General features: G+C 45.9%; 3 protein-coding genes and 1 long non-coding RNA gene across 12 annotated transcripts in view; 2 read left to right on the forward strand and 2 right to left on the reverse strand.

Annotated features, from left to right (window-relative positions):
• Positions 1-15822: 15822 nt before the first annotated feature.
• Prp4k (Pre-mRNA processing factor 4 kinase) lies at positions 15823-145888 on the reverse strand. 8 transcript variants are annotated; one of them, XR_012823331.1, is made up of 21 exons: positions 145438-145887; positions 136306-136764; positions 133590-134219; positions 113888-114085; positions 110702-110815; positions 99318-99402; positions 93260-93364; positions 90841-90946; positions 75602-75663; positions 75403-75490; positions 74270-74417; positions 68676-68813; positions 67635-67788; positions 52962-53076; positions 51216-51454; positions 41592-41797; positions 36559-36701; positions 23840-23904; positions 23053-23137; positions 18632-18681; positions 15823-16273 (listed from the first exon to the last, which is right to left on the reverse strand). XR_012823331.1 is itself a non-coding variant. In XM_075672241.1 (17 exons), exons 1-16 carry the CDS (start codon positions 145509-145511, stop codon positions 41594-41596), a joined length of 2913 nt encoding a protein of 970 aa, XP_075528356.1. In that variant the 5' UTR covers positions 145512-145888; the 3' UTR covers positions 36132-36701; positions 41592-41593. The 8 variants fall into 8 exon arrangements, 3 of the variants coding, with proteins under 3 accessions (XP_075528356.1, XP_075528333.1, XP_075528364.1); XR_012823330.1 differs by having other exon boundaries at positions 16200-18681; XR_012823332.1 differs by having other exon boundaries at positions 16200-22537.
• LOC142560286 (uncharacterized) lies at positions 117478-129351 on the forward strand. Of its 2 annotated transcripts, XR_012823339.1 has the most exons (4): positions 117478-117526; positions 126650-126732; positions 127242-127378; positions 128003-129351. It is a non-coding gene; the product is annotated as an uncharacterized LOC142560286 (long non-coding RNA). The 2 variants fall into 2 exon arrangements; XR_012823338.1 differs by lacking the exon at positions 128003-129351 and having other exon boundaries at positions 127242-127894.
• Positions 145889-199175: 53287 nt separating the features above from the next.
• On the reverse strand, positions 199176-209109 carry LOC142573144 (uncharacterized). The gene is made up of 3 exons (XM_075682692.1): positions 208753-209109; positions 206805-207107; positions 199176-199895 (listed from the first exon to the last, which is right to left on the reverse strand). The coding sequence occupies exons 2-3, from the start codon at positions 207104-207106 to the stop codon at positions 199691-199693; spliced, it is 507 nt and encodes a 168-aa protein (XP_075538807.1). The 5' UTR covers position 207107; positions 208753-209109; the 3' UTR covers positions 199176-199690.
• Positions 209110-286774: 77665 nt separating this feature from the next.
• The window catches only part of LOC142563194 (uncharacterized), a 4267-nt gene continuing 2683 nt past the window's right edge, over positions 286775-288358 (forward strand). The window contains exons 1-2 of the mRNA XM_075673776.1: positions 286775-286857; positions 287999-288163. Of these exons, the coding sequence (XP_075529891.1) occupies positions 287999-288163 (165 nt within the window). The 5' untranslated portion in view covers positions 286775-286857. The remainder of the gene's footprint in view (positions 286858-287998; positions 288164-288358) is intronic.

Genomic DNA, 288358 nt, shown 5'->3' on the forward strand with positions numbered 1-288358 from the left:
ACCTTTAGCGCAATGCAAATCGCCTACCGCCGAGCGGAGGGGGTAGTGACGTTGCATACGCCATCCCTGCCTTTTACAGCCATCTTTGGGTAAAACAGCGCCCGACAGACGGCGCTACAGTTTTTTGCGCAAAACTACGGTCGCAAAACGCAACCGCGCGGCCGCGGAGAAACGAAGTCAAGGGAGAGCGCTGGATCTGCCGCTGTAGCTGCCCATGGTGAAGTGGCGTGGACCGCTGGGGCATCCCGCGACATCATATGGGCATGGGAATCTCTGCTACTTGCAGTTTGCGTGAGTTTCGCAAGCAAGAAAAACCAGCGCAGCACTACGCGATAACGAAACTACTCAAACGCGATGCCGCGGGCGGAGCAGAATCGAGCGAAAATGAAACCTTTCGACCGCCCGCGTCGTCAACAGTACAGTCAATGACTTCTTTTTTCTAAACATCGAATAGAACTGGGCAAGTAGCATTTTCTTCAGTCTTATAATGCAATGCAATTATCTTTTTATTACGAGAGGTTGAGTACTGGTGACAGAAATGAGGAGTGCCTTCGTCATCGGGCTAGTCTTGAATGTTGCAGGTGAGCCGCAATTCGTGTCCTACATTTACCTCAATTCTTCGATTACTAAAACTGTGTTCGCGATGATACTGACGCCTTGGGCCTCCTCGACCATTAGCCTATCACTTAAGCTTGGCTTACTATTTGCCCTTAGTGACCCTTTAACGTGCACCCAATGCATGGTACCACGGGCGTTTTTACATTTCACCCCCATCCGAACGCGGAGCACAGAACCCTAAAGACAAATATGCGTCTATTCCACGTCATCCGAACCAGATGGCGACTTAACACTTTAGTGCGAATCGTGATGTGATGCAGTGGGGTATTACACGTCAGATGAGGAACTAGAAACAGAAATTGTAATAGACGAACTTCTAAATGCGTGGACAAAGGCGAGTGCGTGGACTACACGGCAGCAGAGGAAGTTGACAGGACAGACTCTCTCTGACTTTTCGTATAATCCCTATGTGCTGGCCTTAACCTAAATGAAATGTTGCACACCCAACAACTTACCATTTCAAATGTCCGTTCCACAGCTGTCAAATGTAAATGGGTCAGACACGAACGCTCTTCGTTGCGTAATACGCAACTCTACGTTGGTGAAATGGACCGAACCAGATCGACGACACAAGCGAGTGCATAAATGGGACCCAGAAATTAAATTCCCGTATGCCTCAAAAGCTCAAAAGAAACCAAACAAGCACAGTGCACTGGATTCGCTTTGGTGTCGCATTCACCGAGCGTTATAATGTAGACATCTCATAGGTTGCAGTGATACTAGCTCAAATTTTGTGAACACTGTCAAGTGCCAGAAACACTTGATCACATATTTTGCGTTTGTCCCGCGTACGCTCAAGAACGACAGCAACTGGTCTCCGATTGCAAACGTCGATAGGAGACCGCTATCAGAGGAGTTCCTTGTAGTTTCTTGGCCTAATGCAAACAGCGCAGCCTTTGTGCAAACCACTGGGCTAGACACACGGCTTTAGAGATACCACAACGTTGCGAGCTTTTATATACGCACCTCCTCCTCATATCGTCATCAATCAGCCCTTTTCCTCCCCATCCCTTTCGCCCAGAGTAGAGTAGCAGGCCAGAGCAAGGTATAGCTCAGGCCGACTTCCTTGCCCTTCTGCAACATTTTTCTGTCTCTCTCTCTCTCTGCCCTCAACGAACCTGACCGAACAATTTTAAACCAGTGGGAGTTTTTCGTGCCTAGCCCTATTATGGCTCATCTGATTGCTCCTTGGGTATCTCGTTGCAGCACGGTTTACACCATGGATATTTCAGTCAATGCGTCACAGCACGGAAGAAGATCCTCGCACTTGATAACACACCAGCAGCGCGCCGCCCAGCGTGCCACACTTAATGTATGCCACAGCCTGCATGGATAACGAAGTGCGGCTAATGAACCACTCCCGCTTTTAAAAGTGTGGGCGAATGCATTGCTGCAACTGTTGGCACCATAGGCAGAAAGTTTTCATTTTTCCTTCCGGGAAAGGGGGGGGGGACCAGCTTTCCGAATCCCATGTATATTATATATATATATATATATATATATATATATATTTATATATATATATATATATATATATATATTTCTTGCACTTGAAGAAACTTCGTGTGACTATGAAGAATTGTTCACCGAAGTGAGGGCCTTATGTGAGAATTTACAAGACCTCATAGTAAGAGACAGTTCAATTTTACAGCCCGAGTCCTTTCCCACCATCAAGAATCTGGCGCCTCTTGGTGGTGTAATCTTCCTTCGTGTAATTTTAGTATACTTCGCTTACTGTTTCGCCTTCCCGGCGAAACTGCAGCCACTCTCTTTTTCTTTTCCGCGAGTCCGAGTATAAGCGTTCCTACGCATGACTGCTGTTGATTCTGATTTCGAGTGAATCCGGCTTGGCCTCATTTCGGTTACTGAGTGAACTATACAGGGCGTCCCAATGAACTATCATGCACCAACATTTAAAGAAGCCGCTGCGTCACTCGAAGAAAACCTAGAACATAATGTTTCCAGTACAGTGGAGTAACTACCAGTAATTCTTTAGTTCATGAAATTTGATTCGACAATTGCAATTAATTGTCTAATTCGCGAAGTGCTGTCGTAATTATCAAACTGTCAATGAGGAATATGTAGGCACCCCCAAATGACATCTGTGCTTTTCAACGACGTACTAATTGCATCCATTTTTTCCGACTGGAAAACAAATCTCACGAAATATGAAAAATACCACGTGACTGTGCTCCCACCCGCATCATAAACCAGCGCCCTCAAATAAGCTGATTGAAAGTAACTGCATTACCTGTCGCAAATCCGAAGAGACAGCGCATCACCTTGATAATGGTACGGAAGGAGCACCAACAGCAGGCTTCGCGGCTTTTCAGCTAGCTATCCCTTTCTCTCTACGTCATTCTTATTATCAGTCTCTCAAGGCCGACTGACCAAATTGATAAAAAGCGCGTTGATAACGCGGCCGAAGCTCCGTTCTGACCCCGCACGAAACGCGAAAAAACAATGTAATAGGCATAGCATGTTTCAAGATCCCGACTCTGCTCGCACCGCATCGAAAGAGTGCGCGCAGCTACATTTCGCGCCAGAAACTTGCTTCGGACCGAAGCCAAATTAATGTGACGGCTTTAGTTTTCATGAGTGTATATACGTGTTGCAAAATCAGGTTCATGGTATAAAATAAAAGCGAAATAAACAGACCGGGAAGCGACCCATGCGTTCATAAAAGGCAAAACCGATGCGTTCGATAAAGTAAATAAGCACTTCTAAATGAGCCGAATTAGCAGTCGGGACGCCTACACATCACACACACACAGATATATATATATATATATATATATATATATATTTAAGTGTGGCCTTATTACCTATGAATTCGTAAGCGCCGTTCAACCCCAGCTGCTGCCTAGAGGACGTGTTCGAATAGGTCTTCTGCAGCTACGCAGTACTGAGTCTGCTTTATCACATATTCAGTGGCTTTTTTGATGACCGACGCCGCAATTCTACTGCAGACATCCGTTATCCTTGTCTTGAGCTAATCTGACGTCCATCTCGATCATGCAAGCATGATCTTTCACATAAGCCCAAAGAAAGGCAATGAGTGTAGAGAGGTCAGGTGACCTATAGCCGGCCAATTTACAGGCCCGTACCTTCCAATCTATTGCGCATAAAATGCCGCATCCAGCCAGTTTCGTGCTCGCCTGCTGCTGCGTGCTGGTGCCCCTTCTTGCCGATACCACAGAAGACGTGACAGCAGGACTTCGCTGAGAAACTCATCAACCGCTCCTTCAAGGATTTAGTCCCCGTAACGTTGTCCAGTCAGTGTGTGATGGAAGAAAACGGGACCGACTATAGCACCACCGTAAATTCTGCACCACACACTGAACGGCCACCGGTACTGTGCTGAGTGCGCTTTACCCATCAGTGTGGATTGTAGTCATTTTAATAGTGTGCATTATGCAAATTTACCACGGCGTTACTGCGAAAATTGGCTTGATCTGTACGCATGATGTTGCTCAATAAGCTCGGCGACTCATCGGCTTTTGTTAGGACCCCCAATTCGAGAAATCTAGACGATTCCACGGGCCCGTCTTCCAAACATTGGTACTGGTTAAGGTGGTACGGGCGAAAGGCCGCCATTTAGAATCCTCCAATCTGATGACTTGGAAATTGGTACCTGGGCGGCCACATCCCGCACGCTAGCATGAGGGCTTGAGGCCATAAATGCTAGAACACCCATGCGTAGGCTAGGACCCAAAGATGGAGTCCTACGCCGCTGTTTCTTGAATCTGCCGGTTTGTCTCAGGTTTTCATATTTCTGATGATAGTCGACGAATTTTGTCTACCGCCACACTTGCATGACTGTTTGCGGTCTTCCTCTGGATGGCTGAAGTTCGCGGCTGCGATTTCTCCTTTGTTCGGGAGCCAGAGTGCTTCTTCTGCGGTGACAGCTGTAGGGAAGACGCTGACCTCTGTGGGAGCGAGTATGGACACGACGTTACCGGTGTTTGGGACCCCATGGTCCACATACGTGCCAGGTGCGTCCCGCAGACAAACGCCATGAACCCCATTTACATGAAGTAGAGCTCACGCTAAATAGCCGATAAATTTTGTTGAGTAATGCAATCTCTCGATCGTTCTTTTTTTTTTTTTAATTCTGCCCTTGCCGTAATGCTGCTTTTGTACGTTATTAATAAGCACCTGTCGTTAGTGCAGACTTATATCAAACAAATCCGCACGGTGCGATGTCTGCATATGCTGTCGTGATTTTTCTGCAGATGAATACATGTGACATCACCGAATTAGTGCAGTCGAAGTCGCCTCAAGAAGAGTAATTGCTAATTTATTGATGGAAACGCATACACTAGTCCACGAAGTCACCAAACGCACGCGCATGCTAGTGCTGTACCGCCGGTGCAATTCTGCTGCATACGCCGATGAACTGCCGTTCCCGCTACAGTTTTTACAATTTCAAGTCCCCCGAGGGAGCTGCTTGGAAACGTACAAAGCTAAAGCCTAACTTTTCAGTACTTCTTTTATATTACTAGAGAGAGGTGCCACATGATATATTTAAAGGCAGAGCAGTGCCAGTCAAAGTAGATAAGCGCTGGCGGCAAGGCCGGGTTTAGTCCTCTGCAGCGTAAGCATAATAAGAAATAATTCAGTTGAGTACAAAATTCCCATGCAAGACGGGACTACGTTGTGAAACAAATCTATCGGCGTGTTAAGTCTGCTCAGGCAGCATCGAGGTGTGATGACTTCCCAAACGTAACGCGAACTTTTCAGCGAAAAATGGAACAAAAATATCATATGCAGCAACTATTAGACAATTCTCGCCCTGAACCACCTATTTTCTAAACACATAAAAAAACGCAATATCTATGATGCCATCGGGCGAAAAGAATAAAGCTGTTAAAGAAGCATTTCCTTGGTATCATTCCGATAAGTCAGAGCGTGATTTATACCCTTTACAAACGAGGCAGGGTGAAAACCTCGCAGCTCAAGAGAATCAAGATTTACGCACGGAGCAACTAGCAACAGTTAAACATGTGCGAAGCCACGCATAAAATAGATGTAAAAACATGCAGTGCGCGACAGCTGGTGCGAGGACTTACCGGGCCACAAAACGCCAACAATTTCAGTTCTTGCAAACTTCAGTAGCTTTAACATACGACACAATGCGCTCGTGCAGTCGCGCTGCCTAGCTAGCGTAACGCGGTAAAGAAGCGGAAAACAATAGAATCGGCAAACGGCATTCCGAACTTTAGCAAAATGCCTTTAAACCGCATGCTGCACTGCAGACGAACTTCGTCGCTTACGCGTCTAACCACGATCGAGTGGAAAAGAACACCGACGAGACAAAGGAAACGATGAGAGCAAGAAATTTCCCGCCGAAGTGACGATCCATTTTTGCTACCGTTGCTCCCAGTGATGAGGCTTTGCGGAGAATGATTAGAACCGTATCGCCGGCACGTTTTCGCCGGTATTTGAGCACCCCACCCCGCAACAATTCTTCTTCGACATTCCTTGAAGCTTTGGCCACCCCACACATGCGAAGGTTGTTGCCTATTGTGCTCTGAAAACGTTAATAAGACAGAGAAGCACTATCAACGACAACAAATTACGGCGCGCGGCTGGCTCCTCTCCTGTGTGTTCTGCGCAAGGCCGACACCAGTGGTGCGCCCATCGGCGCGCACTACGCGTATATGGCTAGCCGCTTCGTCCGTCCGTCTGTCGCCTGCACGCCGAAAACTCATCCGGCACAACCCCATGCGAATACACGAAAAAAAAAAAAAAAAAGAGGCGCGCGATTGGCTGCGCCAGTAGTGGCGTCGTTTCCGTCGCAGCCGAGTGGGTGCGCAGAAGTTTCTTTCGGCTCCGAAATTGGTAGGCCACGCATCATACGTACTCCTGAGGCGCAGGCAGCTTTCTATCAGTAATGTACGCCGCGAACAGAACCGGAAACGAGCTCGTCTACGCCGTCCCGATGCTGCAGCCCGGGCACAAGAACAGGCTCGTGCATCCGAGCGCAAGCAGCAACTGCGTACCGAGGCCTACCAAACAGTCGTATAATGAACCGTCGGTATTAACCCAGCGATAAACGCCGGTGCCGCACGTTTCAGCTTCGTCGATTAACCATCTGTACGGAGGGCTTGGGAGATCTTTTTTTTTCATTTCCTCCATTTAGTTCTTGCTAACTCAAGAGGAGCCTGTTCGAGGGCGCTGCTTTATGATGCGGGCATGATGCGGGTGGGAGCGCAATCACGTGGTATTCGCCATATTTCGCAGCGTTTCTTTATCAGTCGGAAAAAAATAGCCCACAATTAGTACGTCGCTGAAAATACCGCAGTTAGATGTCCCTTGGCTGTGCCTACAAATGGCTAATTGACACTTGATAGTTCATCTCGAGTTCGGCAATTATAATTACCCAATTAAATTCAGTAACGAAAAAATAACTGGCAGCTACTCCACTGTATTTGAAACAATATGGACTATATTTTCTTCGAATAACGCATTGTGTTTTTATTAAATCATGGTGTATTATAGTTAACTGGGACACCCTGTATATATTTATGACCTCTGCATGCAAATGACGATGTTTCCATCCTTAAAGAGACCCGCCGTGGTTGCTCAGTGGCTATGGTGTTGGGCTGCTGAGCACGAGGTCGCGGGATCGAATCCCGGCTACGGCGGCCGCATTTCGATGGAGGCGAAATGCGAAAACACCCGTGTGCTTAGATTTAGGTGCACGTTAAAGAACCCCAGGTGGTCAAAATTTCCGGAGACCTCCACTACGGCGTGCCTCATAATCAAAAAGTGGTTTTGGCACGTAAAACACCAAATATTATTATCCTTAAAGGGAACCTGAAACGATTTTGACGTTTCAGGTGAGGTGGGGGCAGGCGGTTGCTGCCCCCACCTCACCCCATGCTGAAACGTCGCCAGGCAGTCATCTGGCGACAATTGCAAACACAAACATTCCCCAGTCCGGTGCGATTGCAGCACATTTTCCCCGCGCAATACCCGAATGCTCTTTGCAAATTATGTCAGGACACTAGAGCGACGCTGTCACACATGTTGTGGGAGTGTCGGGTTACATCAGCTACAATGGCAGTAGCTCCGGAGGCTCTTGCGTCGGAGTGGGCCGCCGCTCTGCGCAGCTCCAACCTCAAGACACAAGAGTGGGCTGTCCAGCAAGCCCGAGAGGCGGCGACGAGGCAAGGCCTCGAAGTCCCCTCATGGGAGACCTGAGCCCGGGTCATCAAATTTGCCGGATTCAGAATAAAGTTGTTTCCATCCATAGGTCCTGCTGATCTTTAATTGACACATCTAAGTACTCCGCGTGAAGCGTGTCATTTATTCTAAAGTTTTAAAAATGCACATCGCTGCCGATCGCAGCACATTGCTCGGCGGAATTTTAAGCCGCCCCTACCCATATGACCGAAATCCCCCATATGACGTCAGCGGGGCGAGCTATCAGATTAGCTGACCAGGGCGCGTGATCTACAATTTTTCCAACTTTATGGTAAACAAATGATGTTCGTAATAGTTGGAATGTTAGTTAATTTGTTTTATAAAAAGAAAGTAGCATCATATCGCCCGCCCCGCGCAATATGCATCCCCAGCGCAACGTGGAAAGAAGGAAGGCCAGAGCGGTAGCGCTCCTACGCCGCGCAACCGAACTCCCTGGCGGCAGCTGCTTCGTTGACGCGGCCCAGTATGCAAACAGCAACAATTTCACGGTAGTTTCAATCAACCACAGAGGTTCGACCGTTAACGCCGCTTCGGTACGAAGCACGTCGTCGCATGCGGCCGAGCAAGTGGCCATTGCCTTGGCCCTCCTGGACGACGGACATGCCAATATCTTTAGCGACTCCAGGGCAGCCATCCGCGCCTTCAGCGTTGGCGCCGTGTGTAAGGAAGCCTGTCGCATCCTCGAAGGCAAAAGCATCGCCACCCACACTCTCACGTGGTTCCCCGCTCACATGGGATCCATCATGGGAGGCCCCACAAACCTCAACGAGCTGGCCCACTCCAAGGCGCGAGGTCTCGCTTTCCGCGACCATGGAGAACTCCAACGCCGGCCCGCAGTGGTGGAGAATAGAGATCAACCGACCACATACAACGAAATTGCGCAGCACTTTTATCTCGGCAGGAGAGACTTTCCCCTTCCCCACAAGAAGTTAAATAGAGCGCAGGCATTGACCCTCAGATTATTGCAAACAGGTTCATATCCCAACCCGGCTTTATTCCACAAAATTTATCCCGACACCTATCCAACTAGTTCTTGCAGGCACTGCAATGACATCGCTAGCCTAGACCATATGCTCTGGCGTTGCCCCTCGTTACGAGGCACGGAACAAATCAATGTGGACAAGTGGCTCTCCGCTATCAAGAGCCCCGATGCCGGGGCGCAACTATGGGCTGTCCAGAGGGCCCACGATGCGGCGGTCGGGCAAGGCCTGACTGTCCCAACGTGGGAGCGGCCCGCAGCGCGCTGAGTCGCGTACCTCAGGACCTTATTAAAGTTTTGCATCCATCCATCCATCCATAAAGAGAATGCACAAGAACAATTTTTCAGTACACTTAAGCACTACCGGCACACAGCAAGTGTCGTCTGCTTGTGTTACAACGTACTCAGTCTTTGACGAGAGCTCCGCCGTCAGTGTCGGTCTGTCTTTTTGCGAGCGCTATGATTCGACTTTGTTGCGTTGTGGACTGCAAACGTAGAGACTCGCAATATGTCAAGCTGCGACATCGTGTCCCACTGCATGCCAGTAGACGAGCGAACTGGCGGGGGCGGGCTCCAAAACAACCGGAAGTGGACGATGTGACGTCGCATCGTGGCGCAGAACCAGTGAAGGCGGAGCTTAGCCCCGATCGCTCTGCGAACGAGTTGAGGAGGGAAAACATGGCTAGGGAGGAGGGTACCTTGTAATCGCTTGTAGCTCCATTAATACGTAACGCTTCACTTAAATTGTGGTGCGAATGTTCTGCTTAAGCTGTACCCAACGCGCCTACAAAATTTGTCCGAACCGTTTCAGGGGCCCTTTAACAAATGTAAATTCTTAGAAGTGTTTTTGACGAGTCGTTAGCTTTGCTTACTGGAAAGCGATACTGAGACTAATATCATTCACGTGCATTTAAGACGCCCATGATAAAGGACTCTGCCGGAGGGGTCAGTCACTAAAGTCTACAGGTTTTTTTCACGGTCAAAAAAGCACGCCAAGCAATTTGATGCGTGGTGAACATAGAGCAACATGTTCATTCTTTAGGCGTACATTATCCATGCCTTTATAAATAATTTTAAATTGACTACCTCTATCTCTTTCAAAAATATAATAAACTTTGTCCTGTGTGTATATTTAAATACATTGTGTATGTGCATGGTGTTTAAAGCGGAAATTTAAAACAATGTTGATGGGAGAAAATACGGATGAGGCAGCCGCTGCTAGTGCTTCTAATGCAATTTTATTGTCAGGATTTGCAGATAAAGCAAAGTACGAATTAAAATCCGTGCACATCCGCGCCAATAATGATGCAGTAAGCTATTAGGCACAATAAAGTTTTAAAAGGTCGAGGCAAGTCAAAATAAATCTCGAAATGATGTAGGTGACAAATCTCTGCCCCTGACACGTTAGGTGGGGAGAATGGGGTAGGCGTCGGCATCGCCAGGGTGTGCTCACCCCCCCGAAAAACTCCGGCTGGTGCTCGGGCCCCGGAGCCTATCCAGTAGTCGGCGCCTATGGTTGGCGCCGTGTATAACGCCTAAAGCAACATATGGTGGAGGAAACGAGCGAGCGAGTCAGTTGCATACGAGGAAACGAGCGAGCGAGTCAGTTGCATACAGTGACCCGACAAATATCGGTTATTACTGCACCACAAAATGAACGCAGCGTAACTCCATTTGCGCAACTACTGCACTGCTACAAACAATCAGGTTCTCAATGACCGTCACCGTGCGTGGGCCATGGAGCAGACGTCAGCTTCTGACATCTCGACTGTTACCGAGATACTCAATTGGGAAGTGATTTTCTTATTTTGTGACATTCCGACATAATCGGCAACTAAATCCTTCATTCCGCTGACAGCAGCATTTTGGAGCGGAATTAGCATCAAAGAAACCGACAAGACAACCGCAAACAATTTCGTATCACGAGAACGGCCACGCAGCGCGCCAGAATAATGTCAGTTGCAACGCCTGCGAAATTGTGACCCACCGCGCCTGATGCTGCTCAAACTTGCAGAATGTAAAGAGTCTGAAATTTCGAATAGGCAGGGCCGCACTTTTGTAACGATGCCTCTTCCCATTCTATTCATTTTCGCGCTTTTTGAGCTTCGTCAGTGGTAAGAGGGACGACGCTCTGCCCGCGATACCAATGGTATCAGGCGGCCTTAACGACGGGTGATAAAGAATAGCATAAAATTGAGCGGAAAGCATCGCTACAAATTCGCGGCCCTGGTCTATGTAGAAGTTTGAAAAATCAGAAAATATACATGAAATAAAAATTGAGCGCTCTTCCACTACTGTGAAGAGGGGTGTTGGCGAAGCTCGGAATCCGCGGCTCTTCGTAACGCCTCGGCTTCGCGCTCCCTCATAGCGAGGTCGACACGTCGACGACGAGCCCGTTCTCGAGCGAGTTCCCGGCGGCGTTCAACGCCGCCCGTTCTTCGGCCGAACGCACGACGCGCGGCCCGCTCCCGCTGCCGTTCCTTCAACGCAGCCTGCTCGTCGGCAGAACGAACCAAACGCGACGCCCCACCCCCCGCCACCTGACTGCCGGGCCTAAACTACGCGCTGCATGATTAAAAAGCCCGTCCAGAAAAAAATGAAATGGTTCAACCTTAGCATTGTGAACGAATTTCGGGTAAATGATGACAGGGAGTATGGGTTATATATAAACGTCACAGTGTTGCCCTCTTCTTCAGTGTAGCTTCCTTGCCTTGGTTTATCGTCGACGTCAAAGAGTTTGCAAGCCGTTCATATGACCACGAAAGTTCTTCAACAAAATGTTAGCACTGCACCATAACACATATCTCATGACTTCACTGGTGTGCCCTTCTTCACATTCGAGATATATGTACTTATTCCAGTTTAGATTAGGCTCTAAACGAATAATCTTACTTTCGAGGCATCACATACAGTACCACAGTCCACATATTTACAACACCTCAAATCAGTTTAGCAATGGAGATACAAAACATTCGTGCAATTATTTCAAAAGAAACAGCTGCCTTATTCCGCAGAATTTCAGCTTCCCTTCTTTGCCTTAGCATTGGCACCCAATGCTAAGGCAATGTTCTGTCATTGATCTTGCGGAAACATGAACGCCTGACTTTTCGGTCCCGATTTGTAATTGTTCCAGCAATCGGGCACGTAGCACTTATTAGGCATATCCTGGCATGAACGTAATCCACATTCCGCGGCAATGAAGGCTTGCCGGACACACAACCGCAATCGCACCACAAGTGCAGAGACTACCATGCGCGGTTCACGTCCAGAAAAAAAAGTGCGCAAGGAAGCATGTCGCAGCATGCCAGGACTATACCACGAAGCTATCCAAGGAGCGGCAGGGTTCCTGGAACTAATCGAATTGTTATCGCTGTCGTCACCCACTCGGTTTTCCGCGTCTCATTTTCAACACAGGTGCCCCGCTCGTAGCTTCGTAGCACGCTACACGGAACTTCTATGTGGGTTTCTTTTGCGTGAGGTAGCTCAAGGGGAGAGGGTACAGCCAGAAGGACTTAAGTTCTCTAGAGGGTGTTGGCGCGAGACCCTCACAGGAAGTGCGCCACTCACCAAAGAACGCAAAAAACAAAAACAAAAGGAAGACGGGGCCCGTGACGTTTCCGTTACACGATACTACAGCTCCAGTATGGCAGAACGCCGGGAAGAAATTTCGCCTGCGTAGGTTAGATGGAGGCAAATGGAGAGAGGTTCGTGGTCCTTCAATTTTTTATATCTCTGCTATTGAAAAATTCTTGCGGTACAACACTCCAGAGGGCACGTAACAACTTCCAGCGTATAACCAAAATTTGCTATGTGGCCTGGTGAGAGGCTCTATTAAGGAATAATCTTAATGAACTGGTTTAGTATCTCTCTTCAGTATCCCTTGAAGCCTGGCGCAAGCGTGAGGTATATAGCAAGGTGAGAACTGCACAGAATGTCAAAAGTGCTTTTCGTTATGCTGCAACTGCCTCTGTTGCGAAGGTCTTGCGCGGGTGAAGGAACATACTGACCCCAACAAATGAACAGGACATGTGCACCTGTGCTACAGACACTGTGATGCATGCAGACATCTGTGTTGTGCTGTACTTGGGTTGATGGCAACCTAGAGAGGAATGTCAAGGTCAGCTGCGTGAAAAGTTTTGGCATAACCTCCCATGTTTTTACATTTGTGCCTTAACAGTGGCACCAAGACTGGTGCGGGAGAGGGGGAAGAGAAGAGCTCACTGTGGGTGGCACTTTCTGATGTGTTGGTCACAGTTTATGGGGGGCAGTTTGGACGACGTCCACTTCCTTTGCACACCTGGGCCACGATTTTGCAGCGATGCCTTTTCCGTTGGTTGTGCCATTTCTTCGGTGGTCAGAGTGATGCTCCGCACGCATTATCAACGGGAACAGCCAGCCGTGAGTGCTGGATGACAAGGCTGGCATAAAATAGAGCGGAAGGAATCGCTACAAAATAGCGGCCCTGTTCACAGTTGCACACGGAAGAGATACATTGAGAGGCTAAAACCTATGTTCTAGCATGGACAGTGGAGAATGTTTGGGAAGTTAGGGCTTCTGAAGCTGTGGACCATTAAAGGTGGCCACTAGCTTTTATACATCATTAAAGATGGCCATAGCTTTCATACATTTTGGAGCAAATTGGCAGGCAGTATAATAAAATCAGGAGGCTGTGATTTTAACATCACTCCCTCTTTCAGAAGCCAGGGAAGAGGGCAGTATATGGTGCAGATGCGCTATACCGTACAACTTTGCCTGTCCCCATCTCTTTTTACCATACACTAACTAGCGCCAGCTTGCTTACAATCAATTTTCCGCCAGTTATTAATGCTTCTAGAGGAGATGCTACACGGCAACATCTCGCCTCAAGCAGCCAATACCCGCCGTGGTTGCTTAGTGGCTAGGGTGTTGGGCTGCTAAGCACGAGGTCGCGGGATCAAATCCCGGCCACAGTGGCCACATTTCGATGGGGCCGAAATGCGAAAACACCCGTGTACTAAGATTTAGGTGCACGTTAAAGAACCCCAGGTGGTCCAAATTTCCGGAGCCCCCTACTATGGCATGCCTCATAATCACATCGTGGTTTTGCTCGAGAAACTCCATTAAAAAAAAGAAAAATAAGGCAGCCGATATTGGTTCAGAGCTCACTACGGCGTCACTTCCCAGCCCATGACAAAGCCACCGATTCTTCTCAAGAAGACCATGACGGGCAGGTTAGCGAAAGCTACGACAGCCTATGCTCAAAGTCCTTCTGTGCCTTTTTTCACACCGTAAACGTGTGGATGAGAAGATGACGCTGTATTCTCGTATTTTGGAGATCCAACATCGTGTGTGCACAAAACCCAACACTTCCGCCAGACCACCGTTTCGTTCAACGGTCTCATTTCTCATGGACGCTGCTGACATTTTGGGAACCGTAGCCCACTCAAATTCCCGACCTTCTGCATGTCAATGGTCTACGCGAAGAGTGGTATAATAGATCAGGCAGCTTGATGCATATACAGCACCTAGAAACAAGGCCCCTCTTGAAAGGTTGGTTATCGCTGTGCAATGCAAATGCAGGGGGATTTTTCATAAAGTATGGTTAGTTAAGTCACTTGCGTTAATTGACTGATAAGGTACCAAGGCAGCACGCGGGTTAAGAGAGACACCATAGTACGAGGCTGCGGATGAATTGACCCCCTATGAAACATGGCACAAACGCGTTCTATATTCTGCCCTCATCACAATATGGTCGTCGCAGCTGGCCGGCAATCAAACCCATGACCAAGGCAATCTCACGCTCAGTAACAAAATGCTATAGCCATTACACGACTGCGGCAGGTTCGAGTGGCTGCCTCATCGACAGCGGCAATTATTTTGTTCTTCCGCATTCGTCATTCGGCCTCAACGGGGCCTGCTACACAAAGTGAAGCTACAATGTGCTTCGAGTACGAAAGGGCAAGAATTTCTCTAATGTTTTTTTGTACAAGTGGGATAAAGCAGCCAGCGCTCCCATGAAGCTGCCATTCTACCCTGTAATGGCAGTGCTTCCCCCAATGACAAGTGGCCGTGCTGTGCATCCACTAAAGGAAGTGTTCACACCACAGATGCAACATACACACAGAACTGTTATTACATCTCTCTCTGCTCTGAAATTAGGTAATATAAACTTCACAATATTCCGAACCACGGAAAAGACATGAGGTGCGCTGAAGAAATCTTTCGACACTCAACTATGCTGTGTTGCCCCTCAGATATTTTTGCAGCAACCAGCTTATGCTTACCAGCTTTCAGTAACCTGCTTAAGTGTTTACAAAGCTGCCATCGAATGTGAATGCTCGCATGCCTTCCACGTTCGAATGCCGGCACTGTTCGGAAATAGCTGTATGCCGAGTAGTTCTTATTTAGTATGGTTTTTGAATAGAGAAATTTGCTAATTAAATAGAATACAATTATTTGAGAAACATGACCTTCCGATATCGAATCAAATACTGAATATTTTATGACTACTAAACAAAGTGAAATATAAAGTTTGTGCAGTGTCTATTTGGAAAAAACAGACATTATTTGTTACGTACATGTTATGCCATTCATAACTGAACGCTCAGTCAACTTAAAATGAGAAACAACTGCTTTCAGCTATCGGGCGTACTATGATTGACAGTAATGAAACAAGCAAACAGCATGTCACCAGAAGCATGTACAGCTGTGTTTAAGGAGAGATGGGTAATCCTATAGCACCATACACTGCGTTAGAGGCATGCAAATATGACTACACTACTTAAATAATAAATTGCTTTACCTAGATTGAAACAACGTATTTGTATATAGGCTCCCTAAATGAGAAGCATTCTTATTCAATGACTTATTATCAAGCAAGTTATCTTCCCATGCATTAAATCAGGAACTGATGCCTCTGTGCAGCAAGTGCGGCTCTGCTGCAGCCTAGTTATTTGGAATAGTGTTCACTTGCATTAATATTTCTCCTTGAGACTTAACTGCTGTTGTCTGTTATATTTGAATAGAAACAAATATTCAACCATTTTTAATAGTGAATTCTCAAATCAAATAAAAATCAAGTAGCAAATACCATTCACGTCTATTATTTTCTTTCTCTGCCCCTATGTTTGTGATGCAACGTTCCTCCTGGTCGTTAGCCAGATTTGAGAGAATGTGTTATTTGTCTCATTGTACCATTGTTTTCATGAAAACCAGTAGCTGGCTGGGTGTTTTGACTATTACTTGGCGCTGCATTAAGAAAATATGAACCTGTCCTAGTACTCTGATATCAGGCTACTGGGACAATTGGATAATTATGGGGCACTTCAATATATTCAATATATCCACTAACGAAAATGAGTATGGTCACTGTAATATTTCCGCTGCAGGTCACAGCAATGAATGCAGAACATTTTTTTAACACAAAGCCGTGATTCTTTTTAATCTTCCATCTCCTCCAGTGGCATCCAGCAAGAAAAAAAAAAGCTGCAAATATAAAAATTTTATCAATAAGCATATGCTGGCCACTCTTCTGCCCTTCCCGACTCCCCCCTTTCTGAAGCACAATGCCACTTCTCAAACGCTTCTCAAACACTTCAAATGCCACTTCGCAAATGCAACGTAGCACAGGCTAAGCATGGTCATGACACCAGTGGTGACGTGCGATCACCTATGTGGAAGTAGCAAGGCTTGGAAGTGGGGTAGTTGGTAATCCATGACTAAAGTTGAAGCGCTAGATTGACATAAGGAACAGGGAACCAGACACAGACAAGTGCTTGTCTGTGTCTGGTTCTCTGTCTCCTACAAAAATTTCAACTCTACTACATATGGAGGTACTTACAGAAACAACAAACAAATGAGCGAAAAATAGGGGGAAAAATGGTGGTCTAGAACTGTCACAGAAACACCGACACCATAGCTCCACCTTTACATATTGCTTACGATTGTCTTGGATGCTTTACCAAACAATTTTTTGAAGAAATGCACAAATTATCCAGCAGTTAACATTTTTCAATAACTATCATTCTTGCAAGCTCTGATGTTTGGCAGGCACCCTGTTGATTCACCATAAAAAAGAAGAAATCTAAACAGCAGTGGCAGCTCCAATTAAATGCAGACTAAGCCACAGACACAGGAAGCAAGCTGCTCGCTGTCAGTGCCACACAGGCCTCAGTGTCGGCAAACAAATTTGCTGAAAAGGTGATATAAAAATCGGGCTAAGTAAAGCATGTGGGTGTTCGTAGACACATAAGCTTCAAAGAAAGTATGAAGCACATGAAACTTACACAGTAGCCTTTTAACATAGAACACTGTCACTACACACAATTTTTTCTTTAAAGGGAAGGAGAAGAAAGACCTCACTGCACACAGATACACATGAAAGTACTAAACACAAAGGAAGAGTTTCTTAATATTAAAATACAGTGATTACAATGTCACCCTTCAATATATGAGGTCTGTCCCAAAAATTTAGGCCATGAGCCAGTAAAAAGCAGGAGACGGCTTAGCGGCACTGCTCTCTCACTCTCTGCACTTGAAAGGCACCCGCTGGCCTCTAGTACAAACCGGAGTGGCAGAAGACAAGGCAAAGTTTTATGCTTGTATTTTCTGCGCAACCCATTTTTAGTCAGTTGAAATGGAGATTGATGGACAGAGGGAATGAAAGTTCAATACCAAATTTTTTGTGAAATTGGGGAAAATGGTGCAGAAATACACCAAATGTTGCAAGAGACTTATGGGAAAAGGTGCCCTAAAGGAAAGAACTGTGTTTAAGCGAGTCCAGTGTTTTCACTAAGGTTGTGAAGACCCCAAGGAGGATGCAATTCAGGATGCCCCTCCATCTTGTGCGAAGATGAAAACCTAAAGCGGGTGCATTATCTTGTTCTCAGTGACTGCTGAATGACTTAAAATGATATCAGAAGCACTTGCTTTGGGAAAGTTGTCCATTCACGGGATTTTCACTGGAAATTTGGAAATGAAAAAGGTTTGTGCCAAGATGGTTGCGCCATGAGCTAAGGCCATAAAAAAAGCCCGGAAGGACAAAGCAAAAATAAAAATTATGTTGATCATGCTTTGGCTACCATGAAGTTTTGCGCGACGAATTTCTGTCTGAAGGTCAAACTGTCAATGTAGTTTTTTATGTGGAGGTAATCAAGCGTCTGAAAGATCACGTGCGCTGCGTGCGACCAAATTCATCGAAAGAGGGGCGCTGGATTCTGCAGCACAATAATGTCCCTGTGTACTCTACATTGATACTGCAAGATTTACTGGCCCAGAATTTCTTTGCTGAAGCACCCTCCTTACTTGCCAGATTTAGCCCTATGAAGCTTTTTTTTTTTTTTTTCCCTTTCCAAATGCAAACTGGTCCTCTGACGGTGGCGTTTCAGGGATGTGACGACAATTGAAAACGAAATGACATCGATTGTGAAGCACTTAACAGAAGAGGTGCAACCAGTGTATTGTGTCTAATGAGGAGTATTTTGAAGGTGACCACATTGATTCAACTGAAAGTATGGGAATTTATTTTTTTTAAATGTAGCAAACCTTTGGGATAGACCTCGTAAATTACTTATAAACAAAATTACTTATAAACAGCAACTGCAAGACTACTATGCTTAGACAGGTCCTCATTATTACCCACCCCCCTTCTTTTTTTCTTGTGAACAAGGAATCATGCAGGCAAAGAATGGACTGCACGAATGCCAGTGTCTCCAGCTGAAATACTACTCGTCATCAAAGAATAAAAGACCTGTTGGCATCTATGAAAAAAAGACACACACATGTCAAGTAAAAAAATATGTTTAAGATATCTGGAAATTTGAGGATATATTTGATGCCACCAACCATTTCAAATGTTACCCTTTTGCTCGAGCCACTCAAGAAAGCCAGTTTGCCTAAAATGAAAAATAAAATAGAGTTATTGAATGTCACTCTCATAATCAGCTGAGAATACCACATATGGTGATCGCACAGTTCTTGGGTAAAAACTGGCAACAGAAACTAGAACTACGTTACATATAAGATAATGAATATGCCCTTGAGCATAAGTAAGTGACAATTAACCTTATATACTACTTACTGTCAACACCCCACAGACATCAGTGTCAGCAATATACTTTGCTCAAAAGATTACATAAAAATCAGGCTAAGTATGTGGGTGATTATAGATAACAACATAGAATGGCAGGTTTACATTTTTAATTTGCTTGATATTTATATTTCATTGGCTCAATCACTAATGCTAAAAAAATGACTATCTTTAATAGCTTGTAGACCATTAGAAGGCAGTGTTGCATTTACGCATACTGCTAGTTTTGTTGACATCACACGACTGAAAACAATTGTTCTGATGAGATGTTTGGAACTCATTAGAATAAGACTATATGCATTTATCCGAATTAGGAAAGTAATTCCTAAGGCTGTAGGGCGTCTACACTGAAAAAAGGTTATTTTCAGACATGACCTACAGAAGGCTTTTTTTCTAACTTTGCATGTTCGTTCCAACATCTGCAAACTAGAGTTTTTAAACTCTCATACCATGTTCCTCGCTTTCCATGTTCTACATGAAAATAAAAATTACCTAAACATTTCATATCTGCTACAAGCATATGACAATACGAATGTAAAGAAAGGTTGCTGCCATCTTCTGATGCCTATTAAGGGGGGACATGGGTCTTGGAAACAAAAACAAAAAGATCTACTTTTCATTTGTTATTTTTTCATCTACATATCGCAGCGCACCTGCTGGCAATTAACCAGCTTGAAATGACACGCCATTGAGGAAAAAACTTTATTTATACTTTGTATGGCCTTGAAAGCACCGAAAATGACCCCTTTTGCGCCATTTGCCGTTCTAAAACCACTTAGAGCCAGGCCACGTGGGTCCCATTTGAAAAAGCATCTTTCTGGCTAGCTTTCCCATCAAAAATGATCCTTCAATGCTGCTTCAGAAGAAAGCTACCTCGTTTTATAGCTTTAAATGTATATTTTATCACTCTTAAATTTTTGTGTTTTTCTCAAGAAATTATATTTGCAAGTCGCAAATAAAGCGCAGAGAGGAGCATCTTTTCTGTGCCTGTCAGAATGCTCTTTGCCTGTCAGGATGCTCTTTTGTCTGTTAGGACAAAAGACGCTCTTTTCTGTACCTGTAAATTTTTTCCCCTTTATAGTTCGCACCCTGAACTTCAAGAAAAAAATTCACTTGCAATCTGCAACTTTAGAATTTCATAACCTCGTATAAAATATAGATACAAACATTAACCCTGTAATGCCCAAACCCAGTCCCACATTGAAAAAAAATTGGAACTAATTGTGAACATTTACTTCTGGCCATGGAGAGTACATTTGTAGAAGAAAATCAAATAAATGTTTTTTCAGCTATGACCTAATTACTGTACTACATATTAATTTAGTAATTAGCTTGTTAAACTATTAAAAACTGAAACTTCACCTCCAGCATATTTATAATGCAACTATTAGCTTTGCTTTAAGTTTCCAGCACTTAAATTCCCATTTTGAGGCGTTAAACTCTGCGTAGCATATAAGATACTTTGGACATCCCTATAAGATAAGATATAAGATACTTTGGACCAGCTGCTCTTTTTAGACATTCAAGAACGTACCTGCTTAATTTTAACTCTCTTGCTGCAGCCCACTTTTTGCAACTCACTTCCCAAATTTATAACTCAAGATTTTGTTTACTTTTTATACGATTGACTTGGAAAAAAGCTAACTGCATATTTGCAATCTGTACAAAAAAATCGAATATTCTGCTGAAAATTTTAGGTGTCTAGAGTAAATAACATGTTTTTCCTGGAAGCCACGTCCTTCTTTGAAATTACATGCTTTTTTTTTTCCTGACAATGCAACTAGTCTGATCAAGCTGAAAATCTAAGAGCATAAAAAATGTGTTTCATAATGGTGGTGCAGCAGATACACAGACACCTAAAAAAATCTTGTCAAGAGCCTTAGAATGCAACACAATTCAGCAGATGCAGTGCCTGATATGCACATTCAAAAGGCTACACACTAAAGGGGCACTGAAACACATGCTGGATAAAGTAGGAAAATGCCCCTGATCTGAACAGGCAAGCCAAATATGCTGTTGTGAACATGCAAGCCCAATATTATTTCTCTGCATGAAGCAAGGAACGGACAAACTGCCCTCCCCTGCAGCTTTCAAGGCCTTCCATCTGGTGCAGTATCGGCAACGACCAGCGGCCAGAAAGGGGCCATAACAGGCACGTGCTACCCCTGAAACTTCTGCGTACTACCAGAGATACCTGGCATAAAATGATGTGTGTCAACACCTGCCTTTAATGATACTTTGAACTGGAATGCATGCAGAGACAATAAAAGTTCAAACATCTTGCCATAATAAATTGTCAAACAACAAAATTAGCAGAATCCACGGATGAGATTCTTCACCTTCTTGTGGTCTAATGTTCATTTAAAAGCTGCATATTTTTCCCAAGCAAAACTAAACTTGAATCCATGTACTCTATACATCAGGCAATGACAAAACAATACCAAGGAACTTAATAATATTCACCAGCCACCCTTGTGTATGGTCTTATCTGAAAATCATTCATATTTGATTGCAAATAATTCCGCTTCTGCTGAATGCATTGAAGTACTTATTGCGGCAAAGTATTTTTGAAATAAGCCTATTTTAACTCCAAATACATTTCCCGACTTCAATAAAAAGTGGTTCAAGGCCCCTTTAAATATTCCAAGTGTGGAAAAACAAGATTGGGGGAACATTCTTAGCAATACATTGCCTAGTGAACATGTGCTGTAAGGTGGTGAGGCTATGCAAGATTTCTATACAGTACTAATTAAAAGCAACCTTACAAGTCTTCCCCTCCAAAACAACTATGTTGAAGCTTATTCAGTACTCTAGAATTCACTTGCTCCATATATAAAAATCACAGGAAGAGGTTCAATCTGTTTTTCTGTCTCATGACAGGCTTGTCAGAAATAAATGTCGCCTTTATAAGTAAAAATGATAAATCAAGAAAAGAGAGAACTGTCACATCCGAGAGTTGCAGTACCTAACAACGTGGCACAGCAGAGACCTGTAAAGACTGCTGCACCACTCTACACAAAAGGCACAAGTTCAATGAGCTAGTTGTTACTTGGAAAAGGATGATGGCAAAACTAAATACAGTTGAACCATGAAGCGTAGAAGTTATTTTACCAACAATCTCAAGAATAACACAGTCGTCATCTGAGCAGGTTAAAGGGGCCCTGAAACACTTTTTGAAACTAGTAAAAGAAGGTTGCCAATCTGTTAACAAGGCTCCTGTGAAAATGTGAGCCAAATATTATTGCACTGCATACAGCAGGGAATTTACAAACATGTCAAAAACAGTGAACAGATGCTTGCTCTCATATACGCAATGTCATCATCGAAAGCTGATTGAAAGCTGCTGGCCAACCAATGCTATTTGGCTGATTTCGTGATCACAAGAACATTCTCACTAATACATAATTGATAATTTTGAGTTAAATAAATGAAAAAAATATATATGCATGCGACCTCAAAGAGATAAAAGAATCATTTCATCTTTGCACTCCGCGTAGCTGTGCCTGCTCCAGGAGGCCTTCGAGATGGCAGCGGCATGCCGCGTAGCGTACTCTACCGCGGCTGCCACGGGGTGCCGCAACGGGCCTTTTAACCACCATGAGACTGAACTTTTGGCTGGGGCTTTGCCCTCTTGGCTTCTCTGCTGTGTAGTTTCCAGCGCGCTAGCAGAGGCGAAAAGAGAGAGAAAGCCAGGTATCGGTGGAATAACTCCACTTATAGTTCAAGGATTAGACAAATTTCTGCGGCACGAGATTTGCGGGATGACCTACTTTAACAATGAAGCCATTCTATGATTAGTCAGAAAAGTGTTTAGGGGCCTCTTTAACATGTAGTAGCTATACCCTAAAAACTGTTCACAAAATACATTTTAGTTTCATAATTTAACAATGCTTAATTGTACCACTGTTGTATGAGTGCACGTGTGTGTGTGTTGCAGCATGGAAAGGCCAGTGGCTTCATGTGTGCATGGGTTGGCTGCACTTAGACTTTGCTTTGTATTGCCATAGATAATACCAAGCTTGATTTTCGTTACAGTCACAACTTGGCAAGGGTAGAATCAAAGCTCCAAATGATGAAAATGCATGATGTAATGTTTCCTTCATTTTTCCCCTCAACATCTGGCAAATATGAACATGAGAAGTTGTCATGCATACCAGAGGTACATGACATAATCTACCTGAAACGCTGAGAGGCCTTCGGAAATTCCTTCGCCAATGCCCCAGACTCAACCTGGCCTTTGGACTCATGGTAGTTAGAGTCAACTGAACAAAAAAAGAATATAAAAAAAATTTATGCATCCTGCTACTTCACTATTATAAGTCAATGCTAGTCTCTGGCACCCAAACCAATTTTCAGCACCTACTTGGCAGTGTTTGGTAGCCATTCAGTTGAAAATCATGCTAAAACTGTGCCCAAGAGGCTATTTCATTAAAATAACCAAATAATATTTCCCAACTCTGAAAAACCACTTTTCCACAAAGATAACTGTGCCAAAGACTAGCAGTGACAAAATATCCAAAAACTAAGCAAACCAGAAACCACACAAAGCAAAATTATGAGTCATGCTCCATGTACCCTGCTACACCTATGCAAAAAGAATAACCAGGTTGTATATTAAAAAAAAAGCTACAAAATCTGTCTCTTTAATTTTGTGGGAACATGTAGCAAGAGCATACCTGACAAAAATGAATGTACTATACAGGAGTAGTTACATTACAATAGGTCAAGCAGCCAAAACACATACAACTGACTCAGAATTTATCTAAAAATTAATTATAAAAGTTGAAGGAACACTTTGTAACGTTTGTTCATAAAATCAAGACAAACACAGGAAGTGTTAACTTCAAGTTTAACGAGGCTTACTTTAAAAAATATAAGTGTTGACAAAAGTCTTGTCATGCACAAAAAGCACTACAGATACAATAAGCACAGGCTAAGTACAACAGAATCAAGAAAAGAATTACCACAGTTAGTACAATGGGTAACCAATCATGCCAGGAGAATCCTGTCCTTGCACCTTGGGCTTCACCTATATACAAACAGCAGAAACAGATCAATGCCAGCAACGACAATGTTGTGCAATTTGGACAAGGCGGTGCCACAAAACTGAATTCACCATGAACTTCTGCAGTAACGTGCTGGTTCTCAGCTAGAGAAGCTACTAGCCACTTAAAACTGTATCACATATTTAACAAGCTCCTAATGGCTAACATCCAACACAGCCATTAAGCTATTACTACAGAAAGTTTCCTTATACAACTTTTTGCCAAAGAAGGAAACATTTAAACCAGCTGCACCTTATCTAATAAAAAAAGTAGGTTTCAGGCACTCTGCTCATTTTAACTTAGCAGATGTTACATTACATTAGCAGAACACTGTGCACAGGCTTTCACAGCTGTTGCAGATGCCCATATGTAATGCACAATTAAGTAATGAAAAAGTATGATGAAAACTTTGTGTGTGCATGCACATACACACATACAGACACTCAAACAAACAGCCATGCACTGCTGAAGCAATGTAAGGAAAAAACAGAAGAGGAGCAGCAACACAATAAAACTGACTTATAGGGTCAGGTCTGCTTGAAACACTTATACATACCATGTGTCCCACATAACTTGTGCCAAAATTTAAACATTTGCAAGTGCCACATAGCTGGACCGAATTAGGTGAACTACAAAAAATAGTCAAACTTTCTCTAAGCAACAGCAAACATCACCACCTTGGTTTGGTTCTGGTTCAGCTATGTGTCATTTTCTATTTATTTAATTTTCGTACAAGTGATGTGGGACACATGGTATGTACCACTCACTTCCTAAGAGCAATATCATGACAAAAGAATCAACCCATATCGCAGTCACCAGAAGCAGGGATGGTAAGATGGAAAGCTGGGTGCTGTTCATTATGGTTACAAAGCACATTAAATGATGGGAAGAGAACAGAGCTTGTCTTGTCTCAGCCTTTCCATGTCCCTTAATTTCTTGTGCTCTGAAGCCACTGTGATGCCATTAGTAGAATTTGCTAGTCGAACCTGGTAACTAGTACAATGATGCGCCATGATGTCATTAAAACGCTGAGCAAACTGAGCAACTCCTTTAAATATGCACTGCAGTACAGCAAGTTGATCAAATGTGCAGCCCAGCTGGATGCTCAAGTCTTTCACTTCCCCAAAGATACAGTACAAGGTCACCATATTATATCTAGATCATAATGGATCATTTGCTTGAATCTTCATGAGCTTCAATTTTGTTTCATGGACTCCAAGCATTTAGTGTCGCCAGCAATTTTGCAGCATCAGTGAAAAAACCTGCAACTAGTTATAGCTGTACACATACTACAAGCAACATCACTGAAAACCATTGCAAACTTACAGTGGTGTCTATAAAATGGAGGCGCTTTATTTTTTGACAGGTGGCAACAACTGGAATGCATTGGCTGTGATGTGTATGATGTACCCATTGTCCGATAAATAAAAGTACCAGGTATACATGGCTTTTTTAGCTACACCATTGGCTCATTTGCATTGAAATTTAGCACGGAGGTAGCATATTGTGGTTGGCTCAGTTTAATACCACATTTGCATACATACTTGCCTCTTTCATCCACAATATAAATTGAAAGTGTGCATTACGTCCATCAACAAAACTAATGCCGATTAATTTCGTTGCAATGGAAGAGGGCTGCTGTATGTCATTTGCTACACTGAAAGGTGCCTTTCGCAGTAGTGATGACAGGTGGGACAACTGTTCCACCGGGGCAAAATAAAAATTTTTGTACTGGCGTCATCACAGATGATGTGCACGTCGAATTTATCGTGGATGGAATAGGCAAGTAATGCATGTAAACGTGGCATTAAACTGAGCCCACTGCAAAATGCTACCTCTGTGCAAAATGAGCTTGCAATTCAGCTTGAAGAAACACGTATACTTGGCACTCCTATTTAGACAGCACTCATTACACCCATGACAAACACGAAAGGGAACACCAAAACTATCATTCTAACATTCGGACCAAAAATAAAAGTGCTCCAAGAGACTGCACATTCAATGGAAAAGCTACTTGGAGCATGCTTACACCTCCAGTGTATGGTCTACAGTGGCTTCTGGTCAAATGCACTGTGGCCTGAGAACTATCAACAAGAACAGTGCATCAACAAATTGCAAATGTTTAGAATGTCTGGTCAAATGCACTCTTGACTGAGAACTAAATCAACAAAAACAGTGCATCAACAAATTGCAAATGTTCAGAATGTTTAGCCAATGACAGGTTTGTCTTAACACAGGTACCAAAGAAGACCCTCAATTTCCTTATTGCCTTTGTGCACAGGCCAGGAACGAATAAGCCTAATGCCTACATCACAGAGGCAAGTCAAAACTGTACTCCTTGTTTCCTAGCTGTAACAGTTACAGTCAATAAATTCAGTCTTTTTGCCCCAGTTTTTGTGTTTTGAAAACTTTAAGCTGCTGAACTATCACGGACAAATATGCAAACTAAAAAGTGTGAAGTAGAACACCTCTCACAAGTAAAAACACAATAATGTGATTTCGCACTACCCTTTAACCAGTCATCAAAGAGGACACAGACTAAATCAGCATACAAGTCAAAGTCATGCGAACATCACAGTAAGTGGCAAAAGAGGAAGCAAAAAAACACAATCTGGTCAGCCCTAACTTGTTTGCACTTCATATGTCAATATACCATATACACATTAAAATCATTGTATTAAATAGAAGTAATCACAAATTATTGAAGCAGAAACAACCAGCACCTACATTAACAGGATAGAAAGTATAAACAGGAATATACACGAGAGCAGGTGAAACCTACGACCCGAAGCCTACATATTCCAAGTGTACTGTTCGTTGCAAGAAAAACTGAACTGTGCAAAAAGAAAAAAAAAAGGGGGGCAGGTGCTTCAATTCAAACAAACTGCAGTTTCTGTATTCCCTTGTACAGAGTTTTGCCTCCTTTCCTAAAATATGGATGACACCTGAGACAGTTGCACCATAAACTGCAACTACTCAGTTGCCTATGTGTGTATAAAAAACAGCCAAAGCTCTGTGACGCTTCTCCAAGAACCACTCGATTTCACACTTTTGACTGAATATTTATCACAACACATTGAAGAAGCATTAAAAGGCAGGAGCATTGCTGCGAATTCATAACTCAATAAAGGTGGACACTAGGGAATAACGGAAAACGCCAAGGACGCGCACTTACTCTCAACAGCACTAATCCTGCCTTTTTTTTTTTTCAGTTAAGAGTATAGGACACCCTGTCCGCTTTCCAATGTTAATTGTGTTCTGGTTGCATCACACTGCCTATTTGTACCGCGAATAGAACACCAGCAACGCAGAGCTCTATTTGTCACAAGAAATAATAACTTAGAAAAAGAAAAATTTCAAAGAAAACTAGCACAAGAACTTTCATATTATGGCACACAACTTTAAATAATACATTCCCTCAACTACAACCATGACTATTTTCTGCCTGAACCTCACATAGCCATTTGGCTTTCACAGTCAATTTTATTTAATAACGCACTTCACATCAGTACTTGTTTATGTCATTGGAAAATAAAAATTAATATTGTGTATGAATCCAGCCTAAAGCAACTAGTCTGCCATTTAGACTTACCAGAAAAAGGTCAACGAAGAAGCAAGGTGACCAATATAGAGATTGCTCTTTCAGTTCTTATTTTCAATGAGCTCAACAGCCATCCAGTCAGTTTTTACCTGACTTAATGCTTATGCAGCCAAGTTTGTACACAACACTGACACTAAAAAAATTTTACATAGAAAAGTACCAATCTCGAAAGAAATATAAGCAGAGTGTCTGGGGGAATTAAGCTGCTGCAAGATGTTTGGTCAAATGCAAGCCTGCAGCATGGAAGAACAAAGACTTTCTCCAAAATTTGTACTGAAGTAGCTTTTCACATCAAACAGCTCATCACAACAGCACTTCAAACAACTTCAAGGCAAGGTAAGAGCTTAGAGGTGAGTGAGCTGTCAGAACTCACTCATAATGGCAAGAACATTACATGCATCTAATGTCCCATGAGGCCAACAAATACTGCAAATAACAATAAATAGAATTAATGCAAACATCTTCAGGGTGTTCCATGAAAGCAGAGCAAAACATTTAACAAAAAAGATGGTACCATATATATACCATCAATGGTGTCTGGCATGTCATCACTATCTTGCTTGGTTTTCTTGTGGTTCATAAAAATTCAAATAACAAAACTTCAGGTACTTTGACGATCTTTTGATGCTTGTATGTCTAGACTTCTTTTGAAAACCTTTGCTATATTAAATAATTAATATGCTTATTACTTTACCACTTCCAGAGATCATATACCAAATAGAGAATGCTCATAATGCTCATACTTAAGCAGAGAGACAGCAACATTTCTTTAAAGTGGGGTGGGTTCCAGCTACAGAAGACAATCTAGTTATGTGTGCCACGGAATTTGGGTTAAGTAGTGAAGAAAAGCACAAGACATGAGAAAAATAGACAGTGGGAGCTTTTTTTTATAATTTAGCTGTCTTATTATGTAACATAGAAACAACTTACACAATAAAAACAAATGTGAAGCTAATAAATACTGCAGCCCTGCACCTACAACTATGAGGAACACTGGAGGAGAGCTTTGGATCCATTTTCATCACCTGATGCTTTTTATGAAATGAACTAAAATGCCAGTACATGGGTATCTTCGCATTTTACCTCCAGCAAAATCTGACTGCCGTAGCTAGCAAGTGAGGCATCAAAATTATAAACAGCAATACATTTTCCCAGATGCCAAGCCAAATTGCGATTTGACAAACATAGACATGCCATTCATATTGTCCTAATGCCACACAGCCGCTAGCTATATTAATGATTACACACACCAATTCCACAGAAACTTTTCTAATTGAGCCACATCACATTACTGACGCTGCAGTCTTATTTAGATAGCTTAATTAATAACATGGTAAAATTCTTTCCCCACTCTTGCAAACCCTCTATAAGCTGCTGCCCACAATACACTTATTTCTCCCCACCTAATGACATCACAGTCTACTACAGAGCATAACATTCTTAAAATTGTATGGTTGTAATTTAATTTAAAGATCATCAACTAGGGTAGGAAAAGTTTCCCTAACGTATAGCCCTGTGATTTTATGTTACTAAAGAATGTGGAGACTGCACAGAGAAGAGACAACAAAAGGCGAGTCTCACACATATAACCTTTGTAGTTAGACATATGTACTGCTCGTATCAGCCGAAGTTTTACGTCAGACCCAGCAGGCTAACCTTTAATAGATGTCCATGTAGGCACCATACGGCCCCCTTTTTTTTCCACATAAAGGAAATGTTGAAGTTGTATGGGGCTGATGTGTCTTCCCTAAAGGAGACCAACCATGTACACTCCTGTACAACCATGAACAAGTTGGCAGAGATTCTAGCACATGCTTATAAGGGCCACAGTTATCAGGCATGACACTTTTACAATGAAGAAACAAAATTACAGGCCAAATAGGTGAACTATACATATCGGCTCATTTTCCACTACTCACTGAAGCACTCTTCCAGCAGATTTGGTCAATGCTATGCACGGCACACAGCACCAGCAATAATTAGCCTAGACAGAATCAACCACATTCTCTACACAGTTCTGACAGGAAACATTTGTTAGAATCTGTAATTGACAAACAACTGCACACTGAAGAAAAGTATTACGTTGCACACTGGTAGAAAAGACTATTTTATAAAACATGCCAGCATTTTACTTGGGCAGCATGTTTTGTTACTCACTGAGACTTGCTTCACCCTATTTTATTTTGTTCAAGACAAACTAAGAAAAGCATGGGACAAATTTTAGCTGCTACAACGTCAAACGAAATAAGGCTTCAACTTCTCTTGTTGCTGAACCTCAAGCAATTACTACCAAAGTTCTTAGTACCAAAAGTAAAATTCCTTAACCACGTTATTGTGCGGAGTTTGCAATTCAGCATGCTGAATGAAGAATTTGACCCAATGAAGTGCGTACATTTGCACTAATCAGAGAAACATCATCATAAGAAAAACTGAATTGGTACTCTTCGTCTAAGCAGTATTACATAAAAGCACACAGATAATACTAACAATTTGCTTGCTTTGTAGAATGGTTAAAAAAAGTACGAAAAAACGAAAGAATGAAAAAACGAAAAAAAGAACAAAAAAGAAAAATCATAGCATGTATACATTTCTCAAGAATAAAAATGATGAAACCAAATTGCGATGTGCAATTACTGAGCAGTGAGTTTGTAGACATACTGTAGTGCAAAGCCTACAGGGCGAGTCAGCAGTAAGGCCACAAGTTTCAGTGCACGCTTTCATCGCATGACAGCATGGATTCAGACACTGTAACCTTAAAAAGACTGTCTTCAGCTAATGATAAACAAAAATACAACAACACTGAGTCGCTGAATTCCCTCAAAGTCTAACATTGCTTTCAAATACATGGACACTTCACTTATCATGCATTCCTTTATCAACTGTTGTTTTCAGCATGTCAATATCGCAGTTTCAGAGGGTAAACCTTTTCAGCAGGCTGGCCATTTTCTCTGCCCTCTCCTTCGCACCACTCTGTTTGGCAATTCAAAATTCAAAATTTCCTTACCACAGCAGCACAAGGGTGCGCACAACTATACTGAAATAAGCAATATTTGTTTTCATCTTAAAACTTATTGTGTGAAAGCAAACAAACAGGGACGAAGAATAGAAGAAACACAAGGACGAGCGCTTTCTAACTGGTTTTATTTTTGAGAACCACCTGCTTAAATACCCACAGATCTGCGTGATCTAGTCAACAGAGCACGCCTATAGCACATATTATATTATATGCGCTATATTATATATATTACTATATTATAGTAATATATATATTATATATATTATATATATGTGCTTATTATATGCGCTATAGGCGTGCTCTGTTGACTAGATTGCGCAGATCTGTGGGTATTTAAGCAGGTGGTTCTTCAAAAATAAAACCAGTTGTTAGAAAGCGCTCGTCCTTGTGTTTCTTCCATTCTTCGTTCCTGTTTGTTTGCGCACAATAAGTTTTAAGATGAATCTGTTCCAACTAGGCCGACTCGCAGTCTTGATTTGTTTTTAGCAGTTAGTATCACTGGCACCACAAGTTCATCAAGGATTTCACAGTATACTGAATATACACTTGAACCTCGTTATAACGAAACAATGGACTTAACGAAGTAAATGAAATTCCCCTTGAAATCACCATAGAAATTCATGTATTTAAAACCTCATTTCAGCGAAGTGAAATTGTCCTGTCAATGGATATAACGAACTAGATTCGGCTTTGAAACCAAAAATACCCGACCGTTGCATGCCAAGTACATCACTTTCCACGGGGTTTGGCACTTGTTTTCCGTGGCAGTTCAAAACTTCCGCATTCCCTTGTCGACTATGTCGTCGAGCAACACTGATCTTTCTCACTGCCAAGCATAGCTGTGCAGCTGCGCACAAGCAGCAGGTTACTACCGCGGTTCAATATTGACCTCTCTATTGCGCTTGCCTGGTTGTGTGATCCACGCCTCGCTGCGTGGCTATGTGCTACGTGGCTACATGCAGCGGTGCGATAGGTTACTGCATTCACTCCTGCTTGCCACGCAGACAGGCGCAGCTGAGCGTGGCCTCCAAAATCTCCCTGGCACAATCTCCAGGGGTCACATGCATGCAAGCCTGCGCGAGTCACGCTGTGCTGTGAGGCTACACGCAATGGTGAGAAAGATAAGTGCATTCACTTCTCTTTCTCAACGGTGTGCCGCACAGGCATCCTGCTGGGCCTGGCCTCGGAGACCTCCCCAGCACCAACCTCGCCATGCATTCACTTCTCCCTCTCCCTGCCAGTGAAATCTCTCCCGAGATTTCACTGGCATCAGGTGCATTCTCGGAGGCTACGGGCCGGTCGAGCCAAGCAAGTGCAGCAGAGTTTGCTTGCCTCCTCGATCACACAGTAGAGCGTTGTCTTGTTTGCCACGTGCTACTCGAGTGCGATGAGCCAAGTGAAAAGCGGACGCAAAAGATTATCAAAATGGAACTGAAGGCAGCTATCTAAAGGCTGTTACACAAGGTGCTAAGTAATGTGTTGCATATGCCGAAGATTCTAGTGTTATTTTATTCGAATTCGTCACATGCATGGCTGTGTAGCGGTACCATGGGCCGCCAAGCCGTGTTCTTATTTCCATGTTTACAAATGTGCAACCCATTGGGCATAAATTGCAGTAAATGGCAATAATGCATATGACGAAGTAATGGATATAACGAAGTAATTTCGGCTCCCCCTTCAACTTCGTTATAACGAGGTTCGAGTGTAATTGAAACGTAGCCATATTTCTGACTCGCTCTGTATATGGCTGAGCATGAACTAGGATCCCAATTCAACAAGTGAAAGCTAACTTGAGAAGGCAAAGGTGTGCTGTAGTAGGTTTCAACTTGCTCGCATTAGATTTTACTTCGATTGTACATGCCTCAGCCATTCGTACTGTTCAGTTACCAGTACCCTGCCAAACAAAGTACTTTTTGTGACATCATTATACAAGCCTATTTTTGGTTGGACTGTCCCCCATCAGAAGGTGCAGAAACAGAAATCCAGCATCTAGTTCACAGGTAATGTGAAACAGTACCAGCAGATGCAGCATAAAAGTTACAGTAAGAACATTTTTTTTCCTTTTTGCTACAGCGGCCATCACAGCTATAATGTGTGGAAATTTACACTGAATAAATAAGGATTTTTCATAACTGCAGCTTCCTTCCTGTACTTTCCATTAATGTGAATGAAGCTACTTTATCTGCATATTTCATGCTCACTTGAGATCACAACAAGCTCACGGATGTTTAAAAAAATTGTGCTCTTGCCAACTACAGTAAGATTGTTCACTGTACAGAGTAGATTGCACTGAACACTAATTTTCTTTAGATTGAAGAGCTACTTTACTTAGATGGCATAAGCTCAGCATGTCTTCAAGAACATCAGAACAAATGCTGTACTAAACCATGTCCCATCAGACAATATACAAGTGTGATTCAAATAAAAACCATTATTTATTATCAGGCAATTGAGGAAATACAGAATTATTTTTTGAGGTAGTCCCCTTGATGTTAAATGCACGTATACCAATGCTTCGGATATGCATGGATGCCTTATGAGAATAATTATTTTGTTAGTAGCCAATCAAGCACCAACATTTTCAACTCTTTGAAAATGCTTGCCCCCTATCGCTTCCTTGAGCCATCTGAAGACATTAAAGTTGCTAGGGGTAAGGTTGGAGGGAATAAGGAGGGTGTGCAAGACATTCAAATTTCATATTTTTTATCGTCACAAGATTTGAACAACTAGTATGGAGTATGGCATTGTCATGCTGCAACAGTACACTTGGAGTCAGAAGCCTTGATCATTCACTCCCGATTGATGTGCCAATGTGATTTTTGAGCAGATCTGCATAAGTGCTGGTTATTGTTACTCATCATTCCATTTATTGTTTCAAAACTTTTGCATTTGCATTCAATAATTGGGTCAACATTACTCTTCCTGCTGGTGGTTCGGAGCAGGGTTTTTGTCCGTCACTACGCAGTGTGCCAGGCCCGGTCGCTGGGTATCCTCCACGTGAGTTGCGCTGCTGTTAAGCTTTCTAGTCCACTTGTAGACATGCAGCCATGAACACACATGAATCAGCATACTTAGCTTTTGTCCCATGATGAATTTTAACTGGTTCAACAACTTGACCATTCAAAAAACACATTGCAGGTTTCTGCTCTAATGCAGTGAATGTCAACAAGGGTGCAGCCATCTTTGCATCAACAATGCTTCCTTCTGCTATGTTGCAGCAACATGTTGCTACTTGTTGGTTTTTCTCTGAACCACTCTCATAACTCCTGCCAAATATCAAGCCAATGAAACTGAATTGTACAACTTTTTGGAATTTTAGTTCACTTTTAAAGTTTTCATTTAAGTCACCCTTGTTTATGCCATTAGTGTTAACTTCACTGGCATGGCACTTGGGACACACAGCAAATAGTACTAACATATTAGCGGTTCTTTGTCCACTTCAATTCGTTTAGCTCATAACCCCACGGAACCACCTACTAATCTTAATGAAAGAAAAAGAAGAGTACCTGCAAATAGTCCACAAAATATAGTGAAACCATAATCAATTAGTGAGAATTAAGTGACCAGCACCTAATGTGTCACTAGGGTATACGAGTATGCTACAAACATTAACTAAACCACCTGCTCTGATCAAATTATGCAATTAATGATACTCAACTGCTTACTACAAAGGAAACTAGTAAGTCTAGCAAAGCCGGTTGAGACCATAATAAATCACTTATTTTATGACAGAAGCCAAAAGGTTACAAAGTTAATGCAATGATGAGAGTGCAATTCAACATGCTAAAATCGATGAGATCATTTATATATTGTAAAAATGCTTAACAGCTGTCCATGCTACAAAAAGCAAAAACATGAAGTTAGTGAAAGGTCTAAAAAGTTTCCCCGGGATAATCGAAGTTGCTATTGTAGAGAGAAGCAAACAGTTCTGCAGACACTTACTTCTATGCAGGCGGGCCAGCCCTGATCCATAGCCATTTCCTGTTAGGCCCGTATGGTATACCACCATAATCAAACAATTTCCACCACTATTATCAAACAACTTCCACCTCTGTCAGCTTTAAAATACTGTTTATGTACTAGTTCCAACAGTCATAGTCACAAATCCACACAGAAGTGTGTATTTACACACATGCACACACAGATGCGTGTTCAATGCATTCACCATCCCCTGAGCTCCGCCGAGAAAACGCTGCCCTAAAGGGGCCGCTATTGGGGGTCACCATTGGGGTCACCATTGGGATCAGGTGCATGCGTGCTAACCAGTGAAGTTCAAAATTATTTGGCAAATGCCAATTTTAGGATTTAAATAACGAAATTTGGGCCCATAAAAATGTATGGATGCCGACCAGGACCTCTGGTGGCATCGAACTAACAGAAAAATTTAATTAACTGGAGGTGAATTAACGGAAGTCTACTGTCGTATGAACACACCTAACTCATCTATCTACATGGACATCAGGGCAACATGCAGGTTGCATTTCTGCTTTCCACTCTTTTTTGCTGCTTACAGGTTTTTGGAGGAAAGTTCTTAACAAGCATCACTCTGCTGTCTTCCTATATTCATACCTGACAAAAACAAGGTACTTGAGAGATCAAAACTAACCATTGAAGTGCATGCATACATGACAAGCTAACCAATGCAAATGTTTTGTTAAAATCACACAAGTGAAGCTGATATACAGATTAACATATCGGTGCACTGGGTGCCAATCTTCAAGTAGCATGTTCATGTCAGAATGATTGTTTCTGGCACCAAATGCCATTCCTTGAGTGCACACAATTTCTTCTAAAGCAGCTCTAAAATTGCACTTTGCACACGTGCTGTACTTCATCAGTGCTTCTATGCACAAGCGAAGACGTCCCTTCTTTGCTTATGTGCAGAAACAAGCTCAAAAGCAAAAAGCAAGAAGACCCCAATGTTCAAACTTACAGGCATTTTCATGAAACAGGGTCAGTAACTTTGCACACGCCACATCTACAAATGCTTTCCAATACATTCACACATTGCAGCATTGAAGTCTGATAAGCAGAATGCAGTAAATACAGATTCTTTAGTCCTTTTCAAATGCAGCTACAAGCCTGATGGAGGGCTATCAATATTTTGTAATGCACTACACTTTGCTTAGCCATTAGATCCATGCCAATATGACTGCTCTTTGTGGCAGTTTGATATTGCATGCTTGTTTCAAAAGCCCGACTCCTTTTATACTCAGAGCTGGACATTCAAACCATAACTATGCAGATTTAAGAACCTTTGTACATTCACACATGCATGCTTGAAACCAGTATGCATTACTTGGCTTTTTCAAAAACAGCCCACACATACAGAGCATAAAAAGTAGCAATCAAAATAATTGAAAAACCAAACTAAGCAAGGATCAAGATGACTGAAAAATCTAACAAAAATGTTCAAATGCCCTGGCATTTTCCACTAAGTACATTCCAGGAACACATAATTACTGGCAATCACACTATGCATCATGGGAGATGGATGATTCGGAAAAAAAGTTAACACCCGTGTCACTGACAAGATACATGCAGATGCACTGCATGAATCTAATTCCAGTGAATAAAATACTCAACTACTCTGATCTCTTTTTACCATTTTTATTTTGTTTTTGATATGCAGTTTATGCAACATACACTAATGAGTGACCGTGGTGGACAAATGAACATTGACCATTTGTGCTGCAGTATGTCAAACAATGCAAAGTGTCTGTCCAACTGTAGAGACTAAACAAAACAGATGAGGTTTTTTAGTCTGGGCAGAACAATTGAACAGCTGATTCAGAAAAAATTACCAGTGTAGACAGCAAAATTAGTAAAGTTGATGCATCAGTGCCTTCAAGAAACAGTTATCTACAATTCACTTAAAATTTTAAAGCAGCAGGCAATTATGTGCCGACCTTCCATTATGTATTTCATGCCTTGTGCCCAAATGTGATGCCATGAACATGGGAAAGTAAACAAACAAAAAATGCTCAATGTTAGCTGACACTTGTACTGTGCTAGAAATACCTGTCAGAAGGCAGTCCAAAGCGTCTATCAGTTCTCAACATATTGGCAAGCAACGGGAGCTGCCACACACACTTGTTTCCACATAACATGCTTGAAAATTCCTTCAGTCCTCTGACCAACAAACTTCGGAAAGATCCAATGCCCTACAGAAAAGAAGACAGCCCATCACGTTCAGCTCCCACATTCATGCCAGCTGCATCTTCGCCTATGAGATTACCAGATGAAAACACTTTGCAAATGACTGCTACTAGCTTGCAGCCATCACTGAATCAGATTCACAAATGTGCTAGGAAAATCCTTTTTAATCAAGACTTCTTCCTGCAAGCCTTGTTTAATGTTAGGCTATAAAAGAATGTTTATTGGCACAGTTTATTGCCCTTCCCATAAAGAATGCTTCCGATAACTTAGAGAACATGTAGCATTTATATGAAAAGTCAGAATATGCAGTGAAATGAATTGAAATACAGCATTGTCAAATATTTAGTTTTGACCTCTTTAACACAGCCCTCTCTAAATATGACCCTGCAATAATTTAAAAACCTGCAGGAAAACGTTTCAACCTTTATAAGAACACAAATGTCTAAAAACAATCAATCACTGCTTAAACCATCAGTTGTCTATATTCAAGAGGTTTCTTCCCTAGAAAAGAACAGGCTCACGTGACAGGTAACATTTAGCTGCCAGTTGAAACCATTCTTACGTAACTTGACCTAAAATATAATACCATCGTTGGTCAGAACGACGTCCTTCAAAACCTACCATGTGTTTCACGTGTCTAGAACCAAACTTTAAAAATAGAACTATACACCTTAGATGACGAGACCTAATGGTACATAGCTCGCAGTCATTAGAGTTTCAGACTGCGTTTTGAATTGCAATCAGCTAACTAGGGGTTTAATTCTGCAAAATTTTAAATATTCGTTTTATGCCGTACAGCAATCGGAAAGCAAAGTCACTTTAGAGCAATTTTTGGAGACAGCAAAATTTCGCTTTCGAGCACCTTGGAGCAGATAAATTCTTATTTTGGAGCATTTTGCAGCGAAATACCTAACCGGAATTGAACAAAAACAAAAAAAGCATTATTACGTGAACAGGAATGTTACTACTTTTTTTCTAACTCCAGAATGTGACGAAAAAGAAGAAGAAATGTTTTCAGTTTAAGTTATGCCACATAAGCCAGATTTGAAAAGTTGTAGAGTGTTCTCAGAAGCACATAATAAAGTAGTTTTCTTTATGTTATCGGTTGTAGTTTTTCTTTCCACCCTGGGCTCCGAAGAAAGCCCCCAAAGTATTAAAAAAATTACGTAACTGCAGTCTCCAAGTCTGGAAGGTAGCACTCTCAGTCTTGTTTCGAAAGAACAGTAGATACTAAAAACGTAGGACAGTTACAATTAATGCAGCACCACAGTGCCTTTACCCACCAAGATACAGTGACATTGACCAAAACAAAACCACATCACAGGATTGAAGCATACCACACGAGATGAGCCCCCTGATGCAATTACTAAAATGGGCTGCTCCAATGGTTTCAAAGCAACGTTTTCGCTGCCAGTACAACATTCAGTGATCGTCGGTGACAAAGGACAATGTTCCTGGATGAAAATATGCTAAAACATGCCTCCTAAATGGAAATGAATGACTACAAGTCATGCAGGTGCTACCAGGCCAAAGCGGTGTCAAGTGATCTAACTTTAAACGCCAGAATGATAGCAACGCCAGCACTTTCAGTGGTAGCACTCGCACCCTACACACACACACACACACACACACACACACACACACACACACACACACACACACACACACACACACACACACACACACACACACACACACACACACACACACACACACACACGCACACACACAGATGCTAATGGGCTGACAAGACTGCCTTTTAAACCATCATTTTCAATTCATGAACACGTACACCCTGAAAAATCCTGTTTGTTCGTATATAATGCTCCATTTGAAGGTTTTCACAAAGCAAGCTTAGTAATGGGCAGTAAAATGACAAACTTTATGCGAGCTGGCATAAAAAAAAAAAAGAAAACGAGAAAGAGCGGAGGCACTGAGAGGCATAACACAGGTTATAGATTTAAATTAACCAGTGAGCCGTTCAAATGAACCGGTTCATTTCAGTGAGCTGAGCTGTTCCAAGACGCTCACTGAAGTGAGCCGTTTTGCCCATAATGTAGTGAATACTGGGATGACAACAGTGTTTTATATTAATGGTAAAAAGGACGTTTATTGTTTAAAAAACAATTATATATATATTCACTATCCGATTTGGCACTTAAGGTGTTGAGGCCCACTTTCTTAAAAACTATTTACGTAGATGTGAAACATTTGCATCATTTTATTCGGTATTTGTCAAGTACTATATAATTGTAATTTTGGATGAAATATTAATACTTTGCAATTTTGTTTTCAAACTAAGCTTTTCCTCCTGTTTATGGTTAATGAGCTAGAAAAAACTTCCTAACAAATCCTCACCATTCTAATTCAGCAATTGTCTGCTTGTTTCTTGATAACGCACAAGAAAATTTTTTAAATCTTTGAGATGATGAGTCAAGCATTAAAAATGTTTTGACATATTCTAAATAAAAGTGCAAAAATTACTTTATGTTACCTGCACAAATCAAGTATTACTACTATAAATCGTTGAATGAGTGGCTACCAGACAGGTATCCATTGCCCTAATCATGTTCATCTCTCTTGGCTCATCATTTTTCTGCCCTGGTTTCCTTTGACCTTTGCTCTGCATTTCAGTCAGCAATGTGACCTCCACATTGATAAATGCCTTTCAGCTTCTGCAAATTACAGTGCCCTAGGAATCAAGAAATTGAATGCTGCTAAGTTTAAAAGTTGTAACTGCATCAAATGTTGCAACTTTATATATATGAGAGCAGAGGAAGACATCTTTTTGGTGCACACCATGTGCTTGAACGCTCTCCTGTGTTGTCCAATACTTGACTCAACCAGTCAGTAGACAAGCTTTTGACGACTGCCCTCCTCAAAGGGGCCACGTCCACCAAAGCAGTGCCACAGTCACTAAACATCCCATACAGAAGAGAAAAGAATTTAATGTTCAACTGTCTTGAGGTATGTGCATACCCAATGTCGTACCTTGAACAGGATTCACTTTTTTCCTTGTTCAATGTAGACCTATTTCCGTGGGTTGCTTTGGAAACAGTTTTTTTTTTCTTTCTGCTTTTCCAACACAAAAGTACGCATCCACAGGTGCACACCAATGAAGCGACTAGTAAAATGTATGTGCTACAAAAAAACGCACTAAAATTTACTAGCTGAGACACCATCACCTGCCTTTCATTAATCACTATATGGCATCCAAAGAATCCGAAGATAAATATTGTATACATATTTAGATATATAGCACCAAGGTCTTCCACATGTGCAACAGCTCCAACCTTGAGAAAGAAAAAAATCGTTCTCTGAAACAAAAAGGGCACTTAAGTACTTTACAAGTTTTAAAGCCCTATCCATGTTATAGAAAATATTTTTTCGGTAAATCATGCTCAAGACATCAAAGAAAATGTACAAGTGACAAGATGTGTAACGCCATGTGTGTTAAAAGGAGTGCAGAAACTAATGCTGCGTTTAAGGCTTACGCAATGACTAGCACTAGCCGCCAACGTTGTTCAAGTTACTGTTATCAACTGAAAACGCTTCATATCTTGAAGTAACACTCTGTAAAGGTGCCTTCACACTAGGCCAACTTGATGGCAATGTTGATTGTTGTCAGCTGATCAGCAAAGGCTGGTGCTGGTGGCAGTCCGGTTTGTCAACGATGGGCTGATGCTAACAACACATGCACACCCACTTACTGCAACTACAAAATGTTCTTTCATAGTGACAAGCTTTTAAACCACACTATGCTGATCTGGGTAAATGAAGTTGTAGTTCAACACAGGCGTACCAATCATTATGTATGCCTGCTGGCTAACTAGTACAAGAAAAAAAAAAAGAAAAGTCTTATGTGACTGCAAAAGTCAAGAAGAAAGGGGGTTAACCGAGGGGCCCGATTTTTATTACTTATATCATCATAAGAAGCCAAGAAACACTGACACCAAGGACAACATAGGGGAAATTACTTGTGTTTAATAAATGAAATAAAGAAACGATAAATTAATGGAAATTAAAGTGGATGAAAAAAACAACTTGCCGCATGTGGGATCGTTCCCCACCTGCGGCAAGTTGTTTTTGCATCTACTTTCATTTCCATTAATTTATCGTTTATTTCATTTATTAAGCGCAAGTAATTTCCCCTATGTTGTCCTTGGTGTCAGTGTTTGTTGGCTTCTTATGATATGAAAAAGCCAAAATAACATAGGCAATAAATATCAAGATGCCTTCTTGCCGATTAAACCCAGGTTACTGACAAAGGCACTCTGCTGACAGCAGGTACTATGAATCCCCATGCTATGCTTTCTTCGTTTTCATTGTACTGCAAGCTATGCGACACAAAGCAATACTATATTTCTCTTTGCAGTTCATTTTTATTATATGCAGCTCAGCCTGTATGCCATGGTGCTTAAAACTTGGTCTTCATTTCCACTGGCATCTGCAGCATGTGCTCTAAAACCATGCCAAGTTCTTTTCTTTCATTTCTCTCTTAACACAATGCAGCAGTTATGCATGCACAACATGAGGCCCGACTTGATGGAATGACTCCCCACAGAAAAAAAAGCAAGGAGCAGAGGGAAGCAACGTCACTTGGAGAGAGTATGCCAACATGGCAGTCTGGCTAGCATGATGAGAAAGTTGGCAGTCCATTGGGCGATTGGAGTCCTTTGCAAGAGCATGACCCCCTTCCAATAGCATAGCAAATGCTTCCATTAGGGTCAACTGCATTGACAGACCAAATTAACCAACCATTTGCCTAGTATGACAGTACCTTAAGCTAAAGCATAGGTGGCAACCTTTCACATTTCAGATTATGCAATTAAATGATTGATGCACAACATACAAAAAATTATTTCATACATTGCTAGTGCTAAAGAGACACTCACACTCAAATCTTGTCATGTATGAATGGGTGGGCGAGGGCATGATTGATCGATATCCGTTTCACAGGGTCCAGCATCAAAGTCTTCTCCAGAAGATCCTTCAGCTGGCCTACTTTCTTGACTTGATCCTCTGGCAGCCGCTGCCGTCCAATTAACTCACTGGATAAGTCACGTGTCTGATTGATGTTTGTCATGACCACCACTTTCTCCTACACGGTGACAATCAGAGCATACAATTATTCTTGATCACACCTCACATTCTGTTTTCACAGCAAACAAGGCATAGCATACTTGAGAAACCTGTAAGCTTTTGTGTGACACATTCTACTATTAAACAGCTTCTGAAGAGGATTTATATTTTCATAGTTTGAATAAGCAGAGCAAAAGAACAAAAAACAATTCACAATGCAATATTTTTATGAGTTGTTTATATTAAAGCAGTACTGACGATGACATTTTTAATTATTTTTTGCGTTACCTAGGAGCTAAAAACTCAATACCACCAAGCTTCAGAGCACCCTAAATAACTTAATGTACTGTATTTTCCAAAATATAAGTCCCAGCTTTGTCCTGCTGAACAGTGTTCAGAAGGGTGTTTTGGTACGTTGCAAGGCACATTTGATTACTTTCACAACACTTCTTTTTACCTTGGCTTGTTAAGGCATCTTTGCTCTACCACTCTCAGCAAATTATGCAAAAAAATTGGCTCCCTAACAAACACGTAACCTATGGTCGGTACTAAAAGCTCCTATTCTTTTCAAAACTATGGGTGATCACTGTGTTGATATCTGCCACCGAAAATAAGCACAGCATCATGGATCCCGTGAATACTTGCTTGGGCACACAGCTGAATAGGTTGATTGAGAGGTGGCTGAGTAGTGTTAAGTTGTGCACGTAACATGAACATATCTGTTTTTTTACATGTATGTGCGAGCAGTACACCCGTGTAACTTTGGCCAAAGCTCCAGCTGCATGTCAGCAATCACTATGTTTTGTTGTCTGGTCATGCGGCCTTCGATGACTGCTTCTTTCACCCTTGTGCTTACTGGATTTGGACTTGTTTGGTGTTCATGCCTAGACGAGTGTGCACCGCCTAATCGACAGAACATCACATGATGAAACGCAGATAGCTGCCAGAGGTGGTACAAAAAAGCAACAACACGGGTGCCGCAAGAAAGAAGCCGGTAGAGCATCGGGAGCAGACATTCCTGTGAGGCAAGTTAGTCGGAAATGTCGGCTCCAGATTGACCAGTTGCAATGGCGTGCTCTCCGCTTCCAGCAGCAAAGTTCGGCCGACAAAAATATAGGTCAGCACAGATCAGCCGGTGGTATCTACTTTTTCTGACATCGGCCATCCAGTTTTCGCTGCTGGGCAATTTTCACCGCTTTGACGCCCGATATTCACTCCATGAGGCCCAGCCTTTATACAGTAAGGCATACAAACACCGTGAAGGCGCTTTTGGTTTCGTATCCAATTGCACCGCGCAGGCAATTTTCAGCCCAATTTTCTCTAAAATAAAGAAAAAAGGCGCACGTTAGAATCAGGTAAATAGCGTAATCAGACATTGTGAGCTTCGATTACTGCTTGAAAATCTTCATAGGGCAGGTAGAAAACAGGCATTTTTGATGGGAGATGATGTGTGTTCAAAGCATTCACAGTCTCCTAAACCCCACCGAGATGGACACCGCGACATTACAAAGGGGTTGCTATTGGGGTCACCATAGGGGTCAGGCATGGGCATGCTAACTGGTCAAGTTCGAATTATTTGGCCAAGGCCAATTTTAGGATCGAAAGAATGATAGTCTAACAAAGCAGAGTCGAATCAACGGAAGCATACTGTATGTAATTCGTACCATTGTCTAAGACGCACTAGCAAAAATTTAGAAAAAATACCACAACATATACACCAAAAAATGTAGTGATAGTTTATCTACTGCCAGTTTTGGTTTTGTTTCCCAGGAGGTCACTGTGTCGTGATGTCATGATGCAGAAGGTGGTGACTTGAGAGCAGGACATGGCGACATTTTGGCACTCACTGCAGTTCGCTTGGTCGCCTCTTACGCTGCTGCTTATCATGAGGCCCGATGTAACGGCGTAGCAGACCATCAAGCAAGCTGGAACAAGTGTCAAAATGCCACAATGTCCTGTTCATATGTGAGCACTTTCTACCGTCATGACATCCTGGCGCAGTCACCTCCTGGAAACAAAAGCAAAACTGTCTGTAAAAAAGATATACCATAATTACTCACATAATGATCGCACTTTTTTGTCAAAAAAATTGATGCAAATTCAGGGGTGCGATCATTACGCTGGTTAAATTTTTCACGAAAAGAAAAAAAAAAATTTTTTCATCCTGCGTTTGCTGAGGGATGACAACAGGTCAACAAATAGGCGGCTGCCGCTGTTTGTAGTGCAGGACACCAAAATAAAAATGGCGACCGGCGGAGCAAGCCGAGCGCGCTGAACGCGATTTCTTTTTTCTTCTCGTGAGTACATTACATGCGCTGAAACAGTTTCTTCCGTATCAGTAATGAATAATATCGTTAATATCGGCAAGTTTGCGGCAATAACATAGCCATGTCCACTTTGAGGGGACAGAAACGGATAGGCGCGCTTAGCTGCCAGCGACTTAGAAACACATGGCCGGCATGCTGCGGAAACTGCGGCATCTGTCTTCACTACTATCCGAATACGGCACATTTCCGATAAGGGTGGGCGAATATCTTAGCTGTGTTACAAGCGTCGGCGTATGAATAGGGTACACTTCTAACCTATCAGTGTAAACGTGGCTACTATCGTTGCCGCTCGCGATTTGTTGCGTGCCCACGAGTGCAGATAAGAATCGAAAGGCGCCTTTTTTGTTGTTGTTGACCACAACCATTATAAAGCCTACACATAATAAAGGCAAGTTTGGTTGTACCCCTTTTTGTCACGGAAGTGCGGAAAGTGATGAAAGTAATGAAATAAGGCATCTACTTAAGAATGTTTGGTGCGTGCAGACCACTTGGTTTGTCTTCAAGAGTCGTTCACATAGCATTCGACAGATGGTAAGCGCGATCATTATTAGCTAGACTTGGCACACGACATACTGCTGTGGTAATTTCGGGGTGCCATCATTACACGCAAAATTAAAAAAATCAAATTTTGATGACAAAATTTAGGGTGCGATCATTACGTGAGTGCGATCGTTATGCGAGTAAATAAGGTATATTAAATTATTTAGGGTGCTCCAAGGCTTTCAAGTATTTTTTCTAGGGTTCAGTCTAGGACCTTCATTTAATGCCAAAAAAGAAATATGGAGAGTTGAAAACATGTCATTACTCCTTCTGGTTGGGTGACACTGTCTTGTCCAAAAAATAGTTTTTTTTTTTTGTTTTGCCTCCTTTTGATAACACGTCTTTAGCTTTAAAAATATATATACCACTTGGATATATGAGACTTCTAGAGCTTATTCATTTCATTTTAGCTGTCGCATTGACAGGAAAGTGGGCATATCTCGTCGTGGAGTCCCAATTTCATTCGAAGCTTCCATCACATAAAAAGAACTCATGTTTGAGAGAAGTCTTGGTTTTTGTTTTGCAACTTTCTTTTCTATGTAGCACATCTTCCAGTCATTAGGGAGTTCTCTATTTCTCGTGTGCACCTCTTATGTTTGTTTATGGTGGTGAGCACTCTTGGGCAGTACGTCGGGCTGGTCAAAGACCAATGTTTCAGTTTTGCTGATGCAGAGAACAAGGATTGACACGAAAATGCTGGTTTTATGGCAACCACCACAATTCAAGTGTGCTAAAGTATTATCACACTCAGTATGAGCTGCAACGCATGACCGCTTTGCCACATGCTTTCGCATTGTAGCTTATACTGAGTTCGATAGTACCTAGTGGTCCCTCCTGGACATTTGTGTGCTTCTATGTGTGGGCAATGAATTGAACTAGCGCCAGGTAAAAAGGGCGACTTTAGTCTAAAGCCTAAGCAAAACAGCAAAGACTGCATATACAGAGAAAAAGGTTACAGTTTTGGTCACCACAAAAAAAGACTAATCCTGGGATGTTTTGATATATCAAACTGTTTCGACAACACTTTATTTGCATTTTTCTCAGAATGCGATTTCTGGACACCTTTATACCTTTTTCTAAAAATCTGCTGGGTTTATGTGAATTAAATTTTGTGAACATTTGAGTTAGTGCCTTGTACAAATGTGGAACTAGGATGATTACACGCATGCTAAAGGTACTTAGGTATACAAACAGCATGTGCTAGCGGCCTGTTGCACTACATAGAAAAGTGTTTTTTTTAATCTTAATTCTTTTACATATCTACATAGTTCCTAGTTACAGTTGTATAGCATATGATTGTCCTTTATATATATATATAACGATTTATTTCCATCACCATTATATTGATGGAGGGGATGGGAATAAAAGCGATTGACGCTTGACTAAGTTCCCACCCCCCCATACAGCAGGTGAGCAGTGGCATGCGACGGCACCTCTGTCACGACAGCAAATACAAAGTCAAACAAAGCATGAGTATCGAAACAAATCCTTTACAAAACCTGAAAGCTTTGCGATTAATAGTTCTGACAGAAAAAAGGCACATTTGTGAAGAATCGAAAAGAAATATAACAAAACTGAAATGTTTTTTTTTTAGTATTTTCAGCTTTTGTAAGCCGCGTTTGCATGGATACAACAGAAGTGAATCGTACCAATTTATTGTATCACATATACATATACACCACCGTTCACATCAATGTACATTTTCTTGTCCAGCAAACTAAACACACCTACAGTCGCCGACCGATTTTCCGGACTCCAAAAATTCGGACATGCCCGATTATTCGGTCAGCTTCGCGGCACCGCCATTCTCCCCATAGACCATAATGTATAACAACTGCCGAAAGTTCGGACACCTTGCAACCTCTCGTCTGATTTTTCGGACACTCCTTTAGCTAACTCGGTCGAGAGCACCATGCACCGACTCTGACCGGTGCATGGTTCGACTTGCTGAACGCCATTTTTGTTTTGAACGGAGCTTCCTTGCTGCCCCACGAAGTGGCGCTACTAGAAATCCCCGCTCATCATCATCGTTTCTGCCTGGTTAGATAGAGCGGCTCTGCAGCAGTCCGGTTTCAGCTTAGTAAGCCATGTCAAGACAATCCAGCAGCTGATTTGTTTCCTCGCGCAAGACGCTGCGAGCATAGAGTTTCCTACAAAATTACTAGAGGGAACTCTGGCGCTGCAGTCGTTGTCCTACCATGGGAATGATGGGAAGTACATGGATTTGTCTGATCTTCGTGCTTGTGGATTCAGACGTTCTTGTGGCTTTGTATATTACGCTATATAAATCTTATTGTCGTATATTTCAGCGCTATCTATATTCTTCGAAGTGTAGAAGACGCCGGGGAACGCGTACAATTGCTATTAATTGCAATGATTGAGCTTGTTTATGTGCCCAAATCGAAACGCACCAAGCGTCTCAAAGCACTGGCATGCCCGCGATAAATTCATAAGTGCGTTTCATTCGCTTGTCGATACATGCATCCGTGGCTTAATGGTTTCAATATCAGGCTTCTGTACTAGAGTCCCTGTGTTCGAATCCTGCAGTCGGGCAATTTTAATGATGTTTATTTAATTATTTATCACGCAATAAACTGTTGAAAATGACGAGTTTACTAAGTCACAAAGCCGTTTGAAGCCAAAAAGGACGAAGTTTAGGCAAATCCATGTACTTCCCATAATTCCCATGCTGGGACAACCGCTCCCATTGTAGCTCACGTAGACACTAGCGCCAGAGTTCCCTCTAGTAATTTTGTAGGAAACTCTATGGCTGCGAGCAGCCGCGCTTTTTGTTTGTGCGACTGGTGTCGGCACGGTGGTGTTTGCTTTGTGTGCTGTGTCGAGGTTTCGGTGATCCAACGCGGCATACGTAAACATCGCGTCAAGGGTCTAATGGCGCCGACAGTGCCCGCACAGACTGCGCTAGGGAATGCCGGCAAGCGGGTGCCGGGAGGCCTAAGATTTGTCGCCTTCCGATGTGCTCCCTACTGACGCGGAAAATGTTCTGCCGAGACCTGCGCAGTGGTGGCATTGCGATTCCGGACACCGTCTCATTTGACAGTTTCATAGGTGCTGACACTGCTGTATTGACATGCGCAGAACTCGACGACGGCAAGATCATTCGTTAGGTTTCTGCTGCACCGCCGGACGATCACTCCGAGTCGGAAGATGACGCACCATGTGCTACGCTGCCGTCGCATGCGGAGCGTGTACAAGCAGTGACTGTGCTTTCAGCCGCCAATAGTGACCGTACGACCCTCTCCGAGATTCAGGCTCATCTGATTGCGCGTAAACGGAACAGCGTGCAACGGCGCATTCACGATTTCTTCCAAGGCTACTGCCGAGCCCGAATAAGTGCGTGGAAATAAAGGATTTCATTTTTTTTTTCTTAATCTGCTTTTTCGGACACCTGTTTATTCGGACATTTTCGCAGTCCCCGTGAGGTCCGAATAAACGGTCGGCGACTGTAGTGTCATATTTGAAAGTCGACGCTCTTACTTCTGATAAACCTGCTTTTGTTGTCGCATTGTGAACTGCATTGCAAATACCCACAAGGTGACGTATAAATTTCTCAGGTTCTCCTTCATTTGGGCGCAAGGACACATTTACGCATTTGTTTTGCGGTAGTGTACTGTACTGCATCAGAATAATATTATTTCCCAGCATGTCAGCAGCGACTGCTATCTCCAGTGGCAGCCAAGTGCAGCTGTCTCAGCTTCTATCACCTCAAAGCAGACTGGGCTACGTTAATTATGTGAATCAAGCAACTCACTCATGTTAATTTCATTTACTAATTACAAAGCCAACACTGTTTCAACACGTGCAACTTACTCACGAGTGAAAAAAAACTGCGTGTGGCCTGCTTCACAAACCGCCCTTTTTGTTTTTCATGTCCCGCAGTATGGCAACGGCTGCTGCCAGTTGGCTAGTCAGTTGTCATCCCAGAGCGAGCACTTTCCCTTAATTCTCGATACGATAAGCTTCTGGTTACATGTGTCGCTGAAATGCACCTTCTCCATCGCAAACTACCCCTGTTTGGAGCATTAGATATGAGACGCCTTCCTAGTGAATTACATACCTCATTTACATTAGATGCGATGCGCTTGAAAGTTCATATATGATTTTGCTGCATCCATGTAAACACCGCTGTAGAGAGGCCAACTTTAACAGATCCCATATAAACAATTTCATAAGCACAACCATGTTCATGACTCCTCTGACTGCAATTCTTCCATACCTCATTTTAAAGCCTCACCCCACCATTAAGATGGGGCCCATCAAATGATAATTGAACTGAAGACTATACATCTGTAAATGTACACAACCCTGCTGTTATTTTAGAAGTGGCAGCACCATTCACTGCCATTTTCAACATGGCTCATCAGGAAACGGGCGTGTTATTTATACACTTGTGAATGGTGAAGATTTTAAAAATTGTGAGATTTTACATACCAAAACCACGATATGATTATGAGGCACGCCATAGTGGGGAGACTCCGGATTAACTCTGACCACCTGGGGTTCTTTAACGTGTACCCAATGCATGGTACACACAGGTGTTTTCCCATTTCATCCCCATCGAAATGTGGCTGCCGCTGCTGGGATTCGATCACGTGCCCTTGAGTTTAGCGGTGCAACGCCAAAGCAACTATGGCCAGTTTTATTGAAATTTCATAACCATCAAATGTTTCAGTGATAAAAAAAGTTATTTCTAGCTAGGCAGTCTCTTTTTATCGCACTGGCATGCAAATAGAAGTATGAACGATGGAAAAGTAAATTGTGAATCAAGTAAACCAACTCAAGCAACCAAAAACAAACCATGAATATAATTTTAATTATATTTATACAAGCCATTTTGAGCATTTAGTCAGTTAACATTAATGCTTAAAGCATCCAGCATTGACATTTTGAAACAAGGATGGAATACCATGCACAAGGACGTATAGGAAATAAATATTGCAGTAACGTAATATGCGTGCCATGCTTACAGAGAATCTCACTGGGATTTCCAAAAGACATTTAAGAGAAAGAGCAATGAGTTGCCTGCCTAGCTCCCTCTCCACCTTCAGTTCTATTTTGTTTCAAGAGAGAGCTAAAGCTAAACCACATACTGCAATCGATGCCCAGCACTAGCCACCTTTCTAAGTTGACACCTTGCCACACAGCAGTTGCAGTCCTTCACAGCTGCACTTCTCAACTAGAATGTGGCAAAATAAGTGAAGCTCCCGTCTTGTCACTAATATTAAGACTAGGATTCACAAAGCTTCTCTTTGTACGTGCATAATTTGTGAATAGCTGGCTCCTTGGATCAGAGCGCCTTGCTGTCACTCTGATCGGTATCACATTGGGCAACGTTTGTACAGTGACCAATCACCAAACACAAGCGCACTTGCATCTGTGAACAGAGGCTCACATCTACAAGTGGTTTATTATTCGTTGTAGCTGTTAGCATACAGGGTGTTTCAGCAAACACTAGAAAATTTTTTAGAATTGCCTGTGGCAGATAGCACAATTCTAGTACATGAACTGGTCTGCCCGACGAGGCGGACATTACTGGCACAAAAAAATGAAATGCATAATCAACTGGTAAACAAAAATTCACTAAGCAAGTTTTAACTAATTACCTTATGGCACATACTGAAATGTACAAACTTTAGCGGGTGAGGCTGCAAAGCATATTCAATTGAAAAGAATTGTGTGGATGACACCATTTATGAGCGACATCAAACTTTCGGTAAAAATGCACTGTCGTGCCACTTACTTTCTTAACAAAACATTGTTTTATGCATTGAAGCACAAAAGTAACTGGAACACGAATGCACTTTTGCGCAAAGTTCGAGAATTAATATCTCAAAACTTGTGTCACCATAAGAATTTGTTTCAAGTGGATCCACCTTGCAAGCTCCCTGGCTAGAATCTGTAAATTGACATATATGCCATAATGGAATTAGTTAAAGCTTCATTAGTGAGTTTCTTGTTAATTCGTTGATCATGCATTTCAATTCTTTGTGCAAGTAATGTCCACCTCTATGAGTAGACCAGCTCATTGACTAGAATTGTGTTATCTACCACAGGTAATTTTTTTTTTTTTTAATTTTGAAAGTGTTTGCTGAAACACCTGGTATATCACATCATCATGGAACCTTACAAGAAGAAATTTCAGTCTCAATGCATGACACTGACAGTTCAATATGACAGTGAAAATCATTATATAATTCCATGCTCTTTGGCCCACATTCAATATACTGATATCAAGCAGCCTTGTTGTTTAAGCAAGAACAAATGCCTAATAAAAGAAAGGAGAGACTTACTCTCTATGCAACAGTCCAATGCAGGTACTTCAGCTCAGACAGACGGCATCACACTCAGAATATTTCAGATCATTTCACTATACACAGTCAACATGGTGACAATCCCCAAATGTAGCCACACAACTACATGTGGCGAACTACCTACAGAGAGCTTAAAGGCCGCAGGATTTTTTTTCTTTTTAGTATGTTGAAATGTAGGAGCATCAACAATTAATACAGCAGAGGGGGGCAAAAAAACACTGCATGCAGTGAAGCTTACCCTCTCTGTGACTTTGTCAACTTCATGGTAGAGAAAGTTGCAGTTTGCATCAAAATGCTGGTCTCTGAAGATTCCTTTTCGAATAAGACGATTAGGAAACTTTCCTTTGAGATCCATACAGAATTTGAGCATCTGGTTGTTGGATTTTCCAGGAAACATTATCTTTCCCGTGTAGAGCTCGTACAATGTGCATCCAACACTCCACATGTCAATACCAAAGTCATAGCCCAGGCCAAGAACTGCATGTACACAAAACACGCAATGTGAAATCAGCTGAATTGAACCTTACCTGCTCATCATAAAGAGCCATTGAAAGTTTTGAAAAACTATAAAAGAAACTATACAAGCTTGTTCACTGCAATGTACAACAAAAAAACACAACACTATAAAAATTTAAAAAAGCAGATTCTAGCTAATTTAGAACAAATCTGTATTAGTTCCCACCATGTATATGGAAGACTTCCATTAGTTCCACTCCACTTAATTCTATTCTTTGGTCGAGTCAATCCCGACCGAAGGTCCCTACTGGTGCCCATACATTTCTATAGGCCCAAACTTCGTTATTTCTATCTCAATATTGGCCTTTGCCAGATAATTCAAACTTGACTGGTGAGCTTCGGCAAAACACTGCCATGTTATTATGCGGTGAAGCATACCAAGGCTGAAGAAGGGCCACTGTCACAGGACATAGTATGCGTTTCTTAATTATACATGTGCACACGCACTATCTCCGGTTACAGTACAAGCGCCTAGATGCCTAATAAGCATACTGGCAGCCATTCCGAGCTATGTCTCATGTGGCGATTTGAGCCCTGCCACCATGAGCCCTGCCACCCGCCATGCGTGTCAAATATGAAACAACGGGTTGTAGTATGCATCCTTTAATCATATGCATGTGCACGCACCATGCACTGAGAAGGAGAGAAAAATCATCTGTGTTTGGGAAAGCTAGCAAAAAGGAAGGTGGCAAGATGAAAAAACAAAGTTGAGGGACGCTCAAAGCCAGCAAAAGAGTGGGGGTCTATCTAAAACTCTGAAGGCCTGCCAGCAAGCATTTTAGGCATCTCAGTGCTTGTAGTGTGACCAGAGATGGTGCATGTGCGTGTGTAAATTAAGGAACACGTGCTATGTCCCGTAACAGTGGCATCTTTACTCGCTTGGTATGCTTCACCGCAAAAGACAGCTGTACTGCAGCAAAGCTAACTTTAAAGGCAGATACTGCTAAGTGAGTCAATTGTGTTTCAGCGTTTTTCTGCCTTTTGTTTAATTCGACACACCGGATAATTAAACCACATCGTATTAACGGAAGTCGACTGCAAAGTAATTCACGTCTCAATTTTTTTTTTCACTTTCACAACATCTGTTGAGCCATCTATGCTTGTATGCTATGCTAGAGGCTCCTTCAAAAATGCTGTTGGCATTGTAGCACAGCTGTAATACTTGAAATGCAACAGGAATGAGCATCACCAGAGATGTGCAAATATTCACGATCCCAAATACAAATAAAACAGTTCTTGCAAAGGTGGAACCTTGTTAATTCAAGTTCACCCAATATATACACCCAATTTCAATTTATACACCCAATTTCCAATTGGGTGTATAAATACACATCAACAAAACGTAACCAGTACATTTTTTGGGGGCCTTAATGGGTTAACTCCCTACTCCACAAGCCTTATTTTACCTTTCAAAGGAAATTCTGTGAATACGAGGCATAAGTCTGAAACCACTAAAGGGTCATCTCACCTATTTCTGGTGCACGGTAAAACCTGCTGACAAGGTAAGGTGTGATGTCATTTTCAGCCACATGAGAAGCTGAGCCAAAATCGCATAGCTTTAAGACCAGCTTCGTCTCATTTACCTGAAGTAAGAAGAATGAGAAAAGTTCATGAACACCAACAGATTATTAAAGATGAGACACTACTCACAGCATTGCCCAATGTACACCATGCTGGAATGAAACACAACCTTTCCCCATTAATCAGTATGTGCAACACTAGTGCGGTTCATTTACAGATGCTTGGCTTTGAGGCTAGGGTGCCTTTAGTACCTCGTTATGCAATGTTTCCACATCACAACTTGTAGTAACCTTAAAGGGGCTCTGAAACACTTTTCTAACTGATAACAGAATGGCCTCACTATTGAAGGATGTCACAACATGAGCCTCCTTGCAAGAATTTTTCAAAACCTTCAAGTATAAGGAGAGTTAGAGAAAGTTATTGCATTGATGTGTGACTTTCTCTCTCCTTTTGCCGCCACTAGCACGCTGGAAGCTACACAAGGGGGTTGACAAGAATGCAAGGCCCCATCCAAAAGTTTTTTTTTTTTCATTTGCTTTTTTCTTTACGACGCTACTTCAGGTTCAGGCATGTACAGCTCTCTCTCGACATGAAATGGGCACCTGGAGCTACATCACTTACAAAGACTAATCAATGTGCATGGTTGTCTGATTGGCTTGCCTACAAGAGGACTCATTGCAGCACACCGTGGCAGCCACAGTACCTACGCTATGCAGCATGCCAGTGCTATCTCGGAGGCCATGCTCAACAGACGGAGGTGACTATGCACAACTGGCATGCGAAGACTGGAAAAGCAAAAATGACACCCTCTTTTTTTTTTTTGGCCTTTTGAGATTGCAGACGTGTACAGTCAAACCCAACTATATCGAACCCGTTTACGTAGAATTATCCTGTATATCGAACAATTTCTGAGCACGGTATAGTTACAATAAGTATATACAGCAAAAATTACGCTTACATCGAACAAAAATAGCAGTGACTCCCGATATATCGAACGTCAAGCAGCGCAAAGTGCCCCCAGGAGTTGGCTTTCCGTCGTGGTGGCGGGGAAAACCGGCGGCACGGCTCCATTCACCAGATCTGCCTACCGTGACCACGCCGCGTCGTGCGAGCCATAGACACTCCCCTGGGAAAAATTATCCTGGTGCGACTGCAGCGTTTGCTCAAACAGCCAATCAGAGGCTCTTGTGCCCTCGTCGTGCAGGATGGTGGAAGTGCCCATGGTCTCACTGCTTTTCTGGTTCATTGTGTCTGTGCCTAGTGGGCCTTCTCCCGCTTGTGCTGCCGTGATGGCTAGTGCAAAGCAACAAAATATGCCTTTCGCCGTGAAGCTGATTCACGTGAATCCTGAATAGAGTCGAACTCAGTGAGAAGTCGGATGTTGCCGCAGCGTGCAATATTTCGAGGAGCACTTTTAGCACGATCTTGAAGGAAGAAGAAGGGGAAGATAAGGGCTAAAGCAGACAAACTCGCGACCCAGTGCCCGTGGTGCCCGATGCGTACGCACAGCGACGTCAAGCCGGCTGTGTGCAAGGGGTCCATCCGAAATTGCTTCAGACGTGCCGGCTTCCGCATGCCCAGTGACGACTCTGAAAATACTGGTGAGTGCGACGAAGCCGTTGCCGGTGTCGCCAAAGTTTGGAGCCAGCTGTCTGAATTTCCGCAAGCCTCTGACGGATCAACGGTCGATGAGTTTGTGAGTGCAGATGATGGTGTCGCGACCACGGGAGAGCCCGAAAACAGACTACATTGCCAACGTTGTACGGAGCACAACGAGCACAAGTGATAGTGGGCACAATGAGGAAAGCAATGTCGATCCTTTGCCGACATCATCCGAGGTGACTGGTGCACTCGCACAAGTCCGGCGCTTCTGCACGAATGTGGAAGGTTGCGGCCGCACCTGCTGCAACTCTTTAGACTAATGTGGAGAAGTGCGTGCATCGCAGGCAGCGAAATTGCCGAAGCAGAAGAAAATACAGGACTATTTCATGTGAAACTAAGCTAGTTTCATCAATAAAGTGCTTTTAGAATATGGTATGTGCTTTTATGATGCCCAATTCTTCAGCAGGCTTATATCGAATTATGCCCTATATCGAACTGATAGGCGTTATTTTGAGAGTTCGATATAACCGGGATTGACTGTATTTTTCATTGATTTAATTCAAAATTAGCAATTGTAGTATTACTGAGAATGTCCTCACAACCACAAAATCGGCCAAAATCTGTTGATGGGCTTGGCTGCTTGCAAAGCAGCTACATGACGACATTGCATAGGAGACAGCAAGCGATTTTTCCACCAGATTGTGAACTTCCTGCTGCATGCAGTGCAAATACTTGGCTCATGTTCACAGGAGCCTCGTCTACAGATCGGCAGCATTTTCTTATTATGTTAAAAAAGTGTTTCAGGGTACCCTTTAAGGGGAGTTCTACTTTATTTTTTGCTCAAGTTTTATTCCAACATGATAGTACAAACACCTCTTCTCAGTTCATCAAACATGGAGACCACTTTTCACTGGGCAGTCTGTCTGCTTTCCTAGAATATGCCTTTGCCAGCAATGCAAGTTTCCCTCACAGACAAGTCATTCTCTTCAACATAAACACCATCATGCATAATCTGGTAAGAGCAGTGGAAAAGAAAAAGCTGAAAGTTGAGAAGTGACAAAGTTTCCCATGGCATGACTTACCACAGCAAACACATGAAATATTTCCAAAGCATTTGACTGCAGCAATGTCAAGGGTTTTCAGCACATCTATAAAGGCTGTATAATGGGTGCATGTGGTAACTACGGTAATCCCATGTGGCATTCACCTAAACTGAATATTCCATGATGGACATTTCAGCAATAACAGCATCATTGCCCTGCTAAGTGCACTGAAAGCAGGAAATGCCACACTGAAGCAAATACTTTGTAAATGTTCCATGTGGTTGTTATATGCAGGGTGTCCCAGCTATCATACAAGCTTTAAAAAAATACAATCATTCTATGCAAATAAGATAAGTGCATGCTTTTTGAGTCCAGTTGAGAAACCACCAGTTATTTTTACTCCCTGAAATGCAATTAGTTATTTAAAATGAATTCTGTAGCTATTTAATTCTTTTAATTGTCAAGATGTCAATAAGGGAGTTGTAGAGAATCGTAAGAGAGGTGAGAATGAGATAGTTCCAAACATACCTGTTACGTGTTTATTTTTTCCAGCAAAAGAGAAATTCTGTGAAAATTTAAATATACCATTTGACTACCCGCCTGCACCACGCACAAGATAGTGGGCCTCTTCAATTAGCAGTGCCTGACAGTCCTGGACTGCTTGGGACTGCTGTGCTGCATTCGATTTGCTCGGACAACTTCAGAAGCTCCGCCCACTAATCAGAGTTGTCAGAAGTACGCTCATTTTTTCACAGACCAGAAGTTCCGGACTGCCCGCAGACTGTAGGAGCTGTCTGCAGATTTTTGCTCGGACAAACACAAGCAGCTAACCGACAATGGCTGCCTGAAAAAGATGCACTTGGGGTCTGCCGTCATGTTAAGAAAGTTGCCATGTGCTTCTGCATACATCGCATGTTCCAGACGACAAGCATTGTGCACTTAGCTATCACGTCTCTTACATCGGCGCTTTGTGTGCCATTATGCAAGCTTTTCATAAGCCATGTAATCCTGCAGCTTTAGTCCATGTTTTCTTTTAAGAGACAAGCATGGAAATCAGGTGTACATGCTTGCTTTTTTTGATGCGTTTCACAAAATCTGTCATGCTCATTACTATACGAGTAGTAAATATACGGATTTCACCTGTCAGGTGAGAAACCAGGGTGCAAGAAAGCATATCCTATTGCATATGTGGCTGTTACTCGCTGGTAGCTGGGATTGTATACAATAGGAGCTTCGCTGATTGCTGTTCCCATATGATGATCTTTTCTGCTGCCAAGTTCGAGCACTTGCTTTTTGATGTGCAGAAGCAGTAGACCGTGTACATGCGCTCTGTTCAAGACGCGTGTCAGCTTTTCGTAGATGGTCTCATGAGCTTTAAAGATATCAACGGCCGCTTTCTGCATGAACAACAATGTGGTATGATTGAGATTTTGCTTACGTTCGTATGGACATTCTGCTTAACTTTCACAGGCAATGAGGGAGCTTAAATACACCAGTTAAGTGGCCCGAAGAGCGAGAATGCACAGTAAACTTTGCTTTGTGAGCACATTCTATGCGCTCAGGCTGCGATTCCACTATGCAAGCATTATGGTTATGTCAGCGACATGGCCTCTGAGGCTGCACCATCTTGGAGCCCATGATAATGGATCCGCTGAGTAGTGATGCTATCTATGAGTAGCTATGAGCAGACAAAGGTAGACAGGAAAATGATTTTCGGTCATGGTGCTTTCGCGTAAAAGCTCAAGCAGTCCCCGACAGCTGGATCATGCAACTGTGACGTGCCCTTCTATCAGGGCTAGTCAGACTGGAAGCCGCGGATGGTTTGAGACAGTCCGGGACTGTGTAATCAAAGAAGCCCAGTAGCTCCATTAAACAGTCTCAGCAGAAAGCAAGATGTCCATCTGTTAACTGGGCCGAGTGGCAACACATGCATGTTCTTTCCATGATTTGCCAACAGCTCCCAGCGATGATTGTGTATCAACATTATGGAAATGTGCTGCCATGAGTGGTGAGCCTGAGATAAACAGCTTGCTTTTTAATTGAGGCTGTCTGATGGCACAGCTATACCATGAGGGAAAGTGCATATTCACACGGTATTTTTCACATTTCACTGATTTGTTTTCTTCATTTCATTTTGATGTCTTTTACAATTCTCTACAATGCCCTAATTGACATCTCAACAATTTAATTATTAATTGAATAATTTACACAGTCCGCTGATAGCATAAGCTGCTGTGAACATCTCAGCCAAGTTTTGCAGTCCGAGGCACATGGAGCTTGCAAGTGGAGCGTGAAGTCACCTTTCTCTCAAATGCTCCCTTTTCAACAGAAGCCTGTTTCTCACTCTTTTTTGGGCGCTTTATCTCATCTATTGAAGGAGTCATGAAGGAGGTAGTGGCCAAATATTGCACTAGGGAGGCCAATTCCTCTTCTGACAAAGAAGCTCGAGAACAAGTTAAGGGCCGCACAAAGAGTGATGAAACGAAGAATGTTAGGTGTAACGTTAAGAGACAGGAAGAGAGCGGTGTGGATCGGAGAGCAAATTATAATAGCTGATATTCTAGTTGACATTAAGAGAAAGACCATGGACCTGGTTAGGCCATGGAATGCGTAGGATAGATAACCGGTGGACCATCAGAGTTACAGAATGGGTGCCAAGAGAAGGGAAGCGCAGTTGAGGATGGCAGAAAACGAGGTGGGGTGATGAAATTAGGAAATTCGCAGGCATAAGTTCGAAATGGTTGGCGCAGGACGGGTTTTTGGAGATCGCAGGGAGAGGCCTTCATCCTGCAGTGGACATAAAATTGGCTGATGATGATATAGCAGGTATAATATAGCAGATTCCCCTATGCAGCTGCTACTGGCCAACAGCTGACATCAATCAAGAATGGTGTTTGGATCAGTACACTTCTCCCTACTGTTACTATGCACATTTATTGACGCAGTTTAATAAACAGGCTGAAGTAAAGTGATTATCTGCTTTTGAAGTTCGATAAACTTGCGCACTTTCGGAAGAAGCCAACTATCATCTGCTTGCACTCGGCCACGGATGCCTACATAGGAATTAAACCTTGGCCACCCCGCTTATCGGTATTGTAGACATCGGGTCTCATTACGGTAATTTCGATTAGTTTTGACACTCAACTAGCCTATAACCACGAGAAACTTAAGGTCAGACCACACCCATGCTTGCCAACATGCGCTCACCCCTGACCGCTCCTGGTTAAATGCCTTGGCAGGCCTCACTTTATATTGACGATTGATAGCGCTTCAAAATGCACAAGTTTGATGTGGATACTGTCTGTTGGTCAAGCTGGTACAGAACAAAGCCAGTCCACACCACATAGCATGGCCAGACTGGAGCATATGAGTGCAAGCAGGCACTCAAGCCTTGTTGTGTACAAAGTAAATGCTGCGCATACGCACTGGAGTTCTATGTAGCTGCAGTCTGGTACGTAATATAGATACCTCAGCCGTTGTGTGCTGCCATGATGAGTCCGCTGGCTGGGCGCACTGCAGCTCACTAAGGACAACCGCATTTGGCGCCTCATAGGCATTAAAATCGGAAATAGTAGCGCCTATGTGAACATTCAAAATCAAATTTGAACTGTGCACCACAGTGACATTCAGTAAGTGGAGCATTGTGGGCACGCCACGCTCTGCCATAGCCTTCGCAGCCCAAGTCATTGAAGGAATGGAAGCACCACTAACACAAAGTTTGATGGCCAATAAATCCGTTTCTGCTGAATGCATTCTAGTACTTCTTGCAGCAAAGTATTTCTGAAATAGTCTCATTTAATGTCAAATGCATTTCTGGACTTCATAAAAAGTGGTTCAGGGCCCCTTTAACTTAATAGATGTCAGGAAGTAAAAATTAGGGGAAAGGCAGAATGGAACAGTTTTCAAGTTTTTTATTTATTTATTTTTTTTGCTTCCTTTATTTACCGCATGGATACAAGCTAAACTTCTCTAAATTTACACCAGACATTCATTCAGCTACAATGAAGCAAAAGTTTTTTGTTTAAGGACATTCATGAAAATTTGAAACAAAGTCACAGTTTCACCCAAAAGGTGAGGCATTGATTGCAGTAGCAAATTATTAGACAGCTATACGCAGTAAGGTTAGCAGCTTTATTAGCTGTACCAAGTGCTGTAAACATTTGCTCATTACATAAGTTAACAAGCATGGTGTCACAGTACGCACAGACAAATATAAACACATCTCACTCGATGACCACGGACAATCGCTTTCAGAACACTGACGTGATGAAGAGCAGCAGTAGCGGCAAGCGAATTCTCCTTCGTGCTGCCTCTCAGTTCAACGTGAACCTGGTGCGCGTGGCCGCGCCAGGCACAGTCGCGGCATGACAACCAGATTTTAGACAACAAGGTGTGCCCCACACCACCCTTTCCTTAGGGAGGAGTGGGACATCATGTTGGAGAAATGGGACACATTACATATGGCCTTAAATATTTGTCTACTTGACATTATATGTGGACAAGTTGATACTGAACACAAACAAGGACCTCAGTCTTAGTTTTCCAGCCATTTGTGGCTCTGATGGTTTTGACACAAGGCCTTTGCTTTTTTTTTACACACATCTAGATGAGCAGAAAAAACAAAATGTATATGTTTCTCCTTTTCTTTTTATTAACTTCTCAACTATACCCCTGCCGTAAATGCTTTTCAATTGCTGCCAATAAAAAAGACCAATTTTTTTTTGTCAATCGTACAAGCAAAAAGTACTGGTGCCTATTAAATGTCGATTGTCAGTATGCTCTGAAGCTCATTGTCAGGAAGGGACAAGTCACTGTCTAAAGATTTTTCTGACATTATAGTAATGGACTTGTCACCACTTCATATGCCAGTTTCCTCCTGAAGGTGTGTTTCCGTTTCCCTGATGCCTTTCTCTGACGTATGTGCAGTCCCTTCATCATGCACTATACATGCTTATATGTAAATTCTATCCTAAGAAGCGTTTTTGAGACAGTTATAAATATGCAAGAATAAACAGCCAATTATATAGAGTAAATGTGCAATTAAAATAACAAAAGCATGCAGTAGAGTAACAGAGATGTTGTATAGTGTCCTACTCCTCCCACATTGCGCGGTCCCATTCCTCCCAAAGGGCACAGGAAACAGTAAACTTTTTCCATGAGGAACAGTCGCTGAAAAATACAATTTTTAAGATTTTTTTCATTCACAAATCTGCCTTGCTGTTTCAGCCTAAAGGACAAGCTACATGTATGCTTGCTGGCCCGTGAAAGCTCGTGCCCAAGTGCCTCACGCATGTGCAGATGGTGCAGGACGGATCGTATGCGTCGAAGCATGGCACGAGGCCAGATATTTTCTTCACACAAATATCAGTGCTATGGCTGCCTCACAAAAATACAAAACAATACCTACCAAGGCAAAAATAGCGAGCCAAGCGGGCGTGAGCCTTGTAGGTTCAAACCGCCATTGCTTGTGAGGCGCGGCACACACAAGGCGCGTGAGTGCAAGCTTTCGTGCACCAGCACACGTACGTGTAGTTTGGCCTTTAGAGTGGTAACAACAAAACTACTAGTTAGTTACTTTGCGCAGTGCGAATAATGATTTTCCGCTCACCTCCACTTTTCCACGATCAAGTGGCCACATATTACAAAGGAGACTGTATACCGTATTTACTTGAATCTAACGTGCACTTTTTTCCCGATAAAACGGGTCCAAAAATTACTTGTGCGTTAGAATCGAGTACGACCCTAACTGTGTTACCATATCGCCATCGGCATTTGAAAATGGCTGCCTCATACACACTTTGAGCCTAGCTGCTGTAGCTTCCTCCATGTGCTGTAGTATGTACGCTTAGGTTAGCCCACCGTCTGTCTTCTTGTTTTCTGTGTTTGCTCTGTCGGCATGGAAGTGCCAACTGCGAAGACATGCCAAGTGTTCATCACGATTCCGCAATTAAAAGGAAAGTGATCATGTGTGCGGAGATGGGCGGAAATCGGGCGGCATCACAGGCAGTGGCGTAGCCAGAAATTTCGTTCGGGGGGGGGGGGGGGGGGGGGCTCACTTTGCAGCTCCGGCCTCCTCCTTATAGAAATTATCGAGGGATGAAATACATTAAACATTAATAACAGCCGCATTGCCATTGCCAAAGATACTGCAAACGAATTATTGAACTCTACGCACTGTCAAGACAAGTAAAATATGAATTTTTTCATAAAACAATATACTCATAAGTCTCAAAAATTGTGCCCGTAATAACTGTTATCAATGCTTCTATGTTTTCTGTATACTTAGGAAGTAAAGCAAATATCACATGAACTTTAAAACTATATCAGTTTGAAACCAGCAAAGCAGTGCATGGCACTGATATGGAAAATGCAAAGGTCATGAAATGAACAAGTTGAAGACAAATATTTAAAAAAAAAAACTGTTAGCCTACCTGCCTTCCTCACATTTGCATCTCTCTCTCTCTCTGACATTCAAGAACATTGTTTACATTCTTGTATGTATGCAATGACCAGGGGAAAATCTCACTGACGCTGTCCTTTGTTAGAATGTATTGCGCAGGAGCAGCTGCCACCGGTCGTGTATTGTGAGCAATTGCTCCGAAATTACAGTCGCAATAGAGAGTACATATAGAAAGCAGAAGTTCTGCAAAATACGCTAGGGCGAGTCAAATGAAAGTGAGCCAATGCAAATATATGACAAACGGGGTACTTTACTCAAAAGTAGTCTCCATGAGCATTTAGACATTTGTCCCGCTGACTAACGAGTTGCGCGATTCCCGTCTGATAAAACTCCTTGGGTTGCTGTTTCAAAAGAAGTCTGTAACTGACTTTTTCACGTCATCGTCTGACACGAATTTAATTCCCTTAAGCTGTTTTTTTTTTTTTTCAAATGCTCCAAAATGTGGAAGTTGCAAGGCGACAAGACTGGGATGTATGGCGGATTTTGAAGCGTTTCCCACTTGAACTTTGATAGTTTCATATTAACCACATCAGCGACGTGGGGACGGGCATTGTCGTGGTGCAAGAAGACCCCATTCCTCAATTTTCCACGTCGTTTGTTCTTGACTGCGACAAGCAGCCGATCCAACGTTTCACGTTTCAGGGTGGTCCCGACATCTGCGATTGGTCCGCTCTCCGTTACTTAGCTTGCGGTGGCTCGTCGACAATAGCAGCGGCATGCAACGGAAGCTTAACAATGACGCTAAAACAGATCATCAGCAAAGAATAGTAAGCAGAACGAGGTCATAAATGTGCCGAAAGTGCTCGAAAATGTTACACAGATATGCAAAAATTTTTATTACACGCAAATAAACCCGTGCTCTCAGGTAGGTGCGAGTCCAGTGCCTGAGCGATCGGCGGCAGCCATCTTTTATTCCTTTCGGAATGGGGCAGCCTGCGGCTATTCAGAAGAAAATTCAGTTTTGTTCGGCATATTAATGCATCTTTAACGCGTACACGTCACTTTGACGCAGTGAGTTTTTGCAGTTTTGTTACGTCGCGTGAGAGACAGGTGAAGTGGGTGCAGCCCTAAAACTTTTGACGAATAACCAAGGGGTAATGGGGAAAAGGCGTCGAATCAGAAATAACTATTTTTCTTTTGTTCGGTCAAATCATGCATAATCATTGTGTACACGCCATATCAGATGGGGACCTATCCTTTTCGTGACGTCGCGTGAGAGACAGGTGAAGTGGGGGTGGTTCAAAAAAAGTATTTGTCCAATCGCAGAGGGCTGACTGCTGAATTTAGGAATAGAAATGTTTGAAATAGTTTTACGTTATAGCGCCCCAACATTACACTCGCATAGTTCTGGAATTCAAAATGTAAAGCACGACTTTGGAAATGTCAATGCGCCTTTCGCATCAAAAGATTATGAGAACTTTATACTCATAAAGTTTCATAATTGAAATCCAAGCGCTCCCTATAGATTCCGCGGCCTCCGCGAAATGCCGCGACGAGCCCACTCGCCATCCAAATGCCTCTGAAACTTTGTGCTCGGATGGAGCTCCTTGGCGTTGGAATATGTGACTTTCGGTGCATGGGCGTTGCCGCGAAATCCAGCCCGATTGCACAATGTTCGTGCTAAAATGTCTTTTCGAGCGTGAAAGACAAAATCGAGCACGATTTCCGGTGCCGGGGGTTGTTTTGGTCGGCAGGGCATGACAGTACGAGAAAATTTCGAGGGGGGGGGGGGGGGTGAAGCCCCATAAGCCTCAACCCTGGCTACGCCCCTGATCATAGGCATTCGGAATTCCCGAAACATGCGTGTGCAACTAGCGCAAACAGGAGAGGTGTTCTACTCCGGCTGCTACTGCATAGACATGGCCGCACAGCCCCTATCTTGAAAGCAACAGTCTACGCATCTAGGCGCATCACATTGTGTTCTCGTCAATTAGTTTATATTGTAGTGAGAGGCCGCACAAAGGTCAATTCTCTCGCTTCTGCTAGCGCACCTTCTCCATTCCAGCATTCTCTTAAAAAGTTTCCGCAGTCATTGAGTGAGACGTGGTCATGTTTGCTTATGCGTACGTGGCACCATGCTTGTTCATTTAGTTAGGAAGCGAATGTATAAACGTTTATACAGCCGATATACTATCCTTACTTTACGTATAGCTGCCTACTAATTTGCTATCGCATTCAATGCTTCGCCTTTCGGGCGAAACTGCGACTTTCTTTATTAATCGCAACTTTAATGCATTGGGAGTAAATCTTTGTTTTTCTAAATGAAAAAGTTGTATTTCTGTATGTAATAATGAGGTGCACGATACTGTAAAGGACTTTTCTTTTTTTAGGTCACCGCAAACGGATGTGCGTTACAATCGAGGGCAGCATCTTTTTTTTTTTTTTTTGGTCATGGAAAACGGGTGCACGTTACAATCGAGGATGCGTTAGAATCGAGTAAATACGGTATGTACGATGACATCTGTCACAGCTTTCCTTAACTACATAGCTTAGATGGTGGTCAAAATATTTGAACTGTTCCACTCCAACCATCCCACGCCTCACACCTCACCCCCAACTGGTGGTTTCTCAACCGGACTCTGAACATGTACTTGATCTTATTCACATATATAATGATCAGACTTTTTAATGCTTGGTGCATGACAGCTGGGGCACCCTGTATTTAGTAGTAAGCGTTGGCTATCATCCGTGTTAAAAGCACAACCTTCATTTTCTGCAATGCTCCAGCAAAATCTTTGCCAAGCACACAATTATGCTAGGCTTTTCATTAATTCTGGCATGCTTTTCGTACGCCTAAGTTGACACAGCTGAGTTCCCATGACTTTGCTCAGTCAGAGCCAAACACAGCCACTTCTACTTACAGGAAACAGCTATGCAACCGGACATTTCCAATGCTTTCCAATGATGTCGGACACACTGCCATGGAAGATAGTAATCACTAGCCCTTTCCCAAATCTCACACACACCCCTCACTTAAATTTCTAGGTGTACGGTAATTGTATCCCAAAGTGACACGGAGGGTTATGATGAATGTCGTAATGCAGGGCTCCAGATTGTAATCTCACTCTGAATTTTTAGACATGCACCAGAATCATGGTTCATGGTTATATTGCGCTCAGTTTTACAAACACGATACTAAGGAAGGACAGGACGTGGACGGACGAAGCGCAAACTACCAACTGTTTGATACTGTTAAAGAACGTGCTTATATACAAGGAGATATGGTGCGGGGGGGGGGGGGTACATATAAAAAGATATGACAAGGTGACGACATGTGATTATAGTTTGGGTCAGGCATACATCCTTCACATGCACCCGTTCGCCCTGGCGAACTCGACCTCAGCTTTGATAAGCGCGATGGACGGAGTGCTTACGCACGTCTCTTTTTCTTTAGCTATCGCAAGCGCCTCCCATATTTCTCGCTCCGTTTTTGTTTTTGATGTTCCGATGACTGTGGTGCTTTCTATTAGCGGAGAGCATTTGCACTGTTTGCAATGTGCGGCCAAGTTGCTAGGTGCTGTCAGAAGCTGGCACGTGTATTTGTGCTCCCGTAACCTATCGTTTAGACAACGTCCAGTTTGCCCAATGTATACTTTCCCGCAGTCTAGTGGGATTTGGTAAACAACTGAAGTAGCGCATTCCACGTACTTTTTTGCGTGCTTAGTCTGACAGACCGTACCACTAGGGTTGGCCTCTTTGGATCCTGCGTTCACCTTCTTGCACATGCCTTTTAGTTTTTGCGGGGCGGAGAACAGAACTTGAACGTCATGGCGTTGGGCTGTCTTTTTTATCCGATGTGACAAGCCATGGATGTAAGGCAACACCACGCGTTTTTTCAATTTTTTCTGTGTTTTCTGCCTTTTCCTGTTGGCTCTGCAATATAACCATGAACGTTCACCAACTAGCCCCCTTCATTGCTTTACTAAATGCACCAGAATGCCATAACGTGAGCACTTTTTTATTTCTGCTTTGTCCACCTCAGTGGCTGCAACATCCAAGCATCCTACCTGTGATATCATGTTCAGAAGCAGAACGCCCTATCTGCTAAGGAACTGAGGTTGCCTCGCCACAAGACCCAAGTGGCTTACAAGGGCATGAATTAAGAATGTAGATTTCGATGCATCACAGCTGTGTACATAGCTTTGTTAAATGTCTTTGAATGTCCCTACATGTACAAAATGAAGCCACCTGCCTCTTGCATTGTGCCGTGGCGCTACCTTGTGGATGGCGTAATAAACTTAATAGGCAGTGGACCACAGCAACAGCAAGCAGGTATGCAATGTGAAATGAGCAATGTTGAATCTGTGCTCTGTTTATTAGCCACATGCCACACGAGTGGTTTTCTCTTGGCATCAAAATAAGCTTTGTTAGCAGGATTTTGCACTTGATTTCATTCTGTAACAATAACTGAACAAACAAAATAAGACTTGCCTATGGACAAGAAGATCAGCTAGCACACAGTGGTTAGCACATCAGAAATTTAAATGCCAAATAGTCAAGGGCTACAAAGGTTATTTGCACACAGGCAGTTTCTATTTTGCCATTCGGTCTCTGTACAAAGGAGTTCAGCAGTACTTCTGGCCATCCTGTTAAAGGTGGAGCCTATGCTACCAATTCTGTAACTGTAATATTGACAGTGCTATTACAAGAGACAGCTGCAGTTTGCCTGGCCACCCAAACAAAATTTTATAACCGTCTGGGCTGCACAGATACTATACACACGGCTCATTTCTTCTTTTTGTCTTTGCTAAAGTCTATGCTAAAGTGGACTAAACGAGCAGCACAACATCGCATTATTGGCAGCTAGCAACGGTTGAAATGAGCCTCGTAGCTAACAAGATGGCACCACTTTAGGTAAAGAACTCTCTTCTGGGTAAGCAATAATTGCAAAACATTTTCTATACACCTGTCTTCGCGCTATCAAATGACTGCTTCAAAGCACATTCCATGCTGTCATGGATTGCTCAGAAAAGCTAGCTCAATGGCCGCAATGACAGAAAAGCCCTGACACAAAGTTCTCATCCAAAACATTGTTTGAGCCCCCCTGCTGTACAGGTGACCAGAGCTGCCTGCTTCTCCCGATTTGCGTGCTGCCCACTCTGGAAAATGGCTGATACTTGCCAAATTGTTTCAGACACTTTCCGTTGGGGCACACCGCAAGTGCACTATGGTCATGCAAAAGGTGGATTGCTGCTGTAACAGATCTTATGATCTATATCAAAATAATCATCACAAGGCAGATTCCAAAAATTTAGCAAATGTTGGCCCCTTTTCCGTCAATCCTGAAGACGCTAATCATTTCCACCTTGTAAAACAACTGGTACTTCACATTCAACTGTCTAAAATTTCTCACTTTCCAGAGTTTAAAATGTGGCCTTACCACATCAGCTCAGATAAATACTGAAGCTAAACTAAAAAATAATGTCTTGATTTCGCAAAAATACTGCATCACCAGCACAAATATGCAATAAACATAACCATAAGAACAATAAAAGCTATTATGAGCAAAACTTACCAAAATATTGTCCGGCTTGATGTCAGCATGCAGGATGTTGCATCTTTTCAGAAGTTTGAGGGCAAAAAACAGCTGCTGACTATAGGACCGCACAGCTTTTATATGCAAACCAACATCTTTGCCATACTTCTTCAGCACCTCTCTAAGGTTCATGCTGGAAAACAAGATCAACTTATTTCGTCTTAAAGCAGAATATTAATACACTCTCAAAGAAAGAGTAAGCAATATACTGAGCAGGCACAAGTAATACAAAGTATGCAAACTAGAAAAACACTGCAGTAACAATTATGAGACAAACATTACTTTCAACTGTTTATTTTGTGAAAGCATCATCAAATATTTAGCCTAAAGAAGTGCTTGCACAGCAGCAAAAACAGAAAGCCAGGAGAGGAGCCAGGATGTTGTAGTCATGCACACATCTAAAAATCATGTCTGAATTGAACAATACAAAACAGAAAGGTCACTCACTGATGCATCTCACTCTGTTTTTTTTTCTCTCTTTTTTTTTTTTTTTTTTACAGAATTTTTCCAGTACCAACCAAGCATGCCTACTCCAGTCTTTGCCAAATGTTCACTTCTTGAAAAATGACTCACAAGTGGAAGACTTGACATGTGCACCGTGTATCCACACAAAAAAAATTCATGTACATCATCAAAAAGTGAAGGTCATTGGCAAAAGCTGGAAAAAGAACCCTCATAAGCAACATATTTTTCACATGAGCTCTGACTGGAGCTTCAATCAACAGTACCCGAACTGGGACCCAGCAACTTGGTACTTTGTACTAAAATATATGGCACCTGCCATATCTATACTAGCTTAGATCAAGTATTGCTGGCACTAATATGAAAGGTTTGTCCCTTGAACTAAATGGGGATGTGCAGAAATTAAAACTGGTATCCAGGATGTGGCAGCTGGTGTTAGATAAAATTGAGCTGTAAAGCAGTAGGCATTGTAGTGTTATCAGCATCTTTAAAAAGTGCTTAACAAGAACACTTATTCTCCTAGTTCTAGAAGGAAGCGCAAAATAGGAAGCTGCTCACCTTAGTGGCTCAAAAACAAGGCACAGATGTTGTTTGTGAAAGAAATGCCTGAACAGCCGAAGACAATGGAACTTGTCATCAGGGTCAGCATCATTGAGACGTCTCAGCATTTCGAGTTCCTTCAGCCCTGTACGGTGCCTGTAAACATTTTTATTTAATAAGATTTCTAACAATACGAAATGCACAATGAATAAAGAGCTCTGAAAAGATTTCTTTCGCACAGTTATATAGGTACTATGTATGATTCAGTTGCGACTTTGTCCCACAATATTTGGCCAGAAAAAAAAAAGTATTTGATAGTTTGTTTATTAAAACAAGCTAGAGCAAACTATACAATGACAGTCTCGGTCTAAGATTACTTGAAAGGGATTCATCAGCGATGACACTGCCTAAGTTGACTTGTATCAATAACCACTATGGGGTGCACAAAATTTCGGGCTTCAAATTTGAACTGAATAATGGCCAAATAAGCACACTACTATTGCTTCACAAGTTACTGGTACTACAAAAATCTGTAGCTACTTTAGCTCAACAAACCACTATTCACAGTAGACCTCGAAAGTCTCAGGGAAACCTCGATGGCTATTATTCATTCTCTGCCAACAGGAAAGGTATCAGCCTAGCTACAATTGCCAACACACTATTAAGATGACATTGTAGGCATTTACATATAAAAAGAAGTGTTTTGCCATCTCATATTCATATAGATGGTTCTGAGAATAATCTACATCGAAGACATTTGTTTCTTTCTATGTAACTATTTTAATCTGTTCACAATTGCACTGGCAATCACTAGCAGCAACCACACAACTTTGTCTTCATCTCTAGCCTCCTAATCCTGGTCTTCTTCACCATGACAATGAATCTGTGCAAGCAGGTTTCATCAATAGATGATATGTGGAAGTCTGTAATCAGCCTTTTCTACACAGCTACCTTGCCCTAACCAATATGGCCACGTTCCCGCTGTAGCAATGCTGTTAAAGTTGAGACATGTGTTTTGAAAGTATGGACGGTGCAGAGAATGGACGGCAGCAGGAATGATGTCACCATCCTGCATGTTGACATTTCGATTACAATTCCAGCCCGAGGCACGCCATCTTGGTTACATCAAAGAATGTGCGAGGTGAAGCACACTTGCAGGTTTTGCATTTAGTCTGCATTTAACATGCACGGGCTAGACTGATGACCATAGTAGCGGAGTTCTGGTCTGCATGAAGCTCCTCCATGTCTGAAAAATCAGTCAGTGACTGTTCTCAGCAACAGCAACTTGAAATGGCACATCGTTGACATGCATGCCCGTTATGGCCTGCCATAATGGCAAACTGCCAAGTCAATTTGCCAGTCCATGTGATTACCCTAGTCACACAGTTGTGTACTATTAGCCACTGTGCAAAGTGAATGTGTGTAACTTGTTATTCTCGTGTCACACATTGGCACAGCAAGGTGCCGACAAGCCATCAAAATTGGTAGCAGATAACCCATTGGCAAAAGGTCTGACGTTTGTTCTGCATAGACCTGATCACGAATTTTTTCAACAATATCGACGTGTATGCTTATAACAAATACAGTACACTTCCTTTAATTCCAAATCTGGTTAAATCACCAAAGGTTCAGGCAGGCACCCATAAATTTCTATGGGCATAAACTCTTGTTATTTCAATCCTTAAATTGGTCCTCGCTGGGAAATTCAAACTAACTGGTCAGCAAGCATGTGCCCGACTCCAATGCCGATTGCAACCCCTTTAGGGCAGAGTCTCTCTTGGCGGAGCTACAGTGGCTAGATGGGTAGGTGTGCCAACCAGTGCAGTTCACTGCTTTTCTGCATCATGACAGCAGGAGTGGCACTGCGATCAGAGGCCTGTCACAAAGTGCACATCATCTGCTACTCACTCTACTATAGCGAGTCTGTAATATTTCAACAAATTTTTTTCACACTAAATCTTGAAAGTGGTAAGTTCATGGTGAGAGAGTATAAAAGTGTGACGTTTCCTGCTGCAATGAGTCATATTGAAGAGCGATCATTTATATTGTCTGTTTATATGCAGATGGCACGGTGCGCCGTGCTCGTAGTCCTGATATTCCTCAAAGTTCCCGTAATTTCCTTAGACATTTAAGGAGCAAAGTGAATGCTGCAGGTGATGTTTGTGAATACTAAGCTCGTGAGACTCCGGGGCAGAGTGAAAGTGTTCATGCACAGAAGAAAACAAGCTGGAGGGGCACCACTTGCTTTGCGCCAAATTGTAGGTTCGGCTACAAACATGCAAGCCTGGAGCAAAAATATCATTGGTTTCGATGCGCTGAGACCCAGAACTTTTTAAGAAACGCGAAATAGCCCTTCGCCATGCTGACAAAGTATTTCAACCAAATTAGTCATGTGCCAGTGCCACTTGAAGGAGCATTTTATCGAGCGTATATATGATCATCAAGAGTGCAAACTATTATTTTGCATGCTACAAGCTGCTCGTCTCATAGAGGTAATATTACATCGCCAAATAATGTAAGAATTTGTTGTTCTTTTTTCATCAAAAACAATACTAAGTTTATTTGTATTGTCAAAAAGACATTGTTAATTTATAATGCAAGCATGTCACATTTATAATAGCCCCAATATGGGCAAAGGAAATGAGCCAAAGGATTTTAGTTGTACGGATATCAATATTTATTCCATTGTATTTTACATCCCCTCGAGCTGAATCATTTCTCTTGCACATTCTGTGGTATAGGAATACAACCTGCACGAATTGCCGTTTATATACAGCCGCTACATACTACAATCAAACCCCCTTAAAACGATACCAGTTTTAGCAATATATTGGTTATAACAATTAAAAGCTGCTCCACCGTCAACTTTTGTATGTGTTCTATGGAGAAATAACCCACTTACTACAATGTCACTATGCTGCATTATCGGTTATAACGAAGTCTGGCTGCTGGGTGTCCATGCTGAAACGTAATGAAATGCGAAATCCTTGTAAAGAAAAAAGGAAAAGTGAAATAGGAGCCTCTGTACAATCACCCGCCACCCCAACTGCCGCCCCGCACTTCTCTCCATGAAAGATGCATGCCAGCCTCACACGCATCTCTGCCATCGCCCCTTCATTGCTCCTAACACGAATGGGCTGCGCCCATAACTTTGCGCCAAGCCATCCTCCAAAACACGAATGGACCGCGTCAACTGCGCTGACAACGCTGCCGCCGCTGCTCCTAGATTGCTTGCTGCAGCCTCATTCTGCGCAATTCTGCAAATGAACGAAATCGCTCGTGCTCGTGTTCATTGCATCGAAGTCGTTCTTGGCCATGTGGTTTCTCAGCCTCGTTTCACTCGCCGCTGAAACGGAAGATGCACGACGTTGCCGGTGAAAAGAAAGTGCAATGCTATAGATTTGGAAACAAAGTGCTTCTAACCACTGAGGCGATCGTCGCAAACATGTGCTTCCATCGGATAGTGACAAAGACGGCCACGATGGCAGTGCCGATGTGATGGGGCAGGCTGCCACAACATTGTCCCCATGGGAGGTCCTGTAAATGATTCAGTCCCTCGTGCGTTTGTTTTCGTGAGGGACCTTCTGCTTCACTACGTGGAGCACCTGGATGCCTTGGAGAAGAATGTCGGCAAGCTTCGCATAAAGCAAGCAAGGCTGACGGACATACGGTTTTCTCGAGCAAGCCAGTGCGAAGTACGTGGGGAGATGCTTCTGGCGATCTCGCCTCAGCGTTTCTGCTAGATTTCTCAAGCTGACAGGTAGCCACAGCAATCTTCTCGCATTTTTTAAAAGGCTCCTTTTGGGGCCACCAAAGCGATGCCTCGGCGGAGCTCGCATATCGCTTACCACCCGTCAGCACGCAAACGTCAGCACATTACACTGTACTCAAGATCAACTTTTTAAGCCCTTGTTTTCCCTAGGTCCCTATATGAGGGAATTCAATTATACTCTGTCCCAGCCAATCAGAAGGGTCGAAGTGTTCACAGCACGCCGCCCATGATGTTGTACCAACTTACTGGACTCCACCTCTGATGATGCGCAATTGCTCCCGCATATGAGGCAACCACAAGGCAGTCAGGAATCTGAAGACCGCACTGTTCCCACAGAAGTCATCAACGTTAGCCCCCTTGCATCAATTAATAGGGCTCTCCGTGATGGTCGGCTTGTAGCGAATTGACAAGCCTGGCCTTGACGGTCGTTACTGCTTCCACAGAATGTGGTGGTTACTGTCACCTCGACAGGAGCTTCTTTGTTTGGCCCTCAATAATCAGAGCCGGGCCCTGCCATCGTCTAGGAGGGCACTGGTCAAGCGGTCACTTTGTGGGAAGAATCCAAAGGCAGCTCACTACAGTTTTCAGACGTAACATTATGCTGAATCCTCCCCAAAAATGCCTATTTTTGACCTGCCCTAGGAGGATTTTCAAGCAAGAATGGTAGCTCTGAATGAATGGTTACATTATTTGTCGGATTCTAACATGCGGCTTTTTTTTTTAATACCGCAAGAAAATTAGTCCAAAAATTGCCCATGTGGTGCAATCGGATATGAAATGATAACTGCATTTGTGGCATTCACAACAGCCTACCGTCAGAGCCAGCCTAGTCAGCATCATCCCTGTTTCCATCACAAGATGGCGACAGTTCTCTTGTGTAGCATGATGCACCACCGCAAGTCTTCGATTAATCCAAGACTATGACAACTCATTCTAAACATAAGTTAATTTACATGCCAAGCTGCCGGCAACAAGTCACAACATGTGTTCTTCGCATTCCAGAGAATTGCAAGCATCGCAGGACTAATTAGCGAAGTGGTCAGTCTAGGTGTGGGCCACCATCCCATTTGCGATTGTTATGTAGTCCTTTGATGATGAACGCGGAGTATCAAATGCGCAATGGATTGTATGGAGGACATGTGTTTCCTAGACAGCAATAAAGTGCTGTGTGAGTGTGATGACATTGAACATTAGGCGTAAATAATATTTCTATTCTGTGAAAGTAAAGCTTACTGGTTTCATCTTTTTCTTTCGCTACAAAATCAAGTGAGTGTTAGATTTTCCTTTGTTTATGAATTCTAATGTTACTTCTACGTTACTTCTCTGCTTTGAACACATAAAAAGTGGGTGTGCATTCGAATTGGGAGCGTATCAGAATTGGGCAAATCAAATCAAATGATCAGTTTGTTTTGGTGTTTTTTTCTGCCTCTTGTTTAATTCGATTTGCCAGGCAATTCGATCAATTTAATCAGTACAGCCAGGGTCACATTAACGAAAGTCTACTCTATCAGAAATAAGAAGTATTTATGTCTCAGATGCAACTTCAGTGGGAGGCAAACCGACACCCTCTACGGAGAATGTGGGTTTGACTCCCACCGGTGGCAAGTTCTTTTTTCGTCCACTTTCATTTTCCTCTTTAGCTTATTTCTCCACTTCAATAAAAAAACATAATTTCCACGTGCTTTTCTTGGCTTCGTTATCTGTCAGGTTCATATGGTTGTGACTAACAAAATTGAGCCCCTCAGTTCCCCTCATTATTGTTCATTTCACACTGGAGTTCACAAGAGATCAAGAACTATAAAAAGGGAATGCTCATCAAGTAAAATGTGCCTTTACTCACATGACTTCATTGTTCCGTATAATCTTCACAGCAACATCTTGATTTCCTCGTGCCATGTCCCTTGCTCGCACCACATTGCTGAAGACTCCTTGACCCGTGTAGCCATAAACAGTGTATCGCGTGTCCAGTACTTCACCTATCCGGACACCTGGATAGTGGGAAAAAACAAAACAAGAACACTAAATTAAATTGCCTCCCCAATTTCCAGGTACAGGTGCACCATTATGGCAAATCGGTTCCGCAAATCCCACAAGGTGGAGAAATGTTCATGAACGGAAATTTGTCATCCACCCTAACGCAGCATGAAGCTACAAAAAAAAAAAAAAATTTTTTTTTTTTTCAAAATGAAAGCTTCACAGTTGAGGAAAAATTTGTCCTAGTCAGGGATTCGAACCCGGGACCAATGCCTTTCCAGGCTCTACCATCTGAGCTAACCAGGAGGCCAGCAGATTGCAGCACAAGGGCAAATCAACAACTCGAAGCACAGGGACACTGAATATAGCAAATCAGTTCTGTGGCATCCTGCAAGGTCAAGAATGTTCACAGAAGGGAAAACTGTCAATCCACCCAAACGTAGTGCAAAGCTTTGTAGCTTGAAGCTTTGAGACTTTAAAATTATGGGGTTTTACATGCCAAAACCACTTTCTGATTATGAGGCATGCCGTAGTGGAGGACTCCGGAAATTTTGACTACCTGGGGTTCTTTAACATGCACCTAAATCTAAGCACACTGGTGTTTTCGCATTTCGCCCCCATCGAAATGTGGCCGCCGTGGCCGGGCTTCGATCATGCGACCTCGTGCTCAGCAGCCCAACACCATAGCCACTGAGCAACCGTGGCGGGTCTTTGAGACTTTGTGCTAGCACTTTTGTAGCTTCATGTAGAAGAAATGGGTGACATATCTATCAACGTTCCTTCAGTTTCACTCTCTAGATACGACTGTGTGACAATGAGTTGGGTTACATATATTTATTTCTTCTTCTCTTTGGATCTATGAATTCGAGCAGCCAATATATAAGCATTTTCACAAAATAATATTAGTTAAGAGTTGGCATACTTTCTGTTTGTTTCTTCTTTCTTTCACATCCTTTTAAGCCACAAACATTGACAACCAAACCATTTGACAATACTTACGATAATAGCCCTCTGCATCATCCCAGTTGTCGGTAAGGTTGGGATTTTCTTGAGCGCGTGATGATATCTTCTGAAATGAGTTGGGACTCTGAAAAGAGAAATGTTGGTCGACAGGTTATTGATTCAGAATTGAGAAAAACAAACAAAACACAAGCTTTTAAGAGCAGGAACATTGATCTGAAATGCTTCTTTCACTTACAGAATAATTCTCAGCAAACATGTCCTCCGAGAACATATCCAACTGCTTCTTTTTTTCTTGACCTAGAAAGAATTTAATAAGGACTCTAATCAACTATGGTAGCAATACGTGACTCAGAGCTATCAGATGTGATTGAACAAACAAGAAGATTCAAATAGAACCAACATATTATTCCAAGATGTCGCCATGGCCCTTAATAAGCAAAATAGTAATAACAATATGGTATTTTTGATGTCTAAATCACACCTTTTACAAGTTTCACAGCCGCCTTACTCCCCTGCAACCTTTCAAGCACTTTTTAAGCTGGTATAGAAAAAGAAAAACGATTGGTATACAGGTCACCTTTTTTGTGTACAACAGACTTATCATTATATACTTGGTCAGCAGAATTAAACGTTTCTACACATTCTTGTTCCCATCACATATGTGTCATATCTGTATATGCAAGGCTTGTACGAATATTCAATATTTTCAAATATTTTATTGAATATTATGGTAGTCAATATTTGCTTTGGCTCGAATTTCAGCATTCTAAGTTTTCGAAGTATTCAAAACAAACAAAAATACGTATTTGTTCCCGTAATAAGCCTCCCCCTCAATTGCAACACCTTGAAAAGAACAAAAAATTTCTTGTGTATAACTCATGGCAATAAGTGCATAGAATGTTTAAATCTTAGTAAAACACAGTCTCCATTTATGAATGCACGAAGCGTTCATATAATATCTTTGGCCAGCAGCTCTATCCCCCACCTCTTTGGCACCGCTGATGGTGGAGAACTTTGCCCGAAAGGCGGTTTCAGTTAAAGGCAGTTTTGGTACGCAAGTTGCATCACATAGCTCATAGTCAAGACATGGCAAAGATAAATTTGTTTATGGTCACCGTATGGCTTCTAAAGAGCCGTACGGTCACTGGGAATAGATTTGCGTTGGCGTGGTACTAAACTGTAACATTGGTAGCCAACACCCAGCAAAACAGTGCTGGTGAGGCCTAACAGCCAAAGCAGGCGGATGGAAAACTGTTTCAGGAAGTTTGCTGATTATTGGTGGTCGGGCCCCAAGCCATGCATGCGGGCTAGACTAAGGACTGCAAAAAAGGTAAGCTTGCCTGCCAAGTTCATCTGTGCTCTAGCACAACGGAACAGGTTAAGCTTGCGCTTAGACGTAAAGCATCAAGCTGAATTTGCGCAACACAGCATAAAGAGCTGGCATCGCACAGTCGAGGTCGTACTTCATAGCATCATGATGAGGTACAACGAGCAAACACGAAACGCTCCCATGGCCTAAACTACCATAAAATTATAACTGAATTACAACAGAGAGCAAGAGCCTGTAAACAAATTTTCTGTGCTGCTGGAGTTGTAAGAAATGTCGAACTTGCATTCTTGCATGAAAATATCTGAATAATGGCACTTTGAATATAAGCTGACTCCAGAGATGAACCTGTTTCATTTTTTGTAAGTAAAGAACCAGCTTTTCTTAAATTTTCTGAACATCTGACTCTAATGTCAAGGTGTTATGCAAATCCCACAACTATTCAAGCCATTCACTTCGAACCAAGAAATTGATACTCGCACAACCCCACTGTATTTACTCGAATCTAACTGGCACTTTTCTCCGATAAAACGAGTCCAAAAATTGCGTGCACGTTAGAATCGCATACGACCGTGAACCTGCGTTACCATATTGCCATGCGCAATTCAAAATGGCCACCTCGTACGCGCTTCGAGCCTAGTTGACGTAGCTTTCTCCATGTGCTGTAGTACATGTGCGTACGTGTCCACTGTCTGCCTTCCCGTTTTTTTTTTTTTGCATTTGCTCTATTAGCACAGAAGTGCTGACTGCGAAGACATGCTGAGTTCATCATGATGCCGCAATTAAAAGGAAAGTGATCACATGTGTGGAGACGGACGGCGATCGGGCAGCATCACAGGCATTCGAAGTTCACGAAACTTGCGTGCGAGACTGGTGCAAACAGTAGGAGGGGCGTTCTACTCCAGCGGCTGCTGCGTACGGCGCGGCCACGGGCCCCATCTTGAAAGCGATCTGCGATGTGGACAGAGTCTATGCATCTAGGCGGACCGAGTTGTGTTCTCGTCGGTTAACTCGCGTTGAAGCAAGAGGCAGCACGAAGGTCAATTTGCTCACTCCTGCTACCACAGTTCCTCATTCCAGCATTTTGACAGTGAGCTTCCACGGTCACTGAGTAAGGCATGTTCATGTTTGCTTGTGCATGCATGACGTCATGCTTGTTAATTCAGTTAGTAAACGAATGTTTACAAGTTTATACGGCCGATAAAACTACTATTCTTACTTCATACAGCTGTCTACTAATTTTGCTATCGCAATTGATGCTTCCCCTTTCAGGCGAAACTGCAACTTTTATTCATCGCAATTTTAGTGCATTGAGGGTAAATCTGTTTTTCCAAATGAAAGTTGTATTTTTGTATGAACGAATTAGGTGCGCGTTACTGTTAAGGCCTTCCCTTTCTTTAGGTTACGGCAAACTGGTGCATGTTACAATTGAGGGTGTATTAGAACGAAGCAAATATGGTACTGCATACATGTTTACCTCTAGTGAACAAAATAACTGCTGGTAGTGGCCACTCATCCCTGTTTTATTCCCCTCGTTGCCCCTCTTCATGCATCTTTCAGGTGTTCATTCTAATGCTAAAACAAACTCTCGCAACATGACAAACTTCCAACATTAGGCAATTGAGGTTACATGCGACATCTGCACATCACTGCTTTGCAACAACACGCAATGCACATCATCTGAACACAGAGTGCCCTTATGACCTCAACTGTCACAATCTTTTTTTGTTTAATTATGGGGTTTTACGCGCCAAAACCACGGTCTGATTATGAGGCACGCTGTAGTAGGGGACTCTGGAAATTTCGACCACCTGGGGTTCTTTAACGTGCACCTAAATCTAAGTAGACGGGTGTTTTCACATTTTGCAGTTTTACAAGCATGCGCTTGCAAAACCTGATGCGCCGTCACTTCCGCTCGCACGCATTCTTTTTTTCTCGGGCGCCGCCTCAGGTTTTCCGAACCCATGCATCGCGACGTCCGCTCTCTACACCTTGTCTGCTAGCCTACTGTGTTGGCTGCCGTGAAGGATACACGGAAATCTAAGAGTCCCCAGATTTCTGAATATAAGTTCATAGTACTGAGGCGTTGTTAACATCACAGGGAAGCGGAATAATGATCGTTATTTTGAAAAGTTCAGTATTCTGAAGTTCGTAGTACTGAAATATCTTTACAAAATATAAGAAGTCAGCAGGGAATTTCTGAAAAGTTTGTTAATCTGAAAAGTTAATGTGGTGTTCATAGTAACGAGGTTTCACTGTATAATGAACCTATTTTTGCGTCACATATGACACTGTTATAACAAGGTTCGATGTAATAAACAGCACACAGTACTAGCACAATTGGTGAAGCAAAAAACTGGCTATGATGTGCCACTGCCCCCAGAAATTGATAAAGAAAAAGGGCCCCCATCCTTGAAATAAAGTGACAAAAGAGGAGGTGGCAATATTATAATGGCGGATGCTACACAATGCCAGTCTATTGCACTGCCCGAATGCATGAAAGTTAATTAGGCTCACAGGAGGATGTATGGCATTTAATGGCACAAGGGCCAGGTATGGCCAAAGAGTACTATAACATATGGTAATGAATTGTATAATATGTATGAAATGACCAAATTGAGTTTCGCAGACATGATGTGGCTGTAAGGAGGCCTAAAAGCGGGTGGCGGTAAACTGCATCAAAATAATGGCAATGACTCGTGATAAAAAGGGGCATAAAGTTTCGGTATGAAAGAGTGACATAAAAGGATGCATACAAGCACTACTGCCTCCACAGGGCTCTTGAAGTAAAGCAAGACCTGAGAGGCACCTGCTGTAAAAAAACAACTTATGTCAGGGCAGCTACAACCTCAGAGGCGAGGCTGTGCTACACATGACTCAGCCAAATGATTTCTAAAATGTTAACTTCATTTATAAATCTAAAAACTGTTTCCAGGTTAAAAAGCAGCGGTTCATTACTAAGAAAAAATGCTGGGTGAAATGGAATATGCTGACAATACGCAATATGAAAGTACTTCTTACGCTCAGTTTCTGTTTCCCTGCACTGGACGAGGACATGGAGAACTGTAAGGCTGTCACCACACTTTGGACATGAGGGAGGGTCACTTCCAGTCAGTAATCGTAGGTGCCGAAGGCATGACCTATTCTTAATTGACAAAGGAGCGCTTCCTTGTATCGGGTTTTCAATGATATCAAGTGCCATAATTTGGGTTTAATCAAGTGCAGTTTGTTGGATACCTGGAAATCCCACTGTTTCTCCCAGTGCTTCTTCACCTTGTGACATAAGTATGGTTTAAGGTCCGTAGGTGGAGTGCGTATGTTTGTATCGCTGTCCCTAAAAGCTACTGAGGTGGCGTTCTCGTCAGCGGCTTCAGTGCCTTTTATGCCACTGTGGCCAGGCATCCAGCAAAGGATGATGACTATACAGAACATAGCAATGAATACAGTTCATTAAAAACGCTGTTCTTATGTTTTTGTAAATTCATTATGGCTCAGACTACACTCTATGAGTCCGTGAATACAACAGCCCTAACGAGACTTGTTTTTTTAATGTGTTTAACTGCAGAGAGGCTCGCGTATGCTTCCGCTGTAAAAATACTTCTATATGGATTCAATGCACTGGCTATTAAAACCGATTGTCCTAGAGCTGCATAAGCAACACCATGAAGATACTTCGAAGCATCTGTATAAAATTCTGCACAGGAATACTTCTCCTTAAGTTCAAGAAAATGCGAAAGTATGTGTGCCTCAGATGCTCGTTTCGATATTTCTAAGAAAGAATTGTCACACTGGATGGTCTGCCACTCCCAAGGCAGTGGAAGCCTAGTAGGAGCCATTACGACATTCTCTAGAAGGGGGACACCTGTTTCTTCTGACAGTGCTTTCAACCGTAGGGGCAGAGAAGGCTTAGTGGATGCGCGGTTTCGGAACAGCATGGCCGTGGACATGTCGTGAATAATTGAATGACACGGATGGTCTACAGCTGATTTTACCTTCACGGCATAGGAAAAGCTTAAATATGTCCTTTGGAAGTATAGAGACCATTAATTAGATTTAACGTACAGGCTCTGCACAGGACTAGTCCTGAAGGCACCTGTAGAAAGGTGGATGCCTAAGTGGTGGATACAGTAAAAGATTGTTAACCCACAACTCGTTAATAGAATATTTCGGAAAATTTGAAGTAGCCGCCATGGTCCGTCCAACTCTGTATCGAAAGCAATAGGTAACGCATCCTGCTAGTTCACACTGAAATCTACACCGCCACCAATAATTCGAACTCCGCACCATTGCAGATGGAGAGAGTGCTAGTGCGCAGGAGCACGTTGGGAACACTGGCGTCGCCACGCGGGCCGCGCAGCTTTGCTCTTTCCATTTGCGGCCCTTTCTTTAGGCCTGACTGGAGAGAGACGCGTTTGCTCCTGGCCAGGCATCGCCAATGCCCCTGTTGCAGATCAGTTCTCTCCCTCTCTCAAGAGCTTCAAGATAAAAACGTAGACGCAGCGTTGCATATTTTCTTTCCCCCTTTCTTACTTTACATCTTTCTGTTACATCTTGGACGTTATGCTCTTCCTCTACGAGGTGTTCTGCCGAGAAGTGGCACCAGGTAATGTCTGAAACATGGCGGCTACAATGTTTATCAACGCTCGCAGTACCAAAAAGCATAGCCTTTGAGATTCATAGATATTACACGTGTCCCAGCATCGCTAGGATACGTCTTTGGCTGTCGCCTATACCTATAGTGGAACTCGGCAGCGTGCATCCGGTGCACCTACGAAAGTACAACGAAGACCAACATCACAGCAGGTTGTGGTGCATTTTGCGAGTGTATTTTAGAGCACAGCTCTTTTTCATGGTGCATGCATCGGCAGCGCAAAGGCGTGTTTACAGTCCGATGTTTTCGGCTCGCATCGCTTGTGGCCAGTCACACTACGCTGCTTGCACTGCGCCAGCCAAAATGCCGTCCCCTCTAGACTTCGACGTGCGCGCCATCGGCTGTTCTCTTCGGAGCATATGCAGAACGATTCCCCAACCCATGCACCCCCCTTTGAACACTTTTAATGGCTGTCTGTGACCGTCGGCAAAGCAGTTTGAGCACTTTTTTTCTCCGCGCCAAGCATTGTGGGTCAGCGCAGTCGGCGCAAAGAACGCGCTAATGGAGCAAGAACCACCTCGACGTCGGGCATGTTGGACTGCGTTGGCCACATCCGGTTAACGTTGGCTGCACCAGTTCTTCGAACTATATATGTTGTTCTCACCAATGTGCCATAGCGAGTGCACACGCGCGCTAATGCTGCGTTGGACTATACATGCCTTAACCGAGCAAATTTTTTTCTCTGACTTTCACTAGTAAAAAATTTTTTATAATTATAATTTTCATAACATCCTCACGAAATTCAAATTAACAAGCTTTTACTGTAGTATCTAACATATTCAAAGCAGTAGGCATAACAGACGATGACTATGGCTCCATAGTCAAGAGGTGATAATATTAGACTTTTGTACAAGCTTATAAAGCATTTCCTGTAACTTCCCCAGGATGTGTGTGACAAAAGCTTCAGCAGATTCACAGTCTTGAGGCCCTCTGCCTTTAGATACTTCAGGTGCAGGACAAAAGTTAACTTGCTGTCTAAAAGGACTCTAAAGATATGTATTGATGGCTCACAGATAGCCATTCTCCATGGAGATCTATTACAGGGTCCGGCAGTATACCACTCTTGTTGGAGAACAGGATGCACAAACTTTTTTGAGGGTTTAGTTTAAAACCATTGTCGTCTGCGCACTTACACAATTTTTTAAGCCAAGCTGTACTTGTCACTCCCAGATAATTAGATGACATGATTTGTAACCTATCCGGATGTCATCCACATATACAGAATAGAACATAGTACGTGGTACGACAGTGTGGAGCGAATTCATTTTGACAATAAAAAAAGTGCAGCTCAGCATGCCAACTTTTACGAACTCTAACACGGAATGTGCAATGGAAGAGGTAGCTCTAAATCACAATCAGTAACTCAGACTCCAATTTCAGACAGATCACAGAGGATTCCAAAGTGCCAAGTTGTGTAGTATGCCTTCTCCATATCTAAAAATACTGACAAGAAAAACTGTTTGCTGCCAAAGGCATCCTCGATACTTGTCTCGATGAGGGCAAGGTGATCTGTTATGGATCTACCTTCCCTGAAACCGCCCTGTAACGTATAGAATATTTTGTTGATTTCAAGAAAATGGATGAGGCACCGGTTAATCATTCTTTTGCATAGACAACTTGTTAGAGCTATAGGCCTATAACGACAGGGTGAGGAAAGGTCCTTGCCGTTTTTGAGAATAGGAATTACAATTGCTTCTTTCCAGGCAGACAGAACGTAGTCAGTAGAGAACATGGAGTTAAACAGTGACAGTAGTGTTTTGTGGGTTTCGGGGTGTAAGTGTCTGATCATCTCATACATTATCCTGTCACTTCCTGGAGTGGACTTGTTGCAAGAATGCAGTGAGGCCTGGAACTTCACCATTTTAATGGACGATTGTATAGTTCATTGGATGCGTCTTTTCAACCCATAGGCCGTCACTCTGCTTGTCAGGGATGTACTGGAAATGCGCTCGAAATGTGCTCCTAGACAATCTGCCTGGTCGATAAGAGTGTCTCCTTATGTACAGAAAAAGCTCGTTAATTCAAATTCTGCGGAGATGCTCCGATAATTCAAATTATACAATATTCAAGTTAATGAAAGAGAAAACTATCGCTTGGTTAAGGAGCTTATATAGTCCGACATGGCGTGAACAACGTCTATAGTACTTCGAAGCACTGGCACAGCCAACATAATCGGACGCGGCCAATGCGGTCCGGCGTGCCCGACGTCAAGATGGCTCTTGCTCCATCCGCGTGTTTGTCGCGCCGACTGGTGCGGAGAAGAAAAATGGCGCAGTTTCACCCGAAAAGTGAAGCATCGATCGCAGTTCGCTTTGAAGATGAGGCCTATGCGGGCGCGCACTTTGGCCACGTCGCAGATAGCTTTCAAGATACAGCGCCCGCATGGCCGCGCCGTAAGCAGCAGCTGCCAGAGAAGAACGTCCCATCTCCCTCCCTGTGCCTCGCGCCTGTGCCTCGCACGCTACAGAGAGGGCATGCATTTGCCCCGCCTTCCAAGGGACCTTACCGCCTTCCTTCCTCCCTCACGCACACAAGATTGAGCCGCATTTACCAGCTCACCCTCACATGCTTTCACTCGCACATACAGCATACAGCGCGCGGCGACGATTTTATCACCCTTGAACTTTATATGGAACCTCACAGGTGAGAAGCGACATGCAACAGAGGCGTTGGCCTTGCCTAGCCTGGCGCAAATACGTCTCTCCTGTCTGGCTTGAACAAAGAGCCGCAGATGGAAAAAGCAGTGAAAGAACAAAGCTGCATAGCCCACACGGCGACGCCAGCGTCGCCAATGTGCTCCTGCACACTAGCACTCTCCCCATCCACAATGGTGCGGAGTTCAAATCATCGGTGACGGTGCAGATTTCAGTGCGAATTAGCGGGATGAGTTACATATTGCTTTCAACACACTGTTGGACGTACCGCAGCGGCTACTTTCAACTATTAGAAATTTCGAATTAATGAGTTATGTATTAACGAGCTTTCACTGTTCTTACTAAAGGTAGAGGATGAGTTTCGCAGCCTTTTATTTTGTTCACCCTGTTCCAGGCTTTTCGTTCATCTGTATAAGAAGGGATGCTACCTAGGTATTTTTCCCAACTTTCCCGTTTAGTGCGGCGGCGTGTTCTACTAACTTGTGACTTAATCGCCTTGAATTTATCTGTGGCTGGGGAGTCGCGCAGGAGATTTGAAGACCTGTTTTGCTTCTTCCGGGCATCCTTACCCTCATTTTTCCACCATGGAATACGTAGTTTCAAAAGCGACCCATTTGTTTGGGGAATGCATAGTGATGCAGCATAAATTATAAATGCTGTTCAGTATGCTACTGCATCATCTATACTAAGTGCACGGACATTATCCCAGGGCAAATGTGTTAGTTTAGGAAACCGCATCCAGTCGGCTGAATTTACTTTCCACTGTGGAACGTGTGCAGAGCACTCAGCTTGTTTTGCAAGGTTTAGAACAATGGGGAAGTGATCACTTCCATAAGGGTTACTAATCACATTCCATGTCAGCTATGGCCCAATTGAGCTAGACACTATACTTAGGTCTAGACTCTAAAAACAGTTGCACCCTTTGGGTTGTATATCGTATCTACTCACATAATGATCGCACTTTTTTGTAAAAAAACATTGCCGCAAATTCGGGGGTGTGATCATTATGCAGGTTAAATTTCCCGCGAAAAGATCACTTTTTTCTTTCATTCCAAATTTTCTGCAGGATGACAACAGGTCAACAAAAAGGTGGCTGCCGCTGTAACAGTGTGGGACACCAAAACAAAAATGGCGGCCGGCGGTGCAAGCTGAACGCGCCGAATGAAATTTTTTTTCTTTTCGCGAGTATATTACGCGCATTGAAACAGTTTCTTTTGTATCAGTAATGAATAATATAGTTAATAATGGCAAGTGTAAAGTGTATCAGTGTAAACGTGGCTACTATCGTTGCCGCTCGCGATTTGTTGCATGCCCACATGTGCAGACGAGAAGAATCGAAAGGCAACTTTTTTGTTGTTGTTGACCACAACCATTATTAAGCCAACAAATAATAAAGCCAAGGAAAGTTTGGTTGTAGCTTTTTTTTTTTCATGGAAGTGTGGAAAGTGATGAAAGGAATAAAATGGGGCATCTGCTTAAGAATGTTTGGTGCGTGCAGACCGCTTGGTATGTCTTGAAGAATTGTTCGCGTAGCATTCAACAACTTTCGACAGATGGTAACGGCGATCATCATTAGCTAGACTTGGCACACGACATATCGCTGCAGCAAGTTCGGGGTGCGATCATTACACGGAAAAGAAAAAAAATCAAATTTTGACGACAAAATTCAGGGGTGCGATTACTACGCGAGTGCGATCATTATGCAAGTAAATACGGTATTTGCCACATAACAATAATCACCATCTGTCTTGCCCGCATTTCCTTTCTTTAACGCTGCGAGCCCGGTACTTCCAAGTCCCAAACAGCATGCACATTATCAGCATGACAGAGCATTCTCGACAGGAAAGTAACCAGCGCAGTGTTTTCAAGACAGGAAACGCAAGCGAGACAGATGATGATTATTGTTTTGTGGCAAATATACACCCCAAAAGGTGAAACTGTTTTTAGAGTGTATGGAAGAAAAGGTTTTGTGCATAGAGCTGTTGAATGTTGGTTCTTTCTTGTAAAGCAAGCAGGCACTTGAAGAGAATTGGATATTTTCTATTGGCCGTCCTCTCACATTACAGCCCATATTGTAATATGCGCGTTTAGATCACCAACGACCATGTATGGCTATTTTGAAACTCTGTCTAATGTTGATAATTAGGAGGCATGTAACCAGAGCTGATAGTGACTACCTTGTAAAAGAACACCCCTCGGACAGCAACTGCCTCTAGGGCTCTACGAAGTTTTAATTCCCAGCAGGCAACACCTCTGTAGACTATGATAGTCACACCACCGGAGAGTACTAGTATCATCGTGGTCTTTACAAAAAATAGCATATTGTTGGAGGAAGATTATTTGCGTGGGCTTTAAATGCGCCTATTAAACACAGAGCACTTTTGGGCTTTTGGGTTATACTTATATAGGAGTTCTTTAATGTCGCCGAGGTTGTGGAGGAGACCTCCGAAATTCCAATGTAATATTTGTGTATCCATGTTGAATGTGGTTTTTGGTGCTGTGTGTTTAAGAAAGAAGAGTTAGCTCACAGAGCACTTCTGGACACTGTGGTGCGAGGTTTGTCTTTTTTGGAGCGGTCAAGAAATTTCCGCCGCTCTTTCTCCGCTAAGGGCACCGCCTGAATGGGTGTTGAACTGAATTTTATTCTCCTTGAACAAATACACAAGGAAGGAGTAGCCACAAAAAGCTACTGAGATTAGTAGCTTGGCGAGGTGGCTGCCCCTTTACACAGCAGCAGCAGCAACAGTTATTAAACAATTTTCATACAAATGACTGCTTTTACACATATGCACGGACAATGATTGCACAAGGGAACATAAGCATTTTGCAAAATACAAAGGAAAGCTTCAGATTAATGAGCAAAATACAAGAAAATAGATAAATAAATGCATCATAGTTCACAGGAACTGATCTCGCATTGTTTTTTTGGACAACTGTGACATACCTACAGATTTGTTGGCAAGATTATTGAGCAGAGCTGGAAGAGTAAAAGCGATAGATTGTTTCGCATAGCTGTTTTGAGGAGTAGGTATGTGCCAAATATTGTGGTGACGTGTAGTGTATACGGCAATATCTTCTCTTAATTCTGAAATCTCGCGGGAAAAAGAGTTGTTCTTTTCTGTGGCCAAACAGTATGTCTGGAGTAAACAATAATTATGAAAATAATGGACATTTATAACCTTAAGTTGTTTAAAGAGTTGCTGCGTGTGAAGATCATATGGGGCGTTTGCAATTATTCTCATAAACTTCTTTTGAATTAGGAACAGTCGGTTTAGATTCGTTTTTGTTGTTGTGCTTCATACTAGGTGGGCGTAGGATAACTGAGAAAGAGCTAACGAGTTATATAGTAGTAGTTTTATACGTTGAGGAATGATATGTCTACATTTGTTTAGCATACCTGCAGTTTTGCACAATTTTTTATGAGTTTCGCGGATATGGTCATCCCAAGTTAAGGTACTTGAAAAATATACGCCCAGCACTTTCATGCATTCTACTATTTCAATCACGTTGTGACCAAGTGTAATCAACGGCAAGTTTACAACCTTATTTTTTGGTCTGAAGAGTATTGCTTTTGTTTCTGCGATATTAATAAGTAAGGAATTGCACTTTGTCCATTCCAGAACAGCGGCATAGTTTCATCAGATATCTTTTGTATATCGTCAGTTGTTTTACCAGTGATTAGTAATAGAGTGTTTTAGTTGAGCGTGTTTACGGTACGCTCCGCTCCGAGCTGCCCCGCTAAGCCACAGCGGAGCGGCGGGAGGTTTTCACGTTTTAGTTATACGTTTAGCGGAGCGGAGCGGACCTTTCGTAGTTGCAGCGCCCCCTGGCTAAATTCAGGGTAATGAAAGAAAATAAAAACACTTTATGATCACTCTTATACAGTAAAATGTATATATGTATATATATAACTTATTTCTCTATGAAATATCTAGACGTGCGCTTGTAATGCGTTACCGGTCCATTTTATCCAATGGAAAATAAAGCGCCGTCTTGGGGAACGCCACGTGTTAGCCAGCGCGCTTGCTTTCTGCATCTAATCCAATCCGTTCTGACGCCAACGCTAGCCAAAGTGCTGCGCGGCACGCTCCGCTCAGGCAGCTTCTAAGCGGACCGTGTTCCTCGCTCCGCTATACCGCTTACGGCTAAGCGGACGGCGCATGCGCAATCGCGCTTCCGCTCCGCTTAGCTGCTTAGCGGAGCGTAAACACGCTTAACTAAAACACTCTAATGTAGTGTCATCAGCATAGCAAACTGATGTTACATGTGGATTTAAGGTAAAAGAGTGTAGGTCGTTAACGTAAACACAAAATAAAAGTGGCCCCAATATGCTGCCCTGATGTACTCCCATCTTTATGCATTTAATATCTGAAGAAGATGTTCCTACTGATACGTATTGCTTACGATGCCTTAAGAAAGAAGCTAGGAGGTCATATGCAATGCCGTGTACACCGTATGACTGCAATTTATCAAGTAGTATTTCATGCTGTAATGAATCAAAGGCTTTCGATAAATCTACGTATACTGCCAGTGTTAAATTACGGTCTGAAAAGTTTTTTAAGATTATTTCCTTTTGCTTTAGCAGCGTGGTTTCCGTCGGACAATGCTGACGAAATCCATGCTAAAAATTGTGTAGCAATGATTGCTTAGAAAAATAGTTAGACAATCTTATATACAAGAGCTTTTCTATCACTTTGGAAAAAACGGATAAAATCAATATGGGTCTATAGTTCTTCAATACATTTCTGTCACCACCCTTAAAAATTAAAGTTACTTTTGCAATCTGCATGTTTTTTGGAAATACACCAGTGGAGAGGATAAGATTTAAAATGTGCATTAATGGACATGCTATCTCATGCACTACATACTTTAGTGGTCCTAATTGCAGGTTGTCTTTTAGTGGTCCTAATTGCAGGTTGTCTAGGTCACAAACGCTACTTTTTTTAAGGTTTATTATTGCGGAAGCCACCTCTTGAGCATCTGTTGGGTAAAAAAATAAGGTGTTTGGGCTTGTGCAAGGCCTTTGTATACTTTTGTATTGTTGTGCTGCATTACTTGTGAATTGGTTAAGGAAAAAATTGAACAAATTGGCTAAAGCAGAGCCAGAAACATAATCGTTACCGTAACATATTGATTCAATTTCATTGGATTCTTGGTTACGCCCGAGTACAGTGGTTATTTTCTTCCATGTGAGGTCGGTACGCTTAATGTCCTGTGAAAATAGATTAGAGTAATACGCCGACCTCGCTTTCCGGAGCAACTGGGCACCCGCTTTTTCGAGTGGTATGTTTGGCTTGAAGCACTCGCCTTAGGATACCAGACCCTGGAAGTCACCAGCCCGGAAGTCGATGGCCCCTTCTTCTGGGACGGCGGAGCAGTGCTAGCCGCAGCCGCCAAGGGGACGGATGGCGTCATCGCCAGCTCACTGTGCGCGGGCCAGACAGCCACCGGAGGCTGTAATGGCGCTGCCGCCTGACACATCACTTTGGCAAAACTGACTTTAGGCAGGTAAAACACCTGCCTGCATGCTTCCTTAAATGACATGTTTTCTTTTAGTTTTATTGTCCCAATTTCTTTTTCTTTTTTTCATGATGGGCATGAGTATGGGACGTGCTCCCCATCGCAGTTCCCACAGAGGAGAGAGTTTTCACATGAGTCAGAGGAGTGCTCATGAGCACAGCAATTAGCACAAGTTTGGCGGCCTCGGCAGTTCTGTGAACTGTGGCCAAATCGCTGGCATTTAAAACATCTCAGAGGGTTTAGGACATATGGTCTGATGTGGATCTTCCCATATCCTGTCTCAATGCTCTCAAGGAGCCCACTTGAACCAAAGGTTTAAGTGGACTCCTTAAGATTAGATGCTTTGTTTTAATCTCTTTTCCGTTGTGCCTTAACAGAATCCTCTTAACATTGATTGTGTTTTGATCACTCCAACCTTCTAATAGTTCAACCTCTGTTAACTCCATCTGGTCATCATCGGAAACAACACCACGGGTGGTGTTCATTGTGCAGTGTGGGGTCACTATCACTGGGATATCTCCAAATGATATTAGGTAATGCAGTTTCTAATGTTGCTTTTTGTCGCGGAGTTCCAAAAGGAGATCACCGCTAGCCATCTTTGATGCTTTATAGCCTGGTGCAAGTGCCCGAGTTAGGGATTTCGAAACAACAAAAGGCGAGATTGTTCATGCTCGTTTTTCTTTTTGGCGACCAAAAAATTCGAAGATTTCATCAGTGCGCCCCCTCTTCAAGGAGCGTTCAGGTAGTGGGGGGAACGAACTAGCCATAAGTGAGTGCATTTTTCAGCAGTAACACCAGCCACCCACCATGGAGCCCTACAGGGGGACACTGCAGGGCCTGTAAAAGAGGCCCTGCAAACAGCAGCTGTACATTACCACTATAACCAAATATGGCATAACCTAGGTTGGCTGCTCACACAAGGTTAACCCTTGCTGCCTGGAAGGTCAGAATAAAGAAATAAGTAGGAGACAAAAGATGGAAAGAGATTGGAGAGGAGGAGAGGAAATGGCAACTACCGATTTACCCCAGGTGGGTCAGTCCAGGGGTGCCATCTACGTGAAGCCAAGGCCTCCGCCGAGGGGCCGTAAAAGTCCAAACTCCTGGCATCGGCTCAACTCCCACAATCCCCTTTTCCCTGGACACGGCTAAGCCACGCACGGTTAAGCGCAGGAGGGTCCAACCCCCATGTGCTCGGGTACGTGGTGATGCAACCCAACAAACGCCTGCTTACACAGAAGCGGGGAAGCTCACAGGCCATTTAATGCATCACAACATGGTCCTAAAATCTATATTTGCAAGTTAAATAGTTTACATTTACCCACCTGTGTCTGATTCATTGTTGCCTTCTTGAACCATCATTTGCCGCTTGGCCATTATGGCAGCCTCAAAATCGGTTGTGTCTTCACTGTTTTCATTAATGTCCGAGGCCTGAAAAAAAAAAAAAAAATGTGTACTAGCTTTATACTATGCACTACTGAAACAAGCCTTTAATTTGTCCTGAAACATGCTAAAAGCCAGCACAGAGTGTCCAAACATCGGAGCAACATCTTGGAAATGATTAACACAGAATACCAGAATAGAGACTAGATTCTTCATCTGAGAGTTTCTTGGTGCTGCTGTTACCATTAGCTCTTAGAAATGGTGGGCTCCATGACCTATTTAGTGTAAACACAGCTGGCACCAATTTTTCTTTTTCTCTCTTTTTGCATATGCAGCAGAATAGTGGTTCTAAAAAGATAGCACAGCCTGTCAAAACATATTTAACCAAACTTGCTATTTCTGAACGTAACTGATCCGTGCTGTACCGCACAAAAGAACTCACAAGTGTATGTTGTGTCATATCATACAGAAATTAATGCTTGCTTCAAACAGTTGCCTAGTCCTTCTAGTTGAGAACAGGAGACTGATAAAAAAAAACACCCTATATACTTTGAGTGCTGCTTTCATATGCAAGACTAATAAGCTGCTTATTTCGGAAGCCTTCGCATATTGCATGATTAGCTGCCACCAAGCATATTTCAGAAGAGCTTACTTATAAGTAGCTGCTATAGATTTCTCATTGCTAGCTGTGATACAACTTGTCACCAATTTCTTCGCTGTAATACTTGTTTCTTGCGCATAATAGTTATGCATCTCAAGCCCCAACTATGGTCACTCATATGCTATTGTCTGTATGACCTCTGTAATTTTACATAGGTCATTTATTCACTATTGTTTCTACAATCTTTAGTAATACTATATTTGTTATTGACTAGTGTCGTTATACTAACCAAAAGTATTGTACTTCGAATTGGCAGTGATTTTTGCAATACCTCATGTACCAGGTTTCTACTGTACCATGGAGCATGAGCTGTCTTTGTAAACCTGTGAAATACAATGCCCACCAGCTTAGGTCTCACTGAGACTGTCAGTATCGTAAATAAATATAAAAATGATGATGCAACATTTTTTTTTTTCTTTCTCTCTTGTGAGATTGAAGAAGTTGTTCTAAGTGCGTTCAAATTTTAAGTGACCTATGTTTTTATTTGCACAACTTTAAAAGAAATCTGCATTTCGAATTCCGATAAGAATTATGTACTTCCGAACGTACGACTATCATACTATTGCATATCAATATCACATATCACATCGTACTATCATCTGTTAATGCTCAGCCACGCCCAGCCACCTAGAAATGAAACTTCGGCCATACTGCTTATCAGTGTCATAGCCATCACGTCTCACTAATTTCTGTTAGTTTCGAACACTCAACTAGCCTCGAACCATGCGAAACTAAAGGTCAGACCAGATGCACTGGCAAGCGTGCGCTCAGTTCTGGCCGTTCCCGACTAGACGCCTTGGCAAACTTCGCTTCGTATAGAGCTACTAACCGTTTTTCACTACTATTCGACCAACAGCTACTATCTGTTGGTCAAGCTGGTGCAGGACAAAGCTGGTCCGCACCACATAGCAAGGCCAGACTGGAGCACATAAGCGTGAGTGCGGACTCCAGCCCTGCCATGCAATTAACCACTATAGTTGCATACAGCGACATCTGCAGCATAGCTAGATACCCCAGCTGCCCCTGGGTGCCACGACGAGCACACTCGCTGAGGACAACAGCATGCTTCATTTGGTATCTCTGGATGACATGACTCAAGGCCCGAGCACCAACATTTGATGAACAAGTAGTCTACTTAACAAGTTGCACACCTTGAGGTGTGTCACCATCATAGTTGAAGCTTGCTGCATTACAAATCCTTTCAATGCGAGTCCAGAGTGCGGCATTCATCGCTTAGCCCATCTGCATGCTGCCGGCGTACTCACATGAGCAAACATGAGATGACGGTTGTTCGACCCTTGGAAATTGTGAGTGCCATATAGATAAGCTTGAAAGTAATCCTGGATGTTCTTACCTCGTATCCAAGTATTTTCAAATTGACTTCTAATGTTCTTCTTTTGGCAAAAATAATTCAGGCTATAAGAGGATAATGTTGTGTCCGCATTCCGGCCAGTGAATGTAACCACCCTTCAGGGTTGCATGGCGAAACTAGGAAAATTGGCAGCTGGGTGCACTCCCCAGGCAGTATACACCAAACACTACTGGGCGCCGGGTTCGGGAGCGCCTGTATCCATCTTTTATAATCGGTGAGTTCCGGCGGTGGGTTTCGAACAGTCCACCTACCGCAGCCGTGGCGGACACCCTGTACACTCGGCCACGACTGCGGTAGAGGATAATGTTACAAACTTAATAAATCTCACCATGTTATCAATGGTCACAGAATCCGGAGTGTGGGTCCCACTACCACGTGAATGCACTGGAGATGAAAGTCCACTGCTTTCAACTTGGTTCTCAACACCCAACCTCTGGAAAAGACGACATGGGAATGCCAAATGCTGTATACTAATACACACAAACAAAGAGTGGTCTTCAACATTCATGGTAGCTTTCGCGCACAGAACATACTTAAAGCAGAAAATAAGTGCAATCCACTTACAATGACAACACACATAGCAATGTAACAGTGCAACAATCGGTTGCTTACGGTTACCCACAACAGTTACCCATACAACACAATGAACGATTTAGGCCCCAACACTTATACCCCAGTCAGATGGGTAAACTTACTGCCACTTTGGGCTAGTGCATATCATCGTGGCAAGTGCATGCCTGCCAACCTGTGAATATCAAAATTAGTGAAATCCCTGGACAGACAATCGAGGCGGAAGAGGAGAAAAGTAGTAGCACTTTTTCTTTTTTTTTTTTGAGCCATGCTTTGTGAGGGATACATTCACACTTCATTCACAATCTACTACATTGAGATGCAGCACTCAAGTAGCAGCAAACTCGGAACAGCAGTGATTGAGCAGCCAACACACTGTATTTAGATAACAGCAACTTTACCAGCGAATTTGCTGCAGCCAATTTTGCCTGGTTGAGTAGCTTGCTTAAAACAAGTAACCCTCACCATCAGGAAACTTCCAATGGCAAGTTGGGAGACCGATGAGCTAATTTTTTCTCGGACAGAACTTGTGTTTCGTAAAACTTGATGCAAGATTCATAAAGTCGTAAAACTGGCCCAAATTTATAATTTTATGAATAATTTCAGGGGATTGGCTGGCATGCACGCGTCACTTTCGTGGTGATGCTAGACAGGAAAGTGTTAGTACTTGGAATTGATGGCAATGTCAATGGGTAAATCAGTTGTCACATTATATATAGTATGTTATTTTAGCTGTTATTTGCGCAACATTAATGCAATCAATCTCACTATTGAAAACAAGATAGCATTGCATCCAAGACCTGAGCGATACGCTGCGAAGTGCTAAGAATGGCAAAGTGTCGACACCTAAAAAAAAACAAAAACACAGAGTGCTGGCAGACGAAGAATGGCAGTTAACATAAGCAGGGGCACTTATTACATTCTATAAATACGAAAAACTGGTTTCCAAATTTTTGCTGATTCTGCATTGAGTATTTATCCCTTTATTTTTGAAGCAATGCTACTAAAGCTACAACTTCAATGCAGCGAAGTGAGTTCGACAAACAAAATCGCCTGCTAGTGCTTTCTTCTTCAAGTGTCACTGAACCTTTTCATATGAAAGCTTACAAATGGCATGAACAGCTAAGTGGACAAGCTCAATGTGATAATAAATTTGCCTATCTATTAGTTCTTGTGATGGACAATACCACATGAAAAGCTTCCCTCCCACAGCAAAGTATGCACTGGGCCTATTACCTCCCTTCTACCTTTCATAGAGTCGAACCCACTTACAATGATACTGGTTTTAACAATGAGAAGCTGCTGCACCGTCAACTTTCGTACGTTTTCCATGGTGAAATAACCCGCTTACTACAATGTCTCGATATCGCATTATCAGTTATAACGAAGTCTGGCTGCTGAGTGTCCGAGCCGAGAGGTAATGAAATGTGAAATCCTTGAAAAAAAAAAAAAATAAAACGAGAAGTTCAAGCCGCTGCACAATGGGCCGCTGCTCCAACAGCCACCGCACGCTCATTTTCCAGCCATTGCCGCACGCCTTCCTCCCGTCGCCCTTCCACCCCTCCGAACTTGAATGGGCTACGCCTAAGCTCTACAACGCTCCACCTTCTGAAACCCTAATGAACCACGCCAACTGCACTGCTCACGGATTGCTCACATGTTGCTCGCTGGCTCCTCAGTCAGCGCAGTTCTGCAAACACATTAATGGCCCGCGTTCATCTTTGTTGGTTGTGTCGAAATCGTTCCTGGCCATGCGGTTTCTCAGCCTCGTTTGACCAACAGTTGGTTTGACTCGCCGCCAAAAGGGAAGATGGCGGATCCGCCGGCTGATCATAGGCAATGCACGACGCTGCCAGTGAAACGAAAGAGCATGACCATAAATTTGTAAGCTAAGTGCTCCTAACCAATTAGGCGATGGTCGCAAACATGCTTGTATCAGATAGCAATGGCGACAATGGCAGCGATGACGTGGTAGGGCAGGCTGCCTCAATTTTGTCCTCACAGGAGGCCCGGCAGACGATTCGGTCTCCCTACGGGGCTTTGTTTTCGCGAGGAACCTACCGCTGCACTACGTGGAGCACCTCGGCAAGCATGCAAGGCTGATAAACATAGAGTTTTCTCGTGCAAGCCAGTGGGAGGTACGTGGCGAGATGCTTATGGCGATCTCGCCTCAGCGTTTTTTCTGGATTTCTCAAGCTGACAGGCTGCCGCAACAGGCTTCTCGCAAGTTTTAAAAGGCTCCTTTTGGGGCCACCAAAGCGATGCCTCGGTGGTGCTCGCATATCGCCTGCCACCCATGACCTCTCTTTGCAGCAGTTGGTATAGCAGTGCCATTCTTTAATGCCGACAGCCGTGGCTTGTTAGACGCAATCGGAGCGTCCAAGAAGCAGTTAAACGAGTAAACACAATCAGCAGCCGGATGGAGGAAGGTGCTGGGGAGGGGCACTGGCCTCCCCGCCATTATAGTTTTCTCACATCAGTTCAGCCATCCCCCCCCCCTTTTGATTTTTTTCCTGCAACCTGGTTATAACAATTATCGGTTATAACAATAGAATGTTCGTGGCCCTTGAATATTGTTAAAGTGGGTTCGACTGTAATCCGAGTGTAAATGTGCTGCATGTCTTAGCCGAGTGTAGTTCCTTTTCTTTGAGAAGAGCACTGCAATATATAAGGGATGATCAGTAGCCTAAAAGAGCAAGAAACTGCATTCACACCGTTGCTGACAGTGCACGTTTTGGTTGTTTTGTACGTACATATATACAGATTAACACGTTCTTTATGTGTCAGTGCATCACACTTATTTCTAATAAAAGACACAAAGCACGACAGCATACACTATGCGTGAAGGAGCAGGCAGAGGCACCAGGACAGCTCTGATGAATTATGCTTTCTTCATCACTTCCATCAAGTGGTAATGGCAGTGTGTTTTTACTGCTTCAGTATTTAACCCACTTTGGCAGAGTGTATTTTTGAAAGTACAGCAACATTTTCATTTGTAAATAATTACAGAAGAAACATACTTTTTTCTTTAGTATGCCATTTTGCTTTTCTCCGAACCTGCATACATATCTCATACTGACCATCACCATAAACTGAGCGTTCCACATTGTCGCACGAACCTATTTTTTTATTCATTTATTCCTAAAGCTACCAATGAATGGAATCATCTGCCGGCCTCAATTGTTAACATAACCGATACATCTGCTTTCAGAACTACTATTGAAGAATGCTTTTGTTAATCTACATTTTTTTTTTTATTATTATAACCTGTCATCTGTACATGCTCTGTATTTTGTTCCACTCCCTTCTGTAACGCCTTCAGGCCTTGAAGGTAGAATAAATAAATAAATTAATTAATTAATTAATTTTACAGAAAGGATGCCCTCACTTCTGCTTGGTGCTAGTCTGCTTGTATTCCCAAACAATGAGTATTATCTTGAATGTGTCCTGTTCTTTTGCCTCGTTCACAAGACCCCATTGTAGCTGCAATACACTTGTGCCAAAGGTTGGGGATGTGTTACGAAGCAATAGAGCGCGAGTCTTACAAAGCTTGCCATCTGCATTAGACACATATATGGTATATTCTAATGGCAAAGTCAGAGCAACTTTTTCTGCTCTTTTAGTAGCAAGTGTGTTCCAATGACAGAGTGAGAGCATGAGTTGCATTTTTCAATGGAAAATCGAGAGCAGATTTCGAGTGGCAATCACTCCATGGAGCAGAGTGGACCGGAACTCTGTGCGACATCTTTTCTTCACCCGTTCATTTTTATTCATTTCTTGCCCACTCTTCATGGTGGCACCATGGTAGTCATTACTTTTGTGGTGATGGCGAACGCTATGGAAAACTCGTCACAGCATGCTACACTGCTTTTGATGTTCCACATGGCATGTATCAGTTTCGTCAATGAGACAGACCCACGAGAGATATGCCGCATTTTTCTGACACATGCGCACATGTGTGAGTTGCGAGAGAAAAATCTGGGGACTGCGCCTACTTACGAAGGACATGGACACATTTTTGCCCATTTGTACCTAGCCGAACTGCACTACGTGAACATGGGTAAATACTCTGGAGTAAGCTCTCCCTCCATTCGTCTATCGTGACATAGCAGTCACAGGACTGCCCTCGCAATTGGGAGGTCCATAGTTCAAATGTGTGTTTAAGCATCTTTCCCCCCACCATCTTTAAATTTGCATTAATATATCATTTCGCCCTTTCACTTCTGCAGTAGCTGTTTTTTACCTATGCTTCACTGACAGGCATGACATTGACGGTTCCTACCAAGGGGAAGAAAGTGATGTGGCATGAGGCATGGATTCGAATGGGGGCTTAGGTAGTTGCCGCTTTAGCAGCCACAGACCGATGAATAATGATATGTTGCTGTGAATTCGTTGTTTTGTATGTTTCCCCATTGCATAACTTAGCATACGCCACACTGTGATCCAGTTTGAACGGAAGTTAAGCGCCGGTTCTCACATAGTGTGCATTGCCATCTGCTAGGGATGAACGGAGCACAGCCTGTACCCTTCCATAGTACCTAGGCACAGACCCCAGATTTCACTCTCGCAACTCGCACATACGCAAAAGCATCAGGTAAAGGCGGTGCAGCTCTTGCATGTCTGCGCCGTCGACTAAACCAAAATATGCTTCAAACAATGGAAGCAGATGACCATGCGCAGGTTACTCTGGATAACTCTGAATTCAGTAGAGAACTTGCATGTCCTCTCTCACGCTATGCTGCATGAATCACGGATTTAGAGGCATTGTTCAATGCCAGAAAAACATGCTCACTCGTGAAGTCGGTCAGCAGCTCCGACTTCGTCATTGGAAATCACAAAGAGTGTAACACCATGTAGTTAAACAACCTGCTTAATAGGAGTAACTGCACAAGCAACTTCACACACATGTTGAATGTCACTGCAGTATATAATATAGTGCAGGGTAAAGCAAATTAATAAAGGCCAGTTTATCCAAGGCACAATCATCATTTCCATATAACAAAAGTACTATTTACTAGGTGTGCTTTGTAGTGTTACATAACTTTTTTTAATTGCCTCTGGCATAGGATACAAGTCTACTCCTTGAGCTAGATTATTTGAAGAGGTGGACATTACTTGCACAAGAATTACATGTAGTTGAAAAATTAAAGAAATATAACTAATCAGTTTTTTAATATAATTACTACTTTAAGGCACATAGTATTGGCTTTTACAAATTGAGGCCAGTGAGTTTTCAAGGCAAATCAACTAGGAACATATTTTGAAACCAGCACTAGTTTTGAGATAAGCACCATCAAATGCATTAAAAATGCACAGCTCTTCCACTTACTTTTTAACAAAACATCTTTTTATGCATTGAAGTGCAAACATAACTGGAACACCAAAAAAAATTTTTACAGATTTTCGAAACAACTCAAAACTGGTGTCATCCTCAAAATTTTTTCTAAGTGGATATGCCTTGTACACAGTCACAATTTTTCAAGTGGATATGCCTTGCACACAGCCACAATTTGTAAATCTAAGCATGTGCCATAAAGCAATTTGTTTAAAGGCTAATTAGTGAAATTTGGGTAACAGTTGATTATGCATTTCAATTTCTTGTGCAAATGTCCACCTCTTAGAGTAATCCAACTGGAAGAATAGAATTGTGCAAAATACCCTAGGCAATTTAAAAAACATTCTGTTAACATTAAAAAAGAACACCTTATATACCCACATAAAGGTAATAAACCTCCAGAGCTGTATACGAAAGTCCAGCTGCAATGACTAGTACATTAAAGATGTCAAGTGGAACTTTAAGCCACTGCTGGGCACACCTTAAGCAGTTCCTGTCGTTGCTGCCGTTGCCGTTCAATCACCTTCTCCTCATCTTCATCCTCCTCGATTTCGATGTCATCAATCCTATTAAAAATCAGAAAGATTTTAAGTTTCAAGGATGCAAAGCAAATAAAAAACAAAGAACAATGTTTTCAATTAAAGGTAGGATACACTGCTCTTGGATGATCCTGGCAAACTTGGAATAAGGAGTAATTAGGCAGTGTGCCAAGTTTTACTAATATGAACTACTGCCAGTGATTGTACCTACAGTCAAACCCCTTCAGAAAAAAGTGAACACAAAAAGATTTGTTTAATATATCCAGTGCTTATGTCAAGCAGAAGATGCACTTAATTGTTTTGTTTTGTTATGCACAGTTTAACCAAACAGCTAAGAACACATGCAAAGCTTAATATGCACAATGCAATTGCTGTTTGACCTATACTTAATTTTGCATCCACTTCCTCCATCTTCAATTAAAAGAAGATTATGCCAAATATTGACCAAATTAAATTTCATAGAAACACGAATTATTAAGCTTGAGAAATGTATAAGCACGATTCAGTTTCATCGTTTCTTCATAGAGCAATATAAACATCCTTCAACATAATACCTCTATAAACAGCCCGGCCAAGGAGCCGGAATGAAATAAATGTTTCTCTTTATGTAAGCAGGGTGCTCCTAAAAAGGAGCTAAGGCAGCAGTATACACACAAGTTAGGGCATCAAGTGGTATACAGGAGCATAGCAGCGATTTGATACAAAGTGACGAGTTAGGGCACAGAGTGGCATACTGGAGCATAGCAGCAATTTGATGCATAGTGAGTTCCATGAACAAGTATTGAGATTGCCTTTTTCATCGTTTTATTTTATCAGCAGCCTGACGCCCCCCCACTCCCCCCTTTTCTTCCTGTAGTTCAGGCAGGCTATAAAACAGGGGTGGGACTGCGCAAAGTCACTTTGGAGCAATTTCTGGAGAAAATGAAATTGCATTTTGGAGGAGACAAAATCGCATTTTGGAGCAGCTTGGAGCAGACTTTGGAGCAATTCAGAGCAGCTAAAATTTTACTCAGAAGCACTTTGGAGCAGGCCAATCTGAATTTTGGTGGAATAATAGAATATGAATAATGGCAGTGCACTCCGAAACCAAGACAGAACACAGAATAAACCAACACAAGCGCTGTACAGCAACTGTCTTAAAGAGACCCTGAACCAATTTTTATCGAAGAGGCGAAATGCATTTGAAATTAAAATTGCTTATTTCAGAAATATTTTGCCGCAAAAAGTACTTCAATGCGTTCAGCAGAAGCAGAGTTATTGGCAATCAAACACCGCCTTCATGGTGTTTCCGCTCCTTCTTCAATGCCTTTCACTGCGAAGGCTACAGTAAAGCAGGGTGTGTCCAAAACGCTTCGCCTTCTAAATGTCACTGTGGCGCGGAGTTAAAATTTGATTTTAGATGTTAACGTAGATGCCACTACTTCCGATTTTGGTGCCTACAACACGCCCAACATAAGCCAAACCCAGTTGTCCTCAGCAAGCCACAATGCACTTACTCATGAACATGCCGCGGTATCTACGTCATGTAGCCGACCGCAGATACATGCAAGTGTAGTGCATATGCACAGCATTTGCTTTGTGCACGACAGGGCTCGAGTGCATGCTCATGCTCATATGCTACAGCCTGACCATGCTACGTAGTGTGGACTAGCTTTGTCATTCACCAGCTTGACCAACGAATATTAGCCATATCCAACTCGCATATTTTTGAGCACTATCAATTAGTCTGCCAAGGCATCTATCCAGGAACGGCCAGGAGTAGCCCATGCTGGCAAGCATGCGTGTGGTCTGCCCTTAGGTTTCGTGTGGTTTGAGGCTAGTTGAGCACTCAAAAATAGTCGTAATAAGTGAGAGCCGCTGGCTACAACACCAATAAGCAGGGTGGCGAAAGTTTAATTCCTATGCAAGCGGCCACGGCCAAGCATGAGCAGACGACAGTCGGCTTCCTCTTAAAGTACGCAATTATGATAAAACAGGAAGAAGCGTACTGATCCAAACACCCATCTTGATTGATGTCAGCTATTGGTCAATAGCAGCCACAGATGGGAATCTGCTATATTACGAGATAAAGCATCTAGAAAAGAGTGAGGAACAGGCTTCTGTTGAAATGAGTGTGTTTCAGAGAAAGGCGACTTTGTATTCCACTTGCAAACTCTACGTGCCACAGACGACTGCAAAACTTGGCTGAGATGTTCACAGCAGTGTATGCAGCAGACTGTGTTCTGTCACGAAGCTCGAGGGGCAGTTCAGGACTCCTTTAAGCAAGAATTCTGAAGCAGATTACTCCTACTTAAACAGTCTAGTGCATGCAAATTTTGGTAATAGTGCCTGTATAAGTTTAATTAGTGGTAGCAATCGCAAAGAACATGCATTCTGCAGTAGCGAGTCTAAAAAAAATTAAATTATGGGGTTTTACGTGCCAAAACCACATTCTGATTATGAGGCCTGCCGTAGTGGGGGACTCCGGAAATTTGGACCACCTTGGGTTCATTAACGTGTACCTAAATCTAATAAGTACACCGGTGTTTTTGCATTTCGCCCCCATCGAAATACGGCTGCTGTGGCCGGGATTCGATCCCGCAATAATAGTATAGTGAGTCTAACATTTCATAAAGTAGCCCAAGACATTTTTATACATATGTTTTTCTTTAATGTCTCGACAGTGTGGGTTAATGCCTGGAAATGTGCTTCACCAACAGACTGGATAGAGAAGCAAGGGTTATGAACTACTGTGGTTTATTGAAAGCCACTTGTACACAATAGAAATAGTTTCGCCTTGCCGCAAGCCAATCAAAATGCGGGGTGGTAGAAGCGTGCTTTGTAGCTATAGCATACAAGAATATGGAAGAGTGGGTCGAAAGGCAGCATAGCACATGTTTTCTTTTAAAGCCGAAAACGTCAGTGGCACTACGATCAAACTCCATATTTTCGCGCTGACACTCATGATAATAGCAAAAAACGTTTTTCAATTATAAGGTCCAACTGACACGGTAACATAATTTTTGGATCACCATATGTCACCACAGGTCCAGAGAGCCGCAATCGACTCTGGCTGGTATAATGTATAATATTCCAATCTGTCTATTTTCATTCCAATCCGCCATCAGCCCTTCATTATAGGTCGAAATGGCTCAGGCCTCGCCCATATGAGCACAAAAACAGACTGGAAATGTTTTACGTTATACTGGCCCCAGTGACAGAGACACCCACCTGCAGAACCCACTGCAGCGAGCACCCCCCTTAATATCTAGTTCACTCGCAGCACCCTCGGCCTACTTTGCATTGTTTTGTGCCTCAGCTAGGGAGTGCCACGCTACTCGGCCCCCTCAACCGTATTCTAGTACAGTGCAGTCCACTTATAACCATACCACATATAACGATATATCGGTTATAATGATGGGTCGACATGAGAGTGTCATTTTATGCATTAGGTCTATGGGGAAAAAACCATTTATAATATTAGGTTATTCACCCCATATCGGATATAACGATCAAAATTTTGCCGTCTGGACGGCGTTTTCCGTGCCAAATAATCGTAACATTTGCGTTGCTTAGTTCCCTGAAACAAACGATGTCGAGACGAGGCGATGTTTACCTCCGTAAGTTCATATCTGCCGCCATTACTGCGCACCGGAGAGTAATTGAGTAGGCGCAGCACGCCACAAGTTGGCGCTAGCTGCTTCATGCGCATCGGCCAGTCGCTCCGAAAGAGGGAGAAAGAAAAAAAAAGCGCCAAGCAAAGCGGCGCGGTGGCGCCCCTCCCGCACTCAGTCTCTCTCTCTCGCAATAGCAGGCTGATGCCACCAAAGCAGCGTGCAACCAACGGTACAACCCAGTTCGAAGATAGCGCCGACGAAGCGTAAAGCTGTGTCGCTTGACAGGAAGATGGATATTTTGCAGGACTCTCGATGCGGCTTCAAGGTGAGCGCCCTCGTGAAGAAGTATGAGCTCGCCCAGTCGACGATATCAACCATCTTGAAAACCGGGAGCACTGCGATTGTGAAGGCAGGAGCTATCAGCGGCCATGCCGATCAGCGGAAAAGGGTTAGAGACCCTTTGTACACCGATGTTGAAGAGGCGCTTTACCAGTGGTTCATCACAACCTGCACGCATAATGTGCCTATTAGTGGGCCAATATTTGCCACCAAAGCGAAAAACTTCGCTTTTCTTCTGGGACGCCCAAATTTTGAGCCTGGGGGCGGCTGGATTCAGCGCTTTAAAGAGCGGCACGGAATCGTTTACAAAAACGTGGTAGGGGAAGCGGCATATTTGGACACACAGGCAAAGCAGCAGTGGCTGCAGACAAAGCTGCCCGGCGTGCTGGAGCGCTATGCGGAGAAGGACATATATAATTGCGATGAAACTGCTGTTTTTTCAAATGTTGCCGTCAAAGACTCACGGTCTTTAAGGAGATTGATGCCCCGGCGGAAAGCACTCGAACCTTGGGGCGACAGTGTTGCTGTGCGTTAGCATGGGCAGGAGCCATCGTTTCAAGCCTTTCATGATCGGTGATCAAAGAAGCCAACGTGCTTTAAGAATCGGCACATCCCGGTCCGCTATCGCAGCAATAAGAAGGCGGGGATGACCCGCGACCTGTTCGAAGAATGGCTGCTCGAGTTCGACAGTATAATTGAAGGCCAAGGAAGAAAAGTAGTGTTGCTACTTGACAACTGCAGCGCACACAGCGTTAACCCGAAGCTAACATCTGTCGAATTGATGTTTCTGCCTCTGAATACTACGGCAGGCCTGCAGCCATTGGAAGCTGGCGTGATCGCCAACTTTAAAGTCCTGTATCAGCGGTGCATGCTGGAGTGGCTAATTTTAGCCATCGACTGCGCAGCTCCTGGCACATTGGGTCATGCAGACGGGCCCCCTGACCTGAAGATCAAACTTTTGAGAAAGCCGTGCGCTTAAAAAAAAAAAACTTATGGGGGTTTTACGTGCCAAAACCACTTTCTGATTATGAGGTGCACCGTAGTGGGGACTCCGGAAATTTCGACCACCTGGGGTTCTTTAACGTGCACCTAAATCTAAGTACACGGGTGTTTTCGCATTTCGCCCCCATCGAAATGCGGCCGCCGAGGCCAGGATTCGATCCCGCGACCTCATGCTCAGCAGCCCAACACCATAGCCACTGAGCAACCACGGCGAGTAGCCGTGCACTTCGTTTATGGTGCATGGTATGAAGTAAAGCAGTCAACCATATACAATTGCTTCAAAAAGGCGGGCTTTGTGTGTCAGGACGAACTTCCCCAACCCACTGAGACCAACACGGTGGAAGCCACTGACATAACCGAACTCCGGGAGCTTGTTCCTACTGGTGACACAAGTGGTGCGTCAATGGAGGAGTTTTTGACTGCAGACAGTGCTGCCTCGTTCTGCGATGAGGTCACCGACGAGGCAATCGCCAAAGATGTCCTGTCTCGACAGAAGGCAAAGTTGTGCGACAATGGCGACGGCAGCAGCGACAGTGAAGAGATTGACAGTGGCTCCTTGACACCGACCTCAATGTCCACGCAAAGTGCACTGTCGTCGATCGACTCCTTAATTGATTTTATGCATGCTAAAGGATTGCCGCCAGTGTTCGCGCAGCAGCTGGAATCCATGCACATCACGGTTGCGAAGCTGAAGCTGCCGTAAAAGCAAGTGCAGATTTCTGACTATTTCGGTGCGCCTAACCCTTCACACGGTCATTGGCGCTAGAAATAAAGTTTGTTTTTCACAGCCTACTTTCTACATCTATTCTTAAGAGCAAGTAGCGAATTCGAGTTCAAAGCTGTAAAGGTATGTTCCGCGTTTTTTTTTTTAATAACTGCAGTCCAGATATAGCGATCATTGGTTATAACAATCATATTTTTCGTCTTTCTCGATATTGTTATAAGTAGACTGCACTGTATACCCAAAATACAGCCAACCCAGCCGTTCCGACAGCAGCAACGCCAGCCGGGAGTGGCCGTGTGTGCACCAGCCGCTTGCCAGTAGCGCTACGAAGTCCAGTGTTACAAGCGTGACAATTATGAGAAGCTGTGCGGGAGGCACCGTCGCACAGTGTGCGGAACGTGAACGGCTGCACTCTTTTTCGGAGAACAAATTTGCTTGCTGTTCGCGGCCACTGCTGGAGCACACATGCCGAAGCCATTCTGGCGCAGCATGGTGCAATTTTGGTAAATTTTCTATGTTTGCTGCAGTATGGCGCAGGAATTTACGTTTGTATCAAAATGGCGCAATTGGTGCAGTAGTCCTACCCCTGATGAACACCTTTCAAAAGTTGCCAAATTAGGCTGACAATCATATTGAAGCACCTAGCATACATACTATGGCATGACACAATACTGTGTAAGAATATTTTCTGGCATCATTCTAAACAGAGCACTACTTACAATCTGAGCCCTTTTTCTATCATCCCCCATTTTAACCTTCACAAAGCATTTAACTGTTTATGGACGAGTGTTGCTACAGGCAACACATCGGGGAAAAAGTTTTCTTGCAGAGTGTCAGTATTGAGTACGGAATTCTTGGCTAAATGTCTTCAGCCAACACTGAATGGCAAGCAGAAAACATCATTTGTTGTTTTAGAGCAGGAACAAAGGATGAGAAAGAAGTTTGGCACGCAACTTGTTTTCTTTTGAAAGTATAGTCAAAGGAGACAGACTGATATGAGATATCTGGCTGCAGTGGTATGACACAGGTAATGTAGAGCAAATGCAATAGTAATCCCTCATTATAACAAAATTACTTTACTCAAATATCGCTTTATTCTAAATTTCTTCCGGTACCGGCCCAAAGGCATGATTTAAGCCGCATTACTCAAAGTGCACGAAGAGCTTGACCCGCTTTGAGCAAAGTGGCGGGCAGAGGCATCGCTGCCACTGAGCAACGGCTACCCTTTTGCACATGCAGCGTTAAATATAATACCGCTGACAAATTAGTCCCATGCAGGCACAGAACAGGCCACAAATGTACCAAAACCACGACCGATGACCGCCTAGTAACAGGTACCAAGCGAGTGCCGAGTGCTCCCAGCATTTTACTACGGAGCGAACGGAAGCTGTCAAATTCCATAGTGCAGCGTGCCCGAACTGTTAATCTCGGTTGCAATCGCATCACTCGTGCCCCCCGTGATAAAATCCGCACGTAAATAATGTTTTCCCGATGCTTTGCGATGCCAGAAAACCGCAGTCTCTTGGATGCTAAAAAGTGGCCAGAAGACTGGGGCAGGCTTGTGCCATAGCATTCCATGGGGTGCGCTCGATGAGCAAGGTTTTACCGCTATAAAGAGCATTTCTGACACTAAAACATGCCGAAAAGCACAAAAGAAGCGACCCTTCGATTATAAGTGCCATGTTCAATGTGAGGAGCTAGTACGTTAACAAATCGGGAAAACAACTTTGGGAAAGCCGGTCTAGAAATTTGCTCGCCGCTTGCCATAATCAGCCTTCATCACAATGAAACACTGACCCTAGCTTCGTTGCACTTTCCACCATGCAAATCGACCAATAACTTACTGAACAAATGAAAAATCCGAGCGTCACCAGTGGCAAATCAGGCTGTCAACATGGCGGGTCAATGCAAGGTACTGTTTCTCTGGCGATTTTCTCGAGCCAGTCATGCTCGATTCACACCATGCGACTTTAGACAAACGGTCTAAATGCATGGCAGGGTCACTGAATTTTGTTCCTAAACATTTGTCAATGGCGCGGACACGACAGCGCGCAAACAACGACACTCGAACCGTAGAATTAGCACAGTATCGTCGACAACGGTGCGACGAAAAACTTGTTTTGTGAACTTCACAGCTGCACACCTCGGGAAAAAATTGCCAAGTGATTATGCAAAGCTCCTACTCCAAAACAATTCAGTTTTCACGATCGCGCTGTGCACCCACAATGAGCGGCTAATCATTTTTTGAGCACAACAAAAACAACCTCAGACTAGAACCACGGCATCTGTGGCGCTTTCTAGTGCGATACTCTTGTCTTACGTGACCTCTGCCCCCCTCCTATAAAAGTGACCCCCCCTGCCTTCCCCTCCTCATTCGCTCTCCAGTCTGCAAGCCGTTTGGACGTCAGTCACTGCTCTCACTCGCCTTCATGTCAACTCCTCACCTCCTCACTGCCAGTTTCGACATCGCAGCTCCCTCCAAAGCTGCCCTCCCGAGCACAATCTTCCCCCAATGGGTAGCCCTTCCACGGTTCTTGCTTCTTGGTCTCCACAACTCCGATCATCTCTCTTCTACTACACACTACACGTGAAGCCAATGCCAAGCCTGCCATTACAACCGTCGCCATAACCAGCGCGCATTGACAAGCAAAGCGAGATGCCCCGACGACATTTTGAAGCTTCTGCCTTCTGCGTCACCCGCTGCGTTCAGTCATGGCGCCGACGACGCGTGCGTTTGGATCTGTGCTGCAGGCCATGTGATTGTGTGTTATTCAGAGTGCTTCATTAAGCGTGCCTCGCGTGTGCTTTTATAGTCTACAGTGATAAATAGCTCCGTCAGTCTCTGGGCTGAAGGGTCAGACTTTGGAGCAGAAAGTTCTGCTGATAAAAGAAGTGGAAGAAGAGGTAGAAGGAGACTTCTGAGGCGTTCGCGTTGGCTGATGCTGCTGCTCCCGTAGTCACCCCAGTGACGGATGCGGAGATAACCGACGCTTATGGTGGCCCCGACGAGGCCGAAGAGCTGGCAGACGAAGAGCCACGTGAAGTGCCAACTATGGTGCAGACGCGGGAGTACCTACGCCTGCTGCGAAATAAGGTTGAATGCATGGGCGGCAACCACGGCCTCGTGCAATGCTTGGTCAAATTAGAGCAGGGGTTACTCGCAGCCAGTAAGAACCTGAAACAGCCGAAGTTCACTGCCTTTCTTGCACCTGAAAAAAGTTTTGCTTCACTGAATATATTGTATTTTATAATATTTGGGGTTTTACGTGCCAAAACCACTTTCTGATTATGAGGCACGCCGTAGTGGAGGACTCCGGAAATTTTGACCACCTGGGGTTCTTTAACGTGCACCTAAATCTAAGCACACGGGTGTTTTCGCATTTCGCCCCCATCGAAATGCGGCCGCCGTGGCCGGGATTCGATCCCGCGACCTCGTGCTCAGCAGCCCAACACCATAGCCACTGAGCAACCACGGCGGGTTATATTGTATTTTGACTTCCTCACAGTTGTGGTGCAATTAAAGCTCGACTGCTTTAGCTTTTCTCGAGTGGTCGCTTTTATCGAACTACCGCTTATAAAAATTTTTTATTTGCAATAAAGTTTTTCACTCACTCACTCACCATCCTGCTCCCTTCATTACAACGAGGGATTACTTATATGATTTACATATGACAACAGCTGTCTGTACAAGTTCCAAACAAAGCCATAGGTGGCTTGGGGTAAAGCCCACTTCCAAGTTTTCTGCCTGGTGTTCCCCCCTATTGCTCCAAAAGCTTTTGCAAAATATTTTTTTTTCTTTTCATGGAATTAAATATTTTTGATGTATTTTGCCCATTTAGATAAATATATTTACGAATTTTGAGTATTTATATGTCTTGTCCTTAACCCTTTTAGTGTCACTGACAAACCAGCGAGTTCCCGCATTTATGTCCTGCCATGCCCACTGATGTATCCAAACATTCTTCACTCTCTCCAGTTGGATATGCATGGTAACATGAAGTTGGTGAGCTCCGAGGTAGTTCCGCCAGCTGTTGTGCAGTTCTAGAAGCATATTTTCTGATTTCTCTGTGTTTTCTCAGTCTAGGTTAAATGTTAGCATACTGCAGAATGTGTCCCTTCAAGGCCATGGTTGCTCCACGCAGAGTACGTATCGCAGATGGGAGGGGAAGCCCTCGGCATTAGTGCAATGGTACCATGACGATTCTCCATTTAAATATTGCGCCTAGCACAAGGCTAATACTTTTTCGTGTTTCTGCTAACTGCCATGCATCTATAGTAGGTCTTTCCATATTTTTTTTTTAAACCCTGACACACCAGTGCTACTGTGAAAGCACCCGTCAGAGCAAAACTAGGTAGGAGATACAAAACGAAGATAGGAATGTAAAGAACCTGCTAAGAGTGCATTTGCCTAATATTATCCATGTCATTTTCTCCCTTCTGTATAACCAAAAATAAACTGTTGTGTTCGTTTTACGATATCCGAGAAAAAGAATCCCAATGCTGGGGGTGCATCACCCTTGAAAAAACCAGGCTCTGAAAGGGTTAAAGGATTAATGGCCTTCATTATGGCAATTTCAAGAAGAAGCATTCAAGGAACGAGTCATGCTTGCACACCAAGCTTATCACAACAGATAGCCACAGGATACTACTCATACATTTAAATTTTTTTTTTTACCGTTTAGAAGCTAAACTTAAAAGCAAGGCTGCCAGTAACTGTATACAGGGCGCCAGAGGCAGTGTTTTGGAACAGCTCTGGATGCAGCAAAATTTTTACTCTAGAGCAGTGTTGAAGCAGGAATTTGTTCTGGAGCAGGACTGTGTTTTGGCGTACCTTGGTAAAGCTTAACGTCTGTCAAATATATGCAAACTAAGAAAATCAGGGGAAATACTACCTCTAATCAACATTACTGAACTGTCTGTGACATCTCCGACGCTAAATGAAACCTTAATCTGAAGCCTGCAAAATTTAAAGGTTCATCACATAAAACTACAACTTAAAGGTTCAGGTCCCTCTTGCACACAATGCCACTGCACATGCTTATCCTTCAATCGCTACTTGGGCTGCACGCTGACAAACTTGCACTAGCAAGCCACTGCTGCCACACACCTTGGGGAAGCATATGCATTTACTGTGGTGTGGTACTGTGGCACCATGTAGCATGCGTCCAGTGAATGACGGCGGTTGCCTCCAAAATATAAACACACATCATCACATAACTTTTTCACGTTTTCTTTGCTTTTTGTTCCTTCTATGATTATACACATGGCACACGAAAGGCTTCAGATAAAATAATACAAAGCAGTGTAAATACGAAAAATAACTTGATCATGTAATCTGCGCAAGTTGTAGGAGATTGAAAAATCAAGCAAACACTGCCAAAAATACTCAATGGCTTTCCAGTCAATCTGACTCCAAGCCTTGACATCAGGCACCATAATCTTTTTTTCTAGGGGTAAGCAGAGCCCATGATGAAAGACCAAGTCAAATGGCAAATGTGGTTTAATCACCCTTAAGAAGATTCAGTTCTGAACTGCCTTTTCTTCAAGGGTGAAAAGTAAACATCTGGATTTGTGCTTCCTTCCTTTAAAAATGGCAGCACCACCCTGTTAATCGTAGAAGGAACCAAACAGTGTCAACTTTATTAATGTGATCAGGACAACTTACTCATCAGATGAAGAGGAAGGTGATTTTGGCTTCTTTCTTGAGCTGTTTGCATGCCGGCCTTTGTCATCTCTACGGTCCCAGTGATCCCGATTGTGTCTAGATCGTTCATCATTTCTGTAATGCACAACATAAAGATAAAATATCAAGAAAAGACATTACAGCAAATTGCCTGTGTAAAAGTTGAAGAAGCAAAAGAACTTTCCAGAGGCTTAAAAGCATTAATTCATAGTAACAGCAAAGAACAATTAGTATAAGTTTGAAAATGGTAAGAACAATTATTGTTCACACCATATTTAACTATAGCATTGCACCAATTTGTTACAGCTTTTCTGTTCTTTACATGTTACTACAAAAACAATTTTTTTTTTTTGTAAAAGCTAAGAAGCAATATTTTCGTTTATTTTAAGGAATTCAATATATAGAACATGGCTTTATACAGGTGACAATATCTTATAAATACATTTTTAAAAAGAGCACTTAAGCCCAAATTTATTCTTTTACTCATCTTGCCTCCACACATCAGTACAAGTTCACTTGCACACTTTTACCAAATATGGTGTTTTATTGTACATGGTGATATCTTGGCCTCGCGACTTATTGGTAATGGTAAGGTGACAGTGGTGATTATACAAGTGTACATATGGCACCATATGATGGCAGCCACAGCAGCAGGCATGGTTTATGTGGAAGCTTTGCTCTCGACAGGATTTCTACCACACGAGCCAATGCTCTTGATGACATAACTATTGGTCAAGCCTTGTGGGACTCTGTTCATAAATGCTTACTGACAAGATGCTATTCACCATGACTATTCTAAGGACCTAAGGAGTCATTTTTACTGTTAAAATACAGAAAACTATACTAAACAAAATTTTTCACTGCAAGTGCAACTTCATTATATCAAGGTTCAACCTGTATTAGGTCTTTTTTTTTTTATGTTGTATATCACAAAGCGGCAGTAACTCTGAGATATAGAATGTTGACTTCAATCGGGAATCTGTTAGCCAAATGTATTCTCACAAACTAAAATGACAAGATTATTATAACTGCCAACGTAGGAGAGACAGACACTGGGGAGAGCCTTGAAAGAGAAAATGCAGTTTGAACAACAATGGCAGTCATCCCAAGACATCAGGGTGCTCAGCTGTCTACAGGTACAGCACAGAGCTTTTGAGTGGAATTTTAAGAATCAGGCAGACTATAATGCACACATGTAACATTACAACATTTGTATGTGCCGGCATTGTCACCATTTATCCAGAACTATGGTATTCAAGTGAATTTTGGAGCAATTCCTTGCATTATTCTTCATGTTGCCTGTGTGCTGCACTTTCTCTCATCTATAACAATGTAAGTATAGTAGCTTAACGATGCATCCTGTACAAGTACCGTATGCCAGAGATACAAGGATCAGTATATATATATATATATATATATATATATATATATATATATATATATATATATATAAAACCAACTCATGGAATTTAACTGATGTATACCCGTGTCACACAGGCAACTCGGATCTCCTTCAAACTTCTATCCCTTAAAGGACCGAAAGGGAGTTTCACCTCAAAGGAGTTTCACCTCAAAGGAGTTTCACCTCAAAGGAGTTAGCTCCGTGTCACACGGCCCATAAGCGAGCTTTTGAAAGCTGCCGCTGGGGGCCCATTAGGCGCTGCTCACCTCGTACGCAGTCATGATGAAAGAAACAAATTATCTATTGCTAAAGAGTCTTGGGAAAGACGTGAATCACTCATTCCGCATGCGCGAGACCTGCGATCGCGTTGACCAAAACAACAAAAAATGGCGCAGTCAGGGCAAACGCAGCAGCCATTCCGAGAACGCCCGGTTCGAGAGTCGAATGTAGCAGCTCAACTCAAATATCTTTGTCAGTGCTCAAATAATATATTATATGCAATAAAAAACAGTTATAATTGCTGGTAAAAGTGAAATTAATAAAAATGACGGTGATTTCTTTACTCGAAATTCAAGCAAGCTGGGAACAAGAGTACTCCCTTCAGTCTGCAAGGGAGATCTTCCATCTCCTTTCGCTAGGAACTTCCTTAAACTTCCTTTGCTAAAGGACTGCCGTGTGACACGGCGTGCATCTCCCTCGAGACCAAGACGTCCTTGGTTGAAGGGAGTTAAAAGGACTTTAGCCACGTCCGTGTGACTGGGGTATTACTCAGTGATGATTGAAGCATATACAAGGCACAAACTAAAGAACAGACAGGCAGGAAAAACACAGCGACCTCTCCACACAAGCCACGGAGGAAAAGGTGAGGCAACAGCAATCAGCGCAAGCAAAAAGCCCTGCAATTCATGCAGCTATCTGTGCTTGCAGCCACACATCCTGGCAACTTGACAGTCATAAATTTATGGCCACAAGAAGAACCTGTTCTTAACACATTTGTTGCCAGCACCTTCTACATTAAATGTTTTCCATCACATATTTCACGCTACTCACTGAAGAAGTACAGTGGGGCCCTACTGCCCATGGCAAGGCAAAGAGAACCAGCATAACACACATACACAGAGAAGCAGAAAGGGAAGCATTGCACCGGGTTTACCTCAAGGTCGTTCATAATTTTACCTGAGTAAAGGAACTACATTCACAGCACCACTAACTGAAAATTTCGGAACACTAATTCTGTCTCGCACTCTTGTAATGCAGTGATATATGACATTAGAGCAAAAAAGCATATAAATATCCTGATGCGTTTTGTTGTCATAGCCGTTTTTTACTTCCCCTGTTCTATTCTGTGCTAGAGAATTTTTCCTAGTAATGACAGAAAGCAGGCACAACTTGATGCAGAGGCCATGGCACATATGCTTATGCACAAGAGAACTGGCACACACTGACAGCTAGAAATGCATTCTAATTATGCACACTACTGCCTGCAAAACAGGATGCAAAAAGGGCTGTGCAGATTACTGGACTTTATGCAAAGGAAAATGTGGAGAAAAATGTAGGGCCAAGAACCATGAGACCGCAGCAGCTAGTGGCTTAGAATGCAAACTGTCATAACAAGACCCCATTTTTTTCACATGCCTTTGCCATTTGGCAGTGCTCAAATGCAGCATGTGACAACACTCCTAATTGTCTGCATCAGGAGGTTGTTCCTTCTGTACTTGCTATGTGGAACAAGTTTCTTGCATTCAAATGAGCCATGAGTGATTTACCTGCTCATGCCATGAGGAGAGCGACTTCGTCGAGTCACTGTCCGAGGATCTCCTCTGCGGGGGCTACGCGAGTGTCCAGTTCTGCGCCGCAGTGGGCTACGGGGTCTCGGTCGTCGCGGGCTTCGTTCCCGCACAGCTTCCCGGCTGTCCCGCCGGACATCCCGGTTTGCTTCCCTGCTAGTTTCCCGGCCACTGTTCCTGCCAAAATACATAGCGCAGTTCACAAGAGCACATATCAAGAGTAAAGCAATGAAGGGGGCTAGTTGGTGAACGTTCATGATTATATTGCGCTTAGTGTTACGCTGACGATCTTGAGATTACATTGACAAGTTCGCCAGGGCAAACGGGTGCAAGTGAACAATGTATGCCTGGCCCAAAGTATGATCACACGTCGTCACCTTGCCATATCTTTTTGTATCTCTCCCCCACCCAATGCCATATCTCCTTCTATATAAGCGCATTCTTTAACAGTATTAAACAGTTGGTAGTTTGCGCTACATACATCCACGTCCTGTCCTTCACTTAAAATCATCAGTGCAACACTAAGCGCAATATAATCATGAGCATATCAAGAGACTTACCCTAGAGTATAATGCTATGCTCAAGGTCTTGCACTTTGATGCGCAATCACAAGGAAATATTTCATGACAGTCGCACACCAACTAGTTGGCGTAAGAGACATCTACAATATTTTTCATTAAAAATAAATCACGATTCCATGAAATCATGTATGAATCAAATTATAAATGCCATATAAAAGATTAAAAGAACCTGCGCCTGAGCAAGCGGAACGAACCAAAGAACTCGGTGTCTCGGAGGGAGAAATGATCTACGCGAGCCAAACGCCGTAACCTGCACGGACAGCCGGGCCGCAACGCGACATGAAGGCGGACGCGATCATGGGGCTGACACCTCGATGGGATCGTCCTCTATCTCGCTTAGGAGCACCACGCAGACGCATGGCTCCTCGCCAGCAGCACAGCACATGTCGCAGGGGACGTTTTCCCACCAGACGTGCTACGGCGCAGCGATCACGTCAGAGGCATCCCGCATCGAACGCTGCACCTAGGAATCGCGCTGTGAGCGGAAAGAGGAGCCGCGTCGCGCAGGCGAGTGGTGCGCCACCTGTCGGAGCAGCATCGTACATTGCGAGGAGGGGGTCTTCTGTGTTTGCCACAAGATGGCTCTGCGTGTGCGCAGAAAAATGTAGCGGAAACGTACTTTGCTACTCGTGTAACTGTGACTTCTGTATTTACATGCTCATAATTACCAATATACACCGCAGTATAACTTTCTACGGCACGTTTCTAAGGCAACACCGCATTCACTAGAGGTGCTTTTGTCCTACTTTGAACCATCGAACTCGTGGCTGAGTGGCAGCGTCTCCGTCTCACACTCCGGAGACCCTGGTTCGATTCCCACACAGCTCATCTTGCAAGTTGTTTTTTATTTATGAAGTGCCTTCTAGGATTTATCGCTCACGGCCAACGCCGCCGACACCGGCTTTTCTGCGACACGAGCTCCTTAACACTATCGCTTTAAAAACCACTCTGGTTTCTCAATGGCTATGGAGTACTCCTGCGAAGCCTAAGGTACCGAGTTCAATTCCTGGGGACAACAGCAGTGTTGCTAACTGTAGGGTAATTACCTTACATGTAGTTTTTTTTCCCCTCATAATCATTCGTCTGTAGGGTTATATAGCCATCCCACAATTATTGTTTTTTTGTCCAGATAAAGGGCTTTTTTCAAGTCTCATATAAAGTTTCAACTAAACTAAGCCTTTACATGATCAAAGTGCTCCACCAGTTTGGCTTCTACCTTTCCGATACGCCAGAAAATATGCCACAGTCGACAAAAGATTTACTTGATTGCACTGGGCTTTTTTCTGCTTACTTTGCTACAATATGCAATTAGGTTGACGACCTTTACACAGCTTCCATTTTACAGCTATTGTTGCTCAAGCCTTTGCTTTTTGTTTTGACAAAAGAAAAGTTTTGTGTAGCATAATGCAGCACAGAATGTGCTCCACATGTGCTGAATATGGCATCACCTTAAGTCCATTTAGGCTACGCATTAATTCAGCTTAATCGCAGCATCAGAGAGCAGGTGCAGAATCCTGCACTAAGCACATCATCATCATCAGCCTATTTTATGTCCACTGCAAGATGAAGGCCTCTCCCTGCGATCTTGAAATACCCCTGCCCTGCGCCAACCGATTCCAACTTGCGCCTCTGAATTTCCTCATTACACCACCTCACCTAGTTTTCTGCCGTCCTTAACTCCACTTCCCTTCTCTTGGAACCGATTCTGTAACTCTAATGGTCCACAAGTTACCTACCCTACGCATTACATGGCCTGCCCGGCTCCACATTTTTCTCTAAAGATCGAATGGAATATAGGCTATTGCAGTTTGCTCTCCGATCCACACCGCTCTCTTCCAGTCTTTAAAAGTTAAGCCTAACGTTCTTCATTTCATTGCTCTATACGCGGCCTTGAACTTGTTCTCGAGCTTCTTTGTCAACCTCCAAGTTTCTGCCCCATATGTTAGCACCGGTAGAATGCATTGATTGTACACCTTTCTTTTCAATCATAGTGGTAAGCTTCGAGTCAAGAACTGTTAATGTCTGCCATATGCACGCCAACCCATTTTTATTATTCTGTAAATTCCCTTCTCATGATCAGGGTCCCCCCTGTGAGTAATTGACCTAGGTAAACGTACACCTTCCCAGACTCTAAAGGCTGACTGACGATCCTGAACTCTTGTTCCCTTGTCAGGCTATTGAGCATTACCTTTGTCTTCTGCATATTAATATTCAACCCCACTCTTGCACTTTTCGGTTATATCCTTAATAATTTGTTGCAATTTGTCCCCAGTGTTGCTGAATAGGCCAATGTCATCTTCACACCGAAGGTTGCCGAGATATTTGCCGTTGATCCTCACTCCTAAGCCTTCCCAGTTTAATAGCTTGAATACTTCTTTCAAGCCTGCAGTGAATCACCTACTGAAAAACAACATAGCTCAGGTGAGTGTAGGAAGGAAAGAAATGTGCTAAGGCGCCAGTAGTGGCGTTCCATGAGTTAGCACAGTTTTGCACACCTTAGAACTTCCCGAGTAGATAGATGGGCAAGGCGGTGGTAGCAGCAAAATCGAACCGTGCATATAATTGCAGGTGACTGTGTATCAACATTTTTCACTAGAAGCTAAGCGAGCTGGCACCAATGTATAATAATGGATCACAATACAAAAACTCTTAACTTTCTGCCAGACCTGAGCTCGCCTGGTGAAGAAGGAAAATGTTACCTGCTACTGAGCGAGCCATATCTAAACAACCAACGAAACACTGATAAAGACAAACCTCATTGCAATGAAATCACATCTGACATGAAAACACATTTGCCAACATTCGTTACATGCCGATATTGGCAACATATTGTACCGTATTTACTCGCATAATGATCGCACTTTTTTGTCAGGAAAATTGACGCAAAATCAGGAGTGCGATCATTACGCGGGTTAAATTTTCCGCGAAAAGAAAAAAAAAATCTGTTTTCGTCCCGCGTTTGCTGCGGGACGCCAAAACAAAAATGGCGGCCGGTGGAGCAAGCCGAACGCGCTGAACGCAATTTTTTTTTCTTCTCGTGAGTATATTACGTGCATTGAAACAGTTTCTTCCGTATCAGTAATGAATAATATCGTTAATATCGGCAAGTCTGCGGCAATAACGTAGCCATGTCCAGTTTGAGGGGACAGAAACAGATGGGCGCACTTAGCTGCCAGTGACATAGAAACACATGGCCGGCATGCTGCGGAAACTGCGGCATCTGTCTACACTACTATCCTAATACGGCACGTTTCCGCTAAGGGTTCGTGAATATCTTAGCTGTGTTACAAGCGTCGGCGTATGAATAGGGTACACTTTTAACGTATCGGTGTAAACGTGGCTACTATCGTTGCCGCTCGCGATTTGTTGCGTGCCCACGAGTGCAGATGAGAAGAATCAAAAGGCGCCTTTTTTGTTGTTGACCGCAACCATTATAAAGCGCCGTAACTTGCTATAATAAAGGCAAGTTCGGTTGTAGCTCTTTTTCAGTCATGGAAGTGCGGAAAGTGAAGAAAGTAATGAAATGAGGCATCTACTTAAGGATGTTTGGTGCGTGCAGACCGCTTGGTTTGTCTCGAGTCATTCGCATCGCATTCGACAGATGGTAAGCGCGATAAATATTAGCCAGACTTGGCACACGACATATCGCTGCGGCAAGTTCGGGGTGCGATCATTACACGGGAAATTAAAAAAAAAAATCGAATTTTGACGACAAAATTCAGGGGTGCGATCATTATGCGAGTAAATACGGTATTTACTTCGTCAAATCTGATAATTTGTTATAATTATGTTCCTTATATTGAGGTTGGACTGCGGTGCTTTAAGACTAGTGAGCGACTGATCTATACATAAGACAGTGTAACACCCTAAAGAAATCTTGGGCTAATGCTTTATGCATAGAGTATGTCTTATTGTTTGTGAAGCAAGAAGCTAATTTACAGTAAAACCATGTTAATACGTACTCACTTAATAGGCAATTCCAATATAAATATAGCCGCATTGAATCACCCAACCTGTCACTACTGAACTTGATGTATTAGCTGACCTTTAAAGTTGTAGTTGCTTACCACGTGCCAAATGGTTAGTGCTTAATATTTACTTCATTTTTCAGCCCATACAAGCACAGAATCAACTAATCATACGCATACACTATAGATGGAGAAACTGCGGCGCATAAATACTTGATAGACTACAGTCGCCACCAGTAGTTACGTCAAAGCATGGTGTGACGTGTTTCCTGCTCTCATGGCTTCTGGCGATTCCACTTTGTCCACAGCGACGACGTGGAAGTGGACGATTTCGCTTCCGTATCAGACGCAGCTAATGGTGATGAATTTGGTGTGTTGTGGCACAAGGGCCAAGTATGGCCAAAGTGCACCAGGCCACAGTTAATGACTTGACAATAGAGTAATAAATTATGATAGTTGGTTGTGACATGGCTGTAAAGGGGCCTAAAAGAACAGTCACCGTGAAGTCCATAAAATGTATACGTAATAAAATTATGGAAATGTGAACTATACACACAAAAGATGCATTGCGAAGTGATGATAATACGAACTACAATATGTGATTGGTGAAAATTTCCAAGAAGCACTACTGCATTTCCAGAGCTCTTGAAATGCAAGAACTGGGAAGCATATGTGACGCAAAGCGATGCTACTGCAGCAGCAGCCTCTTGCAAGAGGATGCGTTACGAATCTCTAGTGCTTATCACTTTCAATAAACCAAAATCAAGAAGCTTAAAACTGATTTACAATAAAAGAAACAGCTCTAGTCCAAGGAACATCGTTGGATGGCGAGGAAAATGCTCTCTGTAAGCTAAAGGGAAGAAGTACAGTAAAAACCCGTGTATAATACGGTTTTTTTTTTTTTATTATTATTGGCGTCCCAAATTTTCGGCTCATAATATATGCAGATCCGAACAAAAATTTCAGTCAGAAATTTGGGCTAGAAGTTTTGGTTTCGTTATTGCTGTGTGGCTATGGCTTGGCTTCCTTATTGGTGCATGGCTACAGCTTGGTTTCATTACTGCTGCGTGACTACAGCAAGCCGGTGGCATCTGGCATGTTTCGCATCCAAGCTTTGGGGTGGCACCACCATCGAAACGACAGTGCACCGCCAGCAGCGGTAATCGAAGTGTCAGCTAAGCCTTTATATTAACTTTATTTTTAACGCTTCAAACCAGCACGTACAGAAAAACATTTCTCTTTTAAATTTTAGGCTGTTTGAAGCAAATTCAGATTAAACACTGAAAAGTTTTATATTGTAACAACTTCCCGAATGGGTAACGGCAAGAGAGAGAGCAGGCAGTCTGGACCAGAAGACTAACAGTGGCGACAGAATTCGCCCTTGTGAAAGCTACGTGTTTGTGCACAAATCGAGTTGCAATTTGTTGGATATTGTGAACGAAGTGGAGTGACATCTTCAGCTACTAAAGTGGAGGAACTTTAGCAGCATACCAGCAAGCGACGGCTCTTTGTGATCAGAAGTATTTCTTCATTCAGCGGCGGACAGCTTGTGTTCACCAGAAATGTGTGGCGAGACTGTACATAGTATCTTTTTGCAGACAAACAACTATGCATTTACGTACCAATATATCTTGTGAAACATTATTCTCTTACTTTTTATTTAATGTAAACATCGATGCTGTTACAATAAAGCTGTTTATTTGCAGCAAGTTGGTATGATTAGCGTCGTGATTTCGCTCGGCCTATGCAGCAGTGCCAACCTTCAAAGGTAGATGTACAAGCTAATTCTGAGCCCTAAACAGGAATATATAATGTAAACAAGCTAGAATTGGGATATACCTGGCCAAAGCAAGTGGGCAGTGCAACAGCAATAGAAGAAGCAGACACATTTCACTTTCTAAACAACTAAAAATTATTCAAACGTTGCCTGTCGTTTTTAAATTTAGATTATAAGTGAATAATATTAAAAGCATCATGTAGTAATAATAAGTGGACATTTTTCTGGTATCAGCGCAACTACCATTAGAATCTAGGAGGTGGCGCTAGCGTCGCCAGCGAGAACTGCCCCCATTGGCTCTATGGGAATGTCACGGGTTTGACTGCAGCATTGTTCCTTTATTGTTGAGTGCGCACCTTGGCAGCACACATGCAAACTACGCTTCGCGAAGTGCATTTTTTTATTCCGCATTGAAGGACCAACATGTCCGGACCACGAAAACAGTACTCGGCTGCTTTCAAGAGAAAGGTTATTTTAGCCGCACAGAACATCGGCAACAGTGCGGCCAGAAGGCAGTTTGGCGTCAATGAGGAAAGCATTCGCGGATGGCGTCAACAGAAGGAAGCCTTTTCGCGTGCAGCGAAACGTGAAGAAGCTTTCGCAGCCCGAAGAGTGGGACATTCCCAGAAATCGAACTCGCCCTGATGGAGTTAGTACGTCAACAGTGAGCCACGCATGTAGCTGTGAGCGTGGAGCTTATGCAGGCAAAAGCTAAGGAGCTTGCAAGAGAAAAAAAGCTACTGAGCTCCGCCTTCAAAGCGAGCAAGCACTGGATTTATCGCTACATGTGCCATGCTGAATTTTCCTTACGCCACCGAACTTTGATTTCGCAAAAGCTGCCAGAATCGTTCGAAGAGCTGCTTGTGGCTTTCCAGCGCCACATTATTTCGCTGTGCAAATTCAAGAACTTCCAGCTAGGGCAATTCGGCAATGCTGACCAAACACCGGTTTATCTGGACATGCCATCGCCCCTCACTGTGCATGAAAAGGGCTCTAAACAAGTTTATATCCGGTCCACTTGCAACGAGAAAACGCGAGTTACCATCATGTCGTGCACGGCAGACGGACGCAAGCTCCTGCCCTATGTCGTCTTCAAGCGCAAGACAGTGCCTAGAGGTGAGGAGCTGACAAAAACTGTGGTCGTGAGATGCCACGAGTAAGGCTGGATGAACGAGAATCTTGTGCTCGACTGGATAAAGTCCGTCTGGTGTAGGTGGCTTGGTGCAACTGTTGTCGTTCCCGTCCATCCTCATGCTGGACGAATTTCGTTGCCATTTGGCCAACTCGGTGAACAGGCTGTTGCGTGAATCTAGCACTGAACTCGTCATTATCCCAGGTGGTATGACGTCTCAACTGAAGCCTTTAGGTGTTTGTGTGAACAAGCCGTTCAAGGACGCGGTCAAGTGGTGTCACGCAGATTGGATGCGCTCAGGTGAGCCTGCAGTGACGCCGACTGGGCGGCTGAAGCGGCCTTTGCCAGCCATGCTATGCAAGTAGATTGTGGACGCATGGGCCTGCATACTAGAGGACCTTGCGTGTGGCGAATTCAAGAAGTGCGGCATCTCGAACGCGCTCGATGGCACAGAGGATGAGTACTTCTGGGAAGATATGTCCGACAAGGAACTATCCAAAGAGAGCGCAGCTGAAGAAGACAGCAATTGAAGTGTGGAGTGCAATTTAAATAAATGTTTTCTTCGAGTTTTCCTAACTCGTATACACGGATAAAACTTTTTTTCCATTTCGGGTCCCAAAAATTTCACCTCGTACTATATGAGGGTTCGTATTATACGTGGGTTTTCACGGTACTTTTTACGTATAAGTTCTGCTTCCTGGCATTCTAGCAAAACATGAAGGAGGGTGAGCACCTCACCACATCTGCCACAGGTTGGAGACTCATCACCAGTCAGCAGAAAACTGTGGGTGCCATACATGTGCCCTATCCTGAGTCGACAGAATAGGACATCAATGTGTCGTGTTTTCATTGTAGAGGTACAAATGCTTAAATGTGGTTTCATTACGTAGAGCTTATTATTCATTTCAGCATCCCACAAGCGTTGCCAATAGTGTTGTTTCTTACATAAGAAAGGCTTATTATGATCTTTAGCAGGGACAGCTACGGTAGGATTAACAGCTTCCCATGCATGCAATTGATGTAGCCATTTCATCAGCAAGCATATTGCCTTCCATTTCTCTATGCCCAGGAACCCAGCATACTATCACGTGTTGATGAGATGAATAAATAGCGCACAATAATAAAGCTTCATAAAAACAGGATTCTTGTGCTTTATTAAAGACAGTAAAGCTCTTACAACACTTGAGTCAGTAAATATTATTGCCTTTTGTAGTTTCAATTCCTTGATCTGTTTTACTGCAGACAGTACTGCACAAGTTTCTGTTGCAAAGATATTTGTCTGAGAGTGCAGAATGCCAGACTCGAGAGAAATAGGGGCCGGCAACTACACAAGATACGGCAGCATGCAACTTTGACACGTCCGTGTAAAATTCGTGGCAAGAATATTTCGATTGAAATTCTAAAAAGTGCATTTGAACGTGTGTCTGTGGAGCGTGTTTTGTGACCTTGATAAATGATGTGTCACTCTACCGCTTGCCACTGCCACAGAGGCAGCATCTTTGCCGGTGGCATTAGGCAATGTTCAAGCAATGAAACACCCATTTCGTTTTAAGAACTGAGGTTGAACAGCGCAAATAAAACAAGGACACAAGGAAACAAATACCACAGACAAGCACTGACTGTGTTTGTCTGTGGTATTTGTTTTTTCATGTCGCTTGTTTTATTCGCGCTGTTCAGCCTCAGTTCTAAATATGAACCAAATAACCCTCATGAAGATCTTACTAATGTCATTTCATTACTTAGCTTTCTGACATGCACTGGGAAGGGCTCTCTTGCTGTAGGTCGATTACCAAACAGTGTGCCAGACATGGTATTGTTTACGGTCGCATAAGAGAGGTGTCAAGGGTTCAAATGCAATTTCAGAAAATAATCAAAGCTGGAGTGATCATTCATTCGATTCCACGTTGAGACTTTGTATGGGTCTTGTCCTGAAGGTGCCTGTGGACAATCGGATGCCTAAATGATGAATCGGATCCAGCATATTTAACGCAGTTGGTGCAGCAGAGTGATAGTCACAGCGCCGTAATCTAAACGTGATCCTATGATGCTCTAGTACAGGTTCATTAAACACTTTCCGTTACTGCCCCATGTTGTGCGTGACAGTCCTTTGAGAATGTTCATTGTTTTGAAGCACTTAGCATTGAGATACTTAATGTGGGGAACGAAGGATGGCTCAGCATCAAGTATCATACCTAAAAACTTCTGCTCCATGTTCAGAAGCAAGCACTGTCCATAGAGTTCTACAGTGGGCTCTAGCACAAGGCCTCTCTTTCTTGTAAAGAGGACACAGGAGTCTTTCTGGGTATTTAACTTCGGCCCATTTTGTTAGCACATTTGGACACTGTTTAGGCAAAGCTGAACATGTCATTCACAGACTGCGAGGTTACACAACTTAAATTCAATCTGCACATTATCGACATATGCAGAATAAAACACTCTGCGGAAAGGATGAACACAGAGTCCATTTTTATAACAAAAAGGGTACAACTAATTACATCATCCTGCAGCACCCCCCTTTCCTGGATAAAGGAACTTGACAAAGCATTACCAATTTGAACATGGAATGTCCAGTTTGTTAAGTAGCTTTTGATGACGTTTAATGTGTTCCCTTGGATACAAATTCCTGACAGATCTCGCAAAATTCCATAGCGCCAAGAAAGTGTCGTATGCTTTTACCATGACAAAGAAAATCTACAAATTGTTTATGTGCAAATGCATCACAAATGCATTTGTGATGGTCTAGCCCAGACGCATACAAGGTGGTCAGTTGTCGACCGCCCTTCCCTGAAACCACATGGACGTGGTTTGAGCAACTTGTTGGATTCAAGAAAGTTCTACAGACGGTGATTAATAATCTTTTCAAACAGCTTACATAGGCAGCTGGTCAGTGCTATTGGGCAGTAACTTGCTACCGAGAACAGGTACTTGCCCTGCTTCAAAATTGGGACAATGATAGCTTCCTTCCATGTAGCTGGAAGGTATCTGGCAGCCCAAATTGTGTTAAAGAAGTGCGAGTAGAGTCATTCGAGAGTCAGTGTACAAGTACAGTCAAACCCGTTTATGAGAAACTCGATAGTTCCACAAAAAGCCATTGTTGTATCCATAGTTCGTTATTGTGGACCCCCCCTTCAAAACAAGCAAAAATTAATGACACCGAAGCTGGTGGCGGCAGTTACGATTCGAAACCACTTGAGTTCGAAAATCGAATTTTTACAATATTATTTTTTGTTCCCGACACTTCACCACATCTTGCCGAATGTTTCTGTTAAAAAAGTCAACTAAAGAATGAAACGCGGCGTCGCAGTTATTTCATAGTGGCACCTGACCAGTTCCTATCACCTGCCATTTCGGAACTATGAGCGCAGCCACCAACATTTTTTTTTTTTTGAGAGCTTGTTATATATTTTGCTATCAGCGGGACACGAGTGGATTATGACTATGATAGTGAAGCGTTCTAGTTGACTGGAAGCAGAAGCTGCTGCGGCACAAAAATCTCTCTTGCAAAAGTCTTGCCGTTACGGCTGCAGTTCCAGTCGCACATGCACCATGAGGCGCACACTTAAGCATTTTCTATGTTGCTCGAAAAAGTGCAAAGCGTAAAAGGAAGAACGCCATCGCTACGTTTATCGGCAATTACTTAAGTGAAGCGTCAAAGAACTGGGATTTCCGAATAACAGCATAGTAACGTCCACTGATTCTAAACAAAAGTGCCACTGTTGTGACTTAACGAGATTGCATGTGGTGCCACATGAAGAACTGGCCAAAAACTGCCTCCGTCGTGGCCTCCGCGATAGCATACACCTCCGTGATGGCACAGGTGTGTGCTATCACGGAGGTGTGTGCTATCGCGGAGGCCACCGCCGCCTTTCTGCTTCGCCTTGAAGCATGCTGGAGACAAGCCTTGAAAGTTGAAACAAGTGAATTTCCTCAAGGCTTCTGAAATCCACGCGTGGCACTCACTCATCTCGGCGGTCATAACTTCGTCACTGCTAGAATGTAGTGGGGGAGCATCCAGTTCAATAGCAATTCCATCCTTCAGAACTTCGTGTGCACCCTCCTTTTACCACGACCGGCTTTGAGGTGTTCGTTGTAGTATGGCTCTGTTCAAAGCATTCATTACATCTAGGCACAGTTTTATTAGACAGGGTCAAAAAATTGTAAATGCAGTGAAATGTGGTCGTCACAACCAATAAATCATTATATCTGGGATCGTTGTAAGTGGGTTTGACTGCACTTGAGCATGTCCTACATGATAATGTCAGCTCCTGGCACAGAGCTTTTGCATGCATTCAAGGGAGTTCTCAGTTTGGCTATGTCAAAGGGATGGTTGTATGGTTCATTTTGTCTGCATCTGTGGTCAAGTGTTTTATGTTCTGCTATTTGTTTATATTCAAGGAATGATTCAGAATAATGCATGGAGCCAGACACACGTTCAAAGTATTCCCCGAGTGCATCAGCTTTGTCTTCTAGGGTGTTCCCTTCGTTTACAAGGGGCAATGGATGGCTTTGCTGTCCCTTAAGACTTCGTAACCCGTTGCATACTTTTGCCTCCTGTGTAGGCGAATGGCCGAGAGGAACCACTCCCAGCTCGCCCTCCTAGCTTTCCGTCACGTCCACTTCCCTCTGATTTAATGTGTTTGAACTCAATCAGATTTTTTTGCAGTTGGTGATCGACAAAGTATGCTCCATGCTTTTTTTCTTTCATGCCTGCTTGCAGTCGTCATTCCAACAAGGCACTCATCTTTTGCATGAACGAATGAATGAATGTGTGGTATTTATTGGCACAAGGGCCAGGTATGGCCAAAGAGCGCCAAGTCCGTGGTGAGGAGTTCGCAGTATAGTTATGAGTTCTATAAAGTTGATGAGATGTGGCTGTAAAGGGGCCTTAGGAATAGCCACTCTAAAGTGCATAAAATCTATCTGTAATTAGATTATGTCGATGACAAATGACATGTACTATAAGCATTAAAATCCACTGCAAAGTAATGATACAATGTACAAAATATGTCAGATGCTTAAATTGGCTAGAGCACTACTGCGTCATTAGATCCCTTGAAACACAAGGGCCTGGAGGCATGTGCTATGTAAAAAAATTATCACAGCAGCATCCTCTGGAAAGAGGATGCGTTACAAATGTAATGGACTTATAACATGTAGGACAGCATCATTAAAAAAAAACTAGGACTCCTTTAGTGGTAAAGAGCGGTTCTTGGCCAAGAAACATAGCGGGGTGAAGGGGGACAAAATAGCGGTATGTAAAAGCAAAATGTTTCTTTCTCTCAGCTTCGGCCTCCCGACACTCCAGGAGGACGTGAAGGACGGTCAGCCTTTCACCACATCTATCACAGGTTGGAGGTTCATTTCCAGTAAGTAGAAAATTATGAGTGCCAAATGTGTGTCCTATTCTCAGACGACAGAGTAGGACATCTGTTCCCCGCGATTTTGTTGCAGAGGGCCAAAAAACCTAACCATGGCTTTATCACGCGCAGCTTATTATTTGTTTCTGCGTCCCACATGTGTTGCCAGTGATTTCGAAGTTTCTTTTGTAAGAAAGGCTTCAGATCTGTGACAGGGACAACAGCGGTAGGATTAACAGCATGTGATGCAGATGACGTGGCCATGTCGTCCGCCAGAACGTTGCCCTCGATGCCACTATGGCCAGGCACCCAGCATATAATGATATGCTGATTAGATAGATAAGCTTTACAGAGGTCGGAATAGGGTTCAGTAAGGACTGGATTTTTGTGCTTATAAAGTGACATCAAAGCCTTCACGATGCTTAGGGAGTCTGTATGTATAACTGCTTTTTAGAGTTGATTTCCTTATATACATCACAGCTGACTTCGCCCGTAAAGATATTTGTTTCCGGATGCAGTACATCGGATTCCGAGAAGGATGGACCGACGGCTGCATAGGACACCCCGGCATGTGACTTGGAAGCGTCTGTGTAGAACTCTGTGCACGAGTGCTTATACTGCAGTTCTAGGAAATGCATTCGGATTTCAACCTCTGGTGCGTGTTTTGCAACTTTTAGAAAGGATACGTCACATTCTACCACCTGCCACTCCTAAGGGGGTAACCGCTTGGTTGGATGCATTAAGCTATGCTCGAGGAGTGGGATATCCATTTCAACGCTAAACTCCCTCACGTGCAGTGAAAAAGGCTGTCTTAAAGAGGGACGATCATGAAAGAGTGTAGCATATGTCATATCATTAACGGTATTAAAACATGGATGCTCATGATTAGAGTGTATTCTGAGAAAATATGTGAGGCTGATGTATGTTCTCTGTAAGTGGAGTGACCTCTCATTTCATTCGGCATATAAGCTTTCAATCAGGCTTGTTCTGAAAGCGCCAGTGACTAAGCGGATACCTAGATGGTGGACAGGATCTAGCATCTTTAGCACGCTCGGGGCGGCAGAGTTATATACTATGGCACCATAGTCTAGTCGTGATCGAACTACGCTCCTGTAAAGATTTAATAAACACTTTCTGTCGCTACCCCAGGTTGAGTGGGATAGGATTTTAAGTAAGTTCATTGTTTTTAGACATTTTGCTTTAAGATATTTTATATGTGGAATGAAAGTAAGCCTTGAGTCAACTATAACACCTAGGAATTTGTGTTCTTTGTTCACAGGTATTTGTTGTCCACACAGTTCTAAGCAAGGATCCGGAACCAGGCCTCTCTTTCTTTTAAAAAGAACACAAGAACTTTTGTGAGGATTGATTTTAAATCCATTTTTCTCTGCCCACCTTGACACTTTGTTCAAGCCATGCTGTACCTGTCTCTCGCACACTGCCAGGTTACAGGATTTAAAACCTATTTGAATGTCGTCCACGTAGACTGAATAAAAAATGGCCGGTGGTAATGGAGCTCTAAGTGTTGTCATCTTAACAATAAAGAGTGTGCAGCTGATCACGCCTCCTTGGGGTACACCAGTTTCCTGTATAAAAGGACATGAGAGTACATTGCCGACTTTTAGCCAGAAGGTAGGATTGGACAAATAGCTTTTTATTAGGTTTAGCATATTGCAATGAATGCCCATTTCTGAAAATTCTCTCAAGATTCCGTAGCGCCACGTTGTGTCGTATGCCTTCTCCATGTGGAGGAATATGGATAAGAAAAACTGTTTGTGTACAAATGCGTCACAGATATTTCCTTCAATACGTACAAGATGATCGGTTGTGGACCGCCCTTCTCTGAAGCCACACTGATAGGGATGAAGCATTTTGCTCAGTTCAAGGAAATGGATGAGTCACCGATTAATCATTTTTTCAAATACCTTACAAAGGCCACTTGTGAGGGCTATCGGGCGGTAACTTGTCACAGAGGAAGAGTCTTTCCCTTGTTTCGAAACAGGGACCACAATGGCTTCTTTCCATGCGGTTCGAAAGTATCCTACAGCCCAAATAGTGTTGAAAAGTGCGAGAAGTGTAACTTGCGTGTTATTTTGTAACTTTTTGATCATTTCATACACGATTCTGTCAGATCCCAGTGCAGAGCTCTTGCATGCGATCAAGGCAGCTCTCAACTTGGCAACTCGGCAATACGGTTTTCATGAATAAGTTCAGTTGTTAGTCCAGCCACCTTCCTGTCTCTTTGTCTATGTCTGCTTCCCAATTTTTTCTACTTTCAAGTTTGCTGGCATTCTCCTAGTATAACCATGTACCAACTAGCCCAACAAGCCACTCTCATGAATACTAAAAGGACGGTTGTACGGTTCATTTTGTCAGCATTTTCTTATGAATAACTTACATTCTTCTATTTGTTTATATTTGAGAAAGGATTGTGAATAACTGGTTGAACTTGACACGCTCTCAAAATGCTCCCTAAGTGAGTCTGCCTGGTCTTGGAGGGTATCACTCTGTGTGTTTGCCAAAGGGAGTGAATATGTTTGTCGCCCTCTTATCCTATTAACCCTGTTCCAGACTTTGGCCTCATCTGTATACAAGTTGATACCCAATAAAAGCTTCTGCCAACTCTCTCTTCTGGCCTGTCGGCGCGTTTTCCTGCCTTGGGACTTTCTCAAAATTGATAAGATTCTCTGCAGTGGAAGAAGCGCATAGAAACCCCCACGCTTTGTTCTGTTTCCTACGAGCGGTCCTAAAGTCGTTGTTCCACCACGAGACACGCCGTTTGCATGCCAAACCACTTACTTCAGATGCAGCATCTATTATGAAGGCTGTAAAATACTCCACAGCAGCATCAATTCCTAATGAAGACATGTCAGCCCATGAGATACTAGTAAGAGTTCGGAATTTCTCCCAATCGGCTGTATCAACCTTCCACCTAGGAGCCTGTGGTGGATATTCGTTTTCTTTAGATATTCTTAGCATATGGGTAAGTGGTCGCTCCCGTAAGGGTTGTTGGTAACTTCCCATTCAAGTTCAGGCAGTATAGAAGGGGAAACTATGCTAAGATCAACTGAAGAAATGGTTCTGTTTGCAAAACAGTAATATGTGGGTTCCTTCTTAATCAGCAGACACGCACCAGAAGAAAAAAGGAACTGTTCAACAAGACGACCTCGCGCATCTATACGAGAGTCACCCCACAGGCAGCTGTGTGCATTGAAATCGCCAAGAACAACATAAGGTTCTGGCAATTCATGTATAAAGGACTGAAATTCATGTTTGCGTAATTGGTAATGTAGGGGTATGTAAAGCGAGCAAATGGTGATGGGTTTGTGTAGCAGAACAACTCGCAGCACCCTTGAAGCAGAACACTGCTTCAAGGGGGGTTTGTAGATGTAAATGTTGACATGCTATGCTTTTATGAATTACAATAACAATACCACCCAATGATGCGACAGCATCATCGCGATCTTTGCGAAACCTAACATACTGTCGGAGAAAGTTTGTGTGTTTCCTGTAAACACAGCACTTTTGGATTGTGTTCGTGGATAAGTTCTTGCACATCATCAAGGTTTCTAAGAAGACCTCTAACATTCCGTTGAATAATTTGTGTATCCATATTGAAAGTAAATTGGTGCTGTGTGTGCAGAAACAGAAGTGGTGCCTTAGATTACAGAGCTCTTTGGAGGCTCTGTAACATGGGTTTTGTCCTTTCTGGAGCATTCGAGGGTGCCTCGCCGCTCCTTAGGTGCTTGGTGCGCCGGGAAGATAGGTGTAGTGTCCATTGCCTCTTGTGAGGTGCCGGACATGCGCTCTTGCGAGCAACAAGTTACCCGAGAGAGTCCCGCCTCGGAGGGCAAGACCCCTGCGCCCACCAGCCCGGAGGTCGATGGGGCTGCCTTTGGGTTTGAGCTGCGCCGGCTGTTGACAGCGCTGGAAGGGGCCGGGGAGGTTGAGGCATCCTTGGCTGCGCCCACCTTCGGGGCCGCTATCGGCCCTGTGGGATCGCTGCGTGTAGCACAGGTTGGCGCAGATAACTTTTCTGGGGCCGGCAACCCAAGGGTAGCCTGGCCTGTTTGCTGGTTGGGTGGAGTAGGCTTACCTACTTCCACCCTGGGGGCAGGAGCCAAAGGTACCAGCTCACTGCGAGTGGGCTGGGCACTTGGCACTGGCTGCTGCAACGCTGCCCCCCCGACGCGCTGCATCGGCATAAGGTGTGCTGTGGAAAGGTGAGCACCTCTTACGGGCTTCCTTAAACGAAATATTTTCTTTCGACTCTGAGGGTGATTATGTATTTTTCTTTCTTCCAGTTCGGAAAGGAGCGTGAGTACGCTGGATGGTGACCACTACAGTTCACACAGTGAGGTGTGCCACTACAGTTGTCGGAGGGGTGGCCTTAGACTTCACACTTTGCACAAGTTATTTGACCACGACAGCTCTGCAAGCCATGGCCAAAATGGCCGAACCTTTGGCATTGGAAACACCGTCTAGGGTTGGTGATATATGGTTGGACAGTTAACCTAATGTATCCGGTTTCAATGGTTTCCGGCAGTACGCTAGATGCAAATGTTAGGACAAGATGTTTGGTGGGGATTTCTTTGTTGTCTCGTCTAAGAATAATACGCTTTACATTGGTTACATTTTGATCTTTCCATCCTTCCAGGAGGTCAGCTTCTGTCAAATCTTGGAGGTCTGCCTACGGCACGACTCCGCGTGAGCTATTCATTGATATGTGGGGTGTAACAGAAACTGGTATACTACCAAATGTCACCAGACTGCCTAGCTTGTCGTATTGACGTTACTGAGGATCTCAAGAAGAAGGTCTCCACTAGCCATTTTCGTCTCTTTATAACCTGACCCTAAGGCTTCGATCAACAATTTTGCAACAATGAATGGTGAAATGAATCTGGCCTGTTTTTCATAGTTCTCACTGTGCACAACATGGAATTCCGGATGGGTCTCTTTTGTTCGGTTAAAACGTGCTTAGCTCATCGGTGTGTCCCCTCTTTTGAGGGTGACGATCAAGTATGCGGGGAAATTCTGGTGTTCCCATAGTACTTTGGTTTCTTTTCCACAGCAATGGCGGCCACCCACCATGGAGCCAAACTTGGGGACGCGGCAGCACTAAACGCGTAAGGCTGCAAGCGCCAACTGTACATTGCTACTATAACCTAATATATTATACCCAAGGGAGGGCACATATACAAGATTAACCCAAGCCGTCTAGGAAAATTAGGAAGTGATGGAAGAGAAGAGATGATAGGATAGTAAAAGAAAGAATATAGGAAAGAAAAAGATGGAAGAGGGGGAGAGGAAAAGACTGCCGATTTCCTCCAGGTGGGTCAGTCTGGAGGTGCCGTATACGTGAAGCAGAGGCCAAAGAGGTGTGTTGCCTCAGTCACTGGGATGTCCCCGAATGACACCATGTTCGACAGCTTGTCATGTTGTTTCGGATCGTGGAGTTCTAAATGAAGATCGCCAATAGCCATCTTCGATCCTTTGTAGCCTGTGCTAAGAGCTTTGGTCAGAGATTTTGAAATGAGGAAAGGTGAGATCATTCTCACCGTATTTTCTGGCTTATCAGAATGATGGTATCGAGGAAAGGTTTCTTTTTGTCGTCAAAAAAACTGGAACACTTCATTGGTGCACCCTCTTTTCTGAGGGCGATCAACGAGTTTACGAAGAGAACTACAGATTTCGGCAGAAACACCAGCCACCCATCATGGAGCCCAATAAAGGGACGCCGCATGACTCATAAAGAACAAGTCCTGCAGACGCCAACTGTATATTTCTGTTATAACCAAATATGTACAGCCAAGATTGGTTGTTCAACACAAGGTTAAACCTTGCTTACAGGAAGATCGGAAGTAAAAAGAAGTGAATACCAGAAAGATTTAAAGTCAGAGAGAAAGACGAAGATTGGAGGGGAGGATAGGAAAAGGCAACTACCCATTTACCCCAGGTGGGTCAATCTGGGGTGCCATCTACGTGAAGCCGAGGCCAAAGGGGTGTGTTGGCTCCGCTGATAGACTATAAAGGTCCAAACACCCTGCATCAGCTCAACGCCCAGGATCCCCTCTTCCCCGGATACAGCTAAGCCACACAAACAGTTAAGCATGGGAGGGTTCGATCCCCATGTGCTTGAGTCTGTGGTGTCGCAATGCACCAAATGCCTGCTAATGCAGACACCCCTGCAGGCAGGGATCCTAAGCGGCATGTGCACTGGCTGTTGTGAGGGTGTTCGCAGAGAAGTGGGGCCCGATAAACTGGCTCATGACCTTGCTTAGTTTGAGGATGCCGTTGCCACTGCAAGGCCGCCACGGTAGCAAGTGAAAATTTGATTTTTTGCTGTGAACTCGCAAATAAATAAAACTATCCCGTGTGTATTTTAGTGAGAATTAAGATGTTATTTTCTGACCGGTAAGTCTATAGTTGCTCATCTGCCATTGTCGGTTTATTAGCACATCTCTTAGTGCGTAACTGATCCACGTTCCCCATCAACTACATATTAACGAGGTTTTACCATAACTCAACTTGTTGCATTTGCTATTAGAAGATGTCGACACGTACATATGCACACAGTTTGCACTGCTTGATATTTTGTGCATAATTAAGCTGTAATTAAATGCCACTGAATGTACTGTGCAGGAGAAAATTGCATTCACAAGGCTTACTGAAACAGCTGTCTGAATACAACAGGAGGCTGTTTAAGTAAACCCCACTTATTTTGCTTGCATGAATGGAAAAGTAGAGTACATAGCACTTATAAAACATTGCAAACATAAAACAATTATAGGGTAGTGAACCAAACAATGACAGCAACATTTTTGAAACAAAAGCTCGACTGAAGAGTAGGAGGTATTCCAGCATACCTGGGTGGTGATAGCCGCCGAGGAGCTGCACGTCTAGGTGAAGGACTTCTGGGAGCATGTCGATCACCCGCACGCCTCGGTGATAACGAGCGCCGTCGATCAAGCTCTGGTCCTCGATAGCGTGGCGGTGACAATTTCCTCAATGGTGAAGTTTTCCTGCAAGGTGAGCTTTTCCGAATAGGTGAAACTTTTCGTGCTGGGGATCTTTTTCGTGAAAGTGATCTTCGAAATGGCGATGTCCTGCGATCTGGTGACATTCTCCGAGACGGTGAAGCTCTCCGAGTAGGTGAAAGTTTACGTGAAGGGGACATCTTTCGAGGCGACACCCTGTGCAAAGGAGACACTCTCCTTGGAGATGAAGCTCTTCGTGAAGGGGATCCCTTTCGCATCGGAGAGCACCTGCGGACTGGAGACATCCCCTTACGACCAGGAGAAACCCTGCGACTGGGAGAGGTTCTTCGACTCGGTGACAATTTCCGTGATGGTGACTTGCGGGACGGAGAGCTTCGCCTTGAGGGGCTTTTCTTTGGGCTCTTCCGGTGTCGTGAAGAAGGACTTTCCTTCCTCTGCATGGACCGTTTTTGGTTTGGACTGGAGGCATCCTGCTGAGCCTTTTCAGTGTGCGCCTTCCTGTTGAAAGAATGGACATGCTCCAGTTTAACAAGACTGGTGACTACTTAGTTTTCTCTGGGTATACTAAGCTAATAAAGGAATAAGGCCAACATCTGAAAAATGGAGTCAGGTTTTCTCATGGGAATCACGACTTCAATATTCCATGATCACAACAATATTGGGAACGACAGGCCTAAAATATGCAAGAGCATTATTAAAGAAACAAGACCTTCAAAATTCTATACTCAGTTTCATACATTAGGTGCAATGCTGTGGAGGCTAGAGATACTTTTTGCAGTGGATGCGTTCACGCTTAGAAATAGTTTGATGTTTCTTGACCAGATTTTTGCGAAAATTTTCTTTATATATAAGCTCAGTTCTGAATGAAAAAAAAGAATTTACTTTTAGAAACAAACTATGCACTCATGTGGCTGCTAACACGTTGTTTTAAATAAATTCGCTTTTCATTTTCTAATTACAGCCCATCGTGGCAGTTCACGTGCATGCTCGCGCAAGTAAACCCGCTGGCACGCAGCAAAGCACAGACAGGAACGCGCAGAGTGATCAATTTTGGTGACCAGACTTCTTGCGTAGCTTCCACAGCATTGCACCTGATGTATGAAATTGAGTATAGTGCCGTAGAATTTAGCGTTTAATATACACCTGTCTGCTTCAAGAGCAGCACAGGGTACCAATATTGGCTGTTCTTCGAGTTAATAAACACTTCAGAAACCTTACAAACTTGAAGACATGACAACAAATTTCTAAACAGCTACCAGGTAGTACAGGACAAAGGTAAACAAACATTTGCCACAACATACGAAAGCAGCCCCTCTACCTAGAAATATGCATCCCAAACACCACAAAGAAACACTGGACGAACTTGCTAAAGCAATAGAGAAAAAATTCCAAGACTTTCAGGACATGGCCTACGTCAACGCGACAGAGTACAGAGGCCACCGCAACATGTCCATCGTGGCAGTTGATGCGGATGGTGACCTCAAAGTAAGCGGCTCGATTCGAACCAACAATGCCAAACTAGCTGAGAAATCGGCCATTGCATTAGCAATAGCTTCCACACAAGCCAAATGCGTAATCAGCGACTCCAAAGTCGTAGTCCGCAATGTCGCAAGGGGGCACATCTCGCCGGAATCATGACGGATCCTAGTTAACTTTCGCGACCAGCGGGCAGTCCAAAACATCTGGGTACACATGCACTCCTCCCTCCTCGGCAATGAATCGGCGCACACCATGGCTCGAGGGCCCGCATGCCAAGCCACTGAGCCGCCACAACTAGGGTCAAGAGGGTACACCATGGTTAGCTACAGGGAGATCACGAGTCATTACAGATTGGGAAGGGTTCGGTATCCCCCAACATACTTAACACTTGCTAAGCAACAAGCGGTGGCCTGGCGCCTCATTCGAACCAATATGTACCTGAACCCAGTGGCCTACAGCCACTAGTACCCAGGCCAGTATTCGGACAAATGTGAACTATGTAAGGAACAGGCGGACCTGCCACACATTCTATGGGCTTGCTTTCGGGCGACGTGACAGGGCCGCATAATAACTAATGATGAGCAATGGAAGGCCATGCTGCTAAGCTTGGCCCCAGAAGACCAACTTTGGGCCGTCCAGCTAGCTGAGGACACCATCAGGGCTCAAGGGCTACTGGCCACCATTTAGGTGGGGACTTTTTTTTTTTTTTTAGTTACTTCTCTCTCTATCTAGATGTACATGAGACTTGCTACTTGTTGGGCAATATATGTTACTTAACATGAATATAGTATTCTGCATCAAACAATAGCTTTGCAAGCTGGAAACCAGCACAAGGAGCTTGTACTTGTCTATTTGATAAAGCTGCAAGTGATTTAATCATAAAAGTACCTGAAATACAATCATATGTACAGAATATGATATTTGAGCATGTGTCTGTATCTGAAATAAATACCTGTGTAAATATCTTGTATCTATATTTGAGACATAACTTTAAGTATCATGTCCAGCCCTGATAAATTGTTTTCCACTTCCTGTGGCCTAGCCGTAACAAAGAAAAAATTACACATAATTAGCAATCACGTGAAGCAAGTATGAACAAACCAACCTGCTTGAGCGAGGAGAGCCATCCCTTTCCTTATGGTGATCACTGCGAGAATGAGAATGTTCTCGATTTTTTCCCTCTCGATCAGCTTTGTGGTCTAGAGAAGATGTTCGTGAATGTTTCTTGCTGCTACTGTCCTGGCTTCTACTAGACAACTTGGTCTTCTTGCCTTTGTGAACATCTTCATCTGAGCTTCCATAGTCACTTGGGACAAGCGTATAAAGCTTCGCCTGTAAAATTGCCTTCTGCTCTTCCAACTCTTCAAGGTTCATGTTGCTAACTTGAAGGGTGTCTTGACCGGTTGCCGTGTCTAAAGGTGGGGCTCCTTTATCACCGCTCGACTTGCGCTTCTTGTCCTTGGAACTGTGATGGTGCTTATGCTTGTGCTTGTGCTTCCGTTTTTTGTGTTTGCTACCTCCCTCCTTAACTTCTTTTCGAGTGGTTTCTGTAATCGGCTCATCACTGGAAGAAAAACAGAATAAACATGACTGAGATTAAAAACAAGACGACAGCAAGTGTAGGCCATGTTCTTCACAAAGACTGTTTTTCTAGTTTGTTTTTAACCATGGCATTGCATATTGAGTAACAGAAAGAAAAATAGGCAGGCATCTGAGCACTGATTCAAACTTGTAATGACAGCTTAATATAGTTATAAAGCCTGTTTAATGCTTAATACACACTGACTCAAATGACTATCAATTTGTGCAGTGTCTGTCTCATTATTTTATGACACCACACCAAAAGAGATTTTTACACCAAAAAAAAGATGTTTCCTAAAACTACCTAGTCTTAAACTAATTAATAGCTGAAGACACTGAAAAATATTCTAAACAATTTGAAACTGCAGGCTTTTGCGTCCTCATTCAGTTTGATTCTGCAAACTACGACTACTGTAACATCATCGCAAGGGCTGCAAGATTTCGAGCACATCAAATAACATTAATGCCAAGTGGGAGGGCTGTGCAGCCAACTGGAAATGGCAATGACACAGTGCGTAATTTCTTGAAGTTGGGAAACGTGTTTAAGAGGAAGCAGGCAATCATGAGGAAAATAGATATGTTACACAAGAGCCTCATGCAATCAACTATAAGGTACATACTTTACTGCATGTTTGCTTAAATGAAGACTAAAAGAAAACACTGAATTAAGTTGGATTGCTAAACATACACTTAAAAAAAACCAAGACACTTCTTTCGCATTTGTGTCATTTTTGACATACCAAGCTCTACTTTTGGTAAAAGTAGTCTAGTGGTATTTGAGAAGTGTAATCCGCCAACTTAACAGCTTGACATTTTTCTTTTCAGTACCTGTTTAATGACAACCTTACTATACAACACCCCTCTTTGTTCTGCATTGCCTTTTCTGTCAGAAATTCAAAAACTCATTAATTAGTCCTGATTGTTCTATTATAATAAAAACAGGATGCTTAATATATATCACACAACATCATATGGCACTTGAATCAGCCTTCATTCTCATAAAGACATTAGTATCATAGCCCAAGCAAGCACTAAGTTTGCATATATCATAGCACAAACTCATAGTCAAACTTAGAAGTTCAAATGCTAAAGTTTCACGCATGCTTTTTTTTCTTCTTGATAACCAGGAGAAATAGTGAATGAAGAGACTCCAGAAAGTTTGTCTTAGCATTCCTAGAGAGGCAATTTCATATACCTAAGTTATTATTGGCCAAATAAAGTGGTGGCAACAACATTGCTGTTGTTGCACTCTGTCTTGGCCCCTCTCTTTTTTCCATTAAAGACTTGTTTCGTGTTAGAAACTATGTCGCAGCAAAAACAACAGCACCAACTAGACGAACTCTCTTTAGTTATGGCAGCGACAAGTTACACTCTGCACATGTTTAATGCCTACTAGCTCAATCTAAACCCTATGTCTTTCAGTATCCTATATAATACAAATGCTGCTTTAAAACTCAACATCTGATAAAGATTTCTGAAAAAAAAAAAAAGAAAATACCCCATTCATAAAGGCTCGAGATACTGCACACATAGAAGATGCCAGTGTATGCCGTTTCGTGTAATTTTGCAATTTATGGTGCATGAAATTACTTAGTTAATGTAACATCTGAAGAAAACATGCATCCCAGAGCAATCACCCCATTTGTTTTCTCTGGCAAAATAACGCTTTCAGGATGTACACAGAGATTGACAGCTTCTGCAAAAGCCCCACAGATGACAGAGTGCCAGAATTTAGCCGTGGATGTTGGGGCAGCTTACACATGTCAGAGGCAGCATTTCATTGCGTACTTATCTATGTTCATCGTGATGAACAGATTTCCCAGCAACATGTGGCAAAAGCATGCAATGGCAAACATTTTTATTTATTTATTTAGTACATACGACAGACCTTTCGGTCCAAGCAGAGAGGGCAATAGAATGCATACAAACAAAAGAGAACAAATTAGGAACAAGCAAATACAAATTTATAAATTTTTAGTCACACTGTCTGTAAACTGTCGTTCCAGTCTGATATTGTTCTGGGAAAAAAAGAAAATTTAAATGTGTCAATTCGAGCATAATAGGGTGTTAGTGAGTCCGGATGATGCTGTCTTGTGTGCCGTGTTATTGCAGGCGTTAAGTAAGTCGATGGTTTAATTTCAAGCCTGTTGTTGAGAAGAAGGGAAAGGAATTCAAGCCTTAGCAGCTTTCGGCGTGATTTACAAAGCATGTCAGTCAGTATTCAGCTTTTACACTGAAACATTGCCTACACTCGTCTTGCTGATCAGTTACGTCTGCTACAGGAGCGGTGGAGATGCAATGACTTAGATATAACAGCATATTCCTTCAGAACCAAAAACAGTTGAGCCATGCCTGGTAACATCATGAGTTCTGCAAGTGGCATTTTTGTAAGGATAATAGCTATCAGAGAAATGTGCACAAAAAACAGAAAACTACTGTAGTTTTTCACAGCTCTGCTTTACACAATACATTCTACACAAAACGGATCTTTAATGCTGAGGCTTTTCAGCGAACATTTAATAACACTCAAAGATTCACGATTTTCAAACCATGATTTTGACGAAAGATTTCAAGCCATGGAATGCACTGAGCCACACCTTGACTGAGCAGGAGACTCAAGCAATTCTACAGTTTAAAAAAAAAGTTAACTTCTGTGGTTTCATCGTCTGTTGGTTTCATATACTTTGACTGACTGAATGCAGTGATTGTTCACTTTCCTATCACAGACGCGTGAATAGCTGCACACACTGCTCATGTCTCTTCCAGGCATCCAAACTCTGAAATGCTCTTTCATGCAGTGTAATCTCACCACCTTATTTTATTTCCTGTGGGTACTGTAGAAATCTGAAGCCCCGCCATGACTTGGCAACACACTGTACTACAAACCCAGACAGGACACACACACACTTTTTTTCTCGATCCTATTTTGAACAAAATGTCTATGTGCAGTTAATACACAGATAAATATGCAAATTTTGTTTTTTCTTCTCAGCAAACCATTTATGAGATGACACCTTCCAGTACTGCAGGCTGCAAGGGATAAGCTTTAATTTTATTTGTGCATAGAAAACACTGAGGTGAACGTAAAATACACCAGCATACATCTACTACCACCGTGACTTGCTACACCTAAGCTCAGTTTGTTGCTTCCTCCGCAGCAAGGTGGCATATTTTATGGAAACCAACAATGTTGCTTATATGTATGTAACAAGAAAAATTTCCTTTCAAGTTGGCACTGTGGCTATTACAAAAGTATGTGCAGTGAATGCAACTGAGCTCCCAATTATGTAGCAATTACACATATTGCCTACAATAACTCAACTTCATAATAACAAAAGAACTAACTTGAATGTCCTTTCTTTTTACTAAGGAAATACTTTAGCATGCATTTTAATCTATTGAAGTCATGCATGCATGGATGTGAACAGAAGAAACAGCACATAGAGGCCACATTCTGCAATTATTTGCTTTCACAATGCATCATAGTCAACAACACTCATAGCCTGGACATAAACAACATCATGATGTAAGGGCAGCAGATGTTACACTATGAAAATACTCTTGAAAGCATTAAGTTCCAGAATGTGACTCCATGACTTCGTAGCAAAGAAAGGATCCCAGACATATGGAATTGAAGCAAAAAATGAGCATCACCTAAAACAAATGTTAATCATTGCAAGGACAATTCGCCTAGAACATGATAAAAAACATTAAAATTTCACAAAATTCAACAAGCTTGTAAATAATGAAACTGTCTGCTTCTGCATACTCAGCCAGCACCAGCTTCTCATACACACTAACAGCAGTGATACACATTCAACAGTGTGCAATGCCATTTTAATCTGTAGTCCACAAGACTAATCATGCCCCTCCTCTTTGCTACCACTTAGGAAGTCTAAAAAATCGGCTTAGTCATATTGAGTTTTTCCATAAGTGTCCCCTTTTTTCTGGAGTTTTACGTGCCAAAACAACGATAAGATTATGAAGCACACCGTAGTGGGGGACTCTGGATTAATTTTGACCACCTGGGGTTCTTTCATGTGCACCCAATACCATATCAAAATGCGGCAACCATAGCCGGAATTTGTTCCCGCACCCTCAGGCTTAGCAGCAGTGTCACATTTTTACCGATGCTACTAAAATGCAGGGTGTCAGACTAACCCAATTGAAAACTGCATGCAAACTGGACCCGGAGTAAACATCAACCCCTCAAAAATACAACAATGGTTACCAGTTCGGAAAATGTTTTCTCTGTGCACCGTCCAATATAACTATTTTTGAGAGTGCGCACAGTAAGAAATTCATTAGGCTAAACAAAACAGCTTCACTTTCAGTCGGCTTGCTCTACTTGCAGCCTGTTATTACCTGTAAGTTGGTTTGTATGTACCAGTCGGGACAGATGCTGCATATATGCCAAAAGCCGCAGGGACTAAGCCGAGACCCTTGCGGTTTTGAACTCATCCCATGCTTATAGGCTCTAAGGCAAACATTTCTGGGGGGTCTCTGAAGGACTGCCAGTTGTGCTGCACCTTAACACAGGAGACTCAAACACCAGCTGTAAGAAGGGAAGCAGCACGACTGGGGTAACTCAGGTTTAAAACCTTAAAGGATGCACACCAGCAGATAGGAAGAGCAGAAGACGAGGTCACGGGGGCAATGAGGCAAGCCAAAAAGAGGTGCAGTAACCAGCACACTGCTGGTGTGAGTGAATGTTGCTGTCTCGAAAAGCTTGGCATGTTTTCAACAGCATTGTAGGACAGACCACTACAGGTACTGCTTGTAATAACCTTCACTTTCACAGAGGAGAGGTCAAATTAACCCTGTAATGTCCAAGCCCAGTTCCACATGAAGGAAAATTGGAATAAATTGTTGACATTTATTTCTGGCCATGGAGAGTACATTAGTAGAAAAAAAAACAAATGTTTTTGTCAGTTACAGCTTAATTATTGTACTAATTAATTAGCAAATGGTTTGTTATACTGTCTGCAGCTGAAAATTCACTCCAGCATATTAAAAACGAAATTAAGGGCTTTGGATCAGATTTCCCGCACTTGAATCAGCGTTTTAAGGCCTTAAACTCAGCGTAGCGTATATGATACATTGGGCATTACAGGGTTGAGCAGTAAAAATAATTTTGAGCATAAAATAAGATGCTATGTGGTCCACACATTATTGCTCACTTACAGTCCTTCCGGAAATATGATACTGCAGTTGTTGAAGTGATGTGAATTGAACTGAGTTGAAATTGATGGTGGCCAGTGCGGGCTATCAGACATTTGTAGAAAGCAAGACTGTTTGGTGAGGCTGTTATGTGATGTAGAATTGAAGCAACATACGCATGAAGCGAGGCGTCTAAAAAATTTTTTTTCTTCATAAGTATATAGCTGCTTGTCATTTCACTGCAAGTATAATGCCTGGCATTCTATATTTCTTCATTTAATTTGTTGATGTAGTTACCATGAAGATGCTCGATTATTGCCTGCAGTGCTTAGGCACTAAAAACTGCTAAAAATTGTCACAAAAACTGTAACCTCAATTTACTGAGAAACAAAATTGCACAATTTAATCATCCCTATTGCTTTTTTTTTTTCATGTTTACAAGACACCCAACATCACACAGTTATTACACATACTTATATTATGACAAACACATTAATAAGCTATGTTAAGTGCAATACAAACCATTATAAGAGGCACACCTCTACACAGGATGTTTTCGTACTGTGTGCATGAAGCACATTTCATATCCCTATCTCTCATTCATATGTATATTTGTTCAATTAAAATACATAAAGCCAGCTGGGCAACTGAAGTTATCACTAGAGAGACATGTTTGATGTAGCTGTCCAATATTAAATTTCCTTCCTTGAAACCAAGTAAAATGCCAAGTCCTGTTTCCCATGTGTCAGTAAAGTCATCTTGTAATTGAGATAAAAGTTTGTACACACACGTTAGTTCAGAGCCTGCATGCACCTTGTCGTGTGACATTACCACAAGAGGTCGAGGATCAAAAGAATTGTTCTGAACCAATTTAATGCTGTGAACTAGCTAGCCAACTTTTAGTTTATTTTCCAAATGAGAACTGAACAAGAATAAAATTGAAGCAGCTTGGACCAGGACCAATGCACAATTTTTTTCGTTTCGACACCCTGCCAAAAGGGCAATTTTTTACCAAGACTAGCAGCAAATAAAACTGTGTTAGCTGGGCCAGTTCTTGGTAAGAGCAGGAATTCCTTTAACTCAGGAAGAGCAGCAACATCATAGAAAGGCAACAAGACCCAGATTCCTAGACCCGTTGCACTACAAAAAGGGCATCAACAAATATGTACGTAAAGCTGGGAGCCAACTGGATCCAGTTAGGATCGTCACTGGCACCAGTTGACTTCTAGCCAAGGCCTGCTAGCTTGACAGGTTACAAGTTTAACAAAGTTAATATTTGAGTGGGACCCACTATCCCCTAGTTGCTAGCCCAGCATAATCCTTTCTTGTCGACATACAACATATAACATATACAATACATAATCAACATATAATCCCAAGTTGGTTTCTGTAGAGAGAAGCAAACTTAGGACTGACATCCTAATGTGGTCCACAATGAGACTGCAGATGTCTCATTGTTCTTAAGCCAGCAAAGCTTTGTTGCCATATTTTTCTGCTGCACAAAGTGCAACCACAGCTTCAATGTGCAAAAAAGGTAGTTTGCCAAAAAGTCTGAATTACACTTGAACTTTCACTAGGCTACATTACAAAATAAGCTCCGTTTTGCACACTTGTGCGGCAACATGCAAAGACAAGTCTTTTAAACATAGTTTGTATCAATGTATAGTCAGCGTCACCCTTGTGTAATGTGCGGGAATGGCGGCCACTGGGGCACTCCAGAGGCAGCCAGGGACATTTAACGGTAGCTGCTAGGCATGTTTGGGCCCAGCAACTACCGTTAGACGTTACTGGCTGGCTCTTGAGCGCCCCGGACACAGCCATTCCCACGCTCTACACAAGGGTGACACCGCCTGTACATTGTCCTGGCTTCACTATGCATTGCACAGAAAAATTAGAGCAGCTTGGTGCTGTCAACCGACAGCCTTCCTTTGTGGTACTGGTGGTGTGCAGGTCTCACTGACCCTTGTGTGGTGTTCAAGGGCTTCCGATATGCACTTAAGCATTTTAACTTCTAAACACACTGACTGTCAGCTTGCCACACAAGCCAAATGCAAAAACTGGTTACAGTCTGCAGCTGCAACCAGCAGACAAGACTCAAATGAAATCCCCAGACTGTCCCAACGATTCCAAGCAACAACTGGAGACATGCTTCATAAACCATTCAGATTTAGCATAGTCAGGTCCCAGCTTGAATTTCGGGTTTTAAAATTTTGCTTGGAGAGCATTTACCTAAATACCCCAGCACTTTAAAAGAAAAGATTCTATACCAAAATATTTACCTGAAATGATGTTCCAACACAATTTACCATCAGATGTGCTGCATGGGGGTAGTAGTCTACATTCGGGTTTTAAAACACAATTATGTACAACCAATAAACATAAACGCATTTTAGGCGAATATGCAAGCCAAGAAAAATTAAATGAAACGAGGGGAGTCACTATACAGATAGATTGATAATCGGACACTACATTTTCAACCGACTACACACATGCACATTCGACCGCGAGATTGTACGGAACACACCGTTACGATTAACCTTTGTAATGGACGACCTGAACTATTTGCAGAATACGGCAGTGTACTTGAGCCTGAATGAATACAGTATATGCACAGATTAAAAAATAATAAAGTGCGTAATTTAACAACACTAACCGCGCTATCTTCAAGCAACAAAAAATGCCATATAATATGCGTGTGCGACCGTGACGCAAGATCGAATGGTGTTCCATGCAAAGACATGATCAATAATTTCTCGCGCGCAGGAAAAATTATATATAAGCTTAGTAGAACGTGCCGTGTTATGCCCTATACTCGTTGCTTCTGCCAGTGGGGAGGAGGGGGGGGGGGAGCACAAAAAAATAACATATCAGCGAGCTTGTTTACCTTTCCAACTGGTTCTTCAGCAACAACATTGCGCCAAGCTGCAACTAACGCCGTACTACTAATCACTACTAATGAAATGGTCACGACAGTTTACAGCGTGAAAATTTGCCTTCGTAGCTAAATAGCTAAGGACCCCCCGGCACTCTATCGCAGTGTACCGTGGCCTCCGCACGGCTTACAGCACGGCTACCGTAACAGCAAAACACCAAGAGGGCTGTGCCACGCAATGTTGCTAGGATGCCCCGAATTATTAGCAGGAGCAATCAGTCAAACACAGGATGAATATCATGCTCACGACCTTTTTTATACTTCAGCATATTAAAAGCTAGAAGTTCACGACACAGCGCATGTTGCGAACGTGCGTGCAAAACCTTCCAAGCGTTCAGCGGTGGCGTAATGCACCACTGAACAACGCTGCTCACGATCGTACAACTTTTTTTGGATGTGCGTTCGATTTTCTTATACAGTTTGTATCACCCATTCATGCTTTCTGGGAAGGCAAAAAACAATGTTTAATTTCGTATATCACTACAGGAATTATTCAAAGAACATCGTTACGAAGCTATGAGCTTAGGCCGCGACCTCGTCGACGAGGCGTCGCTGTGCACTTACCTAAAATCGCCGTTTTTCACGTCTTGTGTTGCATCCAGGCTGAGGACGGTGCTCTGAACGCAAGACTTCGCCATTCTTCGCACTGCACGTCTTTACAATAACGAAAATAAATCACTAGCGCAGTTCACAAAGCAACCTAGCGAGCTGGCCCTCTAAAAACATTCGACGAACAGCGGCTGTTGATGTCACAGCGCGTGAGAAGCCGTCACCGTAGCCAAATGTAGAGACACTAGGCGGCCGAGCCGCCGACCGCTGAAATATGTCCTTTGATCATAGCCGTCGAACACTGCCAATACGGCCAATACTGCTTCAAAATCTGACCATTCCCAAGCCTGGCAGAACACTAAAACCTTTACGTAGCCCGATTGTGGCTCCTGCGGCCCTCACGTTTTAGACCCGGGCACGTTACTTAGCGCGAAGTTGAATGCCGACGAGTTGTGGCGCCGCTTGCGGCAGAAAAAAAAAATATTTTCAAATAAAACTTTGATTACTAAAAAAGAATTACTTGCTCGCGGGTGTCGCGCAAAGCTGAAAGATTTCAAAAAAGTATTGTGCATTGAGGATGGTTGCGCAGGAATCGAAGATTTGCGGCTGTTTATATCCATAGATTTGGTTGCGACTAATTCACTGATTGCCACAGCTACAAACCTACATGCAAACGCCTACTGAGTCTGTGGATGCATTATTAGTTCGTTTACTTGTCTATAGATGACGCTATTAAATACGAATTTATACCTTTTGGCATAGGGTTGATACAAACAACTCTAGAGGAAACTGTCCCCATAGCGCCCATGTATGGTGTTTACCCACCATAGCCGATGATTGAAATCCGCAACCGCAAGGGCGCCGCCATGTTGCTACTTTGTGCAGGCGCACATATGCATGGAGATGATATTCAGGTGAAACGCGCAATTAACGCGATCCCGAGTCCAAGGAGGTTTTATCAAAAAAGTATTCAGGAGTGGAGATGGTGTCCTAAAAGTGAAGCCGGCCGTCGCCATCTTACTAGGGGAATCGATTACCGTTAGCATGTGGCGGAGAACAGCGGGAAGCGTTTTGTTGCTTCTGAAAGCGTTCATACGGCCAATTTTGCGTACAAATGCTTCTCAACGTGTCTGCCTGTGTCTCTGGTTTTATGATAAAGTTTGAAGGTCTTGGCAAGTTGTACGGGAGATCGTAATTTCACTACTCGGCCAATGGCAAAATATTTTAGCGAGAAACAAGAACGTATTATTTTCCCATTTGTCTAATGTTGAATTCTAATGGCGGAGTCGGAGGAAGTTTTTCTGCTCGTTTCGGAGCAAGTTTGTTCCAATGACAGAGTGGAGGTGGGAGTAAGGTGTTCCAATTATAGTGTACTACATTAGGTATAGTTCCAATGAGAGAGTCGGAGGGGATTCAGAGCGGGAGTCACTCCGTGGAGCAGAAAAAGATGATCCGCCAAAATCGGCGGAGTGAACCGGAATTCTGCGTGACGTATTTCCTTTACCACGTTTGTCTGCTGGGAGGCGCCACCGGTCACGATTCGCGAGGAAGCAAAAGCTGCTGTGCGCTTGGCGAGATATCCATTCCGCACTTTTAAAAAAACAGGTGAACGGCGGCGCTGAAGAGACAAGTGACCGGTGCGGCGGTGCTGGGAGCAAACAGCGGAAGGAAATGACAACACGCAAGGTATCCTGGGTAACTCGGTGATAGAACTTCCGCTTCCGCTTTGCTCCGGCGGCGCAGGTTGTGTTCCACTCGCGGATCTGGAAGTCGAGTGCTCGCTCGCGGAGCCCGTCGGCTGCTCCGACTCCGCCATTGGAATTCAACATAAAATGTATGTTAACACACGGCCGCTGGATAAAAAAAAAACAACAGAAAGTGCCGCCTGCAGCAGGTGTACACTATCATGAAAAATAAAACGTTCACATTACTTTGGCTTTGGTCCGACGCACGGATAATAAGTCAGAAGACGGATTATAAGGGTGACGTAAAATGAGGGAAGTAATAGCTGCGAAGCCTGCTGATGGTGCTCGTTCCGCACCAACATCAAGGTGATGCGCTGTCTCTTCAGGTTTGTGAAAGGCGCTGTTTTATCATACGGGGGGAGCGCACTCACGTGGTGTTTTTCATACTTCGTGAGGTTTCTTTGCCAGTCGGGAAAAAAATTAGTTCGCAATCAGTACGTCGCTGAAAATACCGCAGTTAGATGTCCCTTGGCTATGCCTTCAAATGCCTCATGGACACTTTGATAATTAGGATAGTACATATTGAGTCAGATAAGTACAATTAACTAATTAAATCTTAGTAACGAAAAATTACTGGCAGCTACTCCACTGTACTGTAAACAATACACACTAGGTTTTCTTCGAGTAACGCATTGTTTTTTTTAAAATCTTGGTGCATGATAGTTAACTGGGACACCCTGTATATATTTGACCTTTGCATGGTACTGACGATGTTTCCATCCCTAATAAATGTTGTAAATTATTAGAAATGTTTTTTTTTCATCAATCATTGACTGAAAAAAAAGCAACACTTAGACACACAACATTCATGTGCATTGCACTCACCATTGATAAAAGATTGTTGAAGGGGTCACTGAAGTCTTTGGGTTTTTTCCATGGTCAAAGAAGCCCGCAAAGCAATTTGAAGCGTAGTGAACATACAGCAACATATTCATTTTCTAGGCATAGGCTATCCATAAATTTAGAAATAATTTTTAATTGGGCCACTTCCATGTCTTTCAAAAATGTAATAAACTTTGTCCTGTGTGTATATCTAAATATATTGTGTGTGTGCTGTTAGATACGGACACTTTTCCTGGCATCACTCGAGTTCCCCGTCCATATCCAATCGCCGTCGCATTCAAATTAGGGTGCGCAGGGGCGCGTTTAACGCGGTTCCGGACCTGTCCGACAAGTTGGCGACCCCCAGCTCGTGCGCCGCACATCGAGCTATTGTCCCCCTGCTTGACTCTTCCCGAAAGTGCCACGGGAGCCTGGCACGGTTCCAGGTAATCTTGGTCCCGAGCGAAGCTGTTTAGCAGCTCTCAAAGGTCGTTCGAAGAACAACCCGTCTCCTCCAGCTGAGCGCTTTCAAGCAGGAAGGCAACACTAAGGCAATGCCGGTAGTAAGTCACCCGTCGGACAGTGGAGCCCTTGGAGCCACCCCATCCGCCGATTGTGACGGCACTTGCACGGGCGCCTACCTTTGGAGGAAAAGGACGACACCTGAGCGGGCTCGACGTGGCTCTCGACTTTCCTCTTCAACCTGGCACTGGCAGGACTCGCAGCAGCACTACCGGCTGACAGCCGCTACCCAGTTTGCTGCGCTATCTACGCAGATGACGTGGCGCTGTGGATACGAGAACCCAGGAGAAGCATCGCTGCCATCCGGGGCTCTCTACAGAGGGCATTAGAAGCGGTCATCTCCTTCCTCGGTGGCATTGGCCTCTCCGTGTCCCCGGCAAAGACAGAGGCACTACTTGTACACCCGCTAGCCTGCGCACGCCTCTACGTGAAGCAGCTGCGCATTGCAAACACCACCGTCCCATGGAAGCGGGAGGTCACGTATTTAGGCCTAACCATTGATCATCGGCTCTCCTGGATTCCTGCTGCAAAGGCTGTCACCTCCAAAGTCCGAAGAGTCCAGGGGGCAGTGAGCAAGATGCAGCAGCGTGGTCGGGGCTGCACCGTCAAGTGGGCGCTGCGGATGAACTAAGCGGTGGCCACATCCATCCTGCTGTATGCCCTGCCGCTGGTTCTACTATCTCTAGCCAGGAAGCAACAACTCGAGAGACTGCACAGGAGTGCAGTAAGGAGCATCCTCGGTCTCCCCAAGCACTGTCAAATTGCTGCCACACTGGCTGAGGCTGGCGAATGGCCATTGTCGCTGCACATGCTCTAACGTGCCCTTGGGTACATTGACCGTCTGCACCGTGCTCCAGATGGTGGGGTTCTGCTGTGCCGACTGCGGAGCCAGCCGCTATCTCGCATGGGGGGCCTCTGTCAGCTCTACGAGGAGCTGATTGTGCAGCGACCAGTGCCCATGGCCACATCTCCGCCACACGAGCAACCTCCAGAGGTGCACCTATCCCTGAATGGAGCATCAAAGCGTCGGACGCCAGCAGCAGCACTACAACAGGCTGCTAATGGCACTCTCCTGGAAGAGCTGGACGGCAGGCTGCTCGTGTACACGGATGGCTCCGTGCTCTCCAATGGCTCCGCAGCGGCGGCATGTACCATCCCATCTGAGGGCAGGAGCAGGTAGTGCCGACTTCCTTTTCGCGCGAGCTCTACAGCAGCTGAGCTGGCGGGACTCACCTGGCTGCAGACCTCCTGGCTGAGGACCCTCCGACAAAACCAGTGGCGGTGCTAAGTGACTCGCGACCGGCTCTCCAGGCACTCTCCGATCACCATCGACACGGAGTCACTGAGACCCTCCTGAGAGCAAAAATCTCGGCCCTCTCTGCAGTGGGGGTGGCCATCTCCTTCCACTGGCTGCCTTCCCATGTAGGGATCGCTGGAAACGAGGAGGCGGATGTCCTTGCTAAGGCCGCCCACCACCCAACCATTCCACTCACCAGAGCAGTCGCAGCATCGGACTCCTCCAGGCAGAGACTCAAACAGCTGCTCACTTCCAGCCATCCGGATAGCAGGGTAGCTACCAACCGCGTCCCAAAACTCCTCCCTGAGAACGGTCTCTCGCGACGGGACCGTTCCACACTCCTTCGTCTGCGCACGGGCTCCGTGTGGACGGCAGCTAGACTTCATGCCAAGGGACGCATCGCCTCGCCGGCCTGGAGAAGGTGCGGTGACGCCGAGACCCTCGAGCACCCACTCCGCACCTGTCCTGCACTAGCCCAGGAGCGCGCTCCAGTCACTGCCACCTACCAACGGTATGGACTCCCGGCTACCTCAGGGACACACCTGCTCTTCCCGGCTCGCTACCACCTCCCAGCACTGGCAAGCCTGCTTGAATATGTGTACTCAAACGGGCTCCTAGACCGCCAAACAGACTTCGGCCGCGCACGACCTCTACCTCGCGCGCCGGCCATCGCCCCTGGATGATGCTGACGTCTGCTGAAACCTACTCTCCCTTTCCCCCTCTATCATCTCATCTTTCATTCCCCGCCCCCCCCCCCCGTACGCTGCGCCGTGCTCCCATGGGGAACCAGCGCTGGAGTTTGGATGGATGGATGGAAGGTAGGAGCGTCCCCTTTGAAACGGGGCGATGGCAGTTGCCACCATGCTCAGATTTTTATTTTGCCTTTTATTTTTATCTGTGTTGTGTGTTATTGAATTTCTCGATTTTCTTTAAATACGTCTTCCTACCCTTTTAACCTTATGTCACCTCTCTGCTTTTGAGCCACCAATCCTCCAATCGCCTTTTGCTAATTTCCACCGCACATTTATTTACATGACTATCATTATCTCTGAACCCTAGGGCCTCAGGAAGGGTGACTGTGGCCGGATCGACATCGGGATTGATACCATCACATTCTAGTATGAGGTGTTCCATCGTTTCTACATATTTACCACACACAGTACATGTGTCTTCTTCTTCGTTAAATTTCTTTCTATAGCTCCGCGTTCTAAGACATCCTGATCTAGCTTCAAAGAGTAGGGCACTGCCTCTTGAGTTATCATAAAACGCTTCCTTCCTGATCTGCTGTTTCCAGTATCGATATAGTTCTACACTATGCTTCTTTTCCATTGAATTTATCCAATTTTTACCTTCCGCATTTTTAACCTGTCGTTTAATGCTCTGTCCTTTTTCGTCCTCGTGTCTGGCATACTTACTGGTTAGCTTCCTAGTTCTTTTCCGCCATTGTGAGTCAACGCTCTTTCTGTATAGGTATTTAAACACCTTAGCTGCCCACCTGTTATCATCCAATTTCCTCAGACGTTTTTCGTATAGGATTTTACTCTGAGCTTCCCGTGCTTCGAATGATGCCCATCCCATATCTCCCTGTACTGCTTCGTTTGTGGTTTTCCCGTGGGCACCTAGTGCTAACCTTCCCACAGCTCTCTGATTTACTTCTAGTCTCGACTGAACCTCTGCCCTTAAACACAGGACCGCATTCCCGAAAGTAAGCCCCGGCACCATTACTCCCTTCCAAATGCCTCTCAGTACCTCATACCTGTTGTAACCCCACAATGCCTTACGTTTCATTATCCCGGCATCTCTTCGCCCTTTTGCTATTAGAGACTGTTCGTGCTTTTCCGTGTACATCTGCCCTTTGTTTATCCATACCCCGAGATACTTGTATTCGGCCACTCGGGGTATTTCGTGGCCTTGTATTGTAAGCTCCTGATCAGTTGTATCGTTGAAAAACATCCCACCGGACTTAGCTGCACTAAAACGGAAACCTAACTGTCTCCTTCGTCCCCACAGTAATTAACCAGAGTTTGCAAATCTTCCTGGCTGTCTGCTAACAGTACAATATCGTCCGCATACATTAAACCCGGTAGTCGTTGCTCAACAACCTTTTCACCTAATCTGTACGACAGATTATACCCTAGATTGCTTTGTTGTAACCTTCTTTCCATGCTTATCATATAAAGCATGAACAGCAGCGGTGATAGAGGACAACCTTGCCTTAATCCTTTGTGAACCTCGACAGTTGTCGTACTCTTGATTCCTTCCCATGTTATTTCAACATTATTTTCTCGATATATTTCCTGTAGAAAATGAATTGACTCATGACCAATACCTTCATCTTTTAATATGTTCCACAGGAGTTCCCTGTTCAAGTTGTCGTATGCACCGCTTATGTCCAGGAAGGCTAAATAGAGATGTCTATTTTCCGCCTTAGCTATTTCTATGCACTGGGTAAGCACGAACAGGCTATCATCTAAGGGCCTACCACTTCTGAACCCATTCTGAAGTTCTCCGAGTATTCTATTACTTTCTACCCATGACTTCATTTTTAATTTCACCTCCTGCATCGCCAGCCTATATATAACTAATGTTATCGTAATTGGTCGGAAGGATGTTAGGTTCCTCTTATCGCCTTTCCCTTTTACAAATCAAATTCATTTTACTCTGTTTTCAGCTGTGCGGAATTTGCTTATTTGTTATTACTGGCTCCAATGCATTTATCAGCGTTTCCTTGCTTCTTTGGCCAAGTTCATTAATTGACTTGATTGGAATTTCATCTATCGCTGTGGACGTGAATTTTGGAACATTTGCTTCCGCCTGTCCCAGTTAAGATTGGTCAGTTCTAACCTGTTTTCTATTGTGCTATCCATTGTTGCTCCCTCATTTGGCGCGACTACGCTATCATCTTTCCTAAATGACTCTGCTATAACTGAACCAATGTAGTTCACAGCGTCATCTCCCTCTAAACAATTTCCTTCGGCATCGTGAATCTGTTCCTCTTTTCTGTGATTAGCTTTACCCAGCCAGCTTATATGGTTCCAGAATTTTCTTGACCCCCCTTTAGTTGCATCGCGAACTTCAGCCAGCCAGCGATCAGAGGACTGCTTTATTTTAGCCTGGACGAGGACATGCACTTGTTGTTTCTTTTGTCGATAATATTCCCATTTTTGGCCTATTTCCTCTTCAGATAACTGCGCCCTCTTTGCTTCTCTATGTTCCCGAGATGCCCACCGTCGTTGTTCGATGGCCTCTCTAATTTCCTTATTCCACCAACTTCGTGGCTTCCCCTTTCCTCTCCAGCGGTTTACTCCTTTTACCTCTTTTATTTTTGTACTAATGAGTAGTTCTAACTGATTATAATCCCACCTTTCCATGGGATGTTTCTTTATTGCTTCCTCTATGCCAGCCGCTATTTGCGCTATTTGCGCGTCATTTAATTTTGCGTACTCTTTTTGGCTTCCCTGCATTTCTCTTTTGAGTAGGGCTCCCAACTGTAGACTAATACGCTTATGATCACTTCCGAGGCTGTACTTCCCCTCTTCGTCTATTTCCATTATTGCTAGCTTGCTATACAATCCCTGCGACATTAAGCAGTAGTCAATGGTCGTTTGTCTGTTACGGGACTCCCACGTGATTTGTCCCTCACACTTAGTTTCTCTATTTACTATAACTAGGTTGTGTCGTTCACAGAAGTCTAGCATCAACTTCCCATTACAATCTGTGTATCCATCCAGATCCTCGATGTGGCCATTCATGTCACCCAGCAGACAAATATCGGCACCTTCTCCAAACTGCTTTATATCGTCATCGAGACACTTCACTAGATCTTTGTTCTCTTGCCTGTATTATTCCCCTGTCCCTAAATAAACTACTCCTAGCCATGCCTTTTTACCGGCAATTGTACCTGATACCCAGACATGTTCTTTGCGAGGTAACTTTATTCTTTGCCAATTTGTTCCTTGGTGTATGAGCATACCTACTCCTCCTCCCTTCCTCTCCGTTGTTGTTCTATTGCTCCCTTCCCAGACGTAGCCTTCAATAAGCGGTGGGTCTTCTAGATCCCTGAGGTGTGTTTCGCATAGCGCGTATACACCTACTTCTTCGTCCTTTAACTGCTGTTCTATTTCTAACCACCTCGCTCTCTTTCTACCGCCTTGCATGTTTATGTACTGTTACGTTTCGCCTACGACACGCGGTATAGCCGGCGCGGATGCAGCGGACGCCGGGGCTTCGTTCAAAGCGGCGGACATTTTGGCCCGTTCGGCGCCGCCGCTACGCCTCCCCGCCAAGCGCGTCCAGGCATGTTCCAATGCCACGTGTCTTCGTGTGCGCGTGTGTGTGTGTGCATGTTGGTGCCCACGCTTGTCAAAGCGCGGCAGCCGGGGAGAGGAGCTCCCCCAACTGTGAAGCGAGGAGGTCTGACCGGCGCCGGCCCGGCGGATGCGTCACCTACTCGTCTCAACGTGCCCGAGCGGCGCATCACGTGCGCCTCTGAAGAGGCGTTCCTTCTTCCCCTCGACTCCGAGAGTATAAGAGCAGCTGCTCCCGGACGCCGAGAGAGGCTCCGATTTCTTCTGTTGAGTAACTTGCTCTCCCGTCTCTCCACTTCGGTCGACCTGACCGGCCGCTCTTTTGCGATGCTAGAATAAACAAGTTGTTCTGTTACCAGTCGACTCATGCTTTGCCGGGACCTTCGGATGCTTCCAGTTGTGCCCCAGGCCGCCAGGCCAACGCTACCCTTGGGGCTTGCGACCCAGCTGCAACAACGGGCGTCAGCGCTGAGATTCCAACAGTACCTGATCCTGGTGTTAAATTTATTTGTAGTTTTCTTCCTGGACCTCCTAGTGGCCATTTTATTGGCGTCAGCCTCTATTGTTGCACTTTCTACACTGTTTCTACCTACCCCTACGCCCTGAGGCGCAGTGGACCCCCTAAAAAAGCTACTGCCCGACCTGCCAGGCGCCAGCCGATCTCGGCTCCTAGCCTTCCATTAAAGTGGATGCCATCTCGTGTAAAGCCTCCGCCAAAGCCTGCTCTATGCACTTCTCTGTTTATGTCTGCCACTTCAAATCCTTTCTCCTGGCTTAGCTTTCTTATTTCACAATTTACAGCCACAACGTCCTTGGTAATTGCTCCGTTCCTTCCTTGCACCTCCGGCACTGTGCATACCACGATCTGGACTTGCTGTGCTATCGCCCTTAAATCGTCAACTCCCTCCGCTAATCTTTCCACTACTTTTGCAGCTTCACCATTCAACACATCATTTAGCCCCGCCGCTACCACTACCAAATTGCGCTCTGCACGACGTTTTCAGTTTGGATGGATGGATGGAAGGTAGGAGCGTCCCCTTCGAAACGGGGCGATGGCAGTTGCCACCATGCTCAGATTTTTATTTTGCCTTTTATTTTTATCTGTGTTGTGTGTTATTGAATTTCTCGATTTTCTTTAAATACGTCTTCCTACCCTTTTAACCTTATGTCACCTCTCTGCTTTTGAGCCACCAATCCTCCAATCGCCTTTTGCTAATTTCCACCGCACATTTATTTACATGACTATCATTATCTCTGAACCCTAGGGCCTCAGGAAGGGTGACTGTGGCCGGATCGACATCGGGATTGATACCATCACATTCTAGTATGAGGTGTTCCATCGTTTCTACATATTTACCACACACAGTACATGTGTCTTCTTCTTCGTTAAATTTCTTTCTATAGCTCCGCGTTCTAAGACATCCTGATCTAGCTTCAAAGAGTAGGGCACTGCCTCTTGAGTTATCATAAAACGCTTCCTTCCTGATCTGCTGTTTCCAGTATCGATATAGTTCTACACTATGCTTCTTTTCCATTGAATTTATCCAATTTTTACCTTCCGCATTTTTAACCTGTCGTTTAATGCTCTGTCCTTTTTCGTCCTCGTGTCTGGCATACTTACTGGTTAGCTTCCTAGTTCTTTTCCGCCATTGTGAGTCAACGCTCTTTCTGTATAGGTATTTAAACACCTTAGCTGCCCACCTGTTATCATCCAATTTCCTCAGACGTTTTTCGTATAGGATTTTACTCTGAGCTTCCCGTGCTTCGAATGATGCCCATCCCATATCTCCCTGTACTGCTTCGTTTGTGGTTTTCCCGTGGGCACCTAGTGCTAACCTTCCCACAGCTCTCTGATTTACTTCTAGTCTCGACTGAACCTCTGCCCTTAAACACAGGACCGCATTCCCGAAAGTAAGCCCCGGCACCATTACTCCCTTCCAAATGCCTCTCAGTACCTCATACCTGTTGTAACCCCACAATGCCTTACGTTTCATTATCCCGGCATCTCTTCGCCCTTTTGCTATTAGAGACTGTTCGTGCTTTTCCGTGTACATCTGCCCTTTGTTTATCCATACCCCGAGATACTTGTATTCGGCCACTCGGGGTATTTCGTGGCCTTGTATTGTAAGCTCCTGATCAGTTGTATCGTTGAAAAACATCCCACCGGACTTAGCTGCACTAAAACGGAAACCTAACTGTCTCCTTCGTCCCCACAGTAATTAACCAGAGTTTGCAAATCTTCCTGGCTGTCTGCTAACAGTACAATATCGTCCGCATACATTAAACCCGGTAGTCGTTGCTCAACAACCTTTTCACCTAATCTGTACGACAGATTATACCCTAGATTGCTTTGTTGTAACCTTCTTTCCATGCTTATCATATAAAGCATGAACAGCAGCGGTGATAGAGGACAACCTTGCCTTAATCCTTTGTGAACCTCACTTTGTGAACCTTCACAGTTTTCACGACGCCTGCAGCGCCGCCCTGGCGGTCAGAACGTGCACAATGCAGCCGCTCCCGCGGACGAAAATTGCTACTGGTAGTGGCGTTGCGTGCCCTGAAAGTAGAAGGAAAACAAAAGGACGCCGACGATACTGTTGCGTATACAAGTGCCACAACTACGTCGGGATGAGGGAGGATGTACCCTTCTGCGTCTTTCCATCTAAACCCTACGCACAAAAATAGAGGCGGCGTTGGATCCAAGCAGTCAGGCGAGCGGAGTAAGTTCCCGTCTTGTCGCCCGGTCAAGCGGTGTCGAGCTGGTTTCTAAATCGAATTTCGCGTGTGTGCTTGGTTTATTCGATAGTTAAAACGGTAAGCCGTGGTAGACAGTACCAAACAGCAGAATCTGCAGTCGGCATTTCGTCGGAAACAAAATGAGCAATAGCATGCACCATCCGGCATATGTACCAACCATTTTTCCTTCGTAATACCACCGCCATGCCCCTTCCAACGCCACCGCACCAAGCGAAAGATACGAAAGGTAAATATTATCCGTTCATTGCCAAGAATTATGTGGGAGGGAAGCTGCCTTGTAATACAAGTTGTGTGCGCTTACTGCCGGCGCACGCGCGACTAAGCTGCCTATGTGTTTTTAAAAATGCGCATGCGGATGAGGACTCGGCGCTGAGATGCATCCGCTAAATTTATGTAATTAATGCTAAACGTAGCCAGCGTTGTTACGGATCCAGCAGCGGAGCACTCAAACCTTTGCTTGCGCGAGTCAGCTGATGCGATAAAGCTTTCTTCTCCATTGACTGCTGTGGCGAAGTAACATTAGAATTTTTTTATGTCTAGCCAGAGAAATATGGAATGTCTTCAGGCCAACTAATACTTCCGAAACCATGGCGCAGCACGACCGGAGCCGTATCTGCTAGATTTGCGAGGCAGCTAGGCGCAACCGTTAAAGAAACACACATGCTCGCCGCGACAGACTGTGAAAAATATATAAAGCTTAAAAAGCTTCTTTCGTCATTTCTTCACTTGATGGCGCTAGCTTCTTTACGAAAACTGTCCACTTGAAGCGGCGCGAAAACGGAAACATACGAACTATAATTACGCCGCGCACGTGTGTCTCGTCTGGTCGGGAGGCTGGAATATGCCGCGTCTCGTCGCCAGGGTGGCGTGCAACGCACTCTTTTCGACGCGCCGCCTATCCAGCGCTGGTTCCCCATATGGGCTGCAGAATTGAGCGTATTTTCCCCATACCAAATCACGAAGAAGAAGACGATTGGTCGAAAATGACGCGACCCCGAGACACCGAAGGAGTTAAAAGCGAGAGACAATTAAGGAGCAGAGAGAGGCTTTTCCTTCATCCTTTCAATTTTTCGTTCTTCTTGCCACGGGCCGCAGCGTCCGATTTGCTGCCGGCCGTCAGTGACTTTATGACTGTTAATTATTTTGTTGTTGCTGTAAATAATGTAAATAAACCATCAGTTTTATCTTAAAATCCTCCTCAACGTCGGCCAACTCCCGCACTCAACGGCAAGATCCAATAGTGCATGCTGTTTACAGTGGAAATGTAAAACAATGTCGAAGTGAAGGAATACGGATGAGGCAGCCGCCGCTAGTGCTTCTAATGCGTGGCTCATCCTATTTTCAGGATTTACAGAAATAAAGCGAAACAATAATTAAAAGCTGTGCACGTCCGCCCACACAATGATGTAGAAAACTATTAGCCCCAGCAAAATTTCAAGGGAAAAGGTCGATGAAAGTCAAAAGAAGCCTCAAATGATGGGAGTGACGAAGTTCTGGTAATGGCACTTTAGGTGTGTGTGTGTCTAGGGGGCTTCGGCATCGCCCGGGGGGGGGGGGGGCGGGAGCTCAGCCCCGTCTCCCGGAAAACTCTGGAACCCTCCCGTAGTCGGCGCCTATGTATCCGACTACAGACAGACAGACAGACAGACAGACAAAGAACTTTAATAACAAGGTCCTGAGAAGCTTTGCCCTAGGGCAGAGCTGCGGGCCGCTCCCACGTGGGGACGGGTAGGCCGAGCCTAACCGCCGCATCGTGGGCTCTCTGGACCGCCCAAGTTTGACGTGCATACTCTGGGCTCCGGATGGCAGAGCTCCATTCTTGTTCTGTGATGCGATTGGGTCCCTGTAACGAGGGGCATCTCCAGAGCATGTGTGCCAAATTGCTAACAGCCCCACAGTCGGGGCAAGTAGAGCTGAAAGCCTCTGGAGTGATTGTGTGGAAAAGGGCCAGGTTTGGATAGCATTGCGTCTGAAGCATGCGTAAAGTGGACGCCAGAGGTCTAGCCAGTTTGCAGTGAGGGGGAGGATAAGTCCTCCTACCCAGGTGATAGTGCGTAGTAATTTCGCTGAAAGTAGTGAGAGTGTCCCTAAACTCGAGAACACCGGAGTCTGAGCTCAATCTTGCTCCCGCGCGGTGGGTTAGTGCGCGCGCTTGGGAGTGGGCAATGTCATTAAGATTGGGAAACGAGTCAAGCTGGGGGTCGAGGTGAGCCGGAAACCACGTGATGGTGTGCGGAGAGATTATCGATGGATCCTGAAGCGAAAGCCCTGACCGCCGACCTCGAATCAGTGAAGATTTGTGATCTGCTGTTGTCTAGGAGTGCTATAGCAACTGCGACCTGCTCTGCTCTGGTTGGTGTTGAGCACTTCAGGGAAGCCGCATTCACTATCTGTCCGTTGTGATCAACGAGGGCAATGGCGAAGTTAGACGACTGTCCATATTGGGCTGCGTCGACAAAACATGCCGAGTAGGGATCGTCTTTGGTACGCTTGAGGAGGGCGAGGGCTCTTGCCCTGCGTCTGCCTACGTTGTGTTGAGGATGAACATTACGGGGAAACGGTGCAACTCGTATGTTGTTCCTTTGATTTTCTGAAATTTCATATTTCCGCTCTTTCATGAGGATAGGGTTGATCCCAAGAACTGCCAGGATCTTCTTTCCAGCCGGGGTAGAGGATAGACGGGCCAGTTGGGCTGACTCCTGGGCCTCGATTATCTCGTCCAGTGTGTTGCGCACTCCTAGTTGCATAAGGAGGTCCGTGCTCGCCCGTAACGGAATGCCTAGTACTTTTTTTATACTTTTTCTGATGAGCGTGTTTAATCGTTTCTTCTCGGAGTTATACCAGTTGTGCATGGCTGCCACATAAACTATATGACTCATGAGGAAGGCGTGGAACAATCGGAGGAGGTTGTCTTCCTTTAAGCATCCACGCCTATTCGAGACTCTGTTGATGAGTCTCATCATGTTCTCAGTCTTGGCTGTGAGCTTGTTGAGCGTAGTATTATTACTGCCATTGGATTCGATGAACATTCCAAGGACCCGAATGGTGTCTACTCTGGGGATGGTACAGCCGCTTTTAGTGTGGAGTTTGATGTTTATTTCAGACAACGGTTTCCAGCCTCTAGGATTGGGACCTCTCCTGACTGGTCTGTAGAGGAGGAGCTCAGACTTGCTCGGGGAGCATCTAAGCCCCGTATTTTCCAGGTACATCTCTGTTTGATCTACAGCCTCCTGTAAGCCTAATTCAACAGTTCCTTCGCTTCCTCCGGTGCACCAGATTGTGATGTCATCAGCGTAGAGCGTATGATTGATCCCTTCTATGTTGGAGAGCCTTTCCGATAATTTCTTCATGGCGATGTTAAAAAGCAGTGGTGAGACTACCGCTCCTTGTGGTGTGCCTCTGGGGCCCAAACTGAAATTGTCGGACTTGAGGTCACCGATTTTGAGCGTGGCCTTGCGATCCCGGAGGAACGAGCTTATGTATCTGTGGAAGGCGTCTCCCAAATTGAGCTCTGAGATGGAGTTCAGAATGTGAGCATGGGATACATTGTCAAAGGCTTTCTCCAGGTCTAAGCCTAGGATGCCTCTTATATCTCTTGTGGTGTTGTCAATGATTTCACATTTGATGAGTTTCATGACGTCTTGCGTTGACAGGGCCGGACGGAAGCCGATCATGTTGTACGGAAACAGTCCTTGTTTCTCGATGTGCTTAGAAAGTCGATTGTGTATGACATGTTCCGCTACTTTCCCCACGCAGGACGTGAGGGAAATGGGTCTGAGGTTCGAGAGACTCGGGGGGCCTTCCAGGCTTTGGAATGAGGATGACCGAGGCCATTTTCCAGGACTCCGGGACAACCCCTCGTTCCCATATTCCATTAATCTCCTCTGTCAACCATTCAATTGAGCAGTCGTCCAGGTTTCTGAGGGCACGGTTGGGGATGCCATCAGGACCAGGGGCAGACCTGCCATTTAGATTCTGGAGAGCTTCCCTTACTTCGCATGCCTTGAAGGGGTTATCTAGCTCGGGGCAAGATGAGCCTTTGTAGGGGGGATAGTCTTCGTCACTCGAGTTGCCCAGTGGCAGATACTTGTGAGCTAGTCTGTCGAGTACGGTCTGCAATGTCTCTGATTGTGATGCCTGGTGCAGAACCTTCGCTATCACTTGTCTTTGGTTTGACTTGGTATCATCGAGCAGATGCTTGAGTAGGTTCCATTTAGCTCCAACTCTCATCTGGCCATCTACGGAATTGCAGACCTCATCCCACTGTTGTCTGCTCAAGGTTTGGCAGTGATCTTCTATAGTTTTGTCGAGCTCCGCGATCTTTTTTCGGAGCCTTCGGTTGAGTTTCTGCCCTTTCCATCGTTTCAACAGGGACGATTTAGCTTCTAGAAGATGAGCGAGGCGGCTATCCATCCTGTCCACCTCCAGTTCAGTCTGGATTTTCTTTGTCACCGCACTGATATCCTCCTTTAACTGTTCAGCCCACTGCTCCAGGCTAAGTGCTGAGTCATGCGTTTGTGCTCGCTGTTCCCGAATCTTGCGAAAGTAATTCCAATCTGTAATAATGAACTCTTTGAGGTCCCCGCTTCTCACGTTGACGGAGGTGGCCAGGATGTTGTGATCACTGCGAAGGTCAACTTGGAGGTTGGACCAAGATGCCGATTCCACATTCCGTATGAAAAAGAGATCGGGTGTGGTATCCCTAGAGCAGGAGTTGCCGATCCTGGTCGGAAAAGCCGGATCTGTTATAAGCGTGAGGTTATTATTGACTGTAGTTTGCCATAGGTCAACGCCCTTGCGGTTAGCTTGTTGGTACCCCCATGCTTGATGCGGAGCGTTGAAGTCTCCGGCCACCAGGAGTGGAAATGTCTTGGCCTTGCTTGTAGCCCTGTTGATAATTGCCGCGAATCTTTGCCTGAGGTCTTTGGGTGTACTGTATATGTTAAGTATAAATATACTTGTCTTGAATGGTCCGCTGGGGATGATTTCAACAAGCGAGTGTTCAACCTTATTGGATTCAAGGTTCATATCGTGGGCTATGAACGCACATTTGTTCGTGACTTATGTGCTGATTCCCCTCTTTCCATCAGCATATTGGGTATGCGATTTATAGCCTGGTAGGGTGACCTTATCCGTGAGCGTTTCTTGTAATAATATTACATGTGGCTTTTCCGAGTGGGTCCGAATGAACTGTTGGAGGACGTTCCTTTTACGATGGAATCCCCTACAGTTCCACTGCCAGATGTTAATTACCCTGTGATGTGCCGCCATGGTGGGACGTAGTAGATAGCTTGTATTATAAAATGCTGCGGAGCGCAGCCGATGCCGACCTTTCAGTGTCGGTGTTATTCACTTTTTCCAACGGTGTAACTGAAGCCATTGTAGAAACGCGGCGTTCCAGATTATCGCATCTGATTCCTAGTGCTCTGACCGCCTCCGCAAGTTTGTCAATAACAATTTGATCTTTTTCGAGGGATTCATCAATTTTATCTATCGTTTTTTCCAATTTTCGAACACTGGCGCTCTTGTCTGAGGCATGAACTGCCAACGCCCTCTTTTTGGGTAGACCATTGGCAGTCGGTTCCGCTACGGGGATCTCCATGGGCGTTTCTACTGCAGTGCCCTGACTGGGTTGAACTGCCTCTCGCTTGCTGGCTCTTTTTAAGTTCTGCAATTTCTGCTTTGAGCTGCTCCATTTCGTATTTTAACGAAGCGTTTTCTCTTTCTAATTGTGCAATCCTGTCGTGCTCTGGCGATTGACCCCCGTTACCTTTTTCGGTGATTCCTTGAGCCGGTCAGCCCATGTGGTACCACGATGAGCAGGCTCCTGGATCTGAACTGCCGGCCCCCTGGAACGAGAGTGGCCTCTGGAGCGGGAGCGGGTCCCGGGGGCCTTGCGGCCTCTGGAAGACGAGCGTTCCGTCGAGCGACCCCTAGAAGGGGCACGGTCCTGGTGGCCGCTATCCTCGCCCCCAGGGTCTCGGGATCGGCTCCTGGATCTGTGCGAGCTGCTGAGGGCCGGCTTGAGAGGCATTGGCGACCCAGTTGGTTGTTTGGATTGGTCGCGGTTGCGCCGTTCTCTTCTCCGTTGTCTAACTACAAACGGAATTTGGAACCTTTGCTTGCAGGTTCTGTCAGCCGTGGGATGAGGGCCTCCGCAGAGGGTGCACTTCGGTGTACATTCGTGCTTATCGTCCGGGTTGCTCGCACCACAGCCGCGGCAGATGCATTTTCAGGGGCTGGGCAAACGTCAGCTCTATGGCCAAGCTTTCCACATGCATAGCAAACGTCAGTTTGTCTGCGATAGAGTGGGCATTTGATCAAACTGGGACCGCATTTTACGTAGTCCGGGACTTTGAGTCCATCAAACAGGATGACTACCGTGCTTGTGTTCTTGATTCGTCTCACCTCGAGGGCGCTTGGATTTTTGGGTTGAATAATGAGGCGTTTGAGCTCCTCTCGATCGATGGTGGGATCAATGTCACGAATAACTCCCTTGCATGAGTTTTCGGGGGCTGCGATATATGTACTAACTTCGTAGCTTGCTTGTCCAATGAGTATAGCTTTCACATCGGCGTAGGCCATGGCGTTGCGTTTTTATGGCTACAGCGACATCCTTACCTACACTTTGAAGAGCTTAGCATGAAACAAAATAAGTGGAAGTTTGATTAATCTGATTCTTTCCAGATTATTTAGCGGATTTTTTTTCTACATCTAGCCCTAATTGAACAAAAATACTATCAGGTCTTTTACTAGATTTCCTTCAGTGAGAAGAAATTTCGGTGCCCGGATTTACCCGAAAGGACATCGTGCGCGCCGTTAGCAACAGCAGAATGTAGAAACTGACTGCTGCAGGGACCGCAGGTACACCTCAGAAAAGTAATTGCCTCAAATCACCGTACGTACAAAACTTACGAGATACCATAGGTAACTATAAACATAAAATTGCTTACCGCCAAACACTGGGAAATGAAGAAGAAATTAAGCCCTCGCATGCTACCTAAAGACATCAAGGCTTCCATATTCGAGACCATCGCTATGAATGAACAAAAGAAGGGAAACCGAGGGGCTTGATTTTTGTTAATCATGACGATATAAAGCCGACACACAATGAAGCCAAGGAAAGCATCGGGTAAATTAAGTGTGGTTGAAATTTAAATGCAGAAAGTAATAAAGATAAAGAAAACGAAAGTGTACGAAATGTAACTAGGCAGCGTACGAGTGTTTTTTTAGCGACGTGCCTGCTCTTCTAAGTTCGCGAATTACGTGACGCCATCGGGCAAGAAGAAGAAGAAGCCGAGTAGGACAGTCACACGATCATCAGCTCCCGCTTTCTAAAATGTTTTCGGCCGTATTTTTGAGGTTTTCCGAGTAGATTTTGTTACGAACAGACGCCTAAAGACGCTGATACCAAGTTTTGGTCGGTGGATAGACTTTTGACCTTTTTTACCAGTGTTTTTCGCCAGAACCACGCCGCCGAGACGCACCGAGACGCCTGGCGCGGCACCCGAGCATCGTAGCCACCTGTTATTAAAATGACTGCTTTTGGCTTTTCTAACCAAACATGGAAGTTTCGGTGGATTCGAGGACTTGCCCCGGAACTATTTTTGGAAGATTTGGCCTGGCAGACGGCCGTTGCCAGGCATTCGTCGAACAGACCGGCCAACGCCAGAGGTGTCGAATCCAAGATGGAAGGAGACAGGATTAGGAGAATGGTGATCAAGGCAGAACGCATGCCCCCGCTCTCCAAAGAAGATGCCAAAATCGCAATTAGGCCGAAAGGAGGATTAGACGTGTCCAAAGCCGGAGCAACGACTGTAGGCAGTGCGATCATGGAGGCAGCAGGAGTCGGTGAAGCCAAGGCCGAATCAGACGTCATCTGCCAGAACGCGCAGCAAAACACAATCGTGGTCAGCGCGCCAGACAGGGAGAATGCGACAAGGTACACCAGAATCAAGTCGATCGTGGTGGTGGGGAAGGAGCATGAGGTGCGCCTACGAAGCGGCGCCGCACTATGCTTCTAAGGGAGTGATTGGAGGCATCACCCTGAGCGACGGCCAAGACGAACTGGAGAACATTGTCAACGCGTGTGTGTGAAGTGATTTTTAAAGAGAAATGGAAGAGATAAGTGCAGTGCTGTCTCTCACAGGAGGACACCTCAACAGCACTGCACGGGGAAGGGGTATGGGGAGAAAAAGATGGAGATAGTGACCGGAAGTAAAAAGGAGAGAGAGACCGGAATAGTAAAAAAAAAGGGGGGGACAATGTAGGTAAGCGTTTGCGGCGCCTACAGCCGCGCTCTGAGGTGTGTTGCTTCACAGAATTCCATCAATGCTGAAAATGCACGCTTGGTGATGGAACTGTGAGCATTGGGGAAGAGTAGGCACTGCAGGGTGGTGGATGACAAGCCACATCGGCGGTAGGAGGCGTACAGAGCCTCCCTCTCGGTCCCGAAGGCCGGGTAGTGACGCAGAAGATGCTCCAGTGTCTCCACGCCGTCGCAGCTACCACACACGGGGCTGCCGGTTCCCGTGAGTCTGTATGTGCGCGCCGCTGTTTTGTAGCAGCCGATGCGCAGGCGGAGAAGGAAGGCGCAGTCAGCCCGAGAGAGGCCCGCACGCGGGAGCAGGCGCAGGGGCGTTCCGGCCGAGACGCGCCGATCGGGGTGTCGCGCAGTGAGGCGGCGCAGAACCGCTGTCTTGGCCGCGTCGGAGCTCGTCACCAAGTGGGTGAGGGGAAAGCGCTCACCGTCAACACCCGTCTTGCCCGTGCGCCGTCTTGACGAGGGAGTCAGCCTCCTCGTTGCCTGGCAATCCGATGTGTGCGGGTATCCATTGGAGCGCCAGATCGCAGCCTTGATTGACGAAGTGTCGCAGGTAAAAAGAAATCCACTGGCTCTGACAGCCGAAAGGATGAAGAAAACGGGCACGGTTATCGTGGCGTTCGACGGCTTGAAAGTTCCGAACTTTGTGCGCTATGGACCACTGTTGGTGAGATGCTTTTTGTACCGCAAGCAAGTGGACAACTGCAACGCGTGTAGCAGATTGGGCCACCGAGCCGACATGTGCCCGACCCCGGGCGAAGCCATCTGCAGGGGTTGTAGCGCACCGAACCCGGACGAGCAACACCCATGTACTCCTAAATGCAAGCTGTGCGAAGGTGCGCACATGACAGCCGACAGGGGTACCAGATCCCGCACGTGGTGAGCAGAAGACGATGGGAAAACGTGGCAGAAGCTTCCATAAACCGAGCCTCGACCCCCCCTGCCCACATGGCAACGGCGACAGAAAGCAGACCCTGCAGCAGCCGCAGCAGCTGTCGCCGCAGAAGCGCAGAGGGCACTCCCAGTCCAGAGGGGCTTTAAGAGGGCGCTCCCGTTCCAGAGCTGGCGCCAGGCAGCAGCCACAGGAGCGCAGAGGGCACCCTCTGTCCAGAGGGGCTTTAAGAGGGCGTTCCCGTTCCAAAGCTGGGGCCAGGCAGCAGCAGCTGTCGCCGCAGGAGCGCAGAGGGCACCAACAGTCGAGAGGGTCTTTAAGAGGGCGCTCCCGTTCCACAGCTGGGGCCAGGTAGCAGCCGTAGCAGCTGTCGCCGCAGGAACGCAGAGGGCACCCCCAGTCCAGAGGGGCTTTAAGAGGGCGCTCCCATTCCAGGGCTAGAGCCAGGCAGCAGCCGCAGCAACTGTCGCCGCAGGAGCGTTCAGTGCACCCCCAGTCCAGAGGGGCTTTAAGAGGGCGCTCCCGTTCCAGAGCTGGGGCCAGCCAGCAGCCGCAGGAGCGAAGAGGGCATCCCGAGTCCGGAGGGTCTTTAAGAGGGCGCTCCCGTTCCAGAGCTAGGGCCAGGCAGCAGCCGCAGGAGCGCAGAGGGCACCCCCGGTCCAGAGGGGCTTTAAGAGGGCGCTCCCGTTCCAGAGCTGGGGCCAGCTAGCAGCCGCAGCAGCTGTCGACGCAGGAGCGCAGAGAGCACCCCCGGTCCAGAGGGGCTTTAAGAGGGCGTTCCCGTTCCAAAGCTGGGGCCAGGACACGAGACGGTTATTTGAGGGATCGCCCATGTGCACGCAGGCGCGCGTACGAGCGGATGCGAGAGAGAAAATCTGGGGCCTTTTACTCCCTGAATATCTGTCTAGGCGCTACGCAGAAGTTCAACAGCTTCGTGAAAGCGTCTCTGCATTAACACTTTCTATGAAGAAATGAAAAAGAAACATGAACTTGCAGCAGCTGAAAACAAGTCCCTGCAGAAATCTAATAATCAGTTAACTGCTAGGTTAGCTGACAAGGAACAGTTTTCACGAATTAACAATGTCGAGATAAAGGGTGTGCCATGTACGAAAGGCGAAGACTGCAAAGCCATTCTTCAGAAAATAGGCGAGGCTTTCAGCTGTCCCGTAAATGAGGGTGACATTGACGCAGTGCACCGAGTACCTGCAAAGAAGGACACGAACATAATCACTAGATTTTGTTCCCGGAACAAAAAGGACGAATTTTTGCGTAAGGCCCGCAAAGCCTCTCTAACAACCCGGACACTTTACTTTCCTCAGTTCAAAGAGGCTAATCTATACGTTAATGACCATTTGACGCCTGACAACAAGCGATTGTTTGCCCACGCGCTAGCCCCGAAGAGGGCAAAAGAAAGGGAAACTTCTGTGGATTGACAATAGACGCATTAAAGCGATAAAAGATGAGGGCAGCCGGGTCCACGTCATCGCTAACATGCAGTACCTGCCACTGATTAAGGAATAGTAACTGGCATTCAACTGAACGACGCTTATTGAAAAGAAAATGGCAAACGACACTTATGTGACACTTTATAAATTAGGCACACTGTTTTCTACATGTAAGCATAGAATGTCTTTCATTCATTTTAATGCTCAATCCGCACGTAATAAAGATGACCAAATAACTGCGCTATTTACAACTCTTGGTTCTGAACCGCATGTTCTTATATGGTTACTGAAACTTGGTATCGGAATGAGACTGGTGTTCTAAAGTCTCCTGGCTATGTAACCTATTTTTTTAATCGTCCGAGAAGAATGGGAGGTGGAGTGATGTTGATGGCTAAGAACTCGATAAAATGTTGTTTCGTTCAGCCATTTTCCGGCATCAATAATGATTATGAAGTTCTGACTGTACAAAGTGACCGTTCTGTTTTAGGTGTTTTATACCACCCTCCTAGCGGTAACAGGTCGACGTTTATAGTATCCCTAGATACGCATTTAAGTTGGGTAAATGCCAATGGTTATAAGCTAGTCCTTGCCGGTGATTTGAATATGGATCTTGCTAAATCGTCGCCTCAGCGATTTGAATTGAATGATTTTATTTACGTTATCAACCTCCCTATCCGCATTGAGAAAGACGTCGCGACATTAACTGATGTGTTCATTACTAACACAGAAGCTACGAAATTTTGTCTGGCGTGCTCAGCGCACCCATTAGTGACCATCTTCCCATATTACGTTCATTAACGAAACGGTGTCTCGTGCGCAATCCCAACTAAAGGATCCAGTGGTTATTCAAGATATAAATTAACAGACATTGGCTGCATTTCGCAATGAGATATTGTTAATCGATTGGTCAGACGTATTTCTCCAGTAGAAATCAGAGGTCGCGTATGATTGTTTCCATGATAAATTCAAAACGGCTTACAAGAAGTGCTTTCCGTACAAACAACTCAAGCATGCGCGCAGAGGCAAGAAACATTGGTTGACTAAGACTTGCCTCCAGGAAATAAAACGTAAAAATAAATTATTTGAACTTTTCCTAAAAGATAAAAGCGAGGACATGGTAAAACGTTTTAATGCCCATAGGAATAAAGTTAAGTCACTTACGTTATGAAAAGAGGAAGTACCTAAACAACCTGTTCAAAACTGATGTAATTAATCAATCAGAATTAGCTTGGAGTAGACTAAGTAAGTTCCTTGGTCGTAGCGGTGATAAATTCAGGCCTACTGAGCTTGTGTTAGACGGTGACGCTGTCTGCAAGGCATATTTGGCAAATGTGTTTAACGTCTATTTAGTATCTTTAGCAAAGGAAGCGCACAATCCGGCATGTGCTACATACTTAACTGATGGGACCTCTGAAAGCGCGTTTTTGGTACTGACAACGGCCAGTGAAGTTATTGATGCTTTCTCGTCTGTAAAAAAACAGCGCCGGCTGTAATGCAGATGAGTTACATATTAGACCCATTAAAAATGTGTTAGATATTATTGCTGATGTACTGGAATATATCTTTAACCTTATTTTTTCTACTGGAATCTTCCCACATAAACTGCAAGTTGCGAAAGTACTAGTGTCGCACAAGGGGGGAGATAAAGATACGCTTAACAATTACAGGCCTGTATCTATATTACCCGTAATATCAAAAGGTTTAGAAAAACTGGTTCATAAACACATGGCTTCTTTCCTTGATAAGCACCATATCATTACTTCATCGTAATTCGGGTTCATGAAAGGTCGCTCAACTGAGCATGCTCTCTTAGAGCAGAAGGAATTTATACTGGATGCTTTTGAACAATAACAACATACAGTAGGCATCTTCGTAGATTACTCGAAGGCTTCTGACACCCTAAATCATGTGACATTGTTAAAGAAATGCTATCATTACGCCTTTCGATGTGTTTTTCCACAAATGATTGAATCTTACTTAATGTATCGTCAGCAGATGGTTGTCATCAATAATCACGCCTCCAATTTACAAGCACTTTCAGGGGGAGTGCCTCAGGATAGCATTCTGGGATCCCTGTTATTTTGTATATATACATAAATGACATTGTAAGTATTTACACTTCCGTGAAGTATATAATGTATTCTGATGATAAAACGATACTTCTGACTGCACGAGATCGTAAAAGCCTCATGAGCGACGCCAATCAGGTGCTGATGAAGTTGTCGTCCTGGACACATGTAAACTGATTGAAAATGAACACTTCCAAAATGAAAGCTGTTTTTTTAGGCCTAGAAATCGAATAATCATCCCCCACGTATCGTTAAAGCTTAAGAATTCATAAATCCATATGGTACCACATTTCAAATGTCTAGGTGTAACTTTCAAACAACACATGTCATGGACTGAGCATGTTGAAACACTGCTTTCCCCTACATCCAGGATTTCAGGCATGCTTTACAGGGTGCGTTTTTCATTGCCAAAAGCAGTCAAACTTGTCATCTATAAATCTTTGTTTTTATCTCATATAAGCTACTGTTATCTTGTTTGGGGCACGACGACTCCGACAAATATCCTTAAATTACAGATAATACAAAAAAAAAGGCTATTTGTGCTATTGCAAATGTTCCTTATGGCAGTCGTACTGCTCCGCTTTTCAATGAAATGAATCTAATTACTCTACGAGACTATTATCGCACAATTCTTATGAAGCGGTACCACATAGGCACCACATTTTTTTCGGAGAACTATAGTAGATTGGAATAAGCTGGCCGATAAAACTGTAACGCAGGACTCATTATCACTTTTCGAAACATATCTTTAATTTTTTTTTTCACTTGCTGAGATTGTCAGTGATAGCACTGTTTTACTGTATGATTGGGAAAGATCGCTGATGTAACGTTGAAGCGCTTGTTTTTGCACCTGTGTTTTTTGCGCCTGTTTTTTGCGCTTGTGTGAAGCGTTTGTTTGAAGAATTTTTGAGTGCAATTCCCCATTTTTGTATTTATATTGTTTCGTGAACATACTCGTGTACCACGCTGCTAAGATCTTGTTTAAGATCGCAGTATTTATAAATAAATAAATAAATAAATAAATAAATAGGCCTTAGAAATTATACATTTATAAGCACCATTTCAAAACTAAAGCACAGGACACTTACTTATAATACTCGTCTCGTTCAAACGTGAGAGATTCCGTGCACGCGCACTAATTATGGGAAAGAAATGCTGTGATTTCTTTTGCCGTTGTACTTGAATCAACTAACGATCTGAAAATATCGATTACGGCCCTTCATCCATGATAGAGTGTATAAGCGCGACTGAACGAGGACGTAGAAAGAAACAGATACACAGAGACAGCGCTTCACTCTCAACTGTAGATTTTATTTTCGCACGCATCGATAAATATATACCGTACGAGCGGAAACAAACGTGACAGCAAAAAAGAGCATACAGTGGTGCATGTCGATGAACCGTACACGTGTGCAAGGCATGGTGAAAACATATGCTGCAATGGTTACAAATATAAACCGAGGAATCGTATCTCCTTTTCAGATAGCGACAATGATGGCTTGCTCACGTACGTTTCCTCTAATTCTGAAACTTCGTAGGCTTCCTCCACAATCTCCCTTGTCATCCTGCTATGAGCCATATAGAGAATGAAAGTACGAAGGCGCTTCATCGTATTTATTTTTTTGAGCGTTGTTGATCTCACACTTGATGCACTACTTTGTTCATGCCACTTTACCGCTTTTCTTATGCTATTATTGAGCTAATGCTTGTTGTACCTTTTTTTCTTTGATACGGGGTGATTCTGTCCATCTCATTTGTTTTTTTATGTTCTACTCTTACTGCTGATGTTGCATTCATTGGAATATAGTGTATTCATCGACTGCCTTTAACACTAACACCATGCATTGTAATTAGGCTTCTTTTGCACCTGTACTCACAATATGTCTGAAATAATTGCTTGGTTTAATATGCGCAATTTCATAATTAATTTCTTTTGCCTTAAACTCATCCTTACGTTGCTGTATTTGCCTGTCCCTGCCATTTGTACGGGGTCGTGGTCCGAGTGAACCTCGTGTAGTGCTTTTTGACCACGGCCCTCATCATCCTGAATGTTGGAATAAAGTTTGATTTGATTTCATTTCATTTGATTTGACTAGGAGAAGTTTCTGTGATCGTGTTGTATGCGTTTGTCCCCTAGGCATGCCGGCATTGCGGAGTGGGGTCGAGTTTGCTTACGCTCCGACGCTGGATGCCTGCGCGGTGAGGCAGGGGCACGGACGCCCCATTTGGTGATCGCTGTGTCTGAAGGCACGTCGGACAGACTTTCTCGCGCCTGCGGCGCTGGTGCTGAGTCCGTCATGCGGGATTAAACTTTCCTTGCCCCTTACGGCGCTCTACCTTCAAAAAACGTCGCTGATTTTTCCGGGAGAGCAGTAGGAGCCGTAGTAAAGGCCCGGCCTGCTCTCTTGGTGCAGTATCTTCGCTATTGGCAGGCTTTTCGTATGCTGCTGTGCGCGACTTTTCAGGAGCCTTTTTGAGTGGTCCCCTTTGAGTGAAATAAAGGCACAGCGCCTTAGCAAACGGTCACGTTAGGCTATGTTATAGCGTAAAAGGCGTTAGGGTGGCGCAGCGTATTCTCACAGCGGTTACGCCGTGAGGATTATTGTCTTTTCGTGTGGGCCACGCTTGGTTAGGTTAACGTTAGGTTAGGTTAGCGTAAGAGGCGTTAGGGTAGCACGACGCATTCTCATAGCGGTTGCAGGGGCGTCGAGCGTCACCGGCGGCCTTTTAGCCACTGGCCTTCAACCGCGGTTGCTAAGGCAGTCTGATTTTCAATATATGCGGCCCGGCCTCTACTACGGTCCCTACTGCACCGACGGCAACATCTGTGATGTTACTTCCAAGGTGCGTCGCTGTAAGGTGCGAGAAAGCTATGACCCACACGATTGACTTAGCACGAGCGCCGCAGGTGCGATATAGTCTGTCCGACACAGCGGTCGCCATATGGGGCGTCAGAGCCAGCTGCTTCACCTATTTCACCCCGCCGGCAGCCAGCGTCCGAGCGTTAACAAACTCGACCCCACTCCGCAATGCCAGCACGCCTAGTGACAAACGCATACAACCAATACAACACGCGTTAAAAAACCTCCTCCGTAGTGCTTAGTCAGAGTCGTATATTCGAGCAGCAAAAGCTCCCAGATTTTCTCTCTCGCGCCCGCTCTCAATCGCGCCCGCGCAAGAACATCGGGCGATCCCTCAAATGACCGTCTCGTCTTATTTTTGGAACAACCTTTTCCGAAAATTGGCTTGAACTTCACTCGTCTGGTATTCTTTTTTTTCCTTCAGTGCTACCCAAGTGGGTATAACCACGGGAACGTTTGCAACGCCCTCTGCAATTTTCTGTGATGACAAAAAGGGTTACATGATAAATTGTACCTTTTTCCTTTTATTTAGTTATTATTGACTTCGAATCTACATCAGTTAACATTTAATTTCACAAGTTCTAGTTGATTATCTCTCTCTCTCTCTCGATCTAGTTGCTAACTTTATCTTCATTTATTTTGCTAAACAATTTTTTTTAACCCTTGCACCCCCGATTCATGGCCGTTTCCAGAGTGGCTGGCGCCGTTTCATTATACGTAACAACCATCCAACAAAATTTCTACGCTGCCAGTAAAAGAGGGAAACATGACATACGCACGACAACGCCCTAAAAACTACTAGTTTTCCCATTGGAAGTGGCGCCGCTAATTCAAAATTTTTTTATTTATTTCTTAATGAGCCAGGTAATTAGCACACTTGAATTATTCTTGTGGCGGGAGAGGATCGATGACCGAACACCGTAGGTCTCATAACCGTTTAATGTACTCGTATCTTTTTTTAAAAAGAGATTGCTGACGTTGTTTGGCACACCCTGTATATACGACAAAACGTCGCTTCGATGCAAACCTAATCTTGGTTGAAGTAAATTCAGCGTTTAAAGAGACACTGAAGAGAAATGTCGTTAGGTTACATTGACCAAATAGGTCAATCTTATCGTGAGCAGGGGGTTCATGGAAGTATGTCAGAAAGAGCGCGAAAACGGAAGACAGATGCATCTCCACCTTGATACTTCCGCACCGGCTCTCTATGACGTCATGAGTAGTGAAACCGGTCGCCCGGGACCAGTTAATAGTTTAGGAAAAACGAATCAAATTCTACGACATTCGCAAGCTGCCAGACTCAGCACAGTAACTTTTGTGAACCATTCTTGCTCAAAAATCGGTGACGTACAAGTATGTGCACACATAATTACTGTGAATCCGCCTATACAGCAACGTAAACCATACCGCAGTTTGGGAGTGAAGTTAAAGCGAAGGTTGGCCTTCACTTTCTACGATTATAATCAGCCTTCAGTGTATTTAAGGTTTAGCTTAAACTAATCAGGTTTTTTCTTTAGTGTTTTTCTCAAAGCGTGAAGACACGTCAATTCTGGCCAGCTATCACTTTCGGTGGCAGTAAATCGCCATCCCCCTTCGACTGATACTCAAGAAAGTTTCTGCAACTCTTGGCAACCAGCATTTTTTCTTGTGTGTTTTCATGAGGCTTGTGCACGTGCTATGTGAAGCTCTTTGGGAGTTGATAAACGGGCGAGTGGTTTGTGAAAATAAGCTGTTGCTGGTAGTTAGCGCCGTGTGTGTGTATCTACGTTTTCTTGTGTCTCGCGCTATTGAAATGGGTTCCGATGTCACGAACAAGCCCACCATTGACACACTAGTAAGCTCAAGCAATCATGTACGCCACCTGTTCACATTTTAATGCTATGCAACGCGTATCTTACCAACGATTCGTCTGAAAGACGTGTAATTTGGCTTGCGGATGTGCAGCTGCGTGTTTTGCCACCACCTGTAGTAGTCCTAGTCCTAGCGGGTGGTGATTTTGATGTGAAGAGTTATTGTAAAAAATATTTGGCTTGAATCGCAGCTGAATGTATTGGTCAGATGTTGCGCTCAAGCGCTGCTTCTTCGCTCTGAAAAACTTTGCCTCCGTCCTTCTCATTGTCTGAGAATTCAGTCCAGAATCCCCTGCTCGATGTTATGGTTGGGCCTGAGAACCGGCAAGTGGACAAATGTCAGCGTCACTCCGACTGCGATGCCCGCTATGTGGCCCAGAAGCCAGGCGCGCGCCGTGTACATGTAGAGGTGGGCCACCTCGGTCACCAGGCCGAACCAGTGCGGCACGGCCATCTGGAATGAGGCGAAGTCGTAGTCGGCTTCGGGCCGCTCTTTGTAGAGCAACATCTTGAGCGTGAGCAGGGAGCCCGTGAAGCCGCTGAAACAGGTGTCGCGCAGAGAAGGCGGAAGGAGCGGCCTGAGCAGCTCAACTGGGTGCCGCGACAGGATCCACGCGAGCAGGCAATGGGTCGCGTTTACGCACACCACCACGAACAGCACGAGCAGGAGGAAATTGTAGTGGCCATAACGGAGCTCCATCTGACGACCGAGGCTGAGAAGCGAGAGCACCACGTAGACAAGATGGTACGAGCTGAAGGTGTAGAGCGAAGGCAACAAGAGCTGCTTCCAACGCCGTCGCTCGAAGACCACCCGGAAGCTGACGCACGGGTCCAGGTCCGGCCAGAAGAAATGCGTGGTGAGAAGCAGGCCCGTGATTACGTACGTGGTCGGCAGGAGCGGCGCCTTGAAAAACAATGCTGCCTCATCGCCATGCTTAAGGCTGCGTGATACCAAGAAAGTAACCCGAGGAAAACTTGAATTAGGGTAAAATATCTTTTTTTTCTTTTTTTGCCAGTCCTTATGCCCAGTGTGCTAAAGCGTTTGATAAAGATGACAGTTCTGCTCTCTTAGCTAAATTATACGTGCTAGACACGATCTTGCCATAATTGACTAAATCCAGGCTTTTCTTATTTTACGTGTTGAAGATGTCGTTGCTAAGGATGCCACACAACCAAGGCACCCAACGATTTTGCCGTACCGCAGGGATAGGTTCTTTGACCATTATTATTTCGAACCTACTACATAATTCACTTACCTGTTCACATCTCTTAGATGTGTCTATTTATTGACGACTACTTGATTTACCGTAAAATACCTAATGCGTCTGAGACATTTTCTTTCACACTGACTTGAATACAGTTCATGAGTGGTGTAGTATTTGGCGTATGAAACTAACCGTCAATAAATGTGAATTTATTGATGCGGTTGTGCAAATTTTTAGTACTAATACACTTCGTCCCGCGTATTTCATATCAATCTTTGGAATCGGTAACGTCTTGCCACTACCTTGGTGTGAACTTATAAAGAAACGTTATTGGAAACTACACCATGACCATATTGCACCCAGAGTAAATCGCACATTAGGTCACCTAACTATAGACACCTTAACTTTTCCATGGGGTACCATCATCGAAAAAATTCTTACTATACACCAAATTCGTACTTCCGCTACTTGAACGCGGCTTATCCATGTGGGACCGTCATTAGCCTAGGTTTATAATATCTTCGAGCATTTCAAAATTAATAAATAAAGAAAGCGCGCAGTTCGTCTCACCTTATCTAGTCGTCTCATATCTAGTGTAACTTCCATGAAGGCGTCACTACAACTACCATCACTTTCCAGTTGCATAAAACAATCGGGTCAACCGCCCATTGTAACAAGTTATACTACATCAGAACATCACTCTGTCTTCACGGTGGATTCGGCCTGCACCACTTACTTCCGCCCGCCATGATCATTCGCAAATGGTCCACATATGCTCAAGTGGCGGCAGGAGATTTTCGGTCGCCATAGACGCCGAATGCCCCAGTTTGAACGCAAGTTACATAATTTTTCAGATGACCTCCAAAGATTCGAACTGCCTTCCGAGGTCAAGAACAAGCATCATAGACCCGATACATTTAAAGAATGCACTAACCCCGTTCTTATAGAGTTAGCCTGTCAATTAACATTATGAATTGTTTCTAGAACTGCCATTGTTTTGTGCGGCACTAATTCAGCATTACATTGTAAGTGTTATTTACATGTTACCACTGTTTTAATTCTTTTTTAAATTGCCTACTTTCTTTTGATACATCTATTTTATTGCTACTCCTCTCTGTAATATACGCGTACCTACGTATTTTGAGGGTATAAAAATAAATAGGTAAATATTATATATATATATATATATATATATATATATATATATATATATATATATATATATATATATATATATATATATATATATATAAACTGTATGTACCAATTCACGCTCTTAGTGCGTAGTAGCAATGCTACTGTTTGCTCCCTGCCTGAATTGTGGCATCATCGTAGCTATAATATCCCATTTAATGAATCCTTACCAACTAGCTCAGCTTCCTGTCGTTCTAAGCAATATCATCAGCGAATCGCAAGTTACTAAGGTATTCTCCATTAACTCTTATTCCCAATTTTTCCAAATCCGGGTCTCTGAATACCTCCTCTAAACACGCTGTGAATAGCATTGGAGAGATTGTATCTCCCTGCCTGAAGCCTTTCTTTATTGGGATTTTGTTGCTTTCTTTATGGAGGACTATGGTGGCTGTGAAGCCGCTATAGATATCTTTCAGTATTTTTACATACGGCTCGTCTACACCCTGATTCCGTAATGCCTCCATGACTACTGAGGTTTCGACTGAATCAAACGCTTTCTCGTAATAAATGAAAGCTGTATATAATGGTTGGTTATATTCCGTACATTTCTCTATCACCTGATGAGTGTTAAGGGAATACATCTACTTAGGGCAGGTAGTGACGGCGGATCCGGATCATGAGACTGAAATAATCAGAAGAATAAGAATGGGCTGGGGTGCGTTTGGCAGGCATTCTCAGATCATGAAAAGCAGGTTGCCATTATCCCCCAAGAGAAAAGTGTATATAAGCTGTGTCTTACCAGTACTCACGTACGGGGCAAAAACCTGGAGGCTTACAAAAAGGGTTCTACTTAAATTGAGAACAACGCAACGAGCTATGGAAAGAAGAATGATGGGTGTAACGCTAAGGGATAAGAAAAGAGCAGATTGAGTGAGGGAACAAACGCGAGTTAATGACATCTTAGTTGAAATCAAGAAAACGAAATAGGGGGGGGGGGGGGCATGGGCAGGACAAGTAATGAGGAGGGAAGATAATAATATTTGGGGTTTTACGTGCCAAAACCACTTTCTGATTATGAGGCACGCCGTAGTGGAGGACTCCTGAAATTTTGACCACCTGGGCTTCTTTAACGTGCACCTAAATCTAAGCACACGGGTGTTTTCGCATTTCGCCCCCATCGAAATGCGGCCGCCGTGGCCGGGATTCGATCCCGCGACCTCGTGCTCAGCAGCCCAACACCATAGCCACTGAGCAACCACGGCGGGTGAGGAGTGAAGATAACCGATGGTCATTAAGGGTTACGGACTGAATTTCAAGGGAAGGGAAGCGTAGCAGGGGGCGGCAGAAAGTTAGGTGGGTGGATGAGATTAAGAAGTTGCAGGGAGAAGTATGGGAGAGGCCTTTGCTCTGCAGTGGGCGTAACCAGGCTGATGATGACGACGACGACGACGACGACGACGACGACGACGACGATGATGATGATGATGATGATGATCAGAGCTTTGTCACCCACATCATTTGAGGTTCCTTCGGCTTTCCTCGATCTTTTCACTTGAAAATTTGCTGGGGCTAATAGCTTACTGTATCATTGTTGGCGCGTACGTGCACGGCTATTCATACTTTCACTTTATTTCTGCAAATGCTGACAACAGGAGGACAAGCGCATTAGAAGCACTAGCGGCGGCTGCCTCTTTCGTATTTTCTCACTTCAACATTGTTTTAAATATCCGCTGTAAACACACACAATATATTTAAATATACACACAGGACGAAGTTTATTATATTTTTGAAAGAGATGGCGGTGGCCAATTAAAAGTTATTTCTAAAGGTGTGGATAGCTTATGCCTAGAGAATGAATATGTTGCTTTACGTTCAGCACGCTTAAAATTGTTTGCGTGCTCTTTTGACCACGAAAAAAACATATAGACTTCAGTGACCCCTTCAGCAGTCTTTTTTTCAATGGTGTGTGAAATGCACGTGATTGTTGCGTGACTCAGTATTGCTTCTTTTTCCAGTAAGCAATGCTAACGACTCCTGAAAAAAACATTTCTAATAATTTACAGCATTCATTTGGAATGGAAACATCGTCACTTGCATGCAGAGGTGATAAATATATACAGGTAGTCCCAATTAACTATCATGCATCAAGAAAACAAAGCAATGCGTTACTCGAAGAAAACCTAGGGCATATTATTTACAGTACAGTGGAGTAGCTGCGAGTAATTTTTTCGTTACTGAGATTAAATTAGGCAATTGTAATTAATTATCTAACTCGAGACGTACTATACTGATTATCAAAGTGTCAATGGGACATTTGAAGGCACAGCCAAAGGACATCTAACTGTGGTATTTTAAGCGAAGTGCTAATTGCGTACTAATTTTTTTCTGACTGATAAATAAACCCAGCGAAATATGGGGAATACCACGTGACTGGGCTCCCACCCGCATCATAAAGCAGCGCCCTCGAACAGGTTCTCTGTTAGTTATCCAGAATCAAATAAAGGAAATAAAGAAAAACATCGTGATCGAGCTGGTGCTTTATCTGCCGCGCCCCGGCCGAAGTAACACGTCGCGTTTGGTGTTAGTTGGAAACAAGCTTGGATAGTTGTTGTCTTCGCTTAGATAAATTGTACGGTTTTCTTTTTTTGCCACAAGATCTAGCACCACAAACGTGAATTCACAACGTCAGTGCAAAGGTTTAAAGGTGCGCTTTGTTTCGTCCCAGTCGCCCTGTGTTTCTCTAGTGAGCAGAAGGTAGAAATGATCCTTGCCTAGGGAGCTGCAAATGGCAGCAAGAGGAAGGCCGCAAATATATATATCAGTCATGGAAGTGTGGCGGTAGACCATACGGATCGACTATCATCAGAAATTATGAAAACCTCAGACAAACCGGCAGCTTCAAGAAACAGCGGCGGAGGACTAGCCTACGCACGGATGCTCTAGTATTTGTGGCCTTAAACCCTCATGCTAGCGTGCGGGACGTGGCCGCCCAGGTACCAATTTCCAAGTCATCAGTTTGGAGGATTCCAAATGACGGCCTTTCACCGTACCACCGTAAACAGCACCAATACTTGGAAGACAGGGACCTGTAAAATCGTCTAGATTCCTCGAATTGGGTCCTCACAAAAGCCGATGAGTCGGTGAGCTTATTGAGCAACATCATGCGTACAGGTCAAGCCAATTTTCGCAGAAACGCCCTGGTAAATTTGCATAATGCACACTATTGGCGTGACTACAATCCACACTGGGTGAAGTGCAATCGGCACCAGAACCAGTGGTCGTTCAATGTGTGGTTCGGAATTTACAGCAGGGCTATAATCGGTCCCGTTTTCTTCCATCACACACTGCCTGGACAACGTTACGGGGACTAAATCCTTGAAGGTGTGGTTGATGAGTTTCTCAGCGAAGTCCCGCTGTCACGTCTTCCACTTCTGTGGTATCATCAATATGGGGCACCCGCACACAGCAGCAGCCGAGCAAGAAACTGGCTGGATGCGCCTTTTCATGCGGAATTGATTGTAAGTCACGGGCCTGTAAATTGACCGGCTAGGTCACCTGACCCCTCTCCGTTCAATTTCTTTCTTTGGGGTTATGTGAAAGATCCTGTTTACATGATCGAGACGTACGTCAGATTAGTTCGAGGCAAGGATAACGGATGTCTGCAGTATAATTGCGGCGTCGGTCATCAAAAAAGCCACTAAAGATGTGATAAATGGACACAGTACTGCGTAGCTGCAAAAGGAGACCTATTCGAACACGTCCTCTAGGCTGGTGTTCAACGGAGTTTACGAATTCATAGATAGTAATGGCACACTGAAATCTGACGTTTTCTTTTTTTTTTTTTTTTTTGTGCGGACATCCTGATTGTCAAACGGCTCATTTAGAAGTCCCCCATTTACTTTCTTGAGCGCATCGGTTTGCCTTTTCTCTACACGTTGGTCGCTTCCCGGTCTGTTGATTTCGCTTTCATTTGTTTACACGAACCTGTTTTTGCAGCACGTGTACACTTTCATGAAAAATAGAACGTTCACATTAATTTGGCTTTGGTCCGAAGCACGGATAATAAGTTCGAAGACGGATAATAGGTGTGACGTAGAAATCAGAGAAGGAATAGCAGTGAAGCCTGCTGATGGTGCTCGTTCCGTACCAACATCAAGATGATGCGCTCTCCCTTCGGATTTGCGACATGCAATGCAGTTGCTTTCAATCAGCTTATTTGAGGGCGCTGCTTTATGGATGCGGGTGGGAGCGCAGTCACGTTGCATTTTGAATTTTTCGCGAGGTTTATTTGCCAGTCGGAAAAAAAACTGTAGGCAATTAGTACGTCGCTGAAAACACCGCATTTAGATGTCATTGGGGGTGCCTACAAATGCTTCATTTACACTTTGAAAATTAGGTTAGTACTTCTCGAGTTACATAATTGCAATTATCGTATTAAATCTCAGTCACGAAAGAATTACTGGCGGCTACTCCACTGTGCTGTAAACAATATGCACGAGGTTTTCTTCGAGTAATACAACTGCTCTTTATTTAATTCTTGGTGCATGATAATTGGGGAATACTGTAAAATTCAATCTGTAACCGAAATGAGGCCAAGACGCGGATTCACTCGAAATCAGAATCAACAGCAGTCATGCGCAGGAGCGCTTATACTCGCACTCGCAAAGAGAGAGAGAGAGAGAGAGAGAGAAGGAGAGAGGCTGCAGTTTCGCCGGAAAGCTGAAGCAGTATTAGTGATAGCCAAGTATACGACAATTACACGAAGGAAGATTATACAACCGAGAGGACTAGAGCTGTGAAATTGAACTGTCTCCTACTATGAGGTCTTTTGTATGCTCATATAACGCCGTCTCTTAAGCGCTCAATTCTTCGAGGTCATACGAAGTTTCTTCAAGTGCACGGAAATATATATATATATATATATATATATATATATATATATATATATATATATATATATATATATATATATATATAGTCATAACATGAGTAGCCAACAAACACTGACACCAAGGACAACATGCGTTGGTTGTGGGTTCGGTTCCCAGCTGCGGCAAGTTGTTTTTGCATCCACTTTAATTTCCATTAATTTATCGTTTCTTCATTCCATTTATTACGCACAAGTAATTTCCCTTATGTTGTCCTTGGTGCCAGTGTTTGTTGGCTACTCATGTTATGACTAATAAAATCGGGCCCGTCGGATATATATATATATATATATATATATATATATATATATATATATATATATATATATAGATATTGCTATTGAAGCGATTTGTTGTTTAAAGAAGATGCCGTGAGGACGCTTCGAATGTTGCGCACACAAGTGAAACTATGCCAGGCAGAAAAATTTCTACAAAGTTATTGCTTTGACCCGTTACTGCGAGTACTTTTTATATAGTCGCCAGATGGTACTCTATCATGACTATTGTCGTTCTTACTTTTTGTTTTTTTTTGCATAATTTTTAGCCTTAAGGAAAAGCCGACAATCGCCCCTTGTTTAATATTTTTTATAAAGAAAACTAACTAATAAAGATAAATCAATGAAAACAGCGTTACGCCTCCCACCGCTTTCTTCACTTAAAAGAACATCACGTCTCGTCTTAGTTTATAGCATTTATTATCACAAGCCTCATCATAAGAAAGAGTTACTTTCCCATTCCTTCACTCATATGATTTGGTATCGACCATTTCATTTCATTTCATTTATTTCCTTCAAAGCGTACATACACAGTTCGCAGAAAAATGTTGGACCAATAGGCGAAGCTAGTTTCCGTCATCATAAAGTGTCTGTTTCTCATGGTCGTACAAACAACACTTCCATCCTTTTATTCCTGAAACGTGCAATGGCTGGAACCACTTGCCCATCTCCATTGTTTCTATTACAGATCCGAGGGACCTTAAGATGCGCTCGAAGGGCATTTATGGTGTCTTTAGCTATGTTCGGCCGGGTATGTCCGGCGACCACTATTAATTTTGATGAAAAAAGCTCTATTTTGCTGCCTGAGTGCCAAGGACAACGAAGTCAATCTTCGTTTTTCGAGAAAATATCTTCCTGAAACAGAAAGCACACACACACGGTGTCGCTGCACCCTCATCCTCCTTTTTTTCTCCTCGCCCTCTCTTAGCTACCGCCGCCTTTCATGCCCCGCTGCGCCCCGCGTATCTCTTTCATCCTTTGCTGTTGCGCTCGTTCGCTTGGTTACGCCGACGCTCGCCGCAGGAACGGGAGCCGCGCTCTAAAATATGGCGAAAACGGAACACTGCACAATATCGGCTAATGTCGAGATTTTTTTACTGCGAGTCTTTACAAGAGCACGGTTTTCAAGTTTCGTGAGCTTTTTGCCATGCAAGTCGCTGAAATTTGAGGCATATAGCTTTGCATTCATCGGCACTAAATGATCGCGAAAAGTGCTCAAGTTCGGGCATGTTAATAAATTAAAGATGTACTTTAAAAATATTTTTTCAGAAAAGGCCGTCTTCAATTTTCTTTGAAAATTTCTAGAGCCGTAGTCCCAACTGTTTTTCTGTGGGAGCTAACCGAAATGCCGATTTGGCAAAATACGGAAACAGTGCTCTTGGATCACTGGGAGCCTATACATTTTGTTCACGAAGGCAAATGTTTTCTTTTTCCGCAAAACATGATTGATTTAGTTGTCCTTGACATTTAGGCAGAAAAATAGAATTTTTTCCATCAGGATTAAAAATGTTCACCAGACATGCCCACCCGACTTTAATTATTTCACCACAAGTTATAGCTGTCCTGACCTCTTATTCTCGTTTGTAGTATTAGATGTCCCCACACCCTTCTGTAACGCCCTGCGGGATGTAAGCACTTAAATAAATAAATAAATAAATAAATAAATAAATAAATAAATAAATAAATAAATAAATAAATAAATAAATAAATAAATACATAAATAAACAAATAAAAATGCGTCTTCCATACGTAGCAAAAAAAAGGACCCGCATTCGCAAAACCTTCTTTTTTTTTTCGTGAGAGTGTTGCCGCTGAAGAAACCCTCTTACAGAAGGGGACGTGGGCACAGACTCATTTCCACGACCTGCATGTGGCAGGATGACGGTACTTGAGAGCCCATCTATATACATTGACTCCGGTACCTGATTATGCTTTCCGTAAAGAGGAGTCCGACGATGAGACCGCTCAACAGCGTTACCAGGCTCCGCGAGGCGGTCAAGTGGAGCACGATCAGCTCGAGCCAGGTGACGCGGGGGGGCGGTAGCTCCAGCTCGAAGGTGCACCAGCGGAACGCGTTGAAGGTGGGCCGCTTTTCGTTGATGACCTTGAGCGCCACCAGCAAGCCAGCGAAGGTGCACATGCAGGTATCGTCGTACCTGGCCGTGCTGTTGAGCAGCAGGTCGAGCGCGAGGTTGAGCAGCGTGTTGGCCACACCCACCATCAGTACCAGCTTGGCCATGGCCACGATAAATAGCGGCGTACCGATGCTCGACTCAAGTAACACACCTTTCCAGAGGAACGAGACCACGTTGACGCCCAGCTGCCAGCGGTTATCGTGGTGGAAAGCGGCCGACACGACTCGGCTCCAGTGGCCGTCCTCCAAGATCGTAGCCAAGCTAGCGCAACGGCTGTGGTCGCGCCGGTACATCGCCTGCCAGTGCAGGAAGATCTGCAGCGCGGCCAGTACGATCGTCGCCAATGGCCAGTGGTGGCCTAAGCGCTGGCGCCCTTCCGCGGCCGCCATGAGTGCGACCGCGTCGCCGCCGATTTTCGCCTGGCTGGGCCGGAACACGGTGGTGCAGGCGCCGCTGTCATCAGCGGACGTGCGCAGCAGCAACGGCGGCAGCGGCGACAACGGCGGCGACGATGGAGGCGATGGCGGGGACGACGACATGGCTGGTGCAGCCTTGCTGCTGCTGCAGATGACGATGAGCTGTATATATGGCTAGTACCCACAAAGGGGGATGGCTAAGAATCAGGCGGTTTTAGGAAGCGCACAATAAAATAATACTAATATAACGACGGGAATGAAAGGAAGAGGTGGCAAAAAGTTAAACAGGGAACCTAAGCAAAGAAAAACCAAAGTTAGCGCATGAATACTACGTGATTGATTAGAAATTAATGAAAAATTACACTTAAAAGAGACAGAGAGAGAGAAGATTCGATAAGTCATTCAGACTAAAAATAATTAGGTATAAAAAGCAAGAATAAAGAAATTAACATGATATATTAACTTTGTATATTGAAGAAAAGCGCATGCACCGTCAAACACATTCTTGTGGTTAAATCTTATTGATGCCGCGGCCTGAAATGAAAGTAAGAAAATTGAAAATTATATTATGGGGTTTTGCGAGCCAAAAGCGCAGTCTGCTTACGAGGCACACCGTAGGGGAGGACTGTAGATTAATTCTCACGACCTGGAGTTCCTCAACGTGCACCTAATTCTAAGTACACCAGCGCTTTTGCATTTCGCCCCCATCGAAATGCGGTCGCCACTGCTGGGATCAAACCCCCTAGGCCTAAGCAGCGTGTTGGGAGCGGTTGAGAGGGGAGAGTAGACTGGCTTATTCCAGAGGGAAAACCAGGTTTGCCGAGTGGCATTGGTGGTGCCCTTGTCGGACAGCCGCGTCGGGTGGAGCGGGGGGCAATGACCCCCACGGCAGGGACAACGAAGCGACGGACGATCGCTACAAGGCCCCCCCCCACCCCCCCCCCCCCTGGAATGAATAAGGCTTAGGTGGGAATGGCGAAAGGAATGAAGAGTTAATATTAGAGTGTACACTCTAGTTAATATTCAAGATAGGGTGGTTTCATGCGGCCGCACGACCCTGTCTCTTCTTTGCCACGAACGTCAATCTTCACAGTTTTCTCAGAATGCGAAGCAACACGAAAGGGGCCTTCATAGGAAGGAGTCACTAGTGGCTTTATAGAGACGCGTCGCAGAAAGACGTGTGGTTGTGTCCATCGTAGGGAAACTAAACACAGGCTGCCCGCGGGCGATACGTGGGGGTGTAGCTTGAAGTTGGTTGAGCCAGAAATGTAGCCGAAAAACTGGCATGGAACGCGTATTGATGACCCATAAAGCATCTCCACTGCGCTGACTCCGAAGTCATACTTGATTGTTGTTCGCATCCCCAGTAGTACTAGAGGTAGCCTTTCCATCCAGTGCTGTCTGTCGAGCATGGCGGTCAATGATGCCTTCAGTTGTCGGGGAAGATGTTCGACCATGCCATTTCCCTGTTGGTGCTAGGCCGTGTTGTTATGAAAGCACGTGCCGAGCAGTCTCGCCAGGGCAGAAAAACAGAAAGCTTTGAAATTGCCAGCCTCGGCCAGCAGTTATACTCGAAGGACGACCATACCGCGACACCAACTTAGCAACAAATGCTTCCGCCACTGTTACGGCCGTGATGTCTTGGAGAGGGGTCGCCTTAGGCCACCTTGAGTATCGGTCGATGCACCTGAGCAGGTACTTGAAACCTTGGCAGGGCGGAAGAAGCCCCACCAAGTCTAAATGCGCGTAATCGAAACGGCTCTCTGACGGTCGAAATGGCTGTACTGCTGAATGCGTGTGCCGGTTCGCTTTCACAGCTTGACAGGCTTGGCAGCTTCTTGCCTAGCTTCGAACATATTTGTTGATCCTTGGCCAGATGAAGTGGTCTGCGATAAGCCTCTGTGCAGCTTTGTTACCGGGATGGCTTAGCCCGTGCAGTGCTTCGAACGGGCGAGGAGCTGCCTGCGATGTATTGCACGTGACCAATGTTGTTGTGTATGGAAGCGGTATGCTGGGCGGCAGCTAGAGCTTGGAAATCCAAAGGGCCAGCAGGCACATCGCCGATCCGCGACAGTGCGCCACATGCCTGATTTTCGGTGCCAGAGATGCGGTGGGTGTCCACAGAAAATTAAGAAATAAAGGAAAGTTGCCGAAGCTCACATTCTGAGTACGAGGAACTATTGTTCTTGAAAGCGAAGGTTAACGGCTTGTGGTAAGTCAGAATGTAAAAGCTACAGCTTCCAAGGAAAAAAATTGAAATGCTTGACAGCGCAATAGATGGCGAACATCTCCCTCCCAAAGGTGCTGTAGCGAGCTACTGTAGGTTTCAGGCGCTTTGAGAAGCCCAGTGGCCTCGAGTCTGTGCCATCATGCTGCTGCAGTACTGCACCCACTGCAGTGGTTGATGCGTCTATTGTAAGGCAAGTTGGCGAGTCGGGCAACGGCCAACACTGCAGTCGCCAACCTCGTTTTGGCTTCCGGAAGGAGTTTCATGCTCCGATGACCAGTTCAAGGCAGGCGTTTTTCTGGAGTCGCGATGCAGATGGTTGGGAAGCGGTTGAATAACTTGCGCGCGGGATGGTATGAAGCGCCTGTGAAAATTTATGAGCCCCAGAAACTCGCGCAAATTTCGGGAAGAGGTTGGAGAGAGGAAGTCCTCGATTGCCCGCACCCGTGATTCCAGTGGCTTGATGTGAAATACGATGGCCGAGAAAATCTAGGGCTTCAACTCTGAAAATGCATTTCTGCAGAGGCCTTAGGACCAGGCCGTGTTCATCCAGTCGCTCAAATAGAAGGTGAAGGTGCTCTTCGTGCTCTTCGCATGTGTGACTTGCAACGACAATATCGTCAAGGTAGACGAAAATGAACGGGAGTCCGCGCGTAACCTCGTTCATGAACCTTTGAAAAGCTTGCGCCGCATTTTCAAACCGTAAGACATACGGACAAACTAGAATAGGCCAAATAGAGTAGTGAGTACTGTATTCGGAATGTCGCTGGCTTCGACAGCAATTTGGTGGTACGCGCTCATCAAATCGATCTTGCTCTATATTTTGTTTCCTGCGAGACGAGCGCCGAAGTCATGTATGTGGGGAAGGGGAGGTTGATCCGGAATAGTGACGGCATTCAAAGCTCGGTAATCACCACAAGGCCACCAGTCACCACTGTTCTTCTTTGGAACCAGATTGAGAGGCGAAGACCAATTGCTGGAGGAAGGACGAATCACGCCGAGCTAAAGTATGTGTTCAAAATCATCATCATCATTACCATCATCATCAGCCTGGTTACGCCCACTGCAGGGCAAAGGCCTCTAGCTCCCTTACTTCTCCAACAACCCCGGTCATGTACTAATTGTGGCCATGTCGTCCCTGCAAACTTCTTAATCTCAACCGCCCACCTAACTTTCTGCCGCCCCCTGCTACACTTCCCTTCCCTTGGAATCCAGTCCATTACCCTTAATGATCATCGGTTATCTTCCCTCCTCATGAAATGTCCTGCCCATGCCCCCCCCTTTCTTTTTCTTGATTTCAACTAAGATGTCATTAACTCGCGTTTGTTCCCTCACCCAATCTGCTCTTTTCTTATCCCTTAACGTTACACCCATCATTCTTCTTTCCATAGCTCGTTGCGTCGTCCTCAATTTGAGTAGAACTCTTTTCGTAAGCCTCCAGGTTTCTGCCCCGTAGGTGAGTACTGGTAAGACACAGCCATTATACACTTTTCTCTTGAGGGATAATGGCAACCTGCTGTTCATGATCTGAGAATGCCTGCCAAATGCACCCCAGCCCATTCTTATTCTTCTGATTATTTCCGTTTCATGATCCAGATCCGGCGTCACTACCTGCCCTAAGTAGATGTATTCCCTTACAACTTCCAGTGCCTCGCTACCTATTGTAAATTGCTGTTCTCTTCCGAGACTGTTAAACATTGCTTTAGTTTTCTGCAAATTAGTTTTTAGACCCACTCTTCTGCTTTGTCTCTCCAGGTCAGTGAGCATGCATTGCAATTGGTCCCCTGAGTTACTAAGCAAGGCAATATCATCAGCGAATCGCAAGTACTAAGGTATTCTCCATTAACTTTTATCCCCAATTTTTCCCAATCCAGGTCTCTGAATACCTCCTGTAAACACGCTGTGAATAGCATTGGAGAGATCGTATCTCCCTGCCTGACGTCTTTCTTTATTGGGATTTTGCTGCTTTCTTTATGGAGGACTACGGTGGCTGTGGAGCCGCCATAAATATCTTTCAGTATTTTTATATACGGCTTGTCTACACCCCGATTCCGTAATGCCTCCATGACTAATGAGGTTTCGACTGAATCAAACGCTTTCTCGTAATCAATGAAAGCTATATATAAGGGTTGGTTATATTCCGCACATTTCTCTATCACCTGATTGATAGTGTGAATATGGTCTATTGTAGAGTAGCCCTTACGGAATCCTGCCTGGTCCTTGATAGAAGTCTAAGGTGTTCCCGATTCTATTTGCGATTACCTTAGTGAATAGTTTGTAGGCAACTGACAGCTGATCGGTCTATAATTTTTCAAGTCTTTGGCGTCCCCTTTCTTATGGATTAGGATTATGTTAGCGTTCTTCAAAGATTCCGGTACTCTCGAGGTCATGAGGCATTGCTTATACAGGGTGGCCAGTTTCATTAGAACAATATGCCCACCATCCTTCAACAAATCTGCTGTTACCTGATCCTCCCCAGCTGCCTTCCCCTTTTGCGTAGCTCCCAAGGCTTTCTTTACATCTTCCGGCGTTACCTGTGGGATTTTGAATTCCTCTAGACTATTCTCTCTTCCACTATCGTCGTGGGTGCCACTGGTACTGTATAAATATCTATAGAACTCCTCAGCCACTTGAACTATCCCATCCATATTAGTAATGATATTGCCGGCTTTGTCTCTTAACGCATACATCTGATTCTTGCCAATTCCTAGTTTCTTCTTCACTGCTTTTAGGCTTCCTCCAATCTAGAGAGTTCAATTCTATCCATATTATACTTCCTTATGTCAGCTGGCTTACGCTTGTTGATTAACTTCGAAAGTTCTGCCAGTTCTATTCTAGCTGTAGGGTTAGAGGCTTTCATACATTGGCGTTTCTTGATCAGATCTTTCGTCTCCTGCGATAGTTTACTGGTATCCTGCCTAACGGAGTTACCACCGACTTCCATTGAATACTCCTTAATGATGCCCACAAGATTGTCGTTCATTGCTTCAACACTAAGGTCCTCTTCTTGAGTTAAAGCCGAATACCTGTTCTGTAGCTTGATCTGGAACTCCTCTATTTTCCCTCTTACCTCTAACTCAGTGATCGGCTTCTGATGTGCCAGTTTCTTCTGTTCCCCCCTCAGGTCTAGGTTAATTCGAGTTCTTACCATCCTATGGTCACTGCAGCGCACCTTGCTGAGCACGTCCACATCTTGTATCATGCCAGGATTAGCGCAGAGAATGAAGTCTATTTCATCTCTAGTCTCGCCGTTCGGGCTCGTCCACGTCCACTTTCGGCTGTCCCGCTTGCGGAAGAAGGTATTCATTATCCGCATATTATTCTGTTCCGCAAACTCTACTAATAACTCTCCCCTGCTATTCCTAGCGCCTATGCCATATTCCCCAACTGCCTTGTCTCCAGCTTGCTTCTTGCCTACCTGGGCATTAAAGTCGCCCATTAGTATAGTGTATTTTGTTTTCACTATACCCATCGCCGATTCCACGTCTTCATAGAAGCTTTCGACTTCCTGGTCATCATGACTGGATGTAGGGGCGTAGACCTGTACAACCTTCATTTTGTACCTCTTATTAAGTTTCACAACAAGACCTGCCACCCTCTCGTTAATGCTATAGAATTCCTGTATGTTACCAGCTATATTCTTATTAATCAGGAATCCGACTCCTAGTTCTCGTCTCTCCGCTAAGCCCCGGTAGCACAGGACGTGCCCGCTTTTTAGCACTGTATATGCTTCTTTTGGCCTCCTAACTTCACTGAGCCCTATTAAATCCCATTTACTGCCCTCTAATTCCTCCAATAGCACTGCTAGACTCGCCTCACTAGATAACGTTCTAGCGTTAAACGTTGCCAGGTTCATATTCCAATGGCGGCCTGTCCGGATCACTGCGGGCGAATTCCAACCTCCGTCCAGCGAGCCTCCGTGGCCGGGCGGCGACAGGTGGGCCGGTGGTCACGGAGGCTCACCGTGAAAACAAGGCGTCACCTTGTTTTTCACGGCAGTGCATCGTTTTGGGGCTTCGTGAGTTGCGGGTACTCAGCAAGCATCTTGTCGTACGTTGAGACCGGCCAAAACGTACGAATGCCAGATGAAGTGAAGTTGGGCTGCAGGCCAAGTACATCGAGGGATGCGACGTTATCCTTTAGGCACCGATCGCGAATACTCACATCTTAGTTGAAATGGCTGAGGAAGTCCGCTCCCAGTGTGGCAAAGCTGAGGTCGACGATCACAAACACCCGTCTGTACAAGTGCTGGAACCCAATGTCTAGCGTTATTGATAGGAGCACTTCGTGGAGCGTGGTTGTAGACTTGCCGCGTTGGCGATCTGCGGCCGTGGCGGGAACGATAGACAGCTCGATCGGCTCCGGTGTCGACGAGGAGGCGGATGCCGGTGATGCGGTCGACTACGAAGAATAGGCGGCTTGCGTGGGCGCCGATGTCGCATGTCGCCGTTAGCGACTGGCCGGTGCGTTTCCCGTGCACAAACAGGGCTGGGTGCAGCGACTTGCTTGTTCGCGAAAGCGACGGTGGTTCCAGCACAACTGCCGCGGCGAGTCTTAGGTGCGCTGTGAGACTGTGAAGGCGAATGGACGAAGTTGGTCGCCAATGTTGTCACACGTCGTCAGCTTCTCCAGCGCACTGGTGAGGCGGTGGACTGTTTCTTCCAGGCGCGAGAGTCGGTCTCCTGGCTCTGAGACTCTCGCAGCAGCGATAGGTGTCCGTGCCGCCGACGAGCAGTCGCATATGCAGTCAGCTAGTGCAGCTAGCCGATCGAGACTAGTCTCGACGGTACCCGCCAGCGCCATTCGTGCGGACTGTGGGAGGAACCGCAACAACTCGCGCAAAATTGGAAGCTGGCTCTCGTTTGCGGAGGGGTCACCCAGCAACTGACGCAACCGGTGCAGGAGTTGTGACGGTGGTTGGTCGCCGAGTTCCTCGGAGAGGAGCTGTTGGAGCCTACTCGGCTGCGATAGCTCGAGGCGCTGCAGGACCGTGCGTTTAAGGTCGTCGTATGATGTGGCCGAAGGCGTACCCGCTGTTGCATACGGACCCTTTTCGTGGTATCACTCGAGTTCCCTGACCACATCCAATCGCCGTCGCATTCCAATTATGGTGCGCAGGGGCGCATCCACCACGTTCCCGGACCTGTCAGACAAGTTGGCGACCCCCACCTCATGCGCAGCACGTCTAGCTATTGTCTCCACCCCTGCTTGACTCTTCCCGAAAGTGAAACGGGAGACTGACACGGTTCCAGGTAGTTGATCTTGGTCCCGAGCAAAGCTGTTTTGCAGCTCTGAAAGGTGGTTGGAAAACGACCAGTCTCCTTTAGCTGAGCATTTTAAAGCAGGAAGGCAACACTAAGGCAATGCCGGTAGTAAGTCACCCGTCGGACAGTGGAGCCCTTGGAGCGACTCCATGAGCTGAATGTGACGACACTTGCACGGGCGCCTACCATTGGAGGAAAATGACGACACCTGAGCGGGCTCGACGATTAGCCGAAAATGACGTGACCCCGAGAGACCGAAGGGGTTAAAAGCGAGAGAACGGGAGAAGAGACATTCCTTCCTTCATTCATTCATTTTTTCGTTTTTCTTGCCACGGGCCGCAGCGTCCGATTTGCTACCGGCCGTCGATGACTTTATGACTGTTCATTACTTCATATTATTACGGTAAATAATGTAACTAAACCATCAGTTTCATCTCGAAATACTCCTCAACGTCGGCCAACTCCCGCACTCAACGGCAAGATCATATAACTGGTGGCAGCGATAAGGACGAACCTTTGTTCAAAGAATTCCTGAGGAACTGGGAACAGCGAACGAGAAAGAGCCTTCGACCCAGGAAGTCTTGAGGAACTGGGAACAACGAAGAAGAAAGAGCCTTCGACCCAGGGAGTCCTGAGGAACCGGGAACAGCGGACCGATAAACCAGATGGCGTAGTGCTGCATTCGCGATTGAGCGCGTGGTTTTTTCCTTTTGATTCGCCAGACTTCAAATATTGCATGTTTATTTTGAGGGTTCTAGGAATCGGGAATTTGTTGCATATTTGGTGTTTGCACAAATTTTTAAATGAAAACAGTTCTAACCACCAGTCGGGGCAGCTGTCATGGATCTTAGAAGGTTGACGAAGTCAGACTTGTTGTTACTGTGCGATGAGTAGGGAGTTGAGGCGGACGAAAAGATGGAAAAGCCAGCTATCCAAAAGGCAATCCAAGATAGTGGCAATGATGATGAAAGCATTAAGATTGCTTGGGAGGTGATACAAGAAACACGGGAGCGTGAGCGTGAACGTCGAGAACGTGAGGGTGAGCGTGAGCGAGAACGGGAAAGGCACGAGAAAGAGATGACAGCATTGAAAAAAGAGATCCAAGATTTGCGGCAGTTAAACGCACAAAGACAACGGCTGCCTGAAAATTCTGTAGGTAGTACAGAGCAAAAAAAAAAAAAAATTGAGGAAGTATCTAGGCGATTTTCGCCAAAAGCCGACGAGAGGAGTAGTACCTGTGAGATTAGCAGCACATTCATAGGTGAACGGAAACGGCAAGCTGCTAAAGATGCCTTAATGGCAACAGAGGCCGTTAAAGGGCGTAGTGAGAGGTACGAGGTGATTTGCCAACAGAGCACTGTAGAGACAGCTAGGCCAGCTGGGAATGAATTGGCACAGTCACCGCGTGTGTGCGTTGCATGTAATGTTAACGAGGTCGTTAACGAAGTACAGAGTACTGCTGACCCGACAAACACGGGCACCCATGTCGAGTCAGCTGGACGATGCAGTTGAGGGCAGTTCGCAGGATTGCGAGCTGCGTAGCTCAAGGGAAGACAACTGCATTGTTCAGGGATCGGTGCAGCTGTCTGCCAGTCTAGGTAGCCAAGAGAGAAATGATTTAGTTGTGAATCATTCGGACCGTGCGGGTGAGACAGCGATCGAGACCGATGAGCTGTGTGCCGATGCACAGCAGGAGCTGGGCAATGCAGTAGAGGACAGTTCGCAGGAGTGCGAGTTGCATAGCTCGAGTAAAGAGTGCTGTATTGTTCCAGAGTCGGTTGAGCTGTCCGCCAGTCGAGGCAAAGAGAGAGCAGATTTAAATGAAAATGACTCAGACTGCGCGGGTAGGAGAGCGATCCGGGCCGACGAGATGTGCACCGGCCAGCTTGAGGCGCGAGAAGGCGGCAGGAAAGGGAGTTCTAGGGAAAAACGCCGTAGAAAGAAGCGCGGTAAAGATCGGAATGCAGGGACTAATGTAGCGCAGCCAAAGACGGCGACAGACGCAAAAAGGCAGGGCGCGAAGAAACGAAAGGTGCGGTCGTCGTTGACGACGTGTGCATATCAAGCACGTTCGAGCCGCCGGTTAAAAAGGAATAAAGGAATCATTTACCGCTGCAATTTCATGAAACATTAATTACTGCGAAAGGGAAGAGGTGGTAAACATGATGGTAAACGCGCCTCAAGAAGTAGCGTTCGAACTTCCAGTTTTAGTGACAGTGACAGATGCGGAACGCTCCATAGAGGACAACCTGAATCTGTCTGTAAACCGACTCGCTCTCGAGGCCGATCAAGTAAGCGACCTCCGGAAACTCTTTGAGGAATTTCACCAGTGTTTCAGTAGCCGGCCGGGGAGAACGACGCTCATTACTCATGAGATTGAGTTGACATCAGACGAGTCCGTCCAATCCAAATTGTACCTGGTGTCACCTCGTCAGCGAGAAATAACGGAAGTAGAAATCAAACGAATGCTTGAGTTGGGAATAATTGAGCCAGCAGACAGTGATTACACTTCCCCGATGATCCTCGTAGAGGCGAGCGAGAAAGAGCCGCGTCCATGTGTGGACGATAGGAAATTGAATGTGATTACAAGGGACCAACTTTACCCTATACCTAACATAGAAGAACGAGTTGAACGGGTGGGTGGAGCCCAGTACATTTCAACAATCGACTTAGTTAGGGGGTACTGGCAGGTGCCCATGTCAGAAAGCTAAAGTCGCTATGCAGCATTCACTTCCCCGCTTGGCACATTTCGACAACTAATGTTAAATTTCGGGCTTAAGAACGCACCGTTTAGCTTTTCCAAGCTGATGGATATTGTTTTGAATGACCTACAAGATTACGCGATCCCCTACTTAGATGATGTGGCCATCTTTTCTAACAGCTGGAACGATCACATGGAACACTTAAGGAAGGTGCTGGCACATCTACGAGACGCGGGTCTCACGGTAAAAGCCGAAAAGTGCAACTTCGGGTGTTCGCAAGTTACCTACGTAGGGCATGTCATAGAACAAGGAACGCGGCTGCCCTCCGAACTAAAGATATGGCCTATCAATAACTTTCCTGAACCGCGAACTAAGACGGATGTCAGAGCCTTTCTGGGGCGCGTGGGATATTACCAGTGGTACATTCCAAATTTCTCACAGGTAGCGAACCCCCTGACAGACATCCTCCGAAAGGAAGAGCCCGAAAAAATTCGCTGGAATGAGGCCAAAGAAAGCGCATTTCAGCACCTGAAAGAGGTTCTGAGCTCAGGACCAGTGCTTCGGACGCCCGATTATTCTAAGGAATTTATCGTGCAGTGCGACGCTAGGGTTGGGAGTCGTCCTCAGCCAGGTGGGCAAAGACGCGGAGGAGCATCCGGTACTGTATGCTAGCCGAAAATTAACGGGAAGAGAGGCGTACAGCGCTTCCAAAAAAGAATGCACCTGCTTAGTTTGGGCGGTCCAGAAATTATTTTTCGAAATTCACTTTCGAGACCGACCACTGTCCTCTGACCTGGCTCAGACACATGTCCCCTAAGAACGGACGCTTGCTCAGATGGAGTCTAATTTCTTCAGGAATATAACTTCACCTTCCGTTACAAAATGGGGCAAGTTAAATGGGAACGCGGATGGTTTTAGCCGGTTGTTTCGGTAAACCGATTTATTACCTTCCCTCCTTTGACAAACGAGGTAGGAAGTGTTATTATTGGCTGACAGTCATACTTGTAGTTTCAAAACTTTGCTTGTGTATAGTTATAAAAGTTGTTTTCATTAATTGTTTAACTTTCTCCCGTTTCTTTTGCAACGACAATATCACTCTGGCCTTGTCGGCATACGAGGAGATATGGAAAGCTGTATAGAAAGGTGGTTGGAACTGCTTTATCAAAATTGGGGGAGGAGGGGAAACCAGGGTTGATTTTGACATAGTAATAGCATTTTGACATAGTAATCGTAACAAGGGTGAAGAGCCTGCGCTTGCACGTGCTGCAGCGCTATGTTGTTTCGTTTGTTTTACTGACGTTCTCCAGGGCCTGGGATCCCGAAATTCGTCACACGAGGCTCGTCACCAGTACACTACATGTTCCATCAGCATTCCTCATGACCAGCGAATTGGTGCGGAGCTTGGCGCGAGACAGCAACCAAGGTCCTACTATTATACTGCCTAATGTCCTACCTAGGCTAAAAAAGGAAAAAAAACACTATGAACTCCAATAAACAATTTTTCTGACCCCCTATTGCGAACTTTGCTTTTGTACGCCTCTGTTGTTTGTCGTTTTCCTACTTTTCTTCCAATCGCCTTTTACTAATCCCTATTGCGGACATGTTTACTTTCCACTGCTCTCGCTGAACCCAAGGGCGTCAAGGAGGCCAGTGGTGCCTAAATCGACTGCTACGCAGACGTCTTCACATGCTAATAAAACATGCTCCATCGTTTCCCTAGCTTTAATGCAACAAGCACATGCCTCTTCTTCCTTCTTACATCTCGCTTTATAGATGCGTGTTCTAAGGCATCCCTATCTCGCTTCGAAAAGTAATGAGCTTCCCTTTGAGTTGCCGTAAATTGTTTCTTTCCCGATTTCGTTTTCTCCTCTTAAGTAGTTACTCATGGCAGGTTTCTTTTCCATTGCCGCCGCCCACGAGCCCCCTAGTCGCGCGTGCCTCCAAGCGGCGGCCCAACATTAGTGAGACGCGCCGCGCGCTTCCGTCGGAGCAGCTGTTCTTCTTACATCATGAGCCATACTTTCCTCTCGTGAGAGAGTGGTTATGGCTTCTTGGGGACGACAGTTGTGTTTCGCAGCTTAAATGAAAATTTCGGGAAAGACGTTGCAGGAGGGTCGGCTCCAACACAGATGAGGCCAGGATACAGTGTTAGTATCTCTTCTGCGTTTTTCACCATCCCGTCGACGGCGCTAAAATCTAAAGAACTCAACGGAGACAGATAAAGCCGTTCCTCCATTTTATTGAAGTTCTTCGTACTTCTCTTCTTCCCCTCCGGCAGCTGCACCACTTCGTTCTCGTCTTGGGAGCGTTCCACGGGTTTAATTTTTGTTTGTTTGTGTGATAAGCAGTGTCACACACCATCTCGTGGTCTGTTTTTTTTTTTAATATTCGAGTTGATATGTTCATAATAGCGTAAATGATAATAATTGCGTTCGAATACCACATCTTGCTCTTTTATCGCTCAAGTGAACTACGTCTCTAAATTAGGTAATTCAGCGCCTCCATGCGGCGAACCACGATTTCTGTCCAAACAAGATCAATGCAGCACCTGTGACGTTTCGCAAGGTGAACTCAAGCAGCGCTAGGCGCTTGCATTGCGTAAGTCAGCGCATAAACATTTACTTAGAAATTAATGCAAGTTGCCACGCAATAATGTGAGTATAGCGTAGAAAAACTGTGAAATATTTTTTGCTTTCTCCTAAAATTGCCATGTCTGTGCATTGCACATTTATCTGTGGTTCATCTTAACTCGCTTTTGAACACACACTTTCATGAGGCCACTGAGAAGCGTTCAGCACCTTCAGGAGCATCTCCTTCAGTTTCGCTACACCACTAATATATGATTGCTGGAATAGCGCACAATTGTTTGTGCACGATATAGTGTTTTATTGTACACCCCACAATACTTGTGCATGCTGTCATTATCAAAGCTCTTACAAGCTCTTATAAGCAGGTAACTGGCAGGATAAACTTAAATATTTTATACAGGACGAAAAGTAGACGTTAAACCAAAGCTTGAAAGGAAATTGCAGACTTCTGGTTTAGAGGTAGGTGGTGAGCGTTTATTCAAGAAAGGCCAAGACACAGCTCTACGACTACGATAAAAAAAAAAACAGAGAAAGAGAAGTGGTGTCTGGTTGTTTCAACGTATTCGCTCGTAGGTTTGGTTGTACCATCGTATTGTTTATAGGATGTTTAACTTTATATTTTATACGTTCACACACGCCGATGGATTAGAGTCTATGGTGTCGCGCTGCTAAGCACGAGGTCGCCGGATCAAATCCCGGTCGCGGCGGCCGGATTTAGATGGGGGCGATATGCAAAAGCGCCCGTGTCCCGTACATTGGGGGCACGTTAAAGATCCCCTGAGGGTCAAAATTAATCCGGAGTCCCCACGACGACATGCTGCATAACCAAATCGGAGTTTTGGCAGGTAAAACTCCAGAATTTAATTTTTTTATACGATTGTTTAACTTTTGTTTTCCGATTCCAGTCCTCATGAACACCGCCGCACATGTGAGACAGCTTGTGATAGCCAGTTCAAAGGCGACATGCGTCTAAGGAGCTAATTACCATAGGAACTTCGTAATTCTTTCGTTTTCTTTTTCGTTTTTTTTTGTTTTTGCTGTTGTAAATAGTTGATATGGTAATTGAAAACACTCATGAAAACAACAAGTGCTGAACGATAGTGAAAAAGGATAGACTTCCTTTATTGACTAAGAAGGGTCGCTATTGAATGCGATCACGAAAGATGTGACTTCACAGTCAATGACACACAGAAAAATGCTTACACGAAGTGGCACAAACTTCACATCACAAAACGAGGGTTAGGAGTGTTTGTAACAAACCGCTCTTTTATCTATGCATGGAAATGCAGGGCGTTTCTAAACTGTAAGACCTTATTGCAGCAGAATTATTGCAAAAATAAAGAAGAAAAGCTGAAACAACAGAAGGATTGAATAAAGCTTCCATTTTGTATAGAATACCAGCCACTCATATCATGATTACGCAAAAAACTGCCGGTGACAATGTAAACTGTTTAGACACTTCTTGACGAAAACGCTTATATATTCAGAAGAAAAAGAAAATAAATCCTATAAGTGGTAAGGGTACACACTCACTCCGCGGGAACATTGTTGTAAGACACTAAAGAACGACACGAAATACACGAAAATAATGACAAAAAACATGCCCAACGGTACACAAATGATGTGAGAGAGTAACAACCTTATCTATTATTATTTGGTTAAGACGAAAAAAAAAAGATGTGTAAAGGCTGCGAAGATACGTATATGAGCCGTATTTATACTGAAACCAACGAGATGTGTTATGTACAAGTATTTACAGCCTAGTTGCTCGCGAATATATTTACCTGAGTGGCAGTGTGACAATGACACACGCATGTTACGGAGGAGGTCACACGATACAAACGACCACAGGCACATTCAGCACGTTGCCACAAAACCACACTGATTCTTCATTACCAAACGGCACCGACACGCCGCCAAGCTCCCTCCCTTCGTGGATAATAAAAAGTGCCAACACAAAATCTCCCCCCCCCCCCCCCACCCCTAGCCTTACCTGCCTCTCCATCCCGCCCACGCGCGTCCGCTCCCAGGGCGGAGCAGCCTAGAGCCGCTGTGAAATTGCTTGCAGAAAGTCGCAGCTGACATGCTGGGACCATCCATGGCGTCTAGTCTCGCGGCAATGTCTTCTTGCAGCCGAGCGGTGTTCGACCTCAGTTTACCACCGCCGGCACTTAAACCATCAAAACATGAGCGCGCCCGAGCTCTTCTTGAAAGGCTGGATCTAGCTCTCAAGGATTTTGGCTCAAGGGTGAATCTCCTTAATTTTCTTGCCCATCTTCTAGCTCTATATTAACCAATCATTCTGCCTTTTCTAGAATAACTTAAGGTTGTGGCGACACTCGCGAACTGGAGAGCTCCACGTCTTATCCACGCCCGATGATTGTTCAGCAGCGTTTTTGTGCAATTTTTAGCGGTGCCCTGGACACTTTTCCCAGCGACTCTATGGTGTGGCGCCGGGGCGGGACGCCGGCCGTGTGTCGAGGCCCTTAGTTGCGTCCGGGAGGTCACCACCAACCGTCGTAGTCTCCGTGTCCGCCATAGCCAAATCCGCCCACGAGGCCACCGCCGAAACCATGGCCGTAGTCAGCGAAGAAGCCGTGGCCGTGACCGTGGCCGTGGCCGTGGCCGTGACCGAATCCGTGATCAGCATAGCCGAAGTCAACCAGGCCGTGATGGTGGTGGTGATCGCTGTGTGAGTGCACGTGGAACCTGCGGGCCGCATGTACGCTCAGTATAGGGATCTTTTGGACAGGGGCACGTGAGCTACGATCGACGGGCTTCACTAACAGTGTTATCTAGAGGAATTCAAATGAGTAACACGTATCCCAGACCCATCCCCGACTAACTAGCTGGTGATATAGTAATCATGTCTATCAAAGTAGACATGAAGCTCTGTGGCAGCGCTGCTGTCGCCCGCGCTGGCTTTACACACATTCTATACAGAGACCTCTGGTCCTTCAAGAGACTTCAACACGCACAAATCCGACAAAGGCTACCATGCTAAGTGTTTGAGTAAGCGAGGAAAAGGGAGAGGGGGGAGGGACTACAGCCTGCCACGTAAAACGTTAACCGTCTCGCTCAAGGCGGGCAGTTTAACTATATTCCGCGGCAGACGAGTTTATGTTCGCTCTAGTTTTCAGCAAGCTTGTCTGGGAAATTTCGCGAGAGATAGTACGATGCTACCTTATGTGTTTCAAATGTTTAGTGTGTTTATAAGCCACATCGACAAAGAATAGGGTCACAATGGCACCGATGATGTCAACAGAAAGCATGTACTTACGGAGGTGTTGATTGCGTTCACCAATTCTTTCAAAAAGCGAGTTCTTATCCGACCGCCTTTTGGGTTAAACTAAATTAGAAAACACTCATGAGGCTCAATGAACGAAATGGTAGGAGGCTGTAATTGAAGAGCAAGTGCATGTCAGGTGGTAGTTACATCGAACCGAAAGTTCGCGGTATACCTCAAGAGTACGAAAAAAAGAACTAAAGAGAATCCCTTCAAGTACTGCGCAATTAAACTCACATGCAAAAGAAATAACCGCCAAGCAATTTTCCCCCTTTAATATCAGCACAAATAAAAATATAATTCCAGCAAGTTCTGTGAGGATGCCATGAACTCAATGCACGTGAGAATGCTCTCGCAGCATACAGAAAATATGGAAGCATGTTTGCTATTTCCTGTTCCCTTTTAGGTGAATAGTGTCTTGTGTCTTCCGCACCACAACAAAATAATTGCACACCACAGCAGGCAGTGCCAGCGATTCCAATAAACGAGGCTGACCAGCGACGGGTGTGGTATGTCAGGTAAGTAGTCCCGGCTCTTTTGTTACGCGTGACTCGTGTAACTTATGTTGAAATATTTTGAGATCAGCAAGTATAAATCCTCGTAGGGTCCTCATAGCCTATAGCACAGAAACTCAGGCTAGTAATTTTGTTCATTTACCAGTATATTGTCTTGTTGGATTGCGCTTTCTCTTTTCTTTTCTTTCTTTCATTCTTTTATTTTTCTTGTTCTTCAAATTATGCAACCAAAACAACATTCCCCAACACGAAGATATCATTTCGACATATAATTGTTCCAACCTAAGTTTCCCACGTCCCGCTGTTGCTATACGCCTTGTTCTTACTGTTTGAGAAAAACAGTTTCAAGTGTCAAATCACATGATATGAAAACTCCGCGAAGCTTGCACCGTTAGTCAAAAGAAGCCTATTTATGCCTGACTGCAATCGTTTCGCACGTAGATGTCCTAGCCATTTCAAATCTGATGCTCTGAGAACATCATAGTTGCTGATTCCAAATATTTTGAATCGCACAGCTTGTGCTTTTACAAAGGGTCATTTTCACATTACCTGGTCGCTAACGAAAAGCAAGTGCTTTAAAGTGGATGAAACATACAATATCTAGTTTTCTCGAAAAATTCAAATAAACACTTGGTTTAAGAGGGGCGCACTATAAAGGCGGCCGCTGCGCTGTGTTGGACTGCATAGGATGCCTTGACGCGTAGTGTGATCAAACCACATATCCACTTCTTGTTTAACAAGAATGCTCAGCTATCAATGTGCCCGTGGTCCTGAATATGTGTCACTACCATAAGAGCCCTGGTGACCTACTGCGTAGACCTGTAGTTGCCACGGAATAAGCGAAAATGCCACAGCAATTATGGAGTAACGGGGAAACTTCCGAACCGGAGTTAGCACGAGTGATAATAGGGCGATGAAAGCTGTTTGCGGAAGCCAGCCTATGTGGCTGATATAATGGAGGAAAAGGAAGTAGGTGAATGAATATATAGAGCAGGAAAAGCGCCTGTATATAACATTCCGCTAACCGTTATGCTGCCGTTTATGAATAGCTGCACTCGGCCAGAAGCGGTGGGATATATTTAGATCGCGAACTGTTTCCTGCGTTTGGTGAGGTACCTTTTATAGGAGGAGTAGGGGAGTAGCGAGCACTGTGCAAATATGAATGTTCCTCACACGCGTCACTCGAATGGTTAGCGTAAAGAGATGGAAAGGACAGTCCAAATAGAGAGAGAGAAAGAGAGGAATATTTATTATAAGGAAAAAAGCTGAGGGCTCAGCCTTTTTTTTAACTACTCACTGTTGGAGAAAGGAGAGAGGGGAACAAAAAGAAAGGGACAAAATTGCGATGGTGATGACGATGATGATGGCTTTGATGATTAGAAAAAAAATTGAAGTTGACTGGAAGCATTTAGCAGCCTTACTTTCTCATCCGCCGAGCTCACCTGCCTCGACGCATGCGCGGAAGGAGCGGCAACCTTGAGAGCTTGATGATAACATTGTAAGTACGAGATTCGCTCCAAATTGACAGCGATTTTTTCTCTGGAACCAAAATCAGCTACTGTTGTGAAACCAAGGGCCGTATTTTGTAGGAATTCATTTATTTTCCGTTCTTTGCGCTCTTGGTCATTACATCGAATAACATTGCGCAGCCGTTATCGTCGGAATCGGCCACTGGGCGAGACGAATGGTAAAAAAAGAAGGGAAAATTAAATAGATCGTTGCGAAACATGGACGCTAGCAGGCCTTAAAGCACGCTGACGTGCGTCTTGACATCACTTGCACAGTTTGGACAACTTTCCGGTTCCACCGGTGCTAGAAGAACCAGGGCCCGTATTTACAAAAAAAAAAAAAGCTCTTACGCCATAATTGTTCGTAAGAGAAAATTTCAGCCAATCCTGATGCTGGACACAATATTAGCGAAAGCGACCAGCCATTGGCAAATATCCTATACGAACAAAACGCTTTTTGAATCTGGCCCCATGTTTCTGTGGCAGCCCTGCGCAAGACAACTTTTAAACGCGATGCCCTACCCCACTTTCGTATTTCTATGAGGCGTCAATACGATGACCGCGGAAATAGAATAAAGCAAATATAGCACCCTGCAAGGAACCGAACGCGAGCATGCCAGTCTGGTAAGCGAATACCCATCTTCGGCGCCACGTCAGGAGTCGGTTAGGGCACGAAATACGCGCGACAAAAGAGCGAAAGAATAACGCCACCGTCGTGCTGTTACGATATTGAAGCGCATGCGCGTCAATATCAGAGTGAGGTCTCCAGAGACGCGCAGGGCATTTGGTTGCAAACAGGGACGAAGCCAAATGGACACTCCGCTCAATCGGCTGTAAGGGAAACTGCATAAAGTATGTGTGTTGTGCGAATGCTCTCGCATAACTCAGAAAATCATTCTAAATTGGTTCTACCGTGATTTTTCTTTCGAACGAACATGTCCATGTAATTCACTCGTCATATACCTCTGTCTTTCACGAATGGCTGTGAGCACGCGCACAGTAGCATCCGTGGCACCCTACTTCTGTATAAATTTGGTTACAAAGCGTTGTTCCCCAATCGCCGACGCATAGTTCGTCTATACATTCTTTTTTAACGGCACGAAAACAGACACTACACGGAGAACACGACACACACATGCACCATGTTGTATGTCTTTGCGCCGATAAAAAGAATGTATAGTAAACCGCACCAACTTGCACAGCAACAAGTCCTTTTGAACATGGTTCGTCGTCAAAATGTCTGCAACTGTGGCGCATCCATATAGTATTCTGTGCGGTGAATGGTGAATGGAATGCCGAAGAAAGATGGCGTTATATTGTCAAAAAATTATATCATTCATTTCCCGCTGGTGTTTCACCTAAAGACGAAAATGCCGCTAAGCTTTTAACGAACCCTGTTTAATGCACAACCACGAAGTGCTTGGCGAATGAATGATGAGTGAAAGAGAGGAGTGGGCAAATGTTGCTCGCGTGAGGCTGAACAGACAGCGTTGATTTTGCGTATGACCAATCATTTCGAACGTGCACCTTTATTGCTTCCGACTAATATGTCCTGCACGTCGAGCTACCTCTAATCTCCTCCCACCGCCTTCGTGGTGGCCTAATGACCAACAGGGCCTGCAATTTCTTTGTTGACACCCATTGAAACATAATGACGGCAAACTAAGTAATTCCTAGCTTTTCAAGGAAGAAACCAGGGGCTTTGTTTGTAGGAATTATTTTTCTCCGAGTCTCTTTGTTTCTTAGCATCCATCCTGCTGAGTGGCCGATCCTGGCGATAGCGGGAACTCGGTTTCGTGCGATAAAATGACGAACTATTTAAAAAAATATATCAGGATAACTTGTACAATATGTGACCCCACAACATCCATATTCACTTTTTATGATCATTTGCCGCTTAGCTTTTATAAATTCTTAATCATGAACACTTGCCCGTAATAATTACTGTACCTTGGAATATTTGTATCAATCTCGGTGGCCTCATGTTACAAGTTTCAATTTTAGAGGTAACTGCAGGGTCATGACACTCTATCTGGTCACTCTTGCTTTCTCGCTAAAGAACGTCATTACTCAAGGAACGCAGAAAGAAAGAATAAGGAGCATCATGCTCAGATCACGCATTGTGGGCAGAAAGAGTACGAGCCCGTTCGCCGTAAGCACGAGAAGCTGGCTTTTCCACTTGTAACTTATACCGGCGGCAGAGAGCAGCTTACAGGAGCACCAGAGCGGTCTGACCGCCAGTCGTCTCCCACTTTCCCGTCTTTCTCTTGATAGTTTTAATTTCATTTAAACGGCGGCATTGATATATGCGTAGCGGTGAAATCTTAAGATGCGTGACAGACTCTTAAAAGAGTACAGTCCCTCTTTTGAGACTTGTCGATATACCACAATACATCATCGTTTAGCCTTTCTTTTCAAATTAGTATCATTTAAATTTATCTTTTTCGGACAACTGGCTATGTTATTGGTTCTGAAGTCGCATCCTTCCTGTAATGTACCCTCGATTCGTATTCTGCAAATAGCGACAGTGTTACCTCGTTGCTTGCGAATAACGTGCAACTTTAGCGGAAAAGAGACGGCAACGGTATTTGGCCATGGGTGGCTTTATCTTGCGGCACTCCTGCGTTTCGCCGCGAAGCATGTGCCCTGAAACTCGGTGCAATAAGGTTGGCTGCAGTCGCACATTCCGTCAGACGAAGTGTTCACACAAAAAATCGCGACTTATATTACTAAGTCTCTCTTAAGTTCATGCCAAATAAAGGTTTTCTTTTCCTGTACGTGCTTAGCCTGCTTTATTGTGGGCAGTACAGCGGGCGGTCTTAGAACGAAGTGACCTGTATAACGAAGGATTTTGGAGGTCCCAAGAACTTCGTTATAAAGTCGTTTTAATGCATTTATATCATGCAGCAAGTTTCTATCTAGCGCATTCTACCTCCAACTTTAGTTCCTACGCTTTAGTAGGATGCCCGTGAAAGCGCAAGAGAGCATTCACTGCTTGACTATCGCAACTAATTATAATTTACACCTTTTGAGCGGGTCGAAATAAAAGGCGCGCCTTAACTTTTAGCTTGGACCCTAGAAAACTTAGAAAGGCAGTCAATTATACGTTTTGGCGTTTTACGTTCCAAAGCCACGATATGCTTATGAGGCGTGCCGTAGTGGGGGACCCCGGATTAACTTTCACCCCCTGGGGTTATTCAACGTGCACCCAATGCACGGCACATGGGCGTTCTTGCATTTCGCGCCCATAGGAATACGGCCGCCGTGGCCAGGATTTGATCCCGCGACCTCGGGTTTAGTAGCGCAGCGCCAAAGCTACTACGCCCCCACGGCGTGTCTGAAAAAGAACATTCTAAAATAGTTTAGCAGCATCTGCTGTCGGGCTAGATGTACGTGGCTCTTAAAAATGGTTTTAGGCGCCAAAGTAAGACATGGACAACAGAATAAAAGACGCGGACAGGCCGGGTCTTTTATTCTGTTGTCCTTCTTATTCTTGCGCCTAAAACAATTAAAAAACATTCTAAAAGCCTGCCCTTAAAGCTTATTTTAAAAACTTCTAAAAATGGCGTGAAGAATAATTCTAGGGGCTTTATTGATGCAAACTGCGCGAGAAGACCAAATTGTGTCTTCTTCACAAATGCGTAGAAATTAAGTGACTTCTACTTCTTTCTCAGATGATATTTTAGATGTGCTCCTTGATATGTGTCATAATAGGCCATTGTTCGCAGGCTTCTGCAGATCGACGACTGGCGCACATCGCTTTCTGAAATGTGCGTGCGTTTTCCCAGGGCTGGTGTTTCTCGCCTAAAAAGTACTCACGCCGAATTATTATGACCGGCGCAAGACGAAGAAGCCACGAACACAAACTAAGAGGACGTACGTCGTGCAGGTTACAGCTCTCCGCAATATCACTCATCTGTGTAGTCATCTGGCTAGACAGCAAAGTAGTTTGCATCGTTTCCAACTTCGATACGTTCAAGACGGCAAAGTAGCTGTCGGCTCCTGAGATCTGGAACACATCACATGTCGAAAGCAGTATTACTAGTACTACTACATTGCTCTCTGCTAATATTGCTAAGTTACTCTTTATGAACGCCTGCGTCAGCTATAAAACTAGAGTGCACCAAACGCACACTTTCATCGAACGTTGAAGCAAGCCGCAATGTGTGCCCTCGGGACAAGCAGTTCATGGTCGAGTGACGCTCTTGACACAATAACTCAGCAAGCGACATATATGAATGGCCAAGTGATGAAACGTGCCGGGCACAACGCAGGCGCGCGGCACGGTCGCACTCACGGACGCACTCACGGAATGGGTATGTGGACAGGGTGCGAGTGGTGGACGGGCAAGAAGTGGTGATGGTGGTGGTGGCCGCCGTGGTGGTGGTGGTGAGAGTTGAGGAGGTGCGAGACGGCCGCGCTGCCGACGAGCGAGGCACCCGCGACTCCGGCTGCCGCGGCCAGCGGAGTGATCTTGCCCACAACTGCGGCGGCCGCCGCAGCGCCCAGCTTGAGCTTCTTGATCTTATGGCTCTGCTCCGTGGGTGGCACGAGGCAGGCCATCAGGAGCACAGTCAGGGCCACAGCCCCCAGCCGTAACTGCGAAGACATGCTGCGCAGAAGGATGCACAATTATCAGAGCAAGCGACCACCACCGCTGCTGCTGGCGCCACTGCGTAAGGCGCCTGCATAAAGAAACAAGTACCGTGCACAATGCTTGCAGAAATGCATGCGAGAATGGAAGTGATGCGTTAGCTTGGACGTGAACACCACTCTTGTCTAGTGTGTTCGCTTCAGTGATGGGTAGCAAAAAGATATCGGAAGCCCTCTACTGGGGACCGCGTCCACCCATAACAATTTTAACGCTATTGGTAACATTCTTTGCCACTGATGTAGACGAAACATAATATTGCGCATTCGCGCAACTGCATCTGTGTTGTCGCATCGGCTGTTCGCCTTACTTGCGGTCCCTAGTCAAAGATCACTTAATGGCTGCCGCATTTATGCTACAGAATTACAGGCTCCGCCAAAAGAGGTATAAAGAGAGAGAACAAGGTGACCCAATGAATACCTTTAATAATATCACGGAAGGCCTGTACAAGCTAACGAGTGAGATCATAAGAATTCTAGTAAAGTGCGGATCTTGTCATACCTCTCTTTAGTACCCATTTTGTCAGCCGTGAAGCTAAGCCGTGAAGCTGCGTGCTGTTAATCGTACGCTCCATTATGTGCGGCAATTTTCTCAGAAGGCATTTCGCCTCTTGTTCACAATGATAAACCAAGATGCCTATTGCATGAACTACATGAATATAATTCTGTAAAAATACGGTTTAATGCTAAAAACATCTAAAACAACCAATAAATATTTTTCACAGTATTCGTTTTGAGAAAAGGCTAACTATGCAACACATTGTAATAAATTAGCTGTCAGATTCCGGGAGAGATAAGAAAGCGTGGTATCAAAAAGGATCAGCGCATCAATGTACAATGTATAAGAGCCAGCCCCCCGTTTAGCGACTTCCGCCCTATAACCCTTCCTTCGTATGCTAGCCGATCACGATGTCGAGGCGTGACAGCGCCTTGCAGGCAGAAGATTGTAATCACACTTCCTGTATATGAACGGGAAGCGCTCGCGGAATCGTCGCATCCCGGTCAGTTGAGATATCGACGCTTCAGCTGAGCGCTCTCTCGTATCGCATCGGTTCTGTCAAGCGCTTCACCCTTTCGCAAAGCGGTTGGCCTCGTAACATCGCGTGCTTGACACATATATTCGCGCGCCTGATCCGACCGTGATAAAGAGCGAGAACGAAAGCTTTTCGGCGTACGTTGTTGTCCTGTTACGTTCTCGCATCACGCAATGGGGTTGTCTAATGTGCGTCCCTTGAAACACCACTGCATATCGACCGCGTGTCGTGCGCAAACGCTATTCACTTCTGTTTGCTGATATTACCCTACGAGATCGACAACGCATAGGCACGTTAGTTTGGTTCTCCACGATGCGGGGCCTTCTCCGGTGATTTCCTGTTTAGCACAGCGGTTTCAGACTCTTCCTGGGGCTGCATAGTCCTCCGTTCGGTAATCGTAGGCGCAGCGCACTCGCGGCGTTCACACGTTGCGCGTCTCGAGCTGCGAGTAAGCGCATCCCGTTGCAGCGGCGGCGGCGGCATTGGGGGGCGTGCCCACAGCACCGGGCCTGACGGGCGCGAGCTCCAGGGGAGAGCCCGTCAGTCGCGGTGTAGCCGGCGTCCGCGACTCACCCGGCGTCTACTTTTGGTCAGGGAGGTATATCCACTGGGAGGAGTGAAGCTGTGTCTGCGTCCGGTGATGCGGCCGGATGTGGCCTTTTATACGCTCTGCCCGGGTCCACATGCTCGGTGCTTCGGGGAAAGGATGGGAAGGGGGGGGACTGCCAGAGAGTCCAGGCTTCTGGGTCACCACGCCGGGCCTGTCCTCGAGGCTGCCGGTGGCCAGCAGCACGGAGAGGAGAAAGTGAGCAGCGGAGAGAGCCGCGCGCCGCTCTCGCCTAATAGGCCGACGGAAATCGAACAAGAGCACGCCGCCGCTGCCGCGCCGCAGCAGCAGCAACAGTACGCTAAAATAAACGGGTGGAGCGGTGTTCGCGCCGGCTGCTGCCACCGCTCGCGCGCGCGCACCTAAGTTTAGCATCGGGGCTACGCGCTCGGCATCGCGTCTTCCGGTTAACGCTGCCGCTGGGACATGCTAGAGCGCTCTGGCCAGCTGACTTTCCGGTTTTCGGGAGCCCGACGTAATCGCTTTCGACTACTCTTTGTTCACCTTCCCCGCCACTACGCAGCCGTTCGTTTGCCACGTTCTTTTCTCTCTCGACGTGTGCGGAGGAGGTGACGTCTAACCGGCAAACACAGGAGGATTATATGCGACAAACACGTAACACCGTTGCACGCACAACGCCGGACAGGACCGCGCGCGTGTGAGCCCTTCAGACGGGACTCGCTACCCGTTCGTGAGCGTAAGCGCGCTCAGAGACAATGCGGTTTTGTTTTCCCTGTTTGCTTTCCCACGTTCGATAATCATCTTGCAGGCGGGAAAGCTCTCGCGTGATGCCTCGCTTCGCTGTCTCCGATGCTTTTCACTGGTTGTTTTTCGCCTACTAGCACTTTGGCTTTCGGTAATAATTTCGTTACCCGTGACGACAGGCTGATGTCTGTGCTATAGCGAACTTAATCGCACTGTTCTACAGGTTTACGGAGTCCCAAAACAGAAATTATGAAAGACGTAGCGTCGCCGTCAATTAAATTACGGAATGATTCTCTATGCTTATAGTATATCTGACCATGCCCGTTATGTTGGCTAAACTCAGTGAAATTTCAGATCCAGGGCTGTCGCTGTTTTGCTTATTGCACACAGATTAGAACAGAACAAGGATGTGTGGTCACACACGACCGGCGCGGCCAATCTTTAGGCGCAATCGGTTCAGTTTGCAACCTTGGCACCTTTCAAGCGGTCAAGGGGCCATTCATGTCGCTCTGAATAGACAGCCACGGGGGTTTAGTTGCATATATTTAACGCCTGTTTGGGACACCGAAAGCGAAGTGCCTGGCCCATATCCCCTCGCAAAGTAAGCAGGGAAAGTGTGTTGCCTATATATGGCAACGGGTCCAGCTTTGCACGTCACCTGAAATTTCGCATCGCCTGTCATTGCGCCTGCGGGCCACTCTGAGGTGTAGTAACTGCTCATTAAATGAGGGGAAGGGTGGGGGGCGATTACCTTGAAAGCGAATCGCTTCTTTTGGCTATTTCGCCCGTTTTGCAAGTTGGCGCCCCGGCATTTCTCCGCCGATACAAAGCCGGCGAGACATCGGCACGTGCTCTCACCCAACAGGATTGAGGGGCGGGTTCGTCACTCAACGCCAACTGGCTCTTCGAGAAGCACGTGCTGTCGCGCACGAGCTTTGTGGCGTCCTTAGACTTAGATGCGGTGGTCGGTGGTGGCGCTGTGTCGTCGAAGTTAATATCACAGATCGGTATGCTGGTTGGCTTTGGGGGCCCATGGTAAAACCCCGAATGAGGCGGTGCAGTGGGACATGAGTTGGGCCTTTTTTGAAGTCGGAGAAGGGCAGATCAAAATTAGTTTGGAAGAAAGTCTGAGCAACGCAGATGAAAACACATTTTCGTTTGTATACAGTTTCGTTTTTTACTAGCTGCCTGGTTAGCTCAGATGGTAGAGCCACTGGTCCGGAAAGGCGATGGTCCCGGGTGCGAGCCCCGGATCGGGATGAATATTTCTTCAACTGCGAGGTCTTTCTTTCGGTGAACCCGTATGGGTTTCCATTGAAGCAATTGCTACGATTGGGTGGATGTCTCATTTTCCCTTTATTAATGGGCGGCTAAGGTGTACAGATATCTGTACCTGAAAGCGCGGACACAATATGAAGGAAGAGGTCAAGAAAGTTGGCAACTAAGTACAGGGTATTTGAAAGTGTAAGTAAGCAACCAGGATTAATCAAAAAGAAAGAGAAACAGATAAAATTGGATGCAAAGGATGGAAACAAGAAAGGGCCATGGATATTTACAAGAGCAGCAAGAAAGATGATAGAGGGAAAGGCCTGCACGAAAAAACAAAGGGATTGGATTGGATTGGAGAAACTTTATTTATGCCTGCAGTTGGGCGCTCGCGCGCCCCGACGAGGGCCTACGTCATCCTCGAAGGTGCCGTTACTCGGCGCGGGTCTCCGCTCGCCGTTGCCGGCTCGCTGGGTCCGTGCCGTTCGAGCGCCTCGAGGACCTGCTGGACGGCCCAGAGCTGATCGTCTCGGTCGGAGCTCTTCGCGGCTGCCTCGAGCCGCGGTGGGAGTGTTCTTGAGCTAGCGTCTTCTGGATATTTAATGCAGTCCCACAAGATGTGCGTGTAGTCTGCGGTCTCCCTCCGGCAGACTCTGCACATATCTGTCGGATATGTCTCGGGGTACATGCGATTCAACAGTTTCGGGCTCGGTAGCGATCCGGTCTGGAGCTGTCTCAGTACTACCGCCTCCGCTCGACTCAGTCTCGGGTGCGGGGGTGGAAGAGTCCTGCGAGCCAAGCGGTAGGCCTTCGTGATTTCATTGTAATCCGTCATGCGGTCCTTGGTTCCGAACCACGTCGGACGGTCTGTCGCCGGGGCGCGGCTGGTTAGCGCTCGCGCCGCGGCGTGTGCCGTCTCGTTATGGTTCTCATTCCGTTCCGACGCGTCGCCCGCGTGCGCCGGGAACCACTTGAGTCGTACTTTTCGTTCGTCTAGTTTTACCGCTCGCAGTACGCGCTCAGCCTCCCTGCAAATTTGCCCTTTGGCGAAGTTTCGCACCGCCTGTCTTGAGTCACTCAGCACCGTGTGGCAGTCTGCGTCGGCGATGGCCAGGGCGATGGCTACCTCCTCCGCTTGCTCCGCTTCGGTGCTTCTCACGCTCGCTGCCGTCCTCGTGGCGCCGGTTGACGCCTCTATGACGACCGCTGCGAAGGCGTTCCGTTGGTATTCGGCCGCGTCCACGTACCGCGCGTGTTCGTCGTTGGCATGCTGGTCGATGAGAGCCTTGGCCCTCGCCGCTCTTCTTCCCTTGTTGAACTCGGGATTCATGTTCTTCGGTATAGGGTCGATTCTGGTCTGGCGTCGGACCTCTTCGGGGACGGGGAGCTTCATCTCCACCTCGTTCGAGCGTCTTATTCCCAGATCGTCCAGTATCTTCCTCCCGGCTTTGGTCATGGACAGCCGCTCCAGTTGAGAGGTCCGTTGCGCTTCGGCTATTTCTTCGAGCGTATTGTGTAGCCCGAGTTGTAACAAGCGGGTCGTGCTTGTGGACTCGAACAGGCCCAGCGCTGTCTTGTACGCTCTTCTGATGAGCACGTTGATTTTGTTTCGTTCGTGTTGCAGCCATCTGTGGTAGGCTGCAACGTACGCGACGTGGCCGATGATGAAAGATTGGACGAGCCTAATTAGGCTCTCCTCTCTCATGCCAGCCTTTCGGGAAGTGACTCGTTTGAGGAGTCGAATCGCGTTGGCTGTTTTTGCCTTGAGACGGGTGATGGTTTCGCCGTTCCTTCCGTGCTTTTCGATGACCATGCCTAGGATCCTAATTTTGCCGACCTCGGGGATTACGTTGCCGGATTTGGTCACGATTCTGATTTTTTCGTTTTCGCGTTGTCTAGTCTTGCCTCTGCTGTATTTGGTAGGTGGGAGTATGAGAAGCTCCGATTTGCTCGGCGAACATCTCAGTCCGGTGCCTTCCAGCTGGTCTTCTATTGCGTCGACGGCGGCTTGCAGCGCGCCCGCGATGTGGGCGTCGCTGCCACCGGTCACCCATATCGTGATATCGTCCGCGTAGATGGTGTGCCTGACGTCTTCGATGCACCCGAGCTTTTCGGCCACTCCGATCAGACGTCGATCTGTTTCTTGTAGAGGCGGCACGGAATCAGGGTGACTCCGTATCGGACAAAGTTCGGTACCTTGGGCCCCTGGAACACCACAATCGCAGTGGTCGTGCTTCCAATCCTTTTTGAGGCCACTGCTAGCGGGTTCCTCTCGTTGACGATCTTTCTATCTAGCTCTTCGGCGCTCGCGTCGATGGGGATGCCTCTGATGACGCCCTGCACGGTGTCGTGAGGTGCCGTGCGATATGCGCTGACCTCGTAGGGTTTGCCTTGAATGGATATTTCCTGGATTTTAGCGTACCTTGCCGCGTTGTCTTCGTTCGGTGTACTTACGACCATGATGTTCTGTTGTGTGTTGGGGCAGATGGTGTCCGCGGCGCTTTCCTCGCTCGTGATCTTGGCCGCAGCGAGTATGGCCGCAGCGACGGTGGTGGTGCCGGTCTTGACGATGTCCAGTCCCCCTCTGGGTCTGACAACTATCTTGGTTTCTTCTAGTGGCATGGCTGGCATGCGTGCTGCCTTGATGGCCGAGGCTCTGACGTTCTTGTAGAATTTTGACCTCGTGCTTGTTTGACACCCGCCGGGTCCGTCGGGCTTGCCGCTGGCGGGGGTCCGCTGGCGCAGCCTCGACATGCGTTCCCCCGCGAGCGTCCATCCGGCGTCGCTGTGGTATTCCTCGGGTGATATCTCTGTTCCCTGAACTTGAACGCACATGTGATTGTCCACGATCATTGTTGTTTCAGAGGGTGCCTCCATCTCGGAGCTGACGAGTGGCAGCCGCCGAGGTGTACGGCAGGCCGCTGTCGGTGCGACGGTGTTGTTGGGCCGAGTGTCCGCGGAACACGCCTAAGCCTAGCAATCCTCCGCACGGCGGCAGTAGAAGCAGTCACGAAATGTGGCAAAGCACCTCTGGGGTCAGCTGGTATCGGTCGATGCCGCTCGCCTTCACGGACACATTGGTGCAAGCAAAACTTTGGTACGAGGTAATTAGCACTGCCTAAATGGCTAGCAATCACGGAGCCGATCTCTGACTAGGGACGAGCGCTTGCTATATTGCGGCTCGAGCTGGCTGCCTGATGATAAAAACATACCATAGTAAATATTTTTAACAGGATGAGGGATGTGCAGCAAACATCCGGAGACAACTCCTTACATCCTAATGGAATGCAAAGGTATTCAACCAGCAATAAACATAGGTAACGTACACCTTCCAGAAGAGCTGGAATTTAAAGTGGATGGAAGCATTCACTGGTCCGCACTTGATATAAGCAAGATGCATTTAGAGTATTGGTGGAAAAGAGCAAGGAAGATATCTATAGAACCGAATCCATTACACCCATAAGTAACGGTACAACGTATATATAAAAGTGTCAAGGAAGGGAGTGAAAACTTTATTGTAAATGTCCGGCGATTTGGGCGGGGTGGGGCCATAAGCAACCCAGCCTAGGTGACGCCACGAGTCCTTGGACTCGGGCGGCTTCCTCGGCGTGCCGGACGGCCCACAGCTGATCAGCGAGAACGTGTCTGAGCAGGGCCGCCTCCCAACGCGCCCCTCGGTTCCAGACTGCCATTTCTACCCCGTTCGTCGGGGACTCCTGCTGCTCGCTGCCGGTGTATGCATGCCACAGCATATGCTGCAGCGTCGCTCTGGCTCAGCACGCTTTACAATCGTCAGACGAATAAATGTCGGGGTAGCAGAGGTGAAGGATCGCCGGGTTCGGATATGTGTGTGTCTGCAATTACCTCCAGGCAACCGCCTGTTTCTTGTTAAGGAAGAGAAGAAAAAAATAAGATGCACGCAAAAGGCTAGACTGAAAAGCATCTATAACATACCTGATTACCTCAAGCAGGCTAGGTGCATATTTGTCACCGCCCCGTTTCAAAAGGGATACCAATAAATCATCATCATCATCATCATCATCATCATCGTCGTCGTCGTCGTCGTTGTCGTCGTCACCCCCCCCCCCCCCACCACCACCACCATCGCGCGTCTCTTGTCGAAATACACCGGTTCGTATTGCCGGCTCATCACAGCTTCGTTTTGACATACTCCCATAGTGCGCAGAATCTGCATGATTTTAAAGCGATTGGTCGGATGGGTGTCTGCCCTCCATAGAATAAACGGCGGAGAAGAAAGCGCAGATGGGCGCAGCCATTGTCGTGTCATCGTCGTCACGCTGTTTTCATTTCATTGTCGTCATTTCGTTGTCATTATGCCGTCTTGTTCGCGCTGCCGTCGTCGTCGCGCCGTCACATCTTCATTGTCACCATTCCATCGTCGTCACACTGTCATTGTCGTCGCGCCCCCGCCGTCGTTGTCAGACTCTCATGCCATCTACTAAATCATGTCGACGATGCTATCACTAGACAACTTTATCGGCGTCAGTAGTATACTTCGGAAGTATTGCTGGTCTGTCCATTTGATTTCTGCGGTCCGTATAAGCTAGTCGCTTACTTGAACTTTCTCTTCTTTTAATCTTTCTGTCCCCCTTTCCCTTTCCCCAGTGTAGGGTAGCCAACCGGGCTCAGTCCTGGTTAACCTCCCTAACTTTGATTTATCATTTTCTCTCTCTCTCTTGACAATCATCGATGGCCTCTGCAACAACTTTCCTTCGCCGTTGGAATATACAACCTAACGTCTCCTATGGTAGGCGCACAAAATATATAGAAGGATGATTGATAGAAGGAAAGGGAGGGGGGATATTGGTTTGCTCCGCACACACCTCTGTGTTCTGTTTGATAAGCGGAGGTTAAGGTTGTAGCATTACGACTGAATTGAGGGATATGTAGCGTTACTTGACCGGTGCAGCGGTGGCGTAGACGTAGAACATCCGCCTTACGTGCAAGAGGACCATGGTTCGAATCCCGGTGCGGCGAAATTTTCCACCAGATCAAAAAAAAATCCGCGTGTTGATAAAAATGCAAAAACAGGCGTGGAGTGTGGCCTGATCCCGGTGACCAGAACCGGTGACGCACTCCCTCACCAGAGCAGGATTGGCCACCCTGGTGCAGTACTTAGCCACAACAATCAAACCCCGGCCCTCAGTCCCCAGCAGCTGCGAAGCAACTGACCACGGCGGCGGTCAGACCTGCGACGCAGCAGAGGGTGCTAAGAATCCCTGGCTCCGGACATTAATGCTAGAACGTTATCTAGTGAGGCGAGTCTAGTGCTATTGGAGGAATTAGAGGGCAGCAAATGGGATATAATAGGGCTCAGTGAACTTACGAGGACAAACGAAGCATATACAGTGCTAAAAAGTGGGCACGTCGTGTGCTACCGGGGCTTAGCGGAGAGACGAGAACTAGGAGTCGGATTCCTGATCAATAAGGATATATAGCTGGTAACATACAGGCATTCTATAGCATTAACGGGAGGGTGGCAGGTCTTGTGAAACTTAGTAACAGGTACAAATTCAAGGTCGTACAGGTCTACGCCCCTACATCCAGTCATGATGACCAGGAAGTTCAAAGCTTCTATGAAGACGTTGAATCGGTGATTGGGTAAAGTCAAAACAAAATACACTATACTGATGGGCGACTTCAATGCCAAGGTAGGCAAGAAGCAGGCAGGAGACAAGTCAGTGGGGGAATATGGCATAGGCTCTAGGAATAGCAGAGGAGAATTATTAGTAGAGTTTGCAGAACAGAATAATATGCGGATAATGAATACCTTCTTCCGCAAGCGGGATAGCCGGAAGTGGACACGGAGGAGCCCGAATGGCGAGACAAGAGATGAAATAGACCTTATACTCTGCGCTGACCCTGGCATCATACAAGATGTGGACGTGCTCGGCAAGGTGCGCTGCAGTGGCCATAGGATGGTAAGAACTCGAATTAGCGTAGACTTGAGGAGAGAACGGAAGAAACTGGCACCTAAGAAGCCGATCAATGAGTTGGCGGTAAGAGGAAAAATAGCGGAATTCCAGATCAAGCTACAGAAAAGGTATTCGGTCTTAACTCAGGAAGAGGACCTTAGTGTTGAAGATATGAACGACAATCTTATAGGCATCATAAAGGAGTGTGCAATAGAAGTCGGTGGTAACTCTGTTAGACAGGATGCCAGTAAGCTATCGCAGGAGACGAAAGATCTGATCAAGAAACGCCAATGTATGAAACCCTGTAACCCTACAGCTAGAATAGAACTGGCAGAACTTTCGAAGTTAATCAACAAGTGTAAGACAGCTGACATAAGGAAGTATATTATGGATAGAATTGAACATGCTCTCAAGAACGGAGGAAGTCTAAAAGCAGTGAAGAAGAAATTAGGAATAGGCAAGAATCAGATGTATTAAGAGACAAAGGCGGCAATATCATTGCTAATATGGATGAGATAGTTCAAGTGGCTGAGGATTTCTTTAGAGATTTATACAGTACCAGTGGCGCCCACGACGATAATGGAAGAGAGAATAGTCTAGAGGAATTTGAAATCCCACAAGTAACGCTGGAAGAAGTAAAGAAATCCTTGGGATCTATGCAAAGGGGGAAGGCAGCTGGGGAGGATCAGGTAACGGCAGATTTGTTGAAGGAGGGTGAGCAGATCGTTCTAGAAAAACTGGCCACCCTGTATACGCAATGCCTCATGACTTCGAGCGTACCGGAATCTTGGAAGAATGTTAACATAATCCTTATCCATAAGAAAGGGGACGCCAAAGACTTGAAAAATTATAGACCGATCAGCTTACTGTCCGTTACCTACAAAGTATTTACTAAGGTAATCGCAAATAGAATCAGGAACACCTTAGACTTCTGTCAACCAAAGGACCAGGCAGGATTCCGTAAAGACTACTCAACAATAGACCATATTCACGCTATCAATCAGGTGATAGAGAAATGTGCGGAATATAACCAACCCTTATATATAGCTTTCTTTGATTACGAGAAAGCGTTTGATTCAGTCGAAACCTCAGCAGTCATGGAGGCATTACGGAATCAGAGCGTAGACGAGCCGTATGTAAAAATACTGAAAGATATCTATAGCGCCTCCACAGCTACCGTGGTCCTCCATAAAGAAAGCAACAAAATCCCAATAAAGAAAGGCGTCAGGCAGGGAGATACGATCTCTCCTATGCTATTCACAGCGTGTTTACAGGAGGTATTCCGAGACCTGGATTGGAAAGAATTGGGGATAAGAGTTAATGGAGAATACCTTAGTAACTTGCGATTCGCTGATGATATTGCCTTGCTTAGTAACTCAGGGGACCAATTGCAATGAATGTCCACTGACCTGGAGAGGCAAAGCAGAAGGGTGAGTCTAAAAATTTATCTGCAGAAAACTGAAGTAATGTTTAACAGTCTCGGAAGAGAACAGCAGTTTACTATAGGTAGCGGGGCACTGGAAGTGGTAAGGGAATGCATCTACTTAGGGCAGGTAGTGACCGCGGATCCGGATCATGAGACTGAAATAATCAGATGAATAAGAATGGGCTGGGGTGCATTTGGCAGGCATTCTCAGGTCATGAACAGCAGGTTGTCATTATCCCTCAAGAGAAAAGTGTGTAACAGATGTGTCTTACCAGTACTCACGAACGGGGCAGAAACCTGGAGGCTTACGAAAAGGGTTCTTCTTAAATTGAGGACGACGCAGCGAGTTATGGAAATAAGAATGGTGGGTGCTGCTGCTGCTGCTGATGATAATGATGATGATGATAATGATGATGATGAATTTGGACGACACACGACGTCGAATACTTCGCATATGCGAAATGACACGGCGTTCACCCCGCGGCCATGTCAGACAGGATCCGAGGATCTATGTGCAACCTGCAACATCCTCAAAGACGAGGTTTTCAGTGTTCGCGATACCATAATGACGCACCAGTGGCTGAAGAATAGTGGTTGTGAGAATGTGAAAATCACAAGCCGGCCAGACAACACTTCTTGGCGATCCTGCCACCACCGCTACGCCTGGAAATCCTTGTAGAATGGATCCATCCCACAAAATCGCCCGACGGTTACAAGGTAATCACTTGAATAGTCGTCGACTTTCGCATTCAGCGAAGGGTTGGAGTGCCTCTAAAACACCAGTCTGCCATTCATACCCCATTTCCTTATCTCATCCCTTATCATCCCTTCTCTCATAAATGTTAAGTGAAGAAAGCTCTACTAGCGGGGCGGCGTAAGGCCCGCCCTTTTGGAGTCAGCTGAAAGAGAGAGAGAGAGAGAGAAATAGAAGATCGAGCAAAGGCAGGGAGTTTAACCAGACGGAAAAAGTTTGCTACCCTGCACTGGGGCAAGGGGTATAGAGCCGAAGAGAGAGAGAGAGAGATAGAGCACAGTTTCGCGAACATTTGAAGGTTCGCACCGAGTCTACACATGGTTGCCAAGACTTGTCTACTTGAGATATTTCAGCTACGCTTTCGGGGCTTTCTGTGTCATCGACACGCACAGCCATGGTCTGGTCCAAGGACTTTCATTTCCGTAAATGGTCTAGAGTCCAGCTGGTTCAATGCTGTCTGGAGAGCTTCACGCTCGACGTCGCACTGAGGACGAAAACATAGGATGTGTTCAACCATTTCTATCGTTCCACAGGAGTCGCACATGGGCGTATCCCCCATTCTAATGAGTTCCGAGTAATGACACCTGCTTGCGCGCGCGCTACCCTCACGGTTGCCCGCACACACACACACAAAGTGGGGGCGCGCCCGGGACAAACTTCGCTACAGTCCTCCATCCTTATTTTGGAAAGTCAAGCCAGTCAGGAGGTCGTGTTTGTCTCTCTGAGAATCATCTGGCCGCTTGCTACACGCTCACACAAGACCTTCCGGGACTTCAAGCTATTCTGTAGGCAAGTCGTCCTGTTCAAGCGCGTCCGTAGATCCAGCTGATTTCAGAGAAAGTGCAGTTAGCTGCATGAAGTGGTCAACGTCTACTAAAATCCTTCTTTCACCTTGTAGGACGGGGTACGTGCGAATTTCGTTCCTGTTATGGAGCCTCGCTGGTAACCAAGCCTCAGCGTTGTTTCGAAAGGTTCGCACAAGGATTGTGCCGTCTGGATGAAACAGTCGGAGTATGCGACCACTTGGATTGCGCGCCTTTATCTGCTTATCCTAGGGATTGATAATTGTGGACTTCACTTGTCTGCTTTCAGAAACTGAGGAGTACACAATCGAGACATATGTAACTAGTGCTAAAAAGACTTCAGACGAGAACGAGAAGCACACAGGGAATGGCGCTGGTGAGTGAGAGTACGGAGTCTTCTCCTGAAGAAAAGTTACGCCGACGATGTCCTCTCCGTTAATGTGTGCTGCATTGTTTTACAGCTTAAAAGAAGGCATGTGGGGTTTTGCCCTCGTGAGGCGCTCTTTTTCTCCCTCTTGTTCGTCATCTTTTAGAATTTCGTAAACGTTTGATGCTTGGTGGTATGGAGCTGCTGATATGCGTATGCTCGAATCGATCGCAACTTAAGTGGTTTCTAAATTCGTGTGCTCCGATTTGTAACGCGTTATCTGAGGCTAGTTCTCTTGGTACTCCGTGCTATGCGAATATTCTTCGTAGCAGGACGAATTCCTCTCTGCATTTGATGCATTCGAAGACAACACTACCAGGCAGTTTAAATTACTGTCGGTGACAATGAGGAAACTTACGCCGTCGATTTCTACGTAGTCAACGTGCAGCCGTTTATGCAATGATGGCGCCCATGTCCATGGGTTCAGCGGGGTTGTCGGATGTGCTTTTTTGAGATACACAGGCGAAAAAATTGTTTACATCATTCCTAGAATTCCTCATACATTTGCGGCGATCACAAGTAGCTTCGTACTTTAGACGTAATTCATCTAGCAGTGGGATGTACTTCGTGTAGTTTTAGCAAATTCACGCGCAGAGCTGTGGGAACAATCATTCGTGATCTTCATGGGAAATATTCCTTGTTCTCTGACAGCTCATTATTTATTTATTTATTTATTTATTTATTTATTTATTTATTTATTTATTTATTTATTTATTTATTTATTTATTTATTTATACGATTACAGCTTTATTCTCGTCGGTTGATTTGGCCATCCGGAAAGAGCGAGTTTTAGAACTCGCAACGTTACAGGGTCATTTGCATTTGCAGTCGTCTCGGCTAGATCACTGCTACTTAATGGCGGTTGAATCGCGGTTGACGTCTTGCATATTGGTTGGTTACATATGGCTCCGTTGCCGTCTGCACGCTAGTAGATAATTTCTTGGCAGCAAGCTGTCGACCCATGGGGTTACCCAATAAGTCGCGAATCTTCTGCTTAAAGGTGTCTCAGCTTGTGAGCTCGTGTTAATGGGTTTGAAACCATACTGAAGGCGTTCCGACGAGGCAAAAGATAACGTTCGCGAGCATGATAGTAGGGTCCCACCAGTTGTTAATGCTGATGCGTTCGTGAGGTTCGACCAGTCTTCGACGTCGGTATATATAGCGTCCAGGTCTGAGAACGCACTAGGATTTTTGGGGGCGGAAAGCGCGATGAAAGTCGCTTTGGTAGGCAGAACGGCCGGTGTGGTCAAGGTTGATTGACCGGAGGCCATGGTGAAAACCTCGAGTGAGCTTCCGCTGCAGAGCTCCGTAACGAAGATAGGGACCGCAAACCTCCACCAAATGTTACGTACAAGGATGCACGGGAATAACTATATATGGGTGTAATTGCAAGCGCATATGAATGTAGCCCTGCGCAGAACGAACAGCCTGTGATGATGATGATGATGACGACGACGACAATGATGATGATGATGATGATGATGATCCTATATTATGGCTCATAACAGCCCGTGCCAGGTTATAACGTCGTTCTCATCGTCTCTTCAGTCATGATAGGTCTGCTCTTGGTCAATCAAATACCTGTTACGTGGCAATACTAAGCGGTAAGTTAATACAGGAGGAGGTCCCAGGGTTCAAGAGTGTCTAGGGGAATTTCCTAAGAAACATAAAACAGCCAAGACTAAGACTTTATATATGTAAGTAAATGACAACGTAATGCTAGTAGAAAAGATCTGATATATAGATGTATAACATACAATGTTGTAATGTAAATAGAGTTTTGGGGGAAAAGGGGCATTGTGCATGTATCTTAAAGGCATGCAACACAATCATATACAAAAAATTGCCTGCACACATAAAAATGAAGGAATTACGCGCCGTGTGAAACGGTAAACATTTTACGCTATAAAGATATTGGAAATAATAAAGATCAACAGGGCGAGTAATTCCACATTCTGCAAGCAATAAACGTGAACGCTGGCCGATAGAAAGAAATAATAGTAATAGTAATTAATGCTAAGGAGAAAAACGATATTCGCATGAAATTATTATATAAATTATTTTCAAAAATTGGAAACCATAGGGAGCCGGTCGATGAATAGGATGGCATATTCAAAGCACGGTTAGATATAGGCGACGTAATAGAGTTCTCTTAAGTCATATGCAAGCCGATTCCAAAACATGATCAAGGCCCATATAAATTTAACGTAAATTTTCCTGAGTTAGTTTTAATTTAGAACAATAGCAAATTATAGTTCTGCGAAAACCTTGCATGATTAGGGTTAGTAAACCAAGAGTGTGGTCAATATGGCGCTCATTATGCAGAATTGTATAAATAAATACGCTTCTGTTGCAGAATGTGGCGTATGGGTCAGATATTTAGGGATTCATAAAGCGGAATTGTATGTGTTCTGGATGAATGAAATGTGTCGAATCGAAGGGTTTGGTGCTGCAAGTGTTGCAGATGTTGTACATGCGAACGGTAGGCGCTTGCGCGTGATGGAGAGGCAGTATTGGCGACGCGTGTGAATGAAGGCATGGTATAGCGACATAGAGATTGTACCGGGGATAGTATACCGCCATGCTTCCATAAGAATTCCAAAACCGAACCGATATATATATATATATATTGAGAGAGACAGAGAGACAGATAACATTGCGGATTACTGTTGCCTTAAAAGAAAACCTGAAAAGGCGGCAGTGACCAGATATTGTTATAATTTACCGATCTGATTGTCAATCAACACCGCGAACCACAGGGAACCGGTAAATTATCATACTTCATCAGGAACTCCTCCCCCCCCCCCCCCCCCCCCCGGCTTTACATTAAAATTAATGAAGAACCAGCTATCCAAGAATGCGCTGAGCCTGCTTTGGGATGTGGTTATTTGTCGCGCCGTGTTTTATGGGTGCCGCTCCACTTACCGCCGTGCCTTACCTGTCCGCGGGAGCCGAGCAGCAGTTCGAGCGCCACTTCCCCAAGGAACAGTTCGGAACCCCGTGTAGCTTCTGTGACCCGAGGCGCAGCATCCCAACGACTGCGTCTCAAAACGCTAGCTATCACGAGGGAACAAGTCGAGAACGCTCCCCTTACCACCGGTACCACCGTGCGTTTTTGTACCGCTGTGTTAGGCTGCACTATATTCACAATTGGCCCGTGAAAATGGTTAGAACGACAAGAAATCGCGGTTATAGTTCAAAGAAAGCTAAACGCCTTAAATATAGCAACGCTGCCTTTCTGTTTCCAAAGATGGTAAGACGGCCCCAATGAAGCCGGTATGATGCAAGCGGCGCTGGCTAAAACTTGTTTTAGCAGGAACTGCGTATCGACAGCCTCCTCCGCAATCCAGGCTTGGGAGCATTCATACGCACGCCGAGAGCCTGTTGCTTGAGCGTGTGTATGTGTGTGAAAGGCATCTAATGCAGGCGTGCGAGGGGCGCCTGACGCGTCATCCGCCACAATGCATTGCGGCGAGGCACGAAATAGAATCCTCGCTGCCCAACAAGGGAATAGGTAATAAAAAATAAAATATTATTACACACGTGGCCGCTGTGCAAAAAGGAAACATGGCATCAGCTGTTGTTTTGTTGGATTTTCCAGTGTGCAGCCGACGGTGCTCCCGCTTTCAAAAGGGAGGAGGCAAATGGCATACCCCCCCCTCCCCGCCCCCTCACACACACACTGTACAGTGTGCCTCACTATGTCTTTCGTGTTTCTTGTCCATCCTATAGCGCTCGATGCTACAATTCATACCTCGTTCTTTGTGCATGTATTAGGTGTAGTGTATTTCATAAACGCTGTTGTTGCTGCTTGTATTTTGTGACTTCAAGAGTGTTTGTACTTATTGTAAACAGAGTTAAAATTCATCTCGATGCGGTTCACGTAGCTACCATATACGGGATGATAATGTTTATGTTTTCAAATTTTTTTAAAAATCAACTGTTGCAGATAACATATAATTCTGCTCCTTGAGGTGGATTATTCAGAGAGGTGGAGTTTACTTACAAGAGAAATCGAAATACATAATCAACCTAACAAAAATAAATCACCAATTAACTTAAATAATTACTTCATGGCACATATTGCAATTTACGAATTGTAGCCGGCACCCGCCGTGGTTGCTCAGTGGCTATGGTGTTGGGCTGCTGAGCACGAGGTCGCGGGATCGAATCCCGGCCACGGCGGCCGCATTTCGATGGGGGTTAAATGCGAAAACACCCGTGTACTTAGATTTAGGTGCACGTTAAAGAACCCCAGGTAGTCGAAATTTCCGGAGTCCTCCACTACGGCGTGCCTCATAATCAGAAAGTGGTTTTGGCACGTAAAACCCCACAATTTTTAATTGTAGCCGGTGAATTTGTGTACTGTGCATCGGGTGCGCGTTAAAGAACCCCAGGTGGTCAAAATTAACCCGAGCTTAACTATGTCATCGATTACCTTCGTTAATAAGTAGATCATCGATCGTAATCGACGCTGAAAAAAAAAAGAGCATTATAGCTGATTTCGGTGTAGCTCTACCATTACAGCTACCGCCAGATCACCTGCCAGTCAGACCACAGCCAGATGCAGGGTTTCTCACATAAGCTATAGAACGCGCGAAGGCTTGCAGGTGGTCGGTATTGCTGTGATCAATGTGCCTTATGCTGCCGAACAAAGAAAAAGAAAGAAAGGAAGGAAAAAAAAAACTTCTTCTATACGTCTATTTCGCCATATCTGTTTCTGCAACGCTGGCTTCCTTTTTTTTTTTTTTTCGGAGCACGAACGTTTAACGCCAGCTGACCCGTTGTTATAGGCAACCGCGTTCCGTACAAAACGACAATTCGTGTCGCAAGGTTTCGCGGCAGGCGCAAACACTAGCTCTAATGGAGGAGAGTTCTCGTGCGCCATTCCCCTTGTGCGAGCGATCAGCTTTTCCAAACGCTGTTGCGTTTCGCCTGCGACACGTGGTTTTGCCGGCGCGACTGCGGCGGGGCGGCAGACATTTTGGCCCGATCGTCGTCGCCGCAACACTCATCGCCAGGTGTTTCCAGGCGCGACTGCGGCGATGCGACCGCCTAGGGATCATCCTCGCATTCCAGTCATTGTGCCCGAAACAGGCGATGCCAAAGCAGGGATCTCATTCCAGTCATTGTGCCCGAAACAGGCGATGCCAAAGCAGGGATCTCGTTCCAGTCATTGTGCCCGAAACAGGCGATGCCAAAGCAGGGACCATCCTCTCATTACAGTCATTGTGTCCGACCGGCAGCGCCACGACAGGGTGCTACGAGATCGTGCTCGACATGGTGCTACGGCATCGCTACGACAGTGTGCGTCACCATTAGCCCATTGTACATTCACGTGCTCGTCTTTTGAGGGGTTCCTTCTTGCCCTCAACTGCGAGAGTATAAAAACAGCTGCCCCCGGACGCCAAAAGGAGGGCTCCGATTTCTTCTGTTGAGTAAAGTGCTCTCCCGTCTCTCTACTTCGGTCAAACCTGACCACCAACTCTTTGCGATGTTAAAATAAACAAGTTGTTTCGTTGTTACCAGTCGACTCATGCTTTGCCGGGACCTTCGGATGCTTCCAGTTGTACCCCAGGCCGCCAGGCCAACGCTACCCTTGGGGCTTGCGACCCAGGTACAACCACGGGCGTCAGCGCCGAGTTCCCAACAGATCGTACCAGCGGTGCGATCCCAAACATCTGGTGGCAGCGGTGGGATCTCCTCCGACTTCAGACAACTGTCTGCCAGCGGTGAGATCGCGACAACGGAGGCCAGCAGCGAAGAGATGCAGTTGACTGTATGCTGAGCAGCTCAACGACGATCCGGGAGCAGTGCAACGAGCCCTGTGTGACGACTGGTTGCCTGCAGCGGAACGACTGCGCGGAATTCCTGCCTGCGAGGTTTGGTGAGTGCGGGACTTTCTTCTTCTGAGCTTTGCCAGGCTTTTGTTAGTGTTAGAAACAGAGCTGGTAATTGTGGTTGTCGTTGCTGCCGGGTTAGTTGCGGCAAGACAATAGTAAGCAGTAGAGAAAGCAGCATTCAGAGCAGCCATGGATTTGAAGTCGTTGCGCAAACCGAAATTGTTGGAGCTTGCAAGAGAGTTGGGTCTGGATGTCTCAGACAAACTAAGAAAACCGGAACTGATAAAGGCTATTCTTGAGTTAGAGGCTGAGGATGACGAGCTGTCGGAATGCCTTGAGACCATTGAAGAGAGAGAGACTGCAAAAAGACAGGAGCGCGAACTTAAAGAGCAAAAAGAAAAAGAAGAGCGCGAACTTAAAGAACAGAAAGAGCGAGAGCAACAAGAGCGTGACCGTCAACACGCTTTGGAAATGAAGCGTCTTGAGGTAGAGATGGAACGCGCTCGTAATGGAAGTCAGGCACACGGTGCAGGAGAGCGCGTATTGTTCAAAATGACGGACCTGATGCGGCCGTTTAAGCTTGGAGAGGACATTGGTTTGTTCCTGGTTAACTTTGAGCGAACGTGCGAGAAGCAGGGGTTCTCTCGGGAAACGTGGCCACAGCGCTTGCTCACTTTGTTACCCGGCGAGGCGGCCGACGTAGTCGCTCGCTTGGATAGAGAGGAAGCAGAGGATTTCGACAAAGTAAAATCGAGTCTGCTAAAAAAGTACCGGCTGTCTGCGGAGGCGTTCCGTCGGAAGTTTCGGGAAAATGAGAAAGGCAGAAGTGAGTCATATACAGAGTTTGCGTATAGGCTTATGTCGAACATGCAGGAGTGGCTCAAAGAAGAGAAAGCGTTTGGTGACCACGATAAAGTTCTGCAGTGTTTCGGGCTAGAACAGTTTTATAGTCGGTTACCGGAGAACGTGCGATACTGGGTCTTGGATAGGCCCGACGTTTGTACGGTGGCTAGAGCCGCTGAGCTAGCCGAGGAGTTTGTGACGCGTCGAGCTCGCGGAGCTAAGGACGGTCAAAAGGGTGAATTTGGCTCGAAGTTTGAGAGGCCGAAGTTCGCGCCCATGAGATTAAAGGGGGACACGCGTAGGGAGGATGCGAGTGAAAGCAGTCCGACCAAACGTAAAGAGACGGCGGCAGCCAAACGCAGAAAGCGGTTCGAGATGAGGCGAGCGCGCGTTTGTTATACGTGCCAGAAGCCGGGTCACTTTTCGGCGCAGTGTCCGGAAACAACACCAAAAGTTGTGTTTTTTTCAATAGGCAGCACTGACGAGAACATGAAGCTTCTCGAGCCTTACATGCGAGACCTCCTCGTAAACGGGAAAGAGTGCCGAGTGCTTCGCGATTCCGCAGCTACGATGGATGTAGTTCACCCGTCTTACGTAGAACCCCATATGTTCACGGGCGAGTGCGCATGGATCAAGCAAGCCGTGGAAGCTCATAGCGTGTGTCTGCCAGTAGCAAAGGTGCTTATTGAAGGACTTTTCGGAGCGCTTGAGACAGAGGCGGCAGTGTCATCTATGCTGCCACCCCAGTACCCGTACCTATTTTCAAACAGGTCCGATCACCTCCTGCGCGAGAAGGGGCTTTTGTTTGGTGAAGCTAGTGTTCAGGCCTTAACCAGATCGAAGGTTCGGGAGCTCGCTGCAAAGGCGGTAGTTGCGGGGCCGACGTTATCAAACAACGAAAAAGGGTCAGAGGCGCAGCAAGCTGATATTCCGAGCACGCCCGAACTGAATAAACTTGAGTCTGTAACGTTAAAGGCGCCAGATACTGGAGAGGAAACGCCCGACGCGGGAAAGTTAGAAGAGCTATCTACTGATTTGCTCATCGCGCCTACGTCAGACGGACTTGATAGGTTGCTAAAAGTCAGCCGGACGGCTTTGATAGCCGAGCAAAAAAAGGATGGCAGCCTGGAAAACGTGCGCTGCAATGTCAAAGAAGGTATCGCCAGGAAAACTGCGCGTTTTGTGGAAAGAGGTGGAGTCCTGTACCGGAAGTATCTAGACCGCCGAGGAGTGGAGTTCGATCAGCTGGTCGTGCCTCAATGCTATCGTCAGGATCTGTTGCGCTTGTCACATGGGGGTTCGTGGTCCGGACACCTAGGAGTTAAGAAAACTAAGGACCGTCTCTTGCAAGAGTACTATTGGCCAGGGTGTTTTCGGGACGCAGACCATTTCGTGAGGACATGTGACACTTGTCAGCGGGTGGGCAAACCAGGGGACAAATCAAGGGCGCCGTTGAAATTGGTACCTATCATAACGGAGCCTTTTAGACGGCTCGTTATTGATACAGTGGGACCTCTGCCGGTAACAGCCACGGGGTACAGACACATTTTGACTGTGATCTGCCCAGCGACAAAGTTCCCTGAAGCAGTGCCGCTTAAAGAACTCAGCTCAGTTGAGATAGTTAATGCACTACTGTCCATATTTGCGCGAGTTGGTTTTCCTGCAGAAATTCAATCAGATCAGGGCCCAGTGTTTACTAGCGCTTTGACGACAACTTTTCTCGAAAGGTGTGGGATAAAGCTGCTACACAGCTCAGTGTACCACCCACAGTCGAATTCCGTTGAGAAGCTCCACTCCGTCATGAAGCGCGTGTTGAGAGCGTTGTGTTTTGAACATCGAACTGACTGGGAGCTGTGTCTGCCTGGGGTGATGTTTGCTTTAAGGACCGCGCCGCATGCGGCTACGGGGTTTTCGCCAGCTGAACTGGTGTACGGTCGCTCGCTTCGATCTCCGCTTCGCATGCTTCGAGAATCATGGGAAGGTAGGGGCGACGACCCAGTCGTGGTGGAGTACGTACTTAAGCTCCTCGAACGCTTAAGAAGGGCACAGGAGTTGTCAGGTGAAGCAATGACAAAGGCCCAGCAGAGGGCCAAGGTTTATTATGATCGGACAGCCAGGGCCCGTCGTTTTGAGGTTGGCGATGAGGTCATGATATTGCGCACATCGCTAAACAACAAACTAGACGTGCAGTGGGAGGGCCCAGCACGAATTGTTCAGAAACTGTCGGACGTTAACTACGTGGTAAGTCTGCCAGGAAAGCGGAAAGCACAGCAAGTTTACCACTGTAATCTGCTCAAACCTTATAGACAAAGGGAAGCAGTGGTGTGCATGATGGTAAACGTTCCTGAAGAGCTTCCGGTCGAGCTTCCGGGACTAGGCTCAGTGACGAACAGGGAAGACACCGGTCAAGTCATTAGTGACCTTATCAGTAAAGCACCGCTGTCGCCCGAGCAGAAAACCGAACTACACCAGCTATTACAAGAGTTTCAAGGTCTGTTCTCTGAGAGGCCTGGTAGGACTTCTGTACTTACTCATGATATAGAACTTACCTCCCCAGAGCCAGTACGATCCAAGGCGTATCGGGTGTCACCCCGCCAGAGCGATATTATGGAGGCTGAGGTAAAGAAAATGCTACAGCTCGGTGTTATTGAGGCAGGTGAGAGTGATTATACCTCCCCTTTGATTTTAGTTGAGGTACCGGGCAAGGAACCTCGTCCTTGCGTCGACTACCGCAGGCTTAATTCCATCACTAAGGATCAAATTTATCCGATCCCTAACATCGAGGAGCGCCTTGAGAAAGTTAGTAGCGCTCAGTTTATTTCCACCCTAGATCTTGTCAGGGGTTATTGGCAGGTTCCACTTACAGAAGAGGCTAGTAGGTATGCGGCGTTCATTTCACCAATGGGAACATTCCGTCCTAAAGTGTTGAGTTTTGGTTTGAAGAACGCGCCATACTGTTTTTCAAGTCTCATGGATAAAGTGTTGCGGGGACAGCAAGAATTCGCTTTACCGTATCTAGACGACGTAGCGATATTCTCCGCATCCTGGTCTGAGCATATGACACACTTGCGGGCAGTGCTAACCCGCCTGCGCGAAGCAGGCTTGACAGTAAAGGCTCCTAAGTGCCAGTTAGCACAGGCCGAGGTTGTCTACCTCGGTCACGTGATTGGTCAGGGTCGTCGCCGCCCCTCTGAAATAAAAGTGGCCGCTGTGCGAGACTTTCCGCAACCGCGCACAAAGACCGATATTCGGTCGTTCTTAGGTGTCGCCGGCTACTATCAGAGGTACATCCCTAGGTACTCTGATATCGCGGCTCCCCTGACGGATGCTCTAAGAAAGACAGAGCCTCAAACAGTCGTCTGGGACGAGACAAAGGAAAGAGCTTTTAGCGCCCTAAAGAGTGCCCTAACAAGCCAGCCTGTGCTACGATCGCCAGACTATACAAAAGGGTTCATTGTTCAGTGCGATGCTAGTGAGCGAGGCATGGGCGTTGTACTGTGCCAACGGGAAAATGGAGAAGTAGAACACCCCGTCCTGTATGCTAGTCGTAAGCTGACCAGTCGTGAGCAGGCGTATAGCGCCACCGAGAAAGAGTGTGCATGTCTCGTGTGGGCCGTTCAGAAATTGTCATGCTATCTAGCCGGCTCGAGGTTTATCATTGGGACGGATCACTGCCCTCTCCAATGGCTGCAGACCATCTCTCCCAAAAATGGCCGCCTCCTGCGCTGGAGCCTCGCTTTACAACAATATTCCTTTGAGGTGCGTTACAAAAAGGGGAGTCTCAACGGTAACGCCGATGGCTTAAGTCGAAGCCCCTAACGTAGGAATCAGCCTCAAAATTGTTTGTTACTGATGTTTTCTTCCGGAGGCAGGATTTTTTTTTTTAACATATTGCTTTTGTTTAGTGTTTCAAAGTGATGATATGCTTTCTAGTGCAATTTTTCAATTTGTGGACGCGTTCTGAGTGATGCTAGACTACTGTAAGGAACTAGGCAGTGGTATAAAAAGGGGAAAGAGCCTGGCAGGGCTTAGTGAGGGTTGTGCCGTGCTTGCTGACTGAGCGGTTGAGTTTCAGCGTAGTTCTAACGCTTGCCGGGAACGAGAACAAAAATGTGAACTCTCCCGAAGTCACTTTGCAGTGTCCCGTGCGAACCTGAACAAGAGAACGAGGCCTTCTCTGTGCGCTGCGCTCAAGAAACGTCGAGGGACGCCCGACTTCGGTTATGAGCATCATCGAGCGACATCCCTCCGGACAGCGGATGCAGTCCCCTGTCCATCGGGATCTCCTTCCCCCGGCGGGGCGGTCTGTTGCGTTTCGCCTGCGACACGTGGTTTTGCCGGCGCGACTGCGGCGGGGCGGCAGACATTTTGGCCCGATCGTCGTCGCCGCAACACTCATCGCCAGGTGTTTCCAGGCGCGACTGCGGCGATGCGACCGCCTAGGGATCATCCTCGCATTCCAGTCATTGTGCCCGAAACAGGCGATGCCAAAGCAGGGATCTCATTCCAGTCATTGTGCCCGAAACAGGCGATGCCAAAGCAGGGATCTCGTTCCAGTCATTGTGCCCGAAACAGGCGATGCCAAAGCAGGGACCATCCTCTCATTACAGTCATTGTGTCCGACCGGCAGCGCCACGACAGGGTGCTACGAGATCGTGCTCGACATGGTGCTACGGCATCGCTACGACAGTGTGCGTCACCATTAGCCCATTGTACATTCACGTGCTCGTCTTTTGAGGGGTTCCTTCTTGCCCTCAACTGCGAGAGTATAAAAACAGCTGCCCCCGGACGCCAAAAGGAGGGCTCCGATTTCTTCTGTTGAGTGAAGTGCTCTCCCGTCTCTCTACTTCGGTCAAACCTGACCACCAACTCTTTGCGATGTTAAAATAAACAAGTTGTTTCGTTGTTACCAGTCGACTCATGCTTTGCCGGGACCTTCGGATGCTTCCAGTTGTACCCCAGGCCGCCAGGCCAACGCTACCCTTGGGGCTTGCGACCCAGGTACAACCACGGGCGTCAGCGCCGAGTTCCCAACAGATCGTACCAGCGGTGCGATCCCAAACAACGCGCAGGCGGGGTCCGGCATCCAAGTTCAGTCGCAGTCTTTAGAATCGAGCCTCATTGTCGTGGCAGTCGGCAAGGAGCGCCCCCGCGCCGGCACCAGCGGGTCGCGCGAGCACGGCACGTGTGATCCTCCGAGCGTGACACGTATGCTATACGCACCGACCGCGCAGTGGACCAAGGCGCGGGGCTCAATCCTCATAAATTCGCGCCGTTAGTTGCTATTTTCCACTCGCGGCTGGAGTACAGACGCAGAAAATCGCTTCCTTTCCTCCCTTCGTGAGCGGAGTTTGGAGGGGGTAGCAGCTCTTTCGAAGACGGCGAGGGCTTATTCCACAGAGGCACGCAAAAGCGAGCTCAAATACTGCACTGTGTTTCCTTTCTTTCCTGATTCTTTTTTCTTTCTTTCTTTTTTAGCCTAAGCGGGTGCCTTTTCGGCGCTGCATGAGAAATGAGGGCTGCACATTCTAATTTCTGACACTGGAGCATTCGGTGCATGCGCTGGCGCTCACTTTCTTCGTCCTCGCTCGAGGCTTTCTAATGATCTCCGCGGGGTCTCGCGGTGTGCGCAAGCGGGTTAAGCGAGGGCATCCACTGTCGTTACGACACAAAACTTGGACGCGCTGCACTTGCTGCCTTCTTATTTTCATTTGTTACCTGCCGCGGAATTCCCCAAAGCTTAGTGGGACGACCTGCGCGTATTTCGGCACTCGTCTCACATTCCAGAACGCAGGGACGGTTATGCGGCTCGCTTTTGCAGCCGCGCAGAGTTTCACCAGAATTGCGGGTAGTAATCTGCACCAGCTGGTTTTCGTGATGTTGAAGGCATCGTAGCCAAATATAACTTCTACGATGCGGTGACATTCAAAACTCCGTGTCCTAAAGGCATGACATATTTTTGCAGAAGTAATAGATGAACAAAAGTATGCTGCTTCTTTGGCTTTCTTTTTTTTTCTGATGTTGGAGTACGAAAGCATGTACCTTTTACACCTCCTCAAAATAAGAAATTACCGCTCGGTCTTTTTCGTTTGTTTCCTTATTTTTTCCTGTGGTCTCAACAGCTTGCATGTCGTTTAGTACAAATGTGCACTCAGTGACAGGCGTGAAGCGCATTCGAAATGCAACACTTGTTTCCCTTGCGGACGATTACAGTGATTCGCGATTGACGTGTTAACGAATACGTTGGATATCTGAATAATCTGTCTCAATTACTGCCTTCTTTCTATTCTTGCGCCACAACGTGGCCTAATCACTCTCTGCTAGGCAAGAAGAAAACGCGAAGCGTGCGCCGTAAGAGGAGCGAGCGCGCTCGGCGGTTCCGCGAGATACGATCGGCCTACGCAAGCAAGCGCTGTACGTGCCGCAGAAGTCCGCCTCTGCGAGCGCTTTCTTTAAAGATCAGCCGATTGCGATCTCGCCCGGCCAGATTGCGTGGCGATACTCACGTGTTCTCACAATGCTAATTTGGTTGACCGAGAAGGCAGCCGACAGTAATTTGCCTCAAGGTGGCGGAAAGGATTATCGCTGATTGGTATTCTTTATTATTAATTTATGACCCTAGATATGCGCGTCCTTTAATAACAAAATGTAGACTTTTTCTCCCTGACACAACCTTGAAATAACTGGAACTAATTCCTGGACGATACTGGTGGTATACATTCGCCGAGAAAATAATTCGAGTAATGTTTCTTTTCCGCATTTTTTCCCATTTAGTGAGAATTTCTTTATTGAGTCTTGTTGTGCCACACTGCGTGCCTATAATCGAGGCAACGGGCGCTTCCCTCGCCCCCTCGTTCTTCTGAAGGGGTCGCCTTTGCACTGCGCTTCAAACATCCAATGACGACCTTCAAAGTGCCAAGGAACTGTCGAGCCTTTCCTGTGGTTGGAACTGAGGAGCCCGGGGGCACAGAGCACCACGACGAATCCACTGACAGCCTTCAAAATTGCACAGAACTGCTGACCCCTTGACGTGGAGACCAGTGGTATGCAGCTTGGACTTCTCCCACGACGAAAGAGGAAAGCGACGCGGTTGACGTCAACACCGGTCCTGCCTCGTTTCTGCCGAAGATGAGAGAGAGAAGTGGTTCTGGAGGAAAAAAGGAAATGTTGACGCTGTTTTCTGGAGCCCTTGCGAGGGCACGGCTCAGCGTCAACAGGGGTGGGGGAGATAGTGGGAGCAAATGAGATAGGAAAGTATGGGGTTAAAGAGCCGCCCATGGTAGCGGCTGAGCAGACCGGCAGGAAGGGCCCAGTGGTTACGACAGGAATGGTAACCTGGTGAAATGCCAGGGGGCGGTGATCCAGCAGGAGCCAGATGGTTGGGGCAGGTCGAGTAGCCTAGAGTGGTTTGGATAGCCGTGAGACTGTCTTTGCAGAAAATCCTAGAGTCTCGCCGAGAGCCCCGACGAGTCGAGGTACTCGAAGACACTTAGAAGGGCTGGTAGCTCGTTGCGACCAGGGAAGAGGACGTCTTCCTGCCGTGCAGAAGGAAGCCCCAGGTGTCGGAACTCCGCAGGAGGCGGCCACGCTGCTGCAGGTAAGCAGGGCAGGCCAGCAGGAGGTGCTCCAGGGTCTCGGACTCCCACAGCAGGCGCAGGCTGGAAAGGCGATGAGGCCGTACTGGAGGCATTGGAACTCCTACAGGACGCGGCCACGCTGCTGCAGGTAAGCAGGGTAGGCCAGCAGGATGTGCTCCGGGGTCTCGGGCTCCCCACAGGAGGCGCAGGCTGGAGAGGCGATGAGGCCGTGCCAGTGGCGGTGAGCCCCCGTCGAGCAGCAGCCAATCCTCAGTCGCAGCAGGAGGGGGGTCGCCCTGCGAGCGAGGCCGCGCTGCGGAAGTGCTCGTGGAGGGCGGCCCAAGGACATCCGCTTGTCCGTATGGCAGGCCAGCAGATGACGTCGCAGCCTGTGGCTTGTGAGGTCACTGGCTGTCACTGCCAGGCTGGGCGGGACCACGCAGTGGTGGGAACGCTTTGCCAGTGCATCAGCTTCCTCGTTACCCGGTATCCCTACGTGGGCTGGAAGCCAGTGCAGGGATACCGAGCAGCCCGCCTCCTGGAGCGCCATCAGCCTAGTTGAGAGCAGGGCGACCCCAAGGCTGGCCCTTTCTGGCCTCTGCAGGCTGAGAAGTGCCGCCTTGGAGTCGCCGTAGATGGTCGCTGGGGTCGCTGGGAGCTCCTCCGCGAGTACGTCCACAGCCAGGTGGAGGCCTGCTACCTCTGCCGCTGTTGACGTCGCATGGTCGGGGAGGCGACACTGCCTGCTTTTCCGCAGGGCGGGCACCATGCAGGCCGCAGTCGACGAGCCCGTGTCCGGCATCAACGATCCGTCAACGTAGACCTGCAGGTGTCCTCTGTGGTCCTCATGTAGGAGGGAGGCAGCCGTCTGCTGAAGGGCACAAGTCCGGGAGCGCCATTTGCAAATGGCGGTCAGCTCTGTGGTGATGGGTATGGATGGCCTCTGGGGAGGAGGCAGCTGTGTGTTGTTCGCTGCAGGCCCCCCAATCACTTCCTCATACGGCCCAGAGTCTTCCCATCTGTGAATGGGGCCGTGAGCGCAGTCGGGACAGCAGGACACTGTCGTCTGGGCCATGGTGGAGGCGGTCAACATGGCGTAGCCTCTGTTGCAGGAGGAATTACAGGGGCCATGCTCCCACCTCGGCCAAGGTCGCAGCGACTTGAGAGCTGTGGGAAGCTCCCAGGCAGAGCCTCATCGAGGCCCGATGCTGCAGCTGCAGCTTCTTGAGACGGGCAGGTGGTAGTGCCACGACTGGGAGGGAGTGCCGCAGGCATGAGGTGGCTGCTGCATCGTACAGCCGCAGAACCCACCTAGTGGTACAGCCCTGTCCTCGGGCAAGAAGCTGGGAGACTGCCTTGCGGACCCGGAGGACCTGGACATGCAGGGTCTTGACAGCAGGCAGCCAGGACAGCCGGTGATCAATGCTCAGCCCCAGGTACGTCACTGCAGTGCTCCAGGGTAACTGGACACCTGGAACCGCCGCCGGAAGGTGTCCAGTTAGGTTAGGTTAGGTGTCCAGTTACCGCCGCACACCTGTCCGGCGAGTAACTGGACACCTTCCAGGTGTCCAGTTACTCGCCGGACAGGTGTGCGGCGGGCAGCTGCCCTTGGGTGGAGCAGCATGGTCTCCATCTTCCTTGCCGAGATGGCAAGATCAATGCTGCTCAGGTAAGCAACGGCGGTTTCGAGGGCTCTTTGCAGGGCCGAGCGCGCGCTGCGGGGGCTCTGAGGTGGACTTCGCACCCACAGGGCAATGTCGTGCGCGTAGATGGATGTATTTACGGGGTAGTGGGGGTCGATCGGCAGGGCAGCAGGAAGCCGGTCCAGGGCCAGCGTGAACAGGAAAGGGCTCACCACTGACCCTTGCGGGACGCCCGCTGCCACCAGCCGAGGGGAGCTCCTCGATCGTCGGCGCACTCGTACCCTGAGGGTGCGTTCCTCCAGGAATGATGAGATGAATCGCTTCAGCTTCCCGTTGATGCCAAGTAGGTTCGGGGCCTGCTGAACGACTGGATGGGGCAGGCCGTCGAAGGCCCCTTTGATGTCGATAAGTACCAGGAGCACGGCGTCATCGTAGGTCTTGGCCTCCTCCAGCGTGGAGAGCATGTCCGCGATGGAGTCCGCGGTGCGTCGGCGCCACCGGCATCCCGTCTGCTCGTCGGCGAGGAAGCCATGGGCACGGGCCACACAGTCCAGTCGGACCAGAGCAACGGCCTCCATCGCCTTGCAAGCGGCGGAGGTGAGGGAGACCGGCCGGTAGGAACTCACGTTTCTAGCCGGCTTTCGGGCCTTCAGGATGGGTGCCACGATGGCTGCGCGCCATGACTCCGGCACCTGCCCTGACCGCCAGATGTGGTTGTAGCAGTCGAGCAGGCGCTGCTGCTCGCTGGCGGCCAGGTTGTGGAGCAGTTGGGTCGTCACTCCATCGGTTCCTGGTGCGCTGCGACACTTCCACCTCTTCAGGGCCACTTGGAGCTCGTGCAGCGTCAGCGGGTCCTGGCAGATAGCCGTCACCTGGCTCGATGTACACCCCTGGTGGTGGTTGTGCAGGCAGCTAGGCAGGCTGACGGAAGGCTGCCCTACTGGCAGGATGGCTGCAGTGCATGGTACAGCCGGCGCAAACTGGTCGGCGAGGAGTTCCACAAGGGCCTCTTCGCTCATGCCCAGCGTGATGGCCAAGGCGAAAACAGGTTGTAGGCTTGCTGTCCTGCCGGTGAGGGATTTGAGCAGTCCCTAAGCCAGGGGTCCCCTGTACCTGTCCTCGTTGACAGAACAGAGGCTCCTCCAGCTCTGGCTCCTCCTGCGCCGGGCCTCGTGTCTGCAGTGGGCATCCACGCGTCTGTACGCGGTCTAGTGCTCTGCCTTGCCCGTCCGGATTGCTCTGCGCTCCATACGGCGCCTGAAGGCGCGGAAATTGAGCAGGTGGAGTTCCGGAGCAGGGGTATCTGGTTGGGGGGCAGAGCACTGAACGGCGGAAGCCTGAGCACAATCCGCGATGGCACTCAGGAAGTCATGGCCATCGTCCAACTTGCTGCAGTGGTTCCTGAGCAGGGACCAGTCTGTGACGTCGTAAGTTCTCGACCTTGGCCTTCTCCCAGACCCGGGGCTGATCACGAGAGGGAAATGGTCAGACCCCCATGTGTCTGGAGTTGTGGCCCAGGAGTAGGAGCACTGCTCGGTGGTGAGGAACAGGTCGATGGCCGTGCGAGCTCCGCGGTGGACGTAGGTGGGCTCCCCGGTGTTCAAGATCAGCAGGCCAGCTCGGCTGATGGCGTCTGTGAGGCCCTTGCCTCGGCGGGTGCAGCTGCGGATTCCCCAGTCCGCGTGGTGTGCGTTGAAGTCACCGCACAGGACTGCATGCCCACCGAGGTGAACAGCCAGCTGGACGAGGCTGGAGGGATCCCACGGCTTTCCTGGGTGGATGTAGATGCTCGCCACAGCCGTGTCGGTTGCCAAGGCGTACCGTGACGTCGCACGACTCCAAGGGGCCACCCAAGATGTCAACAACAGGTAGAACAGCATGTGCCAGGGTGCTGCGGACGTAGATTGCCGTGCATGGCTTCCCTGGCTTGTGGTCTCCATCTAGGCAGGGTGCCGTAGTGCAACTGCGTGTGGCACAGGTGGTGGTGCCCGAGTAGCCCGTATAACCGGGGAGCCGTAGGTTTTCGGCCACGGCGTATACCTCCTGCAGTGCGAGTGCGCCGAAGTCGCACTGTAGGAGGTACTCACACAGCTCTCCGTGCAGTCGCCGCAGCGAGTTTACATTCCAATGGAGCACCTCCTGGCACGCCTCCCGCCTAGAGGTAGAGGGCTCGGAGTGGGCTATCAGCAGGCAGCATCTCTCCGATGGCCTTCAGTGTCAGCTGCAGACTCGCGATCAGCTGGTCGTGGGTGTCTGGTCAGGCATGCGGTGGTGGTGTGGCTGGTGCCTCCGTGGTTGTGTTGGCGGCTTCAGATGGTCCGGCTCGGAATGTCGGTGGGGCTGCTTTGGGTGGCTGGCCAGGAGGGAGCATCACCGACTAATACATTCGTGAGCGGCCGGGCCGGTTAGGGCCTGCGCATACGAGACCTGTGTAGAGGTCTCCGCCTGCTGTGTCTCTTCCCGCACAGAGGCCCGGACGACACGACGAGAGAGGGGTGTAAATGAGTCGCCCCAGCCAGCTCTGCGACGGTAGACTCGCGTCAACGCCGTGTATAAAACCCGTGCTGTTTCCACGGACAGCTGGTGGACGAGCAGCAACGGGAATGGGCCTCGTAGCGCGGTGGTGGCGAGCAGCTCCTACATGCAGGCCTGCGAGGTCGCGTCCGCGGCCACGATGTTTCTTTTTGTGTTAACACGGACCGCGAACACACCTGTTCGCGCAGAGAGCACAGCGGCAATCGCAAGGCGGGATCCTCGCTCGAAGGCTCCTCCCGGGACAGAAGGGCGGAACAGAGCCGTCCCGACCACCGCTGCGTTGACTGGCATGGTGGCGGCTTGTCGTAGAGCACTGGCATGACGCTGGGCGTTCCTAGAGAAGACCGTGGTGAACGCGTCCTGTGCTGGTTCGCCGCTCTCGGGTGCCGGGAAGAGTGCAATCTGGGGGTTGGTGGGAGTGTCCTTCAGTGGCGCCTGTTGCTGCGGAGAAGCCGCTGGGCCCGAGGTGGTAGCAGTCGCTGGAGGCTGCAGGCTACCGGGAGTTGTCCGTCGCTTCCCCTTGCCCTTCTTCTTTTTCGAGGCAAGGCGCTTTGTCGGAGGAGCTGACGGATCCTTCAGGAAGGCAGCTGCGCTTTGTGGCTTGCCGCTTGTCACCTTCGCAGCTGGTGTCTTTCCGAGGGCAGCCTGTACTGGATGTTTCTGGGGAACCTCCGAGATTGCCTTGTCCCTGTGGTATACTTGGCAGAAATGTCTACAAGTGAATCCGTTGTCTGAACAATCACAGCATCTCCGGGGGTGCAGTCTGTCAGGAATGGCAGGATCGGGCACCGCGGTACTGGTTGCGGATGCGGTCGAAGCGGCAGCCCGGTCCTCAGCTGTGGGGCAAGGAGGGACAGGTGCTGACTTCTTCTTGCTCTCTGGGAGGGCTCTGGAACCCAACGACTGCTTTGGGGCATCGCCCTCGTCATCGCTGTCGCGGCCGCTTTTCCGAGAGGCAGGCAAATCCATATCTTCCACATCGGAGCTCACAGGGAGTTCCACGGAAGTTGGTTCGGGAGAAACAGCAGGCCGAGCTGACTGGGAAGGTGAGGAGGGTGAATCTTGCGAGAGGGCCGGGTTGGGAGGCTCCGGCTGGCTAACAGCATCACTGGGAGTGACAGGGGTTTCGTAGGGTGGCGCGACAGCCCCTGCCGCGGCAGCGGCGCGCTTGGGGAGCCATTTGCTCACGATTTCTGCGGACCTCGCCTCTGCGGCTTCGCGTTGCCGAAGACAAAGGCAGTACGTGGGCCAGGTTAGCGGTATGTCGATGCTTGTAGCACTCGACGTTCGTGGGTGGCTAGCGCGAGGAGCGCGCTTGTTTGGTGCGGCAAAGTCCACCATAGTACGTTATAATTCGTGCGCACACGCACACGCACAAAAGAAAAGCATGCCGCACCAACGCACGCGAATCGCAGGGTTCACTCGCACCAGTGCGGCGCGCGTGGAAGCGCAATGCACACAAATTTCACGCACGTGGGGAGCGACACCGTCACACACGCAAATACTACGCACACGGAGGTTGTAATTCGAACATGCGCACAAACGCAACACCGGTGAATATCGATACAATCCACCGTACACGAGAGGTAGCGTACACGTGGTGAGTCACACTCACAACTCCAGCGCACGTGGTGATCGTCTACGACCAGTCATACACAAGCGTGGGAGAAGTGACGAGGAACACGAGCCATGCGCAGCAGTACAGCAGGCGACCACCTCGACCGACCGGTCAGCCCAAACCCGCTGAAGATGAGTCGCCAAAAGGTATTTAAGGTAGAATCGGCCCATTGTTAGGAGAGGGAGTCGCAACCAGCCGTCCCGTCGGTCTGGCGCGCTCTTCGGCATCGCTACTTGTATGCTATTACCTGCTATATGTACATATTGTATAAAGCTTTTCGTCTCCTCTTCGTCTGCTCCAAGAGTCCGTCTCACGTCCTCGACCCCGAGTCGCTATAGTCGGCACTTCGCTTTACCATATACATGCAGGTTCTGGATATAGGCGTACGAATGCTCATCTTCGAAATTGAAACGAATAGACACGGTGTGGTTTGAAACAGTAACTCCTGAAAATTTGCTGATTCTTTTGGAATTTCGACAAGCGTCGCCGATCTCGCGGAGTCACCAGAAATCCCGTTGCCTCGCACGGGACTCTCCAATCTAGCACGTATTCAGAAGGCGCCGTTCGAGACCGATAACCAAGCAAGAAGTCAAAGCAGAAGAAAGCAAATAGAAAAATTTGCTCCTGCAGTCAAATCAATGGCCTGATAATTTCCTAGTGGAAGATGTTATATGCATGAGGCAATGTAGCCTCTTTCTCCTTCCACCCATTATTATTATTATTATTATTATTATTATTATTATTATTATTATTATTATTATTATTATTATTATTATTATTATTATTATTATTGTTGTTATTATTATTAATTTTTTGTCACATGGAAGAAAAGACTAAGAACTTACACAGGCACCTTAGGCTAGGCTTATAGCTTACGGAGAGCAAATAATAATCGACAAATACATACAACCACCACGTGCGATCAAAAGCTTGTTGCAGGAGCAGATTGCTCAAGCGCTGTATACCAGTTCGATTTAGCGACCTTCTTAATAGCGGCGCCAGCACCGCCAATTGGCGGAGTATTAATTTTTTGTGTTTTGCCTATGCGTCTACAAATACCAGCATCAGTTCAGGAGTGGCGACCACCTGCTGCTTGAAAGCGTGGAGCTTGTCTGAAAAAAAGAAGGAAAGCATCCAAGACCGCACGGAGGACGCTTGAATTTGCACTGAGAAGATCAAAAGTTCGCGCTAGACTCTTTACAAAGTGAGCATGCTTGAGAACTTCATGGCTTGTATTCAGCAGTTTCAACATATATTTTAATGTAATCGATCAAAATTTAGTGAAATGTTGTGACTATATTTTCGCATTGCGTTTTGTCATGCAGGCGATGCCCGCCTTTTCAAGTAATGTACCTGAAGAGGCGGACTGGCGCAATATGCTACTAGGGTAATTTTAAAGAAACCTGTCAGAAAAAATTACAAGGTCTCTTAAGATCTCGTTTAACAGGCGAACGGCGAAAGCCTACTCCTCCTCCTTTTATCATTCACCTCTTTCTCTTTGCCTCTTCTCTTATTTCCTTTAGCCCCTACTGCTCACTACTAAGCATCTTTAGTCATTTGTGATCAATTGTGGTCATTACAAGCCGTCGTTAGACATGTTGGTCATATCATAGTCATTAGTAGTCATTACAAGTCATTTCAGTCACATATTGGTTATTTCATACTCATTGATAGTCGTTACAAGTCATTTCAGTCATTATTAGCCATTACTGCTTATTAGTAAGCATTATTAGTCATTTGTAATCAATTGCGGTCATTATAAGCCGTCGTTAGACATATTGGTCATTTCATAGTCATTACTAGTCATTAGAAGTAATTAGTAGTCTTTTTAGTCATTAGTACTCATTACTGGACATTTCTAGTCATTTATAATCAATTGTGGTCATTACAAGCCGTCGTTAGACATATTGGTCATTTCGGAGTCATAAGTAGTCATTACAAGTCATTAGTAGTCATTATTATTCATTATTAGTCATTACTAGTCATTATTCACCTCTACCACTCTATTATAACGTTATCATTCACTAACTGTCACTATCAATCATTTTTCATTCATTAATCTGTCTTCATATGGCGTGATGACGCTTCAGCGGACACTCCGGCGGTCAGGTCCGCTGACACAAACTTCACCATGAGCCTAGAAAGGCTTTCGCCTTAAAAACAAATACTCGTCGTAGTACAGAACACACAATGTCCTACTAGTGGCCGAGCAGATCGCGTCTTTATATTAAGGGGGAGAGAGACTAAGATGGCGTTCGGGGGGGTGTTTTTCATGTCCTTAACCTAAGGCTGATCGACTTCCGACCAGGCCACAAAACTCAGGCTTCAGCCAGCAGTAGTGCCTATTGTATCGTCTTTCCTCGTCTCCCTAACGGCATGACCCGACCATATACTGTATTTTCCTCCACGTTGTATAACCTTGCTTGTCGGCCTGTTCCACACTCAGAAGGTCAGGGATGTCCATGGGAACGTTCTAGATATTGAGGAAATAAGCTGCACCGGCTCACGCCGGCACCGTGACATGTAGGTCGGCGCTAGTGAAGGGCAGATCAGTCACTTGCGGTAACCTTCTGCTTAAAAATCGACGCTGTGCTGTCATTGAACCGTAGCGGTTGAGGGTGGAGCTGATGCTGCTTCCGAGCGTTTCAACGATGCCTACATGTATGAGGCGCTCCAGGCTTTTGGAAAGGTGACCTCAGTATTTGAGAGATAACGGGTGTATTAAATATGAAAAAAATATATATACGGTCTCATAACCGTTACCTTGTGTTGTCTATTGGTGATGTAGTCAGGGTTGCTGATATTCCACATCTAGAAGGAAAGTAGCCTATTGGAAACGTTCATTTATAAATAGGGGTCGTTCCAAGAAAATCTCCCCCCCCCCCCACACACACACATGCACACACACTATTGAAATACCGTATATGGGCTCGCGCTTTCCGGCGTAACGTCGCTGCTGAAAGCGCACAGGCCTCCTGTTATGGCTTTGATGAATTGAGGAAAGTGACAGAAAGAGCGAACGTCACCGCAGTTCACCTAAATGAAAAACGAGGTGGAAATGGTCCTAAAATCCAAGGGTGATTTTCACTTCTGTATCACTTTAATCTGTCACTTGAATTTGCTGTGAGTGCACACGAGCGTTTTTATATACTCACGGCACGCCGCAGAAACAAAGTTCACTACTAGCTCAGTAAGCGTCTGCACGTTCCTTTTAAGTCTTGCTGCGCTGTCCGATCCGCGATGCCAAAACAGCAGACTAGACCTGTCGTTTACACTATTCTCTCACAGCGCCAAGGTGCCTCGTCGATAATGCGCTCGAAGGAGCGCTGCACTGGGTCGCGTTCCTAAAACGCTGCGGTCGCTGACGGGATCTCTGTATAGCCCTCGGGAGCGCGCCCACTACCGCCTTTTTCTGAACAGTGACATCAGACAAATAGAAAGTGACGAAAGCGAAACTCGAAGCTGCAGCCGTTACGCGTGAATCTCGCGTTTGATACTTGTTGCCGCATTCGGCGACAACAATGGGCCCCGCAGTGACCTAGATTCCCTGAGCAGCAGCGCCATCCGCGCGGTGCCCATACGCGGGCAGGGCCCCGAGGCTCCGCGCGGGAAGGCCGATTCGGCACGCCCGCCGGTCTTCGGCATGCGTTCGGACCGGCAACTAGGCACAGGCGGAAAAGCCAAGCCGGATCCGAAGTGGGTATTTATATAGCTCGTACAGCGCATATAGCGCCGGCTCGCTGTAATTTTTCTTTCTTTTGTGGCTGCGCTACCCAGCCGCCTCTGAGGACAACATCCGACGGATACTCCCGCTTGTTCGCCGCCGTGCGCGGTTGCGCGCACAGGGCGGCGGGCGATCTGTACGCTCCGAAGGTCACGCGCGAGTCGTGTCTCGCCGCTTGTGTGGAGCTCTCCCTCGTGCTCACCGCACCTCATTTTTGGGGCTGCTAAGCTCGCGCCGGCTTCCTTGTCGCCTTGTTTCTGCCGCCGTGTGGCCCGCTCGTACAGTAAAGCGCAACGCGCGAGGCAACGGCGATTCCCGAGAAAAAAAAAAAAAAGCAGTCAGATGAAAGGAAAAGGAAGAGCTCCGCGCTGAGCCGGCTTTTTGGCCGAGTCTTAGCGAAATTACGCGAGCTTTGCGTAACGAGGTGATATGTGGCGCGTGCCGTTCCGCTGTGGCGCCCACTGGCGCTGTCGGACGCAGCTTCCTCGTTCTACAACGCCGGCGTCGCCTGTGTGTATACGTGCAGCGCCCTTTTCTCTGCTTACTGCAGCCACGCATCGTATATGATTGACGCAGTAATTGACGGCTGTGCAGCCACAATGTCGAGAAGAGGGCCTTTCGGCAGAAGGAAAACCCCGATATCTGTTGCGCGCGTGAAGTCATATTGACAAGGGGCCGCTCGCCACGAGTGAAAGGTCGTTTAGCGCGTGTTGACGAGTTTGATATAATCGGCTCTACCAGCCCACTGCTCCTTTTGACGCACTGAGCACTCTTCATTCTGCGGTTGTGGGCGTAGCTAGTGCGAGAGTATCTCAAAGGCAGCCTGATAAGAGTTTTCTTTTTCGGACCGACCGACCGCGATACTGTATACTCGTCGAAATTGACCACTTGTACGATCTATAAGTGTCGATAATTGATCACCTGCTGCTCTGTCTCCAAGACGCATTGTTGTTTGCAGCTTCGCATTAGCTAGGAAATTACTCCAAAGTTTCGAATGTCATATTGTAGAGAGAGACAAAAAAAAAAAAAAAGAGAGAGAGAGAGAGAGAGAGAGAGAGAGAGAGAGAGAGAGAGAGAGAGAGAGAGAGAGAAGCGGAATGGCTAGCGTCTTGTCCCCTCCTCTTTGCGTCCCTTATCCTGAGTAAGCGTTTCTACCTCGCCGACAATTTAGAGTAACATACAGTTGAAGATGCAGTGCTGTGTTTCAGAAAAGCAAATTACGTAACGAAATTATAGAACGGACTCGAGATATTTTATATCTTTAGGGAGGACCTTACGTGAACTCGGACTCATCAGTTGATCTGCACAGGGACGACATGATTTTGTGCCCAATTAAGAGGCACTAAAAGCTGAACGGCTCCCTTCCCAAACTCTAAGCTGAACCACAAGGCCACGGCACGACCACTTTACATGTGGTATATGCGACTTGCGTCGATGATAGCTTGCGCGAGGTTTTCATGCGTTGAGTTCGGCGAACAGCATACAAAAATATAAACTTGTTCAAGGCTATTCCTCTGTTATTTCAGCACTGCACAATAAACTCCCATCCCCAGAACCCGCTCCTATGCTTCACCCCTGGATTCTTTGCTTACGTTAGTGAATACTTCATAGGCATATACAACTACATATATCTGCTACATATAATGTTGTGTGTCTCCAAAAATGAATATTTTGACAGTTTGTCTGATAAAGAAAACTATTTATCCTGCGGTGTGGGCAATATGCAGTGGCGTAGCAACGGGGGGCCGGGCGGCCGTGGGCCCCGTGTGCACGGGGCCAGTAGGGGGGGGGGGGGGGTGTCATATTCGTCTGAAGACACCCGAAAATTGTCGATATCCTCGCCTTCCTCGACTACATAAGGGGGGGGGGGGTGACAGCAGAGCTATCGGCCCCGGGTGCCAGACGACCTAGCTACGCCACTGGCTATATGCGGTTGAAAAGACGATGTACGCTCAGGACGAGCGCTACTTCCCTTCCTACTTCTTCGGTCTTTCTTTTTTTTTTTTTTGCACACTGCCCGACATGACCACTCTCCAACGCGCCAGTTCAATATCCTTGGAAGAGCTATGTTGGCTTTTAGGACAATCTTGCTCAGAAATTGGCCCAGCCACATACCTGCTATATTGGGCTATGGGCTATATCTTTCGTCATCGTCAGCACCAGTTACCGCCCAGTGATGTGTTAAAATGGTGCATGACATAGAAAGGAAAGATAAAGGAGTTGCATCACGCAGCTGACACGCGCAAACAAACCAGAGGCTGTTTCGCGCCCTACAAAGAAATTACTTGCCAGCAGCAGGAACCAGCTCCTTTGTCGTATTATTTATTCATTTATTTGGTACAATACAGCGGGAGAGGGTGAAAGCAGGAGAGGGTGCCAACAGAAAGAAAGGAAAACATCCATGTTAACAAATCACAAAGCATTACGTAGTAAGGGGGAAGTTGATGGTTATAAACTCCAGTCTGCAATTGTACGTGGGAAGAACGAATGTTTATATAAGTTAGACCTTGAAAATACAGGTTTGATGTGATGACTGTGCTTATGACGTGAGGCTCGACCAGTGCGTTTCTCCAAGTAGCCGTGAGGTTTTATTCCCAGTTTACCAAAATAAAGAGTAGCTAAGAAATTCAAACGTTTTGTTTTTCTCCTTTGAGCGAGGGGTTCAAGTTCGGCCAATTGTAACATCGCTGAAGATGAGTCAAAACATTTGAAACGTTTGTAAAAGTAGCGGACGGCTAATACTTGAATTTTTTTCACGTTTTCCTGCGTTTGCCTGAGTAAAAAAGTCCCAAGCAGCACTTCCGTATTCGTAAGAGGGTCTGATAAAAGTTTTGTATGCCTTCAGTCCTAGAGAAGGGGAAGATTCGCCCAACTTATGTTTCAAAATGCCTAATTTCTTTCGGGCTATATTTCGGACTATATTTTGGGCTACCGTTATCATCATTAACGGTGTACACACAGGAAGGCCCGACGTCATTTCCTTCATTTCAACGTCTGCGCTAACTCGCGACGCGATGCAAGAAAAGAAAGCTCATTGAAGTCGCAGAAAAGCGAACTAAAAAAAAAAGCAACAAGAGGTTGGCGGTTCCGTTTTACGTGGGTAACAGTGTAGCGGTAGGCACCGGTTCCAAGCGTGTAATGGTCCTGTCAGAATTCTCCAAGAGGCCCTCTTCATTCTCCGCAGAAGCATTCCTCCATACTTTCTTTGTTCGCTTTTCTCTTCACTTTCATCTACCCTCCCCACCCCTTATATATATATTTTTTTGAACGAGCACGCAATGCTGTCGCTTTTCTTAGACAACAGGAAATAAGAGCAGCAGTTAGGACGCGTTTCTCCCCGTCGGGGCGGTTGTAAAAGAGCACTTCCTGCGGCATCACCGATGTTCCTCGCATACGTGCAGCAACGCCCCATTGCGGGCGCAGCCGATCCAGCATGGGCACTTGGTTGCAGGGGCGGCCCATGCAGCGAACCGACCCCGGCAAAGTTCTTGCTTTCGGCGGCCCGGCGCATAACAAGCCCATGGAGAAAGGACGTGTCGCATTTATTGATGCCAACCTGTTCTCCTCCCGCGAGCAGCCTGGTTTAGCCTCAAGTTTGTACGTGTTTCCTCGAGTCGCTTTTTTAGGTTTCACCTCTGGGCGTTCGGCATCAACAGCGTGGTTCAGCTAGACGCTGTAGCACAAGTGTGTCCCATTTGGCACGGCCACTGCGGCACGTCATAAGGTGTTATACGCGCGCGCTTACTGGATTTGAAAGAGCGAAGATGATCGGATCTCCGTTCTTTCTTTTTTATTCAGTTTCTTCGTTCGCCTGCCTCTCTTTCCGTCTCTTTTTACTGCTTGCCAACTTGATCCTATCTATGTTTGTCATACGGTTCCTTCCATTTGTTTTCTCGCTTTCTACGTGACGGATGCAGAACAAATCAGCATGCACACTTCACCGTTGCTGTCTTCCGCGCGTCCGTGTCACCGCAGCACGCAGGGCAATCGGCACAGGGAGCATGTAGAAAGGGGGAGGGTGGGGGGGGGGGTTGGAACGAAGCTATTTCGAACGTCCAGACCGACTGAAAACCGGATTTTGCTCACTGGAACATGCATGCCGCTCTGGATGAAGTGTGGGGCAGCGTCAAGGCTGCGTATGTTCTCGTGAAGAGCGCGTATGTGTAAATCGGCCTCCACTGTGGACCAAGAGGAGGCTTCTCGCTGCACACGTCAGAAACAAAGCGTATCGGAAGCGTCCGGCTTCGCCAGTGCCGGACACTTCAGGCACGCAACTGGCGCTCAGCAACCGAAAACAGACCCACGCCGACTGAAAGTGCGCGCCTACATTTGAGCATATATAGGCATATACAGTTTGCAGACGCAGCGCGGCTGCAACAGTACAAATATACGCGCTTTCTTTTTTATATTTCAGTGCCACTCTAACCAAGCGTGTCCTTCTGCTGCGTGCAAGCTTATTGCATCTTTTTCGTCTGTTTCTCGATTGAACGGCCGAACGTGTATCCTTATCCAGCGCTCGCACGCTGTTGGCAAGCTATAGTTGCGTCGGTCTACATCTTGGCGGTGTCCCAGCTGTTCTCGACACGCCCAGTGAGGCATCGTGTTGGCGCTATCTGGCGGCATCGCACTGGCCTTCTACGAACCGATTAACAGAATGTGTTAACAGGAAATCCAGCCCTCAACAACCTACGTACAACGCTCCTATAAAAAATGTGCTTGACACATTTTGACGCAATTGGCATGCTTGTGGCGCTCCTTTCGTCAATATTAGGTGTCGATCCTTGTGTGAAAACATGTAGCGACGACGTTCCGTCTCCGCCCCTTCCCGGCCCCAACAGGGACCCATGTCGCCCGAACAATAAGGATAGATGCGCGGAGGGCACGCAGTGAGCCGCAAAAATATGCTGTCCCGTAAGGTCATCTCATATACTGAACGAGAAAACAAGAGAAAGAGAGGGAGAGAGTAAGCTATAGACCGAAAGGCAGAGTTTTCTGCCTGCGCGTGTATAACCGCGGGTGTACTATACTTTGCGTGGGTGAGGAAATGGCGGACGGGAAGACTCGAGAAAGCGCGCAAGAGGAGAAAAGAATATATATATATATATATTTCAACTGTGAATAAACATATTTAACAGTTTGTGTGTGGTTCAGTCGAGATACCTGCGGTCACATTACGTAATCAAGGAGTACAAGGCGCTTACGTAAATATCTTGGAAGGTATCTACAGAGATTCCATAGCTACCTTAATTCTCCACAAGTAGAAAGATACCTGTAAGGAAAGGGGTCAGACAAGGAGACACAATCTCTCAATGCTATTCACTGCGTGCTTGGAAGAAGTATCCAAGCTATTAAACTGGGAAGGCTTTGGAGTAAGGATTGACGGTGAATATCTCAGCAACCCTCGACTTGCGGATGGCATTGTCCTGTTCAGCAACACTGAGGACGAGTTATAACAAATGATTGAGGACCTTAACAGAGAGAGTGTAACAGGGAACAAGAGTTCAGGATCGCCAGTCAGCCTCTAGAATCTGTGAAGGAGTACGTTTACCTAGGTCAATTACTCACGGGAGACCCTGATCATGAGAAGGAAATTTACAGAAGAATAAAAATGGGTTGGAGTGCATTCGGCAGACATCGTGAGCTCCTGACTGGGAGCTTACAGTTATCATTGAAAACGAACGTATACAATCAGTGCATTTTATCGGTGCTGACATATGGGGCAGAAACTTGGAGACTAACAACGAAGCTCGAAAACGAGTTAAGGACCGCGCAAAGAGCGATGGAACGAAGAATGTTAGGCATAACGTTAAGAGATAGGAAGAGAAGAGTGTGGATCAGAGAGTAAACAAGGATAGCCGATATTCTAATTGAGGACAGAGAGATATAGCAAAGAGAGGAAAGGCAGGGAGGTTAACCAGACCAGCGTCTGGCTTCCTACCCTACACTGGGGGAAGTGAAAGGGGGAACTAAGAGAAGTGATAGGAGCTCGGCAGGTCATAAACGAGAAGAAAGGGGGTTAACCGAGGGGCCCGATTTTTATTAGTCATATCATAAGAAGCCAACAAACACTGACACCAAGGACAACATAGGGGAAATTACTTGTGCTTAATCAATGAAATAAAGAAACGATAAATTAATGGAAATGAAAGTGGATGAAAAAACAACTTGCCGCAGGTGGGGAACGATCCCAGCACGCCGTAATAGTGGGAAACTACGGAAATGTCGACCACCTGGGCTTCTTCAACGAGCACCTGAACTTATGTACACGAGTGTTTTCGCATTTCGCCCCCATCGAAATGCGGCCGCCGTGACCGGGATTCGGTCCCGTGATATCGTGCTTAGCAGCCTAACACCATAGCCACTAAGCAACCACAGCGGGTCTTTTTCGATCCTGTCGTCCGCGCCGTGGTTTGTATCAAGACCAGCATGATCCGAACCACTATCGATGCTCTGATAATCATGATATGAGGCACTCCGTGCGCATACGAAAAGTGTGTCTGGCCAGAAGTATCTGCAATGCTTTTACAACAATATCTGGCAAAACCCAACTATCACATGGATCGGAGAGCATGGATGACTTGGCACGCAAGACCTACAGCGGTTGCTCTGCAAATCTGTTTGCGCAACTGTTACGAGAGCAGGCATTCAAAGAGGACTGCGTTCTCGCCTTGGCTCATCGTATATATACACGCGAGAAGTGGGGAATTGGCAGCCCAAGTGGCTTCCACAAGCGCCTCCCAAAAAAGTCAATTCAGGTTTCCTACGCTCGGCTGCCACAACCGACTCTCGGCGACAGATCGATTCACGCGGCTTCCTGTTGGCCTCGCTTTCTCCCCTAGGAAAAGGAGGGTCACGCGGGTCCTTGTCGCGTCCATGTAAAATAGGCCCCGCGCGAGCAAGCAAACGCCGCACTGCCCATATAGTGACGGCGCCTTCGCGCCGGTGACACGCACGCGCACAAGCGCGCCGCGTTTCACGTGGGCCGCGGGCAGGGCACTTCCTCGTGCCGCGCCTGCGCGAGGCACTCGCGTGCCGGGAGCCCCGAGGGCAGTTTTTCTCTTCCACGGTTATCGGCACCGGCAATCGTCGGTGCGCGGACGCGAATAACCTGAGCTAAATGAGCCTTACGCATGCACGGGAAACCGCGAAAACGCGGCGAACGGCCGCGGACCCTCGGCATTCGTTTATTTCGCGCGTGCGGGCAACTGAACGCTGGCACGGCGAAAGAAACGCGTCAGGAAGGGAGAGCTGTGATCACACGTCGACTGCGACCTGTTGGCGCCCTAAGTTCCTCTTAAAACTCAATTACTTGGTCAAACGCTAATTGCAGCATCAGTAGTCGTTAGGATGTGAGCCAATTGTTCATCAAAACGAATTCCTGGGCAAGATCGCCGCGAATGTATCTCCTACACAGCCAACTTTGGTTGGGTATTAAAGTAGCATCGGAACGACGTAGTCGCAACACCTAAGGGAGAGAAGAATGTACTATCAGCGTCAAATGAAACTTGAACAGCGGAGCGCGTGGCCCAAGCATAAATGAAGATATAGTGCGCGCCGTGCAGTCATCACCATTGACAGGCGCGCACATCTGGTTTGGCCGAACTGCGCGACCCCCCTCTAGTGAGATAATTTCGCTTGTTACAGTCTCGAAGTGTTGGACTGCTAAGCACGAGGTCGCGGGATCGAATTCCGGCCACGGCGGCCGCATTTCGGCGGAGGCGAAATGCGAAAACACCGGTGCACTTAGCTTTAGATGCATGTTAAAGAACCCTAGGTGGTCGGAATTTCCGGAGTCCTCCGCTACGGCGTGCCTCATAATCAGGAAGTGGTTTTGGCACGTAAAACCCCATAATGCAGTCTCGAAGGAAGACAGAACGATGGGTTTTAGGAGAATTCCGAATGATTCTGCTGCAGGATAACTGCATGCTGTCGTTGCGCAGAGGCACCGGTTTCTGAGCGAACAAACGGGGCAGATAACTTTTACTCAATAATGTTCAGTCATTCAGCAAGCACGGCTGGCTTTTAGGTACCCTAATATATGAATTTGTTCCGATTAGTTATTTGGCTAGTCTCGCCATGTTTGCATCCATGTAAAACAATGTGCGGTGGTGTAGTATCACACTTAATTGCCTCCTGGAGCGATCACAACACCACATATGCATCTAGCAGCATGCTATTAAAAATCACTCGGGTGTTACGTGCCAAAAGCACGATATGATTATGAGGTACGCCGTAGTGGGGATAGTCAGATTGATTTTTACTACTCAGAGTTTCTCAACGAGCACCCAAATCGAAGTACTCGAGCGCCCTTGCATTTCGCACCCAGCGAAACGCGGCCACAGTGGCCGGTATCGAACCCGCGACCTAAGCGCCGCACCGCCAAAGCCACCCAACAATACACTCTAAAGAAAGTTTGGTCGCGGGATCGAATCCCGGCCACGGCGGCCGCATTTCGATGGGGGCGAAATGCAAAAACACCCGTGTGCTTAGATTTAGGTGCACGTTAAAGAACCCCAGGGGGTCAAAATTTCCGGAGTCCTCCACTACGGCGTGCCTCATAATCAGAAAGTGGTTTTGGCACGTAAAACCCCAAATAATATTATTAAGAAAGTTTGCACCCTTTGGGGTGTATATCTGCCACACAACAATAATCGTCGTCTGCCTTGACACGTTTCCTTTCTTTAACGCTGCGAGCCCGGTACTTTCCAGTACCGAACGGCATGCGCGTTATCAGCATGACATAGCATTTCCGACAGGAAAGTAGCGGGCGCAGCATTTTCAAGAAAGGAAACGCATCAAGGCAGACGACGATTATCGTTGTGTGGCAGAGATACACTCCAAAGGGTGCAAACTTTTCTTAGAGTGTTGTTTTGATCGCACCGCTGGTACGATCGGTTGGGAACTCGGCGCTGACGCCCGTGGTTGTACCTGGGTCGCAAGCCCCAAGGGTAGCGTTGGCCTGGCGGCCTGGGGTACAACTGGAAGCATCCGAAGGTCCCGGCAAAGCATGAGTCGACTGGTAACAACAAAACAACTTGTTTATTTTAACATCGCAAAGAGTTGGCGGTCAGGTTGACCGAAGAAGAGAGACGGGAGAGCACTTTACTCAACAGAAGAAATCGGAGCCCTCCTTTTGGCGTCCGGGGGCAGCTGTCTTTATACTCTCGCAGTTGAGGGCAAGAAGGAACCCCTCAATAGACGAGCACGTGAACGTACAATGTCGTAGCGCTGTCGTAGCACAATGTCGTAGCACAATGTCGTAGCACAATGTCGTAGCACACTGTCGTAGCACAATGTCGTAGCACAATGTCGTAGCACACTGTCGTAGCGCTGCCGGTCGGGCACAATGACTGTAATGAGAGGGTGATCCCTGCTTTCGCATCGCCTGGTTCAGGCACAATGACTGGAAGGAGAGGGTGATCCTTTGCGGTCGCATCGCCGCAGTCGCGCCTGGAAACACCTGGCGGGGAGCGTTGCGGCGACGACGATCGGGCCAAAATGTCTGCCGCCCCGCCGCAGTCGCGCCGGCAAAACCACGTGTCGCAGGCGAAACGCAACAGACCGCCCCGCCGGGGAAAGGAGATCCCGATGGACAGGGGACTGCATCCGCTGTCCGGAGGGATGTCGCTCGATGATGCTCATAACCGAAGTCGGGCGTCCCTCGACGTTTCTTGAGCGCAGCGCACAGAGAAGGCCTCGTTCTCTCGTTCAGGTTCGCACGGGACACTGCAAAGTGACTTCGGGAGAGTTCACATTTTTGTTCTCGTTCCCGGCAAGCGTTAGAACTACGCTGAAACTCAACCGCTCAGTCAGCAAGCACGGCACAACCCTCACTAAGCCCTGCCAGGCTCTTTCCCCTTTTTATACCACTGCCTAGTTCCTTACAGTAGTCTAGCATCACTCAGAACGCGTCCACAAATTGAAAAATTGCACTAGAAAGCATATCATCACTTTGAAACACTAAACAAAAGCAATATGTTAAAAAAAATCCTGCCTCAGGAAGAAAAACATCAGTAACAAACAATTTTGAGGCTGATTCTTACGTTAGGGGCTTCGACTTAAGCCATCGGCGTTACCGTTGAGACTCCCCTTTTTGTAACGCACCTCAAAGGAATATTGTTGTAAAGCGAGGCTCCAGCGCAGGAGGCGGCCATTTTTGGGAGAGATGGTCTGCAGCCATTGGAGAGGGCAGTGATCCGTCTCAATGATAAACCTCGAGCCGGCTAGATAGCATGACAATTTCTGAACGGCCCACACGAGACACGCACACTCTTTCTCGGTGGCGCTATACGCCTGCTCACGACTGGTCAGCTTACGACTAGCATACAGGACGGGGTGTTCTACTTCTCCATTTTCCCGTTGGCACAGTACAACGCCCATGCCTCGCTCACTAGCATCGCACTGAACAATGAACCCTGTTGTATAGTCTGGCGATCGTAGCACAGGCTGGCTTGTTAGGGCACTCTTTAGGGCGCAAAAAGCTCTTTCCTTTGTCTCGTCCCAGACGACTGTTTGAGGCTCTGTCTTTCTTAGAGCATCCGTCAGGGGAGCCGCGATATCAGAGTACCTAGGGATGTACCTCTGATAGTAGCCGGCGACACCTAAGAACGACCGAATATCGGTCTTTGTGCGCGGTTGCGGAAAGTCTCGCACAGCGGCCACTTTTATTTCAGAGGGGCGGCGACGACCCTGACCAATCACGTGACCGAGGTAGACAACCTCGGCCTGTGCTAACTGGCACTTAGGAGCCTTTACTGTCAAGCCTGCTTCGCGCAGGCGGGTTAGCACTGCCCGCAAGTGTGCCATATGCTCAGACCAGGATGCGGAGAATATCGCTACGTCGTCTAGATACGGTAAAGCGAATTCTTGCTGTCCCCGCAACACTTTATCCATGAGGCTTGAAAAACAGTATGGCGCGTTCTTCAAACCAAAACTCAACACTTTAGGACGGAATGTTCCCATTGGTGAAATGAACGCCGCATACCTACTAGCCTCTTCTGTAAGTGGAACCTGCCAATAACCCCTGACAAGATCTAGGGTGGAAATAAACTGAGCGCTACTAACTTTCTCAAGGCGCTCCTCGATGTTAGGGATCGGATAAATTTGATCCTTAGTGATGGAATTAAGCCTGCGGTAGTCGACGCAAGGACGAGGTTCCTTGCCCGGTACCTCAACTAAAATCAAAGGGGAGGTATAATCACTCTCACCTGCCTCAATAACACCGAGCTGTAGCATTTTCTTTACCTCAGCCTCCATAATATCGCTCTGGCGGGGTGACACCCGATACGCCTTGGATCGTACTGGCTCTGGGGAGGTAAGTTCTATATCATGAGTAAGGACAGAAGTCCTACCAGGCCTCTCAGAGAACAGACCTTGAAACTCTTGTAAGAGCTGGTGTAGTTCGGTTTTCTGCTCAGGCGACAGCGGTGCTTTACTGATAAGGTCACTAATGACTTGACCGGTGTCTTCCCTGTTCGTCACTGAGCCTAGTCCCGGAAGCTCGACCGGAAGCTCTTCAGGAACGTTTACCATCATGCACACCACTGCTTCCCTTTGTCTATAAGGTTTGAGCAGATTACAGTGGTAAACTTGCTGTGCTTTCCGCTTTCCTGGCAGACTTACCACGTAGTTAACGTCCGACAGTTTCTGAACAATTCGTGCTGGGCCCTCCCACTGCACGTCTAGTTTGTTGTTTAGCGATGTGCGCAATATCATGACCTCATCGCCCACCTCAAAACGACGGGCCCTGGCTGTCCGATCATAATAAACCTTGGCCCTCTGCTGGGCCTTTGTCATTGCTTCACCTGACAACTCCTGTGCCCTTCTTAAGCGTTCAATGAGCTTAAGTACGTACTCCACCACGACTGGGTCGTCGCCCCTACCTTCCCACGATTCTCGAAGCATGCGAAGCGGAGATCGAAGCGAGCGACCGTACACCAGTTCAGCTGGCGAAAACCGCGTAGCTGCATGCGGCGCGGTCCTTAAAGCAAACATCACCCCAGGCAGACACAGCTCCCAGTCAGTTCGATGTTCAAAACACAACGCTCTCAACACGCGCTTCATGACGGAGTGGAGCTTCTCAACGGAATTCGACTGTGGGTGGTACACTGAGCTGTGTAGCAGCTTTACCCCACACCTTTCGAGAAAAGTTGTCGTCAAAGCGCTAGTAAACACTGTGCCCTGATCTGATTGGATTTCTGCAGGAAAACCAACTCGCGCAAATATGGACAGTAGTGCATTGACTATCTCAACTGAGCTGAGTTCTTTAAGCGGCACTGCTTCAGGGAACTTTGTCGCTGGGCAGATCACAGTCAAAATGTGTCTGTACCCCGTGGCTGTTACCGGCAGAGGTCCCACTGTATCAATAACGAGCCGTCTAAAAGGCTCCGTAATGATAGGTACCAATTTCAACGGCGCCCTCGATTTGTCCCCTGGTTTGCCCACCCGCTGACAGGTGTCACATGACCTCACGAAGTGGTCTGCGTCCCGAAAACACCCTGGCCAATAGTACTCTTGCAAGAGACGGTCCTTAGTTTTCTTAACTCCTAGGTGTCCGGACCACGAACCCCCATGCGTCAAGCGCAACAGATCCTGACGATAGCATTGAGGCACGATCAGCTGATCGAACTCCACTCCTCTGCGGTCTAGATACTTCCGGTACAGGACTCCACCTCTTTCCACAAAACGCGCATTTTTCCTGGCGATACCTTCCTTGACATTGCAGCGAATGTTTTCTAGGCTGCCATCCTTCTTTTGCTCGGCTATCAAAGCCGACCGGCTGACTTTTAGCAACCTATCAAGTCCGTCTGACGTAGGCGCGATGAGCAAATCAGTAGATAGCTCTTCTAACTTTCCCGTGTCGGGCGTTTCCTCTCCAGTATCTGGCGCCTTTAACGTTACAGACTCAAGTTTATTCAGTTCGGGCGTGCTCTGAATATCAGCTTGCTGCGCCTCTGACCCTTTTTCGTTGTTTGATAACGTCGGCCCCGCAACTACCGCCTTTGCAGCGAGCTCCCGAACCTTCGATCTGGTTAAGGCCTGAACACTAGCTTCACCAAACAAAAGCCCCTTCTCGCGCAGGAGGTGATCGGACCTGTTTGAAAATAGGTACGGGTACTGGGGTGGCAGCATAGATGACACTGCCGCCTCCGTCTCAAGCGCTCCGAAAGGTCCTTCAATAAGCACCTTTGCTACTGGCAGACACACGCTATGAGCTTCCACGGCTTGCTTGATCCATGCGCACTCGCCCGTGAACATATGGGGTTCTACGTAAGACGGGTGAACTACATCCATCGTAGCTGCGGAATCGCGAAGCACTCGGCACTCTTTCCCGTTCACGAGGAGGTCTCGCATGTAAGGCTCGAGAAGCTTCAGTTCTCGTCAGTGCTGCCTATTGAAAAAAACACAACTTTTGGTGTTGTTTCCGGACACTGCGCCGAAAAGTGACCCGGCTTCTGGCACGTATAACAAACGCGCGCTTGCCTCATCTCGAACCGCTTTCTGCGTTCGGCTTCGGCTGCCGCCGTCTCCTTAGGTTCGGTCGCACTGCTTCCACTCGCATCCGCACTACGCGTGTTCCCCTTTGCTCTCATGGGTGTGAACTTCGGCCTCTCAAACTTCGAGCCAAATTCACCCTTTTGACCGTCCTTAGCTCCGCGAGCCCGACGCGTCACAAACTCCTCGGCTAGCTCAGCGGCTTTAGCCACCGTACAAACGTCTGGCCTATCCGAAGACCCAGTATCGCACGTTCTCCGGTAACCGACTATAAAACTGTTCTAGCCCGAAGCACTGCAGAACTTTATCGTGGTCACCAAACGCTTTCTCTTCTTTGAGCCACTCCTGCATGTTTGACATAAGCCTATACGCAAACTCTGTATATGACTCACTTCTGCCTTTCTCATTTTCCCGAAACTTCCGACGGAACGCCTCCGCAGACAGCCGGTACTTTTTTAGCAGACTCGATTTTACTTTGTCGATATCCTCTGCCTCCTCTCTATCCAAGCGAGCGACTACGTCGGCCGCCTCGCCGGGTAACAAAGTGAGCAAGCGCTGTGGCCACGTTTCCCGAGAGAACCCCTGCTTCTCGCACGTTCGCTCGAAGTTAACCAGGAACAAACCAATGTCCTCTCCAAGCTTAAACGGCCGCATCAGGTCAGTCATTTTGAACAATACGCGTTCTCCTGCACCGTGTGCCTGACTTCCATTACGAGCGCGTTCTATCTCTATCTCGAGACGCTTCATTTCCAAAGCGTGTTGACGGTCGCGCTCTTCTTTTTCTTTCTCTTTTTGTTCTTTAAGTTCGCGCTCCTGTCTTTTTGCAGTCTCCCTTTCCTCAATGGTCTCAAGGCATTCCGACAGCTCGTCATCCTCAGCCTCTAACTCAAGAATAGCCTTTATCAGTTCTGGTTTTCTGAGTTTGTCCGAGACATCCAGACCCAACTCTCTTGCAAGCTCCAACAATTTCGGTTTGCGCAACGACTTCAAATCCATGGCTGCTCTGAATGCTGCTTTCTCTACTGCTTACTATTGTCTTGCCGCAAACTAACCCGGCAGCAACGACAACCACAATTACCAGCTCTGTTTCTAACACTAACAAAAGCCTGGCAAAGCTCAGAAGAAGAAAGTCCCGCACTCACCAAACCTCGCAGGCAGGAATTCCGCGCAGTCGTTCCGCTGCAGGCAACCAGTCGTCACACAGGGCTCGTTGCACTGCTCCCGGATCGTCGTTGAGCTGCTCAGCATACAGTCAACTGCATATCTTCGCTGCTGGCCTCCGTTGTCGCGATCTCACCGCTGGCAGACAGTTGTTTGAAGTCGGAGGCGATCTCACCGCTGCCAACCAGAAGTTTTGATCGCACCGCTGGTACGATCGGTTGGGAACTCGGCGCTGACGCCCGTGGTTGTACCTGGGTCGCAAGCCCCAAGGGTAGCGTTGGCCTGGCGGCCTGGGGTACAACTGGAAGCATCCGAAGGTCCCGGCAAAGCATGAGTCGACTGGTAACAACAAAACAACTTGTTTATTTTAACATCGCAAAGAGTTGGCGGTCAGGTTGACCGAAGAAGAGAGACGGGAGAGCACTTTACTCAACAGAAGAAATCGGAGCCCTCCTTTTGGCGTCCGGGGGCAGCTGTCTTTATACTCTCGCAGTTGAGGGCAAGAAGGAACCCCTCAATAGACGAGCACGTGAACGTACAATGTCGTAGCGCTGTCGTAGCACAATGTCGTAGCACAATGTCGTAGCACAATGTCGTAGCACACTGTCGTAGCACAATGTCGTAGCACAATGTCGTAGCACACTGTCGTAGCGCTGCCGGTCGGGCACAATGACTGTAATGAGAGGGTGATCCCTGCTTTCGCATCGCCTGGTTCAGGCACAATGACTGGAAGGAGAGGGTGATCCTTTGCGGTCGCATCGCCGCAGTCGCGCCTGGAAACACCTGGCGGGGAGCGTTGCGGCGACGACGATCGGGCCAAAATGTCTGCCGCCCCGCCGCAGTCGCGCCGGCAAAACCACGTGTCGCAGGCGAAACGCAACAGTGTATAGCGTGGCGCGGGTATCATGCTGTTCCCTTGTTGCGTCACTATCGGACAGAGTTTGGCTAGTTGGTGCTGTTGCTTCTGCTCTCACACAGTTTCTAGCGATTCGTAGCTATCGCTCTGTCAAATCCCCTCTTTCTTTTTCTTGTGCTAACATATACTTTAGGGCTAGAAACTATGCCATCGCTGTCATTACCATGAGGCTTCAGTTTATTTAATCCCGTTGTTGGTCGTTTACAAGCTCCTCAGTTGCCAGCGCGTCTAATTGTGAACGGTTTTACGTGCATGCATCAACGTATATAATCGCGATTTCCTTGTTTACGAGGCAAATTCCGCGCAAAGTCCATTTTTCATGTTGCTTTGGATATGAGAAAATATTCGATATTCCATTGCATATTCGGCGACCGTTTTACTGAACGTAGGGAAACGCGCTGGTTTCAGAGGAGCTTGTCCTACAGTAAATCATTACGTCCTATACAGTTTGAGATTTTTACGCGCCAAGTATCCCGTCAAGTATTCCGTGGCGCCAAGTATCCCGCCACTTCTTTGGTCTTGCTAATTTTTTATCACAGTGATGGCTCCTTTTAGGCGGTATGTTCGCGGGGTCGTCTTCGGCATTTGCTGCTTGCACTTCAAGTTTTGCACGAACACCATCGTGATGAGCTCTCCTTAACGATTTCAACCCGCACTCACAGACACGCTCAAATTAAACGGCGAGAAAATAAGGAAGCTCTTCTCTTTCGCGCCTAAGCACGTGCAACAGCGCCGACCGAAGTCCAGAACGCTTTTTCAACGCTTGCATAATGGACGAGCACAAGCACCACGTGCCTTGAGTCGTATTCGTGCTCCTATGTTGCCGCCGTACAAAAGCTTCCGTACCAACTGCGGAGTATACATAATGGCTACGCCCAGAGAACTCACAATATAGGTAAGCTCTTTAGGGTACGCCTAGTAACGGGCCTTCGTATGCCAACCATGAACACGTCCGGGACTCCTGCGGGAATCAGTTGTAAGAAGCGCATTAACGGTTTCGCGCTTTCTCCCTTTCGGCCGTCAGACCGTCTTTGTTTCCTGCAGCCCTCGACAGTCTTACGGGCGAGTCAGCATAGACGGGCAATTTTCTGTTCGCTTGCTTTTTTCACCGCTCCCGGCATCCTCGCCTGAATACTGCTTGGCGAGTCGGCCCTCTCGGGCTTGGCTGTTATCCTCCCCCTTTCCGAAGGTGTCGGCCTCGGTGCGTTTATAGACGGGCGGCTCGCGCGCCACCCGAAGCCGATATCTCGAGCGGCGATCCGCTGCGCGCGCGTGTGCCTCTCTCGCGTTCTTCTGCAGTCACCCGAGAGCGGCGGAACGGAACGGGGACTGGCCGGCAAAAGCTGCGGCGCTATTCAAACAGAAAGCTCGCTCGGCGGCGGAAACTGAGATCGGCGGCGTGGCCATTTAGCGCTCGGCCATGGCGCTGGGTGCTGCCACGCGCCGTTCGCTGCCCAGCGTTGTGTGCGATTCCCGCACTTCCTCCTGGCTCGGTGAGGAGCGGTGTCGCAAGGCGGCTTCCGCGTCGTGCGTGGAGGAGGAGAAGCAGTGCACCCCGAGGCGCGGATCGGGAACGCCGCGGCTGATGATCGCGGCGCTGACCGGTCGACCGCCACGCGACTGTCGCGCTAATTAAAGCCATCGCAACTCGAGTGCCTGCCCGCGCATCCTGTCTCCTCTCCCGCCCCTCCATTAATAACCACGGATCCCCGCCGCTGTTTCCTTTTCCTTCGGTCACTCTCGTCCACTTGACACACGTAGGTGCTGGCGCCCCGAGCACTAATGCGTACGGGATCGCTCAGACTCAATCAGCAGTTGCAAGCTGCCTCCGGAGACACCACGCGTCCCACCTGCGTAAAACGAGCAGCACAGTGCGCTGCACCGCCGTTCAGGCCCTGGAGCTCCGGTGAACGCCAGCTTTGCCCGAGTGTCCGCTAAGAGCGTGCGCAAACTTCTCGCTTGTCCTGCGGGCGCAGCTTTAACGCGGTTGACAAATTTACTGCGTCAAGTTTTCGTAATTGACAGTCTGAAAAACAAAAAGAAAGAGGTTAACGAGAGCGCGATTATCTTCGCGTTTACACCATTTATTACGAGCCTCATTCCCGAGCGCGCCCATGCCAGCGTGAGAAAAGCGAGGAACATTTAGTGGGAAGGAACACCGCGGAACCCAATTGTTAGCTTTTTTTTTTCCCCCACGCAAATGAAAATGCTGCACATGGATTACGGGAATGATTCCGCAGCGCAAGGGAGCTGCGTGATGAGAAGTGGGTCCCGCGGTTCACTTTCAGTCATGGTATGCAAGAATTAAGTCAAAAGTGATGACAGCGTTACAGAGATCAACAACTAAAAAAATTAAATTATGGGGTTTTACGTGCCAAAACCACTTTCTGATTATGAGGCACGCCGTAGTGGAGGACTCCGGAAATTTCGACCACCTGGGGTTCTTTAACGTGCACCTAAATATAAGCACACGGGTGTTTTCGCCTCCATCGAAATGCGGTCACCGTGGCCGGGATTCGATCTCGCGGCCTCGTGCTCAGCAGCCCAACACCATAGCCACTGAGCAACCACGGTGGGTAGAGATCAACAACTGAACTTTGTGGCGTATATATTTTTTTTAATACACGGAAAGCGGAAAGCTTACAGTACATAATTCCGAAAAAAAAAATACGCCAGTGGTCTTCCCTCACCTTCTGCGTGTCTGTTTAAGTGACTTAGACATTTGCCTACATATAGATTAAACTTCTGACGGTTGATTTTCAACCCGGTTCCCCCACCACATAAGCCCAATGCTCTAACCACTAGGCAACGGACGTATACGTGAACAGGAGCAACAAAGCGCCTCTACGAATTTCTCTCGTGTAAGCAGTGCTTTCAGACGCTTAGCGCGTTAGGCACGTCTCATAGCAACAACTATACTTTTAACAAGTGACAGCGTACATCTCCTACCCTGATGATGACGAAGATTGTAGTTACCGAGATGCGTTCGTCGCCGAAATGAGATGCGCCTCTGTCATTGTACCGTGGCGCATTTCTACAAGGTGAAGCACGTCGTGTCTTATGATTCAACACATTTTAATGCTTTATAAATGTACCACTTTGTTTGCGTGGTCCACCATGGTGGCTGAGGGACGCGTTCGTCGCAGAAATTCGCTACGCGTCTCGCGCCGTAATGCGCCATTTTGCCTTGCTGTATCATGGAAGCTTCGCGTACGCCGATTCCCCAAAAATGCACAGGATCTGCGTAGTCTTCTTTATAAATGTTTTATCTATAGCGATAATTGCGTTTATTCGGCCCCCAGTCGTTACAAATTAACATTTTGTTTATCAAGGCTATCCTCACGTTGCTCATGCTTTGGTAACTGTTGAAATGTTTCTACGGATTTACTACGTACACGCCCTTTCGCTATTTTCCATTCAACTTTTTTATTACGCTCTGGTCCTTTAAAAAACCAAGTTTTACAGTAGTGCTCTTCTTTTTCTCAATAGTTTCTATGCTTTAGGTTTCACAACAAAGCATCACGGCATGCACTCTTACGCTGACTTAAAATATGATTTGCCTTTAAACCTACAATATCCTCTTCTGTTCTACCAATACAAACACGTTCTTTGCATTTACGCCGTTCGTTTTTTGTCAGTTGTCGATACTCCCCGCCCCCCCTCAATACATACATACATACATTAAACCAACAAATAAGTTCATGCTAACCTCTAGATCTCAAGACCTCTAGTTTCATTCATTCGGAGAAAATTTGTTGTTTAGTACTATAAAGAATTAATTTTTTTAATGACCAAGAAGCCAGTGCATTTTAATTCAAGTAGAGCACAATTACTATCTCCCGGATTGAGATAAACCGAAGCAACGTACCCCCCCCCCCCCCCCCCATATCAGTATAATTCAAACTTAAGTTCAAGGCACGATTTGCGACATTGTGTGATTTCGACTCCTGCGTGGGTGCTAACGCTCCCTAAACCTATTCTTTTATCGGTTGCTTTATAGCTCACTGCTTTTCTCCTTCTTTCCTGACCTTATAATACCAACTTCTCTATAATTTCCACACTCCATTTCAATTCTTTATATCCCCACAGGTCTCTGTTACACATGTGATACACGAGGTGAGATGACCTCTCTCTCCATTCAACGTAAGCACCTTCTCTCCTGTTCCTTGTCACGGCCACGCGTTTCTGCGAATGCACGGTCCGGTTGATTCAAGCAACGCCACTGCAGCCCGACTGCTTTATCGCAAACGGGGCCAACCAAAAGCGACACCGCCGACGATGACAAGAACAAAGCCACGCAGACCACACTTTGTAGGAAGCCGAATAGGAATAATTAAAGAGGCCAACAGGGCGCCAACAGGGCAAGAGGTACAGATCGTCCGTTTTACGTAATCGAGCGTCTCAAGCAGTATCTTGCCGCCTTTAGAGAGCGAGCCACGCCGGTCCGAAAGGCGCAATCGGTACGCGCCTCGTGGGGCCGTACGGCTCTCACGCATCCGCTTATTGGGGTGCGCTATCTCCCAAGGCAACCCGACTGCGCCGTGGACGATCGGCGGCGAATTTCTTCCCTTCCTCGGAGCGATCCGCAACGCCCGTTGGGTCAAAAATGGCCAGGTCCGCTTTGTGCGCGCACTGAGTCGGATCCCGCGGCACGCGATCCATTCGGCAACGGGGAAGTGTTTTGGTCCCGGGCGGAGAACGCGCGTGTGAGCGGCGCGCCGTGAGTTCCGAGCGACGGCTTCCAAAAAAAACCTGCACGCACGCTTACGCGCGTCGACGTGCCTTGTTGGCGTTACGCAACCGCGTTTCCATAAATTCGCGGCTTTTGTGACTCGCCGGTGCAGTAGCGCAGCATGCGCGTTCCGCGCAAGAAAGACCGCCTTGCGGAAGTCCTCTTACGCCCACGATACCGGATCGACGAGCGGATTCCCGAGAACTTGGCGCACGGAACGACAGCGAAGGTCCGCATAAACCGATACATAGAGAACGCCGATTAAATGTGAACGCACGTATTATGTGAGTTGTCTGCGTGGTTCGTGCCCTTTCTTGCGCGATCCGCGATTTCTGTTTTCGCGCTCAGGGACGACATCACTCCGTGAACTTCTTAAACATGTTCCCGCAGTCTTATGCGGCTTCGGATGCATGCGCACTTCCTGGAAGCGAATAAATACGTCTGCTCTTCTCCGAGGCTACCACAGCCGCGAAAAGCAAACACTTTTCGGAGAACGAAGCACTTTCGGCTGTAATCCGAACATGTTCTCACTTTTGCACCCACCTTGCCCATGCATTGTTCTCAATTTCGAACGTGTTGACGCCCCAGGGGAATGCCAAAAGTATCCGGTGCAACAATTCGAATGGTCATAAATCAGCTCGAGTAGCCAGCGTTAGTGACTACCGTTCGATAACAGTGTCATATTCCAATGCACTTGCGAGCAGCTAGCCCAGCTTTCTTGTTTTACAGACAAATCCTGCGCTAGCACATCCAATATATATCTATGTTTAACCTTCCGAGGAAACTGTAGCATGCCAGTGCCCCTTTTTCTACAGACAATAGGGTAATTATGTGCTTTACGTACATACCGTTACTGTAACTAAAATGGCTGCCGCACCTTCATGTTTAGCAATGTAAAGATTTCTCGTTTCTCTTTTATTTCTTGGATTCCTGGAGTCTTCCCCATTCTTTTGATCTGGGATTCTCTCTGTATTATCATTCTTCTTAAAAAATGAATATAGAGGTGGTGAACCCTGGTTACAAGAAAGCCAATGACAGAGTGAAATATTTCTGTAGACCTATAGATTGGTTTATAGTGGTTGGTGAAGGGATGGACGGGGGAGGGGGGGGTGGCTGAAGGTCACACCTATAGTGGACCCCGATGAAACAAGGTTCCTAAGTCTCTCGGTAAGTGAACAGAAAATCCGAATTTTAGTTCAGCCTCCACTGCATAAATCATGGATCCTAATAAGGCGCACTTAACCTGCATTGTGTGCTCGTGGCGAATCAGATTAGGAGATCTCACATGCGCTATTGACTTGTCCGCTTTATGAACAGCAGAGGCGAGAACTGCGAGTCAATTTTAGAACAATGAAGAGTCCTGCGCTCTCTTTTAGGAGAATTCTTTTAGGAATTACTCTTGAACCCTGGGCCTTCTCCAAGCATTGCAAAGGGGGCATTGTGAGCTGTGTGGAATTTTTTTTTACATCTTTGTTTCATGCAACCTTGCTTCAAAATACTGATATATATATATATATATATATATATATATATATATATATATATATATATATATATATATATATATATATATATATATATATATATATATATATATAATAATATATATATATATATATATATATATATATGCCTTAAAAATTTGTTTGTTGTTAATATCATCATAATCATCCTCATATACTTTGTACAGAGCGTGCATGCGTTTGAACTTTAACTTGATTTGTTTATTTCTTTTCTTTAACCTCGCACTTAAATGTCACATCACGTCATCCATCAATTGATTCTCCTTTTTTTTAATTCGGTAGACTTGCAGCGAGGCATACGTAGAAAAAAATTAGCAAGAGACGTAAAGTAAATGCATGCAGTCCTGTTTGATGCAGGTACTGAAGCAATGAATTCACGCACCTGTCCGTTATCCAACGGGTAGAGTCACAGCACCTTAGCCATGCATATATAACTAAAATTGGGTAGAAGGAAACACGGGCTTCCAACCTCTCTAACTGATCTCCTTGCTGAGTTGTATTTATGGGGAACAGTAACTTCGTGCGTATAGTGAACAGTACTTCATCTCTTGTGCGAACAAGGGATGTACACAAGGAATGTTCGTACCAGGGATGAGTCTCCAGGCAAATCCCACGTTCGACCACTTTTACCGCATCAAGCCTCCATCATTTATGTAAACTTCTGTCTCGGTCGGATCTCTATGCTCACAGTGTTATCACACTGTTCTGCTCTTGGAAGGGGGATCAGCAGCACGAAGAAAACAGTCTGCATACGAACAGCACCATGCGAGAGCTGTAACACATGAGGAATTAAAGCCGTATTACGGACCAGCGGGTTTGCTTACACCTCTATCGGTGTTAAATGGATCGCATCATAGAAAGCTCACAGCTTCTTCGCGCAGCCCTAGCTTTTTCCAGTATTAATTTCTACGAATTGTAATTATTCACGTTCAGTGTCAAGATGATGTGTCATTGGTTAGGAGTTACGTGACACCGTACTGTTACGTCGTTCGGTTAAGCTCGTTCTGTGTTTCGGCGGGAGAGCCCACCTGAGAACTTTTGGCTACTGTTTATTTTTATTTCGGCACTTTCATGAAAAAACAAACGAACTTAAAGCTACGTCAAATGCACTGTGATAACTGAGAGTTTCGATATACGCAGTAACTATTGTAGGTACTATGTCGCAGCATTTCATCACACTGTCTCAAAGTAACCAGTTTTGGTATTTCTATGTCCTTGTTACAGGCGGTCATATAAGCTGCAACAAGAAGATGACAAGCATAACGACGAACGCACGTACATGCCAGTGTGCGCGCGCATACTATGAACTTTCCTTCTTTCCCTTTTCTCGTATTTCACTCGCTTTCACCAGTGCAGGATAGCCAACCGGCTTCAGCCTGGTAGACCTGTTTGGATTTTCCTTATCACTCCTATTTCTTTCTCTCTTCCTCTATGTTCCTGTTCAAGACAAACTATTAGTACCTTTTCTGTGTCATATGCCTTGTGCACTGTTGGTATATTTGTACCAATTTGCCTTAAACCCTTTTTTTATTGTGCAGAATATTTTTCATTGTGGTGCTGGTGGTGTGTTGTAGCTACAGGCGGGTAGCCTGGCGAAGTTAAGATGTTTTTCATCACTTTTATCAAGTGTAGTGGTCACGATGCCGGACAGATACTGTAGTTGCCCAACCATGCACATGCCTCAAGGTTATGCAGGCGGGTTATGTTTATTTTGTTATTATTATTATTATTATTATTATTATTATTATTACTATTATTATTATTATTATTATTATTATTATTATTATTATTATTATTATTATTATTATTATTATTATTATTATTATTATTATTATTATTATTATTATTATTCAAAGGTGTATATTTAACATATATATTGGCATATAGATTTTAAAAAAGCACAGCGCACTCTCTAAACGTCTTTACAAGCGTGATCATTCACTTTACATAGCACATGTGGAGGCTAGTACTTCTAAAAACTCGTAATCTTTCTAGAGGCACTTCGTGAGCAGTCATCCAACAATACGAAGCAAGACATCTCTCTACTTAGTGGCAACAACCAACCTGTCCCAGATGTCGCGGGCGCCTTCGCTCTACACTTCGGGTCTACGTACGGTGAAGGGTACAGTGACGGAGTTAGTGAGCTTTCAAATCACCCCTACCTGGACTCAAGTATATCGGTCTCAGAGTAACTTGTCTTTAAGAGCATCGAATGTTTAAAACCGTCTCTTTCATGTGGTCCTGATGACATTCCACCTGCTTTGAATAAGACGTAGGGGATCTGGCTTGTTCCAGTGCTTACTTGTATTGTTAATTCTGCCTTAAAGACGAACACATTCCCAATGGCTTGAAAAACAGCGCGGGTCGCTCCTGTCTTTAAGTCAAGGGCAAAAACTATTGCGTGTAGCTACAGGCCTATTTCTCTCCTATGTGCACCATCTAAATTATTCGAGTCAACTCTGCACTCAATAATTTCACCCTCTATTAAAAATAGTATCATTCTTCAGCAATTTGTATCGTGACGGGACGCTCCACAACTACCAACCTCGTTAGCTCCATGATGCATTCCTATCAAGCAGTATATAAGAAAGGACAGCTGGATGCCATTTATTTTGACCTCAGTAAGGCGTTTGATGTCGTATGCCACAAAATACTCCTTCATAAGTTGAAACAACTTGCTCTGCACCACTCTGCCACAGCGCTGATACGAAGCTACTTGCGCGACTGGTACTGCTGCATTAGCGTAAATGGTCAGTTGTCATTAATTTATGCCGTCACAAGTGGAGTTAGTTCCTTAAGGGTCTGTCTTGGGCCCTCTTCTTTTCTCGCTGTTTATTAATGACATTTCGATAGTCATTCAGAACTCTTCAGTTTTGTTATATGCTCATGACGCCAAACTTTTCAAAGTGGTAAGAAATGTTAATGATTGCGCCGCTATTCAGAAGGACATTGCTAATTTTGCGCCATGGTGCGCTAGAAACAAGCTGGTCATAAACGCATCGAAAGCGAAAATCGTAAGCTTCAAGCTGAAGACTAACAGGTCCTTATTTCCCTATAGCGTTAAAGACGTTCCCCCGCCAAGAGCTCAGGGAACGAAGGACCTTGGAGTGTAACTTCGATAGCTCGCTGAGTTTCTCGCTCAACAGACGAGGCAGCGTGCGCTTCCAACGCTCGGCACAGTATGTCGAATGACGAGAGACATCTTAACAACTTGGGCCATTTGTAACTTTATATAAGAGCGTATGCCTTCCAGTTCTTGAGTATACGCCTCCGTGGTTTGGGGCGGCACTTGTCGGTCAAATTGCGAGCTTCTCGAAAATGTGCGAAAAAAGTTCCCATCTATACTTAAACGTCGATTCTGTGACAAGCCTTCCATCTCCATAAGCTAACGCGTACACTCACGTTATACCTACCCTCACCTGTATAGACGCAACAAATCGGATGTTCTTTTTCTTCACAAATTAATACATGGAAAAATCTGCTGCTCGCACTCGCTTTCTAATGTGTGCTTTTACATGCCGCAGAAAGGCGCAAGGAAACAGCGCGCCTTTCGACCTCCAGATTTTTGTGAACCTGGAGTGCAGGAGACATATAACGCCTATTCAGGGTGCCTGAATGTCTTCACGCCTAATTTTAACATTTTTCTGAAAGGAGTTGGAGAGGAATTTCAATAACTAAACAAAAACTCTCATATCTGTGGTGTGTTCCGTAATTCTCTAATTATTTTTTTCTGTTTCTCCACTATTAGTTTGTATTCACTTTGTGTACACATTTTATGCTCTGTTAAAATCTGTGTTAGCGATATTATTATTCTTTTGTGTGTGTGTGTGTGTGTGTGTGTGTGTGTGTGTGTGTGTGTGTGTGTGTGTGTGTGTGTGTGTGTGTGTGTGTGTGTGTGTGTGTGTGTGTGAGCTTGCATTGTTCTTCATGCGCCACCATTAAGACCCTCGAGGTTATTCCTGAGCACTTTAATAAACACCTCTGATTGATTTTTATAATAATAATAATAATAATAATAATAATAATAATAATAATAATAATAATAATAATAATAATAATAATAATAATAATAATAATAATAATTTTCTGCGTCTCGCCGGATGAAAAAGTGCGCGCAGGATTTATGCGCCCATCTCGCTACGATAATTCAACCCCGCGCGGCCTTTCTTTTCACGCGCGACACGGCTCGTTTGGCGCCGAATCAATTGTACATTCACCTTGTCTGCTGTCTTATTGCCCCCGACACGCATTAACGGCGACAAATGCTTCGGCCACTGCGCTGCCCGCCGCAACAACCCAGACGCTATACGTCACGCGCCATTGAATGCAATTAACGACGGGTGCAGGTGCACCATATCGCCGCGAAGAACGTGTGGACTTGCAGCGACTCGCCAGGTCGCCGAACACGCGGCGCATACGGGGCCAAGCGTATACCGCCCGGCGTTTATCTGCCGACGCCCGGCGGCGCGCGCCGGTCATATTCTGCTGCTCCGGAAGTCCCGATCCAAGCAGCCAACCGCTTGACCCGACACGGAGGCGGGCACCGCCGGCCACAGGCGGGACGATCGGCGATCACTTTCACTGAGGTCGGCGTCGACCTCACCGCGAGGTCATCTGCGGCGATCGGGCCCGGGGCGTCCCGCCCGAGGAGCGCCTATTGTTTGCCCACAACCTCTCGGAAATACGTCGAGATGGTCCCGATGGCGCGACCGTGGACCAGTGAGCGGGGCAGCAGTCGCCGAATGGGAACGGGGCCGCGTTGATCTTGTATATTGTACGCGTGAAAGTACTTGCGCACAATCTTTCACTCCTGCGTATTGGGTGACCGTCCTGTATAATTACCGGACTGTGACTTCGGTGCTGGTGCCCGTAAGACATCGTTTGTGCATTTATGAGAGTGGCTTGTTGGGCTAGTTGGTACATGTTTATACTTGTGTGTACAGCGCCTTTTTTTTTTCTTTCATTCTTGATTGTCCTTTTGTTGTTGTTGTTGTTGTTGCTTGAGTAATGAATATGGGATTTGGGGATAGCCAGCTCTAACGTAGCCTAACTTCCGATGTTTCTACCTCTAAATAAAAACGAAAATACTTTATCAAAAAATTGATTCGCCATCCCAGCCCTGAAAGTCGATGTCTAGTGAAGCTGTTGCAAAACCACCCCTATACAACTGCCGAGGGGGAGGGGGGGGGGTATGCAATGCTTAATGAAGGCGAAAGCCTTAGTAGGCTCATGGATCGAAAATTTGACCCTCCGGAAAATTCAATGATGCCAAAATTTAATGGCACAAAATTGGCGATCGAACCATCGACCTTTGATGGTAATCGAACCCACGACCTTTGTTGTTAATTAAGGCGAGGTTAATTAAAGCACGGTCACTAACCATGTAGTTAATTATGTCACTCGAATCCATGACCTTTGGTGGGAGGAAAGAAGCAATAAGAAGAAACAACGCATGCGAGTGAGAATGTTAAGTAAATTAATGAACGTCTCGTGAGCGCGCAGGCTTTCATCCTCACCCTTTTTATCGTACGCTAAAGCGACTTAACCTTTAGTGGTTCTGTACGTTGTATGAACGATTCCAGTGAATGTATGCACTGTTCGCTTCACTTTGATAAGTGCTTGTAGCCTCTGTAAAACGAGGGTGATGAGCCATTGCTGATGATGATAATTTTTGTTCACGAACGGACACGAAAAATGGCAACCACCGAGAGGCTGACAGCTTCGCTGTAACATTTGTCGCTGGGCGAGTTGGTTGAATACTGAGGAATACAAATCAGCCCTACAAGGAAAGAAAGACTTACAGAAAGGAGGAAGAAGAAAAGACTGTTAGCACCCGCTCTTTTTCTTTCTTCTCCCTCCTTCCTATAGGTCTTTCTTTCCTCGTGGCGCTGATGCGTATTCCTCAGCAAACTACTTTATGTCGCACCTTGTGCGCGGGTCAATTCCCGGATGGCGCGGGAGAGCGTCGTTGCTCACGGTTTCTCGCCGTGAGCCGCTGTTGGGCGTCGCCACCTCCTTTCTCGCTGCGTCTGCGCTCGCCTTGGGGGTACAGTGACCCAGCTGGCGGCGTGCTGTCCCCGCACAACTTTAGGCGCTTTTTAAGGCGAAAGCCTTAGGTGGCTCGTTGCGATGGCCCATACCCGAAAAAAGCACGTCTAGTCCAGAGAAGGAAAAAATATTACCATCAGAAATGGCTCATATACCCCCGTAAGCAAAGATGCAATGGCTGAATATGAACGAAGAAACGATAGGAAGAAAGAAAGAACAAACGAAAGAAGGAACGAAGTAACGAAAGAAGAAACAAAAGAAATAACGAAAGAACAAAGAAAGACAGAAAGGAAGACGGAAAGAAAGAGAGAACGAAAGAACCTCTACGTACTGCAACAGGTGCTCGCATGTGTCGTTGAGGCCAACCTACAGCGCCGTACGTTTACTTCACACTGCGGCTCGTTATGTCTTGCAAGAAGTCTGACCACTCCGATTGCATAAAGTAATGCATCCCCATGTGTGCAGCAGGCTTTTGCCTTCACGTGTTACAGGAGTGTAACATGCTGCCGAACTTTTACAGCGAAGCCGTACATAGCTACCCTCCGACGGTGGTCGATGTCCGTCCGTCTACGCGTCGCGTCGATACGAAAAAAAATATTTCCGTCTCCGGGTTCTCGCGAATGCTCTGTAGCTCTCAATCTAATGTAGGCGTCTTGTAAAAAAATCTTACTGGAATTGGCCGCTAAGATGGCTCTATCACTGCGCCCGAGTTTCATTTACAGAAATCCCGTCTGCTGTCAATACATGGCCGTCTATGGAGGGAGTATTGTTACAGAAAACGGCTGTAACTCTTGTTTTAGCGAAACCATCGCGAAACAAATTAATGAAAATTAGCCGCTGGAACGACTAACATTACGTCGAGTTTCATCAACTTTTCGTAAATACGTAGTTCACAGTGAAGTTGTAAATGTGTGGAATTCCCGTCTGCCATGCAGCGGTAAACTTGCACACGGCACTACTTCATAAAAGAATAAGAATAAATCACTCCGCAGTCAATAGCTGCATTCGTTGTCTGTGTCCTTCAATAATAATAATAATAATAATAATAATAATAATAATAATAATAATAATAATAATAATAATAATAATAATAATAATAATAATAATAATAATAATAATAATAATACCTATATATACATAGATGCGTCGATTGAGGTAAAACACACAACAGCTTCGCTGCTTGTCCTTTTCACAAAGTGGAAGGGCTGATGAAATATTTTTTTCTTTTTTTCTTTTTCTTTTTTTTTTTTTTTTTTGCTGCTGTCGTTTTTTCTAACGACGCGAGCAGGCGCCAAACGCTGCGACCCATGCACGGATTTTGAGAGAAAATGCCCATAGCGGGCGCTTCCTTTATATATTTATTTTTTGAAGTAACTGCTTTTCGTCTTCGGCCCGCTCAGTAATGATGCGCGAACGACTGCACGTAATGCGGAGAGTGACCGCCGGTCTATAAATGTGGTTGGAGGAAGTGCGAAGTGCCTGCTGTGCCTACTTATACGCGTATTCTCGGTTGCAAAATAATGTCCGGGAGGCGCTGCTGTAATGGTCTAACCACACGCGGGATTTTTCCTTCTACGTTCTGGCCCAGCGCCTCTGCTCAGCGCACCGGAAGCGTTCCGCTCTCCTGTATCGCCCGCATGTGATACTGTGTGCGTCCGAGGCACACTTGTGTAATGCTCCGGTGCTCTACCAGCTGTACACTCTCGGCGATGATAAGTTGGGGAAGATATGTTAAGGCGCACGGCCTTAAGTGGTTCATGGGTCGAAAAACCCGCTGTCCGGCGTTATCGAAAATTGACCGTCCGGCGTATTGGCACCAGAATTGATGGTTCCACCCGCAACCATCGGTTGGAGTCGAACCGACGAGCTTTGGTGGACCAAAATTGAACGGCACCAAAATTGATGGTGCCACCATCGATGGTCGAACCCACTATACCATTAGTGGGAGTCGAATCCAAGACCTTTGGTATTAATTAAGGCGAAGTTAATTAAGGCATAGTTAATTAAGATATAGATAATTAAGACACTCGAACCCACGTCCTTCTGTGGCAGAAAGCAGGTAATAGGAAGTAACAACCCATTCAAATGAGAATGTCAAGTAAATTAATTAATGTCTCGTGAGCGCGCAGTCTTTCGCCTTCATCCTCTTGAGCGTTTACTAAAGTGCCTGTCAACAATTTATTTAGCGTAGCACCGTAATGATATTTACCACCTGTATTACTTGAATGTCCTCTTTCTTTAAAAAAAATACGTATTTATATATGCTTAAAGTTGCCTTGCTGCAGAAATTTAGGGAATGGGGATTAGGGAGGTCGGGGAGACGGCAACCACTGTTTTCGTCGATTTCCGACGGCCCTGACATCCTCTGCGCGAAGAACCGGCCACGTTCCTCTGGTTCGCGGAACTGTAGCAGAAAGACCTGCCATAACTGTAGTGCGTCCGGAGGTCCAATGCCTAGAGAAAGATGTGTCCGCTATCGTGGTGCTCGAGGTTGTTGTGCGCCGAAGGAACGAAACAGCCTCTCCCGGACGGCTCCAAATGACGGGCACGCGTCCACAGAAGATATTAGGCTGTTCTCTAGGCGGACAATAATTGTGGATTAATAAGATCTGGCTGGTGAGAGTAGCGCGCCCATTTGAGAGCGGGGTAGGAGAACTGCCTCGTGCATAGGCGCCGTCTATGGGGGGGGGGGGGGGGGGGGGGGGGGCTCCGGGGCCCGAGCCCCCTCCGGAGTTCCCCCCCCCCCCTTTCCAACGACGCCGAAGCTTGCTCCCCCCCCCCCCCTTCACACACGCTAACGCCCCTAAACTGTCATTACCAGAGTTCTGTCACCCACATCATGTGATGTTTCTTTTTACTTGCCTCGACCTTTCCACTTAGAATTTTATTGTGGATAATAGCTTACTCGACAGCGTTACATGAACGAAATCCTTGAAAGAGATCGCCAACGAAGCGGCGAGACCACAGCGCTCACGGAGCTCTCAGAACGTGCCGCACTCTGCCAATTTAGCAGACTGCTTTTAAGATACGGGCCACGCCGCCGCCGGAGCACATTTGCCCACGGTTCATAATGGCTCGGTGTACCTAATAGATGTTGCATATATTTCGTTCATTTGCTACATCTCCCTGGACATTTCATCCCACGTCGACATCCACGGGGGGGTATCTATAACACCAGTGAACATTGCTTTTACTCGCCTCTTCTACGCCGTCTCGTGCAGGTCTGTGTTGCAATCGCGCTTCTCCGATTCACGGTTCTTTCGTGGTCGTCCTCGCAATTATACGAAACACTCGAGCGTAGCACGTGTACACTTTCATGAAAAATAAAACGGCCAATTTAGTTTGGCTTTGGTCCGAAGCACGGATAATAAGTCCGAAGACGGATAATAAGTGTGACGTAGAAATGAGAGGAAGGAATAGCTGCGAAGCCGCGAAACCTGCTGATGGTGCTCCTTCCGTACCATCATCAAGGTGATGCGCTGTCTCCTCGGGTTTGCGACAGGCAACACAGTTGCTTTCAATCAGCTTAGTTGAGGGCGCTGCTTTATTATGCGGATGGGAGCGCAGTCACGTGGTATTTCTCATTTTTGATGAGGTTTCTTTACCAGATGGAAAAAAAAATTGTACGCAATTAGTACGTCGCTGAAAACACCGCAGTTAGATGTAGTTTGAGGGTGTCAACAAATGCTTCATTGATACTTTGATAGTTATGACAGTACTTCTCGTATTAGATAAATAAATATAGTTACCTAATTAAATCTCAGTAAGGAACAAATTACTGTCGGCTACTCCACCGTACTGGAAACAATATGCATTATGTTTTCTTCGAGTAACGCAATTGTACTTTTTCTAAGTCTTGGTGCATGATAGTTGGGAAACACTGTATAATTTACTCAGTAACCGAAATGAGGGCCAGCCGGATTCACTCGAAATCAGAATCAACAGCAGTCATGCTCAGCAGTGCTTATACTCGGACATCACAGAAAAAAGAAAGAGTGAGAGAGATGCTGCAGTTTCTCCGGAAAGGCGAAACAGTATTAGTGATAGCGAAGTATAAAACAATTTCACGAAGGAAGGTTACACCACCGAAAGATGCCAGATTCTTGGTGGTGCTAGAGGACTCAGGCAGTGAAATTGAACTGTCTTCTACTATGAGGTCTTGTTTATACTCACACAAGGCCGTCGCTTCAGTGAAAAATTCTTCGAGGTCACACGAAGTTTCTTGAAGTGCAACTGTTATTGAAGGTTATATATATATCTACGGAATGTACTGGGTGGTATCTGACCCGCCGTGGTTGCTCAGTGGCTATGGTGTTAGGCTGCTGAGCACGAGGTCGCGGGATCGAATCCCGGCCACGGCGGCCGCATTTCGATGGGGGCGAAATGCGAAAACACCCGTGTACTTAGATTTAGGTGCACGTTAAAGAACCCCAGGTGGTCTAAATTTCCGGAGTCCTCCACTACGGCGTGCCTCATAATCAGAAAGTGGTTTTGGCACGTAAAACCCCATATATTATTATTATTGGGTGGTATCTGGATAACGTCCTTCAGGGTTGCTAAGATGCGTGAGGGCGGTAACGGTGGGCACCTCAGCAAGTCTCCGCCACATCCTAGACGAGAGAGTTGGGCTCGTGGAGCGCAATGGACGACCATGCATGCAGGGAAACGACAATGGCCCCTTGATTGTTCTTTACTTTAAAGTGTTATCGCACAGTATACGATGTGCAATCCGCGGTAGCACCCACCGTAGTGGCTTGGGCAATGCGCTGCTAAGCCCGAGGACGCGGGATTTTATGGGACGAAATGCCAAAATGCCCCTGTATAGTGCATTGGGTATACACGTTAAAGAAACCCAGGGTCGCCATCTTGTACGAGTTCAAAAAGCGGACGTTCGGTTGCGCCTCACGCGATTGGCCTAGATTGGCCTAAAAGCCGCGATATCGGCGTGGCCTGGACATTCCATAAGGCGAAGCTGAACGTCGGGTTTTCGAATGCGTACGATATAGCGTCCCAGGTCGTCAAAATTAATCCGGAGTACACTACTATACGGCGTGCCTCATAGTCATATTGCGGTTTTGGCACGTCAAGCCGGAGAATTTTATTGTAATCCGTTGAAGTGATACGGGGCGCTGTCAAGGTGTCATCTGCCCACACATAGCCGCACCGGCGCATGCGCACCTAGATGACGTGTTACTGTGATGGATTGCGAGTTTCACTATGTTAAAACGTTCTTTTCTGCACGAAAAATTGCTTTTTCTTTATTCCCGCTTTATAGTCAAAACACAAATTTACGTTACCTCATTTATTTGATTCGAACATTGACAACCCGGGCCTGAATGCGCAGAACCTTTCTCTCGTAATAACTTGTACCAACATGTTCACTATGACTGCTGGCTGGTGCCTCTTTTTACGAACCGCTACAATATGCCAACTACATTGTGAATTCGTGCCGTACCATAATCTTGGTTGCTTAGTGGCTATGGTATTGGACTGCTAAGCACGAGGTCGCGGAATCGAGTCCCGTCCCCGGCGTCCGCATTCCTATGGGGGCGAAAACAGCCGTGCACGTTAAATAACTCCAGGTGATCCAAAATTCCGGAGTCCCCCACTACGACGTGCCTCATAATCAGATCGTGGTTTTGGCGCGTAAAACCCTATAATTTCGAATTCACGCCCTGATACTCGAAAACTTCCTTAAAGATTGCATAGGCCCTTTTTTTTTCCTGTTCGCTTTGCCTTACAGACCATTCCCGTTCAAATAGAAAATTTCCGCTCTTGCGCGAACGCACATACACCTTTCAGGCGCGCGCCTCCGATGCCATACTTTATGACTTTATCTTGCCGCATGCAAGCTGGCTGTATGTCTCACTCCCAAGCACTATAGCTGGGCTCCATGAAAAAAAAAATGTGTGGTTTTACGTGCGAAAACCACTTTCTGATTATGAGGCACGCCGTAGTGGAGGACTCCGGAAATTTTGACCACCTGGAGTTTTTTAACGTGCACCTAAATCTAAGCACACGGGTGTTTTCGCATTTCGGCCCCATCGAAATGCGGCCGCCGTGGCCGGGATTCAATCCCGCGACCTCGTGCTCAGCAGCCCAACACCATAGCCACTGAGAAACCACGGCGGGTCTCCATGAAAAAGCGGTCGCCGGCGAGAGATAGTGCTAACTGGTAACGGGATCTGTGCGTGTGAATGCGTTATAGTCAGGGGAGGTGATAACCCTTCTGGCACGTAAATTAAGCTGCTCTTTGATACCCCTGTGGGTGTCGCTTTCCTTCCTGCCTGCTTGTTTTAAGCGCACCACTATTCCGATAGTACTCAGACACAGCGCGTCGTCAACAAGCTGTTATTATAAGCGTCAATATTCTCTCTCTCTTACTTTTTCTTGGCCTGGGAGCGCGCGAAGAGCGTTGAGAGCGGCTCATTAAGAAGTGCGAGGGCACTGATGTGCCGCGCCGCCACCTTGGCCAAGACCGGAGGCTCTCAGCCACGTACGAGGCCAATCTGGCGCGCACCGCGGCCACTGCTCCACTTGGCGCAACTGACAGAGCCTCCACCTCCCAGTCCTCGAAGGGTATAGCGTGAGTGGCAGGGCGTGAAATCTCCGTGCACCGGTCAGTCAGCGTTATGAGAGATCGCTTCCTGAACGACGCCCGCTAAACGAGCGGCCGCCTAGCCGCTGCCATCGCCCATAATATATCTCTCTCCACTACTTTGTCACTCGTCTCGTCAAGCGATCCTTCCTCGAGCCGTCGGCGCGCCTCGGAAATGCAGCACAGTGTGCGGCTTTCTTCTCGGGGGAAAAGCCGCTGCTGGTGACGGTGTAGCGGTCTTGGCGGCTGGTTTAATGAGCCGGCGACCGTGTCCGGAGACGTAGGTCCGCGTTATCTTTCCAGGGCGATGCCTTGTTTCTCCACTGGCGGGCCGGATTCCAACGCAAGCTGTCGTCGTGACGTCGTCGTCCGCCGGAGGAGCCGCGGGGCAGCGGCGCGTGCCGAGAGCGCCGCGCGGTGTAATTAGACGGGTTCCGTGCGCCCGCCGTTCGCTCGCTTGAGAGACGAACTGAAAAAGCGCAATCCATTATGACCACTGCCCGCGATAGAAATATCAAGGAAAGAGAAAAGCGCCGCTCGCGTCGTGTTTCCATACTTAGCCGCCCGCTCGACGCGATAAGCCGCTTTCTTTTTCCGCTTTCACGTGGCCGGCCGGCGGCCGCGCTCGGCGATACGGGCACTGGGATCCGTGCCGTCCGTGCGGCGCAAGGGACGCTACCTAACCGCCCTTCCCCCCATCGCCCTTCCTCAACCCTCGGGCTTAACTGAAGGAAAACGCATGTTGTATACCATCGCCACAACCGAATAAATTGCGCCTTTCGCGTCGGCGGCAAGGTGGGAACACAAAGCACGGGAACGGTTGCACAACTTCATAGAGCCTGAGCGCGGGCACGCTTTCAAAGCGCACGTTTTTTGGCGATGTTGTTTCCGTTGGGACGATCTGGGTAGCTGCCGCGCAAGGAACTCGGCTTTTCATTTCTTGATCACGCGCGGAATGCGAATACCGGCCGATGCTGCCGATAACGACTGCGTGGCCAACTGCTGAGGGCGTCAGCAGCCTAGCAGCACCGTTCGTCAAATAACTCTAGGCGACGTTAGCGGAGGCGGCAGAACAGCAACCACTGATAGAGAGTTACTAGCTTTGCTCTTCGCTCCCTGTGTTTCGAATGAAATATCGAATACTGGTTCAGAATACATCGGGGGACCTTGTTTACTTTTTATTAGCTATCTTCGTGGATGCTTGTTTTTCTGAACTTCTCATATTATTTTCTTTTATTACTACTATGTGAAAAGAAGTAGCCATTACAACACTAAGGGGCCTAAATCTCCTTATTTTCTTTTCAATGCAAAAATGGCTCAGCCAAATGCTCTTTCATTGTGCCAAGTGGTAGGCTTCAACTGTCGGACGTTTTCAGTAATCCTGTAGGCCACAATGTACTGTTTAGACGCAGATGAGGCGGCCGTGAGTAGGCTAAGCGAAGTTTAATCGAACGAGATACGGGGGCGCACTCAGAAACAGTACGTCATTTTCTCGCTAAAGAAAAACACGAGTTGTCCTTGAGGCAAACATTCAACAGAGAGTAAAGTTGACCATTATGACAATTTGGGCTTGTTGGTATGCCACTACTAGATGTTCGTAGCTCAAGTACGTGGGGAAAAGAAATAATAGACAAACTAGAGCGCTATGTTCTTGCATTTCTTTCTTCTTTCCCATGTAGTTGCGCTTTGAACTTCTTAATCATTCAACAAACGAGGCGGAAATGAATGAAGCTTAAAGTTGCAGCTGTGCTGGTTAAGTTTTACTTGTGCTGGTCATAACAGGGCTTATGGTCCGACTAGAATTCAGCGGCACTACGGGCTTTGTCCGTATTAATTGACTTATTCTGGATGATCAGAAATGTGTTTGTAGTGTGTTCGAAGCTTTACGTGGCATCTGCGAAGTCATTCCTATGTTTGAGTTTTGTACTGAGGCTGAATCCTAGCACAACGGCTAGTGCTTTCTGACATCTCTTTCGACTCGTACGTTGAAAGAGTATGACAACAAAGGCCACTGGGAGAACCTTACTCGCCCCCTCGTACCCTTCGGCAACCGAACTCGTTGCGATTGATCCCAAACAAACTAATGTTTTTACTGCTTCTCAATAAAATCACAGAATTTTTTAGATGAATAAATGTTCATCGGATATTGGCTTCTCAGTCGCCACAACTTAACCACGTGTCTTGCTTTACACGTGCATTCTAAAAAGTGAGAATGTGCAAACTCCTGCGGACACGATTGCACAAAGTTGTTTCAGCGGCAGCGCCTCACACGGTGCCGTTAGACATTCCGTCGTCGTTTTCTATCACGACGCTCTCTCTGTTGAACCACGCACAAGTCAGGATTGATTCCTACATGTCTTTGGAGACGGCGCTACACGCGAGCTTGTCTTGCAAAACTTGTTGCGAGTTCGCCGAACAGGTACGTTGACGTCAATCAAGCCTCTACCCTTCTCCATCTCGAAGCACGTTTGCTGGGCGAGAAAACGTACTTCTGTGATTGAAATGTTCACAGACTACAAGTAAGCACATGTCTTTCAGACGTCATTGGCTCTGTCAGAGCCGCCTCACGAAGCTTGTCTCAGGAAAGACCGACTTAGCCTCTCCGCTGAAGAAATTTGAGGCCTCTGCCGGTCTTGTTGCACAAGCCATGAGGACATCGTTATGAAATAATGTACTCTTGTAGATGAAACGTCAAGCGTTTAACTCACGTAGATTTTTATTCTTAAAAACAGTTTGCCTTTGGCCGATCGTCTTTCATTAATATTTTCGCCATGACTATTGGCCGGTCGTAGTTATTGCCAACTGCTGCAGTGTACTAAATGCTTTGTGAATACGAGTTCACGGCCAACGTGTAGGAAATGTTTGAACATGCCACACGAACTAGCTTCATCTATACTAAACTGCGGTTGCTTTTTCTGACATGAGGCTTTGCTTTTGTCAAACATTCCTTTACTTTGACTACATCCCACATAATCTGTACCTTAAACAATTATTTTCTATTAACAAACCGGCGCCACCTCGTCCTTTGTTGAATATACCTAAATTCAAACATAATTGGGTCGACAATTCCTGCAGCGATTAATGGTAAGTCCTCCAGATTCTTGTAGCGCAGGTACAACGACACGGATATTGAAGGCACATCAAACACCACACAGCGCTAGGTACCGTGGTATCATCTAGCCCTGAGTTCCACTCTCCTGTAGTCCCACCTACACATTTCTGCGGGGCCCTGGTCTCAACGAGATACTTTAGTTGTGCATGTTGTGTTTTTTTGTGTGTGTTAAATATCGTAAGTCATGTGTGTTTCATTTCATTTATCATCGCATCCTGGAGTAAGTACCGCGCTATAGGCATGCCGCCAGGCAAACCTCTCCAGTTCTAATGCGAAGCATTCGTTTCCTCATTCCGGGCACTTTGCCTTGCGCTGGTAGGTTCCTGTTTCGCCTCCTTTCGGGCCCCTTCACTAAAAAGAAATGCGTGAGCGGTGTTGGGATCTGTATTCCAGCCGCAGCAGCCTGATGCTCTAACCATTATGCCACACTCGCACTCATTCTTCTTGTCATGCCAAAGTCAACTAGCTCTTTGGGACATCTGGCGCGTGCGTTACCGGCCAGTTTCTCGCATTCTTCTCCCGTGACAACTAGCGCTTTGAGACATGTGTTAGAGTGCACACCATTCGAGATCGGCCAACATTCCTCAGTCCTTTCCTCTTTGTAGCTAAGCAAGGCTACATATAAGCAGGTATGTTAGGTTGTTCGACACAGGTTGAACAGGTTTTGACGTTTCTTCTTAGGAGCACAAATGGCATCGTAGGTTTAACAGAGATTAGATAGACATACGGATAGGCATCTGTACGACTGTGTAATGCGTAATCGTCGATGACGTCACCATACGTGTTTCTCGTATTACGCCCTTCTAGTTCCTATGTAGAACCAAACAATCCGCATATCGTACAAACTCGTGTCGAACGGCAGGAGCAGAAATCATGCCGTCGCCATCCGATACGATCGTCGTCACCGTGGCCGTCGTCTTACTGCTGTCGTCACACACACGATCGCCTCACATAGAGAACTGGTCGCTTTACACGAACACGTTGTCGCACCTGTACCTGTCCCGCCTGTACCTGTCCCACCTGTCCCACTTGGTACAGCACCGATTCCTACAGTGCGTGCGATCTGTATAACTCTTTTTAAATATTTTTTTGTTTCACTCCCTACTTCCATAAAGTGAAACAACATAGCATATTACTGTGTCGCAGGCCTTGTCCTCCGCTATGAGTAAAACGATTGGCACTGCACTTAAACATTTATTTTTATCTTAGCCTCTGCTGTGTTCTGGGACCATAAAATGTACCATCGGCGTCCAACGTTTACGGACCGCCGAATCAGCGGAAACACAATCTCCGAGCAGTTTGCGACCGCGTAGTAGGTAACATCGTACAACGATATCGTGTACGCATGTAGTAGTACAGCCTGAAACCCGCATACCAGGCTGCGTGCCCATACGGCGAAAAGCGATGTTTCTGGACGGAATGACCCCCGTTAGTGTTTGTCGTGCCTTCATGGCTATTATGCGGGAACCGCCAATCATATATTTAGAATTTTTAGCGAAACCTTTGTTATATGTGTACTTAACACGTGGACGCGAAATTCTTTATAGCATGGTCCAATTGTTCGTGTCAGTGTGTCGATATTATGTTTGTGCCCATGAACTTTTCACGAAGCGGACTATTATGTTGCTTCTTGTGTGAAATCAAATGAACGACATTGTTGCGCACAGCATAGCTGTTGTGAGATATGCGGAAGGTCAGTGGTGTTTTCACCATGCGGTTCCAGCCTTCAGCGATGCACCGATTTCTTACCCCACACATAGTTATAGCACGCAAGCGGCTACATACACGGCGGCGAAATATTCCGCATGACATTAAAGAAGTTGCTTTTTCTCTCTTTCAATCCGCCCTGTCAAGTAAGTTCGGCATGTTATCTGCAGGAACGTTTTTAATGAATAAGCATGTTAGTATTATTAGAGAGTTTGAATACAACGCAGGAGTATAGATATAGTCACCAAACGTGCCAGATATGTTTTAACATTTTTCTTTATGAAACTTAACGCAGGGAACTTTGTCACGTTATGTGACATTGTATTCTACCGTTATAAGAAATGCGTATCATCTGCAGCTTTCAAGGCACTACCACCTAGGAACGCTTAAACCATTCCACTGTACTTTTAGAAGCGTCATCGTTTACAGCCACTTATAAACAAATAACAAAATAGTCTTGCACATTTGTCTAGTGTTGTGCGGATTGGGTATTTTTGTGTGAGCGAAAGCAGCGGTTAAGGTGTTTTAGAAATAAAGATTCAAGAGTTCAAGATGGCACCACATGTAGCGCTAATACAATGCGCTCTATAGCAGATTGTTGAACGTCTGTTGCCTTTGTGCGCGACTGCTCTGTGTAGGTGTATGTCCTTCATACGTAATCCGTATCATATAAAATAGTGTGCTAGTCGTATATGACCCGGCAAACCTCTCCAGTGTTTATTTAAGAATATACCTGTTACCCGCCGTGGTTACTAAGTGGCTATGGTGTTGGGCTGCTGAGCACGAGGTCGCGGTATCGAATCCCGGCCGCAGCGGCCGCATTTCGATGGGGGCGAAATGCGAAAACACCCGTGCACTTTACACCCGTGATTTAGGTACACGTTAAAGAAGCCCAGGTGGTCGAAATTTCCGGAGTCCTCCACTACGGCGTGCCTCATAATCAGAAAGTGGTTTTGGCACGTTAAACCCCATACATTGATATACCTGTTTCCTTAAAGGGGAAACATGTCAACTTTCGATCAGAACCTGTATTGTGTGAGTTAATCCTTGGGCGTTCAAGAACACGTTGGCAAAATTTAGCGCATTTGGGCCGCCACTGGTGGGAACGCGCAGCAGCTTAACAAATTTGTAGTTTTGCTGAGTACGGATCCGAAAGACATGCATGCAAGGAATGCATGCAAGCAGACAACCTACGCACATGACGATATACATTGTGTGAAGCAGTGCCAGGCTTCATCTCCCGTGAACGGCTGGCTGAGCAATGCTAAACGCATGAAATATGATGAAATAAAACTAAATTAAGCAGTGCGGAAGGGCATCACCAGCATTTCGCGCAACACCACTGCCGTCACCTCAGTTAAACGCGTTTTCTACGCTGTCTTCGTCACCGGTGGCGATGGGGCCGAAGTGAAAATGCGCAGCGTATAAGACGCCATCGCTGCCCATGCTGCTCAAAGATCCGTCGCTTGCTTCTTCACTCGAAGTTGGCGGCGTCGAATGCACGGCACGCGATATCTGGAGCAAATACGGCAACAAACGGCAGCTATGCTCCGACCTGACGTGGTGCGGTGGCTGATTTTGTACCAGACGATGGCTCGGTTCCAGGCGGCACATGACGTCACACATGGCTGTCGGCGCCGGTGGGCGGGGCTTAGAGCCGGCGAGCTGTAGCTCATATTTTGGACAGAAATGTGCTTTTACAGCCCAATTTTTGCACGTGTACAGCCATAATAGACCCTCTACTACAGTTTCTCACAGAAAACCGCTAATTGTTGGGTGACGTGTCGAGCCCCCTTTAATATGGTACATACTCGTAAATGGCTTTGCACTATGTGCGCTATGTGTATGCGGAACGACGACAACGCCTGTATATATATATATATATATATATATATATATATATATATATATATATATATATATATATATATATATATATATAAAAGAGAAGAGAGGGGGTTAACCGAGGGGCCCGACTTTTATTAGTCATATCATGAGAAGCCAACAAACACTGACACCAAGCACAACATAGGGGAAATTACTTGTGCTTAATAAATGGAGTGAAGAATCGATAAGTTAATGGAAATTAAAGTGGATGAAAAAACAACTTGCCGCAGGTGGTAACCGAACCCACAACCTCCCAGGGTTCTACTAGTACACCTAAATACCCAAGAAAGTGGATGGGGAAACAGCGCCGCGGTAGCTCAATTGGTAGAGCATCGCACGCGAAATGCGAAGGTTGTGGGTTCGGTTCCCACCTGCGGCAAGTTGTTTTTTAATCCCCTTTAATTTCCATTAACTTATCGATTCTTCACTCCGTTTATTAAGCACAAGTAATTTCCCCTATGTTGTGCTTGGTGTCAATGTTTGTTGGCTTCTCATTATATATATATATATATATATATATATATATATATATATATATATATATACACACACGCAGGAAAGAGACGACGAACTTTTTGGAAGACTTCTTTTACTTAACGTTTTCGGCTGGTGGACCAGCCTTCGTCAGAGTACAGTACTCAGAGTACACTGTACTCTGACGAAGGTTGGTCCACCAGCCGAAAACGTTAAGTAAAAGAAGTCTTCCAAAAAGTTCGTCGTCTCTTTCCTGCGTATGTTACGTCGGGTCCTGCGTGCTGAACTATGAAGAAAACCCCTATATATATATATATATATATATATATATATATATATATATATATATATATATATATATATATATATATATATATATGATGGGACTCGCACTATCGGTAACCGCACATAAGAGATGTCTCGCAGATATTCCAACTGATGAGCGCCAGTGATACGCCTGGTGTCTACTTTTTCCGCATGCGCAGTACTATATCGCTATTGCGGCCAACAGTAAACGAAGCTAGAGCAGAACATGTTACTGAACGACTCGCTTTAACGCGGACCAACGTCCGTATCAGTGGAGGAAAGGCGCTGACAGCAGTGTGCATACAAAGCAGCCGAGGAAGCAGAGCGCGCGCATCTCCTATCGTCGTGCCGCCGCGGACGTGCGCGGCGAGACATTGTGTAACCTTCGAGGGATGAAGGCCCAACTACACGCAGCCCGGGATACGCGTCTCGCTACGCGTACACGTAAGCGTACGCGTCTGCGTGCGCGTACGCGGGTGATGAAGGGAAGGGCGTCCAGCCACACGATACGCGCACACGTGCGCGCTTCGCTGCGCGTAGCACAGGGCTGACAGACCAGCTGCCCAGCGATGGCGGAAACGGTCGTCTTTGGCTTTGAGAAAAGTTTATCTTTAATTTCTTTATGGCTAGCCATGTTTATTTAATTTATCAATGTTAGAGCTGGTACATTGTTTTTAAGTTGAGAAACACACGCTGTTCGTATCTATACATCCTTATGGCAAGAAAAGCTACATCAATTATCAACATCACGCGCGATAGCGTCTGCTTGCTCACAACTGCAGCTGACATCTGCGCGCGACCACGCACGACGTTGCTGCCGAGCCCTTGCTTAGCCGCTTGCTTCGCCGGCATCAGCGTTCTCCCCGTAATGTACCACATGAGAAAGAAGCTTTTGCTGCTGCTGCTCTTGCAACGGCGGCGGGAGCGCAGAAAGCGTCTGCGGCCTCTGCGACGGCGACGTTGGTGGGTCCGGCCAGTCTTTCAACTGCGTAAAGAAGAAGGACTTTACGGCTGTGAGTAACTTCTTTCCTTTCGATGATCTACAGTGGTAGAACTAGGAGCCAGTGTTTGGACATGGAGACTTATCTTCGTTAGGACAGCAATTACTTATCAGCGTTTTTAAGTGCGCGCATAAGCGAAAGGGTTAAAGTAGTAATGCGGGGATCGTACTCGCAGAGCGCGAACGCCCAATTCGCAGAACAGCATCGCGTCGTCGGTGCAAGGTTCGTCCAGGTTGACAGCACCGATCGAAACGATAACGTGACGCACGCGAACAGGGGGAACGACAAGAGCAGGGTGTAGTGCGGAAAGCGCGAAAGCATAGGCGAAGATCGGGCTGATTAGCCGCCGGAAGCATACAGATAGTATATTGGATACGTGGTGACAACACCTCACGACGTTTCAACCGCCGTCTGTCTAACCCGTGTATGCCGTACGACATACGGTCATTAACTGTTCAGCGTCAGAGGGGAAGAAGCGCTTGATTCAACAGACAATCTGTAATACTAATTTGGGGCTCCCTTCATTATTAACAGTAGACCATACTGTTTACACAGAGCTTGTGTAGCAGCCTCTTTTCTTGCACAAAATTTGTAAGGATTAAGTTTTGTAATACATTTTCTGCTATTCGATATTTTATTTGATATCCAGATTATTTTTTCTTCATTTGATTCGATTCTAAATCTACTTTTCGGTATTAGCACACCCCTACAAAAAGCTAAGGACTGCTAGTTATATTTGTGCCATTAGTATAGCACATAGATTCAAGAACACCTTTTTACACGTGTTGTCTTATATGAAGCTTGTGGAGGAGATACGATTTCCTATATTTTCTGTCTCTCAGAATTTTGACTGTAGAATATGAAGTGTAATGTAATTAAATTGTGACCTGGGGGGCAGCTTAAAATTCTGTGCGACTAATTTCGGAAGTTTCTTGGCAGTGGCCGCACGATTTTAATATACCGTTGACTGGCTCTCCTGTTTTGCCGAACCACTGTTTGTATTCAAGCACATAAACAAAGCAGGGGGTAAAATTAATGATGGCTAGTGGCTATACGTGTGTGTCTGTGAAAAGTGTACAGCTCCTGATACCTGCGCGTGTATATGGGCAGGGCATGGTCTTGCTGCCAGGCAATAATGCACCATTTTTTACAGATGCAACGGATACGTCAGGATGACCACGGATTTTTCTACAAGTTCTTTCGCAAGGCGCCGCAGCTCTTGGACAAGCTATTGAGCTTTTTAGCAGAGGCCCTCACACGGCAGCACCACATTCGAGAAACCCCTGGAGCCTGGAGAACGACTTGCTGTAGCATTGAGGTTGGTAAAGGACAGTTGCCCCTAGAGTAATAATGTGCGATTGCAGGAATACAGAACACCGTTTCTTTGTCATTTAATGTATCATTTATTTTATTTTATTTACATATTACTGCCCGCCGCCTTTTGGAAGCCAAATCAGGAAGGAGCCACAAAACATTGAAGCAAAACAAAAGAAAGAAGGAAACGACTGACAAT

This window comes from Dermacentor variabilis, chromosome 1, assembly GCF_050947875.1.
Source record: "Dermacentor variabilis isolate Ectoservices chromosome 1, ASM5094787v1, whole genome shotgun sequence".
NCBI lineage: Eukaryota > Metazoa > Arthropoda > Arachnida > Ixodida > Ixodidae > Dermacentor > Dermacentor variabilis.

What these genes read in the sequence shown, in the direction of transcription:
- Prp4k (XM_075672218.1), bottom strand. Translation starts at nt 145,511, where the DNA reads ATGGCGAAGTCTTGCGTTCAGAGCACCGTCCTCAGCCTGGATGCAACA. An exon ending in AACGACAGGAACTGCTTAAG is followed by an intron (nt 93,365 to 99,317) that starts GTGTGCCCAGCA and finishes CGTCTTTTCCAG; the next exon opens with AGGTTGGGTGTTGAGAACCA. An exon ending in TGTTTGCTGAGAATTATTCT is followed by an intron (nt 75,491 to 75,601) that starts GTAAGTGAAAGA and finishes TTCTCTTTTCAG; the next exon opens with AGTCCCAACTCATTTCAGAA.
- LOC142573144 (XM_075682692.1), bottom strand. Translation starts at nt 207,106, where the DNA reads ATGTCTTCGCAGTTACGGCTGGGGGCTGTGGCCCTGACTGTGCTCCTG. An exon ending in CCTGTCCACATACCCATTCC is followed by an intron (nt 199,896 to 206,804) that starts GTGAGTGCGTCC and finishes TGCGGCCCGCAG; the next exon opens with GTTCCACGTGCACTCACACA.